Below are 227500 nucleotides of genomic sequence, written 5' to 3' on the forward strand. Positions count from 1 at the left end.
CAAAGAGTATCAAGTTTGTTAGGTGTCAAAAATGAAGGAGCAATACACTCCACCTTGAACATGTACCGTACACGACCTTGGTGATGTGTCAAACCCAAGCGTTTTACCGCTATGCAAAGTCGAAATTGAAAACGCCAGTAGGAGTATCAGACCTGAGGCTGAAGATGGTAGTTACGCAAATTCTGACCACAGGATAAAGCTGAAGCATTGAACAGCTTTTTTTCCTCAGTGTTCACAAGAGAGGATGCAATAACCTTCCTGCGTTTGAGGACAGATGGTTCGACACAGCACTGACCCACATTGTGTTCACAGAAGAGGGTATTAGAAATAAACTGTCAGGCTAAAGGTCCATAAGAGTCCTGGACCTGACATGGTGCATCCTAGAGTGCTAAGGGGAGCTGTGCAACGAGCTTGCAGAGCCCCTGAAGATTCTGTTTTGTAAATGCCTGGATGAACAAATGGTCCCCAGTGAATGGAGAAAGTGGCATGTAGTCCTATCTTCAAAAAGGGCGATAGGCACTCACGAACAACTATAGACCGGTGAGCCTGCCAGCATAATATGTAAAGTACTGAAGTATTATCAGAGATGCAGCGATGGAACATCTACTACAGAAACAACCTTGTAAAGAGCCAACATGGTTTTATGCCGGGGCGCTCTTGGCGACACAATTGCTCAAGGTATTGGATATTTGGACCCATATTCTAGAACGGGGTGGTAATATCAATATTACCTAGATTTTGCCAAGGCTTTCGACAGTGTACCCACGAAAGGCTGAAAATAAACTGGAAGGGTACGGAATTCGGGAAATGTCCTAGCGTGGATAGAAGACTTTCTACATGACCGCAAGCAATGGTGATTAATGGCACGAAATCGTCATCTGTACCTGTAACAAGTGGGGTGCAGGGTAGTGTGGGGCCCGCTGTTGTTTGTTTGTTTCTCATAAATGATATGCCTGACGTTGTACACTCCTCCATACAAATGTTTGCCGATGACGCCAAGTTATTTCGCGCTCTTGCTTGACACAATTGCTCAAGGTATTGATATTTGGACCCATATTCTAGAACGGGTAATATCGACAATATTTACCTAGATTTTGCCAAGGCTTTCGGACAGTGTACCCCACGAAAGGCTGAAAATCAAAACTGAAGGGTACGGGAATCGGGGAAATGTCCTAGCGTGGATAGAAGACGTTCTACATGACCGCAAGCAATGTGTGGTGATTAATGGCACGAAATCGTCATCTGTACCTGTAACAATTGGGGTACCGCAGGGTAGTGTATTGGGCCCGCTGTTGTTTGTTTGTTTCATAAATGATATGCCTGACGTTGTACACTCCTCCATACAAATGTTTGCCGATGACGCCAAGTTATTTCGGGAAATTAAGAACCAAGCGGACTGTGAAGAGCTGCAGAAGGACCTCTGTGGGCTCCAGAAATGGTCGAAGGAATGGCTGCTGAGATTCAATGTCACGAAGTGTAAGAGGATGCACCTGGGGCGTACCAACGGTAAGGAGGCGTACCATATGTCCCAACGGGATGAAGAAAATGTACTAGTTGAGACTGTGTGTGAGAAGGACCTAGGTGTGTATGTTGACAATGAGCTGAAGTTCTCGGGCCATTGTGAGAAGAAGGTAAATCAGGCAAATAAATTATTGGGTCTTATAAGAAGGTCGTTCAGATATCTAGACGGTCCATCCCTCGTGACGATCTTCAGGAGTGAAGTGCTTCCCCATCTGGAGTACTGTCACCCCATCTGGTCCCCGAGATATGCTAGGGACTGTCAGTTGGTTGAAAATGTTCAAAGGAGGGCCACCAAACTGGTGCCTGCACTTCAGCATCTCAGCTACCCTGAGAGATTGGAGCGCCTGAACTTGCCTAGCTTATACTACAGACAGGCAAGGGGGGACCTAGTTGAGGTTTATAAGCATCTCAGGGGGCACTACTCAGTTGAGTGTCCTTACTTGGAGCTGGCGGACGCTCGCCCCACAAGGGGTCACAGCTCAAGATTGAAGAAGCCGCAAGTCCGGAAAACCGTGAGGGCAAACTTTTTCGGAGTGAGAGTTGTAAACTCTTGGAACAATCTACCAGAGAGTGTTGTGACGGCACCGAGTGTGAGCTGTTTCAAGACCAGACTTGACCAACACTGGAGCAGGTTCAGGTACATTCAGGAGCCGGTGCAGCCCAGTATTTGCCAACAGTGCGTGACCAGGGCAATGACCGATCCTTCCGGGCAGCCTTGAGCTGATCAGCGGCGAAGAGGATAAAAGTAAAAAGTAAAAGTCAGCTGCCCATACATGTTGCCATATCGCCAAAATTTATTTATTTTTAATTCTCTATCGTATAAATCGTTGTTGATGTTAGAATAATGACGTATATTAATTATATTCTAACTTATCTTATTACTCTAAAATAAAACCTTGGTGAGCTTTATTGGAAGTAATTAAAGAAACAAACGAGCGAACTATCAAACAAGCACTGGAACATAAGAACATAAGAAAGTGGGATACTGCAGGAGGCCGACTGGCTCCCTAGCGTCCCCGATCCTACTATAGCACTCGGTAGCCTATTCCACATATCCACAACTCTATTACCAAACCAGTGCTTGCCTATATCCTTTCTGACTCGGAATTTATCTAATTTAAAGCCATTTGTTCTAGTTATTTCGTTATTACTGACTGGGAACATCTTCCATTTTACCATATTAATCCCACTTACCCACTTGTACACCTCTATCATATCTCCCTAACTCTACACTCTCTAATGAATGTAAGCTACAGCTTTAAGTCTTTCTTCATATGGAAGGTTTATATTATGGATCATTCTGTCATTCTTCTTTGTTACTCTCTCAAAGAATCTATGTCCATTCTATAATAAGGACACCAGAACTGAACCGCATAATCATCAATGGCCTCGCCTAATGCTGAGTAAAGTTTCAAGATAACGTCAGCAGTTCTGTTACTCTAGACCTAGATATGAACCCAAAAAGAATCCTGTTTGCCTTGTTGCGGGCACTATTTATTGTTTTTCTAGGTTTCAGTCATTTGCTAACAAATACACCTGGAGTCTTTTTCACAAACTGAGTTTCTATTTCCGTGTTGGCCCCTAGTTTATAACAACGTTTGTGATTCGTCTCTTCCTATCTCTGTAGTACCTTGCATTTATCAGTATTAAATTCATTTGCCATTCTACTGACCACTCATGTGGAGTATCTAGATCTCTTTGAAGGTGTTCAAAGTCACTGTCTGAATTTATCCTTTCTCCCATTTGGTATCAGCATCTTAAATTTACTAATCCTACTAGTTATGCCTAAATCAAGATCATTAATGAATATAACAAACAGCAGAGACTAATACAGAATCCTAGGGAACTCCGCTTTTGACCACGCAGTCACAGCTTTCAATCCATTTATGCTGACTCTTTGTTTCCTACAGTTAACCATGACCTAATCCATTTTAATACTGATCCACCTATTCCATGTGCTTCTACCTTCCTTATCAATCTCTCATGAGGGACTCTATCGAATGCTTTACTGAAATCTAAATAAATTATATCATATGACTTATCATTATCTACCGCTTCATATACTTCTGAGAAAAAGCTAAGCAAATTTGTGAGACAAGAACGTCCCTGGGTGAACCGTTACTATGCGAGATTTAAATTACTTTGTAACAGATTTTAACGAAGACAAAAACAAATAAATAAAATAAAATTGTGAGAGGTTTGAGTCATAGACCACGTTCTTTGTAGACTTTATTCTAACAGCGTCAGCTGGTGACTGGCAACCGGGCACAGCCAAAGACAAGCCCCCCCCCTCCCCCCCACATCAACGTGGGAAAACTTATCGTACGATGGTACAATCTTACAAAAATCAATAAATAAAACACGAAAATGATCATAAACGCGTAACTCAAGATAGGTGGAGGGAGGAGAGGCAGTCCACACACCACCTCCTCCACCTTCATTTATCATCATCTTAATAAATACGTATACGGAGATCACACACACACACAACACTAATGACTGTTGATACGCACATTTATTTTGACTTGTTTTTTGAGGACACACTTTTTCTGTAATTATTACAACTTTACAAGTGTATTCGATGCTAATTAATTAAACGGTGACGGCGTTATGGCTATAGATCACCGGCGTCAAGAATTACAATAACTGCATAAAAAGGGAAGTACGCCACTGCCATCCTGCGTTCTAATTAGCGGATTTTACATGACGTCATCTTGTACTAATGTTAATTGCGTGTTTTTTTATTACGGTTAACTAGTAATAATGTTAAGGGTTCATTTCAGGAATTCAGTGTTGGTAACGAGACAGTTTTTGTGACGTTTATATTGTGTGTAAGGGTAGAGTAACTCATACACTCTATACACGTCTTCACACACACAGAGCAGGGGTGAAATACTCAGCTGGTAGGGCACTGGCTGACGAAGGTATACACATAACCCACCGCCAAGAGCATAAGGAGTCTGCAATAGGCCGGTTGGCCTGTGCATGGAATCTCATGTCGAGAGTTACTACCACTCTCTACCATCCATGAATCTATCTAGCCTCCTTGTGTGATGTTTTAACTCCCTGACGACGATAGTTTAGCCCCTCTCGTATGATGTTTTAACCCCTTCAGTATGATGTTTTAACCCCTTCTGTGTGATGTTTTAACCCCTTTAGTATGATGTTTTAACCCCTTCTGTGTGATGTTTTAACCCCTTCAGTATGATGTTTTAATTCCCTGACGACGTTGGTTTAAATATTATAGGAAAGACTAAATGTAACAATAACCTGTATGCAATGTGATGGCGTACAGTTTTTTAGTTCATGTAGTCGAATCAGTTTCTTTTTTTCTTTGTTTAATACAGTCAAATCCGCTTACTGTTAATTTCATCCTTCAAGAGTGAATAAATTCGAGATAAAATAAACAATTCTGACTATAAAACATATTTAATTTTAATTAATTAATACTTTACATTCTCCCGTACAGGTACAGGTATACGCCATCAAATTCTCCCCTACAGGTACAGGTATACATCAAATTCTCCCCTACAGGTACAGGTATACATCATCAAATTCTCCCCTACAGGTACAGGTATACGCCATCAAATTCTCCCCTACAGGTACAGGTATACATCAAATTCTCCCCTACAGGTACAGGTATACGACATCAAATTCTCCCCTACAGGTACAGGTATACGTCATCAAATTCTCCCCTACAGGTACAGGTATACGACATCAAATTCTCCCCTACAGGTACAGGTATACGACATCAAATTCTCCCCTACAGGTACAGGTATACGACATCAAATTCTCCCCTACAGGTACAGGTATACGACATCAAATTCTCCCCTACAGGTACAGGTGCTTGCTCAGGATACCTACAAATTTGGGGTATGCGACATCAAATTCTCCCCTATGAAGGTGCAGGTACCAAATCATCAAATTCTCTAGGTGTAAACATCAAATTCTCTAAAATTTTGATGTGCGACATCCAGTTCTCCCTAGGTACAGGTATACGTCATCAATTCTCCCTGGTACACGTGTGTTTTCCTGTGCAGGGTAGTTATCCTTAATGATCTTGGTGACTGACAGTTAAACATGTGTGGCAATGTTATTCTATTACATCTCTCTCTCTCTCTCTCTGCCTCCCTCAACCTGGGGTCAGTGCTGATCTAAGCCTATTTTTGCCAGCAAGGGATAGTTGACGTTTTTAACCAGTGAAATAATTGGGGAGGAGAGAGGTGAAGTGGGAGGGAGTGAGGGAAGGAGGATTGAGGGGGAGAGAGGGAAAGGAAAGTGGTGAGGGTTAGAGGAGAGGTAAGGGGTGAGGGAGAGAGGAGAGAAGTAAGGGGTGAGGGGGAGTGGGGAGAAGTAAGGGGTGAGTGGGAGTGGGGAGGAGAGGTAAGGGATGAGGGGGAGTGGGGAGAAGAGAGGGAGGGTGAGGGGAGAGGGAAGTGGGGGTTAGGCTTCATCATAGTCCTCAGCTTTAACGTCTATTTTCAGAGGCTGGGCTTTGAGGAAGGGTTGGGAGGGAGAGGAAAGGAGGGAGGGAGGGAATGAGGACAATTAATTAACAGAATATCAACATTTCGACCACAGATCCTTAGTCATACATACGTCACAGGTAACTAATTCACTCACTCAGACAAACGCCAACACATATTGCCTTAATTATTCCCTTTATCTGCAGTGCACAAATACATCAAAGACAAGTGTAATTATATGAACGTTCAATACTGCGGCGAGAGAGAGAGAGAGAGAGAGATAACGAAAGTAGAGATAGAAAGAGACAGATAGATAATTGAGAGAGAGAGAGAGATGAATGTACAGTGGATAGATTTGCATTCCAGTTTCCACGGCTGAGCAATAACTCTCACTGACAGAATCACTTAACACAGAGAGCACCAACTGTTATCATACAAACAGGTACAGGTATACATATACAGGTATACAGGTACAGGTATACATATATAGGTGTACAGGTATACAGGTACAGGTATACATATATAGGTATACAGGTACAGGTATACAGGTACTGGTATACAGGTACAGGTATACAGGTACTGGTATACAGGTACAGGTATACAGGTACTGGTATACAGGTACAGGTATACAGGTACGGGGGATCACCTGAAGAATTTTCATCCCAGAGTTTGGCAAGGTGACAATTCTTCAGGTGGGATATCCTGGGGTGATGAACTCCTTCAGGTGGCAACACCTGGGGTTGAAATTCTTCAGGTGGGGTCACGACCCTCCATGGTTAGGTTAGGTTAGGTATACTGTATATTATTCTTATTTTTTGTTTCTTTAAACTTTTCACAATAAAGATGCATAACACAAAGGAATATATTTGTGTTATCCTAATTATACTAATTATATTCACTGTGGGCTGGGGTGACGATTCTTCAGGTGGAGCAGGCTGGGGTGACAATTCTTCAGGTGGGATATCCTGGGGAGATGATTCTTCAGGTGGACATTCTGGGGTGACGATTCTTCAGGGGATCCAAAACAATATTATAAAAAATACTGCGAGATATTTTCGCTGTCCAGACGATGGCGTTAATACTCCTTCAAAAGACTTACCTTAATCAACCCCGGCAAACAGTGCGCCTCTGGGATCATGTCAAAGTCTGCTTACGTAATGCGAGAGGAACTTTTCTGGTCGTCGATCCTTTGAGCTGCTGCATCGCGACCAGTTTCTTTCTCTAGCGTGGTGTAGTTTTTCTCATATGCCCCCCCCCCCCACCCCCCGAAAAAAATGTGGTGTAGGTTATTGTAGGAAGGGATCCATTCCTTGATATCCTTATCATGAGAAATAGCCAAAACTACAAATTTAAGGTATACAGAAAGCCCACAGAGGTAGACAGTTTCATACACTTTTTATCGAATCACCTGGAGTCTATCAAAATGTCAGTTTTTTCTGTTATGTTCTTAAGATGTCTGCGTATTTGTGACTGAATTTATTGATGATGAATTGAAACACATTCGTTCCATTGCACAAAAACTTGGGTACCCTTCTGTGTTTGTAGATCGTTGTTTTAAAAGGGCTAAAAAATCCTTTCATTCCTCTCAAACCATGCAAATTCCTACACTTAAGAATATTTTGACTGCCCTATCGTAATGAATTTGTCCCGTTAGTTCGGTCCCTCAAGCTACTAAATATTAATGTTGTTTTCAAGTATGACACAACCATTACCAATATATGTTAATAAGAAATAGCCCAAGTTTGAATGTAAATGGAAGTGTTTATTGTATTCCATGTAGCAAATGTAATTGTAATTATGTAGGACAGACAGGAAAAACACTGCAGCTCAGAATCAAACAACATAAGTACAATATCAGAACTGCATCTGAAAGCAGTGCCCTGTTCGTTCATGTTAGGAATAATAATCATCCCATATAAATTGTTCAAATATGGGACATAGCGAACCTAAATGCCTGAGAAGGTTGACAGTATAGCAATAATGTACCTTTACACTCTAAATGAGCTAAAGTTCAAAGTAGTGGATTATTGTATTAGGCTGCTGTACAGCTATTAGGGGCCAAAAAACACAAATTATATACTGAACCTAAAATGAATGAAATGTTTTTCTGCACTTCCACACAAGAACAGAATATATCAAGCAGGATCACATATGCAGTATATAGTAATTGAACTTAAACAAAAACTTAAGTGTCAATAATGTTATAATCAACTACAAGACCATTTATATTAACAGTATAAAATAGTTACAGTACTTTACCTAACCTTTAACTAAGAGGGTCGTGGAGACTTGTCAAAGATACTTAAGTCAACACATATCATTCTTTAGTTAATATCCCGAGTGGTGAAGATATGATAATTAAGTACAGTACTATATTGTACCATTGTCCCTTCTTACATTATATGAAACACAGCTGGTCAGTCAATCGGCAACAGTGAAACCTCTATTTAACGGAATATAAATATGAAAGTGAAAGTCCATTCTATCCATGGTATTTTAGATGTTAAGCCTCAAATTTACCAACTATGGAGATGAAAGACTATTCTCTCAAGGGTCCGTTAGATGTCGAGCCCCAATCTAACAAACTATACAGATGAGAAATCCATTCTATCGAGGTCCATTTGATGCAAAAAACACATCAAATTACACTGAGAGAAGTGTCCGTTATATGGAGGATTCACTGAAAATGGTAACTCGGCTACTAAACACAAGCAATAAAAATTTAAGTTATAAGGACAGCGAAACTTAAAACTGTACAGCATACAGTAGTTGACAGGCTACATCACTACTGTACCTCGTAAATAATGATTAATTAAATACACTGGACAATTTTCATTTTATTTAACATTGATTCTTGGAATACAGTATCATATTTACCTCTATCTACCTATATTTATAATTTTCACTATACTGTACTGTATAATGTGAATTACCAACCAACTAATGGAATATTTCCTAAAAAAGGGCATCAGCACTTTTCACATATTGCTAATCAAACAAGATCTTCGTCATTTCACAGTTACTTCAGACTGGGTTATGCCCTATAGCCTATACAGTACAGTACAGTATGTATAGTCTTGCAAAAAGAATCAAACAATTGGAAACCAAGTTACTGTAGTGATAAAAGTGAAAGGCTCAGGTTTCATATTTAAGTACTGTACATGTACTCAAATAAGCCCCACAAACTTAAAATATACAAAATGAAACTTAAAAATTTTACAAGTGCAAACACTGTACATCAATAAAACATATACAGCACAGGCACCTTGCACCAGGTATTTACCACCAAATAACTAATAAAAACAGCAAATACCCTGAGCATGGCAGTTGTACCCAGCATATTGTAAAAAAAAAAAAATAATTGGAACAGCTTTACTTTTGTTCATATAGGAATAGTACAGTATGGTACAATAGGTTTCAACAGTATAGAGACACAGCAATATAAAAACCAGTCCCATAAAATAATGGTAAGAAAGAATTGTCTCATAGGTTTCAACTCTTTAAAAGGAACAGCTGAGCTTGATTAATATGTTTAACACAACTTAGAGAACATGTAAAACCCTCTTCCACATCATATATACAGTACAGTATATCCAGTAAGCCTGGCAACATAAGATATTCTGTTTAAAATCATAAGTAGAAACCTTTGAGACTAAAGCAATCTAAAATAGTCATTTTCCAAGAAAAAATATATCATAACCAAGTGATAAAGGTGAAGATTATTTTCTACTGATGCATTTGGAACTAATCTTCCATACTGCAAATTAACATTGGTTGGCATTTCTAATTGTGAAATTTATTCCTTGTGAAAAACTAACTTTGGACTGCAGAGATTTTATTGAAAGAAGGATATTTATATTTTTAGTAATTTCTCATAACTCCACATAATAATGTAATATTTGACCTTTATACAATCGTGTAACTGGTGTACTGGGATACAATGACAGTACAGTATGGTACAGTGCAGGAAATGGTTCAAAATTCAAAGCTTACAAATTTTTCATCTTCCATTTTCTTGAATGGTTATGAGAAACATATGCTGTACTTATTATTTCTAACATGCTCATATATGACTGAAATAAACCAGTGCACTAAAAAAGGAAATATTACCATATTAGCCAATATTTCCTAAATTAATAGATACAGTACGGTTATTGAAATAAAACTGAAGACGTGCAACAAAATAGTCGCACAAGCCAAGGTGATTCAGAGCCTTGATTCCACTAATATGCTCATAGATCCTAATTTACATTTTAATCTGAGGATAAAAAAAATATATTCATATATTTATATATATCTATATACAGTACAGAGAATATACGAGTATCACAATAAGAGAAGAGACTGTGACTGGCATCTTAACCTAGTTTGTACAAACATATACCAGCACACATTATTCTTCTGTACAAAAGCAGATTCAGTATGACTAGCATCAGATCTCTCTACAGGAGAGACCCCTTCTCCGCTAGCTTGGTCACAATCCTAGACTTCAGCTGGGGAATGTCACTGATCTTCATGTGTTTACTGGCCTTGTACTTCTGTCTCACCGACTGTTGAATATTAAGAAAAAATAGTCAAATGGGTGCAGCAATGGTATAAATCTTCAACATTATGATAAAACGTGGACAAGAGAGATTCAACTCCACATGAGAATAAATATGCAGTACAGTGGTCCCTCGGTTAACGAACACAACTCGTTCCAGAAGTTTTTTTTTTTTCGTTCGTTAACCGAATCCATTGTTTCAATGGGATATTGGGTAATTGGTTCCAGCTCACCGAAAAGTACATACAACGTAAAAAATAATGCATTAAAGTACACTTACTTTGAAGTGTGTATGTAGAAGGTTCCTGGTTGATGATGATGATGGGAATTAGAAGTGGGGGTGGAGAAGGGAGAAGATAAGGAAGTGGGGATGGAGGAGAAATCAACTTTCAGGGGACACATGCTTGATGCAGTAATTTTTCCAATAAAATTTGAAGTTCACTATGTGTAATTCAAGATTATTTTATTTAAATCAACACTGCACTATATATTATCAATATGTTAACTAAAGTTCAGAAAGACCAATAATTTCGATGAAAAATGCAAAAATATTCAAGACACCAACAAAATAGGTGCTCTCTCCACTGTTTTCAAAGCCCAACTGATGCCTTGTGACCGACTCACACATCTGATGGGCGCACAACATACTAGTTCCCTGTACTGCATATATTATCAATACAGTGACCCCTCGGTTAACGAACTCAATCCGTTCCAGAAGGTCGTTCGTTAACCGAAACCATTGTTTCAATGGGTTTTTGGGTAATTGGTTCCAGCTCACCGAAAATTTCCTAAATTCAACAAAAATGGTAGAAAAGTTCACTTACTTTGAGGTGTGTATGTAGAAGGCTCCTGGATGATGATGATGATGATGGGATTTAGAATGGGGGTGGAGGAGAAGGAAAAAAGAAGGCATTGGGGTGGAAGAGAAGTCACCCCATGGCGCCATTTCACCCATAAAATTTTAGCTCTCTTGGTGTAATTCAAGATTATTTTCTTTAAATCAACACTGCACTGCATTATATATTGTCAATATGTAAAATATATTTCAAAATGACCAATAATTTGACTGGAAACACAGAAAAAAAGCGTTTAGTTGAAGAGTCTCAAGCAAGATGTTACCTCCAGTGAAAACAGAGAGACTAGCACCTGTTTGCTGTGTTAAGAGGCTGGATGCCGCGCATTAAACTAGTCACTTTACCTTCAATTATGTTCAATAATTGTTAAAATGACTAAAAAATTTAATATTAAACTTTTAAAATTATTGAATAGTATAAACTTCTTGATATTTACTAAAATAGTAAGGAATTTAAGCCCTAGAACCGATTAATGTATTGGCGGACTGATACTAAAGCTGGTTGCCCGGTCAGTGCAAGCGAAAACATGTTGAGGTCGGTTCGTAAGAAATTCGTTAACCGAATTTTTGTTCGTTAACCGAATTGAAGATCCTTATGGAAGGCAGTTCGTTAACCGAAATTTCGTTAACCGAGGCGTTCGTTAAACGAGGGGTCACTGTATATTAAATAAATTTTAAAATGACTAATAATTTTAATATAAAACATGCAAAAATATTAAAGAGCACAACTTTATTGATATTTACTCCATTGGAAACGAATGTAAACATAGAACAGAGTACTGAATTGGTAGAGTAGCTCATCAGCTCATGCTCACAACAAAGGCCGATTTTCGTAAGGATTTCATTAATCAAATTTTTGTTCGTTAACCGAATTGAAGATTCTTATGGAAGGTTATTCGTTAACCAAAATTTTGTTAACCGAACCGTTCGCTAACCGAGGGACCACTGTACAGTATCCCTGGAATGAGTCGAGGTGTGGTTACCTGGGTGACATGGTCAGTGTTAAAGCTAGATCACTCACAATAGTTAAGACATGGTTGGAAGAATATTAAGGAGCTGTTGTCTTTATTGATAGCAAGATGGCCTCCTCTTTGCTTGAAGGAAAACTTTATGTAACTGACATGAGAAGTGTTGATTGGAAGTGGATCATGGGCAGTTAAAGAGGATGAGGTATGTAGGCTTAAGTAAGTTGAAATGACAATGTGAAGAATGATGTCAATGTGCCAGTGGAAGAAAGAAAACCTTCTATAGTTGAGAGTGGATGGCATTAAGAATGTTGGCGAGGTTTGCATAGAGGTAGGATGAGATGGTCAGACAGGTGGAGAGAATGGAGGAGTCCCCAATTTGGTCAAAAGGTGCAGGAGACTAAATATGGAGGGGAAAAGAGCCGGGGGGTAGGCCAAGAATGACCTGGAGATGTAAGAAATTACCTCAGAGATAAGAATGTGATGAGAGGCGCTACAAGAGATTGCAGAGCTGCCATCAGGTAATCATGACTAACACAAGCAAACATGAAAAATGCTGCAAAATGGCAGTGGTGGTGATAGAGGTAGGTTATAACCCTTCCCCTAATTGGAACATTTATTTTTTATAAAATTGCTGGATTTCTTTCATACCAAAAGCATTTTATGCCACTCTGATGAAAACTACTGGAAAAGTTGCAAACTTTACTGACCTACAGCACACTTCAAGGCACTGACTTACAGCAAACTTTACTGGACTGACCTACAGCACACTTTACGGCACTGATCTACAGCACACTTTACTGCACTGACCTACAGCACACTTTACGGCACTGACTTACAGCACACTTCACGGCACTGATCTACTCCACACTTCACGGCACTGATCTACAGCACACTTCATGGCACTGATCTACTCCACACTTCATGGCACTGATCTACAGCACACTTCATGGCACTAATCTACAGCACACTTCATGGCACTGTGTACTGTTTATTGGAAGAACTTTGGATGCTTGACTATTTAATGGACATGTGAGCAATACTATGGGAAAACTAAACATTTCTGAAACTACATTTGAAAAAAGCACAAAAAACTTGCCTGTTGCTTAGCATTGACACTCTTGATAACTAGAGCAGCTATCTTGCAGACAACAGGCATAAGTTCTTGTTCAGTGTAACAGGAGTAATACACCAATGTCTCATTCCAAGGTGAACCATCTAAAACTCTGTAAAAGAAAATTGTACAATATATATATATATATATATATATATATATATATTTCATTAGCCCAATAAAGCACGCGGACTTCTACATACAATCAACACCTCAACCCGCCAGGATTCGAACCCACGGCCCCCGAGCCCATGACTGTGACCGGGGAACGCTAACCGCTGGACCACCAGGATACTAAAAGCAGTCCTAGACTTTGTTATATTGCACGGAAAGCCTGTTCAACGAGCTTAAGGCGCCGTGAACCTCTAATGGGGACTACCCGTTATCACGTAGGTGGTTCACGGCTCCTTAACCTCGTTGAACAGGCTTTGTGTGCAATATAACAAAGTGTGTGTGTCATAATAATTGTGTGTGTAATAATAATAATTGTGTGTAATATTAATAAGTGTGTGTGTGTGTGTGTGTGTGTGTGTGTGTGTGTGTGTATGTGTGTGTGATATAATAAGTGTGTGTGTGTGTGTGTGTGTAATATAATAATTGTGTGTGTGTGTGTGTGTGTGTGTGTGTGTGTAATATAATAATTGTGTGTGTGTGTGTGTGTGTAATATAATAATTGTGTGTGTGTGTGTGTGTGTAGTAATAATTAACAGTTTATTGAAAGAGCATGGCAGCTGGAAGGCTGAAAATATACAGTTACATAATGGGTCACTTGACAAATAATACACAAAGTACAGGTAGTCCCCAACTTACGCCCGACTCGACTTTCGTCCACCCGCACTTACGACCGCCTCAGTTGTACCAAAATGTGGTCAAATTATGTATTTTTGAGACCCAAAGTCAGCACAGACAAAATTTTCATCTGTAATTCACTTTAAAATGGCTGGCAAGCTTAAAAGTGAGTGTTTTGTGGTGCTGAAAAAAAAAGATACCCAAATTTTCGTTTTTCTACGAGTTATTTAAGCATTTCCGACTTACGACCATTTCGACTTACGACCTGGATGTCGGTCCCTAACCCCATCGTAAGTCGGGGAGTACCTGTATATGTGTGGACACTGCTGCATGCATTTACACATCTGGTAGGCTATTTAGAAGAAAGGTGACATATTTTAGGGAGTTAAGAAAGGTGTACTGTACTAAGAAGAAGTAGAGATGGAGGAAACTTAGCTGGAGAATATGAGGTGATTGATGTACAGTATCCAGATGTGTTACCATAAACAACAACAAAAGGAATTGTTACACAAATACACATGTAGAAAAAATTTACTTGTCCTAAAAAAAAAATCAGCCACACTTAGGTGAAAAATGTTCCTCCACACCAGCCAAGGTTATACAGTAAAACCTCCATATAACAGACTCCTCTATCCATATAATCTGTTAAATGGGGGGTTTCATATCTAACGGATTCTTGATATAAAGAACTTTCATCTCTATATAGTTCGTTAGATGGAGGTTTCACTGTACAAGGAAATGTCTAACGAAGGCATTTCCACTGTTTTTTCGTTGGGGTTTTATTCTTGGACATAACAGGTTTTGGGAGGAGTTTAAAAACCATTTTCATTGCTTTTATAGAGTAAAGTTGAGATTTCCTTCAAATTATAAATGATGAGCTTACCTGAGTGAGAGCCAGAGAGCAGCACCAGCTATCATTGATGGTTTATAATGGCACATGGAATACTCAGGCAAGCACAGCTCCATCAAATACTTGGCTAGGGAATGTTGTGCTGAATCAACCTGTAAACAACAAGGTTAACTACTGTATTACAGATGATTCAGTTAAAAATAACAAAATTGAAGATACTTTTCTCAGATGAAAGAAGATGTTGCATACAGTAGCTACAGTGTAGTTAAAAATAAGTAGCAATAAGCTTGAATTGACTGCACAGTTTTACTAGCACACAGCAAAACTACATTTTGTATACGAGGCACTCAGCATTAGAAAGAGGTGAAGCTCCAAATTTAAAAAGTGGAGAAAAATACATTTAAAGTTTTTTTAAATTCAAACAACCATAACTTCGCTGTTTTTTAAGCTAGAGGATTAAAAAAAAATTATCGTGCACCTCAATCCCTCTCCTAGCGAACTGTTAAAACTGGAAGTTAGTTTTGTGAATAAGTTATTATTTTATCACGAGGTAAATGAGAATAACTACCCATCATGTATGGTAGTTTGATCTTCAAACAAACAATAATCTTGTTTTTCTGCAAAATTTTCTTATTATTGTGAGCTAATACTGCAAAACAAGTTAATGATCACCAAAGACAACACTCGTCTTACCCCCCCCCAAATGAAATAATAAAAAACTCATTTGTTTATCAGTATTTATCTTTCTGTCCCTATTATCAGCCCAATATTTATATTATTGTTAAGTATAATAGTGTGTAATAATAAGGAAACACCACTACACTCATCCCCCCACCATTAACATACAAAGGAGAAGAAAGTTTGCACAATCTTTGGTAAAAAGAGTATTATGATCATAGTATTTCTTTACAATCTTACTTTGTTTAGTTCCTTCGTTTTATTATCCCTGATGATCGTAGGAAGTTGAAGTTACGTAAATCCTGAGAAGTGCTTATAACTTTAATGGCCTCGTCATAATCAAATTACGTTTATGCTTGGCAACCTCCTGTGCCCACTCATCAACCCTACGCTGTCTCTTCCTGCCTTTTTTTCTATAGGGCCTTGGGGAAGGGGGCTCCTGACCCCTGCAATCTGCATCATGTGGTGCTCCACCACCACTAAGCTCCCCAACATCAAGTAGCTCATCACCTGCACCATCGCCAGTAGCACTTGTATCACCATAATCACCACTAAATTCACTACCAAAATCACTATCACCAAGCATGGTTGGGGTGTCCACGTGAACACTGTCGTCACTAAACACGCGCTCAGGAATAATAGGCTCCTGAACCCACACCAGAAGGCCTGGCCTCACTCGAGTCGCTCTAATATCGGGCACACATTGCACAGCACTTCTCACACCTGTGGACATGAATAACGCCAATGTTACGCCGAAAAGTTATCAAAAAATAGCAGTAGAAAGTACGCTGAACCGCCTTATCCTATACAACATGCCTAAACTAACAAGGAGGCAGCATCTGGGGGGGCGCGGATTGGCAGAGGAGCTGTGACGTAGCAAGGGAAATCCATTGTGATTGGCCGACTCCGGTGGGGGGGGGGGTCCCCACAGGAGGCATGCTGTCATTGGCGCGCATTCCTCTCACTCTGAACGGGATGTAGCCACCTTCATTTACTGAGCACACAGCCAGCTACATAGCTCCCGGACTGAGGCAAAATGACACCCTATTTTTGAAGGACTTTCAACCATATTTCTATTCTAGCTAGGAGGTTACATTCAATGCCAACATGCAGTGGAATGATGAAAATAGTGATATCCATAAAAAAACGTATATTGCCCGGGGTGGCGCTTCACCCGCTTCTAATGCCGAGCACCTCATATACTGCACTGTACTTACTGATCCAGCCTTGCTGTTTCTTCTAAGGAAGTGTAGAGGTAGTGGGTATGATACGTTGAAATCGAGCTTCTTCAAAATGGCCACTTCCATTTGGCGAATCTCAGCCTTTGAATATGCTTTGTCTGTAATGTAAGCAAAATCTCCAATTTCTGGACAGTACATTTCTTCGTACTTGCTGGCTATAAACATGGCCGTCACGCCCACCAACTGCAGCTTAGTGCGAGGCAAATTCCTCTCACTCTGTAAAGGGAAAATATACAAGCATTAAAAACCTTCAGGAGTCTGAACAGGTGGTTAAGAACCATAAAGGCTCTAGTGAACCGAGTAACAGTTTACAAGTTTTCATTCATAAAAACATTAGTTCGGTTTATATCTGAAAATTTATGCGTTTTTGACATATCAAATACTGTACAGTATTTGATATGACCCACAGACAATGCTCAATTGTCTAGCCTACACTTACACTGACTTCCTAAACACTTGCTCAAGCTTATTCCCTCAAACATGTATTATTTTCAACATCATTCACATTGAACAAATTATGTAGTCTTTCAAGATTGTTCAAACACTGCTGGGGACAGCTGGCAACTCGAGGCCGTTTGTTTACTATAGTACGTTGTCAAAAGTACGAACAAATATAAAAGTCATCGGTGATTGGTTACTTAATTAATGGTTGGGCTTTGTTGTTTTGTATATTATACTTTACTGCTGGTATATATTGTTAATTTGAGTTGCCAGCTGTCTCCGGCAGTTTTCGAATAATCTTGCGAGACTGTACAGTACAGAACTAACACCATCCACGTAGTAGTCATCATCATCAAATGTGACCATTATGTTCCTACATTTTTTTATTGTTGATTTGTGTACCAGGGACTATTCAAACAAGATTTAGCTCCTATGTACTGTACCTCTCAAAAGTGTCGGCTAACTAGGTGGGAGCCCAAATTCCAAAATGGCGGCCAGTGGTCATTTTCACCATATGGCCGGTGATAACTTTTGAACTAGATGCACTAAAATCATGAATAATGGGTCAGTTTCCACTAATTTTCAGGTGAGAAATCTGATGGGATGGTAAATTTTTAGAGGCACCATATCGACTTCCAAATCCAAGATGGCGACTGCCACCAAGGTTAAAATGGAAGAAAAATTAAAATAAAACCACATAACTAAGGAACCAACCCCAGCTACATGCATGAATGAAGCTTCCTCTGCCACTAGTTCCAGCTTGGCAGAATGGATAAAATAGTCATTTTACTTCTGAGAGAGGGGATTCAGCACATGAACTTAATAACACCAACACGCTCAAGACTTCACATAACTCGGATGTCAGCACTTAGGTTTGTTCAACTACATGGACTTCCCCTGGCTGATCTGTGATGTCGTAGCCAGGATGTGACATATGGAGGAGGATTCCATTGAGCCGGTGGAGGACCATGTAGTTGAACAAACATAAGTGGTGACTCCTGAGTTATGCGACTGAATCCCCTCTCTCACTCTGCAGTACTGCTGGGAATCACTTGAATGCAGTTTAATAACGAGCATAAATCCTGGGGGATGAGGTGTCCAGGATTCTCCACAATCTCTGAAGGCACTTAGTACTGAAGCAGGTAACAGCTTAAAACACTTGCAGAAAGACGATATTGCAGCTTCTCCATAATTCAGTGGCGTTTCAGCAGGCAAATATTTTTATCAAGGACACACAATTCTTCTGATAGAGATGCACGGTTACCTTGGGGTTGAGAACCTTTCATTGACATAGTCAAACATATAATATTTTAGATAATTAATGAGACTAGTAAGAAACTGTTGATGGAGGAGATCTTGCTGTTTCTCACTAATGAAACAGTCCCAAACACCTTTCAACTGCCTCTCGGGCTACATGAGTTTTTGTACCAAGTTATTTTTTTTTAATTGGGCACCCCCCTATGTCCTGTGCAAGGTGAAGCGCAGAAGTGCTTACAGCGCCCAACTGGGAAGCATGACCTTATGATCCGGTGGATCAGTTTGTCTGTATACACAATCGTAGCTGTGCATTTTTGCAAACACTCTGATAGTAAACCGAGTTCATACAATGTGTCAAACATTAGAGACAAGTCTAAAATAAACTTTTGAAGAAATTCTCTTTAACAGACCTCCATATGATTTTCTGTCACATGAGGATCTTGTTTCATCCTTCATTGCCTTTTCAAAATGAGAACATAATGCTTCATAGTTAAGCCACACTGTTGGCTACCCACCTGGTGCTCAGAACACAGCCTATTCTAGTTCAGCAACACATTCAGTCAATTTCCTCCGATTTAGAGGTGATTTGCTATAAGCAGACAATTTGTCCATAAATGATTGGAAGTGACTAACTCCATTAACTTGTGTACTCTGAAAATTGTAGCTACACCAGATTTAGTAATAGAATGACACTAGCAAATGCTATAAGGTTGTTTCAAGTAAGAGTACTCAAGACCATGGTTATTGAGACAAACGGATTTTCCTAGAGAAGTCTGTTATATGGAATTTTACTGCACAGTACTGTATTACAGATTATCAAATACAGTAAAGCCTCGAAGAACGACTGTAATGTGTCATCCATTATTGCAGTGTAAGGAGAATCATCATATCGTGAATCATTAATTACCATTAAAATAAAGCAATAATAATGAGATGTGTACCCAAGTCTGACCTTTCCATATCTTTTGTGTGGCTTTTTACCCTCCTTTCCCCCAAAACAATACAATTAATCAAAAAGGCAAACTATATTCTTTAAATAATGTTAATGAATGGACCTTATACAATATAAATGAATAATAATATGGTCGCATAAGAGATGGGATGCTATTGTTGTTGTCAGTGTTTACACCCATAGTGTCAGTTATCCATCTGAAACAAGAAAAAAAGACCCTGGTTGTTGCAATAGTAAAATTAATGTAAAAAAAACATGTATGTTTAATTATTGTTATTTAATGTACAGTAAAGGTAACCATTGATGTTAAAGAAAGAAGAGTGACAGTGAAACGGCAATGTATACTTGCCCTCAAAGAAACCGCGTCATTTATTTTAAGAATATATACAAAAGATTCATTCTTGTTTATTTCAGGTTGACCATCTCACATCCAGACTGATTGGGACCTGAGCAGTGCCGGATTAGTGATTTTGTCGAACCACAGGTGGTTAGGTTAGGATTAAATAAATAATTACCTCTAACCCACTTCATAACCACCTCACCCTACCTTTAAAATACTCTGTAAATAGTACAAGTTGGATAATAAAAAGAAACCGCCACTGGACTCCCAACTGTCAACAGATGTCAGTGTTTTGATACACTGGACCTTCGCTTTATGCGCATTCACTGTACAGTACAGCTGCCCCTCGACTTACGACGGGATTAGGGACCCAAATCCATGACGTAAGTCGAAAATGCTTAAATAATACATAGAAAATCTAAAATGGGTGTCTCTTTTTCTTCTCAGCACCACAAAACTCTCACTTTTAAGCTTGCCAGCCATTTTAAAGTGAATTACAAACGAAAATTTTGTCAGTACACAGCATGATCACTGACGTTGGGACTCGAAAATACGTAATTTGACAAAATTTTGGAACGACCGAGGCGGTCGTATGTCCGGGTGATTTAAGTCGAGTATGTTGTAAGTCGAGGAGTAGCTGTATACGAATTCGCATTTTTGCGGTGGCCCTATTTCTACCCACAATTCATTTTATGTGGAAAGATTCCCTAATAGTAGGTTCTTAAATTTCGCGAGTTTTTAATTCGACGTTTTTATTTGGACACAAAAAACACTACACAATTTCAAATTTCGACGGGTTTGAGCAGCCCGCCAACGTTCAGATGTGCACAATCGCGTAAACAGCGTCATTTATGTACAAAAAATTCATTATTGTTTATTACCGAATGTCTTTTTGGTTGAATTAATGTTTATGTGTGCAAAATGAACAATTCAATTCATTAATAATCCGTAGAATATCAAAACACACGAGGAGACGAGACGGCATTGTTTTCGTTAATGTTTACAAAACCAGTGATTGATTGGGTCTACATATAAAACTGAAGAAAATAATACCCTGGTTGTAGCTGTAACAAAATTAATGTAAAAAAATTAATATGGTTGTTTTAAGTAATGTTATTTAATGTTAATAAATGGAACAATAGAAGTTGCTAACCATTAATGGTAAAGAAAAAAGTGAGATCGCGTACATAAGTGCACACGTGAAAACATATTGTCATTACTCTATATAGGAATATGAAAGCAACACTTATTTACTGTTCATATATATTTTAATTCAGGTTTCTGAATTTAAAACAAAAATTCTAACCACCAGTGGTGATAAAGTTGAAAACATAAGGACAGCCAATGTTGTTGTGTGTGTTTTTACACGGATGACGAAGTTGCCACAGGTTCAACTCTAGCCGAAGTCGTAGAACAAAATCTTTTTCTGGGTTGTTTTTATTTTTTATTTAACTTTGTGTTATTTTCGTTGGTTTATTAGGATGTTGCTTTATTACAGGTAGTAATCCGCCAAACATCGAAAGTACCAGACGCAAATTAATTTTCTCCATAGGAGGTTGTATTCAAATTTGGACGATTTGAATTTTGCGAGGTTTTTACAGTCTAAATAGGTGTCCAAATGTGAGAGCCTAGTGCTATGCATTCTACAGAAGATATGGCACAAAAGTTTGATATTACGTATTATTATATCTATTTCTAAGCCACATTAGAGTATTTTGAATAATTTTTCCACAACTTTTACAGCATTAATGCTCTAGAAATGGTTGTGAAATGTGGCACAGTGTGTGTGTGTGTGCACTGCATGTGGCGTCACGGGACACAGCTGGTGAGTCAGACACTTACCCTTTCCACACAAACACCAATGCTCTTCATATGTCTTAGTTTATAGTTTTATATTATATTATCTTTAAACCCACATTAGAGTATTGTAAGGATTTTTCCACAACTTTTATAGCATTACTGTTGACTTTTAGTAGTTGTGGAAGCGCCAATGTTATACAAGTCGCATATGCTGCGAACGGACACGCCACTGTCGAGTTTTTTGAGAAGTTCAACCTTATCTTGTATAGACAACGTATGGTGTTTGCGCTTCACACCACGAGAAGCACTTCCTTTATTCAATGAAGACATGACTGGGGCTAAATAAGAGCAGTTTATAATGAAGAAAAACACAGGAATAACCGAGTCTGCTAGTGGCGCCACCAAAACAGTAGTGGCGTGTTGGCGAGGAGACCAGCGCGAAATTTTAAATTACGGTGGCCAAATTATGTCCAAACCAGCGGTGGAACCGGATTACGGATTGCATGACATGAATATGTATTTGATTGAAATTTCTCTACACAAGAATATGAAAGCAACACTTATTTACTGTTCATATATGTTTTAAATAATACTTACTCATGTAAAAAAAATTTTAAATAATACTTACGAATGTAAAACAAAAATTCTACTACCAATGGTGGTAAAGTCTAAAACCTAAGGACAGCCAATGATGTGTGAGTTTTAACTCAGGTGACAAAGTCATCAGATTCAACTCTTGCTAAAGCTTTCCATAAAGATGTCATAGCTGCTGCTGAAACTGTTACTGAACCTGAAGTTTTTGCCGAAGCAGCTTATGATGCTGAATTTGATGGTGTAGCTGAATTTGATGGTTTAGGCCTTCGAATAATAAAGCTGTCGAAAGAACCTTTCACATCTTTATGTACAGGTCATGTACGTTTTTCAAGTCCCTGTTAATTTTAATGCTTCATTCTGTTAATGGATCCACTTCAAAAATATGTTCACTGCTTGCTCCATATAATATCCACAGACCTCTCTCACCCTTTTCATATCATTTTAACACACCTAGTTTCTCGGCTAAGGTTAAACATTTGCTTTTAGCTTTTTGACCAACACTACCATCACTTGCTCATGTTGAATAGGGATGCAAAAATGCCATAAGAAACCCGAGAAAGTTTTTCTCCGTTTCCTATTCAGATGCGTGAAAACAAAGGGCCTGCCAGCTGCGACTGTTTATACTGGTGATGCTGGCATCGCCACTCACAGGCCCAGCAGCCTCCATGAGCAAGGTATGTTTTTTTTATGTATATCGGGATATAGTTATTATTTATTTTGAAAATGTAATTCTACTTTATTTTTTTTATTTGTGTCGTAAATACGAAGAAAATAACGGTGCAAAATGAATTGGGTCCTAAATTCGCCAGGGTCTTTAATATGATTCGTCGTTAGTAGAACCGCCGTTATCGGAGGCTTTCCTATACTGTAAAACAATGTACTGTACAGAGCATCACAGTACAGCTGAAATGAACCTACCTGGAGATACCTGTCAATGATTGTCACAGTAAGGTAGAGTGTTTCTTGAAGAAGTGTGAAGCGTATGTGAACCTGAACCAACCAGTCAATAAGGATGCTTCTCATCCTCCCTGTAATCTGCTGACCATCCAGGTAGTGACGACGTACTTTATTTCCCTCCTGTTGAAACAAAGACATCATGACACATTACAATATACTGGACACCAAACAAAGTCTTTTACAAGTCAAGACATGACAACCCAATACAGTTAAGTTTTAAGAGTTATTATTCCATAAAGGGTAGAGAAAGCTGCTCTAGAGGATTGTAAAAGAATGTTACAAAGATGGTCTGGAGACTGAACATGTAAGAAAGGTGTAGGAGAGGAATGTAAATAGCGAGGACTGGCAGTATTAGCCTACAGTACAGTGTAGTGTTACAGGCAAAGGGGGACCAATATGCGAGGGAATTAAAAGAGCGTTATAGATAGAGCTAAGATTTGTTCACAAGCTCAAGAGTTTAAAGATGTAAAATCAGCATTATTCTGAAGCCATGATATAACCCTCAACAACAATACCCATTTCTATAGAAATTTTTTTAGCACAAATGGAAATCCTTAAAACCTAAGCCATATATACCCATAAGTTAACAGAACACCAATTAAGAATTAAAGACTAACAAAATAATAAACAAACGCTCACCTCCAGCAGGCGTAAGTGTTTATAAATGTCTTTCACATATTCTGACACCAACTGAGGATTTCTTCCGTCTTCAGCATCTATGTCTTCAACACCAAGGCATTGTGTAGAAAAGGCAATGGACAACTCTTTTACCTTGGCAACTTCCTCCACATCCATTTGCTCCTCCACATTCTCCACAGGATCCCTCGATTTTTTCGCATTTTCTTTGTCACTAGAGAAGGAACAGAGATCCACTTCACTACTCTATCCTCACAACACACTTGTATAAGGTTAACGTGTGGACTGTACACTAATTCTCGAGAACAAATCCTCTGGGGGAAAATGCCCCTTTAGAATCCATTGCCCACTTGTTACTTTCTCTCTCTCACACACCTGTATACTATTAGGTTTTCTTTTCATTTCAGCCCATGAGCACCGTCAACCTCCTGACCAATAGTCAACGCTGCAGGTTTAGGTATAACTTTTCTCACCACTATTATAACGAGTGAATCGCCAGCCACCACAATATCGGCCAATCAACGATTTTATTCAGTTTGGAGAAAGCCTACGGCACCAAGAGGGTTAATATTTAACAATGAGAGAACAGTACAGTAGGGCCGGGATACATTGCCACCTTTTATAACTATTTTTTTATATTGCAACTACCAAAATTATTGACATTTTCCAATATACCGTATTTCTCGGCGTATAAGCCGAGGTTGTAAGCCCCCCAAAATTCCCAAAAATCATGGGGGTCGGCTTATGCAGCAGATCTAGATCATGAACCTTAAAAATTTCTGGTGCATAGCAGCGAGAGACACTATTTACTACTCGGAAACTTCAATGTGACTGCCCAATCAGTTGTTATTCTCTTTATGAGAACCCATATATAAAACAACTTTGACTTACGACCTACTCGACTTGCGACCACCCGGACATACGACCGCCTCAGTCGTACCAAAATTTTTTCAAATTACGTATTTTCGAGTCCCGACGTTAGTGATTGCGCTGTGTACTGACAAAATTTTCGTTTGTAATTCCCTTTAAAATGGCTGGCAAGCTTAAAAGTGAGAGTTTTGTGGTGACGAGAAGAAAAAGAGACACCCATTTTAGGTTTTCTATGTATTATTTTCTCATTTTCGACTTACGACCTGGATTTGGGTCCCTAACCCCATCGTAAGTCGAGGAGTGGCTGTACAACTTTGTTATTGTAAAGACGTGAACTGAAGTGACCTAAAATACCAAAATAACAGAAATACTACAACAGCGATAGGACACGACTGTTGTTCACTATTACCAGCGTGGTGGCTTGATCAGCTGTTATTCACCCCAAGGACATTAGTGTAACAAAGGGTTGAAATACAAATTCTTTATATAAGACATTGATAAAAAAAAAAGACCAGTAAAAATGTTAAAAAGCAATATAGAATTGAAATGGTTTAGAATCCTTCAAAATCTTCCTCTGATCTAGTGGTTCCTTCCGGTGAATCCCAGTCCTCCAACTTGGCTGCGGCTTCATCGTCATCTTCCCACACCACATCATCCTCCTCACCATCCAGAGAATTGGATATGCAATATTTTTTTTAATGTTTTTACTACCATTTCTGATTTTATGGCATTCCAAGAATCTATTTACGCTTCATTACATCAATACATATGGCATTCCCGGTGATGACGTATCCACTCTCTCGGTTCTCGTCGACCCACTCGAATAATTTCTCCTCCAGTTCTGGCCACTGTTGTTTACCTCTTCTCAGGGCACATTTTGTTCTGGGGATGTCTAGCTTTTCTTCAGCCTTCTTCCACTCTCGATCCTGCTTCTCATTAACGCCGAATTCTCTTGCAGCTGCAGAGTCGTTTGATGCCTTTGCAAATCTTACAACTTTTAACTTGAACGAGGCATCGTATTTCATTCGTTTTGCGGGTGGGGCCATTTTACTATAAGGTTTAAAGACAACCACCTCAGATATGGAAAATGCCAAGTGGAGAGAATGTGGCAAACAGATAAGAGGTCGACTATGAAGGCAAGTCAGTGCAGTATCGAACGTCAAACCGCTCATAATGAGTCGAGTTTGGGGGTCGGCTTATACACACGACATCAGCCTAGAATTGATATTTCAACTAAATATTCAGGGTTTGGCTTATACGTCGGGGCGGCTTATACCCCGAGAAATACGGTATAGCAATAAATTTATTTATTTCGCAAGGGAAATCGGGCAGGAAATGTTTCAAATGTACTGCCATGGCATGCAAATGTGTTATTTGCTCACCAAAGGCATGGCGCCACCATGGCTGCTCACCCACGCATTCACGCTCACCCACTCAGTCTTTCTGAGCGAGTGACGAGTAAGCAGCCGACTCTGCTGCAGATTAAGACTTCTAAGGCGAGTGCCGAGTGTAAATGGGTTGCTAGTGACGTGAAAACTAAAGTGAAGGGAATGGAAAGCTTAATGGAAAAGATTTAATACTGTAACTAATATTATTGGTTTGTTCATTTATGTAGGTGTGGGATTGTCAAGTGAGGGTGGCAGTGTAGCGTCTAGCTGCCGAGTCTGGTGTTCCCGTGATGGTGCATCAGCTGCCGAGTCTAGTGTTCATTGGTGCTTTAGTTAGTAAGAAAATAAACTCATTAAGTCAAGTTTAGTCACTTATTGGCCACCAGAAGCTAACCCCATTTTCCCCATTGATTACATGGAATTATATATCGCGAACATCGTTGGACCCCATCTCACAATATCCTTATCCTACTGTACTGTATATACTGTACTGTACGTGCTCTACATTGTCATAGAGTACTGTACAGCATAGTATTTAAATGCATCCCCCAGTTATAGCCACTTCTGGCAAACAGTTTCCCAGAAAGAAGTGGACGTCAGAAACATCCATTAAGACAACATGTCCTAAAGACACAAGGTAAGCCATAGTGATCTATCTTTCTAAATGACTACTGTAGGTGTTACTGTACAGGAAAACAGTAACTCACTATTCACAACACCACTTAACCCCATTTTATATTTTAACGCGTCTCAAGGCATACCCCGCTTTTTCACAAAGATAATCACAATACCCTACAGCAATATTTCAAACCCCGCGGGTTAGCCACAGCACTCCTATTCCACCGTAAGACCCGCTTCACACGACCAAGTTTTTTTTCATGCGCGAGGACCTGTGCGGGCTAGAAATTAATGACGTTCAATGGGACCATTCACTCATAAAACACATGTACTGTACTTCACAACCATGGAGTGAAAAAAAAAACATTCCGAACGCTCTAGAATTCTTCATACTACAATGGTGAACGCTAGTTTAGCCGTATACACTCCTTTAAAAATGCCACACACACACGTTCTTTTGTATTGTTTTTGTGGTACTGTAAATATTTTATTGCATAATATGGAGTGTACAGTACCTGTAACCTGCTATTAAATAAGAAGAGCATGGACGTGTAGGTGTCTAAATTAGATTGTCAATGTAGCTGCAGCCCCCTAGCTCTCCCCAAGCTGTGTTAGTACTATTTTTTAACTTGTATTTTCAGGCAGGTATAATGGTACACAGTTTTATTTTTTACTGTTATAAGGACACAATCATTCATGCAGAATGAACCCCCCAAAAAATTATAAAGTCAAAAACAAAGGTAATACAAAATATTTTATGTGCATGTTAGTTAATGGGAGGGGGAGCCAGTGTTGGGGATCTCAGCCTCCCATGTGTAGTTAAACTTTTTATTGCCAACTGGCAGAGCAGTATTTATTTATTTTTTATCTAGAAGTATAATTTTTATTTTTTCTTCACATTTACTGGTACAGTAATGTACAGGCAAACTTGGTCCCTAATAGTCTTGGATAATGAGAAGTGTACAGTACAGTACATGTGGTGAAAGTTGCCAGCTGGGAATGCATCCTCCCATATTTACATTAATTCTCATGGGGAAAATTAAACCCCAATATTCACAATGTCCTTTAGGAACTCATTCCTCGTGATAACCAGAGTACTGTACAGTATTCTTTTACGGGTTGGACCCCGCTAATCCAGGACCTGATGGTCCAGCAGCTTTGATGGTTCGGGACACATATAGAGAATACTTAAATCTTATGGGGAAAATTAGGATATGTTCCACAACTACTAAAAGTCAACAGTAATGCTATAAAAGTTGTGGAAAACTCATAACAATTATCATAACCTGTATTCAAATGTACTAAGTTAATTAGTAAAAAGCCATAATTTTGAGCACCATACAGTATTAATGTACTCGCTGTGTACTCAAATGTTCGAAGCTAAAGGACAATCTTTTATCTAGTGTAAACTGTGGGATGTTTATACTCAAATAAATCACCATCTTGCAAGAGTTCCAGCAATGAAAGTTATATTCTGCTCACCTCCCCCTCCCCATCCTCCCAGCCAGAAGGCGATAAAGATTTTAGAGGGTGAAGGTGGTTTTAGGCTTAAGATTTGATCTTATAAAATGTCATTGACTTGACTTGGCAAAATATAATTTGCATTGCTGGAATCCTTGCAAGAAAGATCAATTTGAGTATTAACATCTCATAGTTTACATGATATAAAATTTTAGTCCTTTAGCTTAGTACATTTGAGTAAAAAGTGAGTACAGGTACAGTAAAATGTTGATCAAAATTACAACCTTTTCACAGGGGAAACTGCATAACTAACCCCAGTGGCCAGGATATTATGGCATTGAATGTTAAAGAGTATTTCAAACAAATTCTTTGTTTAGTTCTGTACATATACAGGTATGTGAATTCCCACATAATGAAAGGCATAAAGTGAGGGTCCGGTGTACAGTAAACGTGTCATAGTACTAACACTGTCATAAAGAAGTCCAGTAAGCCTGGGCTAGATTTATGCTCATGTTAGTTGTATTGGTACCAGTATAGTTTATGCATTATTTTACCTTTTTTTAACCTCGGCTTCGATGGTTCAGAATTTCCGCTAATCGGGAACCTGTCTGGTCCCAAGCTTCCCGGATTAGCAAGGTCCAACCTGTATTAGACCATCATCAATACTGTGCTGTATGGGGTTACACGCACTTATAACCGAGTTTGATCCAATCCTAAACATGTTCTACATAACGTACTGTACTATAGTACTGTATCTCCAAATAGATGACCCTGAATAATGTAGCAAACACCAGGCTGGAAACCTCTGCTGTAGATAAACTTTTACTTAAATATACAGTCACCCCAATTATAAATGGTTAGCACTTGTAACAGCCAACATCTAGGGCATTAAAAACTTCTTTTGCTCTTCTAACAGGATAGCTAAAAATTTGTAAACAATGTGTGTGTTTTCATTTGTTGCCAGGCCATCCTGTATAAGGCATATAAAAAGAAAAAAAATTATATAAAAACTCACCTTTGTCTTAATTTAGGAACAATAGAGGGCCTCTTAGTGATTTCTGAAAGTTTCAAAGGAGCCTTGGATCCACGGAGCGATATAGCACAGTTACCAACTTCTCCAAGCGCTGGCCGGTGCAGCACTGGTCCCTGGATCAGCTTGGTCTCCACCTTCTTGAGAACATTATCTGGACCCATCTGCTGACAAAATAACAAACCTTTATAAATATTCATGTAAATTAACTTGATAATTTATGCACTTCTACACTGTACTGTACATCCTTAGAAAGACCAATGTTACTTTCCCAAGTTTATGTTGAGACATATCAAGGGCACAACAGCTGAGAGTAGAGACATATCAAGGGCACAACAGCTGGGAGTAGAGACATATCAAGGGCACAACAGCTGGGAGTAGAGACATATCAAGGGCACAACAGCTGGGAGTAGAGACATATCAAGGGCACAACAGCTGGGAGTAGAGACATATCAAGGGCACAACAGCTGGGAGTAGAGACATATCAAGGGCACAACAGCTGGGAGTAGAGACATATCAAGGGCACAACAGTAGAGACATGGCTGGGAGTAGAGACATCAAGGGCACAACAGCTGGGAGTAGAGACATATCAAGGGCACAACAGCTGGGAGTAGAGACATATCAAGGGCACAACAGCTGGGAGTAGAGACATATCAAGGGCACAACAGCTGGGAGTAGAGACATATCAAGGGCACAACAGCTGGGAGTAGAGACATATCAAGGGCACAACAGCTGGGAGTAGAGACATATCAAGGGCACAACAGCTGGGAGTAGATATATAGTAATTTAAGAATTTTATTAGTGAGCAAAAATTTTATCTTCTGTGCAAAATATAAGACATTTATATTCAAATTATTCGCTCTCAACTCTGCTCCCCAGTGGTTGTGTATACATTGTAAACAGGACTTGCACTTCATGGCCTGTGACTGCTGCCTTCACAGGGTTCAAATGTACATTGAAAAATGGACAAGGCATAAAACCAGGTTTGGTTTTGCAGAGACTGTTTTGCTGTAACTTATTTTAATAATAAAATTCCTTAATAGAAACTTTCCAAACATGTGGGTCAAATTTCCCTTGTTACCACCCAAAGTCTCGAGAATTTTATGGTTGCAATCAATTGTTTAGACAGTTCTTAAACATTTTTCTTCTATGACGTTTCTCTCACAAGCGACCGCCTTAACCACCTGGCAATATGTTAAATAATATTTTATTATGTGCAACTATACTATTGCAATGGATTTTATATAGTGCTGATAGTATCGGATTATATGTATTATGTATAACTGATATAATGTACAGATCTATAAAATACATTCATACATGTTATGTTTTTATGCAACTGTATTACAATAACATCTTTACAGACTCCCAGTTTGGATTTAGAGCTAGAAGGTCAACTGAGAGTGCTCTGCTATCCTTTACTAATGACATCTTAAATTCCTTTGATGACAGTCAGTTATTCTTGGACCTCTCTAAAGCCTTCGATACTGTCGACCATACCATCCTCCTTTCAAAACTTGAACATTACAGCATTAGGGGCCTGTCCCACAATTGGTTTCCCTCGTATCTGTCCAACAGGATGCAGTACATCTGCTATAATAATCACCAATCTGACTCCTTGCCAATCTTGTATGGTCCAGTACTGTTTTTGTTGTACATAAATGACATAGTCCAAGCCAGCTCACTCATAAAATACAACTTATTTGCAGACGATGGTAATCTCTATGCCACCAACTCAGACCTCCATTCCTTGATGAGAACTATGAACACTGAATTGACTAAAGTCAGGACCTGGGTAATACGTAATAAACTGACCTTAAACCTTTAGAAAACCCACTACACGATCTTTCACCTAAGGAAAAACTTACCCCCAGACTTGAACCCCCTATACCTTGGTAATACAGTCCTCAAACGCGAACAAAATACTAAATTCCTAGGGTAATTGTTGATGAGAAACTTAACTGGAGAAACCACATACAAGCCATTCACAGTAAAGTCAATAAACAGTGCGGTATCATGTATCACACTCAACAGTCACTCACTCTCACAGCAATGAAAGAAATCTATCATGATCTTGTTTACCAACACCTGATACACTGTCACACACTATGGGGGCCTCTGGCTCTTCAAAAACACAATCTCTGGTTACTGTACAAAAGAGAGTTGTACGGACAATGACCTACTTGAAAAACAATCAAACAAACGAGAAATTTGCTACATTGAAAATTTTTAAATTCAAAGTTATTAACACCTACTGCTGTACCCTCTTGACAATAATTATTTCCAGTTCCGGAATAATCAGAGATACAACTTAAGGCACCCAGAGCTACTAAGACCACCCCCCATGCCTCCTCTCAGTCCCAGACCTCCATAAAATATCATGGTGTGAAGGTATGGAACAACTTACCCCCACCCATCCGAGCAAAGACTACGCTCCCTTCCTTTAAATCATCTCTAAAAAAATATCTATTGTCGAAGTATTAATATTTCTTGTAACACTTACTATATTTACAGTACCTGCTTTTATTGCAATAAACATATTTGCCAACTAGTCATAATCCTGACAGCTCTGTCCTCTTGTTCAACCTTATTACTGTACAACCCATGTTGTAATGCTCCCCCATTCTACTTATTATTTTCAATTCCACTGTAATTTATGTATAAATAAATAAATAAATATTGAAGTGATAACTTTGGTAACATTATGAGATGTTCTTATTACCACCATGCTATTGTACTATCCCAGATGATACTAAATGTTACATAATACTTCCTGGAGATAAATGTATAGTATATATCAGGTGCCTAAATGAGAGCTCAGATTCTCAACTGGCTCAGCCATGTTAATATTGTTATTATTATCCACACTGTATCTGTTTTTCTGGCTAAATAAACTGTTTCAATTCAATTCAATAAATACTGTTATATCATCACAGTATAGTCTCGATTTACACGGATTTCCTTTACGAGGTTGGTCATTTACATGGCACCTGGCCAGACAGGCAATTATTAGTTACGCGGTACACTCCACCATTTACGCGGGAAGCGGCGCAGGCAGGGTGCGCACTAGGTTGCCCAGTCAACAAAACATTACCGGGTTCTTCATCCGCCACCCACCACAGCCACCCCAAGTCAGTGATAGTGAGGATATGGACTTTGAGGGGTTTGACAAAGAGGCCCTGCAAGCCTCTGTGGTGGATAGTGATACAGGTGAGGGCCAATAATCTGCCCTCTGCCTCGTAACCAGCCACCCATCCCCGTGTGCCCAGCCACCTCTTCTACTAACGTAAGTGTTAAAAAGCCTAATACTATTGATATTTCTCTTAAATATTGTGTGTGCATACCATCATAAAATTAAGATGTTATTTTTACTACAACGCACGTATTGTGTAGGAAAAAGGGTAGTCTGGCGGTCGGCCCAGTCTCTATTTCAATTAATCCCATTTGTTGTTATTTCGTTTACGCGTTTCTCGTTTTACGCGGACCAACACGGGTTTAATTGACCGCGTAAACCGAGACTATACTGTATTTATAAACAATGAACCGGTAAAACAACCTTGGCGTGACCAGTAATTTAAGCCTTAATAACACTGGTTTGGAAACAGTGTAGTGGATGAATGGAACACGTTACCAAATATCATCATTAACTCGAATACGCTGAATAGCTTCAAACATAGGTTGGATGCTTATACGAGCAATAGGGGTTGGTTATAAACGGGACTGCCCAGTATGGGCCAATAGGCCTGCTGCAGTTTCCTCCATTCTTATGTTCTTATATCAATTTTGTGGTCACATTAAAATTATTCACACAAGGATCCCATACAATACATAATTAAATATAAAGATATATTTTTTTTTAAAAGAAATATAATAACGTCACAAATGATACGTTTACGATAAATTTGCATTAATATGTTAGGGAGTAATGGAATACTTTATAAGTCCAGTGTGTTAGTTGCATGTCCTAAACCATGTTGGGCAGCTTGTAAAATTTTACCCATGCTTAATAAGGTTAGGTTAGGTTAGGTTAGTTTGGTTGTTTGCTTCGAATAAAACAAAACCCATCGGAAAAACACATTGCTCAACTGGAGAGCCAATGTGGTTGACAATGGAAATTTAACCAAATTATAAAACATTATATGATCAGTAATTACTCAGCGAAATTATTTAAACATGAAAACATATGTAAGTAAATCACTGTGGGTGCGCGTGATGAAGGTAAAGGAAAGATGTGAGTTACAGGAAATAATATGTAGATGGTTTGAGGGAAGTAATTTACAAGGCAACGAAAATTACTACTTAGGGTAGCACAAGTCACGCCACAACCATATACTTAAAACAAAGTAACAGTGAAGACAAGTTAACAGAGAACAACTCGAGTATTTGACAAGAGGAAAATGTGACAGATTAATTTAGAGGCAAAACAACACCATGATGGCGGCGACCTAACACACAAACTCTCCTATTGTTTAATACCCAAGAGACGCCATTAAGACACTCACGCTGGTGTGAAGGGTCGTCCTTAACGCCATCTTACTGTAGTCTGGTAAATATCCTCACACGTCGGAGAACTTGTTAAAAGAAGTAACAAGTGTTCAAACGGAGCGATGACCAACGGTTTAAATGACGCTGTTGGGGGGAGAGGCGGGCAATACTCGTCGCTCATTGGTCAAGCTGTACAGGGGAGGATAGTACTTAGCGCTGATTGGTTGGTTAGTGGGACATTTAAATTGTGACGTCATTATTTATATTATATATATTTTTACATTTTGGTTTGATATAATTCAGATAGTTTAGGTGAATATTAAGACAATATAATATATACTTATATATAGTTGATTGGGGGATATATGTTGCGTGAACTAGAACTATTATTATTATAACACAATAGTATTACTTTCACCAACTATCACCAGAAATCAAGAAAAGAAAAACTATTACTAATAAAAATTAAGCATAATTTAATTATATATTAAAACTATACAAAACAACCTTTTTATTAAATTAATAATTAATCATTAAGATAAAAAGTATATATAAAAATAATATATTGAGACCGAACTTAAAACTTCAACTGCCTGACTTGGAATTAAAAACAAAACAAAATAAACAATATTTTTCTCTTTTGAGTTTAATTTAGTTTTTAGTTTTGTTGAAATTTCATAGAATTATATTTTACTGTAAAATATTTATAGAAATTTAATTTTTTACGTCAAAATGAAAATCATAACAATAAATTTGGGAATTTTTTATATTTTTTCCAGATATTTTTCAGTGTTTATTGTATGACATGTTAAAAAAAATTTAGTATAGTCATAAATTAAAAAATTATTACCATAACTCTAATAAACTTAATATCATTGAGAGTCACACTGTAATGGACAAGAGTGATGCTGGCGGCTGCTCCTCGACTCTCCACATTCCTGCCTCGAAATTCACTTTTCTGGCAAACTCTCTGTTATGTGAGTCTCTATCATTAACCTCAATGGAAGTATAGAGATAAAGTCAGTTGTACAGCACCAGTATAGCGTGATAATTGATGGTTGACAATCTCACTGTTAATACGGTCTGCAGTAATGTCTGTATATTTACCTTTGATAACCATTTACTACTTCACTGTCGAGATATTTCATAGACAACTAATATAAAACACCTTCACTTAAGACTGTTTTATAGTAGACACTCGTACTTATGGCAGTAAATATTTTGAAGTTGCCACCAGCTAATTGACTTGAAAATAGGTTTTTATAGTGTAAGTCACGGTGTTAAGTACAGATATAACCTTAATTACCAAAGGATATGAAGTAGTTGAGAAATTAGAAAACTAGTGGAAGGTCAAACAATGTTAAACCTCAAAAAAAAAATTAACCTAACCTAACCTCAAAAAATATAAAACCTAACCTAACCCCTAGTGTGTGAGAAACTTACACCCATCTCCAGCGCTTTAACCCAAATGTGTTAAAAAATGTTTATTTAAAAGTTCAAGTCAAGTACTGGGCATGCTCTGGCTCCTGATGTATCTGAACCTGCAGTAATGTCTATATTTACCTAATGGTCACCCACTACTTTATATATATTGTTTGTATACCTGCAGTAATGTCTATATTGCTTGTATACCTACACTGGGTAATGTCTGATAACAGCTCTACCAGCAGTTGTTATTCAATAATGTTTATTTTTTTCCACAGATATTCTTATCATTATACTAAGTACAGTACTGTAAAAGAAGCGACAACCTTTTATATTAATTATAGAAGTATTTTTTTTTCTTTTTAGTTTTTTTTCAATCTTTGATCATAAATCACCCTTAGTGGGCAAGGCATGAAGGATGAGGGAAATTATGAGGTCAAATACAGTGAAAAACTGATCATATGACGCTAAAATCATGACCCTACATGATTTGTACATAATTAAATAAATTATTTACTGTAAATACTTCTCTGATAAACCTGAGGAGTTATTACATCTGCCCAATTTTTACAACCAATCCACTCGATCTGAGCATAATCTCACGTCCACAAAGAAATTTTAAAACTACATCACTAATTCCCTTCTGTTTAATATGGCGAGGGGGAACAGGGGCAGAACCCCCTTGCCAGGAAGTTAGGTAAGGTTAGGTTAGGTTCTATTAAGTTCTAGTAAATGTTAAGAACATCTGTGGAAAAAAGTGAACGAAATCAAACAACTCCTTCTGGTGGTAGAGCTGTTCTCAGACATTACCCTGCAATATCTGTATATATTGTTTGTATACCAACAATGTCTGTATATATTGTTTGTATACCAACAATGTATATATATATATATGTATATGTACTGTATATATATATATATTTATATATATATATATATATATATATATATATATATATATATATATATATATATATATATATATATATATTGTTTGTATAGTAACAGTACTGGGCTTCACAATAGCCCTTGACAAAATTATCAAGAACAATGGAGGGATCCTACACATGCTACCTTCCCTCGGCATGGCCACCTCTAGTGGGTGGCCATTTAGGTAAATAAGATAAATTTAACCTGCCAAACACAATATAAAATAATATATTTTCATTCTGGGATAGGTACCGGTAATTAAGTTAGGTTAGGTGGTTAGCTATGCCATTTGATATTAATATTGAAGCGGGGACTTTCCTTGGGATGAATGTTGCTTTTCCACTCAGGACGCCTCGGTATGTGCTGACAGCATTGCTGGGGTTATACAGGGTGGTATGAGTGCATGTATCTCATCTTCTACCAAAACTTTCACTTTACAATCATGGTTTGATCGCTCCTGTTCTCTTACATGTAGGGAGAGAGATAGGGCATATCAAGCTATCTCCTTCTCCTATTACCCACTCCTCTTTCATTACTTCTAGGAATTGTTGTAAGGCTATTCTGTCCTGACTAATTCTTCCACTAGTAAATCCTTCTCGTCCTTAACCAAAAACATTTTTAACAACTTCTGCACTCCCTCTTTTCCTCCTCTCTTCTGACCTGATAACTCTGTAGCCAACTCTCCCCCTGACAAAGCCAATCTCTTTGGCACCTTAGACGATTCCCACTCTATCCCTCCTACCCCTGCTCCTCCTACTGAACCTATGCACTTTCCTATAATCTCCACTCGCAGGGTTGGATGTGAGTAAGGCGCATGGACTGGACAGAATACCCCCTTGTGTTCTGAGGGAGTCAGCTGTCCTTGGTCAAATTGACTGACTGAAAAGTAACCATTACCACTACAGTAACTTTCTCCACCAGCACATTCACATAAGCACTTGCCTGATTTTCTAATTTCTCCTTGTTTATGCTCACGTAATAAGTAGCAATATAACAAAAGAAAATCATTATGGCATTCTACTGAGAAACGAGTTCTGTTCCTGAGGCTTGTTCGTAAGTCTAACTTTATTTTTGATACTGAACAGTAAAAATTAAGAAAAAAAATAACGGAAGTAGAGTACTGTACAGCTATACTGTACTGTACCCCAATAATAAATACAGCACATTACAGTATATCTTACAAACCTTTTAGGGGAGCGTCTGGCTGAAGCACAAAATTCATTAGTATCAGTTCTACCTAATCCCTAATACCTGGTTCTCCCTTATATTCTTATCAATTTTCAAAATCCTACTTCTCCATAATTTCTTGCTATATTACGTTTAAATTTATGTGGAGTATGGGTAATGCACTCCTCTTGAACTTGACATATAGATATTTCTGGTTATCGCTTTTCTTTTCAGTGCATGAATTTTTTTCCTAACTTACCATTTTCCCTCAAAATATTTATAAAGATAAATCAGCAAATAATAAACCAAGCCAAATATAAAGAAAATCTATATGTTCTGCCATGCACAATATATTATTTTACTACTTAGTTTTTGTTTTATTAGAATTGGTTCATAAATGGGTCAGCCTTAGGGATTTGAAGGTTAGAAAAACTCGTTTTGAGATACGGGCCGATAGGGTGACGCAAGAGCAACACACGGTCGAACCTCACTATCGCTTCTTTCATGGGTAACTGAGGCCTACAAGCAGCTCAGACTCTCGTCTTGCTGCTAGCTCGCTGAGGGAGGTGCCAGATACTGATTTTTACCAAGTAATTGGTATTACTTTACACCAAAATATTATTATAAATACTTTTCTACAGCTTTTGCTACATAAACAGAAGGGCCCTCCAAATGAAGGGAGGGGGGGGGGGGGTAGAGCAATCATGCATAGCCATAGGCTTTCTTTGGGAATTTTTTCTGACTATTTTTGTAATTTTCCGAATTTCATTGTATTTTGAGCCGGACACTCTCCTTAACAGTATTTAAATGTGCACAATAAATTTCTTATAATTAATTTTTTAGGGAGCTGTACTACTGCCTGTGGTAATAACTGAACATTATACAGTACAGTATGTAGGTGTTCTCTTGGCTGGCTCACTACTGCCTGTGGTAATCAAAATAAATAGAAGCATATCCTAAAAATCTTATAAATACTAGCTGTCAGACTATTATGTGCAGTAACATACCTTATAGAGTGCAGTACTGTACTATACACTAGTTATGTTAGTTATGTTGGGTTTCTTTAGTTCATTTTACTTGCATTAAAAGAAGACCCTAGAATATAGATGCTACACATATTGAAAATGAAAATTCTGTTCAATAAGTTATTATTACCTTTTATTTTGCAGCACCTGCACACAATGAAAATTGAAGAAAGTCGCATGGCTGCGGTCCTTCGTCCGGGAGTGAAAAAATTAGCGGGTATGTTCAGTGAGCATGGATATGAGGTGAGAATAGCAGGTGGAGCAGTGAGGGACTTACTCTTGGGTAAAGTGCCTCATGATCTAGACTTTGCCACAACAGCAACTCCAGAACAAATGAAGTCAATCTTTGAGACAGAAGGAGTCAGGATGATAAATGCCGGTGGAGAAAAACACGGAACCGTGACCGTACGTTTGGAGGACGAAAACTACGAGTGTACGACCTTGAGAATTGACCTGGTGACTGATGGTAGGCACGCAACAGTTCAGTTTACCCAAGATTGGGAGTTAGATGCCAACAGACGTGATCTCACCATCAATGCAATGTTTCTCGGTCTTGATGGGACCGTTTATGACTATTTTAATGGAAGCAAACATCTTCAAGATAGGTTTGTTACTTTTGTCGGTGATGCAGATAAACGCATCAAGGAAGATTATCTGCGGATATTACGTTACTTTCGTTTTTACGGTCGTATTGCAGAAGGTCCCGATAACCACAGTCCAGAAGTGTTGGAAAGCATCAAGAAAAATGTAGAAGGTCTTGGTAAGATTTCTGGAGAGAGAATATGGGTAGAACTGCAGAAAATAATCACAGGGAACTATGGGGGTGATCTGCTTATCAAAATGGTGGAGTGTGGTTTAAATCCTTATATTGGCTTCCCAGAAAACTTAGACTGTGATAATGTTAGATGTGTGTATAAGAGATGTGAGGAGGCAAATATACAGGTGAAAGAAATGCATCACATGACTTTGTTGGCTTCAGGATTGTCAAGTGAAGAAGAATGCATCAAGTTGATAGCAAGGATTAAGTGCTCTAAGAGAGAACAAGAGATCTTACTTCATATCATTAAGTACAGAGATTTTGCGATGCAAGCAACTTCTCTCAAGGAAATAAAAGACCTCTTGGTAGATCTCGTAATAGGTGAGAAGAGGAATAAAGACGTTGCTTTGTTTTATGTGAGTGAAATTTTGAAATATACTTGTAGAATAGAATATCGGAATGCATTACAAGACTGGAACTTACCAAGGTTCCCAGTAAATGGAAATATGATTGGAGAGAAAGGTATTCCCAGGAAGAAAACAAAATTTGTCTTGAATGACTTATTGGAAGAATGGAAAAAATCAGACTTCAGTTTAAGTGCCAAGGACCTGTTAGATACATTAGACATTGAGAGGTATCAATAGTGCAGAAAAATAGCTAACATTTTCAGTGAGTTTTCAGACTTTAAAACAACAACAAATACTATCAGTTAGCTACTTTAAGCACTTTTTATAATGTAATGTTATAGAAGGTCGGTTAAGACACTAATCTCACAAGTAACAAAATAAATGGCACTTATTGTACTATGATTTCTTATTGAAGACATAACCCAAATTAGATGTGTAAAATGTCACATCATACACAGCACAGTACTGTACCTTTTATATAATATTGAAAGGTGCCAGAGGACAACAGATTCAACTTCAAAGTAAGTACTAGTCAGTCAGTCAATAAAATATTGGACTTTGTCTTTGTAATTTTAATGTTTAACAATTTTCTCAAAGTATAGGTGGATTGTAAATATTGTACTGCATAAAGGTTATTGAAGTGCACAGTTTAGTGTGTGACTATACAACTTGACATGATCATTGTAGCTTTGTAAATCAAATTTGGTTTAGGTTAAGAAGAAGCCGTCACTTCATGTTAATTGTCTTTTTCAGTGTGGGTAAATGCTTTAAAGTGATTGATTTCTTAGCACATATTTGAACTTGTGGTCACTGACGAAAGTCCTGTCGTCTCTTCTCCTGAACCACGAACCCCGAGATTCAGACTCATTAATCCTAAGCATATATGGACAGAATAATGTATCAGTGTCTACTGCTTTGGGTTCAAGAATGAATCTCAGGGTTCGTGGTTCAGGAGAGGCGACAGGACTGTCATGGGTGACCGTACGTCCAGATGAGTGTTGTCTGCTCAAGGTATGATAAGTCGCCTTGGGATTCTTAGCATCATTGAGGATATTAAAAATAATGTGAAGGCAATTACTAAAGAAGAGGTACCTAAAATGTTTTGAGGAATGGTAGGAAAACTATGATTTTTTATGTGAGATGAAAGTTTGACCACAGTCACTCAATGCTGAAGATCTCTAAAGAAACTGTTTAGTTGATATAATACAGTAGGCCATACTAGGCTTGATATAAGTTATAAACCTAGGTACAACACACAGCATGTAGTCACTTAAAGATACAGGTATAGGACCATTTATCTGGCATGCTTGGGACCCGGGGGATGTTCCGGATAGGCGATTTGTCCGTAACTTTGAGCACCAGACCTAAAATGTACTCCAATAGTCTCACTGCAATGCTGTCAGATCCATTCCATTAACACTTTGTTTGTAGAAACATTCTTTGCTTGGTGGAGTGTTTTCCTAGCTGCTATTAACTTGGATGCATCACTATTACAGTACTGCAGAATTTCAACAGTTTATTTTGGTTCCTTAAAATCACAATGAACCAACATGATATTCATCACACAAGGAGTTTACCAAGGCACCTCACCTTTATCTGTATGCTGTACTAACTCCACCTTCTCCCTTATACTGTACTAAATAACACACTTTCTCTTGGTGTATGCACCATCTGAGGGTCTACCTGTAGGCCTTTTTGATATAAAGTACTGTACTGTATTGTAATGTCCAGAGGTCTACAGTATAACCAGGGCTGACAAAGGCCCTGGAAATGTATGCTAGAACCAAACTGTTAAAAATTTAACATTGCTGGTTTAACTGTTGGCAGCACAATGAAAACAAAGCGTCGACCCAGGAATTAATTGCTGCTCATTTTCAATAATTCATTCCAAAACGTAACTGGTTTTTGGAACATTTCAAATACTGTACTGGGCTGCCTGGTAATGGATGCCATACCCATACATAATAACCAGAGTTGTCTCTTAGACAGTTAGTAATGTACTGTAGATAGTAACTCAAGATTCATTGAAATACAGTCGGCCCTTAACATACGCGGGTTTAGCATACACGGATTTGCAAATACGCGGATTGCCCCGCCGGAGGAATATTCTGTACATTGAAGTAATTGAAGTACATTCAAATCGCGCGCGGCACTGCACACCGCCCGCCACCCCACGCACACACACGCATCGCGCGTCACGCCACCCCCGCGCACCCTCACTCAGTCAGTCTCGCTGTAACCACGCTTGTGTTGACATCAGCAATGTAGGTCGACCCTGATTTTTTTACCAAAAAATCGTTAATTTATGATATTCCTTGTTTATAGGTCGACCCAAGTTTTTGAGGGTACTGGAACAACAAAACCTTCAGTAAAAATGCTCTACATCCTATAAACTGAGGCTCGCCGTGCCTGAAACACCGAGTACCGAAGGCAAATTGTTTACCATTTATTATTATGACACTTTACACTGAAACTCGGGTAGTTTCAACAAAAATATTTCCATTCAAGTATTTATTCAAGTCAGTTAGGAGGGAATATTATTGTAATACAGCTTTTTAACTGAAAACCATTCGAAAAGTGATAACATCTTTTGAACGAAAGAAAGCGAAAGTCATTGCTTTCGTCACAATTTTATCCCACTTTTCACTGTAATACGTACGTCATTTCAGCAAAAATTTTACATTTCCGTTAATGTATTATATCGAGCACAGTATGAATAGAATATCACTAATATAACAGTATTTTCGCAGGACGGGGTGCCTCGATAAGTTGGAATTTGGGATAACGCGGCAAGGCCAGAGCCCCATGTTGCAGAGATATTGAGGGTTTACTGTACAAACAATACCTCACACGCAGAGGTCTAGGGTTCGATTTCCGACTAGTGAGGTATTGTTTGTGTATGTTAGTCCGCGTGGTATATGGACCGATATATAATCACAAAGTAAAAGGTATTCAATATTTTAAGATGACACTAATTTTGGCATCTTCAATCCCTAGCAGACTACATGTGCCCCTTTATGTGTGGTACAAACTCTAGCGACTATTTTGTATTTCCCATTGTGTTGTAGAGCCTCTGACTGCCCAGCCACACAGGGAAAGTGCTAGTCATAAGTAAACGTGATAAAACTTGTGTGAATAGGCTACATTTTTTACCAATTTTCATGTTATGTGTTGAGCTACAGTATTTGTGCAAGAGAATACCGGTATACAGTAAAAAGGTTTGCTTTGGTATGTTCTTTTTGTATCCTAATGACCTATGTATTGTACAGTAAAGTACAGTACTGTATTCTATTTTTGCATTACTGTACCATACTGTAATTACTATAATTCCAGCATCATATATTAGTAGGCCTACCATACGTCCCGGATTAGCCAGGACAGTCCCGATCTTGAGCTCTTGTCCCGGGTGAGAGAGAGAGAAAGTAGGTAGATAGATAAAAGCCCAGGGTCCTCCCTAACCTACTCCCCTCGCCACCCTTCCTCTGTGTCTACGTTGTATTCCTTCTCACGCGTCCAGTTTTTTTTACAACTTCTCCCGTTAATTAAACCCTTGAATGGTATCTCACACTTGGGTTACTGGAGAAGTAACCTGGCCAGAAATTGAGAACACAGCAGCTGCATCAATAATAAATATGGAAAGGCTATAATAGACAATTACAGTCTTTTTGATGAAGTCATATTTGTAAAGAAATTCCTAAATGACTGTGGCAGGAAGAAAGAATGGGAAATGCAGGGACTAACTGTGAAGCAAAATGGGTTCAGATGTTTAAACACTTCAGTGAAAAGAACTTTTATGTTCCTAATCTCATGCATGTCATTAAATTTGTCTTTTGTTTGCCTGGAACATCAGCCCCTGTAGAAAGAGTCTTCTCAATTATGAACAATATTTGGTTCCAAGGCCGTAGCCTCATGGCAGAGTACTGTTAAAGTCTTACTTTCATGCAGTTAATATTGATTTAACTTGCTCACAGTTTTATGACAAAATAAGAAAGTAATACAGTATCGAGTGAGAAGTATGGATGGTCAAAGACAAAGGAAAAAGAGTACATTGTGTAATATAGTATTTGTGTATACAGTAGTCCCTCGATTAACGAACACAATTGGTTCCACAGTAGTTCGTTAACCGAAAATTTAATTAACTGAATATTATTTCAATGGGATATTGGGTAATTGGTTCCAACTCACATAAAAAGTACATACAAAGTATTGTATACTGGTAATAGAATTAACAAAACATTAAATATAAACTAAATACAGTACTGTACTGTACTGTACAGTATACTGTGCAGTAATAAATAAAAAACAATAGGAAACTGTATTTTAACTTACTTTGAGGTGTGCATGTCGCATTCCCGGCAGCTTTGTTTACATCACAGCTGATTGTAGAGGCAGTCGATGATGACATGCCATATTCTTTACAGAGTGCATTGGTTCAAATGCCTTCTTCATGTTTCATAATAATTTCTGCACTGTATATTATCAATATGTAACTAAATTTCAGAATGACCAATAATTTTAATGTAAAAATGCAAAAATATTCAAGAGACCAACAAACTGGATGTTCACTCCACTGTAAACAAAGTTAAACTGAGAAGAGTTGGTGGGTGATTCGATCAGCTGATTGGTACACAAAAACTATATGTTATCAATATGTCAACTAAATTAGAATGACCAATAATTTTAATACAGTCAACCCTCACTTTACGCTGTTAATTCAACCCACAGGGTACCACGGAAAGTGAGAAACGCGTAAAGTGAACAACATAACATATGGGATTAATTGAAATAGAGACCAGGCCGACCCCCAAACTCCACTTTTTGACGACATACAACTATGTTGTAGTAAAAATATTATCTTAACTTTATGATGGTATGCACACACAATTAATAATTAAGAGAAATATCAATAATATTAGGTTTTTTAACACTTACATTAGTAGAAAAGAAGGCTGGGCACATGGGGATGGGGGGTTGGTTCCGAGGCAGAGGGCAGATTATTGGCCCTCACCTATATAACTTGTATCAATTGTATCACTATCCACCACAGAGGCTTGCAGGGCCTCTTTGTCAAACCCCTCAAAGTCCATATCCTCACTATAATTATCACTATCACTGACTTGGGCCGGCTGTGGTGGGTGGCGGGTGAAGAACTCGGCAATGTTTTGATGACTGGGCGACCTTGTGCGTACCATGCTAGTGCCGCTTACATGGCGGGAGGTTTGGATCCAAAAATGGCGCGGCTCGCCAGCCGCTCTCCGCGTAAAGGGGTACACGCACCGCGGAATGTGAGCATTCCTGTTTCGGTAGGGTACCGCGTAAACGCGGAATGTGGGACCGCGTAAAGCGAGGGTTGACTGTATAATAAATGCAAAAATATTCAAGAGCACAACTTTCTTGATATTTATTCCACTGGAAACGAATGTAAACAGAACCAATTACTGTACTGTATTGGCGGACTAGCCGATCAGCTGATGCGCACAACAAAGTGTTTCTCTCGTAAGGCTTTCATTAATCGAAGTAGTGTTCGCCAATGCAATTGAAAATCCTTACGGAAATTTGGTTAATTGGACCGTTCATTAATCGAGGGAGCATTGTATATGATTTACAACTTATTGTAATTTTTCTTTATGATGTTTGAAACAAAGGAATTTAGCTGAAATTTTTCATTATGCTGTTCCTGAAAATTTTTTCCTTGTAGAAAGTCAAAAGTAGAAGGAATATTATTTAAACTTGCTCAGTTTTGTCAGAAATATGGTAAAGAAAGTACAGTAAGTCATCGCATAATGTCAGGGTTACGTACCTGAAAACGCGCCGTTATACGAAACATTAAGCAGATCAATTTTCCACTAAGAAAGATAAAATAATTATGGGAGTTACGTTCCTGAGCCACCCTTTGCCCCATGAAATACAATACATATACTGTACATAAATTCAAAGCTCCTTGTGTGATGCCTGGTGAGGTGCTTGTATGCATTACTATAATCACATTCATTGACATTTTGTAAGCTTAAACTCCCTGTATGACTGATAAAACACACACTAGGTAACCTTCCGTGCTGCTGTCATAATACAACTCCCTCTGTATGACTGATAAAACACACACTAGGTAACCTTTCCTGCTGCTGTCATAATACATCATCTCCCTCAAGATTGAAGGTGGTTTTAGGCTTAAAGTTTTGATCTTATAAATTATCAACTAAAGTTATAATATAAATTACATTGCTGGAATCCTTGTAAGACAGCGAATATGAATACAGTATATAAATCATATATTTTGCACGAGATGTACATTCAAGTAATGTACACATTTCTCAACTTATTTTTCAGGAGATAAAGTAACTTTCTTCATTTACTTTTACTCATTTACATGCACACACCAACCTATATACATTGTGAAAAAGGTAAAAAGTAGTCCGTGATGACTCAAACAGCGTTGTACCGAGTCAACTGGACATTAAACTATTTTTTCGTCTGAAGTTTAGCAACGTAATACCTTAACTTTAAGCGGGACGACAGATGGCTGGTCAAACAACACAGTATATTGCAGAAAAATGGTAAAGAAAGTACAGTACTACTTAGTGATAAGTATGGGTGGTCAAACAAGACTACACTGGGTATATTGCAGAAAGAATGCAATTTGTGTTTTCTTTGTAAATTATATTATTTGTAACTTGTAAAAAAAAATTATCAATGAAACAGGAATTTAGGTTTTGCTGATATTTTCCATTACGTTCCCCATTTTTTTTCCCATGCAAAAAGTAAAAGTAAAGGGCAAATATACAGTAAGTAGTATAATACCATAGCCTCACTAAATTAATCCTTGTCCTGGTTTGGGTGTAAAAAATTATGGTAAGCCTTTGTTCAAAGACCTGAAGTCAACCATGTTATAATTCTTGTCTGTTAGAATTTTCATTTCCCCAGGTCCAGTAATTTAGTGTCGTACTGTAAAACATTTGTATGGAAGAACAAGTGGCATCTGGCACATTTATGATACAAACATTCATTACCACAGCTTTTACACTTATTTTGTCAAAATACTTGGTTACCAGATAAACCTAACATCCCACCATTCATTGGCAGTTTATGTATCCATATTGTAAACCTTTTGGCCACCAAGCTCCCCTCATTTTAAATCCACAAGCAAAAATTTAATAAAGTTAAATAAAAATGAATTAAAGAGCTTCACTTTATTGAAGTACTGTATACAATTGGACTGACAGTCTACTCGTCATCACCACTGCCATCATCAGCCTTGCTGCCGCCCTTGCGCATGTTCTTCCTCTTGACACGACCGTAGCGGCCACCACCGAACGGACTCTTTAGAGAGAAGTCGATGTGTTTCTGAGAGTCGAGGCGCACAATGAATGAAGGTACATTCACAACTTGCTTACGAACTCTGAAAAGGTAATATTTATGAGTTATGTTCTAAAAATTCTACAGTAGGTACAGTACAGGAAAAAATGAAACCATTTACTCTAATACCACAACTATTATTGTATAGACTGACAATGGTGCTGTTTGGTCCAAACTCACTAACATTCAGTCAAATACAATACAGTACTGTACAGTTTATAAATTTACAGGATAAGAAAATCTTTTAGCAAAATACTGTACAGTACTCACAAGTCTAAAATCTGACATGTAATATCAAACGTGCTCGTGCAGCGTAGCAACACCTTCACAAATAATCTTATAGCCATCAACTGTAGAGTATGTTAGTCCAAACAAACTGCTGTTCCAGAACCTCCCTTAGTATGAGACTATGTAGTGCAAGAGCTTCATCAAGCAGACTAACCATCCATTGAGCATATTCTTGTCAATAAAAGTCAGTTACTGACAGAATGTGTTCTAAATTTTGTTGAGCTCAAAACACAGTTTTTCAAGACATATCATAAATAGTGGCTGGGTTCCCAAGGCAGCACACAGAAGCCTACAACATATATTTAAGCCAAAACATTATACAGTACACTTACAATGACTTCTACTGATGCACATATGTGCTTGAAAAATATGTAAATGTATGTGTAATGTATGTGTATATGTTAAGTAGTACTAAAATAAGCATGTTTCAGTGTATGTACAAACAAAATATTTAGTTTGCTTTCCCATGTAATATCCACTCATTTGGCTTTGTTTTATTCCCAAGTTTTATTTGCATCAGCTAGTTGTTCAGGAAGAGTAAACACTTCTGTTTGTCTTGTTGGAAGGCCTCTACTATTCCTTGATTTTTTTGCCATTTCCTCACCGTTTTCTTTGATTCTGTTTCTAACAAAACTTTCCTCTTATTTTCTTCCTGTTTTAACATGCTTCTATACCTACTGCTGGAGAGTTTTGTTCCTACACATCATAGGGTCCACCTCCTAGGGGACACACACACATGCCCTAAAAACCCGACCTCCTGGGGGACACTAACACGCCCTACTGATTTGCCTCTACAACTATGAAATATGGCATGGGTTATAGAATAAATTGTGATCAGAAAGTGTAGACTAGAAACTCAGTTATATTGAAAAATGCTTAGCCCCTCGGCAGGGGAGGGTGGATCAAGTGGATAGGGCGGAGGGGCAAATTATAAGGCTTCTAATAGTGGAGTTGCATGACGTCACTGATCTTTGGTCAATGAAATACTAAAGAATCGAAAGCAAAACAAGCAATACTCGGCCAATGAAAAATAGAGTATATGATGTAATGCACGAACATGTAGAATGTGGCCACTATATTCGGTATACTGGCTCACCGTCCTCGAGCGGCAGTCTGTAAACCAACCCATCAATCCTAAAGGATCAATTATTGTTAAACATTTAATTCGTCATGGTCATACACCTCAACGGATCCTCGGGACTCACGTGGGTCACCTGAAACGAAGGAGGAGGAGGAGGAGGGTGGGGGGGGGGGGGACCCCCCTCAAAATAACAAGCTGACAACGAGGCAAGGATGAATTTTGCCATCAATATTTTGGACTGTTTATCAAATTGACATTCAGGTGATAAAAAATCAAACCATCAAGATTGATACAATTTGGAAGCTCCTATGTCTGAGACAGCTTTCCTGTCAATGGCGTTAAAATTATTGCCGTAACCGCATATCAAACTTAAACTTAGAAAATTGTGTGCTGTGTTTAATCACAATTATACCAGTTAACAGATTTTTCTTAAAAATGATAATACACCCACCCTTTACATGTGAATTATGACAGATGTAACTTGTATTGAAAATTAAACCCTATGCCCCGGTTGACGTTCCAGAATGCGCACCTTTTCATGGCGTTGTTTGAAAGCCCAGTGCAGGTCATCAGGTTCCAGTGTGACTATTTGCCTGTCACGCCCCACGCTCAGCCACAGGGAAGCTTTCTGAATGTAAGTACGCATACCTACTTTTGTTTTCATTTTCATTGTTTGTCCATTTTATCATGTTATATAAAAGTAATATTGTTAAAAGTAGTGTAGTTGTATTGTTGTTTAGTATTACTGGAAAATAATGCTATGATTATGATATAAATGTATTTATTTGTGGAATTATTCCAATAATAATTTATATGCATTACTTGCTCTTCTAAACACAAAGACAGCCAGGACCGAGTGTGTCGCCGAGCTCTTTTTATGAAAAATAATGCAAATAAAATAAATTCTAAATGAATTATAGCAAATAAGCTATACGATCAGTAAATGTATGCATTCCTGGCCATCCCAGACACAAAGGCAAGCAGGAAATGGCCGCAAGGGCGTACGTGACCACGAGCGCTTGCCATCGAAACAACACTGTCCCTTTATCTCCCTTGCCACTGCTGCCCCAGGGAAGTTTCTGGAGGGTCAAAATAGTTTTTCTTACTTTTTTATTGTTTTATCATTTAAAAAGGTTAAAAATTATTTTTTCGTCGATTTACCCCACGTGGGGGCTACAGCCAGCGGCACCCTAGCCCAGGGAATAGGGGTTAATTATACGCCGATGCACACACCTTCACATATGAAACAGTTGGAACTAAGAAAATTGTATGTTATGTTGCTGAACCATGTAATTATACCTCGAGTATAGAACATTAAATTACCAAAGAAACATGTCGCATATTAAACATGACAGTTGTATCCTGTTTCTACCAGTGTTTACTTTTAGACTTCTCAATTATGTAATACAATTTCCTTGTTTTTATAGTTAAATATGAATATCTATGTCTGTATTTACTCTAAGGTCCTCATATATACAGCATAGGTAATGACTTGGGGTCACACTGGATAGGCGACAGTACTAGACATGGTCGCACTGGATAATGCTTGGGAACCCCTGGTCTAGAGTTAGTACAGTACAGCAGAAAACTGCAGTGTACCCTGAAGAAACCTGTAATATTTGGTAGAGGTCACACTGGGTATCCTTCTCGTGTGTGTCCCACCCGGACCAGGACTTGAACCCATGAAACAGTAGTGAGAGGTGTGTGTGTTACTGCTGTACATCCAATAATTTTCACCCTCTCACTGGCCATTACAGATTTCACTGTATGCCGACTGGATTTACATTCAGTGATAAAAAATCAATCAAATCGATACAATTTGGAAATCCATATTTGTGTCATGGCGTTAGCCGAACCCATATCAAGGGTTCTGTGTAAATCTAATTATACCAGTTTCACTGAAGTGAATTATGACAGATGTAACTTGTATTGAAAATTAAACCCTATGCTCCGGTTGACTTCCCTTTAACCTAAAAGGTTAATATCTGGCTTTATGTTGACAACCATATTGTAGAGAAACAAAAATCCTCTAAGATTAAGATTCATTTATATTGGTTTATACAACCTGCTTGTTAAAATAATACGCTTGATATATCACAGAAAAAAGTCGGATTTAAAACTGAAGACATTCATTAATAACTGAACAATACTGTACTATCCAAACCGAGGGACCTCTTACTGATATACTGTATAGTACACAAGGCAACCTACAATTTACACTTCCAAAAATATTGGATGAAAAACTTATTCTTACTAAACTGAACCATAGGCATGAGCCAGCTCACCACATTTGACAGAAGCTCAGGTCAGGACAGTTGTGGGTCCAGGCACAAGAGTGAGCCATGTCACTGGTTTCATCCCATTGCAAGAAAGGCGTAGCCAGAATATACCTGGTCAAGTGGCCTTTTGAATAAACACAAGACATTGCTAGGGTGTACCCACACAATTGGCCTTGATAATCACAGCATTACCACAACATACTAATGGATTACTTGCCATCAAACAATTTCCAACACCTGCAAAAAGTTTCATTAAACTGGGAGGGTAGCCACCATGTTGAAATATGCAATTTTCACGCAAGAAGCCTCACTTTACAACCACCTCAAGCAATATGAAGCAGCAATACAATATCTCGCCTATAAAATCTTGAGATTTTTACCTAATGTGTCCTTGTTTGATGAGTACACGGGCATGGTGAATAGACTTGGCTAGACCCAGCTTGAACACCTGTGTCTGAAGACGTCGCTCAAGGAAATCTTCAGGTTTCAGACCCAACACATAATCGAGTTTCATGCGCCCTTCTTCCAAAACACCCGTTCGCACCAGACGACGCAGCAGAGCATTTCCTGTGAATTCAAATGTGATTTAATATTCTATTATAATAAAGAGAACCAAATCCAATACAGTATTATTAAATCTCATTAAAAATTCTTTCCTCAGTATTAGGACAAGAAGTGTCAGAAAATAATCATGTAATATTTTGTCATTTGTGCAGGTAATTTGATAAGACATTGAATCATCAAAACACTATGTCCATTACTACAAATAGCCTATCAACTCTCAACTCCTTCAATTGATTTTAAGTCTCCAATTCTGCAGAAACTCTTGCCTTCCCAAATCCTTCATACCTTAGAACTCGTTTGCAACCAACTGTTTTTCACACAACTTCAAGCAGTTCAAATCTTTGTTTTAAATATACTGTCTCCTGCAAGTCTTGGTGAGAACATCTCATTTCTCCCTATATTTTAGGAGGGAGAAAATCCCAGTCCAGTATACCATACCCACCCTGGAAAAGTCGACGGGCATCCTTCTCATCCAATGTCAGCAACTCACGGGCAGCTTTACGGATTTTTGCGAGGAACATCTTTACGATCCATAATTCTCTCTTGTTGCGGAGACCATATTCACCAACCAACTGTAAAACGCCAATTTTGTTATCCTTAAGCACCATTACAAACTCACAGACTTCAATGTGAATTTTAACTGCTACATAAGCAGCATTTTTAAAATATAAAATTTAGTGATTTGAAATGTCAGGTTTTGTGTTCCACAACCTCCAATGTAGTCTACAGATTGACACTTTCATTTTCTTTAATGCTGCAAAAGTTTATTTAAGAACTAAAAACAGTTCCATAAGCATTACAAAAATATACAAGTTTACTACAAACATCAAGAATTTTAATTTTCACACAATTTTCTAACAGTATATTACATACAGTACAAAATTATAAATAGGGCTCATGAAATCTCCCAATTCATTTGTCTTTACTGTTCCATACTAACTATTACCCATGTACCTTCCACCTGGATGATGGCAAACTTGTCACCAATGAACAGTACAGGTATTGGGAATAATTAAAATTATTAAATTGTAGATAATGCAATTTTGAAATTTCCTTGGCATAAAATTCTTAGTTCTTAGTTATACAGTATAGGATAATTCATATTAGGAACCATGCATTTTACCCCTCCTGATAGTAAACTAATCTGTAGAGTACTGTACCTTTAACTCCTGGTCAAGCCTGGGTTTCTCAAAGGGCCTCCTAGGGGTGGAGTACCTTTTGCTCTGCACCAGCTGAACTCTGTGGTTCACCATCTGACAATGACAATTTTATTACATGAAATAAAACAACCTACAGTACATTTTATTTATATATATATATATATATATATATATATATATATATATATATATATATATATATATATATATATATACACACACACTGTAGATACCACAGTATCTATGGTATTTAAACCTTATTGATATCCTACAGTGTTTGTTACACGTTGAAAAATCTGGATTTACAGTTTACGGGAACAATGAATGGAAGAATATTTACTGTAAATAAATTAATTGCTTTGGATATTTATCCGGTTGTCTGTTAGGTAGGCTTTATTATGACCAACACCAAAAGGAGTTGATAGAATTAGATGAAACTTTGTGGAAACATTAATAACAATTCATTATGTAAACAAGAATCTGTTCAGTGCTGTTAGGTCTGTTTTAGAAGGTTTTTCTGGTAAGTTATGTAGGTTACTTTAGGTTAGGTCAAGTTCTAAAGGTTCTGTGCATTCTTGTTTCCATTTATCTATTTAGCAGATTATAAATGACATTTAAACAAGTTCCAAATACTTCTGGTGTTAGTTTAAAAAACCTAACCTAACCAACAACAGGACAAATATCCATAGCCAATATTAATCAATCATCTCCCCCAAACTACTGGACATCGATTTTAATATTTAATATGACTGACCAAGGAATTATAAAATGTTGTTCAAGCCTAAATCAAACTAGGTAAAGTGTTCAAAACACATCGGAAACCACCGGGAAAAAACAAAAATCTAACCTGACCTGACCTGACCTAACAGGAGCTCCACAATCGTTCAGTGTACCACCATAGACTAACATACATCATAAAATGTTAAATATCTCACTTCAACGTAATTTGCGGCAACAAGTGAAACACCAACCCGAGGACAGCCGATGAACAAATATTTATCACTTACCGGAACTATATGTAACCTAACCTAAATTCCTAAGATTCACCCAATGACCAAAACTAAAATATGGGTATTATTTCACTTGTCACTAAACGAATCTCAGGAATCTTATAGTTGCAATCATTATTTTTGACAATGCACTTGATCTATTAACTCAGATTAAAGTAAGTTTTCCAATTAGTTGTGACTTTATGACACCAAATAATAATCGAGAAGTGATTCACAGTCCGATTTATTCATGTAGGACCATTATTTGACTTCATTCCGGCTATATTTGGGTAGTTAGTCGGACCCCAATTCAGACGACCAGCGCACTCCTCCCATGGTATTACAGTATGGTATAAATTATATAAAAAAAGCAACACGTGCCCAGAAGAGAAGTCACTAGCAATTAAAAATTATGGTGGAAAAGCAGTGTGTTTGGTAGACTCGTTGACAGCATGAGTCTACACGGTAACAAATTGACGATTACAACAACCAAAAGAATTTCCAAATTCCGTTTACTGCAATATTATCATAAATTGACCCAAACTTGATCATTAGAATTAAAAGTAAGGGATTAAGTACCTATGGCGACACAATCCAGTTGTTCCATGATAATAAGTTGAACACTTTAAAATGAACACACCCGCTCCCTCAACCTCACCCATATTTATCTATTAACATCCACATTATTTTATCACTTCTCCGCCGCACACATTAACAGTGAGGTATTTACGCACCTTAGGCAAAGATCTTACTGGATTTAGAAGTTCTTAGACACCGTTTTAACATTACAAATGATCATATAGGAGAAGACCTCAGCAGCACGTCCGCCCCACTCACCTCAGCGGCTGTGAAAGACCGATGACTGAGGGACCGGCAGTGGAGTGGTCTCAGTCATCGTCTCTATAATTGTTATTGCTCATACTATTATTAATATTATTTTATGATATTGCTCATAATATATATATATTATTATTGTTATTATTATTAATATTTCTTCTGTAACATTTCTCTCGCAAATTACTTAAATATACCAGGGGATCCAGGGGGCGGTTATGAGGTTAGGTTAGGTATTTTTAGGTCATTTGCGAGGGAAATGTGTCTTAAAATTGTCTAAAACATCAGAAAATCACATTGCTCAACAAAATATCCATGGTTGCCCACTTGTAAAAATGTACTGAAACACCTACTTTACTTTTACTCACTGTAACGAGGTAACTCTCACTCATGTGTCAAGGGTTCGAGCCTCGGCCAGGACACAGGTGAGAAGGGTGTTATCCAGTGTGCCCCTCACGACCAAACACCACAGGTTTCTCGGTTTCCTCCTATACTAACATTGGATAGAGCGTCCAATAGCTAATAAACTGATAAGTGGCGAATATGAAACAAAAAAAAAATTGTTGATTTGTCAGTCAAGACTCAAGAGCTCGCACTTACAACAACTCTCTGGCAGATTGTTTCAACAGTTCACAACTTTCATTCTAAAAAAGTTTCCCTAATAATTTTCTGAAATTGTGACTTCTTCAGCTTTAAGTTGTGACCTCCAGTGGGGCGGATATCCACCAGCTCCAGGTATGAACACTAGACTGAGTATTGCCCTCAGATGCTCATAAATGTCTATTAAGTCACTCCTTGCCCACCTATACAGTATTAGCTAGGGTTATTATTTGGTTTAGCACATCTTCAAATCGCATAGAAGCACTTACTTTTAGGCAATTTCTACCTCATATATACATTCCTCAACACCTTAGCCTCTTGGAAACGTGTTTTATTTTTTTAACAGAAAAATCGCACAAGTAGAAATTAGATCAATAAATCTCCACCTGCCATTTGTTGTCCCATCACAGGCTGTTATGGCCCCTTGGGGGGGTTAAGTTAAGGTAGGTTAATTTAGTGAAAGTTAGGGGTCTAGATGTTTGGTTTCTGATGTATTTTGTTCAGATCTCACCCTCGTTTTTTATGGTAAATAGCCATTTTTTATCAACTTTTACTTTTACTATTTTTGTACTTTTATCCTCTTCACCACTGATCGGCTAGTTAACCGCTTGGGCGATCGGTCATGTCTCTGTTACGCACTGTTGGCAAGTACTGGGCATGCACCGGCTCCTGAATATATCTGAACCTGCTCCAGTGTTGGTCAAGTCTTGTCTTGAAAGAGATCACACTCGGTGCCGTCACAACACTCTCTGGCAGATTGTTCCAAGAGTTCACAACTCTCACTCCGAAAAAGTCTGCCCTCACAGTTTTCTGGGCTTGCAGCTTCTTCAATCTTGAGCTGTGACCCTTTGTGGGGTGAGTGTCCGCCAGCTCCAAGTAAGGACGCTCGACTGAGTAGTGCCCCCTGAGATGCTTATACACCTCAATTAGGTCGCCCCTTGCCCGTCTGCTGTATAAGCTAGGCAAGTTCAGGCGCTCCAAACTCTCAGTGTAGCTGAGGTGCCGAAGGGCAGGCACCAGTCTGGTGGCCCTCCTTTGAATATTTTCAACCAACTGACAGTCCCTAGCACATCTCGGGGACCAGACGGGGTGACAGTACTCCAGATAGGGAAGCACTTCACTCTTGAAGATCGTTACGAGGGACGGACCGTCTAGATATCTGAACGATCTTCTTATAATACCCAATAATTTATTTGCCTGATTTGCCTTCTTCTCGCAATGGCCCGAGAACTTCAGCTCATTGTCAACGTACACACCTAGGTCCTTCTCACATTCAGTCTCAAATAGTGCAGTTTCTTCATCCCGTTAGGACATATGATACGCCTCCTTACCGTTGGTACGCTCCAGGTGCATCCTCTTACACTTCGTGACATTGAATCTCAGCGGCCATTTCTTTGACCATTCTTGGAGCCCACAGAGATCCTTCTGCAGCTCTTCACAGTCCGCTTGGTTCTCAATTTCCAGAAATAACTTGGCGTCATCGGCAAAAATTTGTATGGAGGAGTGTACAACGTCAGGCATGTCATTTATGAAACAAACAAACAACAGCAGGCCCAATACACTGCCCTGTGGTATCCCGCTTGTGACAGGTACAGATGATGATTTCGTGCAATTAATCACCACACACTGCTTGCGGTCATGTAGAAAGTATTCTATCCACACTAAGACATTTCCCCGAATTCCGTACCCATTTAGTTTGATTTTCAGCCTTTCATGGGGTACGCTGTCGAAACCCTTGGCAAAATTTAGGTATATATTGTCGATATTACCACCCCGTTCCAGAATTTGGGTCCAAATATCCAGTACCTTGAGCAATTGTGTTAAACAGGTCCACCCCAGCATAAAACCGTGTTGGCAATCCTTTACAAGATTGTTTCGTAGAAGATGTTCAGAAATCAAACATCTAGTAAAAAATTTTGAGGGTGTGCTAAAACGAATAATTACTGTAGCCAGGCATTACAGGTGTTCTAATCTCTGTTTAATATTATAACATAAATGTTTAGAAATTTATACAACATAAGGTATCAGTTGCCTTGATCCACGTTCACTCAAGAACATGTTTCTACTGAAAGTTGTACAGGGTGATCTTGGTAAATATTTATACAGTGTACAGGTATTTATGTATTTATTGTAGGAATTTTTACCCAATGAATTAAAATCAAATCAAATCAAAGACCATTTACTGTACATACATCCCCCACTACACAACTTCATGGATGGGGATACAAGTAGGTGAGACTCATGAAATCTTTTTTACTCTTTATTTTAGTTACCAACCCATAAGTACAGTACAGTATTATTATTCTCTTGTGACAAGTGTTGAGCAGAAACTCATAAAATGTGTGTGACATATAGTAACTATAATGCTTATTTACAATATTAGACAAGTATTGTACTTCAAGGATTAGTTCATGATAAATTATAACACCTTGTAACTGTGACAGCCTACATATTTTAGTGACATCTATAACATGATGGGTACAGTGGCTGTAGACCATTACATACCGGTACACTTAGAGGCAACCACTGTACTTGTTTTAGCTGGGTGACCTTGGTAGAGATGCTACTGAGACAGGCACTCCTTATCATAGATAAGGCTTTCATTATCTCCACATTACAACAACTTAAAGTAAGAAATTTGTGCTAAGGACGATTGTGCAGTCTTACAGTATTGTGCAGCAGCAGTTCATTGCTGAGGAAGGACAATCTGCCAAGGTACTGTACAGTACAATACTTACTTCACTCTAAAGGTGCAGTGGTTGTTGTTATAATAATGTGCATACTGTACTGTACTCACTGTCATCTTCAGAATGAAAGATTAGGACTATGACAGAACAACTGAGTGATTCTACCTTCACCTATAATAACATACTGTAGTGAAATTAGGGTAAACAGTAGACAGAAGCAACCATTGTTCTTGTATGTCATCAATGTGGTATTTATTATTGTAGTAAAGCTGTACAGTCCACATGTGTTGAAGTTCCTTATGATTATGAATAACAGTTGTTACTCTTACCTTTACTTTTATTCTCTTCGCCACTGATTGGCTCGTTAGCAGCTTGGGTGGTCGGTCATGTCACTGTTGGCAAGTACTGGGCATGCACTAGCTCCTGAATGTATCTGAACCTGCTTCAGTGTTGGTCAAGTCTGGTCTTGAAACAGCTCACTCTCGGTGCCGTCACAACACTCTCCGGCAGATTGTTCCAAGAGTTCACAATTCTGCGAAAAAATTTGCCCTCGCAGTTTTCTTGACGTGTGGCTTCTTCAACCTTGAGCTGTGACCCCTTGTAGGGCGAATGTTTAAAGGAAATGAATAAGTAACCTGAGGAAAAGTTTACATACTGTACTGTAATTGAATTACTTACCAGAGAAGAGGTCTACTGTACTGTATAGTGCTTTTATAGATTCAGCATACTGTGCTGTACTGTACTGCACTACACCGCAGTGTACTATACTGTACTATACTTTGCTGTACTGTACTATACTGTGCTGTATTGTACTGTACTGGTGCAGTAGTTGGTTGATAATATTACAAAGATCTCTGAAGTGTAAATACAGTACAGTACAGGGTTATTTGAATGAGTTAATGAGTGCAGATATTATGAAGTATACAGTATTGTACAGTGAAAGAGGAAATTTGCCAAGTTGAATTAGATTAATTATCATTTTAGAGGTGTAGAGCATCATTTTAAACTTTTACTATTAATGTCACGGAAATAGTTCAGTAATCCACACTAATGTTGTTGAAATATTTTCAGAGGTGATTCTTTAACTACACAATGAGAACAGTCAAGAGATACTTCAAGCATCTGGTGCTCTTCCCATCCATCATTGCCACCCTCCAAATTCTTAGCTTTGTGAAGCAAGTGTTAACAAGCTTTGCCTCTTTTGTCATCCAGAGAAAGGAACCCCATGTTGTCAGGACGCCCGAAGAGCGATTCCGGGGTCTTGAAGCTGTCGGTTATACCTTTAAGCCTAACTATGTTGACTTACCAGTTGGCGGAGGACGAACCCTTCCAAGAGTTCACTATGTGGATGAAGGTTTGTTATAGTACTTTAGTTGTTTATGATGGTGGTTGTTGTTTGTTTGTTTATCATAGTACTGTTATAACCCTGCTCCTTTCACCGCTTACCCAGCTTCCACTGAATACCAGCAGCTTGGGTCGTATGTACAGAAGCAGTAGATTATCTCACAAGAGTTGTCGAGTTACCACTGGCTGTCCCGTCAGTCTCCAGTAATTTCCCGACGATCAGTATCAGTGTACAGTACAGACAAACAGGCAGGTAGACTTCCACCAGGTCACTTGTGCACTGTAGTCTTCTTTAATAAACAACTTATTCTGCTCAACACTATTAACAGGGTAATGTCTTCACAGCTTAACTCCACACTTCAAGTATATAGTCACCACACTATAGTGCATTTTTCCCCAGCTGAGAAAAGATGCCCCGCCCCCTCCGATTTGTCCTGAAGTAATGATGTATTTCTAAATGAGTTTATTCATAATCGTTGGGATGACTGTTTCTGATGAGAAAGATATTTAGCTAAATTATATAAAGATATATACCTTCATTGCTTCAAACATAAATATGTAGGAAGTTTATCACAAGTATTATACGTGAATTAACTGATAAACTCGGGTAGCAAATTGACGCTTTCGAAGGATGCATTTAATATACAGGGGGGTATACTTATTTTTACCTACAGTAAGACATACTAAAACAAATTACATATCAGTAATAGTACATTATGCAAAAACAACATTTTAAAAATCAGAATCAAATTGAAATATTACACGGCCGTCAGCAGAGGCTGGAAATATGACTGCGAACTACTTCATATTTTTCCTGCCTCTGCTTACGAACGCCCGCCGATACAAACTTATTTTTTCCTTTCATTTACTGTATTTTGTCATTCTATTTCTTCTTTTGTCATAAATTAAGTAATTTTAAATAAGGACTTAGGCTATGATATAGTGGGATTTTAAACATTGTTCTGTAAGTACAGTATGCACATAGCATGTGTTCCAACTTACATACAAATCCGACTTAAGAACGTCCTCGGGAACGGAACCCGTTCGTAACCCGGGGATGCCCTGTACAGTACTGTAACGAATATGTTTTATCTTCAGGCCCTCGTGAAGCTAAAGAAACGATGTTATGTCTCCACGGCGAACCAAGCTGGTCCTTCCTCTACCGGTACATGATCCCTGGACTAGTCAAGGCTGGTTATCGTGTCATCGCCCCAGACTTTATTGGGTTCGGTAAATCTGACAAATTTACTTTCCCTGAAGCTTATAGTCATGATCTTCACACACAAACTTTAAGGTTATTGTTAGATCATCTAGGTGTGAGTGGTGTCACTCTTGTGTGTCAGGACTGGGGTGGTTTGATTGGTCTCTCGGTGGTGAAAGATTCTCCACATTTCTTCAGCAGATTGGTCATTATGAACACTGGTCTGCCAGCAGGTACTGAATTTTCCATCTACAACATCACTAGAATAATGCCCTTCCTGCTGTGGCGTAGTTTTGCTGAGCTTCTTGGAACATCCATGCCCGTATATCTCTTGTTTAAGACAGCATTACTTAACCCCCATCCTGCTGTCCTGGATGGCTACAATGCACCTTTTCCATCACCACTATACAAAGCTGGAGCTGCCAGATGGCCACTTTTAGTTCCCATAACCTCTCACACACCAGTCGCTGTTGACATGCAAGACACTCGTAACTTCTTGTCTAAAGAGTGGAAACGGCCAGTCTTGATAATGTTCTCTGACCGTGATCCTATTACACAAGGCCAAGATAAAACCTTTCAAAAGCTCCTACCTCAAGCCATCACGAAAACAATAACAAGAGCTGGGCATTTCCTTCAGGAAGACAAAGGGGAAGAACTTTCAGCTCATATCATCAGTTTTATCAACAACAGGTTGTAAAGGTCCAGCCCACAGATGACATACTTTATTGGTTACTGAGGAACTCTCTTTACAGACATGGAGTAAAAATTTATGTAAGTGTTATTCTGAAATAATTGTGGAAACTTTTACATTATTATTTTTAATTATTATTGGCATGAATGACCACAGAGTATTAGCTTAAGTTTATACACCAAACATGTATATGTATAGTGAAGTTGTAGAATGTATTATGGTATTGTGCTCATGAAGTACTGGACAGTAATGGATACTGTAATATTCTCTAGACCATTATGAACTTGGCTCCTTGGAGGAACAGTAGTGTGTGAGTCACTGACCTCCACAATGTGTGACCACTTCCTTACATAGGAAATAATTAACTAATTTACAAATACTGTAAGGAAATAAAAATTTTAAAGATACTATTCTGTATGGAAAGGAAGAACAGTAGAATGCATCTTTAAGCAGTAATAATGAAGAACACATAAAGGAAATATATAGTTGTATTTGATCATGTTTCTCCTTACATCAAGTATTAATCCCTTCACTGTACAGTACAGTAAATACTTAGTGTCATGGTTATGTTCTGGACTCCAAGATGTGAGGTCAACACTGGCCAGGTCAAGCAGGGTTGGTGTTTCCAACTGGGAGGTACCATCCTGGATGGCTGGTTATACATCCACAGTATTGTAATATAGATAAAGTCTATTATTTATCAACTTTGTTTTTCTTTCAGTGATGGCCAGTTTCATTTTACAAACTCATTTAAAGTTTTTGTTGAATGATACTCCGAGGTAAATTAAGCTCACGTTTGCTTTTGAAGATGCAAGCTCTACGGTATCATGTTTCTTGAGGCAGTACTGTACTGTACCGCTTTAATAGGTTGAACTTTAGTGTGTGTACTGTACTGTACTGTACTTTCAACAGCTGATAGTGTTAATAATTCATGTTTTGAACGAATTATTTCTGGAAGCTGTAAGTACACTCACACACACACACACACACACACACACAAGCGCTGTAAACGTTGTGTGGAGTCTCTGGGTGGTTTGGAAGTGTTTATTTCCATTCATAATTTCGTAACTACAACCTATGGTATTTTTTCTTCGTGTTCATATATAATGAAGATAATGCAGAGTATAAAATGCCATATACAGTGGGGTATGCTACAACGAACGGATCCTACTACGAATATTCCTATAACGAACGGTTTTACCTATAAAATTGAGAATGCTATAACGAACGAAACTCCTACAACGAACATTATTTAATTTTTTTTATTTTTTTTATTTTATTAATTTATTGTTTTTTATTACAAGTATTAATGATATTCTTTATTTCAGGGGTTTAGATGCATATTTATGCACTTTTTTACAATTTTTACAATTTTATATTATATTTTTTAGTGTTAAATGGTTGTATTTGGGGCCTGGAACGGATTAATCCTATAACGAACGAATGCTATAACGAACAAGGTTCTAGAACTAATTAGATTCGTTATAGCATACCCCACTGTACAATACTTATACATAATGTCATCTGTACAGCCGTACTATGACTGTGTGTGTTCGTGCGTGTGTTGCCTCGTGATAGTTAGAGTGGGCCCCCGTCCAGAAAGGACACTGTTCTAACCTCCAACACCGACCCAGGTGGGCTAGACATTATGGTTTCTGACTGTACAATACAGTAAAGTACTATAAAAGGCAACATTAATACACCATGATGCACTGTGTAACTTTTTATTTCTTTATAAATCTAGAAGTTAACATATTATAAACAATAAATTCTAATGATGTCAACTATTTTTTCTACTCAGTGCCACTTTTATCCACAATCCTTAAAAAAGATGAATTCTGATTGAAGTCTTTTAATTATAAAACACGTTTATTTATAAAGCCGTATTATTATTATTCACACAGAATATATATAAGCTACAGTTTATGGTCCCTCTACAGACACAGTTACAGGACTGTAGTATCAGCTTCATCTTTTAATATCTTATCAGGTAATTCCTTATCACCGGGCTGACATTTTCTTTTTTTCCCTTGATTGCGGGATCGTTTCTCCTCCTGGTCACCGTGAAACAGACTAGTTTTAGCTCTAACCTTTGGCCCCCAGTTTCTCTCTGGTTTCATCTGGAAGCGTAATAATTCTTGTTTTTTTGACTCGGGATTAGCTTGTGGATGGAGTTCAAAATTTATTTCGGTTTGTATTTGTTTTTCTAACAATCTTTTCCCTGGTCTGTCATCAGTCATCTTGGCTCTATTTGCAGGATGTAGTTTTTCCCATGCTCTAATAATGTCCCAGACTACCTGTGATGGGGCATCTGTCTTGATGCTCCCCTTACCTGCGTGGGACATGGACACACTGTATCCGGCATTGAGTAAAGCCGATCTGAACTGGATCATTTTGCAGGGGTTGATGCCTGCCACATTAGCTAATTTGTCTAAAACATAGTAAAGAGGTACATGCGGCAACTCTTCTTCCATCATGGTCAAAACACCATACATACGTCGGTAAGTAGAAAAATTGTCTTCGACCAGGGATGCTTTGACGGATTTTAAAAAGTCTACATTATGAATAGGTGCAGACCAAATTGGCCCTGCAACTATATGTCTGTGACCACAATGAGAACAAGCACTAGCTACTGGTGGACCAGAAGACAACTGATATTTCACACTCTTACCATTAACAACAACACGGCCCAATGGATGTAACGTCTGGGTCTCGCATCCAACACACTGATATAACCATGAAACCTGAAACAATTGTAACACCAGTGTGAGTCATACAGTACTGTACTATATATCATAAAACTAACCTAACAATCACATCTTAAACATAAATGACAAGATTTCTAGATGTCTGGAAAATATTTCCGAAACATTTACTTATGCACTGTTTCATCAAAATAATTCCTAGCAGTTAGAAACACAAACATCCAAACTATTCTTGAAGTAGCAAAAGTACCTGTGCAATTTTCTCTTTGGAGTAATATAGGTACAGGGCCAGATCCAGGAATATCAAAAGGGAGGGTCCAAGAATTTGTGGGTGGGGGAACATGGTGAGCCCTCACAGCTGGAGGGTTTTGGGGAGGCGCTGTAAGCCCCCAGAAATTTTTTTTAAATCTGACCAATATCATGGGCATTTTGAGGCCATATGTACTTGATATTAGGAGACATTCTGAGGTCAATAGTAATTACTTTTTACTATACAAAAATGCGTGAGTACAATACTGCATTAAAGAAAAAGTATTGAAATTTTCTGAAGAAAAGGGGGTCTGGACCTCCACCCCTCCCCTGATCCACCCTTGAGGTAAAGAGAGTAAGATAAATAAATAATACATGTGAGAACCTTAGAAAATTCAAGAGGATGGAAGAGGGAAGAAGACCTTGAATGCTAAGGCTGAAAAATGGATGCCCACAATATCTACAGCAGGGGTGTCAAACATGCGGCCCGACACACTCTTGCATGCGGCCCACGGCCCATTTGCTGCTCCAGCCTTACCTTGAGGAGCTAAAACTAAATATTGAGTGTATCCCTCAGCTGAATAAAATAGTCTACTGTTTCCTAGAACAATATACTCAATCAACATCACCAATGAGCTCCAGTGTGATTCTGTGTTGAGAAATAAGTTTTCAATTGTTGATGTTGGCACATTTTAACAATATTTTGGACCAAATTATCCCAGGATTAAATGTTTTGCCTCAAAGATTATGTCAATGTTCGGAAGGACATAAGTCTGTGAACAACTCTTCTCTGTGATGAACTTGAACAAGTCTCGGCTTCAGACTCAACTTACTGACGCGCACCTTAATTCAATACTGAAGGTTGCTACAGCTCAGTCATTAGTGCCAAACTTTGATGCACTGGACCATACCAAGAGGTGCCAATTATCAGGAAGCAGCAGTAGCAAACAATAAGATTGATCAAGGTAAGTAAACACTTGATTTATTTGTTTTTAAAACTTCGCACGAGCGCAGACTAAATCCACCTTTCTTATTTTGTCGTTCTACTCACCTAGGAGGTGATTGCGAAGTGCTCATAATTATGTTACTTGGCCCGCATACTGTGTACTCATATTAAATCTGGCCCGCCTTGGCAAATGAGTTTGACACCCCTGATCTACAGGGTATATATACCTATTTGTATACTGTAGTATAAATGTATAGTATATATCAGGTGCCTAAAAGAGAGCTCAGGTTCTCAACTGGCTCAGCCATGTTGATATTGTTATTATTATCCACACTGTATCTGTGTTTTTCTGGCTCAATAAACTTTTTCAATTCAATTCAATTTGTGGGAGGGGTTAGACATAACATCGAGTCTTGTCAAGTGTACAAAATACTAACACCGCAGATAATTAATTAACCTCTACACCACAAGGATGCCACTTTTAATAATTTATTGACTTCCTTACAGAGACACATACAAAGGGTTAAGGATCTTATCCCACACCTGAAGTATATATTTTTCTGTGCTGTCTAAAGTAAAGATCAAGACAATTTTAACAGACAGTACAATCACTCACCTTTGAGAAAGTTTCTTTACATCTGATCTTGCTGGTAAATATCTTCACCACAACCCTTACATAAAAGTCTGCACTCAAGGAGAGGAGAGGCACAGTGTGTCGTCCGTAGCGGTTGGCGTGTGACTCGATACACTGGAGGACAATTCTCAGTGCCTACGAGAACAAAAATTATATTACGGAAAAAGTAAAAAAATTTCTCGAACAATTATTTATTTATTATGGAAATATAGGAAATGTACAAACACAATTACAGTATACAACTCCATTCCCCTGACCACAGTCTTGCAGGAGTTTCCCACTTTGTGGCAGTGACCACAACCAAGAATAAACAGAATTTTCCTATGTAGTTATTCCTCTATTTTATTTGATGTACCTTCTCTATAAACCATCCATAGCCAATCTCTCCTGTAATTCACTTACACTGTTGATTCTTGGATGACTAACTCCCTCATTTATGCTATTTCTTTCACCCCCATGGTGGTGGCTGTGTGTGTGTGTGGTTTTTAATTTCCCAAAATAACTTGGTATCATCAGCAAACATTTGTATGGAGGAGTGTACAGTCAGTTCTGCTATAACGCGATAATTGTGTTCTTGTAAAATATCGTGTTATAGAAAATCGCGTAATAGAAATAACAGGGCTTATGGAGAAAATAGGGTTAGGTGCAGATTACTACTCGAAATCGGAAAAAAATTAGTAATTAGCCTAACACAAAGGATAGCAGTCTAAATAAATGTTACAATCATACAGTAAATGTAACACTTTACCTTGAAAAAATATGAATGTAACTTGATGGGGGAGAAGGGTGATTTTGAGGTTGATAACATCGAGCTTCTCTTCAAGGGTTATAGCCTTTCTTTTACAATCATCACCGGGAATGCGATCACCAGAACGCTTCTTGGAGATATTCTTCTTTACCATATTCACAGTTAATACCACAAAATTGGAGAAATAATAAGCAAAAATTGCGTTACAGCAAACAAGCGTTCGTGTTATACAAATATCGTTCCTCTATTCATAAATCGCGTTAGAGCAAATTCGCGTTATCAAAACACGCGTTATAGCAGAACTCACTGTATAGCTTCTGGCATATCATTAAAGAAGCAGACAAACAACAACGGGACCAATACACTGCCCGTGGTAACAAAGCCTCAGGGCCTGATGGAATCCCAGCCGAGGTGTATAGGTAAAGCAGGAGGACCTCTGCTTACCAGCCGTCTGCTCTATCCTGGAGAATATATAGGAAAAGGAGGAAATCTGCCAAGCTCTTAAAGACGCCTCCATCGTCAATATTTATAAGAACAACGGAGACTGGTCAGACTGTGACAACTACCGTGGGATCTCGCTGCTGTCCGTAGCTGGCAAGATTATCGCCCGAGTCCTCCTAAACAGACTTCTTCCCGAGGCGGAAAACTTCCTCCCAAAATCTCAATGAGGCTTTAGACCATCACGTGGCACCAATGACATGATCTTTGCTGCCCGCCATATACAGGAAAAGTGCAGAGAATAGCGTTGTGACCTGTACATGGCTTTCATCGACCTACCTAAGGCCTTCGACTCGGTCAACAGGGAAGCCCTCTGGTGGACCCTCAGCCGTTTTGGCTGCCCACCAAAATTCAACGCCATTGTGAGGCAACTCCATGATGGTATGAACGGCAGTGTCCTGCACAATGGCACCCAGTCTGAGTTCTTCCCCCGTCCAAACGGGGTTAAAACAAGGAAGTGTACTGGCACCATCTCTCTTTTCCATTTTTTTGGCTACCTTCCTTATTCTTGCCAGCACCAATTTAGCCAGCGGGATGGACATCGAGTTCCAGATGAAGGGTCTTTTCAACATAAGACGACTCCAGGCAGGAACGAAGGTGTCGGCAGCTTCTATTATTGAACTTCAGTACACAGACGACCTCACCCTTGTTACTCACACTGAACGTGACCTACAGGAGATCCTGAACACCTATGCAGATGCATATGCACACTTTGGCCTTGAGGTGAATGTACGTAAGATTCAGATTCTCTTTCAGCCTGCCCCTGGTTCAGTCACACCTCCACCATCCATCCATCTTAACGGTACTACCCTCTCTAATGTTACCCATCTTCAGTAGCTCGGCTCCCACCTGTCCACTACCGCAGACATTGATGAAGAGATTCAGTATTGGATCAGATGTGTATCTCAAGCCTTTAGCAGACTCCGTACCCATCTTCAGCTGTAGGGAGCTGAAATTATCTACAAGTTTCACATATATTGAGCAGTGGTCCTCCCCACCCTGCTATATGGCAGCGAGACATAGGTCACATACAGAAGGCACCTCAAGGCATTTGAAAACTTTCATCAACATAGTCTACGTTCCATCCTCCGAGTTTGCTGGGAAGACAAGAGAACAAATACCAGTACTCTTGCTGACACCAACTGTACAAGCATCGAGGCTACAATTATGCATGAACAACTACGTTCGACTGGCCATGTTACCCACATGGACGACAATAGAGTGCCAGAGCAGCTACTTTACAGTCACCTAACGAATAGTAAACGTAATGCTGGCAGGCAACTGAAAGGGTATAAGGATAGTCTTAAGACAAACCTGAAAAAGTGCCAAATCAACCACACTCACCTGGGAGACGACTCCACACCGTAACGCTTGGAGGAGCACCACACAAGATTGTGTCAATACTTTCGAGTTAACCCGACTGCATACTGAGGCAGCCAAGCGCCAACGCCGGAAAGACTCTGCCACCGCCCTTCCCACACTAGATGTAGCCCCCCACATGTGCAACATCTGTGGACAGCAGCAGCAGCAGGAGGTGGTGGTGGTTCCAGGGTGCCAATATCCCTCCAAATGCTGTCCTGTTCGAGAAAATAACAGGGGGGGGATGGTGTGGGGAAAAAAGCACTGAAAACACAGGAGGAGCTGGCCCTTCAGGCCTGGATGCAGATGGTTGGAGAGGCATCCTCAGCACTAACAAGTTTGGTGCAGCAACAAGTGACCTCTGCAAAGCCACCACCATCCTTGCAAGAAAGCTAGCAACCTCGTGCTGCCACCACCCCCACGCTCTGATGGCCTGCCGCCTCATTCCCCTGGATAAAAACCCAGGATGTAGGCCTTTAGGAGTGGGGGAAGTGCCGAGATGGATCATTGGAAAATGCATAATGGAGGTGGTAAACGATGATGTCAGGGCAGCAGCAGGGAACTTGTTAGTATGTGCTGGCCACCAGGCTGGGGGTGAAGCTGCCATTCACACCATGAGAAAGATATTTGAGCAGAGTGATTGTGAGGCAGTACTCCTGGTTGACGCTTCCAACGCATTCAACATAATCAACCGCAAGGCTACACTGCACAACATCAAGATCAAGTGTAAGGCTTTGCAATGTATGTTGAAAACCCCTATAGGAACCCATCAGACCTCTATATAACAAGCTTCAAGGCCCAAAGAGGAGATACCATCATACAGTCAACTGAGGGAACAACGCAGGGGGACCCTGTCGCCATGGCAAGGTACGCACTAGGTCTGTCCATGCTCCAACATACAATTAAATATGAAACAACCGAGGTCAAGCAAGTGGCATACGCTGATGATCTAACAGGAGCAGGAAAAGTGGAGGACATCAAAAAGTGGTGGGACCTGATAACATGATGAGGTCCACAAATAGGGTACCACCTAAATGCCAGCAAGTCCTCCCTCATTGTGAAGCCAGAACACTATGAACGGGCAATGGAGGTATTCGGTGGAAGTGAGGTCAAAATAACAAAGGATGGCCAAAGACATCAAGGTGCGGTAATTGGCATGAAGGACTTCAAGACAGAGTAAGTAACGGGAAAGGTGAATGAGTGGGTTAACGAAATCCAAGATGTCTAATATTGCTAAAACAGAGCCACATGTGGCTCTTGCGGCATTCACCCATGAAGTCAAGCATCGCTGGAATTACCTGATGCGCACTATCCCTGATATCGGACCCCTCTTCTGCCCTCTGGAAGATGCCATCAATGTCGCTTTTATCCCAACACTAGTGAAGAACCCTTATTTAACCCCATCCATCCGAGCAAAGACTACGCTCCCTTCCTTTAAATCATCTCTTAAAAAATATCTATTGTCTAAGTATTAATATTTCTTGTAACACCTACTATATTTACAGTACCTGCTTTTATTGTACCATCAAAACCGTTTTATGAGAAATTATCATGTAAATAGATAAGTAATTACCATTGCAATAAACATAATTGCCAACTAGACATAATCCTGACAGCTCTGTCCTCTTGTTCAACCTTATTACTGTACAACCCATGTTGTACTGCTCCCCCATTATACTTATATATTTCAATTCCACTGTAATTTATGTATATATATATTTCATGTAAATCCACAATGAAAACGTGGATAAGATAAATCTTGATAAAATCACACGGGAAAATGGAAACAACGGAGTACCTTAGCTTTCGTCTTTATAAATAAACTAAAAAAAATAATAAATAAATAAAATTAATAAATATTGAAGTGATAACCGTGGTAACATTATGAGATGTTCTTATTACCACCATGCTATTGTACTATTCCAGATGATACTAAATGTTACATAATACTTCCTTGAGATAAATGTATAGTATATATCAGGTGCCTAAAAGAGAGCTCAGGTTCTCAACTGGCTCAGCCATGTTGATATTGTTATTATTATCCACTCTGTATCTGTGTTTTTCTGACTAAATAAACTGTGTCAATTCAATTCAATTCAGAAAGGTCACTCACTGCACTACCACCAAGACTGGGAGGAATGGGATTGACTAATCCAGTGGAGCTTGCCACTACAGAACATCAGAACTCTGTCAAGCTCACGGCAGCTCTCACTGAGCACATAATAGAATGCAGCAAGTCAGGTGGATACCAACGAATTAAACAAGATTCTACGGTCCATTATGGCAGAACGGCAGCACACCCAAAGTGATAAACTGCAACAACTGTTGCAGCAATTGCCAGAGAACTTGGAAAAAAAAGTAGCTATAGCAAAGGAGGTGGGCACTTCAAACTGGCTAACAACGTTACCGATAAGGGCAAAAGGCTTTATCCTTAATAAACAAGAATTCATAGATGCCACTGTTCCAAGGTATGGTAGGCCAGTACAAGGTGTGCTCTCCCAATGCGAGTGTGGTTCATCTTATGACATTGACCAGGCCATGGTGTGCAAGAAAGGGGGCTTTGTATGCACGAGGAAATCTGCCACGACGTCATGGTGGACCCACCCCTCTTTCTATTGGACGGTGAGAACCTCCGTCACAGGACTTCAAACACATCCAACGAAGCCCGTGTGGACATCAGTGCTCGAGGATTTTGGACGCAGGGACAGCGAGACTTCTTTGACATAAGGATTTTCGACCCCATGGCCGCATGTCACCGTAACCTAGCTCTCAATGCTGCACATAGGAGGAACGAGAATGACAGAATCAGGGCATATGAGGAGAGAATTCTGAATGTTGATCAGGGCAGCTTCACTCCTCTGGTGTTCACAACCTCTGGCAGAATGGGACCAAGTGAAAAATGTTTCTATGCCAGACGCACGGAGGTGTTATCTGAATGGAAGCAGCAGCCCAGAAGTTATGTTACAGCCTGGTTGAGATGTCGACTGTCCTTCTCTCTCCTTAGGTCGGCTTTGCTCTGCCTCAGGGGAACGAGAGCATCGGCCCCAAAGCCGACAACAGTCAAAGATTTTGACTATGAGGCAACAGTCACTGAATGCTGCATAGATCTGCAGTTCAACTAACTCAACACAGCCAGGGTAGCTACTTATGTATTAGGATGTTTAATTCTAAGTTAATAAATGGTGGCAAAGGTGTGGCTATTGGGTGAGGCTGGAGGCCACGTTAAAAATAAAGTAGTAGTAGAAGTACTTAGTATAGTAGTAGTAGTGAACACTTACAATTTCATGGCAAGCTTTGCTCTTGATGGACAAAGCACCATACTTGGTGTAGCAAGTCTCTGGAGAGTTACCGCACAACACAGCCATGTCCGTACAGGTCACCAGCAGAATACCACCATCGACAACACACTGCACTGCCCCATCCAGGAAGGTGTGTGGGGAACCATAGGGATCCAAGTCAACGGCATGAAATCTTGTGCTGGGTTCACGACTCTTGTACATTACCATACTGTGGAGAACATTCTGTTTTATAAAAACCTTCCGTGCATGTACAGTACGGTACAGTATGTATAAACGAGTAAGACGGTTTCCCAAAAGATAAAACTCAATTTAGCTAGGGGAGTGGGAGGTAAACCTGGATGGAAGCAACACAAATACTGTACTACACATAAACTGCACAGTACATATAATAAAAGAGTTGAACATGTCTTCTAACCATGATGATGATCTTCATGTGGAAAAGTTGTAAACATTCACACCTTCTTGGGCTTGGGCCAGGTAGTTCAAGGTTTCTCAGGGGTGGTGGGGATCCAGCGGTAGCCATTGTGTTGAAACAAAAAAACAAAACAGGTTCCTGGGCACGAGTGAGTATACGCGGAGACAATGAGACTGGTGCGGCCAAGGTCATCAGCCCTGGTGGCAGGGGCACGCAAGGTTAAATAGACCAATCACAGCGTGCGGCGGAGGGGGCGCTTGGGTGGTAAGGAAACATGGCCCAATCACAGCGGTGACATCAGCGCCCAGCATCTTGTCTGCCGCGTATATGATGGTTTTGGAGTAATATTATTTTAAGAATTTTTGACAGCATTTGACATAGTTTTGGCTAATTTTTATCACATAAATAATTTGTATTTTCAATTTCTTCTTCACACTTTCCCCCTACCTGTCAAATGTTGTTTTTAAGATTTTTGGGGGTTTTGCCTCAATATAAAAATAGTAAAAATGGACCAGTTACCACTTTTATATTTCACTAAAGAATTCACATTCCATGGGAAATAAATACATATGCCTGTACAATATCCAATGGGTCAAAGTATAGTACTGTAGAAGGCTGCTCTCTTAAACACAGCTCTATTAATACAAAAAATTATTTGACTAAAAAGTGTTTGCCATCGATTATTTTAAAATTGCAAAGAACATGACTTAATTTTTCATCTATGAAAGAAATTTGAGAGAAATAAGATACTTGCCTGGCATCACTGTGGCTTGGGATGACGACGTCTTTCACTCCGTTGTGGTCGATGTTACGTTTCATACACTCCAGAGCCTGATTAGATATATCATTGGCTACGATCTTCTTGATGCCTCCAACTTCCCGTGCATAACGGATGGATCTGAGCCCTGAAGCAGCCAGACCTTCCAAAATACAGATACCATTTTCATCCTTAACTCCTGAAGGAAGAAGCAAACTGTTCTCATCTTCAAGTGATAACTCTTTACCATTATTGTTTGTGTTTCCTTCCTCTGAGGTTTCCTTCTGGTTCTTCTGCTGCAATTCTTGTTTCTTTTTCTTCTCCTTTTCTTGTTGTTTAAATTGTGCTGCAAAAACTCTTAAAACAGCAACACTGAAAGGTGAATTAAAAACACTATATAAACAACAGTACTATAGTAAGTGACATAGACTATACTGTATATGTACAGCACAGTCTCTCCTCGACTTACGACATAGAAGGAAGAGAGTAGGTGAAAGAACAGAACCCTGTGGGACACCACTATTGATAGAGAAAGAACGAGAGGTCAATTCCTCAACAACAACTACCATGGATCGGTTCTCAAGGAAGCTAGAAATTAGAGAACAAAGTGGGGGAGAGAAACCATAAGAGGGAAGTTTAGAAAGCAAAGACTTGTGCCGTACCCTGTCAAATGCTTTGGGAAATGTTGAGGGCTATAATGAAAGTTTCCCCATAATCCCTAAGAGAGGATGACCAAAGATGGGTGCAGTAGGAGAGATCACCAATAGATCTCGCCTGGCGAAAGCCATACTGGTGATCCGACAAAAGAGAATGGCGTTCAAGGTGACGGAAAAAATGAGAGTTCAAGATAGTTTCGAAAATCTTAGAGAGGGATGAAATTAGGGCAATGGGGCGATAGTTAGAGGGACTGGAATGGTCACCCTTCTTCAGGATGGGCTGAACTGAGGCATACTTCCAAGAAGAAAAAGTTTGGGTCTTGAGGCAAAGGCAAAAGAGGTGAGCAAGTACAGTGGCCAGAACTTCAGTACACTCCCTCAGAACACGAGGGGGTATTCCGTCCAGTCCATGCGCCTTACTCACATCCAACCTGGATAACACTCCAGCAACCCTATGAGTGGAGATTATAGGAAAGTGCATAGGTTCAGTAGGAGGAGCAGGGGTAGGAGGGAGAGAGTTGGAATCGTCTAAGGTGGAGTTAGAGGAGAATAAGGTGCCAAAGAGATTGGCTTTGTCTGCGAGAGAGTTGGCTATAGAATCATCAGGTCAGAAGAGAGGAGGAAAAGAGGGAGTGCAGAAGTTATTATAGATGTTTTTGGTTAAGGACCAGAAGGATTTACTAGAGGAAGAATTAGTCAGGACAGCGGTCTTTCTTTTTATAAAATTCTGCTTGGCCCTACGAAGAATAACCTTACAACAATTCCTAGAAGTAATAAAAGAGGAGTGGGTAATAGGAGAAGGAGATAGCTTGATATGCCCTATCTCTCTCCCTACATGTAAGAGAACAGGAGCGATCAAACCATGATTGTAAAGTGAAAGTTTTGGTAGAAGATGAGATACATGCACTCATACCACCCTGTATAACCCCAGCAATGCTGTCAGCACATACCGAGGCGTCCTGAGTGGAAAAGCAACATTCATCCCAAGGAAAGTCGGTGAAGAATTCTCGCAAGTATTGCCGGCTTGCCCTCCGATAGTGCCATAGTTGACGTTTAGAGGGGGTGGGAGGGAGGTGGTCGTGCCCAGTTTGATTTAACAGAAATAAGATTGTGATCAGAAGACCCTAAGGAGGCAGAAATTGAGTATGAATAGTGTGAGGGGTTAGAGGTAAAACAAAGATCAAGAATGTTATTAAGTTTATCGTGTCGATCAGGAACCCTTAAGGCCCAGGTTAGGGTGCTGCTGGCAGTACCACCCCCCTTCCCCGTGGGGATAAATCGAGAAAAAATCAACTTTTCTAAAAATAGTAAAAAAATGGCGGGAAACTAGGCGGACGTTCCGGAACGTGAGCCGGGGCCTAAGGGTTAAAAGGTAAATATAAATTCTTACCTTAAGTCTCTGTTGAACTCCTGAACGGGATTGTAGAAAACGTCGTGTGACGATGGAAAGAGAACCTCCGCTTTGCCTTCAGTTACCGAAGTGAACGGCCGTTTGTCCACAACAAAGCCGAGGTCGTCACCAGCGTCGCTCTGTACACTACTGTCTACTTCTGTGATGTCATTTGAGGTCATCTTCCTTCTTAGATTAAACTTTCTCACCTGACTGATTGCTTGCCTGTAAAACAGAGAGAGCATTCTGTACCACGCTACAAGTTACTTTTATACCAACAGTATATCATTGTAAACCTGTTAATATGTCGGTGAGAGAAGTTATTAAACCACATGTTAAAATATTGGTGGGACAAGATATTAAACCACATGTTAAAATATTGGTGGGACAAGTTATTAAACCACATGTTAAAATATTGGTGGGACAAGATATTAAACCACATGTTAAAATATTGGTGGGACAAGATATTAAACCACATGTTAAAATATTGGTGGGACAAGTTATTAAACCACATGTTAAAATATTGGTGGGACAAGTTATTAAACCACCTGTTAAAATATTGGTGGGACAAGATATTAAACCACATGTTAAAATATTGGTGGGACAAGTTATTAAACCACATGTTAAAATATTGGTGGGACAAGATATTAAACCACATGTTAAAATATTGGTGGGACAAGATATTAAACCACATGTTAAAATATTGGTGGGACAAGTTATTAAACCACCTGTTAAAATATTGGTGGGACAAGTTATTAAACCACCTGTTAAAATATTGGTGGGACAAGTTATTAAACCACCTGTTAAAATATTGGTGGGACAAGTTATTAAGCCTTCTACGTACACACCTCAAAGTAAGTGTACGTCACTGCATTTTTTTTTACTTTGTATGTAATTTTCGGTGAGCTGGAACCAATTACCCAAAATCCCATTGAAACAATGGTTTCAGTTAACGAACGACCCTCTGGAACGAATTGAGTTCGTTAACCGAGGGACCACTGTAGTTACAATAGTACAGTATAGCTAAAGGACTACCAGACACCAAAACAGAGCCATAGTTGTGAGAAACACAGCCTGGTACATTATGATACTCATATTATTGGTGTATAAAAATCTACAAAATCTGTACTTTATTTCTTTGAAGAAGAATTCCATTAACATGGTGAATAAATTGGTTGATTAAGTACCAGTAATGCAGTCAGTAATATTGTACTGTACTGTACTTTAAAAGAATGATACAACTGTGGCCAGATATAGTATTGAAGAGAGTTCTTGCTTACCTCCAAAAAACACCAAATTGACATTTCCATACCGGTACTGTTAATTTGTTGACATTTTTTGTCCTGAACACTATCCTAAGTCCACCCCAGATATTTAAAGTACAGTATACAGCAGTTTAAATGGTACAGTATATACTTAAAAATTTGGCCAAAATGAACTAGCATAACCTAAATTAAAATACGCTATGGATATTTATCCGGTTGTCTGTTAGGTAGGCTTTATTTTGACCAACACCAGAAGGAGTTGATAGAATTAGATGAAACTTTGTAGAAACATTAATAACAATTCATTATATAGACAAATGTAAAGAAGAATCTGTTCAGTGCTGTTAGGTCTGTTTTAGAAGGTTTTTCTGGTAAGTTATGTAGGTTACTTTAGGTTAGGTCAAGTTCTAAAGGTTCTGTGCATGCTTTTTGGTTAATATTCGTCCATTAACTGTCGACAGGTTTCCAATTTTCAATATTACAGACACAAAGACTATAAAAACCAAACATACAACTTCAAATAATTTCTTGTACACATTAATATTAACGGAGTATCTCACAAATTTCTAGGCGTAAATTTCTGTACCCGCCATGTTGCCAGAGTCACTTCTCTCCTCCTCTTTGCAACATGACACCAAATGACCTTCAAGTATCGTGTTATGTGACTTGGCTGACCAATCATTTGAAGCAGCCATTTTGAAGGCTCGTGATGGCGTGCGAAAAGTGCTTTCTCCCTTATCTAGCCGTTATTCAGCGAGTTTATCAGAACAGTAGGGAAGCAATCCAAGTATTACAGGATTACAGTGGCCCACCAACACCAAGACTGTGTCATACCTGTGGAAATTGTTTACTTTTAAGACAGGATAAATTCTTTTGTGTGTAACCTTAAGCATACCAGATCACCCGGCTGTATCCTCCACCACAGTAGTAGATAAGCTCCAAAAAATGGTTAGGTTAGGTTAAGTTGTCAAGTGAGGTTAGGTTAGGTTTATTTTGTGTGTGTGTTTAATGGTGTTTTACTCGAACCTGACTGCCATTTTGGTGCAAATTAGCAGTTTCTGTTACAAATGAAAATGTTAATTTTTTCTTAAAAAACCCACTAAATTGCACCAGAAATGAAGGTCAGGTTTGAGTACAACAGACCATAATACACACTAGACCATAACCTGAGGACAGCCAATGGACGAATATTTACCTTCTTTTTTTCCATTTATCGACTTAGCAGATTGGAAATGACATTTCAACAAGTTTCGTCCAATTCTATCAACTCCTTCTGGTGTTAGTCTAAAAAACCTACCTATCCGACAACCGGTCAAATATCCATAGCATACTAATAACTGATATTCAATCAATTTGACCAAGGGAAGCTGACTGACATCTTCATAACCCTCGACTGTCTCCCCTGGCCCACCAGTGGCCACTATAGGTGTGGTCATGAGGCACCAGTCTGGTGGCCAGTGTTCTATGCTAAAATGACATGCAGTGGGTCGTTATGGCGGGCAATTGCCTTAATTATTACCACCAGATATTCTCCAGGAAACAACTGACTACTAAAACGTATTTTGGAGCAACTATCATTATAAGGTGAAACTATCGTTGCGGTTATGCACCTATTTGGAACTGCAGTAGATCAGAATGGTTCAAATCACAAAGAAAATACAGAAAAACATAACCGAACGATGATAACTACCAATTACTGTGCTGTAATCTGAAGTGTAAACTATTGAAACTATTTTGAGTTCAATGATTCCTACAAAGTTAGGGAATTATCTTGTCATAAGTTCATTGGTGTTTTAATGAAGTAATGGTGTAGTTACCTGTGTCTGGTGATGACAAACATCAGCCATGCTACCAAGGAACATAAAATGAAGGACCTCTTACACCCGCTTATCAGTGTAGTGTGTTGCGCTAACTGTAGATGGCGCTGATCCATGAGTGTGTCGCCAGGCCCCAGGGTCATGGCTAATCAATCTTACTTTTACTTTTATCCTCTTCGCCACTGATCAGCTCGTTAGCCGCCCGGGTGATCGGTCACGTCTCTGTCACTCACTGTTGGCAAGTACTGGGCATGCACCGGCTCCTGAATGTACCTGAACCTGCTCCAGTGTTGGTCAAGTCTGGTCTTGAAACAGCTCACACTCGGTGCCGTCACAACACTCTCTGGTAGTTTGCCCTCACAGTTTTCTGGACTTGTGGCTTCTTCAGTCTTGAGCTGTGACCCCTTGTGGGGCGAGCGTCCGCCAGCTCCAAGTAAGGACACTCTACTGAGTAGTGCTCCCTGAGATGCTTATACACCTCAACTAGGTCCCCCCTTACCCGTCTGTAGTATAAGCTAGGCAAGTTCAGGCGCTCCAATCTCTCAGGGTAGCTGAGGTGCCCAAGGGCAGGCACCAGTCTGGTGGCCCTCCTTTGAACATTTTCAACCAACTGACAGTCCCTAGCATATCTCGGGGACCAGACAGGGTGACAGTACTCCAGATGGGGAAGCACTTCACTCTTAAAGATCGTTACGAGGGACGGACCGTCTAGATATCTGAACGACCTTCTTAAAAGACCCAATAATTTATTTGCCTGCTTTATCTCCTTCTTGCAGTGGCCCGAGAACTTCAGCTCATTGTCAACATACACACCTAGGTCCTTCTCACATTCAGTCTCAAATAGTGCAGTTTCTTCATCCCGTTGGGACATATAATACACCTCCTTACCGTTGGTATGCCCCAGGTGCATCCTCTTACACTTCGTGACATTGAATCTCAGCAGCCATTTCTTCGACCATTCTTAGAGCCCATAGAGGTCCTTCTGCAGCTCTTCACAGTCTGCTTGGTTCTTAATTTCCCGAAATAACTTGGCATCATCCGCAAACATTTGTATGAAGGAGTGTATAGCATCAGGAGTGTTTTGAAATATTGTAAGTCAATATGATTGGCTGTTTACATCCTGGGATGATATGTCACTGCCGCATTACCACCGAGCCAGGTGACAACTTTCAGTCAGATGAACATCCTGACAACTCAGATTGCCAGTTTTGACATCAGATGAAGAAAGGGATGATGTGGGCCAGCATTACTTCCCTTGCCCACACAAGGCTGAGGAAGGCAACAAATACAGTACTGTGAACTTCTACAAGTTACTGGGTGTTGATCTAGGCAAGTGTTTGAAGCTATATTTATTAATATACATTAACAGTTTATTGTTGTTCTCATCCTAGTCGGTTTAACCTTACCCAACAGACACCAAAAAGTGATCAATTGGACGCCTTTGTTTATATAATTTTTGTATTATTCTGTAATTAATTTCAGATACCCGAGTACAGCACTGTATAAATATTCCGGCAAATTTTAAGAAAATTTATAGGAATGCTAATAAGAAATACTGTAGTTTGCAGTGGATTTATGCCATTAATATTATATTATTTATTGTGCTCCAACAACTAATGGTTTTTAAAGCAGGAAATGAGGTTAGTAATTACACTACATCAGATATGGAGAGCAAATAGTACCAGGTTAAGGTGCACCACGCCTCACCATCTTGTGTTGCATCACTCAAACTTAAAACCCAAAATATTATTATAATTGTTGCCAAACTCTCACTGTTCCAAGACAGTCAATTTATAGTTGATAATAATTATTTTATTAGATACTTAACAAAATATTTTGCTAAATTTTATTATCTTTACCTTTGTGCAGGGAATCTATAGGCATTTATTATGTAGTTATCCATCAATACAGCCAGCCAGTACTGTAGTGTAGACTCAGTTACCTTCCCCATTAAATTTTGTGGTACTGAACAACGAAACTTAAATTTAACGCAATACAGGGAGATGAATGTCCATTATATTGAGGGTGTATTAGATGTAAAACCTCCATCCAACAAATTATAGAGATGAAAGTCCATTGGATGTGAAACCCCCGATGTAATGGACTATAGTTCAGTGCTGTATATGGAGAGAAGTCTGTTATATGGAGGTCTCACTGTACAGTATTCACAAAATTTCCTATTTTTTTTTTTTAAATATTACCTTTCATTCTTAATATTCATTTCTCACTCATAACTCCTTCAGTAAACTCTTGCGGTATGATGAAATAAAGAGATATGTTCATACCTAATTAAGTTTAACAAATAATACAATATTTATTGTGTGACGAGAGGACCAGTCAGGTATCCCCCCCCCCTCCTCTTGGATCTATCATTTTAATGAAACCATTTTGCTGCCACTGGCAACTGAAAACCCAAATTGCTCTTTCAAGAAAAACAAAAAGTAAATAAAAAATAATTTATTTTCCGACTACATGAATGTGAATATACACGTTTCTCAGATGAAATTACTACATGGTATTTAGCAAAGTTTCAATAATATGTACACATCACAGTTTAAGTAACCAAGTCAAACATTATGTCGGCAAATATCAGAAAATACTCGTTACTTGATAATCTAACATTTTTTGGTAACTTTTTTATTTATCTCCTACTCCTTAAAGACAACATACAAATAGTGTAATGAAAGTTTAACATACTCTGTCTCACTGTTACTTCACAAGGGCTTAACTACTATACTGCACTGATATCAAACTTTAAATAAACATCAAATATGTCTATCTTTATATTTTGGGTCAAATGTGACTTTAAAGATGACAATTATTAGCACTCGATATGATTTAAACAGTCCGGTCCAAGTGATAACTATTGAGACAGAATACATTCTGTAATAACAAGCAATTCCCTACCAATCAGATTATCTAACAAATTGCACATGTAAGTTGTTATTCATGTCACCACTGACAAATTGCACAGAATTGTTGTCTTCAAATGTCACTCAATGTTGAATAATTTGTAAATTAAAGACCATTAGACATTTCTATGAGGTGTCAAGTGCAGTACAGTGTATAGCTGTGTCAGGTGAGAGGTGTCATGTATGGTACAGTGAGTAGCTGTGTCAGATGAGAGGTGTCAAGTGTGGTACAGTGTGTAGCTGTGTCAGATGAGAGGTGTCATGTATGTTACAGCGTGTAGCTGTGTCATGTATGGTACAGTGTGTAGCTGTGTCAAGTGTGGTACAGTGTGTAGCTGTGTCAGATGAGAGGTGTCAAGTGTGGTACAGTGTGTAGCTGTGTCAGATGAGAGGTGTCAAGTGTGGTACAGTGTGTAGCTGTGTCAGATGAGAGGTGTCATGTATGTTACAGCGTGTAGCTGTGTCATGTATGGTACAGTGTGTAGCTGGGTGTCAGATGAGAGGTGTCAAGTGTACAGTGTGTAGCTGTGTCAGGTGAGAGGTGTCATGTATGGTACAGTGAGTAGCTGTGTCAGATGAGAGGTGTCAAGTGTGGTACAGTGTGTAGCTGTGTCAGATGAGAGGTGTCAAGTGTGGTACAGTGTGTAGCTGTGTCAGATGAGAGGTGTCAAGTGTGGTACAGTGTGTAGCTGTGTCATGTATGGTACAGCGTGTAGCTGTGTCAGATGAGAGGTGTCTATGGTACAGTGGTAGCTGTGTCAGATGAAGGTGTCAAGTGTGGTACAGTGTGTAGCTGTGTCAGATGAGAGGTGTCAAGTGTGGTACAGTGTGGCTGTGTCATGTATGGTACAGCGTGTAGCTGTGTCAAGTGTGGTACAGTGTGTAGCTGTGTCAGATGAGAGGTGTCAAGTGTGGTACAGTGTGTAGCTGTGTCAGGTGAGAGGTGTCATGTATGGTACAGTGAGTAGCTGTGTCAAATGAGAGGTGTCAAGTGTGGTACAGTGTGTAGCTGTGTCAGATGAGAGGTGTCAAGTGTGGTACAGTGTGTAGCTGTGTCAAGTATGGTAGCGTGTAGCTGTGTCAAGTGTGGTACAGTGTGTAGCTGTGTCAGATGAGAGGTGTCAAGTGTGGTACAGTGTGTAGCTGTGTCATGTATGGTACAGCGTGTAGCTGTGTCAAGTGTGGTACAGTGTGTTGTCACAAGTTAAAGTATCAAATATTTATGTTCTGGTAAAGTGAGACCTAACATAATGATCAGGATTCATTAAAATACTGTACAATACAGTACAGTAATTTCAAATAATAGACAATTTACTATTTTGCAATTTTTTTGTTTCACTTCAGAAAATTTTAAAATCAACATAAACAACAAATTTGAGGCAAATATTTATTTTTTCATGCACTAGCTGTTTGTAACTCCTAAGTTGTGTAGCTACTGTATGTCTTTTACCAAAAACTTAATCATTTTAACATTTTTGGAAATGGACAAACATTACATTTATAAATAAATATGCCCTGAGTAAACTAATCTCAACAATTTTAATAAATGGCACTCATCATAACAAGTCAATAATAAGTGTTACTGTATTGTCAAGGTACTTTATATAATAAAACAATACAAGTGAAGACATATATGGTGACTGATATGAGAAAATAAGGTTATTGTTGTAATGACTTCCTGATAATGTACACAGGAACATGTGCAGCTGCTCAATATGAGCTAACATGAGCACCTCATAATCCCACAATGGCCGACACTTACTAACACAAATATATTTCTGGTTACATTAGATTTGGCCAAAGCTCACACAAAGTGGATCACTGTCCTTCAAACTGATCTAGGAAGGTATCGATGCCAACTGATTGGTGAAGAACTGAACTTATTCATATATATTTCTCTATATACACACACGTATTTTTATAAATTCTCTTGTACATCAAAACTGTCTGTGTATGGCTTCAAAATATAACACACAAGGACTCCTATAAATTATGCAGAAATTGAAATTTGTGAAGTTTTCAGGTAATATGAATATCCCTGGGTTTTGGAGTTACACCAACTCTCGCCATCACCGTCTCCAACTAAGAGAAATGCCTAGGTTGACTACCGTCGTCTATCTCGTGACCGGGATCTGTGACGCCCGTTCTTCTTCGCTTTGTGGGGTTTGCCGAAGCCGTTATCGTAGTACTTTTTATTATCGTCTCTGTCGTATTTCTTTTTATCCACTTCGTATCTGTCGAACTTGTTGTTGTACTTACTGGAGGAATATTTGTCACCCTTTTCTTTTGTTTAGGTACTTGTGGACTTTCTCATCTCTCACATACCTCTCATTCTTATCATATCTATCACTGCCCTTGGAATATCTCTCCACTTTGTCGTACTTCTCATACCGATCGTACTTCTCATAATTTCTTTGGGGAGATCTGGAATGGGACCTGGATCTTGACCTCACAATTAATCCCTTGTCTCTGCAAAAAGAATTATAATTAAGAAACAGTTACATACAACAGACAGCTAGAAAAGTTGTTCCCCTGCACCTATAATAATTAACAGTATGGTTGCTCCTTGTTATAGCACCAACACTGTTATATACCTTGATGAATATACAGTAAATATTGGCAATGGTGTCTACTTCCAACATTTACCATCCTATAGTATTTCATGGAAAACCCACATAATTCTAGCATTAGTATTTATTTACTGTACCTCATGTGCACTAAACAATGTCAGAAAACTTACTTATTCTTGGTAAATCTCGGAGGCGGAGTAACTGTCGGAGACGGAGTTCTGGAGTATTTCTTGTTGCCTCTGTGTTTGTCTCGGGAACGGGACCTGGACCTCGTTCGCGATCTAGAAGCAGATCTGGAGTGAGAACGCGAGGAACGGGAATCTCCACGACGTTGCTTCTTGCGAGAACGGCGGTGAGACGACCTTGAGTGACTGCGGCTCCTACTTCTTGATCTACTGCCGCTGCTTCCGCTCCGCTTTCTTCCCGAATTTCTGAAACAAATTTAAAGGGATTTATATTACCCAGCTGTTCATGGCTACCAATATCACAAATATGCAAAAAAACAACTGTAATAGTAATTGATATTCAGTCACTTTGATCAAGGACAGCTGAGTGACAAAGCCAAGAGATGCTTGTTTCCAGTAGAGTCCTTATGCCAGCAGCAACTGGTGTTTTTAGGGACAGGCAGTAACCCATCTAGTACTAACCAGAACCAATGTTGGTTAACTTTGTTGATCAGACAAGAAGCAGTGTTTCCAACAAACTGTATTACTAGTAACACACAAGTACAGCTACAAACAAAAGGTAAGTTTACAGTAAGAGTGAGTATAATTATCTCTGTAAACACACAAAAGAGGCACATGACTCACCTTTCTGGAGAAGAGGAACGTTTCCGTGTAGGTGACGATGTTTTGCTAGGAGAATTGTTATGAGACACAGGACTGAAGTGAGTGTTGGTCAGGGGGGTGGTTAATGATGCTACAACTTTGCTCCGTAATCTTGCCTCCTGTTGTTCCCTCAGGATCTCCTCAACTTTTGCTTCTAAAGTCTCCAATTTAACCTGAAAATTTTCATTACCTTAAAATTCTAATATAACATATTAGTTGACTTTCTATATCTGATTTTGACTACAGGGGGTTCCTGGGTTATGAAATGGTTCCGTTCTGGACTTTCTTAAGTCGGAAATGCGAATCAGGAACACATGCTATATGCATACCGTACTTACAAAACAATGTTTAAAATACCACTAATTCATAGTCTAAGTTTATATATATATATATATATATATATATATATATATATATATATATATATATATATATATATATATATATATATATATATATACTACTGGCTAGCCCTCGTGGCGAACAGGATAGCAACTTGCATAAGTCTTCCCCTGCCAGTACATAGCCTCTTCACAATCAAGAATCCTGCTGTCTCTCTTCGTGGCAACACACAGTAACTGGAGTTACCTGCTGGGCCCAGGCTAGACCAGCAGGGGATCTCGGAGTAACCGTGGACCCCAGAGGGACAGCACATAGGCCCACTGGCATGTGGACACATCCTGGCGCCTACCAACCATTGCCCCGCTGCCTTGCAGATTAACCTTGGTAGGTATAAGGTTATGGGAGAAAATCTCGAACAAAAAATCTGAGGTGGAGCCCCGCATCAGGCAGACATGCTTACAGAGCTCCAACAAGACCAACGGCGGTATAGGCAGAAGAAGTGACCACCATGATAACCACAAGGAATCTTCACTTCGGTTAAGAAAAATTCGGTTAACGAATTCCTTAAGAATTTTTTCCAACATGTTTTTGTCTGCTTTCGCCTGCTCACCAGCTGTAGTATTAGTCCACCAATACAGTAATCGGTTTTAGGGCTTAAATTCGTTACCATTTGAGTAAATATCGAGAAGGTTGTACTATTCAATAATTTTCCAAGTCATATATTAAATTTTTTTAGTCATTTTAACAATTATTAACATAACTAAAGTACAGGGAACTAGTTTGCCGCAAACAGCCACTTACTTCGCTCAGAATGGCGTCAGTTTGTGTCCCTGCTCAGAAATCCTATTGAAACGATGGTTTCGGTTAACGAACGACCTTCTAGAACGAAGGTGGTGGTGGTGGGGGGATAATTTTGTCCAGCTTAGACAATATCAGCCTTAGCCGGGTCCACTTTAACGAGGTTTTACAGTGCAATTAAAAATATTTAAGTTATTTTCACCTTTTTTCCTTCAGCAATCCAATTTATGTTACTGAAATGCAGACTGCATATTTTGGACATGTGTATATAGTTTATTATGTATGAAACATCCTCAGCAACGTCAAAACAAACATCACTCAAGATTTTTATAACATTTTGTGTATATTTGTACTCCTGATTATTGAAAAAAAATATTTAAAAAACTTACATACATTAGTAAATATTACTGCATACACAGTTTTTAGTAATATTGGCAAATAATTTTTGTCATAAATGTGAACACAAAAAACGTGTGTACATTTTCTTCATGTCTTGTGGCTCTCCAACTACTTAAGATTATCGTATGCGACTCTTAGGTTAAGCAAGTTTGGCCACCAATGCTCTATGGAAACTTAATGATATTCAGATATAATAGCAAGTGACAATCATCGCTAGTGACTGCACCTTCTCGCTCACTGGCACTTCATCTACTTCTCTTACGTGATTGCGTACTTTTCACCACGACTTTGTTACCCTAATCATCTATTCTAATACAGTATGTGCAATGTACAGTCACTCAAAAAAATATCTTTAATAATTTGTTCGACATGACACAACGGACGAAGGATGATGGCAACATTACCGAGACAACGGGAGTCGGTGTTCATTATGAAGTTCATCAACCATCCTCCCAGTAAAGACAGTTTGAGTGACACTCAAGATGATAGTACAGGAAAGCCCCCGATAACGACGGTTCTACTAACGACGATTCATATTGAAGACCCTGGTTAATTTAGGACCCAATTAAATTTACGCCATACATTTTCTTTAAATTTACGACGAAAATAGAATAAAATTTTCATATAAATAATTATATAAAAAACCCTATGCGCATGGAGGCTGCTGGGCCTGTGAGTGGCGATGCCAGCATCAGTAGTATAAACAGTCGCAGCTGGCAGGCCCTTTGTTTTCACGCATCTGAACAGGAAACGGAGAAAAACTTTCTCAGGTTTCTTACAGCATTTTTACATCCCCATTCAACTCAACATGAGCAAGAGAGCAAGTGATGGTAGTGTTGGTCAAAAACTAAGAAAATGTTTAACCTTAGCCGAGAAACTAGATGTGTTAAAATGATATGAAAAGGGTGAGAGAGGTCTATGGATATTATATGGAGCAAGCAGTGAACATATTTTTGAAGTGGATCCATTAACAGAATGAAGCATTAAAATTAACAGGGACTTGAAAAACGTATATGACCTGTACATAAAGATGTGAAAGGTTCTTTCGACAGCTTTATTATTCGAAGGCCTAAACCATCAACTTCAGCTACACCATCAAATTCAGCATCATAAGCAGCTTCAGCAAAAACTTTCAAACCAGGACATCAAAAGCATATAATCTTAAATCAAAACACTGAAAGACAAACTGCAGTAATAGACCCAAGTTTGTTCCATTATATGAAGATTACAAGTACTGTACAGCATTACCAAAACCAAGCAGCAACACATACAGTATATTGCTTCCCATTATATTGCTGCAGATGCGAAAATGCTAACTGTATTTACTAATGTACTGCATACTTGCCTTCTTCCTAGAGTAGAGTCTGAGTATTGAAGCTGCCACTTCCTCAATGCTCTCTCGCGAGGCTCGTAACAACACCACACTGAGGTTGTTAGGCAAGCTGACCTTCAACAAGCGAGCAGCCAGCCAGATACAAGCACAGGCGATTGTTTCAGGATTGTGCCAAATACGTCCGTACGTAGGGCATCGTTCATGTAGTTCCTGGGGAAGAATGATAACATGCTGGGGGGATATGTTGCCTACTAGAGGCACAAGTAGTTGATGGCTACTACCAGGCACAGTGAAACAATGCAGTGAAGCTGCGCAAGTTATAGTCACATCATGACACCACTACAGTACAGTAGTTTACCCTTCCTCTAAATACATGTTCCATGGTTGCTTCCTTTAAGAGGACATACAAACCAGACAACAATGAGTGCATAAAAGACCCCAGCGGGCCAAGTGACGAAGCCCACTGCTGGCCGTCCATCCTCCTCCACCTGTCCAACCTGACCCTTCTCATCTCCTTCCACCTCATCTTTCCTCTCTTGTTGTGCTGGTGTTGGCTACTGCTAGAAGCTGGCTGGCTGGCTGGCCGGCCGGCCCTGCTTTCTTTCCTTACAATGGGGAACCTTGACACCTGCAAAGAGAGCTTAGTGCATAGCATTCCACCCTGACCGACCCATCGCTGCACCACAGTCCTTCGCTTCACCTGTCGTGCCGGCGGCGCTGTCACTGTCACCACTTCCACTACTAAGGAAATTTCAAGTCATTTAAGAAAAAGTTTCCAAATTGCTGATACCAGAATAGTATAGCTCCACAATAACTGATTGACTACTTAGAGGCAAAGCAATATTACGCACTTTTCACTTCAGGGGAAAAATTTCTTGTCCATGAGCCACCTGCATGCAATCCCTGCAAAACTCTCAGCCACTTGTTATTTATTACCTAATTTAACAAACAATTAACGCTTTTAAATTAACCTTAACATTGCTTCAGCTTTAAAACTGTTGAAAGCATCTTTCTTTACTGATAAAACATACGTCTGTCAGTTATTGTGCAACACTTTGATGCTAGCAGTTAACACTTTCATATAACTATGGTTTTACTACTGAACTATTACATCACAATTAATGGCTGGAGCTACACAAAAGATCAATAAGTCGCTGTGTGTGGCAGCCGTAGGCCAGGCAGGCAGGCACTTTCTGCAGAGCCTATGAGGGAGTTGCTGGGGAGCCAACTCTGCCCGCCGGCAGACACCACCCACGGCGCCGCCGCCACCACCTGCGACCGCAGGGGAGCCCAGAGTGACAGGGGCCCGGCGCCACATGCCATGCCAGCCACGCTAGCAGAGGGGAAGGTGGTGGTGGTGGTGGTGGAGCTGAAGGTCAAGGTTGTTGTGGTGGTGGTGGTGATGATGGAGGGCGCAGGAGGGGCAGTGCTGGCCTCACCAACACTACTTACCTTGCCCCACCTTCCTCTGAGATGGAACAAAACCTTACATTAATATTGTGTAATCAAAACACATTTTTTGAGTAATTAGCACCTCATTTGGTAATCATACAATTTCACTTGTATGTAATTTGAGTAACAAATTATGAATCGTTGCTGACAAAGTACTTCTGAAATAAAAATTAATTAATTCATAGATGATGAATCCTTTCACTGAACCACTACCACAAAGTCAAATTAAAACACACAAAAAAAAAAAATAGCCAAAGTTCACTGAGCATCACACACAACACAACTTTCTTCTCCATAAAATAACCAAACCCAAAACACTGCATCATAAATCTTTAAAGAGGAAGAGTACGCATGATAATTTATTGTTTCCCTTATGTCTAGTGCCTGGTATATACTGTATGAGCCATCAACTTTGTACCTAAATATAAACACCAATTCAACTCCACGACTACAACCTTAGACCGCACCATTACATTAATATACAGACACCTTCATGTCTCCCCAAGATCCAGAAATGATATCTTGAGTGGAATAAGTACTGTACTATACAAGTTTTGAAAACCCTGTATTATAGTAACTGTCTCAACTCAGGACATGAAGACTCAATGGCAGGTTCTTGACATTGTTTCCCCTTTAAAGTTTGTTAAGAAAAATAACTATGATGCAGTGGACATTTCATATAAAAATATAAGAATTTGGTTGTCTATTATCCAGAGTCACAGCTGTCATAAGATGAGGCAAGTCTACAATACAGCTTTCAAAACAACTTTTAATGTATAAACTTGGGTGCAGAGCCAATATTTTATCCATAACTGGCAAAAATACACATGAATTTGTTGTTGTATGGTGGGGTGGGACCATGTCTGTCAGTGATGATCAAGTACAGTGAAGCCAAGAACAGGACACTCAGTTAGTCGGTCGGTCAGTCAGTCAGTCGGTCAGTCAGGTGAAGATAGTACAACCTATTTACACTCTCTAAATTAAACCAACTTCATGGAAGAACATTAAATGAGTACAGACCAAATCCCCGGACACACTCGTCTCTTACAATGACCTAACGAGTCTGGTATCTGATAATTCGCTGACGAGGCCGTAAAATCACCGACAATTATTATGAAACGTTACTTCCAGATAAGTATTAGTACTGTATTATTAAGCAGTTTTCAGGTAAGACTTGTGCACTATCTTCACCTTATGTAAACCACTGGAAAACAAAAGAAGAGATATACTGGTAGCTCCATCCAGTACTGTACAGTATTACATAAAAGGAGAAAACAACTACATATCTACATACAGAATTACTCAAGCCACAGTGTTAGGACTTGTTCTGAAGGGAAGCTACCAGATTGGTGACATAATGGGGGGGGAATAATACAGAACTAAATTTTAATGCCCATAAATAAAGAAGTATAAATAAAACAACAATGAAGAGGAATGAACAACAATAGGTTAGATACAAAGCAAATTATAAAAAAAAAAAATGTACAAGTGAGATGTAAGGATGGTCAGCCATACAGGGGAAGGTGTGAGAAGTAAGATGGAGCTGCCAGTAATACTGAAACCTTTGACACTCACCATGAAGACTGGGCCAGCCGGCGGTTGTCATCCGCCTCCAGCAGACGCAGGTACATGTATATGATCAAAAGACAAAATGTGTCACAAAATATATAATGGTTATCATAAGGAATAAATTTATACATGTCATTCATACAGTATAATATATCTGATTATTTTTACAAGAATTAAAAGTCTGTCAAGCTTAACTGAGTGATAAGGATAGATAATCTGAGACATTTCATCATGTAAAAATAAATAAAAGAGACACGGCAACAAGTAATGAATTATTCCACTCACTGAGGTGAAGAAGCAGTTATTCTGCAGACAGCTTCATTAGCTATGATACATTTTTTCCTTCAATAATATGGAGGAAAAAAAGGGTTTGGCACAAGCTTTTCCACTATTTGCTCCATCCAAGCTATAAATAATTTGTATTTCCAATACCATTACTAATTTATAGACAGTGAATTTTACTGACGAGTCTGGCAGGCAAAACCTTCCCAGTAAGCTGCAGGCATCAGACAAACACTTTTCTCTCATTCTTGCAGCCACAATCAATCTCTCTACTAATCCTGTATGTCCTTCTCTCCTCTCTTTATAACTCCTGTATGTCCCCACTCCTTACCCTGTCCTCCTCCCCTCAACTCCCCTTCCTCCCACTCTCTTTATAACCCTCCTTCTTCCTCCTCACTCTCTATAACTCCTCCTTGTCCTTCCTCCTCCTCTTTATAACTCCTGCATGTCCTTCCTCCTCACACTCTCTTTATAACTCCTGTATGTCCTTCCTCCTCCACCTCTCTTTATAACTCCTGCATGTCCTTCCTCCTCACTATTAGTACAGTAGCCACTTTCTTCCTTCCATCTATTGCTCCTCCTTCACTTCCCTTCTCTCAATACCTTGACGAATCCTGGTCAGCTGTTGAATTACACATCCTCCGCTTCTGATTCACGGCAAGAATTTCTCTACATCGCTCCTCTACTTTCCTCAATTTTACCCATCTTTCTCTCTCTCCAATTGTCAAAGTAACTATTATTTCCTTCCCACTGTTCCTATATACTGACCCAACTACTTTGGGGATATCTGAAACACTCCTCTCATAACCACCAAGTATTGCTACACTTCCTGTCTCTTAACTCACTTTTGATTTACAACATCTATTGTTTTTTCTTCTATTAGTAACTCTTCCTAACTCTTTCACCAATATTTATATATTATTCTGAGCTGCCCACCACAGTCTCACCTCCTGTTCTGTACTCTTACTGATTAAACTTGAGTCCTTCTCCATGATGATACTGAACATAGGCAAAATTCATCACTCACTCCAAGTACTTTCAGTACTGTACCTCTCACACTGTTTTATCAACTCTTTTTAATCAGTGTTTTTTTTCCAACATCAATAAATGTAAAAAGAGACAGAAAAACAACCATTCATCCTTTCACTCTTGTTCTTTAATGCAATCAATAGTTCACACGGGCCTTCCTGTAGTATTTATCAAATCATAAAAGCTATTTCCTTAATATTTACAATTTTTTTTGATAAACAGGACACATAGCCAATTTCCTGAAACTAATATAAACATCTGAGAAAGACTATCACATACAGTATATGTATTATAAGGATGAAGCACATAGCTTGGGTGGGCAAATGTACGTGGTTGGGTGAATGGAAGTTGACGCTCACCTTGTGTGGGTGCTTCACGTGGCAGCAGAACCCCAACTCTTTTAGAAGTCGTGGCTTTGATCACCTGGTTCTTGAGGGCTATGTAGTTGCTGTCTAGAATCACAGGTTGTATGGTCCTGTAATCATATCAATGTTAGTGGCTCCTAGATTTATAGTAAAATGTTCCCATAATTCTTCCTACTACTGTACCAGAAATAAGTCAAGAGACTTCCACTGCTTATTTCCAGTACTGTATTGGTTAAGGTTAAGCAGGAACCTTCTAGACCACACAATACAACCAAGCCATACTGACTTATACTTGAACCAACATTCACCATCACAACAGTACGTACTTGTATTGTACACAAAACCTCATTTACATTTTACAGTAATATTCGTACAAACAATTTCAGCATAACTATAAAAATAAATACTTACTTTCCATTTTTACTTGTCTGACATGATTGAAGACATTAATAACATCCCTGATCTTGCGAGGGGCTTCTTCAATCTTGGAGGCCAGAGCGATGCAGGCCATGGCAGTGGTCTCCATGGGGTACCTCACCATTGACTTTGCATAGTAAAATCTTTGGAAGAGTACTTGTCCATCATTGCAACCTGAAACACAAATCCCTTTATTATTCAGAGTTGAATAACTTTTTTTTTACATTTGAAGCAAAAGCAACAGTACGTACATTTGGAAATTATAACACCTTTTAATAGATGTATATATACAGGAAGTTGGCAGGCGTTCACCTTTGTACCCAAAGAGAATACTGTACCGAGGAAAATGTGGAAGAAGACTTTCCCAAACAAAACCCTTCACAGTATCACACCCAAATTAATCCTTTCTTGAGTAAAAACACAACACCTGTACCTGCCTGCCATTTAAATCTTGCAAACAATACAGAAGATAAAATAAATGACAAAGTTAGAGAAATAATCACAGACAATTTGTCTCATTTCTGAAATCCAAGTGACCACAGTAATGTGTTGACGTAGCTGCTCAGTTGTTCGACCACAGTAATGTGTGTAGCTGCTCAGTTGTTCGACCACAGTAATGTGTTGGCCGTAGCTGCTCAGTTGTGGACCACAGTAATGTGTTGACATAGCTGCTCAGTTGTTTGACCACAGTAATGTGTGTTAGCGTAGCTGCTCAGTTGTTCGACCACAGTAATGTGTTGGCGTAGCTGCTCAGTTGTTCGACCACAGTAATGTGTTAGCGTAGCTGCTCAGTTGTTCGACCACAGTAATGTGTTGGTAGCTGCTCAGTTGTTCGACCACAGTAATGTGTTGGCGTAGCTGCTCAGTTGTTCGACCACAGTAATGTGTTGACATAGCGCTCAGTTTTTACGACACAGTAATGTGTTGGCGAGCTGCTCAGTTGTTCAACCACAGTAATGTGTTGGCGTAGCTGCTCAGTTGTTCGACCACAGTAATGTGTTGGCGTAGCTGCTCAGTTGTTCACCACAGTAATGTGTTTAGCTGCTCAGTTGTTCTACCACAGTAATGTGTTGGCGTAGCTGCTCAGTTGTTGACCCAGTAATGTGTTGGCGTAGCTCCACGTTGTTCGACCACAGTAATGTGTTGGCTAGCTGCTCAGTTGTTAAACCACAGTAGTATTGTGTTAACGCTGCTCAGTTGTTGGTGACCACAGTGTGTGTTGGCGTAGCTGCTCAGTTGTTCGATCACTAATGTTGACGTAGCTGCTCAGTTGTTCGACCACAGTAATGTGTTGGCGTAGCTGCTCAGTTGTCGACCACAGTAATGTGTGTTGGCGGAGCTGCTCAGTTGTTCGACCACAGTAATGTGTTGGCGTAGCTGCTCAGTTGTTCCGACCACAGTAATGTGTTGGCGTAGCTGCTGAGTTGTTCGACCACAGTAATGTGTTGTGAAGCTGCTCAGTTGTTCGACCACAGTAATGTGTTGACATAGCTGCTCAGTTGTTGACCACAGTAATGTGTTGGCGTAGCTGCTCAGTTGTTCGACCACAGTAATGTGTGTTGGCGCACCCAGTTGTTGACCACGTAAGTGTGGCGAGCTGCTCAGTTGTTCGACCACAGTAATTTGGCGTAGCTGCTCAGTTGTTCGACCACAGTAATGTGTGTTAACCTGCTGCTCAGTTGTTCGACCACAATGTGTGTGTTAGCATGCTGTCAGTTGTGACACAGTATGTGTGGTGGCGTAGCTGCTCAGTTGTTCGACCACAGTAATGTGTTGGCGTAGCTGCTCAGTTGTTCGACCACAGTAATGTGTTGTGTCTACTCTGATTGCGACCACAGTAATGTGTTGCGTGGCTGCTCAGTTGACCACAGTAATGTGTTCGGTGCTGCTCAGTTTATTGGAACCACAGTAATGTGTTGGCGTAGCTGCTCAGTTGTTCGACCACAGTAATGTGTTGGCGTAGCTGCTCAGTTGTTCGACCACAGTAATGTGTTGGCGTATTACTCGTTACGACCACATAATTGGACGGCTGCTCAGTTGTTCGACCACAGTAATGTGTTGACATAGCTGCTCAGTTGTTCGACCACAGTAATGTGTGTTGACGTAGCTGCTCAGTTGTTCGACCACAGTAATGTGTTGACATAGCTGCTCAGTTGTTCGACCACAGTAATGTGTTGACGTAGCTGCTCAGTTGTTCGACCACAGTAATGTGTTGACGTAGCTGCTCAAGCTGATGACAACTCCCTGGAAATACTGTCAAGGGAAACAGCACACAAATGTAGGCTCAACAGTCTTTTTAGCCAAACAAGAGCCTTTAATACTGTCAGTTCAGTCAAATACACATCTTCAGCCCCCAAACTTCCTGTACTGTACATCTCTTCCCACACAGCTATGACGTGAGGTACTATTTCTACTTTCCTTCATACCAATCCAGTAACTCTCACCAATATGTCAAGGGATTGAGCCTCAGCCCCGAGAAGAGTGTTATCCAGTGTGACCCTCACAGGTTCCCCAGTTTCCTCCAACTGCCCAAATGGCCAGTAAGCTGATAATTGGTGAATAAAAAAAAAAAGGGAGGGGGAGATAACATGACCACCCACGCCATGTGCCACCACACAGTATTAAGCAATTTTTAATTACCAAAAGAACTTTTAAGATCACACTCGCATAACTATTCATTTTTGTTCACTCATCAGCTAAGTTAACAAATAAAAGCCAATAAGTAAGTTTTCTATACAAGTGAACATCTTTTGACATTTGCGAAACTCGTATTACTTAACCGAGCGAGCACACTGTAGTCACGATTTTAATGATCCAATCTAACACAAAACTGACAACTGATGGAAGTAAGTTACAGCAACTGCCACAATCCTCACATCACAGCTCTCAACCTAACATGTTTATGAAATATATTCCTTGTTATATTGCATCAATTACATCACCACCAAACATCCAGCTACATGTCATATACCACACACTTGCCAAATTTGGTGAGTTTCCCCGAGGTTAAAAAGTTTACGGAGGACCAGAATTTCACAATCATGTGGCTCTAATAAAAATATATAATAAAAAAATAATATTCATCACAAATGATCGACGAGCCAACGCAAATTTGTATCGCTTCCACAACTTTTTATCAAATTTCCGCAAACTTTCAACATTATAAGAAAAAATATGGTATGTACAGTACTTGCTTTTTGAATTGCCACTCATGGCTCATTAATATCTTATCAGATGCCACACTTATGGGTTAGGTTCAACAATTAATATTTCTGCAGTTCTCTCCCAAATAACCTGACTTAACACACAGCATGAAACAGAATATTATCACACATTGACTTCTATACACACACTCAACCTTCTAACGTGCACCCCAAAGCATATGAACACACCTCAGGAGATGATCAACACTGAGTAAAACACAAACACACACACACACACACTTGTTCTTATCCTCAACCTGCAATACCCAACATACAAAGTGAACTCTTACCATCTCCACCAGTTCACGAAACACAGTAGCAATATACGGTATCGTGCATGCCGAGTTGAACTGCCCTCTTAAGTAAAACAAACCCTCGCAGGTCTGGACATGAGGGCGGAGGGGTTAAGAACTGGCCATAAATATACATTCCAAAATAGACGAGGAACAATATTCACTCTTGGCTGCACGACCACACAAGAGTTCATCGAGTGCCACACATATGGTCAGCAACAGTGCCACCTCTCTTCAGCCAAGGGGACTGAGACAGAGAACACGTGGCAGCTGTTACTATACCTAGTTTTGTATAAGATTAATAACATTAACACAAGTATTACCCAGATCAAGGTCGTAGGTAGCTATCAAACAGGGAGGTACTGGGAAGATATTGGAAGCATAATGTGTTGTCTAATGGTAGACCCTGCTGTCATGTGAGACCAAGTCCCAGGTTGATGATCTGACTTTCTGCCTCATTTACACACAATTGCAGGGTCTCAATTGTTTCTCTTACTATTAACAAGACAACATACATATATTGTTTCTCACTATCATCTTTTTAAATTTTTGTACTTATTTATTGTCCTTTATTATTATTATGAATATATATTTTTATTTAATAATTTTATATTTATTACTATTATTAATATAATTATTATATTCCCCCCACCCCCAGGCCCTGATGTGGGACAGTGACCTGTGCCCGGGTGGGTTAATCCCCATAAAAAAAAAATTATATATATATATATATATATATATATATATATATATATATATATATATATATATATATATATATATATATATATATATATATATATATACGCAGCCAATTCTCGACTTACGACAGGGTTAGGGACCCAAATCCAGGTCGTAAGTTAAAAATACGAAAATAATACATAGAAAACCTAAAATGGGTGTCTCTTTTTCTTCTCAGCACCACAAAGCTCTCACTTTCAACCTTGCCAGCCAGTTTAAAGGGGATTACAAAAAAAATTTTTGTCAGTACACAGCGCAATCACTACCCGTGGGACTCGAAAATACGTAAATTTAAAAAAATTTGGTACAACCGAGGCGGTCGTATGTCCGGGTGGTTGTAAGTCGAAGAGGAAGAGAGCGTGTACATATATAAGTAAACAACTGTATCATTATTACAGGTCTCCCTCACTTAACAATGGGGTTGGTAAGTTCCTGATAAACTTAATGTTCAGCAAAATTATCACTAAATGAGGGATAGCAGCAAAGCACGGAGGGCAAACACCAAGTACAGTAGTGTACAGTAGTCATTCACCTTAGATGAGTTCGTTGTAAACATTTTCGACATTAAACAACGAATTTGCTAACACCAAAAATTCTAAATGAACAATGTAGTTTAAAGAGCACAGGGTGAGCCTAATTCGAACAATTGTATTGCACGTTAAAAATTAATAAAAATTGCTGATAAACAATAAAATTGATATGTAACACATCTTAAATTGTAACAGAACATACAACAAATAGTTCCTCCTACACTCAAACCAACCTCTGGGCAACATGACACATTTAAGCCAGGCAGTCACCCTGCTGACCCAAGAGACGTGTGATGCCATCTCATATCAAGTGACAAAGGACGTCAACAATTTTTATTGCTAAAGCGAATTAATGGTAAACGAGACATACCCGTACGTGCCATGTTATGGGATGCACATTACCTTCACTCATTTTATGCACAAGTAAGCAGACAATATCTTGTTCTCTACAATAAATAAAACCAAGATATTGAGAGAAACGTATAACAATACTGTACAGTAATGAACATTAACCATAGTTTGGCCAGTCCAAAATGTTATTAAAACTCACAATTAAGATTTACAATGCAGGACTAGTGTAGTGGGACAAGACTGTAGTAAACCCTTAATTATGTACCAACTGTTTTTCTTACTTCACCAGATATTAACAGTGACAGTGTACCAGCAAGTCTTTTCTTCACAGCAACTGTACTGTATAAGTCCCAAGGGAGAATAGGGGAACAGTTTTCCTTTACTTATGTCTCAAGGTTAATCCTCTGTAGCAGTGTGAAGTAAACAAACTTTTAAGTGACAACAACCTTTTCAAATTTATTTTAAAATATTCCAAATGAAAAAAATGAAGAACACTGGTTCTTCCTGGCCAACTGCTGTGGTTTGTTTAACTTCACAAGTTGTTCTCTCACTGATGGACTGGTAAGTGAAGCCTTCCCCCCCCCCCACATTATGATCTGTTGTACCATACACTGTTAATACTTTCACTAATAATATAAAACAATGACATAAACAATCGCTATAATTGGTTACCAAGACCATGTACTGTATTTTAAATAGTTCTGGGGGTTCTTGCCCACAAGCTGTTTCAACATGCCATAGAAAGGCTTGGCCAAATGTGTCTTAACACACTGGAGATACAAAACTATAAAGTGAGCTTCACCTAAAGGAGCTCCCATAAGACAACAAGTTCACAACCAAACGACTTAAAGCACACAAACACAAATTAGTATACAGTAATGTACAATCTCCATGAAACTGAGTTAATATCTGACCGTCCTTGAGTTTTGATATGATGCATAGATTTATTTTGACCAGAGTGAAGGTAAGATATAGTACTTGGTTATGTTAAAGAGGCAGTATGGATAAAGTACACACAGAAGAGTACGGTAAGTGCAGCCAGCCGGCACTAAACTCAACTGCCTTCAGGTCCCCAAATGTAAGTCGCTACAGCACTTGTTCACAGCTGCTGGGAGGATAAGAGTGCCCAGAGATTAAACAGTGACTTCTAATATAAGAGACAGAGGCTGTAACTACAAGATCACCATCATTATAGTCCACAACATTTCCTTAACACTGTATAGCTGTTGGGATTACAGTATAGTACAGTACCAGGATACAAATTTACATCTACTGGTTATAAAGTCTCGCAACTATTGTACAGTATACAGTAGGTGTCTTTCAACCCTAAGAGGTCAAACATTAGAGATGAAGTCAACAAGGTGAACAGTAACACATTAATCAGATCCCCACTCTACCCCATCTGCACTAAAATGGAATGCAAGGAGTTCGAAATGTCCTCTGATGATGACTGGTCTCCCCAAGGCTAACATCTGGTGAGTGCTGTTGTTTAGTGGTTAAACATGATAAATATGCTACTGAATATTTTCTAGATAACATTTATATCCACCAGAAAATTGGGAATAAGCCATCCATCTTAAAATTGAGTCAAAAGTAATATGAAATCATGATCACATTGAACAATTTGTAAAGTAGCCATAACATTATTGACCAACTGCAAAATGTTTCCTCTTGCCCTAAAAAGTAAAGCAGAAAGATAGAGAGATGAGGTAAATGCACAACTTGGGTACAGTACTGGCTGAACAGAGTCAACAGTCGTAGCACATGACATGACTCTGTCAACACATCATTCCACAAGTCACAACCCAAGTTACTGAAGAGTGTGAGGGGGGTCACTATATCATTACAGGGCCTCAGGTAATTAACTTCACTAGAATCTTGACAAGTTAGTTCAACCAGCATTTTGAAACAATTGGCCACTTTTGTGCAACAATAATTTTATTGCCCAACTTTACCCATTTAATCTCCCCTCAACTTATAACAATTAGAATATAAAAATTATTAAGACAATAAACAGTACAAAAATGAGCTCAGGTTAAGGTAATAAAAATATTTGATGCAATTAATTGATACTGAAGTATAGATAATTATTAGAGGAAAACTATAATTCTATCATTTTCCAATTTTGGGGCCACTCAAGTGCTGCCTCAACCACTGCTGAGAATATATGTTATTAGCCATCATAGAATATCTAAAAACATCAAATACAGTTGCAGAAAAACATTGTGAAGAACAGTGTTAATGATCCAAGATATTTTGGCTGTAAACAATCATTCACCTGCAAGCACGAAGCTATACATCCATCCTACACAAAGTCCAATAGTGACTTCACCATTAATGTTCTACGGCCGTTATACCCGGTGGCAGCCTTCTCCGTCAGGTTCTCAACTCTATTAATAGTCATCTTGTACAACCTCTCCCTAAGTCAGTCTTATCCTTCTATCACTGGTTCCCCTCCCCTACACATTTACTCATCTTTTCTCTCCACATACCAGGACCATCTCAGCCTTCTTTTGTGGAAAAATTCACCAAATGCTCTCAATACCCAGCCACAAGCTCTCTCAGCTCTGAACAGCTTTCATATGTCTTAATTATCACACTACACATCCACCTCACCATTCACATTTCAGTTTGCTCAAGTCTGTGAGTGTGTGTCTCATCCTCTTAACAGCCCCAAGCTTCATTGCTATACATCACACTCCTCATGCCAATTGGGTTATGGGTAATGGTAAGATGATGGACATGAGGTTAACACTCAGGATGCATCCCAAGGTATTATGAACTTGTCTGTGATGAGTGTGCACACTTATCCTCATTTTGAACTAAGAACAAACCAATAAACACTTGTTATTACCCATGACACGTATCAGTTACTTTTTACAGTATTTTCAATCTTGTCTCTGATTCGGTAGAGCAGAGTGGACTGAACCTCATGTGTACCTACTGAATGTCATCTACAGTAAAGTATCATCATCAGCATCTCATGACTCGAGCAACTTGTTCATCGTGTGTGGACTGATCAACCCTTCTCTCAACACTATCTACTGGTGTATCACACCAAAAATTTATATTAACACCCACCCACCCACCTAACCAACACCTTTTACCCTGAGCCAAACAAATCTCATCTTTCCTTCCCTAGTGTGTGTATTATAAGTGTTTTTCCCTTACTCCCATACAAGTGGACCAACATCAACAGAGACAATATTCATGAAATAATTATAAGACCCAATTCAGTGTATTAAACCTAACACCATTCATATCTACAGTCAACTATTAACCTTAAGCCCCAGGTTAGGTGCTGCTGGCACCCTACCCTCCCCGGTTAAATCAAGAAAAAATCTACTTAAAAAAAAAAAAAAAAAAAAAAGGGCGAGAAAATAGGCGGACGTTCTGGAACATCACCCAGGGCCTAATGATTAAGGTTCGTTCACCTCTCCACCTGAACCCCAAGATTCAGACTCATGAATCTAAAGCATTTATGGACAGAATAACGTATTAGTCTACTGCTTCAGGTTCACGAGTCTGAATTGTGGGGTTCGTGGTTCAGAGGGAGAGGTGAACGGACTTTAGTAGTTGACTGTAAAGTAGGTGAAAGATGAAGAAACACACGAGTGAAGGCACTGATACAAGTAGTTGGTGTAGAATATTAAAACATGATTACGGTAATACTGTATATCAATCAACTGTGATGAGCAAGACAACCTTCTACTACACTACATTAACCTGACCTACTTTGACCGAACTGTCCAAGTATTTTCACTACTGGACACATTTCCAACAACTGTTAACACGCAGACACTTTCAAGTTGTAGTTAATCATCAAATGATTCTCAACAGCACAGTACAGTACAGAACAGTACAATACAGTACAGAACAGTAGTCTTAGTAGCTACTGCAACAATGATAAACTTATATGAACACAATTTACTTATCATTGAAGCAGTACAGTACAATACAGTACAGCACAGTACAACACAACACAGTAGTCTTAGTAACTACTGCAACAATGATAAACTTACATGAACACTATTTACTCATCATTGGAACAGTACAGTACTAATATAGTTACGCAGTCTGAATACACCAGTTCAAACACCAGTTGGTACAAACTTCACAACAGGACACAAACCCACAGGCGGCTTCCTTTTCTTAATTTCCAATCTTAATATATATATTTTCCCATAAAAGGTCCATAGTGAATAAAAATCTTGACATGAGGCGACCATGACACGAGTCCAATGTTGATCTACACTTTAGTAAGTTTATGACTTTCTACATCGTAAAATGGGATTAAACCAAGTGTGCATGGGTGAGTCTACCTAATAGTGATATATATCTAGCCGTGCACTATGTCCTGGCTGCTGTCACTAAATATCTCGACTAGAGCCAACCTAGAACTTGACACTTGGATCAGAGAGAGAGAGAGGGGGGGTACTGTACTGTACATCTGATATTTTAAATAAAACCTGGGTCTTTTAAACTGTGGGACAATAATCCATCTCAAATCTAAACAAATTTAAAGAACCTTGATAAACTGCCCACCAGCAGCCAAAATCACCAACATTTTACAGCAAGATGGGAAAGTGGGAAAGCTGAAGATTTGTCCTCACTAAATAAAATGCATGGGTCGTGCCCTTTCTGAAAATTTAAGGAGAGTAAATTACACATGTCGTGAACCTATCATCTGACCAACCAACACTGATGCACTGTAAAGGGTTGATAATTATCATATATCTATAGACGTCTCCGTCACGTCATCATAGGGGAGTCCATTTCAAAACTGGATCTCTGGCATGGGTTACTCTCTGCCACAGCTTCACCTTTGGAAAGGCTTCAAGGGAAAGTGCAGCTTTAGGTCCAACCACTCATTGGTTCCTGATCTTCATGGGGCTGATGCATCCAAGATCAACTTAGTTGTCCAGCGAAAACTGCCAGAGTCTGCAAAAAAGACATCGGTTGAGTTCTTAGAACCATCGTGACCATCCTTGGGATAGTAAAAAGAAAAACAGACCTTGTGTCCGAGTTCAGATACACTTGGGGGAGGATTTTGGGGTCAACTTTTATCCTTCTACTGTACACTCAGGAAGGATATGTGCTTCAAGGTTAACATCCTCTCTCTCTCTCTCTCAAGTGACAGCAGGCATGGATGCAACTTCACAAACACCCGATACAATCATTATCACCTCGATCTGACCTCGTTCACTTTTAAGATGCCCCAAATCTGCGCGGCAACGTATAACATCTAGCCACAGTAAAGATATTGTATTGTACCCGTAAAAAATTATTTAGATTTCTAATAATATTGAGAAATACAACAACAAGAATTTCATGTACTGTACAGTATTATATAATAAAGGTAAGTTTTTCAGATATCACTGTCGTGTGAAGTTGAAGGAGGGGAAAGGAGGGCCTCAACAGGGTTTTGGATGATGCTAAACTTTCAATTTTAAAACTATCCACAAAATTCTGAAAAAGCAGAAGTGACTGACCACTTTCTACTCCCAGCTTGAGTTTGTTTTGGTTATATAAAAAAAAATCCTGTATCCATAATTAACCTCTGCTATGAATCCCAACCAAGACAGTGACAAGACCAAGTTCCCGCTTGTTTGTCAGCCTTGATAAACAACAGCCGCATCACTCAACCAAACGATCGATACACGTACTAATTTTTTCTCCCCACGGCAATATTTCTGGAACTGATTCTTACACGCACAAGGCCAGGTCTGTTAATTATTACAGTACCACATTATCTTATTTTCACCATATCCTTTGGTGATTGTCAACACATTTTGAGAACCTGTACAGCATAGTACTTTATACTGTAGTTATAAATATCTCATTAAACGGACTACAGCTAACACAGTGTTCCTCACTGTTCTTTCTTTACTCAACAACCATTTCCTGTCTCATTTTGTTACATTTATTCTTTGCTTTTTTATCCACACTACTGTACTGTACTTATGCTCCACTACGGTAATCCTATAGTTAAAGCAGGCAGTTGTAGCATGGTAATTATTATTGAACAATGTACAGTCAAGTGCTATTACAGTCTATTGCTTACTGTAGTTCCATCATTATGAAACAGTCACAATTCTTTTGTTTGTCCCAGAAGATAAAAGCTTTTTAAATACAGGGTGTATCCATTCATCTCTTAATACAAGTTATCAAAAACCCAACTAGAAATGTAAAGCTTATGTCTCCACCTGGTGAAAACATTGACCGGACTGGTGTACAGAGATAAACAGGTGAAGACTTTAACCATATTATTGTATGCCTCCCCCCTCATGATGGTGGCAGTATAAACCATTATATTTTAATGTGACAGTTGTTTAGCACAAGGAGTGGGACAACAAATGACCTGGAGTGGGCTTATCTGCAGACAGTCAGCTACAGTACTCTGGCCACAAATTCCTCCTCAGGTACTGTACTGTACTCGATGTGGTCCCCAAGCCCCACATTACATGTGTACAGTATCTGCAACAAGTGAGCAAACCAACACAGCAGTTATGCCGGAGTGTGTGGGACCTCCAGGGGTTGGCATGCAAGACAAAATAATCATATGATTGAGACGGGTCCAACAACTAAAGACTGCCCACCACATAGGAATTCAGATCTACATCAACTCACATAGAAGTGATCAAATACACCCAAGGTGCAGACTGTACTGTATACTGTACATTAAGCAAGGAAACTATCACCAACCTATAATTTAATCAAGTAAGAACTACAGAGTAAACATTGGTTCACGCCCATGCTGTCAAATCAAGACAATTGTGATTTTTCTATCTTTTCTTCGATTTAATGCATCGTCCCAGACAATATTGACTTTCAGCACTTAAATCTAGACCTCTAACTGAACTTGAGATATTGTACAGTACTGTATACTGTACTGTACAGTACTCACCTTATTGCTTCATAGTACAATGTGCAACACTACAGTATTTGGGGACCAGAATGGACAGTTTTTCAGTTGGTGGTAATGTGCAAAGGCCAATAAATGACATTTTGCAATCTGAATTAACATGAACTGAGAAATATAACAAAAGGCGACATACTTTGAGCTGGATCATTCACCCGGACACTCCACATGGTGAATGCTCCAACTCAAAGTACAGTCGACCCTCGTTAATTCGGACCCATTTAATCCGGATTTTGGATAATTCGGACCAAATCTGAATGATTTTTTTTTTTTAGATCTGTAGGAATATTACATACACGGACCTTAAGCTAAAATGCTGGTCCACCCACTGCTGGGATAAAACACCAGCATCTTTTTGGTTAAATGTAACATCTCCACCACTAGTGTGGGGGGGGGGATGCAACTTTTAGCTTCAGACATGAAAAATATTTACCATTTACTGTCAGTAAACAATGGAAACGTGAAATATGTACCAATTAGTAATGAAAAGTTGTGCAGTTCCTTCAGCAAATGAAGCTCACCAACTTACAATAGGCTAATTTACCTTCCAACGTGTTTTCAGTAGTCTATGTTGAAGTTCTTAGCACAGGCTAACTTATCATATCATATATACGGTATCACAGTTCTCATTGATCTACAAAAAATACCGGTAATAAAAACCTTTTCGGTATTTCACACTTAATATAATACCCGGTAATCTACTTCAACCTCCTATTGTTTACAACGACGCATGACGCACCACCAGCTGTTGAGCATCAGCTACACGGTACACGTGTTTTTCGAATCATTTTCAGTTGAAAAACTGTTACATCACATGTATATTTTACCTAAACTGTGCCTGAATGAATATATTCTCGGAAATAAATAGTAGTTTTGCTGAAACGTGATGTATTTCAATGTAAAATAGGATAAAATACATGACGAAAACAAAAGACTTTACCTAACCTTCGAATGTTCAAGAGATGTTACTCGTTTTTTAATAGTTTTCGGTTAAAATACTGTTATATTACAATGATATTCTATTCATACTGTGCTTGATATACTACATTCACGGAAATGTAATATTTTTGCTGAAATGACGTACGTATTACAGTGGAAAATGGGATAAAATCGTGACGAAAACAATGATTTTCGCTTTTTTCGTTCAAAAGATGTTACCGTAATCGCTTTTCAATCTGCTCCCAAAGTTCTGACCACTTACAAACTTATGACAGCAGGAATACTGTACAGTACTGTACTGCACTGTAGGGTACTGTACGGTACTGTAGTATTTACAGATATGAAAGTTATCTCTTAGTGTGCATGAAGTGTCGTGTAAAGGAAAATTGGTAATACTCTGGAACATCATCGCATTTTAGCCAAACTTAAGACAGAAGTAAACGTCCTCTCTTACTGCCAAAAAGAACATAAACAACAAGAATTTCACTTTTTCATTTATTTTTTTAGTTTTGGTACAGAATAATAATCTACAACGAACTGGTAATACGTGTCTCCATTTTTATTGTTTACATGATGATGTTTTACACACATCAACACTTCCCAGTGACCACCCCATACACACCAACACTTCAGTGTTCATCGCTATGTTACAATTTATCGAAGATAAAAATAAACCAACCAAACCTACCACAGTATCAGAAGGTATATGTACTATACTGTAAAGGTACTATACTGTACAGTATTTTAAGTTGGGTAAACTATCACACATTAACCAAGAAGTTGAAGCTTTTCTATACAAGATAAATGCTTTCTTTAAGAGGAACAATTCTCATTGCTTTTTAAAAAAATTTCTCCAAACCCAACCCACAGTAACATGCAGTACAGTGAAACCTCCATATAACAGAACCCTCTCTCCATATAACCTGTTAGATGGAGGGTTTCATATCCACCAGACCCTTGATATAATGGAAGATTGACGTTTCATATCAACGGATCCTCTATACAGTACTGTACAACAGCATTTCCTCTCGATAACCCGTTAAATGTAAGTTTACAGTACAGAAGCTCCAATACTTATACACAACAGTACTGTATCTTGAACAAGAGTTTTCATTCACAGGAACTGTTCTGGGAAGCTTCATCAATTAATTTTATACACAGGAACGACTTCTCAGCTACTGGTACATTACAGGAGGTCCCCGGCTTACGTACGACGTACGTCTGACTTACGAACATCCACTAATACGAACAAGGTCCCATAAAAGTAAACTTTAAATTTACAGGGATTTTTTAACAGGGAATAGCCCACCCACACACATTAGACAACACATTATGCTTCCAATATCTTCCCAGGCTGTAGTACCTCCCTGTTTGGTAGCTGCCTACTACCATTACCTGATGATTTATTTTTTACTTTCATTTACTGTATTTTGTCATTCTATTTCTTTTCTATTAAAATAAGTGATCTTATATGTATATAAGGGCTCGGGCTATGATATAGTGGGGTTTTAAACATTGTTCTGTAAGTACGGTATGCACATAGCACGTGTTCCGACTTAAGAAAAGTCCGCAGGAAGGGAAATCATACCTAACCAGGAGTCTGCCTGTACATTATATGATTTATAGGAGATACAATGAACAAACCTAACTTAGTAGGTTAGGTTGTTTCAATAAATCATATAGTATATATGTGTGGAACAGTAACCTTATATTTAACTGCCATAAACTCCAGACACTTGTGGCACACCTGGAGACTTCCTAAGTACAGTATATGCTGTACCAGATACTGCTACATTATATTGTACAATACTGTATAATTCTTTGTTAATAAAATGAACCTACCTGCCTTAACATTATTACATGACATACGTAATCCCCCCCACCCCAAGTGTTGGAAGACCATTGGCACTGGTCGGCTGTGATCAACCAAAACAATCTGCCAACGCCACAAACGGCGTAAAGATAACACAACATTTATCTCGCTTTGCTCTACAAAACAGAAGATAACGGTTGTATTTTAAGGTTAGTTTGGCTCAGTCTATGAACAATAAATTATTTAAAGTAGGCACAGGATACAGGTACGGCAGCTGTATGTGCGGTGGGCAGACTATACATATAATTAGCTACGAAGATGGCCTTCCTGACTAACCTAACCTAACCATTAACACACACAGTCAACGTGGCTGCTGTCCCTGTATCCACTACCATTATTTATAGCAGCAATAACCCCAGACTACACAGTTTGTAAACAAAGGACCTTATTATTTTAAGCCTATTATCTACACGATCGGTAATTATTTATGACTCCACAGCCACTCATTAGACGGACATATGAACTAATAGGTTGGATGGATATACGAGCGATAGGGGATGGGTGAAACGGGACTGCCCAGTATGGGCCAAAAGGCCTGCCACAGTTCCCTTCATTCTTATGTTCTTAAAATGAATTTTAAAAAAACCAAAAAAACAAAACAAAACACAATTTCACTGTTTTATTGTGAACACTGTCGTAGTTATGCAAAAGTATTAAAAACGTTGTTACTTCTAAATTAAACTTAACCTAACCTTAGTTGATTAGAAAAACAAGCAGCATAAGCATTGTTAGAAGACCTCACCTAACAAACCCACCTAACTTCCTAGCTGTGAGGCTCAACCCTCAGGACAGAAAAAACTTATGGTACTAGTATGATATACGTAGTGTAATTTTACGGTTTTTGTGGACGTGAGAGCAGCCGCCTAATCCGTGGCTCATAAACATACATTGGCGACTGGCGTCAAGCGGAGACCATTACATAAGAAAAAAAGGAGTGCAATAGGCCGGTTGGCCTGTGCATGGCAGCTCCTGTCGAGAGTTACTACCACTCTATCATCCATGAATCCATCCAGCCTCCTTTTGAAACTTTCCAGAGTTCCAGCACTTACTACAAAGTTGCTAAGCTTGTTCCACTCGTCTACCACCCTGTTTGTGAACCAGTTCCTTCCTATCTCCCTCCTAAACCTAAACTTATCCAACTTAAATCCGTTGCTCCGAGTCATATCCTGCTCGGACATTATAAGAACTTTATCTATATCCCCTTTATTGATTCCTTTCACCCACTTAAATACTTCTATCATATCTCCCCGCACTCTTCGTCTTTCTAGGGAATGCAATTTAAGTTTCTTTAACCTATCCTGATATGGAAGGTTTCTAAGTCCCGGAATCATTTTCGTCATTCTTCGCTGCACCTACTCTAGTGAATTGATATCCATTCTATAATAAGGGCACCAGAACTGAACCGCATAATCGAGGTGCGGCCTGACTGCTTACTGCCGCATCATGCTAGGAAAGACAAAGTAGTGTGTGTGCCTAGTACCAGAATTATCTACCAAATGAAGCAATTTTCCCCAATATGACTATCATATTAGAACTCACTGATGAAAATATAATAAAAATATAAACATCAAAACAAATAACAGCTCAGCGGCGAAGTCGTCTATATTAGTCGTTTTATCCACCCTTGCCATGACGGTATTCCCTCACTTGTTTGTAGGGTAGCCTGCTAATATGGAGGACTTCACAGCCACTTCCCCGTCTCTTATAAGTTCGCCCACGGCAGGTGTTCAAGTTATGCTAGGTTATGTTAGGTGGTGTTATTTCACTTGTTGTCAGTAAACAAACCTTGGGAATTTTTTAGTTGCAATCAGTAATTCTAAGACACTTGTCTTCAATGGCCTGTCTTAGTTTTGTACTTAAGCCCATCCTCGAGACAAGCGTACTTGATCTCGTAGTACTTCAGCTCATTGTTGTTGTTGATATTGACACATTTAAGGGCAGCCTTTTCTGTTTTTGTATCCCGACGCCAATAAGAACCATTTTGTGACTGATAGCATCTTCAGCTGCTTTGTTAGTAGAAAATTCATCACCCACGTGGAGTACTGACATCATATTTACAGTTCTCACGTCTGTTCACCCTCACAGAGATATAGTCCATCCACAAGGGAGCCAGGAATTACCCAAAAGTGCCCAAAAGCATAGCAAATAAGGGTAAAATCTTAATGAATATCTGTTATACATACACAAAACATGTTTAATAATATTTTTAGTGTAATTTTGTAAAAATAATTTGTAAGATGAAATGATAAACAGCGAAAACTTTCAGTATTGGCGAACGCTAAATTCCAAAGAGTTTGTGAACGAGGGAGATAACTCAGATCCATCGTGATGCACTTCGCTAACCTAACCTAACGAAAAGTAAATCCTACGGCTGTTAGATACCTCAAAGTAACAGAAACATCGGTAATTATATCTCCATTTTGGATAGGTGACTCTTTGGAATTTAGCGTTTTTCGTTGTTTATTATTTCATTATTTTGACTACATTTCAATGAAAACATTATTAATCAGGTTTTATTGATGTAAAACATATATTCGTTAAGATTTTACCCTGATTTAATATACTTTTGGGTACTTCGTTGTACCGCATCCACAATAGTGCCATATACAGTATATATATATCTATCTGTATAAAACAAAGAACTGTGTTTGTTTGTGTGTGTCCGCACGAGAATCTCGGAAACTTCTCTACCGATCTGTAGTGATGATGGATGGTGTTATATGTAGTGATGAAGGATGGTGTTATATGTAGTGATGATGGATGGTGTTATATGTAGTGATGATGGATGGTGTTATATGTAGTGATGATGGATGGTGTTATATGTAGTGATGATGGATGGTGTTATCTGTAGTGATGATGGTGGTGTTATATGTAGTGATGATGGATGGTGTTATATGAAGTGATGAAGGATGATGTTATATGTAGTGATGATGGGTGGTGTTATATGTAGTGATGATGGATGGTGTTATATGTAGTGATGATGGATGGTGTTATATGTAGTGATGATGGGTGGTGTTATATGTAGTGATGAAGGATGGTGTTATAAGTGATGATGGATGGTGTTATATGTAGTGATGATGGATGGTGTTATATGTAGTGATGATGGATGGTGTTATATGTAGTGATGATGGATGGTGTTATATGTATGATGATGGGATGGTGTTATATGTAGTGATGATGGATGTGTTATATGTAGTGATGATGGGTGGTGTTATATGTAGTGATGATGGATGGTGTTATATGTAGTGATGATGGATGGTGTTATGTATGTGATGGTGTTATATGTGATGATGGATGGTGTTATATGTAGTGATGATGAAGGATGGTGTTATATGTAGTGATGAAGGATGGTGTTATATGTAGTGATGAAGGATGGTGTTATATGTAGTGATGATGGATGGTGTTATATGTAGTGATGATGGATGGTGTTATATGTAGTGATGATGGATGGTGTTATATGTAGTGATGATGGATGGTGTTATCTGTAGTGATGATGGATGGTGTTATATGTAGTGATGAAGGATGATGTTATATGTAGTGATGAAGGATGATGTTATATGTAGTGATGATGGATGATGTTATATGTAGTGATGAAGGATGGTGTTATATGTAGTGATGATGGATGGTGTTATATGTAGTGATGAAGGATGATGTTATATGTAGTGATGAAGGATGATGTTATATGTAGTGATGAAGGATGGTGTTATATGTAGTGATGATGGATGGTGTTATATGTAGTGATGAAGGATGATGTTATATGTAGTGATGAAGGATGGTGTTATATGTAGTGATGAAGGATGATGTTATATGTAGTGATGATGGATGGTGTTATATGTAGTGATGATGGATGGTGTTATATGTAGTGATGAAGGATGATGTTATATGTAGTGATGAAGGATGGTGTTATATGTAGTGATGATGGATGGTGTTATATGTAGTGATGATGGATGGTGTTATATGTGGTGATGATGGATGGTGTTATATGTAGTGATGATGGATGGTGTTATATGTAGTGATGATGGATGGTGTTATATGTAGTGATGATGGATGGTGTTATATGTAGTGATGATGGATGGTGTTATATGTAGTGATGATGGATGGTGTTATATGTAGTGATGATGGATGGTGTTATATGTAGTGATGATGGATAGTGTTATATGTGGTGATGATGGATGATGTTATATGTAGTGATGATGGATGTGTTATATGTAGTGATGATGGATGGTGTTATATGTAGTGATGATGGATGATGTTATATGTAGTGATGAATGGTGTTATATGTAGTGATGATGGTGGTGTGTAGTGATGATGGATGGTGTTATATGTAGTGATAGTGATGATGATGGTGGATGTTATATGTAGTGATGATGGATGATGTTATATGTAGTGATGATGGATGGTGTTATACAGTATGTAGTGATGATGGATGATGTTATATGTAGTGATGATGGATGGTGTTATACAGTATGTAGTGATGATGGATGATGTTATATGTAGTGATAATGGGTGGTGTTATATGTAGTGATGATTAGACAATAAAATAATAACAGATTAATGCTAAAGAAAATATACTTTGCCGTACCGTTATAGTGCAAAAAATGGTGGAACTTACATACACCGTTAATGAACTATTGATGGAAGAAGAAGTTTTGGGGACTGAACAGTGAGATAATGTGGAACCTCTCGGAGGGTGGCGTCCTACCATGGCCTAGCGAATGAGCCGCCCGGAGAGCAGCGTTTCTGCTAGTGTGTGTGTGTGTGTGTGTGTGTGTATGTCTGTGTATATATATATATATATATATATATATATATATATATATATATATATATATATACTGCAACAAATAAATGCCAGTTACATCATTCTCAAGTTGTTCGCAGGTTATGGACGTCTAACTGTTCAGAGCAGTGCGCACTCACGGTAAAATAGCGTTAGTAGGAACTTTGCAAGTTAAGGCAAAATATATATTTCTTTTTAAATTAATTTTCTATGAAAAATCTGCGGCTGTAAAGTCGTAAATAATTACCATGTAGCCTAAGTTAAGGGTCTACCTAGTGGCTACTGTAGCACCTACAGTAGTGGCGTCGTGGCCTTGTGGCGCGCCATAATGGTCGCCGTCACCACCACAAACATTCCTCACAACATAAAAAACCAACGCCATTAAAACCGTATTAGCTTCAAACATCCACTACTCCACCTCACGCCATTATCAACGCTACAAAGGAGTCATTAACGAGGGGCGAGAATGAAGCAATATTGTTAATAATGGAGCAATAAGCGCCATTACCTTCCTCCACAGTTGACACATAACTTCCGTATTTAACCTTTGAGTGAATATTATACCATCAACACCGCCCTTACGTCCGTCAGCCAGGTGAGTAAAGTAGAGGTTGTGAAGCGGAGAAACAATCCCTGGAGGAAGGAGAAGCCATTAAGACCCAACTCACCTGAGGTAACTTGAGCAAGATGCCGCCAGTCTGTATAAGTTCACATCCCAAGATCCTCAAGTCCATCTCGATCTCGGAGTCAAGTCCATCCTGCTGGGAGGGACTCGGGGACAACTTATCAGGAGGGATGAGGACATTATCCAGAGTGATGACAACACTACCGTATTTCTTCGCGGGAGGACTCATCACCTCTATTGCTCCGGCCGCCATCTTGTTCTCCTCTGGCTATAGACGGAATGAACCTCGAGGCTCAAGCTGATCAGGAAGACAAAAACGCATCACGATACCTTATATTCTTTCGTATTAACAGAATCTAAATCCTTTAATCTTTTTAAACCTTCTCATGTTGAGGCTCAAACATCCAAACACTTTCACAAAACGTTCTGTACTATATTATTTTATCGACATGGTTTATATATATATATATATATATGTTTAAATATATATCACAGACCTCAACGAGTTGTTAAATAACCAGGTATTACAAACACACAATCTAACCTAAATATTCCTTATTAGGTATTAAATGGCGGCTGAGGACCATCTTGTGTTACCATGACATTGGTTTTTCCAAGAAGAAATTCCCGGAAATCTTTTCAGTTCTGACGAGAAAATCTTTCGCTGACGTCAATATGTTTCTCCAAACAGTTACGTGATGTAGCTACATTTTAATACAAAGTTTGTAAAGCTAAATAAAACTCCAGATCTTATGAGGAAAATTTGCGTATATGCACACCTTTACGCTGCATATTATATCACCTTAGTACATTTATAATAACTCCTAAATATTTTATTTTATATTTTTAAAACATACTATACGAGGTAAGTGCGTTTAATTATAAGATTCCCAACACAATAAGTAGCAGTAATGATGCAATACAAGTGTTAGCAGCCATAAATCATGTTGGCTGCCCTGACTCTACTGTTTTCACGGTAATAGATAAATATTTCCTCGTCACATGTTTGTTCTCTTATTGTTATCTTGTGACTATTTATATCAAAAGCCACACGGGGAATAATAAATCAGACTAACACAAGCAATCCACCTTATAGCGGCATCTTTAAGGGGGAAATTCTTGTGATTTTTTTTATTATAAATACAAATTCCTACGTTTCTTTACCTTATGCCCTTCACTATAATTTTATTTGGTAGGTTTAATCCTCAACAATCCACAATTACCAGTCACTTACCGAGGATGGACGTGTTCAGTCCTCACAATAATTTATGGATATTAAAACAAAATATGTTTCTAATGTTCCCAGCCACGATTTTATTTTTAAAATAAAAAAGACACAGATGACTTTATTGTGCTGATTTTTTTGGTATCATGAACGTTTAACGTGAGAAATAAAGTGGAATTATCCAGGAGAAGAATTGTTACCTATGATGACGTCATTAGTTCAAATGTTATGTCACCACTTTACTTTTATCCTCTTGGCCACTGATGGGTTCGTTATCCCCGTGGGCGGTCGGTCATCTCTCTGTCTGTGTCACTTTGTCTGGTTCCCTCTGTCTGTACAATAAAAATAAAACAGTTATCATAAGTTGACCTGTGAATTATGACCTGTATTGACCTCCCACAGCTGCAGCAGGTCAAGTCGTTCATCATACCATACAGTTCCTTCAAGTTGGTCAGTGGTCACGACTCTCTCGGTACCTACTCCGACGAGGCCAGGTACAACTTCTGCTCCACCTGTGGCTTTCACACCTTTATCCCCAGCTGTAACTCGGAGGTTTATGGTTAGTGGTCTGTGTATCTTAGGTTACGTTTGGTGTGGTTTGGTTAAATTTACATATAATTGTATGTTTTCTTGTACTATATAGTCATTAAAAGAGTCTGTAACACATCCAGTCTTGTATCTTGGGAATAATTTACTCATATTGAGAACTTTCCTTATTGTGACAACCATACGTCTGTCTTTGTCATCATCATCCTGGTTAATTCTCTCCCTGACAACCATACGTCTGTCTTTGTCATCATCATCCTGGTTAATTCTCTCCCTGACAACCATACGTCTGTCTTTGTCATCATCATCCTGGTTAATTCTCTCCCTGACAACCATACGTCTGTCTTTGTCATCATCATCCTGGTTAATTCTCTCCCTGACAACCATACGTCTGTCTTTGTCATCATCATCCTGGTTAATGTTTCCTCGTCAACAGGTATAGCGCCTCACTGCCTTGACCACGGTACTGTTAACAAGATCACTCACAAAAAAGTTGACCACAAGAACCTACAGTAGGGCCGCCAACACAGAGCTCACACCGCAGCGACAAGGGTGATTGGAAGAACTCTGTCACTATGCTGGGGACGACCACCACACACAACAAAACCAAGTCCAGCCACCAGAAAGAACCCTGTCAGCGATGCTAAGAACCTTGGACACCCCTGACGGAAGAATTCCTTTATAGATATAATTACAGGCAAGAAAACTTATGTTGTCCAAACAAAACTCGACAATATGCTCAATTAACACACATTATAGAACCCTGAAGCTTAGATTAACAGACTCAGATCGTGGACATAAATTACAAATGTGATTTTTCAACCAACAAAATAACGGCCAAGTTATCCTCAATCCTCATCAGTCATCATGGAATCCAGTTGTAATGACAAATGAATAACTAAGATAGTTCGTCATTATTAGTTTTTTAATAAAGTTTTTCCCGTTTTCTGTTTTAAGGAATAACTTTATATTTTACATTTGTCATCACCCCTAGTAAGCTTCGCTAGCCGGTCGCCGAGCCGAATGGTAGACCAGTTCTCAGTTAAAACTCTATCTGGCTACCTGACCAGTTTATATATATACTTGCAGAAACGCCTCCCTCCGGGTGGCTCATTCGCTAGGCCATGGTAGGCCGCCACCCTCCGGGAGGTTCCACATTATCTCACTGTTCAGTCCCCAAAACTTCTTCTTCCATCAATAGTTCATTAACGGTGTATGTAAGTTCCACCATGTTTTTCACTACAACGGTACGGCAAAGTATATTTTCTTTAGCATTAAACTGTTATTATTTTATTGTCTAATCATCACTACATATAACACCACCCATTATCACTCCATATAACACCATCCATCATCACTACATACTGTATAACACCATCCATCATCACTACATATAACACCATCCATCATCACTACATATAACACCATCCATCATCACTACATATAACACCACCCATCATCACTACATATAACACCATCCATCATCACGACATATAACACTACCCATCATCACTACATATAACACCACCCATCATCACTACATATAACACCATCCATCATCACGACATATAACACTACCCATCATCACTACATATAACACCACCCATCATCACTACATATAACACCACCCATCATCACTACATATAACACCACCCATCATCACTACATATAACACCACATCCATCATCACTACATATAACACCACCCATCATCACGACATATAACACCACCCATCATCACTACATATAACACACCATCATCACTACATATAACACCATCCATCATCACTACATATAACACCATCCATCATCACTACATATAACACCATCATCATCTACAGATCGGTAAAGTAGTTTCCGAGATTCTCGTGAACACACAAACAAACAAACACACAGACATACTTCTTTTGTTTTTATATATATATATATATATATATATATATATATATATATATATATATATATATATATAATTTATTTATTTATATATTTATATATTGTACTTGAACCAGACAACAAGACTGGAGCCGCCATGAACCACTATATGCAATAAGTTACTTCATTTTCTTACATGCTAACCAATATCTTCACGACATTCAACCATTCTTTACTTCATCATCAAACTACAAAATTGAGATTATCTATTTTATGCATAAAGAATGACAAGTACGTGGTCAGAGGGCCAAAGATCCATTGTATAATAAACTGGGGTTGCATGGACACACTGGTAATGACACAGAATTTGGCGCCAATCAACAGCTCGCTGAGAATGGCCTCTGAACAGGTGAGATTTTTCCGAGAATTTCACTTGATTTGTTGAGGCTTTGTGTCATGTTTCATACTTTACCTTGTTCCACTTATTGGTACTTATGTTAGTAAAGTGAGATGCCGCTTCGGGATACCAAGAGTATGTACTAGTAGTGAACATTACCAGTGTTCAGCTGCTAGTAGTGAACATTACCAGTGTTCAGCTACTAGTAGTAAACATTACCAGTGTTCAGCAGTTAGTAGTGAACATTACCAGTGTTCAGCTACTAGTAGTGAACATTACCAGTGTTCAGCTGCTAGTAGTGAACATTACCAGTGTTCAGCAGTTAGTAGTGAACATTACCAGTGTTCAGCTACTAGTAGTGAACATTACCAGTGTTCAGCTGCTAGTAGTGAACATTACCAGTGTTCAGCAGTTAGTAGTGAACATTACCAGTGTTCAGCTACTAGTAGTGAACATTACCAGTGTTCAGCTGCTAGTAGTGAACATTACCAGTGTTCAGCAGCTAGTAGTGAACATTACCAGTGTTCAGCTACTAGTAGTGAACATTACTAGTGTTCAGCTACTAGTAGTGAACATTATCAGTGTTCAGCTGCTAGTAGTGAACATTACCAGTGTTCAGCTACTTGTAGTGAACATTACCAGTGTTCAGCTACTAGTACATACGAACATAAGAATGGAGGAAACTGCAACGGGCCTCTTGGCCCATACTGGGAAGTCCCATTTACACCCAGCCCCTATTGCTCATATATCCTTCCAACCTATGTTTGAAGCTATCCAGCGTATTCGAGTTAATGATGATGTTTGGTAACTTGTTCCAGTCATCCACTACTCTATTTCCAAACCAGTGTTTACCTATTTCGCGCCTAAATCTAAATTTGTCAAATTTAAAACCATTGATGCGAGTTCGCTCCTGGTTGGAAAGTTTGAGTACCTTTGTAATGTCCCCTTTGTTTAGCCCTGATTTACATATATACACCTCTATCATGTCGCCCCTCGCTCTACGTCTCTCGAGGGAGTGCAAATTAAGATGCTTTAACCTGTCTCTATACTCAAGGTTCCTAATGCCCGGGATTAGTCTTGTCATTCTCCTCTGAATTCTTTCCAATGATTCTATATCCATTCTGTAATACGGTGACCAGAACTGAACTGCGCAATCCAGGTGTGGTCTCACAAGCGCAAGATATAGTTTTAAGATGACCTCGCTAGTCTTGTAACTAACACTCCTTTGTATGAACCCAAGTACTTTATTAGCCTTGTTACGAGCAAAAACACATTGTTTACTTGGCTTAAGGTTCCTACTTATCATAACTCCTAAATCTCTCTCGCAGTCGGATTTCTCTATGGCATCGTTGTTCATCTGGTATCTGGTTTCCCTGTTTACATCTATACTGAGTACTTTACATTTGTCCACATTGAATTTCATCTGCCATTTTTCAGACCATTCGAAATTTTTTTTTAGATCTTCCTGTAGTAAACATTATCAGTGTTCAGCTGCTAGTAGTGAGCATTACCAGTGTTCAGATAAATGTATTGAACTTTACTAGTGTTCAGCTATTAGTATTGAACTTTACTAGTGTTCAACTATTAGTATTGAACTTTACTTGCGTTCAGCTATTCGTATTGAACTTTACTAGAGTTTAGCTACTAGTAGTGAACATAATCAGTGTTCAGCTGCTAGTTGTGAGCATTACCAGTGTTCAGCTATTAGTATTGAACTTTACTTGTGTTCAGGTATTAGCATTGAACTTTACTTGTGTTCAGCTGCTAGTATTGAACTTTACTAGTGTTCATCTACTAGCAGTGAAGGTGACCAGTGCCCGGCAGGTGTTTGAGCGCCTCGGACAGGTTGCATGTCAGGTCGTCCCGTGTGTGTGTGTGTGAATATAGGGCTTCCCGCCACTCAGGTATTGACCCTACGTGTCCACCGTCTTATAACTGCTAACCCTTAAATGGTGATGTGAGATTGTACCAAATTGGCGATGTGAGAGATCACCTAAAGAATCACCACCCGAGGGTATTTTACCTGACGATTAACCTAACCTAACCTAACTTCATTCCCCCAAATAATTTTAAGGTGGTTCATCTTTAGGTTAGGTTAAGTTAGGGTGGTTAATCGTTAGGTGAAATAAGCTGAGGTGGTGATTCTTCAGGTGATCTGGTTGCACAGTGTTGCGGGCTCGTGTGCCAGAATGACATAAGTCAAGCCAAATCTTTGATGGAGATAGTTTATGGGTCATAAAGCCGAAAATTACTAAGTGTGGTCGACCTTACATGATGGTGTGTGTCGTATTATAAACAATACGTACTGTACTAATAATAACACTACGTATATAATGAACTTCTCTCCCAGATTTAATAATTCAATTCATTAATCCAGTTTAACATTATTTTATGTTATGTTCCTTAATTACCAGATAATTATCCGTTCCTCTTAATTATTGACTATAATTATATTTGCGCTGTTGCCAACCAAATGAGATTTTAATTTTAATTAATAGTGGAAGTTAAATTAGGTCAAACATATTGTACCAGGAGAACCTATAGGCCTACTGTATACCGTATATAATGTTATCCTAGGTGGTGGGCAACGCTACGTTATAACGGTGACGTCACACCCGAGCCACGATGACCAATGATACGGCGTGTTTTGACGTGTGTGTACGTTATAACAGTGACGTCATACGCGAGCCACGATGACCAATGATACGGCGTGTTTTGACGTGTGTGTACGTTATAACAGTGACGTCATACGCGAGCCACGATGACCAATGATACGGCGTGTTTTGACGTGTGTGTACGTTATAACAGTGACGTCATACGCGAGCCATGATGACCAATGATATCGCGTGTTTTACTGACGTCATCACTAGGGTGGCGACTTTAGAGAGAGAGAGAACTGTTGCCTGGTCAGTGGCTACACACACACACCTCGGTACCGACAATCGATACACTTAACGACTGTGGCTGCCCAAGTGCTCACTCCAGACCTCACTTACAGTATACCATTGGCCGCCGCTACACTGCTGGCTGGGTCAAGCGTATACCTGTGTATTGTCTGTATACATGTTGAACTGTATACCTGTATCGTCTATATGCAGGGCCGTCCCTAGGAGGGTGAGGGGCCCGGGGCAACTCAGCCACTGCGGGGCCCCACACTAGTGCCAGATTATGCGGTCAGAGGAACCCACCCCCACCAACCCCCACGGGACTGTCGCTATGGATGGTAAGGTCACGGTTGCGATGGTGGCGTAAGCCGTCAGGTCAGATTAACCAGTCAACAGGTAATGTGTCCGAGGTCACTGGGTCTAGTGCTGGGCCCCGCGGGGCCCCCACACGCGCGGGGCCCCGGGCGGTCGCCCCTGTTCGCCCCCCCCTAAACGACGGGCCTGTACATGCTGAACTGTATACCTGTATTGTCTATATACTGGCTGAACTGTATACTATACCTTCTGATCAATGCAAACCTTTATGGCTACTTTACTGAATATGTATCAATCTATTTATCTAAGTTAGTGACAGGAAATGTACCCCCTGTCATGTACCCCCTGTCATGAACCCCCTGTCATGTACCCCCTGTCATATACTGCAGTCCTCTTCACTACTACGTTTACAGGGGCTCGTCATATAAACATTACACAAATAATTTTGATATTGTTTAATATTGTTTCACTTTGATTCCATAATATGTTTACTTTGCCAGTTTCCTTCTGTCGAATGTAAACAAACACAGGGCTGCCACACTGCACAAAACCTGACGAGCTCCTGAAAACGCACTAGTGAAGGGGACTGTACGTACCTCTTTCCCTGTCATGTACCCACTGTCAGATTCCCCCGTCACACACCCTCCTGTCATGTACCCACTGTCAGATTCCCCCGTCACACACCCTCCTGTCATGTACCCACTGTCAGATTCCCCCATCACACACCCTCCTGTCATGTTTCCACTGTCCAGGTTCCCCGTCACACACCACTCTGTCATCCTTCACCCACTGTCAGATTCCCCCGTCACACACCCTCCTGTCATGCCCATTGTCAGATTCCCCGTCACACACCCTCCCTGTCATGTACCCATTGTCAGATTCCCCCCGTCACACACCCTCCTGTCATGTACCCATTGTCAGATTCCCCGTCACACTCACTGTCATGTACCCTGTCAGATTCCCCGTCACACCTCTCCCTCCTGTCATGCCCCACTGTAGATTCCCCCATCCTCACACCCTCCTGTCATGTACCCATTGTCCAGATTCCCCCGTCACCACACCCTCCTGTCATGTACCCATTGTCAGATTCCCCCGTCACACACCCTCCTGTCATGTACCCACTGTCAGGTTCCCCGTCCACACCCTCCTGTCATGCCCACTGTCAGATTCCCCGTCCACACACACCCTCCTGTCATGTACCCATTGTCAGGGTCCCCGTCACACACCGTCCTGTCCATGTACCCCACTGTCAGATTCCCCATCACACACCCTCCTGTCATGTACCCACTGTCAGATTCCCCCGTCACACACCCTCCTGTCATGTACACCTCCCTCTCCTGACACTTTTAATGGCCACTTGTCATGACAGACTGACACACAATAATGACAAAGAACAGTGGTAACGATGACAGAGGCGAGGAACTGAGTGTTAATATAAGAAGGTTGATAATAGCGACCTTGTAGGCGGTAATATTATGCTTTATGATAACCTTTTACTGGTACAGATTTAACTATGTAAGATCTGGTACAATAATGTTTTGGTGAGAGATATTTGGATCACCTGAATGTTAGTGCCTTAGTATATTTTACCTTAAGATTGGTCTAACTTAACGCTAACCTAATTTAATCCAACCTAATGATAACCAAATTTAATATAAGCTAACTTAAAATAACCGAATCTAATCTAACCAAACATAACCAAACAACCTTTCCTAATTTAGCCAAACCAAACCAAACCAAATCTAACCTAACACAACGCTAATCTAATTCCTATGTATGATCAAGGAAATGTAGGTATTATCTGATTATTGTATGAGAGTACAGTAATGGAGAGAAGTTTAGCCATCATGGGAGAGAAAATACAAACTGATGTATTGTAGTCGCTACAGGTACTGTAGCCTAACGCTGGCTAATGTCGTTCACAATAACTTTAAAGTCCCACTAATATACAGCTTATATCAGGTTGAGTGGAGGCATGAATTCTACGGTTACTATATGTGTCACAGTGTGTTCTTATGAGTCACAGACAGTGTGTTATTATGTGTCACAGACAGTGTGTTATTATGTGTCACAGTGTGTTATTATGTGTCATAAACTAAATAATTCTCAAGTCAGCGTCACCCATATTGGATGCAGTTTATCATTAACAGTAGATGGGTTCTGGTGAATTGTAATTTCACTAAAATTTTTCCTTCAAACTTTGGGGAAATATTACGTGATTTAACAACTATAAACAATAACTTGGGACCTTAGCTGTTACAACATGGTGATGGCGACAAGTTTTACAGTTTGTATGATATAGTTTTGGATGAAAATAAAGACTGCCTCTACCACCGCCACTGTATACCATTTCTCAACAACTTATGAGTGACCGACTACCAAAACACCTACAGTACACCGTGATGGCCACAAATGTTATAAAGATTTCATGGTGGAGTTTTCACCACCGACCACAAGTCAATCGATGAAATAAACAATAGCGGCTGCCGTCAATACTTTCCAATACTTAACATAATTCCAGACCGTCCAGCCAGTCATGAGCTCACCAGGTACACCACCCTGGCTACTGAGAACATCACTACCACTCTACAATGATCCTGGAATGTTAAGTGTAGGTGAAGCCGCCGCCGCCCTCCCAGTGTCAGTCCTGCCAGGGAGTGTGAGGTGGGCGGGTGGCCGCTGTCTCGCTCCTCACGTTCACATAAACACCAATTACTTCCTCTTCTTGTTTTGTTAGTCATTATTATGTCCGGTGATACTCTCTATTAGTGTTCCGACTCGTGTCCGGTGATAGCCTAGTGTTGTGTCCGGTGATACTCTCTATTAGTGTTCCGACTCGTGTCCGGTGATAGCCTAGTGTTGTGTCCGGTGATACTCTCTATTAGTGTTCCGACTCGTGTCCGGTGATAGCCTAGTGTTGTGTCCGGTGATACTCTCTATTAGTGTTCCGACTCGTGTCCGGTGATAGCCTAGTGTTGTGTCCGGTGATACTCTCTATTAGTGTTCCGACTCGTGTCCGGTGATAGCTAGTGTTGTGTCGGTGATACTCTCTATTAGTGTTCCGACTCGTGTCCGGTGATAGCCTAGTGTTGTGTCCGGTGATACTCTCTATTAGTGTTCCGACTCGTGTCCGGTGATAGCCTAGTGTTGTGTCCGGTGATACTCTCTATTAGTGTTCCGACTCGTGTCCGGTGATAGCCTAGTGTTGTGTCCGGTGATACTCTCTATTAGTGTTCCGACTCGTGTCCGGTGATAGCCTAGTGTTGTGTCCGGTGATACTCTCTATTAGTGTTCCGACTCGTGTCCGGTGATAGCCTAGTGTTGTGTCCGGTGATACTCTCTATTAGTGTTGTGTCCAGTGATAGTCGAATGTTTCCGGCGATACTTGTGACTCATGTTGTGTCCGGTAATATTTGGTGTTATGATCAAAACATATCAAACATAATATCTACGAGAACAGTTAAGCGGACTGTACTTATTTTTAACAACATGTGTGTGGCAGTGGACCCGTGTGTCAAGATAATGGTGCCCAGCGTTGAGGACCTTCCCTGGTTGTGTTGTGATCATAAGTGTGACAAAACCTAAGTTAACCTAAATTCCTTTAACCTAACTTTGCCTAATTTAATCTAATTTAGCCAAACTTACTGTAACTTAATCCAACCGAACTTATGACTAACCTAACCTAATATAACATAACCTAGCTTAAACCTAACCTAACCCAACCACAACCTAACTTATTATAAATCTAACTTAACTTAATGAAACTAACCTAGTTTAACCCAATCCAATCCAGCCTAACCTCACTTTAATCAGGATAAGCTAATCCAACCTAACCTAATCCAACCTAACCTAACCCAATCTATTAGTCCAAAATAACCTAACTCAATCTAATTTTAAATTGGTCAATTCAAGTTCATCCTAACAAGCCAGTCCAACTTTACATAACCTCATCGTAACCAACCCATTTTGATTTAGGTTCGGTTAAGTTAGGTTCGGTTAAGTTAGGTTCGGTTAAGTTAGATTAGGTTAGGTTCGGTTAAGTTAGGTTATGTTAGGTTAAGTGAGCTTATCTTAACCTAAACTGATTCGGTGATTCTGGCCTCATTCTATTGTTTATCCCCCAATTTAGTTAATCTTAAGCATCTCTAGTTATTTGAACCTTAACCAAACAAATTTAACCTAACTTATTCTAGCTCATCCAAAACTAACCCAATTTAAGTTAACCTAACCTTATCTATTTTATTTTAACACAACCTAACCTATCCTACCTTAACTTAACTTAACCTAACTCACTCCAGCCTAACTTAACTTAACCTAGCTCACTCCAGCCTAACCTAACCTAGCTCACTCCAGACTAACTTACCTAACTCACTCCAGCCTAACCTAACCTAACGTATTCCAGTATAACCAAACTTAACAACATCGAGGACATGCAAGCAAGAGTGAACACTGGTGAGAGTTGAGTGTGTGAGAGTAGACAGGTCACATGTTACCCGTCTACCAATACGAGTCAAGGGACGAGGCTTCTACCACAGCTTGTCGACCGAGTGACCCACCTCTTTTACCCCCCAAGAGGTAAGTACAGTATAGTATAACACTTTAATGCTACATATTATTATCCCTAAGTGACACAAACTGATTTCTGACAGGAGTTTATAAATATGTATGACCAGTCTTATTCTGATTTATAACCTTACCTAACCGAACCTAATTTAACCTAATCTAACCTAACATAACTTTATTTAAATGCTAACTTTACCTCACTAACCTAACAATACATAATCAATGCTCAAGGTAATATGAGAGAGAGAGATAAACAAGTGAGGCGGTACGAGGATATCACGACAATGGTCAGTCAGGAAGTGGAAGGAATTTTGGGAGGTAATTTTGAGTGCGTGTCAAAGACGTGATTAACGAAAGAATTATATTATAGATTAACATACCACAGACAAGGGCCATGGTGTGTTAGTCTCATTATACGCACGTTACATTTGGTTACGTTAATTTACGTCAGGTTAAATTAGATTGGGCTCTGGTTTAGATTAAGAGACGTTTATTTAGGTCAGTTTAAATTATGTTTGTTGATAAGGTTATATAAAATTAAAGTTAGGATAACTAAAGTTGGGTTTGGTTAGGTTAGGTTCTTGGGATACCTTAAGTTATCTAAGATTTGGATTAATTTAACATAGTAGGTTTGTCAGATGAGAGAAGGTTATATTAAGTTTAGTTATATTAGGTAACTTGGACTGATTAAGCTGGGAAAAGTCAGGTTAAATTAGGTTAGATTAACTGTACCCTCCCTCACCAGCCACCTAACTGTACCCTCCCTCACCAGCCACCTAACTGTACCCTCCCTCACCAGCCACCTAACTGTACCCTCCCTCACCAGCCACCCTAACTGTACCCTCCCTCACCAGCCACCTAACTGTACCCTCCCTCACCAGCCACCCCTAACTGTGCCTCCCTCACCCAGCCACCTAACTGTACCCTCCTCACCAGCCCACCTAACTGTACCCTCCCTCACCAGCCACCCCCTAACTGTGCCCTCCCTCACCCAGCCCACCCCTAACTGTACCCTCCCTCACCAGCCACCCCCTAACTTCCATGCACCCTCCCTCACCAGCCACCCCTGCTGTGCCTCCCTCACCCAGCCACCCCTAACTGTGCCCTCCTCTTAGCCACCCCTAACTGTACCCTCCCTCACCAGCCACCCCTAACTGTGCCCTCCCTCACCAGCCACCCCCTAACTGTACCCTCCCCTCACCAGCCACCCCTAACTGCACCCTCCCCTCACCAGCCACCCTAACTGTACCCTCCCTCACCAGCCACCTAACTGTACCCTCCTCACCAGCCACCCTAACTGTACCCTCCCTCACCAGCCACCTAACTGTACCCTCCCTCACCAGCCACCTAACTGTACCCTCCCTCACCAGCCACCCAGCCACCCTAACTGTACCCTCCCTCACCAGCCACCTAACTGTACCCTCCCTCACCAGTCTATTATTATCAAGATTGGTCATGGCTGCTTGTAGATCAATATGACTTTATCGCCTAAAACACGAACCTTCCCACACCATCACCCCAGTCATCACCCCAACCATCACCCCAACCATCACTACAGCCATCACCCCAGTCATCATCACCCCAGCCATCACCCCAGTCATCACCCCAACCATCACCACAGCCATCACCCCAGTCATCACCCCAACCATCACCACAGCCATCACCCCAACCATCACTACAGCCATCACCCCAGTCATCACCCCAACCATCACCACAGCCATCACCCCAGTCATCACCCCAACCATCACCCCAACCATCACTACAGTCATCACCACAGCCATCTTCCCAGTCATCACCACAGTCATCACCTTACCCCATTTCATTTAATACAATATACCAGAGAGAGACCTTAACCTAACCTAACCCATTGTGAAGGGGGAGTTAACACGACTCTCTCTCAGGCTGAAATATTCTAGGTAACATGACTGTTTTAACAACACAACATCCTTCACCACCGAGGGTCAAGACGTAACTGGCGCTGCTCAGGCAGTGGCCAGGGCAATTGTTGCCCCAACTCCCTCCCCTAAACCTCTCCTCTCCACCGGAAGATTAGCAAGTTCTCGCCAGAAGTTACAATTTCATTTAGGGAAGGAATGGAACCAGTGTTAAACAGTGAAAACAACGTAACAGCTGAGAGTCATACCCAAGTTAACCTTCACACAGTGAGGTCCCAGGTACCCAGTGAGACTCAACAACAAGCAGCGATGCGTTAAACCGTCCACGATAGGGAGGCCTGGGACCACACCTCACTGTACACCACCTAGTGAATGAGTTGCTACAGCATCATGTGAGGTTCCTCATAATACCATCTGTGAGGGAACTACTACACCACGTGTTTGCTGTTCAACACCTTAGCGCATGTGACCTACGTGACCTCCACTGTAAACATTAATCTGTATGTTCACTGTGTGTTCCTTATCCTTTCTCTAATGAAAACTTTTGTTAACCCCCCCCCGCCCCATGTCTTTGTCTGTAATAAGTCATTTTGTCTAATGTATAGTTTCAGTCTTCGGGCTGCCGAACTTTTTCAATAAACCGTTAATTATTATTATTATTATTATTATTATTATTATTATTATTATTATTATTATTATTATTATTACACACACACAACAGCTGGACACGGGTAGATACACATTGTTCCAGCCATCCTAATAATAAGTTAGGCTACGCACGTATAAACAATATAATTACTGCAGTGCCGTTCTCCTATGATTGGAATATCTCAAATAATTCACCGTAACGTATCGTAATTGTTTCTTCTTTGTTAACGAAATACAACAATGCCGTAGTGAGAGTTATGAGTTAAAACAAGGTCTCTCTTCTAGCTCTCAGAAGGAAGGAGATGGAGGGAGAGACGAAATGAAAGAAGGGAGAGATAGAGGAAGGGAGGGAAGGAAGGAAAGAAAGAAGGAAGGGAAGAGTGAGATGGAAGAAAGGAAGAGGGAGAGAAGGAAGGGAAGGGAGGGAAGAAAACGAAGGAAGGAAGGGAAGGGAGGGAAGAAAACGAAGGAAGGGGGGGCGACTGGGAGGGAAGAGAAGGAACGAAGGAAGGGTGGGGGAGGGTGGGAGTGCGTGTCGTGAGGTAAACAAACAGTTGTATTATCATCACTCAGGGTCACCAACCAAGAACCTTGACTAACAAGATCAGACAAGTTCACCATTCATCATCACCTCACTTACCATGTGTGTGTGTGTATATACTGTGTGTGTGTGTGTGTGTTCGTGTAAGTAATCGTTCTGCGTTTCTGTAATTTCCAGTGTTGATTTAAAGTGTAATTTTGTCATCACGCAACTCGGGGGCGGTCGTGTGCGTGGTTGTCTCTCTCTGACACACACACACACACTTTCCCTCTACAGTTATTATTGATCGAGTATGATATATTGTACATTAACTCTCTCTCTCTCTCTCTCTCTCTCTCTCTCTCTCTCATGGCTCCCCCTTCCCCCATCTCAATTATTCATGTTTATCGTATTTTAATCTAGATATTGTCAGTGAAGCCACCAACTACTCTAACAGTCATATAAATCTATCTATTTATATAACTCTGTCGTCAGTCATATAAAGTGTAGTAGGAATTTTAAAGCAAACCTTTGAGAATCACTGATAACTGTCTCTATGATTATTATTATTATTGTTATTATTATTATTATTATTGGTGTTATCATTGTTATTATTATTATTACTTCTACTAAAGTCGTTATTGTTGGAGTTATATACAATGACCTTGAGAGGTGTGAATTTATAACGCACTTTAGACAATACTCGGCCTCATCCACTCATTACGTACTATAACTCATTACCAGACACACGAACACTGATAACAAGAGTGAACTTTATACTAGTCATTACCTAGGTCAGTATATTACAGGTAGTGAGCGTGAGTATACTGTACTGTGTTATACGCGCATACCACCACATTCAGGGCGTTTGGTGGTAGATCAACTGAAGAGTTACGATGGAAAAGTCTAGTGGTGTAAATTTTGTGTTCAGATTTTCACGCCAAAAATAATATAGCCTCGTGGGTAAAACTTTTCGCGCCAAAAAATAGTTTCGTGGGTAAGAAACTTTTCGCGCCATAAAATAGCCTAATCCTAATCCTTGTACTGTGCGACAGGTAATTTTATGAGCCCAATTTAATGCTGGAAACTTTTAGTGTCCAAATTCTCGTGAATCATTCCTCACGCCCAAATTCTGATTAATTAAATTCTCTCGCCAATGTTTCCATCTGCTAGGTTAGGTTAAGTTAGATTAGGTTAGGGTAAGTTAAATTACATTAGGTTAGGTTATGTGGTTACTTAGTGTGGAAGAAACACCAGTCGACGAATTAGTAGGCAGGGACCAATCAGCACACATTATTCCCCCATGCGAGTGGGTTTTTCCTAAACAGCAGGTGCTGGGCCAACGACGGGTGAATGGATGTCTGTAACATTGATCAGTCGTGTGTAGGGGGGAAGGGCAAGAAGGAAGGGAGAGAGATGAAAGAAAGGGAGAGCGAAGGGGGAACGGAAGGAGAGAAGGGGAAATAGAGAGAGAGAAGGGAGGGAGGGAAGGGAAGAAAGAAGGAAGGTGTAAGTACAGCCTTGGTGGGACGTGGTGCAGCACGCTGGGTGGATAACTTAAGGGTAAGTGGACCACGCGAGGTAATGGTCAGGTTAAATGGACGTCAGGGAGCAACAACTCAGGTTTAATGACCATAGAGGTACCTCCAAGGGGTAAATGTACCTTAAGGGGTACCTCCAAGGGGTAAATGTACCTTAAGGGGTACCTCCAAGGGGTAAATGTACCTTAAGGGGTACCTCCAAGGGGTAAATGTACCTTAAGGGGTACCTCCAAGGGGTAAATGTACCTTAAGGGGTACCTCCAAAAGGTAAATGTGTCTTAAGGGAGTGTAGGACAAAAACCCTCTAGGATAAAAGCCCCCTAGGACAAAAGTCCCCCAGGAGAAATAATAATTAAAAACAATATTTTTTTTTACAGTTTATGAACACTTCTCTAACCTAACCTAACCTCGTCTAGCCTAACTTAACCTAACCTAACCTAACCTTCGGGAATTCTGTTATAGTTATAAAGAAGTATACAAGGAATGTTTATTAAATCTGCAATGACGTATGTGTTTTGTCTACTGGGGTAATTACTCCCCTGACATTCAGTGACCTCACTGGGCCCTCGGGTCACCTCAGTAAATACAGAATGAACATGAAGGTAAAATACGTCGTCTTTTTTCTTTTCTATTTATTTAATAATGTTCTATTTCAAAATTGAAAGTTGTAATATTCTAATTATTTAAATTGTAATAATTTGATATTTAAATCTATATATTTTTAATATTTCTAGTGACCTTCTCTTTAACATAAAAACAGGGGGCTTTTGTCCGGGCCCCGTCTTAAGGGGTACCTCCAAGGGGTAAATGTACCTTAAGGGGTACCTCCAAGGGATAAATGTGTCTTAAGGGGTACCTCCAAGGGGTAAATGTGTCTTAAGGGGTACCTCCAAGGGGTAAATGTGTCTTAAGGGTATGATAACTATCACTTCTTGTGTAGTTCTGCACCAGATTGTAAGTTAGATTATGTAAACCTAACATTACTCAGTTTAGTGTTATACCTGGAGCTGGTGGGTGTCCGCCCCACTAAAGGTCACAACTTAAGGCTGAAGAACCCACAAGCTTAGAAAATTATCAGGGAAACTTTTTGGGGGGAGTAAAAGTTGTGAACTGTTGAAATAATCTGCCGGAGAGTGTTGTGACGGCACCGAGTGAGCATTCTAGACCAGACTAGACCAACACTGACGCAAGTACAGATACATTCTGGAGCCTGTATGCCAACAGGATGTAACAAAGAGCCGGTACTTGACAACAGTGTGTAACAGAGACGTGAACGACCGCCCAAGCGGCTAACAGGTCGATCAGTGGTGAAGAGGATAAATGGAAATGAAAAATGTTAGGTTAACGATGGTAATACAGTATAACACAGTTAACTCTGGGACACGGCAGAAACTTCCACGTTCTCTATAATGGTCCGCGAGCTGTCTCGTTTTCTGTGTTGGCTTGTAACAAATGAAGGAGTCTGGCTGTGAAACTCTGGTCTCTCAAGACGCACTTAAATCTCCGAGACCCCGAAGATACACTCAAATGTTAAATGTTCTTCGAGTGTCTTAAAAACTGTTAAATGAGTTATCAGACATTATTGTTCACATTACAAATTTTAACATAGTGATTAATGTCCATTAGACTGTAAGTAATTGAAGGTCACACACACACACACACACACACACACACACACACAACCTTTCAGAGAATTGTAAGAACAGAAAAATGTCACGGTGAATGTCAATAAGTGGACTCATCACCTTCACCACATCACTACCACCACACAACCTACCACACCACTACCACCACTCGACCTACCACACCACTACCACCACACGACCTACCACCCGCCACATCCACCACACGACCTACCACCCGCCACATCCACCACACGACCTACCACCACACGACCTATCACACACCACATCCATCACACAACCTACCACCCGCCACTACTACCACGCAACATCCACCACACGACCTACCACCCGCCACATGACCTACCACCCACCGCCACCCATCCATCACACGACCTACCACCCGCCACATGACCTACCACCCACCACCACCATCCATCACACGACCTACCACCCGCCACATGACCTACCACCCACCGCCACCCATCCATCACACGACCTACCACCCGCCACATGACCTACCACCCACCGCCACCCATCCATCACACGACCTACCACCCCACATGACCACCACCCCCATCCATCCACGACCACCACCCCACATGACCACCACCCACCCCACCACCACTACCTACCACCCGCCATAACCTACCACCCACCACCCATCCATCACACGACCCACCACCCACCACCACCCATCCACCACATGACCCACCACCCGCCACACCCCACCCACCGCCACCCATCCACCACATGACCTACCACCCACCGCCACCCATCCACCACATGACCTACCACCCACCGCCACCCATCCACCACATGACCTACCACCCACCGCCACCCATCCACCACATGACCCACCACCCGCCACATAACCTACCGCCACCCATCCATCCACACGACCTACCACCGCCACATCACACGACCTACCACCGCCACCTACCACCACCGCCACCCATCCATCACGACCTACCACCCGCCACATGACCTACACCACCCACCGCCACCCATCCATCACACGACCTACCACCCGCCACATACCTACCACCCACCGCCACCCATCCATCACACGACCTACCACCCGCCACATGACCTACCACCCACCGCCACCCATCCATCACACGACCCACCACCACATAGCCTACCACCCACCGCCACCCATCCATCACACGACCTACCACCCGCCACATGACCTACCACCCACTGCCACCATCCATCACACGACCTACCACCCGCCACATAGCCTACCACCCACCGCCACCCATCCATCACACGACCTACCACCCGCCACACGACCTACCACCCGCCACATGACCTACCACCCACCGCCACCCATCCATCACACGACCTACCACCCGCCACATGACCTACCACCCAGTACTATAACCACACCAACACCGCCTCCTCTAACCTCACAAATACTGTAGAGAAAAGATAACAGTAGTGTACCTGTGACGCCTCCCTGATCCACCTTACCTGCTACACTGATTTGTGGTGTTGGTGATACTACTACTACTACTACTGCATACTACAACTTTTTTTTAACGTGGCCTCCAGCCTCCCCCATTAGCCGCCGCCGACATTTTATTACCTTAAAATTAACTATCCTAATACATAAGTAGCTATCATAGCTGTGTTGAGTTAGTTGAGCCCCAGATCTATGCGGCATTCAGTGACTGTAGCCTCATAGTCAATATCTGCAGCAGTTGTCGGAGTTGGGGCAAAAGCTCTCGTTTCCCTGAGGCAGAGCAAAGCCGACCGAAGGAGAGAGAAAGACAGTCGACATCTCATCCAGGTTGTAACATAACTTCTAGGCTGCTGCTTCTGTTCGGAGATCACCCCCGCGAGTCTGGTGTAGAAACATCTTGCACTTGGTCCCATCCCACCAGAGGTTGTGAACACTAGAGGAGTGAAGCTGCCTTGATCAACGTTTGAATTCTCTCCCCATATGCCCTTCTCTTGTCGTTCTCGTTCCTCCCGTGTGCAGCATCGAGAGCTAGGTTACTGTGACATGCGGCCGTGGGATAAAAAATCCTGATGTCGAAGAAAGCTCGCTGTCCCCGCGTCCAGAATCCTCGAGCACTGACGTCAACACGGGCTTCATTAGATGTGTTGGAAGATCTCACCAAAGGAAGGAGGGTCGGTTCTACCATGACATCCCGGCAGATTTCCTTCAACACATTTGCTGTGAGGTCCCTTATTTCGTCATGCCTCATGCATATGAAGCCCCCTTTCTTGCACACCATGGCTGATCGACGTCATAGGAAGAGCCACACAAGCATTGGGAAGGCAAACCTTCTACTGGCCTACCGTACCTTAGAGCAATGGCATCAATTCAATTTCAATTTCAATTGTTTATTCCTTGATAGAGGAAGCGGGATCCTAGTGCTGTCACTAGGTACCCCTGTACAATGACACCAGAATCATCTGGCAAGTGTGAAAAGTATATACAGTATAAATATTATAAAGGGGCTTACTAAAGCCTAAGGAAGGAAGGATGTTCCTTTAACACATAATTAATATTATTTACAAAATATCTGGCCAGTATTGGGAGGATCATCGTGTCTCCGTCAGGGGGTCGTGGAGTGGTGGTCCAGCAGGCGTCACGGAAGCGTTGTGTGTGGGGCAATGGCATCTGTAAATTCTTGTTTATTAAGACTGAAACCATTTGCCCTTATCGGTAACGTAGTTAACCAGTTCGAGGCGCCCACCTCCTGCGCTAATGCTACTTTTTTTTTCAAATTTTCTGGTACCTGCAGGAACAGTTGCTGCAACTTATTATTTTGGCAGAGCTGTCGATCTGTCGTAATGGACCTACGAATCTTATTTACTTCACTGGTATCCACCTCCCCTGTTGCATTCTGGGCTATTATGTGGTCCGTGAGGGCTATAATAATAATAATAATAATAATAATAATAATAATAATAATAATAATATTAATAATAATCCATACAATATCACAGTGAGAGTGTGTGTTCTTGACAATAAATAAATCACTTTTAGTCTTTAAGCAACTCTAAGAACTTGAATGTTCCCACTACCACTGTACCATTACTGTACCACCACTGTACCATCACTATACCATTACTATACCATTACTGTACCATTACTGTACCATTACTGTACCACCATTACCATTAATGTACCACCACTGCACCATTAGGCTACTGTAGCATCATTGTACCACCACTGTACCATTACTGTAGCATCATTGTACCACCACTGTATCACCACTGTACCATCACTGTACCATGAGGCGGAATTAAAGGTCTCACATATACGCGAGAGCAAGAACCGATTAAACAAGAGAACAGCCTGACCTTGTAATTAATGGTGACTGGCGGATGTACTGTGTGGTGAGTGTGAGGTGGTGTGATGACTGTGACGTAGTATGATGACTGTGTGTGATGATTGTGAAGTGTGATGACTGGTGAGTGTGTGTGTGGTGTGTGTGAGGTAGTATGATGATTGTGGTGACTGAGGTAGTGATGACTGTATGTGATGACTGAGGTAACGTCATGAGTGTGGTGACTGTGAGGTAGTGTGATGACTGTATGTGGTAACTGTGATGTGGTATGATAATTATGGTGATTTTGAAGTAGTGTGATGACTGTGTGTGGTGACTGTGATTGTTTGTGGGTGTGTGTCGCGTGTCCACAACACAGAGACCTCCACACGCACACCAGCACCGATTACTACCTTCACCATTACCTGTCACACACACAGTACCGGTAACAGAGAGAAAACGGAAACGCATATAACAGGGGGAAAAACTTGGAAACCTAACCTAACCTAACATAATTATACATAACCTATCTAACTCAACCCAATTTAACCTAACCAAACCTAGTCTAATTTAATCTAACGGATGTTAAGTGGATGAACGTTAATGGATACATGTTAAGTGGATGGAGGTTAACTGGATACATGTTAAGTGGATGAACATTAACTGGATACATGTTAAGTGGATGAATGTTAACTGGATACATGTTAAGTGGATGAATGTTAACTGGATGGAGGCTAAGCGGACAAATACAAATTACCGGTGTGTGAGGTAATTAATGTTTTATGCCACACTCTTAATACAACTTAAACAAGAGTACAATATCTTTACCTTATTTCACACGATGATTAAACACCCTGATGTTTAATTGGGGTTAGGTTAGGTTTGGTTTGGTTAAGATAAGTTAGGCTTGGTTAAGATGGTTTAGGTTAAGTTAGGTTTGGTTTGGTTTAGTTAGGTTTAGTTGGGTTAGCATTTAGGTGTTTAATCAATAGGTGATATAAATTGAGTGTTAATCATCATGAGATCCGAAATAAATGAGCATCTGCACACTTACCTTTGTTCTCACAAGTGGACTGTAAAAGTAATTGAAGTTCTTACAGCGGGCGTAAAGTTATACTGGATTATTTCACATGTTGCCACTGCATCATCTCGGGAATTCTATAGTTGCAATCAGTATTTTTTTTACAATTCTAAGACATTTTTCTTCAATGGAATTTCTGGCGCAAATTACGTTTAAGCGAGATATTTAACATTTTATTACGTATGTTCGTCCGTGGCAGTACACACCCAGAACATCGTGTGGAGCCCCTGGGTTAGGTTAGGATTTTGTTTTTCCCGATTGTTTTCGATGTGTTTTGAACACTTTTTACCTTGATTTTTATAGCACATATCTAGACTCTGAGATGGAAGAAGGGGGGGGGTGGGGTCTTATCTCAGAAACTATTTATTTGTGCCAGAAATGAAGATCAAATTCGTTCATAACACATCAAAAACCATCGGAAAAACATAGTTTCAACTTCAATTTCGTATAATTAAATTTTCCCAAGTTATTAAGGTCTCAAATGGGCGAGGCTACTGGTCAAAATTACAGTATTTATGATGGCATACTACTCAAGTTAGTCTAGTGGTTAAGATAGTTTGGTTAGGTTAGACTCCAACCTAATTGAATAATTAAAACCTATTTTTTTGTAAAGTTAGGTTTGGTTTGGTTCGTGTCATAGCCCATAGGCTGCGGAGCCACTCAGTTCTCAGGAGTATTTACGTCGGGCCTGAAGATTCCTATGCGGGTATTACTCCTATTTTTGAAAGTTTCTTCTCGTTTTGGGAATTGTATATTATATCTGCTTACGTTCATCAAGAGTGCTCAGGGAGTATGTTAGTGAAGAGTTTGTTTACTTGTATATTGTATTAAGAATGAAGCACTGACATAAACATGAACAGACAAGTCACGTAAATTCCTCTATTGGATATGTCACTAATAAGAAAAATTACCTTCATTTTGGTGCATAAAGTTGTGGTGAGGTGTTGTGACCTGAAGGTCATGACCCCGGGATGGTTGATAGGTCAGCCATTGTTGTTGTCATGTTGGCAAGAAATTGCCTGAATGCTGTACAAGAGAAATGCTCTCACCTCAAGGTGGACGAGCATGGTGGAGTATTTTCACATAATACTGATGGTGTTGGCGAGTGATGTTTTCTTAAGGTGGCGGTACACTGGCAAACACGGTCCACGGTCCACCAGCCAAACCAAGACGTTTGGCGTCACTAGATCTGTGAGATGTGTTGGCACCAGGGGCGGGCTCCCACAAAGCAAAACCTTGAATTCCCCAAACTAACGTTAAAATTGCCAGAGAATGAATAATATTTATCTAAACAAAAATATCTTAATTTCATTATTAGCATGCATTATATTAGGGTTTTGTTTTATAAACTTTTATGCATAAAAGCTCTCCCTCTCTCTCTCTGATACGCGCGCTAGTAGGCAGTAAACTAGTAAATTACTTGTAATGGAGAACTGTACTGTTATTAGAAAAAAATGGCTCAAATGACGTCTTAAACCTTCATTATGAAAAATAAATTGTTTTGTAATAAGAATTAATTCACTAACCACTGTTAAACTTCATGGAATTGAAGTCTTTGGAATAATAAGCAAAGGTCTTTTCATAATAGTAATCATATTTCCCGCAATTTCCCCCAAAATTTCAATTTTTATTTGAAATTATATGAAGTTCATTTAAGCACTAATCCGGCCAGCAAAGATCCACGCCAAAGACTATAATCCACGCCAAACCGTTGTCCATTTCTCGCAACAGCAGGAATCCTGTTGCTTGCTCGGCCGTCAGGCCAGCGGCCAGGAAAACGGGAAGTGTTTGGAGGAAAGTGCCCAATGCAGTGTGCCGCCGTCCTTAATGAGCCGCGTTGATTAATGACCATCATGTTTGCACTCACAGGAGCGCCGTGTGGACCAGCATGGCTGACCGTCAACACGACAGGACAGACGACCGACGGGAGGATCATCCCAAACAGCTGGTGAAGACGGGAGGAGATACAGTGATGGTGTTGACGGAGGAGAGGTGGCTCTTACGAAGGTCTGCGTCGTCTCTGCCGGCTTGTCTTACTAACGGAGGAGAAAGAGCGCCCCAGGGGAGAGACAGGGCCAGGAGGAACAGTGCCAATATACTGAAGGTGGACAAAAGTTACTTGGACAGTAAGAGAAGACAGTTTATAAGACAGACACTGCCGTTCCCAGGTCGCGCGCCGCCGCCACCCAGAGATGCCGCAAAATCGAAGGTTGATAGCGGTAGGGTAGCTGCGGCCAGCGTCAGTGCCGCTGTGAGTGCCGCTGACTTAGCTTCTTCCCGGGCCACCGCTGCCTCCGTCGCCGTCGCCAGTACCGGTGGCAACAAACACGACAGTAGATCCACCAAGTACAGCAGAAGTGTGACAAATCTGGCGTCTGTGTTGAGGCGGCCAGACAATACCAGGACCCAGCACAAACATCGTCACCGTCACCACTCTGAGAAGAGTCATAAGTACATCGCTACTACAACCACAGGGGCACTCACCCGCCCGCCCCTGCACGGTGGTGGCGGTGCCCTCCCTGACACCCACGCACGGCCACTGTGGCGGCCCATGCCCCAGCCGCCACCGCCACCCCCGCCAGATCCCGTCAAACCCAAAAGTATGGCCACCCACGGCTGTAGCTCGTGCTGTGCCGCTCTCAACACTGCTCCCTACTCCTCCCTCCTCCTGTTGCCATTACACCTTCTGCTACTCATCGTCCTCATCTCCTATTTGATTTTCGGCGCCTTCATCTTCTCCAAGGTGAGTCTATGTCTACAGGGTGTCTCCATGTCTCCAAGGTGAGTTTCTACGTTTCTAAGGCGTGCATGTTTCCAAGATGAGTCTTCACGTCTCCAAAGCGAGTCTCCTGTGTGTATGCCAACTTTCAACACCTGAACTTAAACATGTACAAAAACGTTTTTTATTTACGAATGGCCACCCATTAGAGGTGGCCATGCCGAGGGAAGGTGACCAGTGTCCGATCCCTCCATTGTTCTTGATAATTTTGTCAAAGGCTATTGTGAAGCCCATTACTGTTGATTCCACAGCTTGAAATGACAGATCGTTCCATATATCTACCTCCATTGTTTGAGCTGGTAGACTGTTCCATAGGTCTACCAGCTTCTGTGTGAATAAATATTTCCTTGTGTTCGTTCTGCATGATCCACGTGTTAGTCATACCATGCGCTTTGTTAACTAAACAAACACACAAGATAACTGTCATATTCATCAAGATAACTTGTGTTCTCCAAGATACTGAAACTGGTTTTCTTTTTACGGATAAGAGGCAAAACGAGTGAAAAGGACGAGTAAGAGAAAGAATGTGAAAGCAGAAGTGAGAGAATGAGAGAGACAACGTGAAAGAAAGAAAAAGTCTGAGAAAGAGAACGAAAAAGTGAGAGAAAGGGAAATAGGTAAAATGCAGAGAAATAATAACTGGTACGTTTGAAATATTATTATCATTATTATTCAGTCTATTTATATATAATTATATTTGCTGACAATGTGTCATGTCAGGTGGTAACATCCTAACACTAGCTACATAAAACATGCCTGCATTGCTGTCGTGCGTGTGTTATGGCTGACTAAGACGCCCCCTGATGTAGTCTAGGAGGTTGTCAGGTATGTGTGTAGGTGTGTGGGTTAGGTCGTCTTTATACCAAACCTCCCACGTGTTGTATCGACAGGTTCTAGTCCTTCCATTCATCCACCATTCTGTCTTCCCGTGCCTCTCCGACCTTATTTTACCCAATAAGACATACAATGATCACGCTAATGTCAGATTATATTTACTGTATGTGGTTAAGTCGGAAAGAAAATTATGTTAAGGAGACTATAGCCTTTATTAAAGGCAGGATATATTATAATAAATGGATGACCAAGTGTATTTTAAAAGAAAAGTCATCAAAATATTTCACTTACAAATATGTTAATATGTAATATGTATACAGTATATATGTAAATTGTAAAATTTATAAATAAAAAAAATAATAATGTTATGAGGAAGAATAAACAGTCTTGTGTCAAAAAATAATAATAAGACCTCTACCATTATTGGAACACCCGAGGATTAACCTCCAGCTTATTTCACCTTAAGATGAATCACCTAAACATTAACCTAGTCTAACCTAACCGAACATTGACCTAACCTAACACTTACTTAACACCCATTTAGCAAAACATATTTTCTTATCATCGACTAAAATTTAACCGTCTAATTTTAAGGAGTAGGTGTTGTAGTTAGGTATTTTATTCTCGCTAACGCCAAAAGATTTTATTCACCTGAGTGAGAGAAGCCCCTACCATCACCGTGTTAAAACTTATCTCTATGAAAGACGTTCACCTTGTCACTGAAACAGTTCGAAACGCGGGAGTTTACTTTTGGCATTCTAACAGCAAGTAATTACAGCTATGTCACGCAGCCTTTGTAATCCAAGAAGGATAAAAACAAAGATGACTGGGTTTGGTCCACAAATCACAATGCATTGCGGTAAAGAAACCATGACTTAGTTAAGTCAGTTCAGCGTTACTGTATGTAGACATTTCAGGTATACAATGTTTACTAAAAGTGCAGGTATACAAACAATGTGTATTAAAGGTTCAGGTAAACAGTGCGGGTATACAAACAATGGTAAACCTCACCATCAGTTGCTTATATCCAGCACTGTAGAGTCCTCTAGTCCTTTACTTAGTCAAGGGACTAGGCGGTATAAACTTCTGGGGGGGGAACTACTCGGTCAAATGTACAGTTGCCAGCAAAAGTTCTCCCACAGCTCTCTGTAGCAGGGCTGTAGGAGGACTTTTGCTGGCAACTGTACCTACATACCTGGAGCTGGCGGACGCTCGCCCCACAAGGGGTCACAGCTCAAGGTTGAAAAAGCCACAAGTCCAGAAAACTTTGAGGGCAAACTGTTTCGGAGTGAGAGTTGTGAACTCTTGGAACAATCTGCCAGAGAGTGTTGTGACGGCACCGAGTGTGAGCTGTTTCAAGACAAGACTTGACCAACACTGGAGCAGGTTCAGGTACATTCAGGAGCCGGTGCAGCCCAGTACTTACCAACAGTGAGTGACAGAGACGTGACCGATCACCCGGGCGGCTAACGAGCTGATCAGTGGTGAAGAGGATAAAAGTAAAGCTACAAAATTATGCTCATAAGCAACCTCCCTCCCTAACCTGACCTGACCTGACCTGACCATCCGCTCAGATATCTTTGGTGCACGTTTCATTGTTATAGTCAGTCGTTCGTCAACAAACTTTTCTTTCCAAGTCTTGCTGGAGTGAATCATCTCTTGTGAACTGTGGTGCCGTTTGTGTGTGTGTGTGTGTTTGTGTCGACGTGTGTGTGTGTCGACGTATGTGTGTTGTGTGTTTTTTATCTGTGTGTGCGTGCATCAAGTCTGGGATCAATACTAACTTTAGTTTATTGTGTGTATACTGACCTAACCTGACCCATCTTACTGCCTCACACACACACGTCACACAAAAAATCGGCTTATGTATATTTAAGTTAACGTGATACAGATAGGTTTACTATATTACACATACGCAACCGTAGGTACAGTATATTGTGATACAGGAGTATAAGTGATGTAGGGGTTGTAATAATGGTGACAGTATTAAGGATTGTGGTGATAGAAATAGTATTTGTGGTGGTGGTACAGTAGTGGTGACGATAGTAGTAGTGTTGATGGTGGCAGGATAAACAGAACATTGTTACTTAATCAGTAATTGGTCTAATGCATTGATATTGTGGACGATGTTCATTCTTACTGACTTAGGACAGTTTACCGTATGTGTGTGTGTGTGTGTGTGTGTGTTAACTGTTTTTTATCATGGTGTGTGTTAGACTGGTTTTGGTGGTGATAGGAGTGACTTATAGAGTGAATTAATAATAAGACCACAACACCTCCACCTGTGTGGGTTGGGGGGGTTGAAGGGTGAGAGAGAAGAGGAGGGAGGGGTGAGACATGATCGACCCGAGGTACCTCAGGAAGGAAGGTAGAAATTTAGAATCGCCCAGGTGACTGACCCACCACCACGTTCATCAACCCACCACCACTTGATTAACCCACCACCTTCTTGATCAACCCACCACCACGTTGATTAACCCACCACCACGTTGATCAACCCACCACCATCACGTTAATCAACCCACCACCTTGATCAACCCACCACCACGTTGATCAACTCACCAACACGTTGATTAACCCACCACCTTCTTGATCAACTCACCACCACATTGATCAACCCACCACCACGATCAACCCACCACCTTTTTGATCAAATCACCACCACGTTGATCAACCCTCCACTACGTTGATCAACCCACCACCTTCTTGATCAAACCACCACCATGTTGATCAACCCACCACCTTCTTGATCAAACCACCACTACGTTGATCAATCCACCACCACGTTGATTAACTAACCAACACGTTGATCAGCCCACCATCTTGATCAACCCACCACCACGTTGATTAACTAACCACCACGTTGATCAGCCCACCACCTTGATCAACCCACCACCATTGCATTGATCATCCCACCACAAGCTGCACTAAATCCTTTTATTATTTCCTCTCAACTTTTGGACAGACACATTAGCCCTGATTGAAGTTTTATCATTCAGTACCGTAGTCTTTCTTGTAAGTCATTTGTAGTCTCTTGCATAAGTTAGAGAGTTGTAGAGTAAAATATAAGTGTACAGTACTTGTAGGCACAGAAATATTAAGGCTTTTAAAACTTACTGAAGTCTTGTTAAGTTCTTCTTGTGAGTTATATTTCTATTTATTAGTCTGCTGGCAGGCTTATTTTAGTGTTATGCTTCAGGCTTGTGGGAAAACATTGGTTCTCCTACCCAACCATGTTACCTAAGCTAAGTAAAGTAGTGTAACCTAACCCAAGCCAAACTAAATTTAATCTAAGTACAGTGTAGTATACCTAAGCTAACTTTACCTTAGCTAACCTAACTTAACTTTCCCCAAGTTAACACCACCTGTTACTGCTACAGCTGGAGGGGCCAGAAGGATTCAGTGACCCGGCAGTACTGGTGAGCCGCAACACTGTCACTCTCCCAGGGACACCGAGGGACCCTGAGATGGCCGCCGCCCGGGAGGAGTTGGTGGACCGTCTCCTCAACACCTCCCTCGACCTTATCCTTGATAGGAGCCAGGAGGTGGTCATTGCTGCCATATTCACCTCCTCCAGGATGCAGAATGCTCTCAGGGCCTTCCAGGTGAGCCTTTGGTGGTGTACACTCTCCAGGGTGTCCAGAACCTTCCAGCTTTACCATCCAGGTGATATAGACTCCAAGGTTACAGATACGGTACTGTATATTTACAGTGTTCAAGGTGTACTTATAGGATTCGAGGTATATTCACAATGTTGTAAGTTTGTTTATATGAGTAAGTGTCCAGACTATAAGGCTATAGGTGTAATCATAAGACTATACAGTACAACATTGTATATGAGGCACCTGTCATTCACAATGGATACGAGTAACATTTACAGGACAACACCCATTTACAACAATGTAGATGTAATTGTCAATTTGTAGAAATACTTAAAGGGAAGGAGTAGATTTTTAAAGTGGTTTTGACATCTGCTGTGCTGTACCATCTCAATTAATTGGTGTGAAGGATAGTGTTATTTATGATCAATAATAGGAATACTTACATGGCAAGAACTGCTTGCTAGAATATATGTTTAAAGACAAGTTTGCAAGGCTACAAATCTTTACTTTATCCTCTTGTCACCTGACTATCAGGTCTGTCTAGTTAATTATTTGTCAGTGATGTATATTCTCATAACAGCAAGCTGGGGGTAGACATCTGCCCTCTGATGGGGAGTTGGACCGTCTAAGTCGCTCTGTGACAATTGAGTGGCAGCAGCAGCTACACAACATTACTGCCCGCTACCACACACTGGTCACACGTCACGCTCATGGCTTCAAGGTGAGAGTAAAAAGTTGTGAGGTGTCCATACAGGCAGACCAGAGACTCTGTGTGTTGGTCCAGTACTGTACAATGCAGTATAATGTTGCCTGTTTAGGAACTGAGGTCATGGAGATTAGTTATAATAATAATTATTATTGATATTTAGTCAATTTGACCAAAAGCAGCTAAACAAAGCCAAGAAAGGCTTGTTTCCAATAGAGTCCTTATGCCAGTAGCATCTGGTGTTCTTAAGGCCAGGTGGTCACCCATCCAAGTACTAACCAGACTCAACGTTGGTTAACTTTGCTGATCAGACAAGAAGCAGTGTTTTCAACATGCCACACCTGAGTCCTATAACATCTTATTGTTGAATATGTTCCTTATACAGTACAGAACTGTATTTCTAAATCACTTCACGTCTGTGATGAATACCTGTAAATTTAGCATCATCATCATTATCCTGTGTCAGTCTTCTGTTAGATATAGGCTTCCCTCTATGCTTCCACAGTCAACAATCTTCAGTTTTCTCTGCTTAGTTTCTGAGTCTGTTAATATCTTTTGTAATCCATTTGAGGATAATTACAGTACTTTACACTACAATGATCCCAGCCAGCAGTGACCACCAAGGTGTGTGTCTGTTGTAGGTGGATGCTGGTGAGCGACAGCTAGTGTGGAGCAGCGAGGAGCCGCCCTCACCGTTGCCCTGGACAATGTGGCCATCACTGCTCCACGTCTTCTGTCTGGTTACAACCATCGGCAGCAGCGTACACGCCCAGAACCTCGGGGGGAGGATGTTTGCTTTCTACTACATGTTGCTGGGGATCTTCCTCTACCTGGCTGTAATAATGGTGTGGGCAGCACGGCTCAGCTCCACGTATTCGCTTATTGTCAAAAAGTGTACCAGGAAAAAGGTTTGTTTTCTACATATATATAAACATTTTATTTATTATTCTTACACATGTGTAGAAAACAATAAAGTGCTAAGACAGCACCTTAGGTTGAGTTATTAATTGGCAAGATAAGAGTACAATAGATATTTAAAGAATATATGCACCTTCATAGTGATGAATGTGAACATACAGTACCTATACTTACTATTGTACTGTCCATACACTGGTACAGTATTGAAATTTTTATCTTCTAATTCTCTTTACTTTCATATTGATGTGATGAGCCATTATGTTTCCACCCCAGGTTGACTCACAAGGAGGGAATACAAGAGCTTCTCCATACCACAGTATGCAGAGCCGCCCACCACCTGCCCCACACCCCTACACCCTACCCAGGCTTGTCACACTGGCCAGCATTCTTCTGGTGTGAGTTACTGTACCAGCTCTGCCTTCAATATGTGTTTGTTTCGCTCTTACCCTCCTTACCTAATCTAATTTGACTTCACATGATTTTCATTAATTTGGGTTAGAGAAAATCCAGAACATTGTATCTGAACATAAATTAATCTCATATAAATTAGTTATGGTGTTTAGGTTATGGAAGGTCCAGAACAAAACATCTTACCTGGCTTAGTCTTATATTATTTAGCTCAGATTACAGAAGATTCAGGCCATCATTTATTACCGTAAGAAAAACAATCTTAAGTGTTAGTATAAGTTAACGCAGTATTAGTTTGTTAATTACAGTGCTCCTCATCACCAGAATTATGCCTTATACAAAGCTGTTGAAAACTTTCATCCAGTATTTCAACTACTTGACTATGTGTAGTTAATAATGCTAATTCATTGTCTAATTACCATGTTAATACTGAATTTGATTTAATGGTAAATATATATTGGTGGTGTTATGTGTGAGTGTGTTTGGCAGGTACGTGCTGAGTGTGGGGGCTTACATGGTGGGGGGACAAGACTACTGGACTGGCGTCGAGAATGCTATTTTCGTCTTGTTCACAATCAGACCACCAATTCCTCTCCCTCAGGTCAGTTACAAATTACCTGTGGCAGGGACTTCTACTGCAGTACACATATACCTCACTCAGTGTCAGACATCCAATGTTAGTGTAGCGTTCACAAGCATAACATAGATAAAATTATAAAAATACTGAGCTGTAAGGGATACATTCCTGGCAGACATATCTATTTAAAATTTTGACACCAAAATATTGAGAACCTACTATAAATTAGATAATTGTAAATTAAAATAAATGTTTAGATATAAAATATACATGTATGACAGTAAGAGAACATTTACTGTACCTGAGTTGGTATAGTATACAGTACAGAGGTCAGCTGGGGTAGGGAGCAGTGGAGATACTGAGACAAAGCTTGTTGACTGTAGAGCTGTGTTCTCTGTTTGGATCACACTGACTGTAGAAGGCAGGGTAGGCCAAGCACTCTGGTGATGTCAGCAGCTCTTTCACCAGCTTCAAAACAACTACAGGTACTGTAATTTAACGTCTAGATTAATCAGTTTCCTTGTTTTTTCTCACCAGAGGCACAAATATCATTTGTTGGGCAATTTCTACTCATTTTACAGGATTTTGGTAAAGTTTTACTCTGCAAACAGATGAGATAAAGTAAAAGGGGCCATGATATATAGACTGTCGCTGGGAGGGGATGCAGTTGAGTAATTCAGTGGCTGTTTGACATTCTAAGTCCACTCATAGTAAACCACTGCTGTTGCATTTTTTTTTTCTGAAAAAATTTATATTTTTTCTCTAATTTATCAACAAAATTTAAGCAAGACAACATACTGTTACAGTATACTTGTAATCATATTTCTATTAATTCCTTCATCACAATGTTTCCAAGAAATATAGTGGAATTGATTCTCCCGATTCACTTTAAATTATGACTAGGAATTCCTTCCATGTGGAGCCCTCGCTGAAGGTCACCATTACCAGTAGTCCAGCCTACAATACAGTATACAATATTGACATTTCACTGAAACAGTCCAATATATAATGATGTGGAGCTAACATAAATTGTGAAACATCTTTTAACTATTTGATGTCTTGCTCCTGGAGGCTCACCTTTTTATTGTCCTCTGTAGCTGTACAGACCTTCCTTGACTGTCCAAATTTATGTGGACAAATGTAAAGTTTTTAGTCTAGGAGATGTAAACAGAGAAACCAGATACCAGATGAACAACGATGTTATAGAGAAATCTACAACGATGTTATAGAGAAATCCGAATGTGAGAAAGATTTAGGAGTAATGATAAATAGGAATCTTAAGCCAAGTAAACAATGTGTATTTGCTTGAAACAAAGCTAATAAAGTACTTGGGTTCATACAAAGGAGTGTTAGTTACAAGACTAGCGAGGTCATCTTAAAACTTTATCTTGCTCTTGTGAGACCTCACTTGGATTATGCAGTTCAGTTCTGGTCACCGTACTACAGAACGGATATGGAATTCATAGAAAGAATTCAGAGGAGAATGACGAGACTTATCCCAGGCATTAGGAACCTTGAGTACAGAGACAGGTTAAAGCATCTTAATTTGCACTCCCTCGAGAGACATAGAGTGAGGGGCGATATGATAGAGGTGTATAAATGGAAGTCAGGAATTAACAAAGGTACTCAAACTATCCAACCAGTAGCGAACTCGTAGTAATGATTTTAAAATTAGACAAATTTAGATTTAGGTGCGAAATAGGTAAACATTGGTTTGTAAATATAGTGGATGAATGGCACAAGTTACCAAACATCTTCATTAACTTGAAAATGCTGGATAGCTTCAAACATAGGTTGGATGGATATATGATCAATAGGGGCTGGGTGTAGACGGGACTGCCCAGTATGGGCCAAAAGGTCCGCTGCAGTTACCTCCATTCTTATGTACCATTGGTGTGCCATCAAATCTTACTTTATTCACTTACCTAAAACAACACATACACCTAACTGTACTACGTCCTCCTTCCTTGATTATTCCATCTGATTTAGTATGTGTAAATATGATACAAACTTCTAGTAAAATTTTAAAAGGTAACCAATTGTCAACCTCACTGCAGGAAGCGACCAAAGTGACGACCTTCATAGCATTTGTCATGATGGGCCACGTCTTGCTCACCCTGAGCCTCTACACCCTCAAGGTTGGTCTTATGTCCTCTAACAACACTAAGGTATTGTGGGAGGAATACTGCACTGTACTCTATGCTAAGTATTTTGCATGTTAACAGGATACTCTATTATATAAAGATAAAATTACAGAATATTGTTGTGCAGTAAGACAAGAAACTGCAAAGGTATGCATAAGCCTTGAAATAAACAGTATTGTACTGTACAGTAGTTAGAGCAGTTACTACTTCACTTGTGTGTGTTTCTCTCCACACAGGCAAAGTGTCAACATTGGTGGAGTTTATGGGGCAGGACGTCTTGATCAGTTTATGCTCAATAATATTATCATGTTGCAACAACATTGGTTGATGGATTCTAACATTATTTTACCTCAGAAGCCTCAATGGTACACTGGTATGTCCAATAAATTACTTTCTCAAAATGATGTCCTTTCTTTCCGTCAATAACCCTTTACCACCTCACAAAGGGAGCCCAGTACTGTACTGTACTTAACTCTGGAGAAAGAAACATCACCTTTCTAATTCTTCGTTTATTGTATGAAAAGTAACCACTTTTGAATCTATAACATTATAATAGTAATGATAGTTAAATAACCATACATCCCTTGATTTGATTTGAAGTAATTTACATTATATACACAACCGTATATACAGCATATGTACACGGTGATAACCAACAATACTTTACTAAGTAAACTCTGGGTGCTTTCTGCTACAACATAATTTCAACAACTCTAATACAACATTAGCTAAGTTGGCTTTGTTCACAACATTTTTTAAGGCCTAAATTCTAGAACTGCACTTACAGGATATAATATAACATGCTTTAAATCTGGTTAAACTTAGCTAGCCCCTGAAAGTCTAACAATTATACTTGTGCTTATCACCTTTCACTTTCAAGCCCATTCTTCACATATTTCTTTCAGGTGACTGAACACTAACTGGTATGTTTGTGGACACTGGACAGTAGCTTACAGTACATGTAAACCAGCATCATTTTTTATTACCCAAAGTGGTCATTATTCGCATCAAACTTTATTTAGATGAATGACAATTACTGTGCTGCTATTAATTGTCTATCTTTCCAATTTGATACAGACAGATAAACAATGAATAGCTTGTACAGAGCCCAAGTATTATAGTTTTAACAAGCCAGATTATTCTGAACCCGGATAAATCTACATAACCGAGATACTGATATGACTTGTGAACAATTTTGTAATGGATATTCCAAAATCCCCTCTGCAGCATTTAATTTCTTACAAGCTTGAATTGTTGCATAAAAAGCTGATCCTATGGCAAAATTAGTCTCGGCATTTGCACCAAATCATCCCTGAAGTCAGAGAGACGCGTGACCACACCAGCACCGACGGGACAAAACTGGCAACGGCTCAACTTAACTCTGGGAATGTTACCAACGAGGCAGCAAACTTTCATTATTTATCAACGACCTGAAGGCAGTTAAAGCTGTCAAACAAGAGGTATTTTACCTCCATAAACATGATGAATTTCAGCTACTAGGTACGGTATGGTACAGTTATGCATAAAAGAAATCACCAAAATGAGAATGGAATTTTTTACTGGACTACTTATGGTATTATGAGAAGAACAAATAAATTAATAAATATGCGAGAGCAAAGGACCAAAATTTATAAGATGAAGAACGAAGTGTTGCAGCCGATGACTCCCAGAGGCATCTGTTTTGTTTATAAAGTTGACCATTTAGTGTACTGTACAGTAGTGATGTGATGTGTACCGTCACACTAAAGTAATTGGTTATCAAATTATTATTATTTTTGACAGAAACACCAAGTGGCCTCAGACAAAGCTTAAAAAAAACAAGAAATGCGAGTCATCACAGAATGTGAGAATAAGACTCTACATTCCATGACAGTTTAAGACTCTGAAAACATAAGACAAGATAAATTATCAAAAGAAAAAACTTGTCTCAAGATTAACTTGTAGCACAATATACATATCACATAGAACATTATACTTAAAGAGGCTTATAAATGGGAGCAAAAATGGCTCAAATTCAGTATCACCTCCAGGTGTAGCTAGTAATTCATTATCACAGAGCATTCTAAATAATGCACATGGCATAAACTTGACACACACTTACACACATCTCACATTCTAAAAAAAAAAATTTAAAGGAAGCGGCAGCAGCAGCAGCAGCACTGTATGTACTCAATATATAATGAGCCTCTTCCTTCCTTTTCATTCAAAAATTAATATGTTATATACACAAGATTTACACACACAAGCATAGTCAATAAATAACTTTTCCTCCATTACGTCAACACTACAAAAACTGCACTCTGTTTAGCACAGACTACAACAATCTGAGAAAAACAGACAGACTCCCCAGGAGTTAAAAATCACTATCTGTTAGGTACTATCATTTACTTAATACATAATATCCCTTTTACACAACGGCTTTTCCTTGTCACGGTAAACAGCACCAAGGTAAAATGATACCCATATTTTACTAGTTCCCTCAAGAGTGTGAGACAGTAAGCCACGTACAGTAGACCCACACTCACGTGCAGATACTTATATTTCAACAGTACAGTTCCTGTGCTCGCCTCACAGAGAATCAACTTCACATTAGACATTGTTGTTTGTCATCATCTGTAGACCTGAACTGGGGGTGTTAGTATCTCTCAATGAGCACAATAGTGAGGCCACATGCGGGAAGCTGTCAGTGGTCACCAGAATAATATTGTTGAAATATAAGTGTCCACCTATTAATGTGGTTTTGGTTGACATGTTACTGTGAATCCTCAGGTAAAGTGGATCCTTCCAAGTACTGTACAGATGACCACAACAGTATTATGAAAATATTTCTCTTGTTGGCTACTACTTAACCCATGATTCTCCTCCATATTTTACAGCTTTACAAAAATTCCTTTATTAAAATTTTCTTTAAACATTGGGAGACTCATGACTCCAGCAGTAGCCCATCAAAGTACATTTTTAATAATAATACGGCTACTGAATAAACCTTTAGGTACAATTTCATTATAAACAACCTATTTAATATACCTATATCTTGAACTTACACTATATCAAGGGTACAGTATCTCTAAATTATAGTTAAAACATACACCTGTGTATGTTTGCAGGCACACATTATGCACGTGTGTGTGTGTGTGTGTATGTACAGGAGTGTACATGTGTTTGTGTGTTCTTTCTGCACACTATTTTTGGGGGGTTATTATATTATTAATAATATTAACAATAAGTTAAAAATATGGATTCTCTCATGAAGTAAAAACTCAGAAGTTAGACATAAAATTTGGATTTAATCTTTCAATCTTGTCGAATCAAGTGAATAAAGTTTTGCCTCATCGATGTGTTAAATACTGTACAGTACAGTACAGTACAGTACAGTACAGTATTACCTAAGAAAATATCATCCTCTCATTTATTACCATAACTTTATATTGCTTCTGGGACCTAAACCTTCTAATGAGTTAAGTGTACAGAACAGTGCAGTATTAAGATGTTAACTGCTTAAGAAGACATGAAATGAAAAGCAGATGAAATGAACGCTACAATACACAAGCACATGAGAGATGATATTGCACAAAATATTCCAATATTCACCGTAGCGAACACAAGACTATGTCAGTGTCCATGTGTGAGAATTATTTGCAATGACACGGAACTCTTGATAAGCCACTACAGTACAGTACAAAGCAGTACAGTGTCCTGTCATATGAAGGTGACAAACCACATGAGAAGCCTCATCACATTTTGTCAGAGATATAAATAATTAACAAAATATAGGGATCTAGACAACACGTTCTGAGAAATATAGACAAAACTGTCTCGGGGGCTGGCTAACCTAACCCATCCCTCCATAACTCCGCACAGAATCTAACCAATCATAAAAGATAACTTGTGCAGTAAACAAGAGTAAACTGTCTTAGAAGTTCTTTACCTTGATACAGTACAGTATATTATATTATTTGAAGCACAAAAATTAAAATAGAGTAGTATCATCAAGTGTCAGGTTCTTAACCAAAGTTGTAGACCCAAACTCAACAGCAAGGTATACAGTACAGTACTGGGGGCAGCTGTGGCTTGAACATGTAATTAATTATTTACTGGTGAAAGCTCTGACAAACATCTAAAATCATAAACTAATCACCAACATTGTGTTAAAAGATGAGAGAGCCGTGCACAACAGACGGTCATCTACTGTACTATGGTCGTATATGGTGGTAGAAACCATCACAAGAGAGATAGAATCAATCCCACATACTGTACTGTACAGTACAAGGTGTCTCAAAAAATGTATGCACACACTGCCTTACAGATTTGTGCCGTGATCAAGTGAATGCTTGTATTACAACAGCAACATTGTCCTCACCTGTTGATGTACAACCTACATCAACAAATAAGGACAATGTTGCTGTTGTAATACAAGTGTTCATGTGATTGCCAGGAAAATCTGTAAGGCAGTGTATGTGCACATTCTTATGAGACACCCTAAGCATTTTGTACTTCTATACAGTACTGTACAAATACAACGGCAAAAAATTATACATTCTATATCAAGCGTTTACAGTTCAGAAGATACCAACCTGAAAACCACACTGGCACCTCCTACTCTATCACACAACACAGTCAATCTTACACTGAACTCAGGATTGACAGCTGCCACAGAGATATCAACATATTAACAACGTTGTGTCAACTTCTGGTAACCTTAGCAACTGTCACAATTTGTTGAAGTTGACTGTTTGTTCCTCTACATCATCAAAATAACTACCAATTTGTTTTACTTTGAAAGTTCGACATACAGGTCTCCCCACTAATCATGACAGACCTCAGTAAAGTTTCCAATTCTCAAGGTAGAGCAAGATGTAGCAACCTTCTCTTTGAGTACGAATTATCAGTTTCTCAATAGTTACTTTTGGCAACAGATGTTCACCAATTCCTCTCTCAGTGTGATGCAGGTTTTGATTTTGTGTTAAGCTCTTAGGATCTTTCTTTATTCAATGACATCAACACTTTCTATGTTATATAATTAGTGTATACAGTATTATATATCAGACATCACTCTACTGTACTGTGTCCATTTGTATGACTTTTGACTTCAACTGTAGGTCTTCTGGAGCGAACTATGAACATAGCCACTTATTCTAACAGGTTATAATGGGTTCCTCATAACAAATACCCTAATCAAGGAACATACAGTATCCCATATGATTAATAAGGAAGACCTGTAATCAATTTTTTCACTTATTCAAAATCTACAAATTAAGATTTATTTTTTAAGAGTCTGTCTTGTAGGTCAAATATTTTCCTCCACTGTAATATTTCTTTTCATCCCTGGCCGGGAGGGTGTTAGCTACATCACCCTCTCAAACTACTGTATAAATTGTCTCTTTTTGTCCCCCTTCATCCACACCCTCTTCCACTATTCTCTCCAGCATTAAATCTTTCTTCTCACTGAGTCTACTCATCCTTGGTCTTGATCTACCTCTTCCCCTTTTTACCCTCCATCTCCCTGCCAGACACTCCTCCTCCTCTACACACTATACATGTCCTGCCCGCCTCAACCTACTAAACGACTTCACTTTATTAACATAATAATTAATAACATTAATAATAAATGTTTTATGGCCATATTTCACCACCAATCACAATCTAGTTTGGTTTGTTAACAAAAGATTGATGAAGGACAGCAAAAACTGAAAACTATAATGTTAGGTCTTAGGAACAGTAAAAAAAAAAAATACATCAAATACAAGAAGATTAAAAGGAAGAGGAAGGAGAAATGTTCAAGTCAACAGCTGATGGTCATACAGTACAGTATGTACTACACTACCAGACAGTCTGCTTCACAACACCAGGTACAGTACAGTCAGCTATCAAGTCCGTTTACCTCTCCCCCTGAACCACCAACCCAAAGATTCACTCATGAACCTGATACATTATTCTGTCCATAAAGCTTCAGGTTCATGAGTCTGAATCTCGGGGTTCAGGGGGAGAGGTGAGCAGACTTTAGTAGTTGACTGTACTGCACTGTAGTGCAGTGTAGTGTCGTGTACTGTAGTGTACTATGTGTAGTGTAGTGTAGTGTAGTGTAGTGTAGTGTAGTGTACTGTACTGTAGTGTACTGTAGTGTATTGTACTGTAGTGTCATGTACTGTACTGTACTGTAGTGTATTGTACTGTAGTGTATTGTACTGTAGTGTCGTGTACTGTAGTATACTGTAGTGTATTGTACTGTAGTGTACTGTAGTGTAGTGTACTGTACTGTAGTGTATTGTACTGTAGTGTAGTGTATTGTACTGTAGTGTAATGTACTGTAGTGTATTGTACTGTAGTGTATTGTACTGTAGTGTAGTGTATTGTACTGTAGTGTATTGTACTATAGTGTACTGTAGTGTCGTGTACTGTAGTGTCGTGTACTGTAGTATACTGTAGTGTAGTGTATTGTACTGTAGTGTACTGTAGTGTAGTGTACTGTACTGTAGTGTATTGTACTGTAGTGTAGTGTATTGTACTGTAGTGTAGTGTACTGTAGTGTATTGTACTGTAGTGTAGTGTATTGTAGTGTAGTGTATTGTACTGTAGTGTAGTGTAGTGTACTGTAGTATATTGTATTGTACTGTAGTGTATTGTACTGTAGTGTACTGTATTGTACTGTAGTGTATTGTACTGTAGTGTACTGTAGCATATTGCACTGTACTGTAGTGTAGTGTACTGTACTGTACTGTTTTACAATTTACATACTGTACTATATAAAAAAATCCATACTTTTATGTGACATCTAACATCAATAATGAAACAGATGTGCACCTGCAAGCAACACCTTAGACTTTCCCCCAACACCTTTTTTTATCTTTGATTTCTCAACTTTAGTGGATGTTCACCGACTGATAAAGAAAAACTGTTAAGTAATTACGTGTTTAGCTGATGATGTCATACTAATGACTGCATGTAATGTTCTTGAGACAAAAAAAAAAGAAAAAAGAATGAACTTAATAAATGAAAATTGGTCAATAGATAAAGACTGAAGGAAAGTATATATTCTAGTTCTCTCCTACACTGAATGTAACATATGATCTTCTCACTCACTCCCACCAGGCACACACTATACTGTACACTGGTATTCAATTCATAAGACACAAAAAGCTTAAATGGAGTTCGATTATCTCTTAATTGCAAATGTTCCAAGTAGCTAAATAAAATATTACAAAAATACTATAAAAATTTGAGCATTGAAGATGAAAAGTGATCAACAAGCAGCCATATATACTGTGTGAGAGAGGTGGTGCATCATTAGTAAGTTCTCTCCAACAGGGTGTGTGTGAGGACAAGTCTTCATAAAGGTGACTGGTACAGTGTGTGTGTGTGTGTGTGTGAGGACAAGTCTTCATAAAGGTGACTGGTACAGTGTGTGTGTGTGTGTGTGTGAGGACACGTCTTCATAAAGGTGACTGGTACAGTGTGTGTGTGTGTGTGTGAGGACACGTCTTCATAAAGGTGACTGGTACAGTGTGTGTGTGTGTGTGTGAGGACACGTCTTCATAAAGGTGACTGGTACAGTGTGTGTGTGTGTGTGTGTGAGGACACGTCTTCATAAAGGTGACTGGTACAGTTAAAATCATCTACAGTACTGTACTCTGGGATGGACATGATGCTGTTGCTGGGCTGTAGGAAGTGATGGTGGGAACTACATAGCAATTTGGGAGGTTTTGTAGTGAAGAGGGATTGACTGATTTGTATATTCTGTAGTATATCTGGTGGACTCACGTGAACCTTTGAAAAAAGTTAAAACCTTCGTATAATAAAACAAATTCTTAACCAGTAGAACTGACACTGCCTCACTACCACAGGCCCCAGTTATTTCCAATAAAGTGACCAATGAAATCTGTCTTACACATGCATGTCTATTTCACATCTACCACACAGAGGCCATAATACCAAAATGTGCCGACGACAGAACACTAACAACCAATCTGCACACCTAAGCAGTCTCAGTTGTCAGGGACAGGTAAAAGTGAGCAGAAGTCACTTAAGGCAATTAACTGTTGGGTTGAGATGTTATGTGATAGCTAAGCCACCATTTATATGAGTCTTTCAGTATATATTGAAAAAGATAATTAAAGATGTAATATTTAAAAGAGGTGTGGGGTGTAAATTACTTGTTTTAATGCTTAGTGTAGTACTGCAGTCATAGGGCCAGCCATCACAGACAACAGGCCTGGAAGATCATAACAAGGGGCACTACAGCTACTACAGTACAGAGGAATCAGCACAGCGGCCAGAGATGTGGTGGTGTTTTTTTGTGAGGATGATGATGGTGGCCAGTACAGTAATGGGGCATACTCCAGCCATGACTCCCCCAGCAGGAAGTTCCAAAAATGTCACACAAAAACCCGAAACACTGCTGATTGGCTGCTTGTACTGACAGTGTTTTTGTCTACAATATTAAAGTCTAACATTAGCTGAAAAGTATGCTGGGAACCACATGACCTTGATCTCTGACCTTGGCTACAACCCTTCCCAAATATACACATACAGTACATCATTGAATGGTAATTATGATGTCTAACCTAACCTAACCAAATTCCAAATGGATCCACCAGAAACTGTAAACCAACCAGATACATAAAGAAGTTTAAGGTTAACACGTCCTTCACTGGGCGCAGGACGAGGGTGGTGGCACTACCCTTTGGTAGTCAAATGGGTCAATGGGTAAAAAATTATGTCAGTTTGTGTTCACTGTTTTTGTATTGGTAATTGGCAAGGTTGTGACAAATGGTTTGTCCTCAACAACTTCAGATAATTAGTAATAAATGAGGTTGGGTGGAGTGATGGGTATACATGTGTTGTGTGGAGAAGCACCACAGCATAACACAACTTGTAATGAATGACAGCAAATGGAGGGAGTGTGTGTGTGTTTGCTCTCGAGTCCGGTCACCTGGTACTAAATAGTCTCTACACCCAAAACCTAACCTACAGACTCATGTTCAAGAAGCCATTACAGTACAACCACATAAACCTCCCAAGACCAATACTGAATACATTTTTCACTTCAACATCCATTAATGAATTAAGATACGGTGTGCCACTCGGCCGATGAAGCCATTAAAATATTCTCTCACATTTAAGCCCATTATAACACTGCCACTAAGAGGCAGCAGCAGACATCTGTAACACATGGTGTCCTCTCTATTAGGAGGATCTATCTGCATATTCAAATTAAGTCAGTGAAAAATGGTTTACCGTTAAAGGTGGGTCGACCCTTCTGTAGGGTAATGTCCAAGAGGCAATAACTCGGGACAATGATGCTGGAAAATACTCTATACTGACATCTGCTGTGATACATCCACATCCCAAATTTGGTTAAAATCAATTACTATTTTTCCAGTTATCATGTTCACACACACACACACCAATTCTCTGTCCTTCTCAGTGGGAAGTGACTTGGAACAGTAAAGACCAGGTCACTTGCATTAATATACAGTACAATATAGTTGGTGGTGTACCATTTTAGGTTCACTCCCGACCCAGCAAGGTGGCCTCTTAATCTGACCCTAACTTATGAAATATACATTACAGTAATCACAAGTTGCAGAATACAGAAGGCTTGTTACTGTACTTGTGCACCTATACCTCTTCTTAGGTCACCATGGTATCCTGTGACAATAACATTATATTCATTGTATAATCTAAGACATTGTTAAAATGTTTTATTCACAGTAGTGTATTTAAATTATCAATATAAATTCAACTCAGGTTAAGGAAAAATGAATGATAAGTCTGTCAACAAGATACTCCACTCACTCCTCATAAGAACATAAACATTGTTTGGAATGGCAAGGCCTTTGTGCCTCTGGAAGGTAGTCAAGACATCAATATCTCTCACAATAGTAGCTACATAAACACCAATTTCTCACTTTTGGCATCAAAAATCTTGACCGAGACAAACACGAAGGTGGACGACTCATTCTTCCTCAGGTAACATGAAAATGTTGTATAACAGATCCACCATAATGTACTAAGTACTTCTCAATAATAATGATAATAATAATACTAACAATAATAATAATATTAATGTTTGGAGACTACTAGCAGAGACTAAACACCAACATAGCCTCATGAGAACTGGTAAATGCCATCAAGTGCGCGCGCACGCACGCACACACACACACACTATCTACTAAGTACAAACTCTCGCCTTCTCCTGTGACAACACCTTCCACAACAGTGTCACTTTCCTTTTATAATTTACTACCAACTAAGCATTAAACAACACAACTAAGTTCATTAGTTACTGTACTATCTTCCAAGTGACTCACATACGCAAACTCATGTCATTTTTTTCCTTTTGATGTTTAAGAAAAAATCAGAAGTAATCATAGATTTTACCCCTATAAAATTCCATAACTTTAAACAGAGAAAAAGAAAATAGCTATGACTTCCCCAGCAAGGCAGGGGGACTTACGCAACAGATGGGAAATAATCAATTTGTGTAAAATGTTACGAGATTAGTTGATGAATCAATTATCTCTCTCCAATCAAAATTTCATTTTCAGATTCTTCTCTCATGAAACAAATTACTCAGGTGATAGATTGTGAGGGTAGTAGCCACCTGGTAAGTATCTTGGCCAGTAGATTGACATTTGCTGGACAGATGAGAAATATTCTAATTATCAATGTTTTTCACATGAAACAAAGCATTGAACTGATCAGTCACCAGGAGGCTAAGCTAGTACAGCATCTCAAGCCAGCACACATTACAAGTTTAAGCTGTAGCGTGAACCAAAGTCGTCGGTCAAACAACTGTCATGGACTGAAAAATAAATAAAATGTGAGCTAACTGTATGAAAGTAGTATTAAAAGAGGGAATCCAGCATCACTTGTGTGTGTGTGTCTCGTGTAAGTGAGCGCTGGGACAATCTGCCGGGGCCTAGGGGGTGGAGTTGAATAGTCTGGAAGTACTTAGTTGCTTCCCTCTTTTGGCCGAGATACAAAACTGTACTGTAGCACTGCATCTTCTATCACGACCAGGACTCCACTGTGTTGATGACTTTACAGTGGTGTATGTAGCAACTCTCAGGCATTATAGGAATACCACTAGGGTAGGTTGGCCCATCATTACAAAATATACCCCCTCATTACACAGTAACTAGCACAGTTTACCATTTGAGCACTAGAGAGAGGGGGGAGGGGGGGCTGACAGGTAAGATTAACAGGTTTGTTTGTTTGTTCGTCCTAGGCTCAAGCTCCCAAGGGCTGGTATGTTTATCTTTCCTCCTCACATCTGACTGGCTGGCTGATTTGAGTTACACAATGTCTAAAATATCATAAAAATTATACCGAGTTTACTTTAGTCAACACTTAGCATCAGTCAGGGGAAACAGTAACACACAGGGAGCCCCGTCCAATACCCCCTGTAATAATAAATGAGGACAAATAAATGTGAGGCAAGCTGAAAGGTTTTTGGTGCACCTACAGTATTTTTGTTCTTATTTTGTGCAAAACTCTTCACAATGTTGATAAAGTCCAAGAGGACATCATCTCTGTTATACAAGACACTCCTGTGTCTCGCCTACAACATTATATTATGCACGGAAGCACATGAAATACAGGAGCCCAAGTATGATATTACGGGTCCGGCTCCGAGTTACCTCGACGACACACGTGTTCGTTCTCTCTCTTAAAACATCTACAACTTTTTTATTAAAGAAATGTTTTGTATAACTTCCCTACTGTCTAAGAACTTTCAAAAGGATTCTTATAAAAGTTTCTAATAATTACTAACCATTAATATAAATTTATCAAATCCGACAAATGAACCGCCCACAAATGGTAGTACTGTATTTTTCTTAACAAAGTCTAGCATTTACTTACTTACTGTCACAATAACCAGATGTGACTAAAGCATTCTTCAAGCTTAAGGTGAGAAATGCAACCTAGACTTCAGCCCCAAGGTCTTGCACAGCACTCTGGGCGACAGGAACAAACTTGTCCTCAATTTGAACTAGGAGGATGACGCGACCCACGTGGGAGCGGAGGTGAGGGTCGGGGTGGTGGGGCGTCCAGGTGTGTACGATGGGTCCCTCCATGCCCTCCACTGGCACCCAGTGACCCCAGAAGCTCCTCCCACCTCTCTTGCGCATGCCTTCGTCGGGCCAAACTACATCGATGCGACGACCCATGTTTAAGGTGTCATAAACCTGGTTGGCATCTATTATCTGAAAATAATACCATTACATATTTAATATTTTGGTTGTGTGTTCTGTACTGTACCTATCATTTTAAGGTTGTTTCATCAGTGTCATAAATGTTGTATGCCATTATACAAGATGTGACTCACTACCACCATAACTCTGGCAGGGACGACAAGTTTCGACAAGACGCCGGAGTTGTCATACCCGGACTCGCTGCACGTGTTTATCCGGCGGAGGCGTGGCGAACTTTTCTTCACTCTCCTCGTGTAAGGTGCCACAGTCCTCCCTGAGGCTCGACGCATCCCAACTTGCATCCCGCAGATGAGGGTCCCGGGAACCGGACACGATGGGCACGTCCCGGGCGGGAGTGGACAAGGAAGACGTGGGTGTGCTGCGGCTGCTGGCGGATATTCCCTGACGGACTCGTTTCTCACCGCCCGGCAGAGAGCCGTGTAGAGACGCATCTCTACTGCTGTGTAGGGAACCTTCTCTTCCGCTGTGTAGCGATCCTTCCCGCCCGCTGTGAATCGATCCTCCATCTCGCCCGCCGTGCAGAGATACGTCTCGGCCGCTCCAATCCCGATCTTTACTGCTGGCAGACCCCTCGCTGAGCCCGTCTCTGTCCCTGGGATCCAGACGGGTGAGTCCGGCCGTAGTGTCGGAGAGAAGACCGGCCAAACTTGCCAGGGTAGAAGTGGACTGTTTATTGGCAGGACCAACCAGAGATGACACGGTCGACACAATAGAGCCACGGTTGGCGTGTAGAGACCCGCGGGACAGCGAGCCGCCGCGTCCCAAACTTCCGTGACCCAAACTTCCCGTAGCCGTGACCAAGCTCAGACCGCCAACCTGGGAGCCATCTTGACTGCCACCAGACCCCAAACTTGGGGGTACTGTCGTCAAGACTGCAAGAAGAGGAGAATCATTTAATTTAAATTATAAATGAAAAACAAGAGCTTTATGTAGTACTGCCTGTTGGCCCATAACAAATAGTGTAGTGACAACACACACTGATGGTTGTACAGTAAGTTACTCTTGGTTGAGGTGTAAATCTATCCTTCCAGTCATTATTCAATGTGGCTGTCAACACCTGAGGTGTAGGTGAGGTGAGTACAAGCTGAGGCTGGGGCATGGTGGTGGGCATGGAAGAGGAGGGAGGCATGGAAGAGGAGGGTGGCATTGAAGAGGAGGGTAGCATGGAAGAGGAGGGTGGCATGGAAGAGGAGGGTGGCATGGAAGAGGAGGGGGCATGGAAGAGGAGGGTGGCATGGAAGAGGAGGGTGGCATGGAAGAGGAGGAGGGTGGCATGGAAGAGGAGAAGGGTGGCATGGAAGAGGAGAAGGGTGGCATGGAAGAGGAGAAGGGTGGCATGGAAGAGGAGGAGGGTGGCATGGAAGAGGAGGAGGGTGGCATGGAAGAGGAGGAGGGTGGCATGAAAAGTAGAAAATTACATTGTAGGGGATGGTGAACAAAGGTTGTATATACAGTACGTGCACACTGGGAGAACACAGTTTGGGGAGGGTATACAGTACATCCGAGGAGGCAACAGAAATACTAAGCAATAAATATATTTCTCTATACACTCACCTTGATGGAGTGGAATGTTGCCGTGGTGTGGATCGGCCGTCCTCCCACACTCGTCGTTGAGCCCCGAGCTGCCACTAGAACAACCCTCGCCGCACCGCCGTCGTACTCTGCCACCGTGATAACACTCTTGAAATGTTTTTGCAATACATAATTATACTACACACTGGCGATGTAGTCGGGACCACAATCGAGACCGTTCCATAATCCCATCCTTTATGGATTACCTACATGTAGATCAGCTCACGCCATTCCCCCAGATGTGGTCTAGGGAGTAATTAAACTTCAGGCTGGCTAGGTGAGGTGAGCACTTGGGAAAGCTAGTCTTCCTGTGATCTATAAAGGCTAAAATTATGTGTGGTCTCATTCGTGGTCTCCACTACACCACAGTACTGTGACACTAATATATAAAGACCTACACCAAGAACCAAGACCCTTCCTATATACTGTACTGTACTAAACTTTGATACCATACAGTGTGCAAATGATTACACAACTTCCCATCTGCCTAAACAAACCAAGTGACACTACACCATTCAGCTGTTAGGAGGGCACAGTACAGTACAGTACAGTACAGTACCACTAAATAAAAAAATAAACAAACTCATCTATCACTAACCTTACACACCTCTGGTCCATGTATCATTAACCTTACACAACTCTGGTCCATGTATCACTAACCTTACACAACTCTGGTCCATGTATCACTAACCTTACACAACTCTGGTCCATGTATCACTAACCTTACACAACTCTGGTCCATGTATCACTAACCTTACACACCTCTGGTCCATGTATCACTAACCTTACACAATCTGGTCCATGTATCACTAACCTTACACACCTCTGGTCCATGTATCATTAACCTTACACAACTCTGGTCCATGTATCACTAACCTTACACAACTCTGGTCCATGTATCACTAACCTTACACAACTCTGGTCCATGTATCACTAACCTTACACAACTCTGGTCCATGTATCATTAACCTTACACAACTCTGGTCCATGTATCATTAACCCACACAACCCCAGTCCAGTACCACTAACCTTACACACCTCTGGTCCATGTATCATTAACCTACACAACCTGGTCCATGTATCACCAACCTTACACAACTCTGGTCCATGTATCAATTAACTCCACATTGAACTCTGGTCCATGTACCACTAACTCATACAACTCTGGTCCATATCATTAACTCACAACTCTGGGTCCATGTACCACTAACCTTACACCAATTCCTGGTCCATGTATCATTAACCCACACAACCCCAACCATGTACCACCAAACCCTACACAACCTGGTCCATGCATCACCAACCTACACAACCCCTGGTCCATGTATCATTAACCTTACACAACCCCTGGTCCATCACCAACCTTACACAACTCTGGTCCATGCACCACCAACCTTACACAACTCTGGTCCATGCATCATTAACCCACACAAATCCCTGGTCCATGTATCACTAACCTTGCTGACAGCTCTGGTCCATGTACCACTAACTCACACAACTCTGGTCCATGTATCATTAACCTTAGCACAACTCTGGGTCCATGTACCACTAACCTTACACACCCCTGGTCCATGTATCATTAACCTTAATATCAACTCTGGTCCATGTGTACCAATTAACCTACACAACTCTGGTCCATGTACTCATTAACCTTACACAACTCTGGGTCCATGGTCACTAACCCACACAACCCCTGGGTCCATGTATCATTAACTCCACACAACCCCTGGTCCATGCATCACTAACCTTACACACCTCTGGTCCATGTACCACTAACCTTACACAACTCTGGTCCAAGTACCACTAACCTTACACAACTCTGGTCCATGTACCACTAACCTTACACACCTCTGGTCCATGTATCATTAACCTTACACACCTCTGGTCCATGTACCACTAACCTTACACAACTCTGGTCCATGTACCACTAACCTTACACAACTCTGGTCCATGTATCACTAACCTTACACACCTCTGGTCCATGTATCACTAACCTTACACACCTCTGGTCCATGTACCACTAACCTTACACACCTCTGGTCCATGTACCACTAACCTTACACAACTCTGGTCCAAGTACCACTAACCTTACACAACTCTGGTCCATGTACCACTAACCTTACACACCTCTGGTCCATGTATCACTAACCTTACACACCTCTGGTCCATGTACCACTAACCTTACACAACTCTGGTCCATGTACCACTAACCTTACACAACTCTGGTCCATGTATCACTAACCTTACACACCTCTGGTCCATGTACCACTAACCTTACACAACTCTGGTCCATGTACCACTAACCTTACACACAACTCTGGTCCATGTATCACTAACCTTACACACAACTCTGGTCCATGTACCACTAACCTTACACAACTGGTCATGGTCCATGTACCACTAACCTTACACAACTCTGGTCCATGTATCACTAACCTTACACACCTCTGGTCCATATCATTAACCTTACACAACTCTGGTCATACACTAACCCACACAACTCTGGTCCATGTACCCATTAACCTTACACAACTCTGGTCCATGTATCACTAACCTTACACAACTCTGGTCCATGTATCACTAACCTTACACAACTCTGGTCCATATCACTAACCTTACACAACTCTGGTCCATGTACCACTAACCTTACACAACTCTGGTCCATGTACACTAACCTTACACAACTATGGTCCATGTACCACTAACCTTACACAACTCTGGTCCATGTACATTAACCTTACACAACTCTGGTCCATGTATCATTAACCTTACACAACTCTGGGTAACCTTACCTCTGGTCCATGTGCCACTAACCTTACACAACTCTGGTCATGTATCACTAACCTTACACAACTCTGGTCCATGTATCACTAACCTTACACACCTCTGGTCCATGTATCACTAACCTTACACAACTCTGGTCCATGTATCACTAACCTTACACACCTCTGGTCCATGTATCACTAACCTTACACAACTCTGGTCCATGTACCACTAACCTTACACAACTCTGGTCCATGTACCACTAACCTTACACACCTCTGGTCCATGTATCACTAACCTTACACAACTCTCAACACTTCACTATGTATCCCTCACCAATGGTACCAACGTGTACAGTACTCACACAGGGATACCATCGACTGAAGCCCCAACAAACATTGGCTTTGCATAATACAAATAATATTTACTGTCTAGCTACTCTTAATACTGTACACTCTGTTTAACCTCTATATTTACCCCCCAATCAATCATAGTACCGCCCTTACGAGTATATCTGAGGGTTGGCGACGTTTTTGGGCCATTTTTACCAATCCTCCTATTGTTTGTATGTCTTTTATACTCCGTTTTTAATTTTATTCATCCATCCCAGTCTCTGCCTTCCCCTGGCCCTTCTACCCTCAACTTTGCCCATTATAATATTTCTGTTACTATTCCCTCATCCCTAATTATATGACCAAAGTATCTCATTTTTCTTTTTCTGTACATTTCAACTTTTTCTCTTGAAGATTTTGCTAACCTTACTACTTTTCGTTTGTTTTCCCGTTAGTGTAGCTAATTCTTAACAGTTGCCTATAACACCTCATTTCAAAGGCCTCCAACCTCTTTCCGTTGTCTGCTGAAAGTGTCCACACTTCTGGCCCACATGTAAATACAGATTTTTTCTCAAATTGAAGTTAATGTCCCCTTTCATTTGGTCTTATACATTATTAAATGCTGTTTTTGCTTGCCCTCTTCTTATTTTGATTTCTTCCACACATCTACCAACACAGCTAATGTTACTTCCAAAAAACTCTAAATTTTCCACTAGTTTCAGTTTCCTGTTGCCTACCATAATTTTTATTTTAGGATTTATTTCCAATTTGTAAATAACAATTAGTTTCATCTTTACATCATTAACTTTCAAATCATATTTTTCACCTTTTTCTTCTAATCTGTTTATGGGTTTTCATAATGCCTCTTGATTATCTGTGATAAGAGCAGTAACATCTGCATAGTGTATATTTGATATTACCTTACCATTAACTTTTAGGCCTTCATTACTTATAACTTCTCTCATTAAGAATTCTGAATATATATTACTGTATACAATGTTGGAGACAGATCACCACTCCCTGTCTAACTGTGAACCAATTAATAACTTCATTATTTACTGTTGCCAGTAAAGAATCTTTACAATTCTAATATAGCCTTCATTAATAATTATTCTTTCCAAGATCTCTATAAGTTTATTGTGTTTCACTTTATCAAAAGTTTTTTTTTTCAAAATCACCAAAGGAGATATACCAATTTCTTTACAACTCCAATGCCCTTCCACCTAAAATTCTCAAACCAAATATATCTACCTCTAGTTCCTTTTCCCTTTGTAAGCATTAATACCACATAACCTAACATTTCTAAGCATTATTACCACATAAAGATTGATTGATTGGATAAAATATCTGGCGTTGCAGCCTGTGGACATTTGACGCCGAAAATTAAACTTGAAATTTAAAACTATGATACAGCTCCTCCCCGACTTACAACGGGGTTAGGGACCCAAATCCAGGTCATAAGTCGAAAATGCTTAAATAATACATAGAAAATCTAAAATGGGTATCTCTTTTTCTTCTCAGTACCACAAAACTCTCACTTTTAAGCTTGCCAGCCATTTTAAAGTGAATTACAAACAAAAATTTTGTCGGTACACAGCGCAATCACTGACATTGGGACACGAAAATATGTACAGTAATTTGACAAAATTTTTGGTATGACTGAGGCGGTCGTATGTTCGGGTGGTCATAAGTCGAGTAGGTCGTAAGTCGGAGAGGAGCTGTATAAATAAAATAAAATCCTAGTAAGTTTAAATATCAATTTTTTTTTATAAAATCCTGTATTTATTTAAAATTACAAGCAGTTAAGTCCAGCATCAAGTGGTGACCAGATAAAGAAGCCATCAGCATCTTACCTCTTCCAAACATTAATAACAGTTTCCTTGACGAGCGTCAGACTGATGGGTCCACCACACACTCCCTTGATCTGATCGTTGGTGTCGGCGTAAGACGTCGTGAGCGGAGACACGTATATCGGGTAGCCGATGGGCTGATCGCACGAAGAGTTTATGATGTTACGGAGAGCTTGTTTGGCATTCTGGATGGAGCCCCGTTCTGGATTGCGATTACGGAGATACACCAATTCCTGCTGCTGGCCGGCCCATAGACCCCGGACACACTCTCGGTTCACCTTGATGACGCGGAAGGACAGGTGCCTCTTGTTGAGCATGATGATTTTGTATTCGTCGGCACCGTCGTCCATTACGTGTCTGCAATTAACAATAAAGAATTAAACGGTATAAAAAATATGGTGGTTTGGACAACAATTAAGCTTCTGGTAAAGTTCTGGTGATTGGAAAAATATTTAGGCTACAGTTAAGTTCTAAAAAAAGCTAAAGAGGCAAAACAAATCCTACTCCATGACCCATAATACACCTCTACACTCCAAAATGTTTGTGATAAATTTCATAATGTTTCACAAAAAGCCGAGACACTTAATACTGTATTAATAAAGAGTGACCGTCCCAACACTGACAGGCTGGAGCAGACTAGAGAGGATTAAAAACTATGGTGGGGATGAGAGGTGGGGAGGGTTCAAGAAATACTGTAGTTAGAATACTGTGTGAACGTTTCATACTTTTAAGAAACTGCTGTTTTTACCTTCCATAATCTAAAAAGAAGTCATTATAAATGTTTAATGTACAGTGAAACCTCCATTTAATGGATTGCATGAAGAGAGAAGCCCATTATATAGAGGTTTCACTGCACTGTATTCTCTATATGTGAGGTCTCTCACCCAGCCAGGAGTGACTCACCTTAGGGCCAGGAGAGAAGGTTTGCCGGAGAGGACGGCGTTGCGCCAGGTTGGGTCGCCCTCATGGGATATGACTAGGTGGGCTTCGTGCTCCAGGATGGCATTATACAGTGATTCATGGTTGTCATATTCATCAGGGAGCATAAAATGGTCCTGAGAAAAAAGAAGACAAAGAAAAGGGTTAACTATAAAACATTGCCATAGTTCACACAATATTTACATGATGATAAGGAAGTTGTTCAAATACAGTAAATGAATAAACAAAATATTTAGATCAAGCAACTTTCTGGGAAAAGGGAGACATTTTATTGGATATTCTGTAATTATATAGAGTCTATATTATTGACAGACATTAAGATATAGACACATTCACCTGATGGAGCTTGAGGCTCATCCTGACTCCAGGGGCGACCACCTTCCTCAGCAGCTCCATGTCTGAGAACACCCACTCGTCCCTCATGGAGGTAATGCGGAAGTCACCCTTAAAGAGTGCGTGTAGACCGTGAAGGAAGAAGTCGACACTGGACATGGCATTGTGCGAGGCAGCACCCAGAGCACGTCTACCTGCGGGCACAAGTTAATGGGTCGGCTAAAAGTTCTCTGCCCAACACCACTACGCACCTCTGATAAAAATATCTCCAATACTGGGCACACCGTGGCCCCCTGCACTAGACAGACACCTCACATATTTGTCTCCCAAGGAATGATTAGTAAAGGATTACAAACATAAGATAAACCTGTTGACAGAACAAATACTGTGTGATGGAACTTATATAAGAGCTTATGAGAGGGATTATTACACTAAAGGTTAACTTGTAACTCTCAACAGTGTAGAGAAGACAGTGGCTGCTGCTTGTGTGTGTGTGTGTGTGTGTGTGTGTGTGTGTGTGTGTGTGTGTGTGTGTGAGATCAAGAGTATTATTTATGCTTCAGTCAGGCACATGAAGCTCAATCCTGAATTACTACTTGACTCACTCAAACTGACACAAATAATTTAATAAACAGCTACCATTAAGCATTAAAAAACCTTATGACAAATTCTTATCCATTTTTTTAAATAGATTTTCATAATTCTACAGCACTGCTAAAACTATAAATTACACGGCAAATATTATTCAATACACATTTCACACCTCCAGAATCTATTTAACACTGGATAACTTTACTGCCATAACAGATGTGTTCCACTGTGATGCTCCCAACACTAACAGTCCCCACTGTTGCCTCCCATCTACCAGAGGAAAACATTTACAAAGATTAAACAACTCACCTAAGAGACTGAGAGCCAGACAGAGGGAGATGAGTTGTGACTCTCGACTACTCTCTATCTGTTCCTGATCGTTGCGGTCCCTCCTCGTCACGCAGTAAACAATCCACTCGTGGTAGACGTTGCAGAAACTCGTTCTGGTAATGCCCGACTCCTTGAAATCGTAGTCCTCGTCTATGTTCAGATTAAAGATGGGGTCGAGGTCCACAAACTTTTTATCTCGGGTGTGTGAGAGAGAAGCGTCTATCTCGGCCTTCTCCAGCCACTCCTTGAGCTTGACCGAGCGCACCACATAAAAAATGATGCTCTGTAATGTTGAATTCATTGATTACAAACATTATCTTGGGATAAAAAATTACTATAGCAATAAAGATCAAGGAACCAGGATAAACAAATCATTATATACATGTTAAGTCCCTCAATAACTTGGGACTACTGTGCTGAGCTGTACGTGTAAGATTACCAATTCACAAACCATATGACTTCAGGTCCTCACCTTGACATAATATGTAATGAGAATCTTGCGGAGTTCAAATATTTGTAACATGGAGGCGGCGGAGTTATCGGAGATGGAGTAACCCTCCAGGACGTACTTGGTGGCTGTCACTTCCCAGGCCAGCCATCGTTGGTTGAACGCCGCGTTGGCACTTAGTAAGTGGGGGAGGTGGCCCGGCTCACAGCAACAACATCCTGCACCAAGAACCTCAAGTGAGAACCTGTCTCTATAGCCCACTGTAGCTTCACCCAAGACCCAACAACTCTTGGGTAACACTGCAAAACTAACCTAAATCATTTGACAATATTAAAAGACACAAAGTTTAGTCACACACACACACACACACTTACCAGCATCTTCCTCCACACCCTCAGATATGGCCTCCACTTCCCTCTGCTGACAGTAAGTACCACGGAACTCTAGTCCTCGCATTTGGAATGTTACGAGACCGTTGCCGAGCTCGATGATGTGGACCAGACAGTTGAGGTAATCGGACGCTAACACAAAGCAATCTCCCTGGCTGGCAGCTCCCCACCGTCCTGTCATAAAGTACATTATTGTCACCATTTAAACACAATACTATACTGTACTGTACAGTCAATCCTCCATGTAATGAACTTCTCTCTAAATAAAATACGTTGGGTGGGGTTTTCACATCTAAGGGACCCTTGGTATTGACTTTTCTCTATATAGTCCATTAAATAGAGGCTTAAGTGTACTGTACTGTACCCATCATGTGCTGGATAGTAATATTATAAAGCTCAAGTTTGTATTTTTAAATGAATGCCATTGATAAAATAATACAGTACAGTATTTAAAGATGTATCTGTTACTATTGGAATACAGAGGGTCCTCGTTATCCACAGTTAATTAGCACCGGAAAAACGTCTCAAATAATGAATCCACTTAAAGCGATGAATTAATCCCATAATAAATAACAGAAATACAGTAGATCATATTGGGACCAAGACATTACACACAACACTAACAAAAGTTATGATGTCTTTTAACAATTATTTACCTTAGAACATTTGTTAAACATTTGGTAAAACATTATTTTAAGAAATAATTTAACTTTATAAGTTATCTAACATCCTTAAAGTTCATTGGGGTCGGTGTGTCGAGGACAGGTAGCGACCCAGTGGTCTGCAGCAACTGTTGCTGGTGCACACTCACTCCAGTGGATCATTGAGACAAAATACTTATTATAATGTTTTAAAAATATTTTTTTTAACCTAATAAAATATTTGGCATGATGGAGGTGGGTGTTGGGGGATGGAGAATTAGTCGGAGGATGAAAAAGAAACAGGACCGGGTGGATTGGCCACTCCCACTCTCCTTTTACCTAATCACTTCTAACTTTACATCTATACTATAGCTGTGTGCTTCCTTTTGAGCGCTGCACCACCCTGTTTGGGTTGGGAACTCATGGCGACAAAAATAATAAAATAATTCACCACAACAAAGGCAGGACTAAACTCAACACAGCTCAGGTCACAACAAAGGCAGGACTAAACTCAACACAGCTCTGGTCACAACAAAGGCAGGACTAAACTCAACACAGCTCTGGTCTAGATGAAACAAAGCAGGAGACTGGCGCGGGGACACACGTGTGTACGTGTGTACGTGTGTGTGTGTGTGTGTGTGTGTGTGTGTGTGACGCCAGGAACAGGAAGAAATTTCAAACATTTCAGCAAGACATCTGTAAATTTTATTGGGAGTTTTCAGAGTTATTGAGTGGAATCCACTTTGATGTGGGGGACTTATGTGGATGGTCACAAAAAGTTGACCACTTAACAGCGAAACCAATGATAGTGAATACTCTTATAACGAGGACCTCCTGTATATCAGAGAAAAAATATGACGCGACTTTTCTGGCACCGACGTTATAGTCATTACCGACACCTTTGATGTGCCAACTTAGCCAGTCAGTGACAGCTTCCAAGTGTAACACAACAACTTAGTAACAACTACCACTGTCTTATAAAGTGTAAACAACTTCATAGAATACTATTGTGATAGGTTCAACAAGTAGAACTCCAGAAGAGCTACATAACAGAGAGTTAACTATGTGTGATGCTGTACTGTACTGTCCTGTGAGGAACAAGACAAGGTTAACACATCAAAGTTACTATATAACAACAAAGATCAGTGGAGGAAATAAGCTGCTGTCACAGTTCTGAAGAATTACAGGAGGCTGAAACACTGAGAGAGAGAGGTGCACCTGTGTAGCACTATCAACAGGTTATACATACACACCGCCATACAGTGATAGTGTTAAGACAATAAAACTGTATAAGGTAGTTAAACAATGGGAAGGTTTGATGGTCATAAAGGACGTGGGAGGGAGGCAGATATGTTAAGTGAGACATAAGTTGGGATGAGAGGTGTAAGTGCAGACATAATAAGGGTGTCCATAAATTATATATCTGATCCATTTCAAAACATTCCTTCAAAATTATATAAAGAAAAATATGAAACTTAAAGTCATTCATCCAGAACTATATAGTACAGTAATCTGTGATCTAATATTGTATGGTAAAGCTGCTACACAATTATGGAGTCATAAAATTTAATTGCAATATAAAACAGGCATACTGTATATTCAATAATGTATATAACCATTGATAACCATTATTATAAAACACTGTACATACTGTATGTAGTAATAGAAAGAGCCATGCTTAGAGATACAGTACAGTACAATATACTGACCCATCTGCAGGTCTCCACAGAGTGAGTGTTGGAGGGAGCGGGTCAGGTGCTCGTAGAAGATGGAGTTGAGGTTGTTGTCGTCGGAGCCGGGGTTACGCTCTAGGTGAGACGACAGCCGGGTGTTGGAGTGGTCGACCCGCTTGGTGTTGTAGTCACGCTCCCAGAATTTTATCGGGCGGATGTAGGAGGTGATGAAGATGGCCGAGCCCAGGATTGGGTTGAGTGGGGTGGACAGGATGGCCGAGACGGCGGCTTGTACGAACAACATGGCCGAGTGGGGCACGCTGAACGGCTGGGCGAACGCGTGGAAGGCCGAACCCCAGGTGATCTGCCAGGGGGCTATGTACGTCACTATGAATTTCATCTTGAGGAGGAATTCGTAAACACGGGTAAAAATTATTCCCATGATAAAGTAGTCGACTAAAAATGTCTCGGATTTCCCCTTAAAATCCCAGTTGAAGAAGAGCTTGGCAAATGCCAGTATGAGGTATTGGAACTGTGGCTGAGAATATACACTACGCAGACACTTGACGCCACATATCACCGTGATCAGTGTCCCTGGGTTGAGACCGAACCTTTCTACCAACATTGGTGCATCTTTGGTTAAGGCACAGAGAAAAAGTACAGGATATACAATATTTTTTTCTAAGATACACAACCACACATACACTTTTTCAAACCACATAATTTTGGCAGCGTCGTACACTTCAAACTGACTGTACTCGTGAGTTCTGCACACAGGGTGAGCCACGCACAGCCACGGTAACTGCTTTCTCAACTGTGGTATTATATAGTGATTGAAAAAGCCAAACAGACTGGCAAATATCCAGAGTGCAGTGAAAAGATCCGGGCTCTCGCCGTCTAAGAGCACGGTGAACACAGTACTGGAGTGCACGGCAAAGATCGCCACCGCCACCACGGTGCACATGATGGCATCGTGTACCAAACAAGAATGAACGGTGTTGCGCAACTTCTCCGGCAGCGGGTCGGTTAGCTCGTCCGCTTCCTGCGGCGGCCGAGGGTTGCCGGCCCTGGTCTCCCGCCGGAGCTCCTCGGGCCACATGTGTTGCTGGATGAGGCGCCACAGGGTGGTGGGGTCCGAGGCCGAGCGACTCAGGTGGTAGCTGAAGGCCACCGTAAGACCGCAGAATATAGAGTAGAGGATGTGCTGGGTCTGGGCCTCCGGCTCCCTCAGTCCGCCGTACGCAAAACCAAACAGGAAGAGAACCGTGAGGATGGAACGACCGACGCAGTACAGAGCCGAGGTGAGGCTGGTGGTCGCGTTACCCCCGAATATGTGGATGTCGGTCTGTTCTAGAAGGTACATGAGGAAGGTGTTGACTTGAGGTAAGAGCCCCAAACTGAAGATGAGAGGGAAGAAGAGTATAAAGAGCAGTAGCAGGTCTTTACACTGTTCTAACATTACTCTGTCGGTAAAGTCGATGCCGTAGAGGATGAACTTGCGCCAGGCGTGGCTACTGTCTAAGTACAGCTGTATGAGGAGTATCATGCTGCAGCAGATGATGAAGTATACTGGTCGGCTGTAGAGCACGACGCGGTTGTACCCGTGCGTGGGAGAAGCCGCGTCGGGCTGTACGCTCTTGAATAAGGAATACTGACAACTCGCCATCACGAGACAAAATATAAACACGTTTAATTCCTGATAGAACTCTTTGTGCAGAATTATACACCCTAAAATGCTTACGAAAATGGCAAGAAAAATACAGATAAAATTTTCTAAAAATGTAACATTTCTGTCTAGTAATGCTAACAAAAAGAGTCTATCAAACTTTATTTTTACAGATCTGTTCCCACAAATTCTAAACTTATAATATTGTATAGTGTGAGGAGCTGAGACGGGGAACTTGAGTTTGTTGGAGGACAGCCCCAGGTCTACATCCACGTCGAGCCCGTGAGGGAGACTAATGTTCTCGAAGGCCTCGGAGGTAATGATGGAACCTGCGGCGGTGACCGGACGGTTGCTGGAGCGTCTCCGCTCGAACAGTGCGTTTGTGAACAGCTGTAGAGGGTTATGAGGGGCCCCTATACTCAACAGCTGTAAGTGATGACGGGTTTCAGAAGACAGCAGGGGCAGGTCCCGGCCCCCTCTGGGACCGGCCGTCACCCTGGGTATGGGGTCGGGGTCGCTCGTGCCATCCTGATTATTTCTGTCCTGATCTCTCATGTTGACGACGGTCGTGGAGACAGGGGGCGAAGAACACCTTCTGCGTACGGCCGACGAAGCCGGTACCACCGCCGCACTACTGGCCGGATCGACGTTTGACGACGACAGGTTGGGATTAGCCTTACAGATCTCTGGCCAGGCAGACGGCAAGGAGGCAGGCGGGAAGTGGTTGTCCAGTATGACAGTGAGCCCCGAGCAGAGAGACATGGAGGAGCTGCTGAGTGAACCATCGCCGCGCGTCAGACCCCCGGAGGCATTCTGGCTGCTACTGCTCTGACTAGGTCCCTGGAGGTTGTTGCTGGTACGCCGCAAAAGTTTGGTCAAAACTCTGTTGTCGCTCACAGGCATAACGCTAGAGGCCGTGCTCACGCCTCTGTCGTTAAACGTGTACGTAAACCAATTTCCTCTCTCGTCTTGAAAACAGTGGACAGCTCCGTCACTGGTGTCCTCGTGAGACACGGCGAGGTGGGTCCCTGGGGAGGAGAGTGAGGATAGTGCAGACAGGGGAGGACCTCCGTCAGACAGTGACGAGTTACCGGAAAATAGAGACGTGCCTCCACCACCTCCTGTTTTCTTTTCCACCATAGTTCTGTGAGGCTTATTATCGTCATCACTATCTCCTCCACTTCTGGTCAATGCAGGAAACGGACTTGGTCTCTGTAAAATACACAACAACAACCACATGAGAACTTTTGAAACATATTGGTTATATAATAACCATCACCTCACAATGTTAACAAGATACATCCATCACTTACAGCCAGAGAACAGGTCTTCCATAACTATTAAAGCTCCGTAGACTCAGAAGAAGCCAACAATACTTTAACCTGACATTTATCACAACCAACAGCTTAACCCACAATTACTGTACAGTATATCTAAACTTATTTGTATCAAAGTTTCAGCTCAATAGTTCATCATATTAACTCTCGTCGCCTTCCTCTACACTTAGGCAACACTCTGCAAGAGATCTTCAATCAAATTTTAACATTATCCAACATGATATCTATACTGTACTGAAGTATATCTTTAATATTCTCTCATTTAACATTTTTTCTATTCCCTAACTTTCATGAGGATGGATCAAGGAGCAGGATCCTTAAATGATAGTGAGGTAAAATAGTCAACTACTAAAGTCTGTTCACCTCTCCCTCTGAACCACAAACCCCAAGATTCAGACTCATGAAGCAGTAGAATGATACATTATTCTGTCTATAAATGCTTCAGGTTCAGGGGAAGAGGTGAGCAGACTTTAGTAGTGTGAGACAAGTGTTGGAGCAACAGTACAGTACAGGAGCAATGATCCCATACTGTACTTGTTAATATCCCAAAATGTCTAATACTGTATACATATAGAGTATAAAGAACTAAGTGAGTACAGTAATATCATAAACAATATATAATGTAGCCTTAATTAACCTAAAATGACTGACCTACAATCACCACCAACAACTGCTGATGTTATTTCTTGAGAAGCATCACCATCAACTACTGTACTGTACAGTCACTCAGAAAACTGTCATTACTGAGAGGGTGGTTGATGAATGTCATAATGAACCTGTGACTCCTGTTGTCTTGGTAAGGTTGTCATAATCCTTCGTTCGTTGTGTCATATTGTCTAACATACAGTATTAAGATTGCGTCTTGAGCGACTGTACCTCTATGATTACCAAACCCGAATGACCTGAGGAATAAATGAGGGAACTTTCTCACCAGCCTTTACTAATGGCCTGCAATCAATGCTTCTCTATTATAAACACAGCCATTGTTTTTATGTTTTGTTTTTATTCAAGAATACAAATCCCTCCCTGTTGGACTGATGCCGTCTTGTAAATCTTAGCAAAACAATCAGCTGGAATAAGGTTACCTCACCTCCCCTGGAAGGATCAAGGGTCAGAACTCACTCACTGGTGCAGGACAACCATCCCACCACCAATACTTTGGTCAAACACATAACCATTGACTTGTGAGGTGAGTGAGCTATGGAGTCATTATACATATATCAATAAAACACATGAAAACTTAATCTAGATTTCAGCAATTGATTTATTTACCAAGTTCTGCTCAGTTACGGCTTCTGCAGCAGCCATTAAAATGTACTACAGTACAGTATATAAACTGACTGGTTTTAGCGATCCTTGACCCTTCACCAGTTATGTATTGTAACGGTTGCCAGAGCTTAGACGATAGAGATATATATATATATATATATATATATATATATATATATATATATATATATATATATATATATATATATATATATATATATATATATATATATATATATATATATATATATATATATATATATATATATATATATATATATATATATATATATATATATATATATATATATATATATATATATATATATATATTGTGTATAAAGTCAATTATTGTATTCACACACATTTATTAGTTTAATATTGTTATAAACTTCTAGTCTTACCTTCAACTATTAAAAACATCATTCTTGCCTCACCCCACTGTCAACATCTTCCTCCTCCTCCTCCACTTTAAACAAGAATCTTATTTTGGAGGAGGACGATAAGTTCACTAACCTGTGATGGATGATTTCTGTGGGTATCTTGATATGCTGGTGAGAGAGTGGTGGTGAGGGAGGTGGTGAAGGTGGTGGTGAGGGAGGTGGTGAAGGTGGTGGTGAGTGAGGTGGTGAGGGTGGTAGTGAGTAAGGAAGATATATCAGGGGGATCGCTGGGGGAGGTGGGCGGGGATGTCGCACTCCCCGCCACGTGTCTTCTCCGTCGCACCGCTGGTTTCCTGTACAGATGTGTTTCCACCGGCTTCTCGACGGATTTGTTGCTCTGGGTCGAGTTCTCCGAGGTCCCCGGACTCGTCAGCGATCCCTGGCCGCTTCTGATGGCTTCGCCGATGCCCCCCTCTTGTTCCAACCTCCGTTTTAACACTACGAGCTTCTGAATATCCCGATGGCATTGTTGAGGATCGTGGAGAGAACTGTTTAGGATATCCAAGAGTCGTCTCACCAGGTCCTCCATGGTAACAGACGCTTCTCTGTTGCCCCTCTCGCCCCCTCCGTTTGACTCCACTTCCTCCACCACTACGCCCTGCCTCCGTTTCTTAGGAATGGCCCCCTGACAAGCCGGACCACAGTGGTTGACGGGGTGCGGATACGAGACGGCACAAGCCTCAGCGGGGCTCTCCGGCGAAGACCTAATTATATTCCAACTATCCTCGTCGCTCTGCTGGGAAGAGCGTCTCCTCTGGTCACTCGGGTCGCGGGCAACGTCGGCAAACTCCGAGTCCGAGTCACTGTGCGAGAAGAGCCAGTCTAAACCTGGACTAGACGACCTACTCTCTACGTTATCGTTCACAACGAGCAGTTCCTGCGAGTTTCTTACACTGTGTGTCCTGTGTTCATCACTCACTACTGAGGCATTTTCTCCAGCATATTGTGGAATGGTTAGGGGAGCATCGTCCAAGTCCACCACAACCTCCTCTCTGCTTCTGTGGTGGAGGTGGTTGTGGTCCTCCTTCCTGCCTCCCCCCGCGGGTTCGTCACAGTTGCCGTTCCCGCTGCACTTAGAGTTAACGTTATCACAGTCGAGATTACCTAAAGACTGTCTATGTAGACTTAACTGATCTGCTACGCTACTTAGTGTTTCGTCGGAGCTGCTGGACAGTTTGACCACACTCAACGTGTCTGAGCTACTCTCATCGTCCGCGTATATATTCTCAAACGTCAGCGTGCACACCTTATAGTTGTCCCCTTCCATCTTCGTCTTATCGCGAAACTTTGCGATGGCAGAGCTGCTACGAAACACCAGAGGCTGGTACGCACGACCGGAGTTCCGAGGGGTGGGTGCCAGCCTCGTGTTGCCGCAGCGAACTCTGCGCGACCCGGAGGAGCTCTTCCCCTCCAGACTCTGATGGCGCGTCAACAAAGGTGAGTGGGAGCCTTTGTTGGGGCCCTCCTCATCTGTTTCTCCCTCACTGTGGGACAGGTAAAACAAATCTGTATAGTATTATATTTAGTACAAGTATATGAGATGTTGTCTTAAGATTTGACTACTGATGAGACACTGTACAATATATCCTATTTGTTTAGCAGTAGTGATGGTAATAAAGTATCACTATATAAGAGAACCATAGTACTGTACCTGTTAACACTACAGCAGCTACCACTGTTGGCATCACAACTGTTGTTCCTCTCCTCTATGACCGATATGTTGCTTGGCTCCCGCCCACATGCCGAAGGTACCAGAGACATCTTCCTGTTATGGTGGTGGGGATGGTGCTGGTGGTAGCGGTGGTGGTGGTGCCTGCTGTGGTGATGACGGTGGTGGTGGTGCTGCTGTCGTCTGTTGCCCTCGTCGCCTATGATCACCTGAAGTATAGAGTATCAGTCAGACAACTTAGTTGTGATGTTGGATGTGTAATGTTGGGGAGTCTAAAACAGGGACGCCACAGATCATCTGACCTATCTTAAAAATGATATCGTGACTCATCATGCAGAGAAATCTGGACACACTGTCCCTCACAGTAGCCGAGATATAGTGCTCAGTACGCTGTCCCTCACAGTGGCCGAGATATAGTGCTCAGTACGCTGTCCCTCACAGTGGCCGAGATATAGTGCTCAGTACGCTGGCTCTCACAGTGGCCGAGATATAGTGCTCAGTACGCTGGCTCTCACAGTGGCCGAGATATAGTGCTCAGTACGCTGGCTCTCACAGTGGCTGAGATATAGTGGTCAGTACACTGGCTCTCACAGTGGCCGAGATATAGTGGTCAGTACGCTGGCTCTCACAGTGGCCGAGATATAGTGCTCAGTACGCTGGCTCTCACAGTGGCCGAGATATAGTGGTCAGTACACTGGCTCTCACTAGAATTTAGGTTTTCAGAATCATTAAATTCTCGGCCGCCAAAAGACCAATTAATTTTTGGCTGCAGTGAACAGCTCCAAGAATACATGTACTGTACTGTACTGTACTGTACTGTATTGTACTGTGGTGTACTGTACTGTACTGTACCACCAGTGACCAAACTATCCTCCCCTCTGTCTCACTCTTGTCACAGCAGAAAAAACTGACTTAATGATAAAAGTGAGAGTCTGAGCTAATTTGTTGAGTCTAGAGGAGAAGGGAATCATGTATGATAGTTCAGTACAGCATAAACCCAACTGGGCAGTCAGATAACTTAACTGTGTGTAAAAGAGTACAGTAGAGTAGTTTACCTCAAGGCTGACTGGGTGTGATGGAGGCTCAGCAGCTGAGGGAAGAGATGATGGTGATGGTGCAGTGGAGGAGGCAGCGCCCGCGCCTGACCCCCCCTCCAGCCCCAGAGATGTACTGCCATGGTGGATGCCAGTACGATAGTGGACGCTGCCAGCCTTCTCTCCTGAGATACAACAGATAGGTCTTTATCATCTACTCTACACTACACTACACTTATAATTTACTTTTTTTTTCAAATGTAAAAATAAAATGGTTACAGTATATTTAAGATATTAATGATCATATTCCTCTTTTAAATACCCAAACTTTCTAATTAAAATTCTTTATACAAAATAATTAAATACAAAATTAATGATTAATGTTGTGTGTGTGTGTGTGTGTGTGTGTTCTCCCCTACCCTCAAGGGTGGCTGACTGTCCCTACAAGAGCACTGAGTCACACGATGTCGCCAATGCATGTTGTTTATTTCTTTTTTCGCTGGTTTTGTTTTATCATACTTTAATAATCATTCTGTCAAAATATTATGAAGTTAAAGTTAGACGTACACCTCTTACAGATGCCTGTCATTGCACATTACGGTAACGTTCTGTCTTGTATTTTTCATTCATTGATAACTTTCTGATGGAATTATTGAATTAAAAAAAAAATATTTATTTTTATATAATCCAGGTGAACAAAAATTACATAGAAAGATGTAGTTTATAATAAAGATGTACACAAAGAAAATGTGGAACCTACATAGTAAAACTATGCGGCTAGTGGGAATGTATCTCATCGTATGTCTGGCAGTACTGAGAGAGTGGCGCAGCAAAATGTGACACCACGTGGGACATTTAAAGTAAATGTTTCATATGTTGAGTCATATACCATTTTATTCAGAAAATTTTGCTTGATTTTTTAAAATTTATATTACCTAACCAAAAGGACCCATGTCCAAAAATCCGGATGTCCGGACCACCCGAGAATCCGGACTTTTCAAACTCAATTTTTTTTTTTTTTTAGCGGGCTTTTGTGTGTATGTGCGCATGCATAAGCGCCACAGCTGCACAGCGACAACAAGCGACCACGCGGTCGCCACTTTAAAACGAGCAATCAAACTGTGACAACGTATGTAATTTTGAGTCCTACTCTTTCCATTTACAGATTACTGTACAAGCCCATAATAATGGCTCCTAAAGTAGATAAACTTCGTTGTGTGAAGAGAAAGAACACGTTGAAATTGAGTGACAAACTTGAAATAATTAAGAAACTAGAACGTGGTGTGAGCAATACTGTTCTAATGGAAACATACAACATTGGAAAGTCTACAATTTATGATATCAAAAAGGCAAAGAATAAAATTCTAGAATTCACAGCTTTTTCATTAAAACTGCTCGTTTTGGTAAATGAAGCATGCTATATTTGCTAATGAATAAACTATCAAAATGTACCTGTTCACCTCTTCTTTATTCCTCCTTAAATTTGAATTTTAAAAGTACTGCCTGAGAATCCGGAAAATCCGAAAATCCAGACTGACCCAATCCCCAAGCAGTCCTGATTTTTGGACTTCTACTGTATTATTTATTTGTATGTGTTTTGTGTGAGTGTCTACACACACACACACACATATATACAGTATACGTATATACAATAAAGGTAAAAGAAATAATTGTCCTAAGGACAAACACATAAAGAGAATATATAATTTCTTTGTACACAAGTAAAAATGTACCCCCCCACCCCTGGCTCAGTAAATGTTATTAGCGGATTTGGTGAGTCGTGGCCATTTTGAGAACTAACCCATGTGAATTTGAAGGGCCCCTGTAATGAACAACCACGGGGACACAACACAGCCCTGTCTAACACTCACATATATGTCAAATGTTTCACTTTAATTCCCATTTACTCTTACTGTTGCCCTGTTGTTCTCAAGGAATGCTTTTACTGCCTTTAATAGCCTTCCTCTCACCCCATACACTTGTAATCCCTCCCACAATGCTTTTCCAACTCTACTATGAATCATTAAAACCCTTCTGTAAGTAATAAAAACAAACAAACAAATTATTAAAACCAAGAAAAAAGGCAAAGATAAACATACTGGTTTAAACCATAGTTTATAACATGGGTTTCAATTGGCCAAACCTGAGTTAAACAATAATAATCAAAGGGCTAAACCATCCTCAAAGGGTTAAACCATCATCCTCAAAGGGTTATAACATCATCCTCAAAGAGTTAAAATGTCCTCCTCAAAGGGTTAAAATGTCCTCCTCAAAGGGTTAAAAGTCCTCCTCAAAGGGTTAAAAGTCCTCCTCAAAGGGTTAAGTGAACATTAATAAGTAACAGAGGGAAAAAGACACAAACCTTTGGCACTTTTGGAATAAACAATGTCTACAGAATGAGCATCACAGAGGGAGGTGGTGGTCATGGAGCCAGCAGATGTGGCATTCCTTCTCAAGCGCTTGTGACCGCGGCTGCTGTGTGCGCTGCCACCGCTGCTGTTGTTGTTGTTGGTGTGTGGTGCAGCGCCTTCTTCTCCACCGCACCAACCAAGAGACTGTCGCACACAGAAAAATATATGTCAATAATTTACCTTTGACAGCTGACAGACAAACAGTAAAGAAGAGGCCTTCCTTACACTGACTTAAAAACAAACAAATCCTTCACATAATACAGTGGTAGAGTACATGACAAGTTCCAATGAATCCAACACCACCGTCCATTGCCTAAAACACGTAACATTAAACAGTACACTGACCTGGGAGTGCTTGGCAATAATGGGGTGATTGAGGGACTCTGTGATCTCCGAGACACTGGCCAGCGTTCCCTCCGAGACACAGAGTCCCCGACCGCTGCTGGATGGTCCGCCACTATTGCCACAGTCTGCAAGTGATGGTTCAGTGTTAGTATTGCAGTGGTGATGTGGGACAAACAATGTGTATCATCACTGTAGCCTTTGGTTACTATATACTGTACTGTATCCTGGACAATTACTGCACCTAACCTAATATACACTGGTACAGTACAGTACATCTCTTACACTTCATCCAACTTGAGAGAAGACAAACATTGTAGATTCAATATATTACTTTGATGCTTTGTGCCACCACCACCACCACCACTCTACACCACCAACACCCACATACACCTCCACTCTACACCACCAACACCCACTATACACCTCCACTCTACACCCACAAAAATTACCAAATACTGACCCTGTGTCAATGAGTGTTTGAAAATTCATCTGGTGGTACAAGAAGCAGCTGATTAATGTTTTGTTCCCTTCATTAAAAAAGTTCAATCTTTTCTGCATTGCTACCTCACGTGTGCTAGCAGCCCCAAGTATAATGGCAGATTTAGCACGTACAGTACTAAGTGTATTGTATATAAGAGAGTGTCTTGAGTATACTATACCTCTCGACCTCTTGTCTCGTGTAGTGGTGTTGTGAGGGTCCTTGGACGAGGGGGTCAGTGCTGCTGCCTCACACTTGGCTCCCTCCTCACTCCCTGAGCTGTCCTTGTGGTGTACATCTGCCTTTAAGTCTGAGTTTATGTCAGACATCAAACATTTATTAAAATAACTCAGAAAACTAAAGATACAGTACATTAAGAAATACCACATAACATAACAGAGCATCTCACACACACATAGTGTAATTCTATACACCATCTCCTTCCTCATCTTTGTATTGTAGTAAATGGCAATAATTATAACATATAAATTAACAACTAATATAATAAAGGACTAAGTCATTTACAGAATCCTGGTCTTGTACAGTCAACTACTAAAGTCTGTTCACCTCTTCCCCTGAACCACAAACCCTGAGATTCAGACTCATGAACCTAAAGCATTTATGGACAGAATAATGTATCAGTCTACTGCTTCATGAGTCTGAATCTCAGGGTTTATGGTTCAGGAGAGGTGAACAGACTTAAGTAGTTTATCTGTACAGTACAGTACAGAACATAGCCTGACAGCCTTTACTTATACTCATCAATCATTACCATCATCTAAGATTTGTTCCACTTACAAGTATGATTTGAGTGTACAGCACAGGAGTGTTTTAATATTAAGTATAAGAGTGTCATCTACAATACTGTACAGTAAAGTACTCTCAACTACCAGCCATGAGAGTGCTGACAAAACTGACAGTTCTCGTCATTAGACTGTACTGACTACTATACGACTGTGTGTGTGGTGGGGAAGGCTCACCTATGGTCGCTGGGGGCTGGGGCTGGGCGGAGGAGTGTGTGCCGGGGACCTCCATGATAGAGTTGCGGGAGCTGCACCCCACAGGAGGGGTCTCACTCTCACCGCCTCCCTTACTGTTCACAACCTGCATCTCTATGGCCTCGAATGACTGGCTGTGCAAAGTATACAGACAATTATAAGCATGAATATTGTTGTAAATAGATCATTCAGGTATGAAAGGTAACACATTATGACTGGAGGCTGACCCCATAGTTGTAAACATCCCTTTCCGTCGCTGGGGTCATTGTATTGACAACCATAGTTTTAAAAAGTCAAATCGAATAGGAAACCACACTGCAGTCTTTGACAGGGAGGTGTGGCAGTAAAACACTAATAATATTGGTATTAGTTCATCTTACTGGCACACCTCCCAGTCAGAGGCTGTAGTGTGGTGTCCTATATGACTCAATGTTTTTAAAACAATGGTTATGAACACAACGACCCTCAGCGACGGAGAGTTGCGTCTTAAACTATCCTGTAAGAGGTAAGGTCTTGCAGCTCACTCAGTACTGGGGACAATAATGGGTGTAAAAAAGCAACAGGTATCATCCAGTTTTGACAGTCTTGTAGAGTGTCCACCGTGACTTACCTCATCTGCTGGGCTGGTGCGGTTGAGTTGGGGTAGTGGACGGGTGTAGTGACATCATCGTTGGCGGCGGTGGGCACGGCGGGTGTGAGTTCCTCCTCCAGACAGTCAGTTGTGTCAAACATGTGGTGGAGCAAGTGGTTCATCACCTTGATGCCCACCACCACCAGTGACAACACCACCAGATGGGCCAGCCACCATGCCACTGACCATCCACAGTACTGTAAGTAAAAGTATTAATAATTTGTGGCTTTAACAAAATAAACTGTATTAAACAACACTATGGCGGCTTTTACAACTACAGTAAAACCTCGATAACTCGCCATTTGATAACTCGGAATTTCATATAACTTGGCAGGGTAAATTGGCTATGGTCTCGGAATGTATAATAGTATAATTCGGGAAATGTCAAGATATAAAAAATTATCGGGAAAAATCTCAGCATATCTGGCCAGCTGTATCACCTACCATACCTCTGTGTCGCCTACCATACCTGTGTCACATACCATATCACTGTGTCACCTACCATACCTCTGTCACCTCCCATACCTCTGTGTCACCTACCATACCTGTGTCACCTACCATACCTCTGTGTCACCTACCATACCTGTGTCACATACCATATCACTGTGTCACCTACCATACCTCTGTCACCTCCCATACCTCTGTGTCACCTACCATACCTGTGTCACCTACCATACCTCTGTGTCACCTACCATACCTGTGTCACCTACCATACCTGTGTCCTACCATACCTCTGTGTCACCTCCCATACCTCTGTGTCACCCCATACCTCTGTCACCTACCATACCTGTCACCTACCATACCTCTGTCACCTATCATACTACTGTGTCACCTACCATACCTCTGTGTCACCTACCATACCTGTCACCTACCATACCTCTGTGTCACCTACCATACCTCTGTGTCACCTACCATGCTTCACTCTCTCACCTACAGTGCTGGTAAGTGTTAGTTTTTTTTACATTTAGTAATTAAATGTACACACATATGGGTCGATAATTTTTATTGTTGTATTTTTGTAGGAGGAATGAAGTGCCTTGATAAGTCGGAATTTGGGATAACTCGGCAAGGGCAGAGCCCAATACTTGCCGAGTTATTGAGGGTTTACTGTACAGTACATTACAGTACAGCACAGTATATGTATCACTCAGGTCACACAACTATTATGGCACCATTGTTGATGTCCATAACTGATGTGTTGTGAAATACTTCAATAATTGTACACCTCATAGTTTCTGAGTACTGTACTGTACTACAGTGTACTGTAGTGACAATGAAGATAAGATAAATGGCAGTACAGTATAGTACCTCAGTCCGGTGAAGTAATAACAGTAAATAATCGATAACACTGATACATCACTTAAATGTTTACAATGTTGGCAAGCTGTTATGAACAAGATAAGCTATTAATTAGAGCAATCTATCACAGTTTGGAAAATAAGACATTTTAAATATATACTGCATATCCCACAAGTACTGTATTGTACTGTATACTGTATATAAATTTCTAACATACTGTAACCAACATTACTACCCCACTTGAGTACTGCAGTGTATGTAACCTCGGATGTCACACTACACATCTCATGCGTCACCTGATAACCCACACCTGTAAATTCTCACTGAGTTCTTGTACACATTAAGGTACTACAACAGTGTTTATTTAAGGTGCTTTCCTTAATGTGGTTCATATGAGGACGCCATGTTGATAATACTGTACTGTACTGTTCTGTTCTGTACTGTACTGTATTGTAATGTTCTGTACTGTACTGTACTGCACTGTACTGTTCTATACTGTAATGAATTGTACTGTTTTGTACTGTACTGTATTGTTCTATACTGTATTGTATTGTTCCAGGATGTACTGTATTACACTGTTCTGTACTGTACTGTACAGTATTGTACAGTACTGTTCTGTACTGTTCTATACTGTACTGTATTGTACTGTTCTGTACTGCACTGTACTGCACTGTACTGTATTGTACTGTTCTGTACTGTTCTGTACTGTACTGCACTGTTATGTACTGCACTGCACTGTTCTATACTGTATTGTACTGTTCTGTACTGTACTATACTGTACTGCAATGTGCTGTACTGCCCTGTACTGTTCTGTACTATACTGTACTGCACTGTAATGTACTGTATTGTACTGTAAAGTACTGTACTGTACTGTTCTGTACTGTACTAAACTGCACTGTACTGTACTGCACTGTAATGTACTGTACTATAGTGCACTGTACTGCACTGTAATGTACTGTTCTGTACTGCACTGTAATGTAATGTACTGTACTATACTGCACTGTACTATACTGTCCTGTCCTGTACTATACTGTACTGTTCTGTACTGTACTGTACTGAATTGTACTGTACTCCCACTGACAGAAATGCCTATGAACTACTCGCAGACAAATCTGAGAGAAAATTAGACAAATTTTTGAAGATGTAATGGCGTAAGTTATCATTGTTTTGATTTTTTACATTGAATTCAGAGAGATGTACTGTTTTATTTGTTACTGACTGTTGTGTCAAGACTGGGAAATAAATACAGCAGGAAGACACAATGACCCAGAAGGAAAAAAAATAAATAAATGGCAGGCAGCCGAGGCAGGCGGGCACTAACAAGGATTGTGGATTTTTTTCCTAGAATAATGTTTCTCATCACCATCATTCTCTCAGTTTATTTTGATATTCTACATCATTTTCATCATCATTTCACTTTGAACATCACTCATATACAATAAGAACCTAGTGGCAGACTGTCCAGGTTGTAACTTGTATTATTCACAAAACAAGAAACTACAAAAAATATGATTAATCTCAACCCGAGCCAGGCCTCAATGTTTTTCCTAGGTCGTACAGCATTCCCTACAACTACCATTTAGTACCGTACCGCTGATCATACCGCATGAATAAACGGGACATATAACCGTTCAGTACCGACTTGCACGTCCAGTGACCCAGTCATCCACCTACTTGCCCGTCCACCAGTTACTATTGCATCCTGTCCGTCCCAACCATACAGCAGCACCACAGTGGCTCCTGAAGACCGACTGTGTTGACACATCATTAATCATTTGAGTTGTGAATGTTTTACACAAACGTCCCCAAAAGGACTATTAAAAACAACATCAATGGCATCATCATCATGGACAGAAAAAGTGGTTTGCAATTACTGTTCAAAAACCTTACTGAGGAAAAGCCTGGACCAACACACAAAATGCTGACACCATAGAAATGTTGACCTTCATAAAGCTGAATGGCCCAGTAACAGGAATAGCCACAAATAGAAAACTGTTTAAAAGAGCACTATACTTAATGTACCAAGGAGCCTCATATGAGGAGCATTTCCAACAACAGACACTAAAGCAGTCAGCAAAATTTACCTCAGTTGCAATTTCAAAGAAAATGTCTGCCTCAAAATAATGAAGAACTTCCTTGCTACAAATAAATGCTATTTTGTGTAGTTGTTAGAATTATTTCTGTAATTGTACAAGCTTTGATTAACACACACAATACATTTTTCATCAAAGTTTTATTTCTCTATGGTAGATCACCGAGCTAAGCTTTGATTTCTTAGATTTGTTAACTTCTTAGATTCATTTTCAAAATAAAGTTTGTACGTATTAAAAAACTGTGTATGTTATTATGATAACTAAACCTTGTTGTTATTATAAACTAGTGCATTAAAAATCAGAGAGATTCGACTTGAAAACTTACAGATCACAGACAAATTAGAAATTTCTGTCAGTGGGACTGTACTGTACTATACTGTACCACCTGTCTCAATTTTCTACTTGTTCCCAACCTTCCCTCCCAGTAGAGTACACAGCTACAGTGCTGTATGTTGAGGCCTCACCAAGAGCCAAGTTGACTCTTCCATCAGTGAAGCAACTGAGGCTGAAGCACGATTACAGGATATTCAACAGACTGTGCAAGGATTAGAGATATGAACCAGCATGACACTAAAGGGAGTGAACATAAGTTTATGGCACCTGGGGTCTGTGTTCAGGTGAAGAACACTTTCTTCTTTACAGCTATAACAGACTGGTCTAGTGTAGAACACTTTCTTCTTTACAGCTATAACAGACTGGTCTAGTGTAGAACACTTTCTTCTTTACAGCTATAACAGACTGGTCTAGTGTAGAACACTTTCTTCTCTACAGCTATAACAGACTGGTCTAGTGTAGAACACTTTCTTCTTTACAGCTATAACAGACTGGAATAAGTTACCTGACCACATCAAAACCAGTTATGGTAATAAATAATTCAGAAAAGGTGGAGAAGACTGTCTGCTCAAGAATGTGTTTATATATTTCGTTCATATTTGGCACAGTTGTTCTCTGAATGATACTAACTATAATAAAAATTAATACGACTTTTTATTTTAATTACGTACAAATATATAATTATTTATTTTTTCTTTATCTACAATCATAAATCAGCTGTAGTAGAGAGGGCATGAAGCATGAGGGAAATAGTGGGGTAAATACTTGGTGATCAAACTAACATATGACAAGTCTCTGGTGCATTGTATATGACAGACCCTCATGTAAGGCGTTTTACTTCCTTATAATTTATACTGTGCAGACTTGAATGTATTTTTTTTAGCATTCAGTATAAAGTCATGAGTCACTTACAAAAATCCCAGTCTTGTTCAAGATTCTTCCAACACTGCTGGAGACAGCTGGCAACTCAAGGCCGTTTGTTTACTATAGTACGTAGTAAAAATTATGTATAAATGTAAAAGGTTATCGGTGATTGGTTACTTAGTTCCCCGTTGCTTAATTAATAGTTTGGCTTTGTTGTTTCGTACTATATTATAATACGTACTATAGTAAACAAACGGCCTCGAGTTGCCAGCTGTCTTCAGCAGTGTTCGAAGAATCTTGAACGAGACTGTACTGTACATAATAGGTTTCTGAATCTATTCTATTCATAAATAATTATCATATTGTTGGAATGAAAACTGTATGTTCGTATACTTATTGTTGTTCATCAAGGAGGAGAGAAGCCATACCGGTATTGTTTTTTGATAGCGTTCTTATCACGTTGTGGTGAGTAATGTGGAGGATGAAGACCATCTCCAAGAGTTCATCTGTCAACATGGACTGGCTGGTTGGCAGGATGTGCAGTGTTCAAAATGTGGCAGAGAATTGACAGTGAAGAAAAAATATGTGTTTCACTTTACCAACTGATTGTACTCTGACATCCACAAAAAAACATAAAATTACATCAAGTTGCATCAAGAAAGTTGCTTTAATTGGTTCCAGACATCTAAGTGCTGTACTGTAAGTTCTTTATGCCTAATATGCCGGGGGGTCCAGAGAGCTGCTAGGAAGTTAGGTAAGGTTAAATATGTTTCTTTGGTTAGATATGTTTCTCACTTCCATTTTCGTGTTCAGTATCATGCAAATATTTGTAGTATATCCAGAAATTCTGGTTCAATTCCATAATATATTTATGGTGCTCGCCAACAGTTCAAAGCTAAAAATAAAATACATGATAGATGAAGCTACAAGAGACGAGAGTTTCTTTAGTGTAAAGCACAGAATGTAGCGATCCACCAGCCTCAGATGGTCCAACAGCAATATACAGTAATTCTTCTTGAATTCTATCAAATGAACTTTCACTAATCCTCCAAGAGTAAGCCTAAGTAAAGGATCCTTCTGGAAATAATCAGCTGACAGTTATCCTTAGTCAAGTTGCCTTACTGTTTACTGTTGTTGTTTACTGACTGTGCACACAGTAAACAGTACAGTACAGTATAATACTGTACTCCCATGGCCTATGTGTATCATATATCTACATTGTCCATAGTCATGCTGAGCTTTATAACTCCATAGATTATATACCTATAGCTCGACTCACAGATCTTGAATCTTCCATTTGTGATGTCATCTGGCTCAAAATATCTCTACCAACAATGACTATTTTCCTTTGTTTCCTATACTGTTCTCCCAACTCTACCAACTCTTTCGAACTCTTTGACTATCTCACTTCTTGCCATGAGTCGTTGCTATCCACACACCCTAACACCGAGATCCTCTACCAAGGGGATTTCAATGTACATCACAGAGAGTGGCTTGGCTCTGCAAGGGATGACCCAGGTGGAGCTGAGGCACTCCCTTTTTCCTTACTTAATGATCTGGAACAAATAATTGAACACCCTACACACGTTCCTGATCGACACGATCAACTTGCTAACATTCTTGATCTCTGTTTTACCCCCCCCCCTCTAACCCATCACACTATGCATACTCAATTTCTGCCCCCTTAGGGTCTTCTAATCACAATCTTATTTCTGTTAAATCAAACTGGGCACGACCACCTCCCCCCCACCCCCTCTAAACGTCAACTATGGCACTATCGGAGGGCAAGCCGGCAATACTTGCGAGAATTCTTCACCGACTTTCCTTGGGATGAATGTTGCTTTTCCACTCAGGACGCCTCGGTATGTGCTGACAGCATTGCTGGGGTTATACAGGGTGGTATGAGTGCATGTATCTCATCTTCTACCAAAACTTTCACTTTACAATCATGGTTTGATCGCTCCTGTTCCCCTACATGTAGGGAGAGAGATAGGGCATATCAAGCTATGAAACTATCTCCTTCTCCTGTTACCCACTCCTCTTTTATTACTTCTAGGAATTGTTGTAAGGCTATTCTTCGTAGGGCCAAGCAGAATTTTATAAAAAGAAAGACCGCTGTCCTGACTAATTCTTCCTCTAGTAAATCCTTCTGGTCCTTAACCAAAAACATCTATAATAACTTCTGCACTCCCTCTTTTCCTCCTCTCTTCCGACCTGATAACTCTATAGCCAACTCTCTCGCAGACAAAGCCAATCTCTTTGGCACCTTATTCTCCTCTAACTCCACCTTCGACGATTCCAACTCTCTCCCTCCTACCCCTGCTCCTCCTACTGAACCTATGCACTTTCCTATAATCTTCACTCGTAGGGTTGCTGGAGTGTTATCCAGGTTGGATGTGAGTAAGGCGCATGGACTGGACGGAATACCCCCTCGTGTTCTGAGGGAGTGTACTGAAGTTCTGGCCACTGTGCTTGCTCGCCTCTTCTGCCTTTGCCTCAAGACCCAAACTTTTTCTTCTTGGAAGTATGCCTCAGTTCAGCCCATCCTGAAGAAGGGTGACCATTCCAGTCCCTCTAACTATCGCCCCATTGCCCTTACTTCATCCCTCTCTCAGATTTTCGGTGGATTTGGCATCCTGTGTACCGCTGGCAAGGCCGTGGGCTCGTAACACTCGTCTTGCCCGTGGTGCCCATCGTTTCTCTGTGGATGTCGGTCACACTAGAATAACCCGTTATAGTACCTCCTTCTTTCCTCACACAGCCAAACTGTGGAATGCTCTGCCTTCTTCTGTGTTTCCATACTCATACAATCTGTCTCACTTCAAAAAGATGGTTTTCCGGCATCTTCGTGGTGTAGATTAATATAATCTTTTTCTTTTCTATTTTTAATTTATTTTTATTCTTATTTTTTCGCCCCCCAGGCCCCATTGTGGGTCGATGACCTGTGCCCGGGTGAGCTATTACCCGTAAAAAAATAAAATAAATAAAAATGATTATCGAATTGTAAATCTGAATATTGCTGTTGTTATTATTATTATTATTATTAATTTGGTAATGGATAAAGAAACTGATTAAAAATAGGAAAAAACAAGAACATAATGTTAATGTAGGTAAATTTCTTATTATGTTTAGTAATGTGGATGTGTTGAGTCCAGACAAGTTAATAGAGTTAAATGCACAGTTGAAGGAGATGGAAAATACTCCTCAAGTAATAGCCTTACAGGAGGTAAAGCCAAAACACTACAGATATGAACGGATTACAGCTGAATATAACCTAGAAGGTTATGACATTATAGAGCAAAATCTCCTTAATAAGGAAGGGAGAGGTATGTTAATATATATTAGGAAAGGAACCAAATTTTACAGTGTTGAACTTGATACTAAGTTTTGTGAATATTGTTGTATAGAAGTGCCATGTAGTAGTGGTAATTTACTATTTACCTCCATTTACAGAAGCCCTAATAGTGATGAAAGCAATAATATTAATTTGCTCCAACTTATGCAGGAAGTCAATGATAAAAATGTGCTTTATAAAATAATTGTAGGTGATTTTAATCTTCCACAAATAAATTGGAGTAATTATACTTCTGTAATGGGACTGAATGATGTTGGTACCATGTTCATCAAGAAAGTACGGGACTGCTTTCTCACTCAACATATAGAGGAAATCACCAGGATAAGAGGAGACAGCACAGTTTGGCTTCATTTCCGGCAGGTCAACAGTCCTACAGTTGATTAGGGTACTACACAGGTGGACGGAAATTATCGATGACAGTCAGGCTGTGGACATAGTGTATTGTGACCTCATGAAGGCTTTTGATAGAGCAACCCACAAAAGACTATTAAAAAAAGTATCTAGTTATCGCATTGATGGAAAATATCTTGATTGGGTAAGGAATTTTTTAACTAAGAGAAAACAGAGGGTTGTGGTAAATGGAGAAGTATCTGACTGGAGAGAGGTCACTAGTGGGGTCCCTCAGGGTTCTGTCCTCGGCCCCCTGCTGTTTGTCCTTTTTATCAATGACCTGCCCAAGGCAATTAAACACGACAGTGAGGTATATCTATATGCGGATGACACAAAGATTTTTAGGAAAATAGAACGAGATGAGGATTGTGACATGCTGCAGGAGGACCTGGATGGGATCAGGGGTTGGACTGAGAAGTGGATGCTGAACTTTCACCCAGAAAAAAGTAAATACATGAGGATAGGAAGAACAAAAGTTGCTGACCATGGATATCATATGCACACCACGATCAAGATGACCACTGTAGAGAAGGATATAGGGGTATTCATTGATGATAAGCTGACGTTTTCTGACCATCTAGCTGAGAAAATCAACAAGGCTAATAAAATAGTGGGCATTATTAGAAGAACTTTTGTTCATCTGGATGCACCTATATTCAAGGCTCTGTACACTGCTCTGGTTAGGCCACACCTTGAGTATGCTAATCAAATTTGGTGCCCATATCTCATTGAGGATACTGAAGCAGTAGAGAATGTACAGAGGAGGGCTACCAAATTAGTACCACAGATCAAGGATTTATCTTATGAGGAAAGACTAAGGAAATTACAGTTACCGACACTGGCGTACAGAAGACCTCGTGGGGACCAAGTGGAAACATACAAGATAGTGTGTGGCATATATGACCAGGCATGTACAGCAGGAATGTTCCAGATGAGGGAGGCTGACACTACCCGGGGGAACACAAAGAAGATCTACAAAACAAGAGCGAGGCTAAGTCTCAGAAGACACTCGTTCACGAGTAGGGTTGTCAACAACTGGAATAGTTTACCTGAGTGGGTAGTGAATGTGGAGACGGTGGAAAAGTTTGAAGCAAAATTAGATAAATACTGGAAAAATCAACAGCAAGTATATAATTATAGGGCGCAATTACCCGCCACACACAGCCACCGTCTGAGTAGAGAAGAGGCTATTGAGCTGGAGTCACAGGCGTGAGCCTCTTCCAGAAGATCATCTGTGAGTATCTGTGAGTGAGTGCACTCTGATTGGCTAATCGTCCATTATTGGGGAACAATGCAAGAACTATATTTGACCGTGACTGTGGCAGCAATTGGCATTTATTTCACCGTGAGTCGAATGACGTGTAACTCCTGTATAAACAAACCTAAACATATTTGTGTTGTGCAGGGAAACTTATCGTTATAAACGAGGCGACATTTACTAGACTCTAATGGAAGCTGACCTAAACAACCAGAGAAACCTACTTAACCTTACCTAACTTTCTAGAGGGGGACCCCCCCCCCCCATCATATTAAATTATTAAACAAAGTATGTAGCCAATCAGAGCGCACTCACGGTAAAATAGCGTTAGTAGGAACTTAGCCAGTCACGGCAAAATACCCACTACTTATTATTTTACAGTTGACAAATAGTAAACAAACAAATTTTCCTAGTTTACACTAGCAGGAAGCCGAGAGCAACAGTGAGGCGATACATTAGTGTGAGGAGGAGGAGGTTTGTCTGGTGACTGTGAGGAGAACTAAATCATTTTTTCTAACTGTACAATACAAGTTAGTTAACAACGTCAAATTGTTCCTCTCACTGTGACCTCACCCTGGAGGGTCCCTCACCCCTCGTGCAGGAGAGCAACTCACCAGGTAGATGGAGAAGGGAACACAGACGAGGTAGAGCCACAGATAGAGGTGGAAGGTGTTGCAGAAGACATCCTGGTGAGGGTCGTAGAACCAACCTCCTGTAAGTGACGCCCATATACCCTGGCGCAGTATTTCCACACTCTGGGACCCCATCACTCCCTCCTACACGACCGTAGGGGAAGACTGAGACGAGTATTCTTATAAGTTTTCACATTATGTTCCTCCTTCAGCCAGCCATGATAAACTTGGTCAACCATGGATGATCACTATTACTGGAACAATACTCAACTAAATACACAAATATTATTATCACATTATACTTATTTTAACAATCATATCACCTTATTTATATACTTGTTATCTTTTTATTGACCTCTTTTTGGTTTATCAATGGATTTAAGGTTAATACTAACGTTTGTTTTATATTTTGTTGAGTATTAAGATGACCTGACTTGAATACTAGTATTTTGTGTTCGTTTTTAATGACGAGGTCGGGAACTTTCATATATTTATTACACATTTTGGGTTATTTTTGCGTTATTTTCTGCATTTAACAGTATTTATATATTTTATAAAACAATTTTATTATTTTTTATATATTATTTTCTTCTCAAATATATTAAATTTATTTCTTCTTTAATTGCGTTAAGACAATCGGACACAGTCAGAAATACCAACAGAAGGAAAACATCGACATTTTCCTTAAGTTTATTGTCCGGTATTATAACTTATAACGGTATATAATGTCCGTTAACCCTAATATATGTCTCCCTATTACACATTATTGTATTAAAACCCTCCATATGACACATAGACACAGTATATATAACATAATGTTCACTAGAGCTTACTGGATTAGGGTCAAGTTTCTACTGTAGAAAAACAATAATAAACGAAAAGTTAACAGCTAAATATTATAATTTATTTAAACGGTGTAATATATTTATGAATTATGTATATATATCATAGTGGCATAACTCTACATAAAAGAAATACTAAAGAAACTTATAGATAGACATATGATGACAACGTTGTATATATTATAGTTATGTTAAACGTTTCAATAAATATGTTGCGATAATATTATAACATCTTTCTAGAGAACATTATAACGTTGAGGTGATAGTTTAGTGTCATAACATTGTGGCAACAGAAGTAGAAAACCTAATATACAATTAAATAACGTTACAATAACTGTGATTATAAAGAGTTGTATACATAAACAGGGGTGGTTAATCTTCAGGTGATCTGTCTAATGGTATCCTCAACCTTGCCCATAATAATATTTAATATATATTATTACTATACATCTCCAATCACTAAGTGCAATAATTCTACCAGTTGTAGAATAAAGTGAATGAGTATAGTGTCATTATACAGTGTGTCGCAAGTGTTTTCAGTAAGCTTACAATGCCCTTATCATTGTATAGTGTTGCATATATCTCTATAGTCATTACTTAGGTTATAAAGTACTTGTGGCAAATTGTTTTATGAAGTACCATTGTAAAGTGGTATATCGCAGAGGTTATTATTATTCTTATTTCAGTATATCGTAATTGGTACATCACTATATTCACTATTTATATTGAAAAACACGTATGGTATAGTGTCATAGGTGTATATGGTGTCATAGTGTTATAGTGAGTGAAGGGTTGGGCGGCCTGGAGGAGAGCGAAGGTCAGGATAGAAGAAAATGGCCGCTAGTCAGTCGAGCTGTGGATGGTGTGGTGGGATGACGTGACCCTTCCTCGCCCCCCTAACTTATCGATTCCTACATCTATGACGCCCTTGCAGGTTACTTGTCGACCTGTGAGGTAGATATCTAGTGCTTGGGTTAAAGTGGTGTGGTTTATATAAGTGTGTGAGTGTTGGGGGGAGGGAATAAGAGCTGTGGTGAATAATGGTTTACTTAAGATTGGAGTAGAGGAAGATGGTGGTTAATATCACTGTCTCTATCCCCTCTACCTCGACCTAGGGTGAGGGGCCCCCACAACACGGTTTAATGCTGGAAAAAAGTGTAAAATTGGGTGATAAAAACGACTCGAGAAAGATGGTGATTCGACCCTTTGTGTTGTGGTGTGTTGACGTGTGATTCTTCCTTTAAATGTTGAGGTGGTGTTAGGTGGAGCCCTGGCCAGCTGCCTCCTGCTGGTGTGAGGCAACACTAAGGCTGATATTGGCACCACAGGGTTACTGCCACCTTATCCTAAACTACAAGTGGCACTACAGGCACTATTACCCGCCACACAGTACTGCAAGGACAGCTCGACTAAATGTAGTCGAGCATCGCCGGGTGTGGCACCGCTGCCCAGCTCCCGCGGTCCTCTGTCATGGTACAGTCCGCAAGTCCGGTAATTCTGCCCCCTAGCCCGGCCGAGCCGCCCCCGACAGCTTAGTGCCGCGCGGGTCCGGGCGAGTCTGGAGGCTGCACGGTCGCCTCTCTCCTGGAAGTTGTGTCGCCGGACCACCGATGGGCGGGAAGTGCGGCATAACGTGCGCGGGGGAGGCCGGGGGACTGTACGCACTCACCGCTCAACACACATGTCTCCAGTAGTGGCGACGGGCCCCATGGAGACCAAGCGGAAGAAGGCAGCAGCTCTGGAGAATGGCGACGACTATGGCTGCCAGAAACCCTCAGCAGGTGCCTCTGTCTCTCAGAACACCTCCTCCTCCTCTAGTGCACAGGTGCGTACTGAACTGTACTCTACTGTACCCTTGTAGGTTATCAAATCTTTCATGTTATGTATTGTAGGATATTGTATTTTGTAACATTCAGCAGAGTTTGGCAACTCTGGGTCATGTATGATAAAATAATCAAGAGTAGACAGTTGTGCAGCGGCATTAATCAGGATTTGAAATATAATATTTTTGAGATACATTACTGTTGCCACACCACAAGCAGTACAGTAACAATTGTGTACAGTACACTAAGTAAAGCACCGTACAGTATAGTAACAATTGTGTACAGTACACTAAGTAAAGCACCGTACAGTATAGTAATAATTGTGTACAGTACACTAAGTAAAGCACCGTACAGTATAGTAATAATTGTGTACAGTACACTAAGTAAAGCACCGTACAGTACAGTAACAATTGTGTACAGTACACTAAGTAAAGCACCGTACAGTATAGTAATAATTGTGTACAGTACACTAAGTAAAGCACCGTACAGTATAGTAATAATTGTGTACAGTACACTAAGTAAAGCACCGTACAGTATAGTAATAATTGTGTACAGTACACTAAGTAAAGCACCGTACAGTATAGTAATAATTGTGTACAGTACACTAAGTAAAGCACCGTACAGTATAGTAATAATTGTGTACAGTACACTAAGTAAAGCACCGTACAGTACAGTAACAATTGTGTACAGTACACTAAGTATAGCACCGTACAGTATAGTAATAATTGTGTACAGTACACTAAGTATAGCACTGTACAGTATAGTAATAATTGTGTACAGTACACTAAGTAAAGCACCGTACAGTATAGTAATAATTGTGTACAGTACACTAAGTATAGCACTGTACAGTATAGTAACAATTGTGTACAGTACACTAAGTAAAGCACCGTACAGTATAGTAATAATTGTGTACAGTACACTAAGTAAAGCACCGTACAGTATAGTAATAATTGTGTACAGTACACTAAGTATAGCACCGTACAGTACAGTAACAATTGTGTACAGTACACTAAGTAAAGCACCGTACAGTATAGTAATAATTGTGTACAGTACACTAAGTAAAGCACCGTACAGTACAGTAACAATTGTGTACAGTACACTAAGTATAGCACCGTACAGTATAGTAATAATTGTGTACAGTACACTAAGTATAGCACTGTACAGTATAGTAATAATTGTGTACAGTACACTAAGTAAAGCACCGTACAGTATAGTAAAAATTGTGTACAGTACACTAAGTAAAGCACCGTACAGTATAGTAATAATTGTGTACAGTACACTAAGTAAAGCACCGTACAGTATAGTAATAATTGTGTACAGTACACTAAGTAAAGCACCGTACAGTATAGTAATAATTGTGTACAGTACACTAAGTAAAGCACCATACAGTATAGTAATAATTGTGTACAGTACACTAAGTAAAGCACCGTACAGTATAGTAATAATTGTGTACAGTACACTAAGTATAGCACTGTACAGTATAGTAATAATTGTGTACAGTACACTAAGTAAAGCACCGTACAGTATAATTACTAATTGTGTACAGTACACTAAGTATAGCACTGTACAGTATAGTAATAATTGTGTACAGTACACTAAGTAAACACCGTACAGTATAAGTAATAATTGTGTACAGTACACTAAGTAAAGCACCGTACAGTATAGTAATAATTGTGTACAGTACACTAAGTAAAGCACCGTACAGTATAGTAATAATTGTGTACAGTACACTAAGTAAAGCACCGTACAGTATAGTAATAATTGTGTACAGTACACTAAGTAAAGCACCGTACAGTATAGTACTAATTGTGTGCAGTACACTAAGTAAAGCACCATACAGTATAGTAATAATTGTGTACAGTACACTAAGTAAAGCACCGTACAGTATAGTAATAATTGTGTACAGTACACTAAGTATAGCACTGTACAGTATAGTTATAATTGTGTACAGTACACTAAGTAAAGCACCGTACAGTATAATAATAACTGTGTACAGTACACTAAGTATAGCACTGTACAGTATAGTAATAATTGTGTACAGTACACTAAGTAAAGCACCGTACAGTATAATAATAACTGTGTACAGTACACTAAGTATAGCACTGTACAGTATAGTAATAATTGTGTACAGTGCACTAAGTAAAGCACCGTACAGTATACCTGTAGTAATAATTGTGTACAGTACACTAAGTAAAGCACCGCACAGTATAATAATAATTGTGTACAGTACACTAAGTATAGCACCGTACAGTACATCTCCGTCTTTCCATTTTTTTTCCCAACCAGTCTCCATCAAGCCGCTTGGTGAAGGTCAGCTTATTAAGCTTTAACTAATGTTGTAGCTGATGTTTGATGTTACACTTGACTACTATACCAGACCTGTAACACTAACCATCATGCACAAGCTTTAGTCTGTTTAGGTTGTGTTAAGATACAGATGACTACAGTGAATGTTACCACAATGTGCACTGTACTGTACCATACAGCACTGTACTGTAGGTACTTGCTCTACTGGGACAGCATTTTAATTATAATACAGTATTATTTACTGTACTGTACTGGTAGCAGCTCTACAACATTATAAACTTCAAGTTCCAGTGAAAATTGTTTTGCTTATTGATTTTTGTGTTTCATCAATTGCTGTTGTTCAGTAAGACCTGTGATGATGATTGGTACTGTACTGTACTTGAAATTTTGAACTTGACAGCAAAATGACATAGTTGGGCAAGACTAAAAAATGGCTAGAATGCAAGGGTGGATCCAGAGGGGCGTCTTGGGGTCCAGACCCACTTTTCATCAGAAAATTCCAATACATTTTCTTTAACGCAGTACAGTATTGTACTCGGACATTTTTGTACAGTGTATACAGTAGTATATACCGTACAGTACAGTTGTATATAATTAACAGCAAGGTTTCTACAGCTACTTTAATAAAGAGTATCCTATTAAATGCTGTAATGTAATTTTAGGTACAAAAGTTTAAGGTTGAGTTAGTTGGGCTCTATCTTATTTTACTTTATTTTTTCGACAAACCTTGGCTATGGTTTTCACTTTCTGTGTTACAGATTTGGGGACGATTTTATTTTATTTTTTTCTTCTGTGGTTTAAGCATATTGCCTAGGTAGGACACATGTCCTACTTGCTTCTAGGACACAAGTCTTGCTTCTTTGAGAGGTGTTCCTCAGATGTTATTACACTGTACATTACACCATTCCCCAGGATGTGTCCCACAACAGCCATCTTACAACCAGGTTCCTACTCACTGCTGGGTGAACACAGGCAATGTGCGTAAAGAGACCTGCCTAGTTTCTCGCCCTGAATTTAGCTTATTTTTTATTTTAGTTCCGGTTCTTAGGCCTCCCCCCCCATCCCCCCATCCCACTGTCACGTTAAAAATTAAAGGTACTGTACTGTAGAGTGTCGGTATTTCTTCACTTCCTGCAGTATTTCTTATACAATACAGTACTGTACTGTATATAATTTATATGGTGTTTAAAGCTGCTGAAATAGAAATGTGGAACTGTTAACTCTCTTCACTACAGGGCCACTGATTTAAATATACAGTATATTTTATATATTTGGTTAATGCCAGATGAATTTAATGAGCACCCAAGGAGTTAAGTTATCACAGTTGAGGACAGCCTTGATCTCATAGCTACAGCAGACCTGATAATACAAGTGGGTAATGCTATGGAAGATAATTGAAAATGTGAAGGTATAGTACTGTACTGTAATCAAATATATGTACTGTACTGTACTGTACACAAAATTTATTTCAATCACAAGCATTTCTCTAGACTTTTACCAAATTGAGACTTAGTTACAATGTGGTATAGTACAGTAGCTGCCTGATTTAACTTAAACTGTGTTAGTGGATTAGTTTAGGTTTCCTTGAATGTTGATTTAATGAAAGTAGTTCATTTGGAAATGTTAATAGAAAATGCATTACTGTACTGATTATACAGTGAAACTTCTTTAACAGACTATATGGAGAGGAAAGTCAGTTATATTGAGGGGCCATTAGATATGAAACTCCATGTAATGGGTTATATGGGGAGAGAACTCCGTTATATGGAGGCTTCACTCTATTTTATTCAGTCATGCTAACTGTCAAGAAGGGCTGATAAGGACATAAATATATTTAATGAATACTGTACGGTATATAAAAATTGAGAAGTGATGTAACATGTTGTATGACTCATAATACTGTACCTGTACTGTACTCTAACTGTACCATAACTCAAAATAATTTCAATAGTGTGGTAAGGTTAGGTTTGGTGAGGTTGATATTGAAAGGACTTGTGTTATGGTACAATATTCCCTGTGGTATAATACCTTTGTCACTTCTCATTTGTAATGCTGCAAAATAATATTAATACTGTACAGTACAGTTCTAGTAGCGAGGTAGACGGCATATTATATACTGTACAGTACAGCGTAACTATCCTGGTATACTGCATACTATAGTAGCACCCATTTAGGCCTGACTTGACCAACTTCAATTGAACTGATTCTTGGTCCTAAATCCTGATCACTCTTGTAGGATGATACGGTACAAACTATGATAATACAATGCTGGCAGGTACAGTACTGAGGATGTAATACAGTACTGTACTCTAACTGATGACACCTTAACTACAGTATATAGCTACTCTGTACAGTACAGTTTCTGCTGTAGCTACTGTGATTCACAAACTTAAGACACCACATTACAGGTATTGTTTCTGAATTGATGGGTAATAATACAGTACTTTGTGTAAGAGGACCTGTGGTACAGTATGTCTTAGCCCATGTTGTACTGTGTTGCCTGGGTATACTGTACAGTTCAAAACCAAGGACTTGAAGACTGTGTTTGGTTGAGAATTTTGTTGGTTGTAAATCAAAGTTTTAAAGAAATTAGTTGTATTATAAACAGTATACACACACACACGCACACACAGCATAAATAAGCAATAGTTACAAATACAGCTCCTCCCCGACTTACGGACTTACGACTGGGTTAGGGACCCAAATCCAGATCGTAAGTCGAAATGGTCAAAAGTCGAAAATGCTAAAATAATACATAGAAAATCTAAAATGGGTGTCTCTTTTTCTTCTCAGCACCACAAAACTCTCACTTTTAAGCTTGCCAACCAGTTTAAAGGGAATTACAAACGAAAATTTTGTCTGTACTGACATTGAGACTCGAAAATACGTAATTTGACAAAATTTTGGTATGACCGAGGCAGGTCATAAGTCGAGTAGGTCGTAAGTCGGGGAGGAGCTGTATTTGGTGCGGTGACGGAGGCCCCAGAATGTAAGCAGTCCCCCACCAAACTCTCCATCCCCACTACTGGTCTTGTTTTGTGTACCATTTTATAAAGATCAGAATCCCTGTACAAAGTCAGGGACAAGTGTATACTGTTATATATTACAGTACTGTACAAATAATTATATAAAGGAATAATTTATATGTAGACCCACTGTAGGGAGGTGGATTTATATGGAGAATCACTGTAAATGGAGCAGGAAATTAACATGGGTATTAGAAGACTCTGCCTCAATCTCTCCTACATAAATAGCCTTAAGAAATGAAGACACCACAGAATTTGGCGACAAGGATGGGATAGCTTTGTACAGTAATATATAACATGTACAGTATTAATTTCTTGTTTGGTTAATTTCTTGTTTGGTCGTCCTCTGGATCATGCGCAGTCTCTCCTCAAAAGTTAATCTACAGTATTAAACTGTCAAGGACCTGCCAACACCACACACTGCTTGCCGACAATGTATCCCAGTACCTGTACCAATCACCCAACATCTAAGTTGCTACGTTGTCCCCGGAACCAGATGTGTGGACATATATGGAATAATTTCCATAATGTGGACTTGTTTTCCTGCTTTGGTCACCTCACTGCTCTTGTCACTACATACTGTATATTTATATCGGGAGAATTTATTCCTGTGTGTACTGAGGCTGTAGTACAGTACTGGGATAATGCTCTTGTTGGTTCATTACAACACCTTTAACTATGGTAGACTGGTGAGTGTCTAGGTCAAGAAGTACTGTACTGTACTGTAGTCTGTGGTAAAGATTGATAGAGCCTTTGTCAGCTGCTTAATATTTCTTGTGTTTTTCTGTTTTTTATTTATGTATTTTTTAAACTTTTGTTTGCTTAACATCATGGCAGTTTGGTGATAGATCTGATGGTGTTAGGTAGCTGGTTACAGTTCCCTTCACTAGTGTATTTACAGGGGCTCATTGTATAAACATTCCACAAATTATTACATTGAAGTATTTGTTTTAATATTGTTTTAGTACTTTGATTCCAAAGTATGTTTACTATAGAGAGCTTCCTTACTGTCGAATGTAAACAAACACAGCGTTGCCACACTGCACAAAGCCTGACGAGCTCCTGTAAACGCTCTAGTGGAGGGGACTGTATCTGCGCTGGTTATAACAAAATGCTGTACTGTACACTAAATATTTACTGCTATCTTTATTAATCCACACTTTATTAATCTTATTCTTAAACTATTTAGTGTTTTTGCTGTTACTATTTCAAGAGGTAGACTGCTCCATGTAGCTGGTTAGGTGCAAAATAGTGATATTGTTTACGTACAGCTCATAAAATATTACATTGTTACAGATATTACTGTAACCACCACAGTACAGTACTGTACTTCAGAATATCAGGCTTAAACAGTTACCTGTACTACAGGTATCAGCTATCTGGTTCACAAATACAGTTGTCTCAAAGTGATGTATGTACATTACAGTACAGTACAGTACATATAATAATTCAAGAATGAAGGAACTACAGTAACTTACAATTAGAAAAGGTCTTTTATCACTAATATACTTACTTTAATAAATTAGCTGTAGGTACTGTACTGTAATAGATAATGAGCATATTTCACTACAGTAATGTACAGTACTGTACTTGGTAGCTGTGTACTGTACTGAGTTGTAGTGAGACGGGTTTAAACAAGAAATTATCACAATTACTTTGTGTGTGTACAGTAGTAATGTACAGTATTCTGTGGCTTCTTTACAATTGTAATACTGTACTGTACAGTATTACATCAAAACCTTGTACTGTATTATTAAAATGTTTATATTGCAGACTGTACCTTACAGCATACTATAGCCTACTTGAGTTTGAAACATTAACTATGGTTACAGGAAGAACCTATGTACTGTACAGTACTACAGTAGAGTTTGTGTTTTTGAGTCAAATTATGTTGGTCATTACCTGTAGTGTGAGTGAATCATAACAAGAGTGCAGTATACATATGTTGTTAGTAAAGTACTGTACAGAACTGGATACAACATACTGTATACAGTACACTTTTTTTTGTTTACTAGTTTTTCCCTCATTATAGTGTACTGTACTGTACTTTATCAAGAAAGTTTTTTGTTGACTGAAGAATGAAGTAAAACATACAACACCACTGAATTAATGGCTGTACTGTACAGTAATGGTGCTATGACACAGCCCTACCATAATTACTTTAAGCAAGCAAGGCAGAGTCTCGGTGTTATAATTAACTTGAGGATGTTGCAGAGGACAGTGAGCAACATGTTATCTCAGCACAGTAATTGAGTTTAGTTAATTAAATTAATTTGCACATCTGCGTTATTGAATGAGGCAGAGACAGCAGACTTCTCATAGCAATGTTGCAGCAGCCAAAACTTTGTTAGAGTGCAAGGTGTTCTGAAAAATTATGTCAGTGATGATAAGTATTTACAGTAGCAAAAACAACTATCTGTGTATACTTTGTGGGAAACAATATGAGACCATGGACAACAAATTTTGGTATACGAGGCTGTCACTAGTCACACGTAAAATTTGGGAGCATATCGACCCCCACTGTACAGTACAGTACTGTACAATACATCTGGAAAAATTAGTTAGGTAATTCATATACAGTGGTCCCTCGGTTAACGAACACAATTCATTCTAGAAGGTCGTTCGCTAACCGAAAATTTCGTTAACCGAATCCATTGTTTCAATGGGATATTGGGTAATTGGTTCCAGCTCACCAAAAAGTACATACAAAGTAAAAAAAAAATGCAGTAAAGTACACTTACTTTGAGGTGTGTATGTAGAAGGCTCCTGGTTGATGATGATGATGGGAATTAGAAGTGGGGGGGTGAAGGAGAAGGGAGAAGAGAAGATAGTGGGGATGGCAGAGAAATCACCCCATGCTTGATGCCGTCATTTCACCAATAAAATTTTAAGTTCACTAGGTGTAATTCAAGATTATTTTCTTTAAATCAACACTGCACTATATATTGTCAATATGTTAAATAAATTTCACAATGACCAATAATTGTACTGTAAAAACGTAAAAATACTCTGTGTTCAAGAGACCCACAAGCAAGATGTTTCCTCCACTGAACAGAGACACAAACAGACGCCTTGGTGGGTGAGTGAAGTGGTTCATGGGCACACCAAAAACTAGTTCCCTGTACTGCAATTATGTTAAAATGATTAAAAATTTTAATAAAAAACTTGGAAAATTGTTGAATAGTACAACCTTCTTGATATTTACTGCAATTTTAACGAATGTAAGCCCTAGAACCGATTTCTGTACAGGTATTGGCGGACTATTCTTCTAGCTGGTGAGCAAGCCAAAACATGTCGAAACGTCAAATTACGTATTTTCGAGTCCCGACGTTAGTGATTGTGCTGTGTACTGACAAAATATTCGTTTTTAATTCACTTTAAAATGGCTGGCAAGCTTAAAAGTGAGAGTTTTGTGGTGCTGAGAAGAAAAAGAGACACCCATTTTAGTTTTTCTATGTATTATTTAAGCATTTTCGACTTAAGACCTGGATTTGGGTCCCTAACCCCGTCGTAAGTCAAGGAGCAGCTGTATATATACTGTACAGGTGGGACAAACTACGTTAGTCATATGGCAGTGTTTGTTTTGAGTAATTAATGTGAGTGTGGAAGACAGTATGTAACAGTAATACACTCGGTAATAAATTTAATAGAATCCCATGAAGATTAGGAACCCTCGCTAATTTTACCTGATGATTAGCTAAACACATAATGCTGACCTTATCTTATCTAATCCCCCTTTATCATTAGGGTACAGTATTTAATCATCAGGTGAAACAAGCTGGGGTTCCTAATTCTTCATGAGATGGAATTATAATACTGTACTGTAAAACACAACCCATTAACTGCTGAATGTTTAGGGTTGGATCAGAACCACACACACACACACACACACACAGAACATCACTGAACAGTATAGTATAGTACAGTATATATCAGGAAATGATTTTGAAGAAGGAAAAATAAATGTGTTAATACTCTTCTCAACTGTATCGCGAATTTGTTCTCAAAACTCACTTACAATATATCATTTGTTAACTCCTTTCACCATGTTGACGCCACTTTTAATTTGTTAATGTCAGACAATTCTCATACAGCACAGAGGGGACCCAATACACAAGGGGTCAGTTAAGACATAAGTGAGTATCTTCTTCAGTTCTCACACTGTTCTTTACAACTGTAGATGGCACAGGTTTTAAAATGTCCAGTTTGTCCTGTGCTTTAATGACATACCACCACACAGGTAAACATGGTTCATAACGCTTAATTTAGTTGAGTTTAACCCATAAAAACATTTGAGGCCAATGTATGATTATCATATTGGAGTTCCTGTGTCTCCAGTTTTTATAACGACCAGGTGTGAGGCTAGATCAACTGGCAGGGGGGGGGGACCATCTGTAGCCTCACCTGTGTGCACGGAGGGGGGGGACCATCTGTAGCCTCACCTGTGTGCACAGAGGGGGGGGGACCATCTGTAGCCTCACCTGTGTGCACAGAGGGGGGGGACCATCTGTAGCCTCACCTGTGTGCACAGAGGGGGGGGGACCATCTGTAGCCTCACCTGTGTGCACGGGTGGGGACCATCTGTAGCCTCACCTGTGTGCCGGAGAGGGGGACCATCTGTAGCCTCACCTGTGTGCACAGGTGGGGGACCATCTGTAGCCTCCTGTGTGCACGGAGGGGGACCATCTGTAGCCTCACCTGTGTGCACGGAGGGGGACCATCTGTAGCCTCACCTGTGTGCACGGAGGGGGGACCATCTGTAGCCCTCACCTGTGTGCAGGAGGGACCATCTGTAGCCTCACCTGTGTGTCTGAGGAGGCCATCTGTACCTCACCTGTGTGTACGGAGGGGGACCATCTGTAGCCTCACCTGTGTGCACAGAGAGGGGGCCATCTGTAGCCTCACCTGTGTGCGGAGGGACCATCTGTAGCCTCACCTGTGTGCACGGAGGGGACCATCTGTAGCCTCACCTGTGTACAGAGACCATCTGTAGCCTACCTGTGTGCGAGGGGGACCATCGTAGCCTCACCTGTGTGCACAGAGGGGGCCATCTGTAGCCTCACCTGTGGCACAGGAGGGACCATCTGTGGCCTCCTGTGTACGCAGAGGGCCATCTGTAGCCTCACCTGTGTGCACGGAGGGGGCCATCTGTAGCCTCACCTGTGTGCGCGGAGGGGGACCATCTGTAGCCTCACTGTGTGCACGGAGGGGGATGTACCTCCTGTGTGCACGAGGGGCATCTGTAGCCTCACCTGTGTGCACGGAGGGGGGACCATCTGTAGCCTCACCTGTGTGCACAGAGGGGGCCATCTGTAGCCTCACCTGTGTGCACGGAGGGGGACCATCGTAGCCTCACCTGTGTGCAGAGGGGGACCATCTGTAGCCTCACCTGTGTGCACGGAGGGGGGACCATCTGTAGCCTCACCTGTGTGCACAGAGGGGGGGGCCATCTGTAGCCTCACCTGTGTGCACGGAGAGGGACCATCTGTAGCCTCACCTGTGTGCACGGAGGGGGGGACCATCTGTAGCCTCACCTGTGTGCACGGAGGGGGGACCATCTGTAGCCTCACCTGTGTGCACGGAGGGGGACCATCTGTAGCCTCACCTGTGTGCACAGAGGGACCATCTGTAGCCTCACCTGTGTGCACGGAGGGGGGACCATCTGTAGCCTCACCTGTGTGCACGGAGGGACCATCTGTAGCCTCACTGTTGTGCGGAGGCCATCTAGCCTCACCTGTGTGCACGGAGGGGGACCATCTGTAGCCTCACCTGTGTGTGTGCAGAGGGGGGACCATCTGTAGCCTCACCTGTGTGCACGGAGGCCATCTGTAGCCTCACCTGTGTGCACGGAGGGACCATCTGTAGCCTCACCTGTGTGTGTGGAGGACCATCTGTAGCCTCACCTGTGTGCACGGAGGGGGACCATCTGTAGCCTCACCTGTGTGCACGGAGGGGGACCATCTGTAGCCTCACCTGTGTGCACGGAGGGGGACCATCTGTAGCCTCACCTGTGTGCACGGAGGGGGGACCATCTGTAGCCTCACCTGTGTGTGCACGGAGGGGGACCATCTGTAGCCTCACCTGTGTGCACGGAGGGACCATCTGTAGCCTCACCTGTGTGCAGAGACCATCTGGCCTCACCTGTGTGCACGGAGAGACCATCTGTAGCCTCACCTGTGTGTACGGAGGGGGACCATCTGTAGCCTCACCTGTGTGTACGGAGGACCATCTGTAGCCTCACCTGTGTGCACAGAGAGGCAGGACTATCTGTACTAAACTGTACTGTATATATACTATACTGTACTATACTATACTATACTATAATAACTGTACTATAATTACTGTACTGTACTATCTATACTGTACTAGCACATACTATATATTATGCTATACTGTACTGTACTATAATATACTGTACTGTACTATACTACTATGCTGTATATGCATACTATACTGTACTATACTTATAATATACTGTACTGTACTATACTGTACATTGCTGTACTGTACTATACTGTAATGTACTATACTGTACTGTAGTGTACTATATTGTACTGTACTATACTGTATTGTACTGTACTATACTGTACTATACTGTACTATACTATCCTGTACTGTACTATACTGTACTGTACTGTACTGTACTATACTGTACTGTACTGTACTATGTACTGTACTGAATTTGCTATACTGAACTGAACTGTACTATACTGAACTATATACCATACTGTACTATACTGTATATATATATATCGTACTGCTCTATACTATACTTTACTGTATTGTACTGTACTAAACTGTACTATGTATATATATGACTGCTATACTGTACTGTACTATACTGTACTGTACTATACTGTACTGAACTGTACTATACTGAACTATATACCATACTGTACTATACTATCCTATACTGTACTATATATCCCTCTACTATACTTTACTATTGACTATACTGTACTATACTATCTGCTGTACTATACTATACTCTATTGTCCTCTACTATGCTTTACTGTACTATACTGTACTGTATATATGCTATACTATCCTGTACTGTACTATGCATACTATACTGTCTCTACCTTGCTTACTGTATTGTACTATGCTGTGCTGTACTGTACTATACAACTGTACTGTACTGTGCTGTACTTGCTATACTATACTGTACTGTACTATACTATGCTATACTAAACTGTACTATGCTGAACTGTACTATACTGTACTATACTTGAACTGTACTGTACACTGTACTGTACTATATGCTGTGCTGTACTGAACTGTACTTTAGACTGGACTTACTATACTATACTGAACTGACTTGTACTGTACTATACTATGCCGTTATCCTTATATACTATACTGTATATACTTACTGTACATACTATACTATACTGTACTATATATACTGTACTATACTCTATACTGAACTGTACTGTACTTGTACTATACTAACTACTTATGCTATACTGTGCTATATCTATACTGAACTGTAATGTATATATACTATACTATGCTATACTTCGATGTACGTAAGTATATACTATACTGTGCTATACATATACTGCTATGCTGTACTATACTATACTGTGCTATATGCTGTACTATGCTATACTGTACTGCACTATGCTGTGCTATGCTATGTACATACCTATATATACTGTGCTATGTATGCTGTGCACTAACATGTACTATGCCTGTGCTGTACTATACTGTACTGTACTGTGCTATGCTATGCCTGCTGTGTGCTGCTGCTGTACTGTACCTTTATGCTATGCTGTGCTATGCTGTATGTACATGCTGTACTATGCTGTACTGTACTGTGCCACTATGCTGTGCTGTGCTGTGCTCTGTACTATGCTGTACTGTACTATACTGTACTATGCTGTACTGTACTATGCTATACTGTACTGTACTATACTGTACTATGCTGTGTTATATATGCTATGCTGTACTATACTATACTGTGCTATACTATACGTGCTATACTGACTGTATGCTATACTGTATGTATACTGTCCTCTACTATACTGCTATACTATACTGTACTGCACTATTCTTTATACTATACTATACCTTGCACACTGCTGTACTGTATACTGTATCTATATCCTGTCCTCTACTATACTGTACTATACTCTACTGTACCTATACTGTACTATGCTGTGCCTCTTTTAACCTGTACTGTACTGTAGTGTATCTCCAGAAAATAACCAGCTGATAGCTTGATCAAGTCGCCTTACTGTTTACCTGTGTTGTATAGTGTCCCTCCTGGCACTGTACTGGCCTGGTATGACCCCATGGCCTATGTACTGTACACTGTAATGCATAGTTTTTACATTGTCTGTATTCACGCTGAACTGTATAACTGCATAGTTTATGCTTATCCAATTGTAAGGAGATTTCACATCTAACAGATCCTCGAAATAATGAATTTTCTCCTATATAGTACTGTACTGTAGTCCGTTAAATAAAGGTTTTCCTCAACTAAATCAAGGATGCACTCTACAATCCATTATGTTCGTTTTTCTTCTCTTTTTTAATTTAATTTTATTTACTTTATTTATTATTAGGAGTCTTTGATCTCAAGTACATTAGGCCCCCTCATGTTTATGTCATGCCATGATTAAATATCTTAGGTTATGTGCTAATACTCCTTTACCATATGTGTACATTAAAAGTGAAAGCTCCATATAATGGACTTCTCAACCTATATAATCCAATAGGTGGGGAGTTTCACATCTAATGGACCCACAATATAATGGTCTTTCATCTCTCTGTACAGTAGCTCGTTAGAGGGAAGTTTCACGTCTAACGGACCCACGATATAATGGATTTTCCATTAAATAGAGGTTTCACCGACACCTAACTCACGCAGTAATTACTATCGAAACAGCGACTAAGTTCCTTCTTGTACCTCAGGCATCAGTGGGGCGTTCGAGTCAGAATCAGACCTGCGTGTGTACTACCCTCTACGACTACGAGGCCCAGGGGGACGACGAACTCAGCCTACGTCACGGAGAGATCATCGAGGTTCTCAGCCAGGACGTTAAGATCTCGGGAGATGAAGGCTGGTGGACCGGCAAGATCAATGGCAAGGTAACCAGTCAGTCAGTCAGTCAGTCTAACAAGATGATCAAAAAGGGAAATTGCATAGATATTAAACTTAACTATTGACAGGAGATGATCGTGGGTTGCTTGAGGTATGGTGACTTAAAGTTTGGGCAACAGTTAGGTTAGGTGAGACAGTGGACTGGTGTGTAGTGAACCTGGTTAGGTTAGGTGAGACAGTGGACAGGTGTGTAGTGAGCCTGGTTAGGTTAGGTAGACAGTGGACAGGTGTGTAGTGAGCCTGGTTAGGTTAGGTAGACAGTGGACAGGTGTGTAGTGAGCCTGGTTAGGTTAGGTAGACAGTGGACAGGTGTGTAGTGAGCCTGGTTAGGGGTGAGGTGGTGTGATGAACCTGGTAGGGGTGAGACAGTGGACTGGTGTGTAGTGAGTCTGGTTGGGTTGGTGAGACAGTGACAGGTGTGTAGTGAACCTGGAAGAGACAGTGGACAGGTGTGTAGTGAACTTAAGAGGTTGAGATGGTGGACAGGTGTGTAGTGAACCTGGTTGGGTTAGGTAGACAGTGGACAGGTGTGTGTTCTGCCTGGTTAGGTTAGGTAGACAGTGGACAGGTGTGTAGTTCGCCTGGTTGAGGTTAGGTAGGCAGTGGACAGGTGTGTAGTTCGCCTGGTTGGGTTAGGTAGACAGTGGACAGGTGTGTAGTTCGCCTGGTTAGGTTAGGGGTGAGCAGTGGACAGGTGTGTAGTGAACCTGGTTAGAGAGTCAGTGGACAGGTCTGTAGTTCGCTTGGTTAGGTTAGGGTAGACAGTGGACAGGTGTGTAGTGAGTCTGTAGGTTAGGTAGACAGTGGATAGGTGTGTAGTGAACCTGGTTAGGTTAGGTAGACAGGACAGGTGTGTAGTTCGCCTGGTTAGGTTAGTAGACAGGACAGGTGTGTAGTGAGTCTGGTTGGGTTAGGTAGACTGGACAGGTGTGTAGTGAGTCTGGTTAGGTTAGGTAGACAGTGACAGGGTGTGTAGTGAGTCTGGTTAGGTTAGGTAGACAGTGGACAGGTGTGTAGTGAACCGATAGGTTAGGGTAGACAGTGGACAGGTGTGTAGTTCGCCTGGTTGGGTTAGGGTAGACAGTGGACAGGTGTAGTAACCTGGTTAGTTAGGTAGACAGTGGACAGGTGTGTAGTGAACCTGGTTGGTTAGGTAGACAGGTGGACAGGTGTGTAGTGAGTCTGGTTAGGTTAGGTAGACAGTGGACAGGGTGTGTAGTGAACCTGGTTAGGTTAGGGTAGACAGTGGACAGGTGTGTAGTAACCTGGTTAGGTTAGGTAGACAGTGGACAGGTGTGTAGTGAACCTGGTTAGGTTAGGGACAGTGGACAGGTGTGTAGTGAACCTGGTTAGGTTAGGTAGACAGTGGACAGGTGTGTAGTGAACCTGGTTAGGTTAGGTAGACAGTGAACAGGTGTGTAGTGAGCCTGGTTAGGTTAGGTAGACAGTGGACAGGTGTGTAGTTCGCCTGGTTAGGTTAGGTAGACAGTGGACAGGTGTGTAGTTCGCCTGGTTAGGTTAGGTAGACAGTGGACAGGTGTGTAGTGAGTCTGGTTGCCTTGTGCTACCCGAGGAAAACTCGTTAAGTTTCAAGTTACTCCCAGCGAGTTTTTTATCACCAGTAATATATTATATTTAAGTGTTTGTGACTTAGGTCGACGATCACTTCTGGGGATGATAACATTTAACTTTACGGGTTGTTATCTTTACTGGGGGTCGGTGAACATTGACACCCTCATGTTGTCTCGGTAAGGTTGTCATAATCCTTTGTCCGTTGTGTCGTATTGTGTCAACACAATTTTTGTAAAGATAGTTTTTTGAGTGAGTTTACTGTACCTGCTGTAGTGTAAGCTGTATAGAGTGAATTACTGTACTGGCTACATCTCATCTTCCTCTTCAGGTTGGGATCTTCCCGTCCAACTTTGTGGCGGAGGTTCAGAACATTAAGGATGTGGAACCCATCGAAATTGACTTCAATGACCTGGAATTGGAAGAGGTGATCGGGGTCGGGGGCTTTGGCAAGGTGTACCGCGGGATACTGAAGGGCGAGGAGGTGGCGGTGAAGGCGGCGAGGCAGGACCCGGACGAGGACATCAGTGTGACCATCGACAATGTACGGCAAGAGGCTAAACTCTTCTGGCTCCTAAAACACGAAAACATAGTTGCGTTAAAAGGGGTGTGTCTCGTGGAACCCAACTTGTGTCTAGTGATGGAATATGCCAGGGGAGGTTCCCTGAGCCGTGTCCTTCAACAAAGGAAAGCCATAGGCCCCTCTGTGCTAACGGACTGGGCGATCCAGATCGCTCGCGGAATGAACTACCTCCACAATCAAGCCCCAGTTAGGATTATTCATAGAGATCTCAAATCTTCCAATGGTAAGTACACGACTGTCGTCCTTTACTGTGATGCAAGAAACTTTTGCTCTTGTGACGTAATATGGTTCGCCTTAGACATGCGAGCTACTAGTGTAGTGTTAGTTAACTTGTGACTCACGCATCTAATATAAAGTGTAGCTGTTACTATGGCGGTGACACATTACAGTGGTATAACTGGAGGATGTGTTATTATAGGTGACACATAGTGTAACAACAGGAGGGTCGAGGAGAGAGGTAGGAGGATGATGTGCGAGGGGCGGTGCAAGAGGTATATAATGAGAGGCCAGGGAGGAAGAACATTTTCTACACCACAGCCTATTGGCCTCTCTCTCATCACCAGAAGTTCCCCTCTATTCATTTACCTCCTTCTGTTTATCATCCACTGGTGTGTGGTGTTGGGGGGATGGTGTGGTGTTGGGGGGGAATGGTGTGGTGTTGGGGGGATGGTGTGGTGTTGGGGGGGATGGTGGGGGGGATGGTGTGGTGTTTGGAGGTTACGTTTGGGTTTGGTTAAGTTTTGCTGAGAGGGAGCGTGTCCCTCCTCCCTTCTCAGTACCTCACCTTTAACTCTTCAACTAAAGTAATCAGCGTGTTTGTTGTTGTACTGTGGTTAGGTTACGTTAGGTTTAGTGTTGTTGATGTACTGCAGTGAGGAGATAACCCGTGTCACCAAACAGCGTCACAGTAGTAGAATCACCTAACCTCCTTCCAGATAACTATAGGGTGTTCATTCTTCAGGTGAAATAAGCTGGTGGCTCCAAGTGTTGACCAGATTATTATTATTACCTGTATTATTTTTATTATTAATAGTACTGTAGTAGTAATAGTATTATTATAATTAATATTATTCTTGTTATTATTAGAATTTATTGTTATTATTGATATTATTATTAGTAGTTTTATTATTATCATCAGTTGAAGTAGTATCATTATCAATATTATTTATTTGACGATGTACTATGTTATGGTGGGCCCAGTCTTGATCAATACAGTGCCTCCTCCACTGGTCTTATCACACACACAAACTTACGCACACAGGAAACCAAATTACTGGAGAGGAAAGAGAGAGAGAGAAAGATATTAAAACAAACAACAAGAGAGAGGGTGGGGAGGGATTCTGGGGTAGCTACAGTAATAACTCACTCTGGCAATTAACGCACTCACTGTGGATCAACACACTCTCTCTCTCTCTCTGTGTTTGTTTCATTCTCTCTTTCCTCTGTAATTTGGTTTCCTGTGTGCGTAAGTGAACTGTGTGTGTGTGTGTCTGTCTCGCGTGTCACAACGTGATTACCCAAACTGTTGGTACTTGCGCCCGCACCCACCACCACTACTACCGTGTATATATATATGTAAGGTGTGCGTATAGTGATGTGTGTATGTGTATAGCTTGTGTGTGTGTGTATAGTGTTGTTACGCCGTCTCTTAATTTACTTAAATATCCAGGTTCTAGGCGTAACCAAACAAAAAAAGTGAAGTAAATTAAAAGGGAATAAAAATAAATAAAGTAAAACCTTAAGAATTTAATTAATTAAATGTTAACACAATAAAAGAGCTCGTAGGCTGTCACAACAAATTGATTCACCATCGAAACTTTTAAGACTCAAATGATACTAAACATCGAAACATCAAAAGAATAATAATAAAGCATTGATTACGTTAACACTGCATAAACATGTAAACTAACACTGAAACAACACTGAATTACTTAAATGTAACGAAGCAAATACTGATGGACATAAATAGGTACTCACATAGATACACATTGGTGACGACAGGAACAACACAAATTAAGTATAAGTAACAAGTGACACTCAAAGGATGTGAACTGTATAACAAAGGACTGAACTAATCCAGTCAGTTGGTGGGTCCTATATATAAGGTCGGCACTGCCACACGCCCGGTGGGTCGTTTAACGATGCAGATGGTCGTTAGAGAACAAAGAACGCTACAATACAAATGGTTTGAACAAATAAAACAGTTAAAACTTAACAGCACAGGGTTAAGGTGACTAGAATATATAATAGTAATACAACACATCATTACAGGAATAATATGGAACATGGGAGCATGTTATATAACAAAAATAGAAAAATATTACACGGTCGTAAACAGTGTGTGTGTGTATGTGTTGTGTGTATGGTGTTATTATTATTGTATGTAGTGTGTGTGTGTGTATAGTGTTGTGTGTATGGTGTTGTGTGTGTATAGTGTGTGTGTATAGTGTTGTGTGTATAGTGTGTGTGTGTATAGTGTTGTGTGTGGTGTTGTGTGTGTATAGTGTGTGTGTGTATAGTGTTGTGTGTATAGTGTGTGTGTGTATAGTGTTGTGTGTGTGGTGTTGTGTGTGTATAGTTTGTGTGTAGTGTGTGTGTGTATAGTGTTGTGTGTGTATAGTGTTGTGTGTGTGTAGTGTTGTGTGTATAGTGTGTGTGTGTGTATAGTGTTGTGTGTATGTGTTGTATAGTGTGTGTGTGTATAGTGTTGTGTGTGTGTATATAGTGTGTGTGTGTATAGTGTTGTGTGTGTGTGTATATAGTGTGTGTGTGTATGTGTTGTGTGTATAGTGTGTGTGTGTATAGTGTTGTGTGTGTGGTGTTGTGTGTATAGTGTGTGTGTGTGTGTATAGTGTTGTGTGTATAATTGTGTGTGTGTAGTGTTGTGTGTATGGTGTGTGTGTGTATAGTGTGTGTGTGTATAGTGTTGTGTGTATAGTGTGTGTGTGTATAGTGTTGTGTGTATGGTGTTGTGTGTGTATAGTGTGTGTGTGTGTATAGTGTTGTGTGTGGTGTTGTGTGTGTATAGTGTTGTGTATAGTGTTTGTGTGTATAGTGTGTGTGTGTATAGTGTTGTGTGTGTGTGGTGTGTTGTATATAGTGTGTGTGTGTGTATAGTGTTGTGTGTATAGTGTGTGTGTGTATAGTGTTGTGTGTATGGTGTTGTGTGTGTATAATGTGTGTGTGTGTATAGTGTTGTGTGTGTATAGTGTTGTGTGTGTAGTGTTGTGTGTATAGTGTGTGTGTGTATAGTGTTGTGTGTATATTTGTGTTATTGTATGTGTGTGTGTATAGTGTTGTGTGTGTGTGTATATGGTGTGTGTGTGTGTATAGTGTTGTGTGTATGGTGTTGTGTGTGTATAGTGTGTGTGTGTATAGTGTTGTGTGTGTGTGTATATAGTGTGTGTGTGTAGTGTTGTTGTGTGTATAGTGTTGTGTGTGTATAGTGTTGTGTGTATAGTGTGTGTGTAGTGTTGTGTATAGTGTGTGTGTGTATAGTGTGTGTGTGTATAGTGTTGTGTGTGTGTGTATATAGTGTGTGTGTATAGTGTTGTGTGTATAGTGTTGTGTGTATAGTGTGTGTGTAGTGTTGTGTTTTGTGTAGTGTTGTGTGTATAGTGTGTGTGTGTATAGTGTTGTGTGTGTATAGTGTTGTGTGTGTATAGTGTTGTGTGTATAGTGTGTATGTATGGTGTTGTGTGTATAGTGTGTGTGTAGTGTTGTGTGTATAGTGTGTGTGTGTATAGTGTTATGTGTGTATAGTGTTATGTGTGTGTGTATAGTGTTGTGTGTATAGTGTGTGTGTATAGTGTTGTGTTGTGTGTATAGTGTTGTGTGTAGTGTTGTGTGTATGTGTGTGTGTGTATAGTGTTGTGTGTGTATAGTGTTGTGTGTATAGTGTTGTGTATAGTGTTGTGTGTATAGTGTGTGTGTAGTGTTGTGTGTATAGTGTTGTGTGTATAGTGTTGTGTGTATAGTGTTGTGTGTGCATAGTGTTGTGTGTGTATAGTGTTGTGTGTAGTGTTGTGTGTATGTGTGTGTGTGTATAGTGTTGTGTGTGTATAGTGTGTGTGTGTATAGTGTTTGTGTGTAGTGTTGTGTGTATAGTGTGTGTGTGTATAGTGTTGTGTGTGTGTGTTGTGTATAGTGTTGTGTGTATAGTGTTGTGTGTTATAGTGTATAGTGTTGTGTGTGTATAGTGTTGTGTGTATAGTGTGTGTGTGTATAGTGTTGTGTGTATAGTGCTGTGTGTATAGTGTTGTGTGTGTATAGTGTTGTGTGTGTATAGTGTTGTGTGTATAGTGTGTGTATAGTGTTGTGTGTATAGTGTGTGTGTGTATAGTGTTGTGTGTATAGTGTTGTGTGTATAGTGTTGTGTGTATAGTGTGTATGTGTATGGTGTTGTGTGTATAGTGTGTGTGTAGTGTTGTGTTATAGTGTGTGTGTATAGTGTTGTGTGTGTATAGTGTTGTGTGTATAGTGTTGTGTTTATAGTGTGTGTGTGTAGTGTTGTGTGTATAGTGTGTGTGTGTGTATAGTGTTGTGTGTATAGTGTGTGTATAGTGTTGTGTGTATAGTGTTGTGTGTGTATAGTGTTGTGTGTATAGTGTGTGTGTGTATAGTGTTGTGTGTATAGTGCTGTGTGTATAGTGTTGTGTGTGTATAGTGTTGTGTGTATAGTGTTGTGTATATAATTGTGTGTGTGTGTGTGTTGTGTGTATGGTGTATGTGTATGGTGTCAGGACAGTACAGGATATGTTAACACACATCTTAGCCCTAAACACTGGGGCAGGCAGCAGTTGTGTCCTGTCAGTTGGTCTGTAGTAGCCGGATGCTGGAGATGATGTGGCTAGTGGTGGCGATGGTGTGGCTCGTGATGGTGTGGCTCCTGGTGGTGTGGTTAGTGGTGATGATGGTGTGGCTAGTGGTGGTGATGGTGTAACCCTGGTGGTGATGGTGGCCTTGTGGTGGTGTGGCTCCTGGTGGTGATGGTGTGGCTTGTGGTGGTGTGGCTAGTGGTGATGATGGTGTGGCTAGTGGTGGTGCTGGTGTGGCTCAGTAGACACACTCAGCTCAACAGACACACTATTCCTTGACGCTGGGTCATGCAACTCGTTAACTTAGGGTGTGGTTATTGTGTTGGCGACAGCTTCTACACCTAGAACACTGGGTCATGCAACTCGTTAACTTAGGGTGTGGTTGTTGTGTTGGCGACAGCTTCTACACCCTAGAACACTGGGTCATGCAACTCGTTAACTAGGGATGTGGTTGTTGTGTTGGCGACGAACTACACCTTAAACACTGGGTCACTCAACTCGTTAACTTAGGGTGTGGTTGTTGTGTTGGCGACAGCTTCTACACCTCAAACACTGGGTCATGCAACTCGTTAACGTAGGGTGTGGTTGTTGTGTTGGCGACAGCTTCTACATCTTAAACAAATTCACGCCTAGGTGGCCTAACCGACCATTCTCGTTACACGAGGGACAACCATTGTGTGTGTGTGTGTGAGAGAGGGTGGGTGTAGGAACGTGGGGTTAGTCAGCCACTTTTTATTCACAAAGATGTTATGTGGTGGCCTCGTGTGTGTGGATCGCTACCTCGGCACACCTCACTTCTCTTCACCTCACTTCTCTCCTTCCTTCTCTAACCTTTTATTGTTACATCACCCCATAAATGTGTGTTTTTATTATGTGGAGGACTTGTTCCAGCCCTAAGGGGAGGGAGGAGAATTACTGAGGCTCAGGAGAGAGAGGTGTGGAGGAATAAGAGGAGGTGGAAGAAAGGGGGTTGGAAAACAAGATGAGATTTCGGAGAAGAAGACGCCAGAGAGAGGTGTTTGAATACAGAGGCCAGGGAAAGAAGAGGTGTTTGGAGGTACAGAGGCCAGGGAGAGAGGTGTTTGGAGGTACTGAGGCCAGAGAGAGAGCGAGAGGTGTTTGGAGTACAGAGGCCAGGGAGGGTGTTTGGAGGTACAGAGGCCAGGGAAAAGTGTTGGAGGTACAGAGGCCAGAGAGGGTGTTTGGGAGGGTGTGGTAGTGAGAGAGAGAGAGAGGTGAGGGGGGGCGGAGGAGGAGGTTTGGGAGGAGGCGTCGCCTTATGAATGGTGATGAGGATGTGTGGAGGTGCACCTGCTCTCTCTCTCTCTCTCTCTCTCTCTCTCTCTCTCTCGCTGGGTTGGTTAAGCTGTTAGTTATCTATTAGGTGACTGTGTGTGTGTGTGTGTGTGTGTGTTCTGTAGGTGTTTTGAGTGTAGGCGAGAATCTTATGTATTCATTATTGTACGTGAGGGGCGATTGGTCCTTTGTGTGTCTTATTATGGCGACCACACACACACACACACATTTCTGCTAGACTAATTAGGGTAGGTAGGGTAGGCTATAGACAGGTAGGGGGTAATTTGGTAGTTAGAATGTCGTATGTGTGGGCGGGAGGAGGCTGGTATGTGGGGGGAGGGGGAGGGGGGTTGGTGTGAGGATAGGTAGGGAGGGGAGGGCAGGGTAGGGAAGTAAGGGGAGGAGGGGAGGGAGGTAAGGATAGGAGGGAGGGAGGGAGGTAAGGGGAGGAGGGAGGGAGGGAGTGTGGACAGAGGCACGCCAGGAATCTCTCGCCACCTGTGTTATCTTATCATATCAGGCCTGGCAGGTCCACCCCCCTCCCTCTCCTCCTCCCTTATCACCTCACTCTCTCCCTCCCCCGCTGCCTCCCTCCTTCTCGCCTACCTTATCTCTCTCTCTCTCTCTCTCTCTCTCTCTCTCTCTCTCTCTCGTGCCTGCAATTAACTGGGTAGTTAGGCTAGCGGCTACTTGGTTGACTGGTGCAGTGTGGCTCAGGTGTGTGTATGTGACCTTGTGCCAGAGGTTATCACTCCACACTCCTATCTCTTATTACTTTTTTTTGTTTTTTGTTTTTAGAGAGAGAGAGAGAGAGAGAGAGAATTAGAGGTGGGGGAAGGAAGTTATAGTTTGGAAATAGAAGAAATTTAGGAGGAGGTAAGAGAGGGCGGGCTGACCGCCTAGCTAAGCTAATAGTGTGTTAGGGTTGTGTCATGGGTTAGTTATTGTCTGTCGGTACAGGCACTAGACATCCTACCCTGTCCCATATATGGGTGTTTTAAGGGCCTTATTTCATATTCCGCCGACCCTACTGGCGGATGTTGGTCTAGGGAGGTTGTCTGGCCGTGTAGGTCGGGGGTGGTAATGGACCTTTTGAGATTTGGTAACTTTTTGGGAACCATGTATGGTTGTTGTTGTCTGGTGGGAGTCTTTGAAGGAGTTCTTGCTCTGATCGTTCTATCATTTACCAGATTCTGCTGGCCAGGGTGAGCAGCTGCTGGTTGATGGGTTTCATTCTCAGGTCTCTATGTATCTCGGCTGTGGTTCTGGTGAAGGGGTATCTTTCACCTGTGACGAATCTTAGGGCTTCATTTTGGAACACCTGTAATTTTAATAATTGGGTGGTGCTCATAGTATGAAGAGGTACTGCTGGGTGTCTTACCTCCCTCCATCTTTACCCTTGTTGAGCAGGCAAAAGTCCCCCCGTCCCCCTTAAGTTATGGTTATTAGAGGGGGGGGGGGGTATTCGTCATGAAGGGTAAACTGCCATTTATCTTCTGACTTATGTAACCTTCTCTCAGTCAACGAAGACTGTGTGAGCTTAACGTGTAATCTTACCTGGGTTTGGGTTGATAACAAGGTGGTGGAGGTGTTTTGGTTGTTACACACACACCTCCTAAGACTGGTGACCGAGGTTATCTTATGGTGTTATCTTATCAGCCGCCGCCGCTCATGGCTGCCGGCTTATGGTGGTATTCAGCTCTCGAGGTCATGTGTTGTGACGTCACGTGTTGTTATTAAATGTATTGATGACGTCATATATTAATTTGTGGTGATGTATTTGTATTCCTTCCTTCCTTCCTTTCCTTACTCCTCCCTAACCCTGTTCCCCTCCTCCCTCTCCCAACCTCCTCCTCTTCTCCTCCCTCCGTACCTTCACCAGGTAAACACCGCTCGCCCTGGACTGACCTCATATGACGGTGATTCCTTATTTAACCTCTATCTCTCTTATCTCTCGCTTTTATCTCTCTCTCTCTCTCTCTCTCTCTCTCTCTCTCTCTCTCTCTCTCTGTCTCATCTCTCATCTCATCTCTCATCTCATCTCATCTCTCTCCCTCTCTCTCTCTGACGTGTGTGTGTGTGTAGGGGTGAGGTGAGTGAGGTGGGGGGAACAGGTGTGAGGGTCGCCCACACCTGTCAGAATGTACCCTATCCACGCCGTGTGTGTGTGTGTGTGTGTGTGTGTGTGTCTCGCCCATCCCCTTTCAATGTGTCTTCTACACCAACACTACTACTACTACTACTACCACCACTACTACCACCACTACTACCACCACTACTACTTTTTTTTTTTAACCTGGCCTCCAGCCTCCCCCAATAGCCACACCTTCGCCACCATTTTATTACCTTAATATTAAATATCCTAATACATAAGTAGCTATCCTATATGTGTTAAATTAGTTGTGCCGCAGATCTATGTGGCATTCAGTGACAGTAGCCTCGTAGTCAATATCTGCAGCAGTTGTCGGAGTTGGGGCAGAAGCTCTCGTTCCCCTGAGGCAGAGCAAAGCCGACCGAAGGAGAGAGAAAGACAGTCGACATCTCATCCAGGCTGTAACATGACTTCTGGGCTGCTGCTTCTGTTCGGAGATCACCTCCGCGAGTCTGGCGTAGAAACATCTTGCACTTGGTCCCATCCCACCAGAGTTTGTGAACACTAGACGAGTGAAGCTGCCTTGATCAACGTTCTGAATTCTCTCCCCGTATGCCCTTCTCTTGCCGTTTTCGTTCCTCCTGTGTGCAGCATCGAGAGTTAAGTTACTGTGACATATGGCCATGGGATCAAAGATCCTGATGTCGAAGAAGGTTCGCTGTCCCCGCGTCCAGAATCCTCGATCACTGACGTCAACACGGGCTTCGTTGGATGTGTTTGAAGTCCTATGTTGGAAAATCTCACCGTCCATTGGAAGGAGGGTCGGTTCTTCCCTGACATCATGGCAGATTTCCTTCAACATATTTACTGTGAGATCCCTTACTTCATCATGCCTCATGCATATGAAGGCCCCTTTCTTGCACACCATGGCGTGATCACCATCATAGGAAGAGCCACGCACGCATTGGGAACGCAAACCTTCCACTGGCCTACCATACCTCAGAGCAATGGCATCTGTAAATTCTTGTTTATTGAGACTGAAACTATTTGCCCTTATCGGTAACGTAGTTAACCACTTCGAGGCGCCCACCTCCTACGCTATAGCTACTTTTTTTCTTCAAATTCTCTGGTACTTGCAACAACAGTTGCTGCAACTTATTCCTTTGGCTGTGCTGTCATTCTGTCGTAATGGACCTTCGAATCTTGTTTACTTCGCTGGTATCCACCTCCTCTGTTGTGTTCCGAGCTATTGTGTGGTCTGTAAGGGCTGCCGTGAGCTTAACTGAGTTTTGATGTTCGGTGGCAGCAATCTCCTTTGGACTGGTCAATCCCATACCTCCCAGTCTCGGTGGAAATGCAAGAAGTGATCTTTCTGCTGGGGTTAAGTCAGGTGTTTCACTAATTTGGGAATGAAATTGACACTGATAGCTTCTTCCAGAAGGTGGAGGAGGGGTATCAGGGATAGTGCGCATCAGGTAGTTCCAGCGATGCTTGACTCCATGAGTGAATGCCGCAAAAACCGCATGTGACTCTGTGTTAGCAATCTCCGACAGAGCTTGGATTTCCCTAACCAACTCATTCACCTTTCCCGTTACGTACTCGGTCTTGAAGTCCGTCGTGCCAATTACTGGGCCTCGGTGTCTTTGGCCTTCCTTTGTTATCTATGCGGCATTCAGTGACTGTTGCCTCAAAGTCAATATTTGCAACTGTTGTCGGCTTTGGGGCCGATGCTCTCGTTCCCCTGAGGCAGAGCAAAGCCGACCTCAGGAGAGAAGGACAGTCGACAGTGTTGTGTGGTGTAGTGTAGTGTTGTGTGGTGTATAGTGTGGTGTAGTGTTGTGTGGTGTAGTGTGGTGTGATGTAGTATAGTGTGGTGTAGTGTTAAGGGAGTGTTATGTCACTCATCACCCACCTGTCTAATGATTACACACTTTTATTTCCAGGTGAGTGTGTGACGGTCAGGTGTGGGTGTTCAGGTGTGCTCAGGTAAGCTTATTCTTTCGATGGTGATGTAAATATGTTTATTTTTGTTTATTAGTTTTAACACAAAATATATGTGTGTGTATGTATGTGTGTGTATATAGTTTGTGTGTGTGTGTGTGTGTGTGTGTATATAGTTTGTGTGTGTATATAGTTTGTGTGTGTGTGTGTGTGTGCAGGTGAATAATTAATAAGTTGTTGTGTCTTCCTGTCGGTAATTAAGAGTAATCAAATAAATTGTGACGCATGGACGCATGATAATGATGGTGATGGTGATGATGGTGATGATGGTGGTGATGATGATGGTGGCGATGATGATGGTGGTGATGGTGATGATGGTGGTGATGATGATGGTGATGGTGATGATGGTGATGATGGTGGTGATGATGATGGTGGCGATGATGATGGTGGTGATGGTGATGATGGTGGTGATGATGATGGTGATGATGGTGACGGTGAAGATGATGGTGGTGATGATGATGATGGCGATGATGATGTTGGGTTGGGGTTGTGAGGTGACTGGGTTGGGTTAGGTTATGAGGAGGTGGCTAGGTTGGTTGGGTTGGGAGAGTGACTAGGTTGGTTGATTGGGGGAGGAGGTGACTAGGTTTAGGTTATGAGGAGGTGACTGGGTTGGGTTAAGGTTATGAGGGAGGAGGTGACTGGTTAGGTTGGTTATGAGAGGTACTGGGTTGGGTTAGGTTATGAGGGAGGTGACTGGGTTAGGTTGGGTTATGAGGGGAGGAGGTGACTGGGTTGGGTTGGGTTATGAGGAGGTGACTGGGTTAGGTTAGGTTATGAGGGGGAGGAGGTGACTGGGTTAGGTTGGGGTTATGAGGGGAGGAGGTGACTGGTTAGTTTGGGTTATGAGGGAGGTGACTGGGTTGGGTTAGGTTATATGAGGGAGGTGACTGGGATTAGGTTGGGTTATGAGGGGAGGAGGTGACTGGGTTAGGTTAGGTTATGAAGGTGACTGGGTTGGGTTAGGTTATGAGGGGGAGGTGACTGGGTTAGGTTGGAGTTATGAGGGGAGGAGGTGACTGGGTTGGGTTGGGTTATGAGGTAGCTAGGTTAGAGTTTGGGTTAGCAGGGGGAGGGGTTGGGGAGGAGGTGACTGGGGTTGGGTTAGGTTATGAGGGAGGTGACTGGGTTGGGATTGGGTTATGAGGGAGGTGACTGGGTTAGGTTAGGTTATGAGGGGAGGAGGTATTGGGTTGGTTGGGTTATGACTGGGTTGGGTTAGGTTATGAGGGGTGACTGGGTTGGGTTGGGGAGGGTGACTGGGTTTAGGTTATGAGGAGGTGACTGGGTTGGGATTGGGTTATGAGGGGAGGTGACTGGGTTGGGATTGGGTTATGAGGGGGGTGGAGGTGACTGGGTTAGGTTAGGTTATGAGGGGGGAGGAGGTGACTGGGTTAGGTTAGGTTATGAGGGGGGAGGAGGTGACTGGGTTAGGTTAGGTTATATCACTTTGCAACACCAAGTTTTCCTCTTAACTTGTTACATCACCTCATCTTGTTTTGTCCTCTTTCCCTCATTAGTAACTAATGTTTTCCTCTTTCTCTAGAAGGGTTTTCCTCTTCTCTCAATTCTTCCTCTTTTTCTCTCGATTCTTACTCTCTTTCTCTCAATTCTTCCTCTTTCTCACAATTCTTCCTCTCTTTCTCTCAATTCTTCCTCTTTCTCACAATTCTTCCTCTTTTTCTCTCATTTCTTCCTCTCTTTCTCACAATTCTTCCTCTTTTTCTCACAATTCTTCCTCTTTTGTCCTAAACCTCAATTGACAGTCTACTTACCTTACCTCACTGCTTGCGAGTGTCTGCCTACCTACCTACTGAGAGAGAGAGAGAGAGAGAGTTTAGGGAACAGGAGGTAGTTGTGAGGGAATGTGGGAGTGAGAGAAAGGGAGGGAATGTAGTGGGAAAGGGAGACGCCTGGAGGGGGGGGTGACGACTTGTCTGTGAAAGCCAAGAGGGAGGGATGGAGGGACGCTCACTGGAGACGGAGGGGATGCCGTCTATGTAGTAGGACAGGATGATAAAACAAGAGTTATCTCACGTGACTGTGTGTGTAGGTGCGTTAATGTCTGCGCGCTGGGAGGACAAGCACTACTTTGCGTGGCCTAATTGTTCTTGAGAGTGTGTGTGTGTGTGTGTGTGTTTGTGTAGTAATATTAGTAATGAAGCAGGGTAAAGTAGTGATGGGCCATGCAGGAGAATAGGGGTGAAGTGGCCAGGAGTGGCACTCGGCTGCCTCTACCTGCACACTGCTGTCCACAGAGAGGGAGAGAGAGGGAGGAAGGAACGTCTGGGTTTTCCTACTTCGTTCAGTTTCCAACTCATCTACGTCACTCACGAGTCAATAAATTTGTTAAACTAAAAACCTCACGAGGCTTTCCTGACTATACAACCTCTTCCTCCTCCTCCTCTTGCTCTTGCTCCTCCTCTTCCTCCTCTTGCTCTTCCTCCTCCTCCTCTTGCTCTTGCTCCTCCTCTTCCTCCTCTTGCTCTTCCTCCTCCTCCTCTTGCTCCTCCTCCTCCTCCTCCTGCACACTATGTCTCGGGTCCGGTATTCCCGTCCCTCTGTCTGGCGTATGAGGACCTACTTTCTCTGACGGGAGAAGAGAGCGAGTGTAGTGTATAGGTTAGGTTAGGGTGGTGGGGGGGAGGGGGTGTGGCAGGGGTGGAGGTGGGGTAACTGAGGTGTAGCATGGTGGAGGGAGGGGTGTTGATGTGACAGTGGGAGAGGGGACTGGCGGGGCGGGGGGTGTGGGAGGGGAGAGGCGGGGAGGTCACGAGTGTTATCGATTGAACCCTAACCAGCCAGCTCGATATACTGTGAACGCCGTCTGTCTGTATGAGGGAAGGAAGGGTGGATAGATGACGAGAGAAGGTGGAGTGCTTATGGAGGGAAAGGGTAAGGAGTGGTGACGGGGGAAGGAAGGAAGGAAGGAGTACACCACAACACACCTCCTGGTCTGGTGTTCATCACAGCCGCCACCGTCAGTGTAATTGGTGGCTTAAGTGACGACCTATATTACTAACTAGGTCCTGTGTGTGTGAGACCTAACCTAACCCAAGTTACCTTTAATGTAACCTAACGTGTGTGTGTGGTGGTGGTGGTTCAGGTAGTGGTAGTGATGGTGGTAGCGGCTGTAGTGTAGGTGGGTGGGTGTTGTCTTTTTTTTTGTAGAGAATGGAAGGGTGAAAGAAGATTAGAGGTGGGGTAAGGAAGTTATAGTTCGGAAATTGAAGAAATTTAGGAGGAGGTAAGAGAGGGCGGGCTGACCGCCTAGCTAAGCTAATAGTGTGTTAGGGTTGTGTCATGGGTTAGTTATTGTCTCGGTACAGGCACTAGACATCCTACCCTGTCCCATATATGGGTGTTTTAAGGGCCTTATTTCATATTCCGCCGACCCTACTGGCGGATGCTGGTCTAGGGAGGTTGTCTGGCCGTATAGATCGGGGGTGGTAATGGACCTTTGGAGATTTGGTAACTTTTGGGAACCATGTATGGTTGTTGTCGTTGTCTGGTGGGAGTCTTTGAAGGAGTTCTTGCTCTGATCGTAAGTTAATATCGGTGTGATAAATGATGTCACCAGGCGGAGTTTTATTTTCTCAGGAACCGCTTGAAAGCGGTATAGTTTTCTCAGCTCTCTTGCCTTTTCCTTCCTGGTGTGGACATGATGGGAGTAACCTGTCGTGGATATATGCAGGCGGGTGGCAGCGGCTGTTGGTGGGTGGTGGTGGCTGTGGGTGGCGTTGGTTGGGTGGGTGGTGTTGGGTGGCGGCGGCTGCTATTGATCGGCACGTGGCAGTGTTGGGCGGTGTGGTGTGTGGGAAGCGCGTGCCGCGTGTGTTGTACGGCACACACACACACACACACACACACAGCCCTTATCATGATTACTGTTAATGCTTACTGACCCCTCCTCCTCTCCCTCTCCCTTATTCACCCTTTCCTCCCCCGCCACACCCATTGGCCACATTTCCGGTTACACCACACGACACACTCCTCGTGGTCACCTATTGTGGGTCACGTTGTACAGGGAAGGTTGTAGTTGACGTGGTTTATCTTGGCCTGGTTTAGCTTGGCGTGGTTTGGCTTGACGTGATTTGATCTGACATGGGTTAACTCGACGTGGTTTAACTTGACGTGGTTTAGCTTGACGTGGTTTGATCTGACATGGGTTAACTCGACGTGGTTTAACTTGACGTGGTTTAGCTTGACGTGGTTTGATCTGACATGGGTTAACTCGACGTGGTTTAACTTGACGTGGTTTAGCTTGATGTGGTTTAACTTAGCGTGGTTTAACTCGACGTGGTTTAACTCGACGTGGTTTAACTCGACGTGGTTTAACTTGACGTGGTTTAGCTTTGACGTGGTTTGATCTGACATGGGTTAACTCGACGGTTTAACTTCGACGTGGTTTAGCTTGATGTGGTTTAACTTAGCGTGGTTTAACTCGACGTGGTTTAACTTGACGGGGTTTAACTCGACGTGGTTTAACTTGACGTTAACTTGACGAGTTTAACTTGACGGGGTTTAACTCGACGTGGTTTAACTTGACGGGGTTTAACTGACGGATTTAACTCGACGTGGTTTAACTTGGCGTGTAGGATGAATGGCTGAAGACAGCTTGGCGTGGCGTGTGGAGGATGAGGGTGAGCAAGTAACATGACTTGGTCCCTCCCTCCTCTCTCCCTCCCTCCCTCCCTCTCTCCCTTCCTCCCTCCATCACCTCTCCTCCCTCCATCACCTTCCTCCCTCCCTCCCCTCCCTCACTACCTCCTCCCTCCCTCTCCTCCTCCCTCCCCCTCCCTCTCTCCCCTCACCACCTTCCTCCCTCCTCCCTCCCTCACTACCTTCCTCCCTCCCTCCCTCACTCCCTCCTCCCTCACTACCTCCCTCCTCCTCCTCCTCCTCCTCCCTCCCTCCTCCTCCCTCCTCCTCCCTCACTCACCTCCTCCCTCCTCACTCCCTCCTCCCTCCCTCCTCCTCCTCCTCCTCCCTCCCTCCTCCCTCCTCCTCACCACCTCCTCCTCCTCCCTACCTTCCCTCCTCCTCTCTCCTCCTCCCTACCTCTCCCCTACCTCCTCCTCCTCCCTCCTCCCTCCTCCCTCACTCACCTCCTCCCTCCTCCCTCCCTCCTCCCTCCTCCCTCCCTCCCTCCCTCCTCCTCCT

At 40.6% G+C, this 227500-nt stretch overlaps 9 protein-coding genes and 1 long non-coding RNA gene across 24 annotated transcripts in view; 5 read left to right on the top strand and 5 right to left on the bottom strand.

Annotated features, from left to right (window-relative positions):
• Positions 1-8811: 8811 nt before the first annotated feature.
• LOC121877792 (G2/mitotic-specific cyclin-B-like) lies at positions 8812-34097 on the bottom strand. Of its 2 annotated transcripts, none has more exons than XM_042383667.1 (8): positions 33867-34097; positions 29350-29531; positions 24001-24211; positions 23323-23481; positions 16997-17236; positions 15135-15253; positions 13448-13574; positions 8812-10537 (listed from the first exon to the last, which is right to left on the bottom strand). In XM_042383667.1, exons 1-8 carry the CDS (start codon positions 33894-33896, stop codon positions 10430-10432), a joined length of 1176 nt encoding a protein of 391 aa, XP_042239601.1. In that variant the 5' UTR covers positions 33897-34097; the 3' UTR covers positions 8812-10429. The 2 variants fall into 2 exon arrangements, with proteins under 2 accessions (XP_042239601.1, XP_042239602.1); XM_042383668.1 differs by having other exon boundaries at positions 29350-29528; positions 33867-34096.
• A 616-nt stretch (positions 34098-34713) lies between these two features.
• On the top strand, positions 34714-39956 carry LOC121877892 (CCA tRNA nucleotidyltransferase 1, mitochondrial-like). The gene is made up of 2 exons (XM_042383835.1): positions 34714-34826; positions 38541-39956. The coding sequence occupies exons 1-2, from the start codon at positions 34755-34757 to the stop codon at positions 39795-39797; spliced, it is 1329 nt and encodes a 442-aa protein (XP_042239769.1). The 5' UTR covers positions 34714-34754; the 3' UTR covers positions 39798-39956.
• A 6776-nt stretch (positions 39957-46732) lies between these two features.
• LOC121877894 (40S ribosomal protein S9-like) lies at positions 46733-52378 on the bottom strand. The gene is made up of 4 exons (XM_042383839.1): positions 52286-52378; positions 51568-51697; positions 50942-51128; positions 46733-46956 (listed from the first exon to the last, which is right to left on the bottom strand). The coding sequence occupies exons 1-4, from the start codon at positions 52376-52378 to the stop codon at positions 46782-46784; spliced, it is 585 nt and encodes a 194-aa protein (XP_042239773.1). The 3' UTR covers positions 46733-46781.
• Positions 52379-54581: 2203 nt separating this feature from the next.
• On the top strand, positions 54582-61335 carry LOC121877893 (haloalkane dehalogenase-like). 3 transcript variants are annotated; one of them, XM_042383837.1, is made up of 3 exons: positions 54582-54843; positions 58467-58749; positions 59838-61335. In XM_042383837.1, the coding sequence occupies exons 2-3, from the start codon at positions 58488-58490 to the stop codon at positions 60635-60637; spliced, it is 1062 nt and encodes a 353-aa protein (XP_042239771.1). In that variant the 5' UTR covers positions 54582-54843; positions 58467-58487; the 3' UTR covers positions 60638-61335. The 3 variants fall into 3 exon arrangements, with proteins under 3 accessions (XP_042239771.1, XP_042239772.1, XP_042239770.1); XM_042383838.1 differs by lacking the exon at positions 54582-54843 and adding an exon at positions 57302-57458; XM_042383836.1 differs by lacking the exon at positions 54582-54843 and adding an exon at positions 57305-57423.
• A 1006-nt stretch (positions 61336-62341) lies between these two features.
• Positions 62342-77527, bottom strand: LOC121877737 (probable tRNA (guanine(26)-N(2))-dimethyltransferase). Of its 2 annotated transcripts, none has more exons than XM_042383593.1 (6): positions 77370-77527; positions 74288-74512; positions 72239-72613; positions 71049-71277; positions 65148-65300; positions 62342-63375 (listed from the first exon to the last, which is right to left on the bottom strand). In XM_042383593.1, the coding sequence occupies exons 1-6, from the start codon at positions 77510-77512 to the stop codon at positions 62578-62580; spliced, it is 1923 nt and encodes a 640-aa protein (XP_042239527.1). In that variant the 5' UTR covers positions 77513-77527; the 3' UTR covers positions 62342-62577. The 2 variants fall into 2 exon arrangements, with proteins under 2 accessions (XP_042239527.1, XP_042239528.1); XM_042383594.1 differs by lacking the exon at positions 77370-77527 and adding an exon at positions 77163-77184.
• A 2275-nt stretch (positions 77528-79802) lies between these two features.
• LOC121877849 lies at positions 79803-81340 on the top strand. The gene is made up of 3 exons (XR_006091056.1): positions 79803-80714; positions 80823-80999; positions 81050-81340. It is a non-coding gene; the product is annotated as an uncharacterized LOC121877849 (long non-coding RNA).
• Positions 81341-81416: 76 nt separating this feature from the next.
• Positions 81417-112181, bottom strand: LOC121877848 (cyclin-L2-like). Its single transcript, XM_042383755.1, is given in 11 exon segments — positions 81417-82554; positions 82556-82750; positions 83022-83282; positions 83661-83851; positions 86563-86723; positions 86726-86760; positions 89578-89643; positions 91243-91293; positions 91295-91357; positions 91655-91838; positions 111961-112181. Coding segments are annotated over 11 exon segments (1590 nt in total). The 5' UTR covers positions 112175-112181; the 3' UTR covers positions 81417-82385.
• Positions 112182-121815: 9634 nt separating this feature from the next.
• On the top strand, positions 121816-146689 carry LOC121877704. Its single transcript, XM_042383532.1, has 10 exons — positions 121816-121895; positions 123566-123738; positions 136190-137063; positions 141314-141538; positions 142116-142256; positions 142883-143149; positions 143433-143554; positions 144057-144168; positions 146202-146282; positions 146525-146689. Exons 2-10 carry the CDS (start codon positions 123650-123652, stop codon positions 146567-146569), a joined length of 1956 nt encoding a protein of 651 aa, XP_042239466.1. The 5' UTR covers positions 121816-121895; positions 123566-123649; the 3' UTR covers positions 146570-146689.
• A 10477-nt stretch (positions 146690-157166) lies between these two features.
• Positions 157167-193115, bottom strand: LOC121877706 (pecanex-like protein 1). Of its 3 annotated transcripts, none has more exons than XM_042383534.1 (19): positions 192855-193115; positions 182628-182845; positions 182000-182151; positions 181201-181329; positions 180542-180666; positions 180148-180340; positions 177807-177970; positions 176734-176960; positions 175156-176566; positions 170404-173245; positions 168039-168227; positions 167689-167882; positions 167196-167499; positions 166299-166489; positions 165927-166078; positions 165027-165380; positions 160061-160167; positions 158678-159378; positions 157167-158497 (listed from the first exon to the last, which is right to left on the bottom strand). In XM_042383534.1, exons 1-19 carry the CDS (start codon positions 193005-193007, stop codon positions 158216-158218), a joined length of 8088 nt encoding a protein of 2695 aa, XP_042239468.1. In that variant the 5' UTR covers positions 193008-193115; the 3' UTR covers positions 157167-158215. The 3 variants fall into 3 exon arrangements, 1 of the variants encoding a protein (XP_042239468.1); XR_006091039.1 differs by having other exon boundaries at positions 158393-158497; positions 158620-159378; XR_006091040.1 differs by lacking the exon at positions 157167-158497 and having other exon boundaries at positions 159254-159378; positions 160061-160186.
• A 1432-nt stretch (positions 193116-194547) lies between these two features.
• The window catches only part of LOC121877713 (mitogen-activated protein kinase kinase kinase 9-like), a 105818-nt gene continuing 72865 nt past the window's right edge, over positions 194548-227500 (top strand). For all 9 annotated transcript variants that reach the window (XM_042383547.1, XM_042383548.1, XM_042383549.1 and 6 more), the window contains exons 1-3: positions 194548-195539; positions 209790-209966; positions 211880-212354. In XM_042383547.1, coding sequence (XP_042239481.1) covers positions 195396-195539; positions 209790-209966; positions 211880-212354 — 796 coding nt within the window. In that variant the 5' untranslated portion in view covers positions 194548-195395. The remainder of the gene's footprint in view (positions 195540-209789; positions 209967-211879; positions 212355-227500) is intronic.

Source organism: Homarus americanus, unplaced genomic scaffold (genome assembly GCF_018991925.1).
Source record: "Homarus americanus isolate GMGI-L3 unplaced genomic scaffold, GMGI_Hamer_2.0 scaffold24523, whole genome shotgun sequence".
NCBI classification, from domain to species: Eukaryota; Metazoa; Arthropoda; class Malacostraca; order Decapoda; family Nephropidae; genus Homarus; species Homarus americanus.

Coding starts and splice junctions, on each gene's coding strand:
- LOC121877792 (XM_042383667.1), bottom strand. CDS start 33,896: ATGGCGTTAAGGACGACCCTTCACACCAGC. Junction 29,532..33,866: donor GGACGACCCTTCACACCAGC/GTGAGTGTCTTA, acceptor TTATTTTGTCAG/CAGATGGGTCCAGATAATGT. Junction 24,212..29,349: donor GTTCCTAAATTAAGACAAAG/GTGAGTTTTTAT, acceptor TTCCTTCTCTAG/TGACAAAGAAAATGCGAAAA.
- LOC121877892 (XM_042383835.1), top strand. CDS start 34,755: ATGCTGGCGGCTGCTCCTCGACTCTCCACATTCCTGCCTCGAAATTCA. Junction 34,827..38,540: donor TCTGGCAAACTCTCTGTTAT/GTGAGTCTCTAT, acceptor TTTATTTTGCAG/CACCTGCACACAATGAAAAT.
- LOC121877737 (XM_042383593.1), bottom strand. CDS start 77,512: ATGACCCTGGGGCCTGGCGACACACTCATGGATCAGCGCCATCTACAG. Junction 72,614..74,287: donor GAGTTCAACAGAGACTTAAG/GTAAGAATTTAT, acceptor TTCACCTTTCAG/TGTTGCTGTTTTAAGAGTTT. Junction 63,376..65,147: donor GTAAAGAAACTTTCTCAAAG/GTGAGTGATTGT, acceptor CAATTGTTTCAG/GTTTCATGGTTATATCAGTG.
- LOC121877893 (XM_042383837.1), top strand. CDS start 58,488: ATGAGAACAGTCAAGAGATACTTCAAGCATCTGGTGCTCTTCCCATCC. Junction 58,750..59,837: donor AGTTCACTATGTGGATGAAG/GTTTGTTATAGT, acceptor TTTTATCTTCAG/GCCCTCGTGAAGCTAAAGAA.
- LOC121877704 (XM_042383532.1), top strand. CDS start 123,650: ATGTTACCCGTCTACCAATACGAGTCAAGGGACGAGGCTTCTACCACA. Junction 141,539..142,115: donor ATGCTCTCAGGGCCTTCCAG/GTGAGCCTTTGG, acceptor TTCTCATAACAG/CAAGCTGGGGGTAGACATCT. Junction 143,555..144,056: donor CTGGCCAGCATTCTTCTGGT/GTGAGTTACTGT, acceptor TGTGTTTGGCAG/GTACGTGCTGAGTGTGGGGG.
- LOC121877894 (XM_042383839.1), bottom strand. CDS start 52,378: ATGGTGAACCACAGAGTTCAGCTGGTGCAGAGCAAAAGGTACTCCACC. Junction 51,698..52,285: donor GGCTTGACCAGGAGTTAAAG/GTACAGTACTCT, acceptor GGCGTTTTACAG/TTGGTTGGTGAATATGGTCT. Junction 46,957..50,941: donor ATCAAACAAGGACACATTAG/GTAAAAATCTCA, acceptor TTACCTTTTCAG/AGTTCGTAAGCAAGTTGTGA.
- LOC121877706 (XM_042383534.1), bottom strand. CDS start 193,007: ATGGGGTCCCAGAGTGTGGAAATACTGCGCCAGGGTATATGGGCGTCA. Junction 181,330..181,999: donor CCAGCCCCCAGCGACCATAG/GTGAGCCTTCCC, acceptor ACATAAACTCAG/ACTTAAAGGCAGATGTACAC. Junction 180,341..180,541: donor TTATTGCCAAGCACTCCCAG/GTCAGTGTACTG, acceptor TGTGTGCGACAG/TCTCTTGGTTGGTGCGGTGG.